The sequence below is a fragment of the Epargyreus clarus genome, unplaced genomic scaffold (genome assembly GCF_041222505.1).
Source record: "Epargyreus clarus isolate Ecla_fem2 unplaced genomic scaffold, WU_Ecla_fem_2.2 ptg000034l, whole genome shotgun sequence".
Lineage (NCBI taxonomy): Eukaryota > Metazoa > Arthropoda > Insecta > Lepidoptera > Hesperiidae > Epargyreus > Epargyreus clarus.
This window is the reverse complement of record NW_027332239.1, coordinates 8,260,536-8,548,893: the sequence shown is the minus strand read 5'-3', so window position 1 is coordinate 8,548,893 and position 288,358 is coordinate 8,260,536. Positions and strand designations below refer to the sequence as shown.

Genomic DNA, 288,358 nt, shown 5'->3' with positions numbered 1-288,358 from the left:
ATCCTTCTCATCCTGAGTGGAAACCCATGCCCACTTATAGCATAGTAATGTGTGTTAATGATGTTGCTGATGATGGCCCTTTACGTTGTTTAGAGTTCAAGACACCGATGGATCCTACTTCGAGAACTTCACGGCTTTGTCTTGGCGCCAAGAGAACCGGCGTCTCGCTGCCCTCAGGCTCGCGGAGGCCCGCGCTGAACGCCCCCCGCCGGCTCCTCACGATCTTGGACTCAAGAGTGTGTCAGCTCAGCTGTCGCACAAAGAACATGAGCATCTGTACACTGAGGTGAGTTGAAATTAGTGAAACTAGTGAATTTTGCTTTTGACTGTACTCTTTGTTCTTTTTTACCGCGAAACGAGTTGTGCTCCGCGGTTTTTCATTTTCTAAAATAAAAGTAAACCTAACCTCATAACATCCGCTACATGTAACTAAAAGTTCAATCAAAATGGGACCAGAAGTGTCAGAGACTAGTCAGAACACAAAAACAGACAGACAGAAAATTTAATGATTGTTACTTTGTTATAGCTCCCGTATATGCAATTTGTAAAAGGCTGTTATTTTGACATGACAAACAAACACTCCTATTTAATTTATTTGTATACCTATTGATAGATTCTTTGTATAGAGACTGTAGGTAGATAAACATAATATGGTATACTTCATACAAAGTAAAAGCTAACTAATAGACTTTTTATTATATTGGAAGTAAGAGCTTTAGCGAATATTTACTAAATATTCAAAGTGACATACTTGTACTAGCTAACCCGGCAAACGTTGTGTTGCCATATAACAAAGAAATGTTAAGGGTGAACAATCCTTGTCACTTAGGGGTATGAAAAATAGATAGTAGCCGATTCTCAGTCAGACCTACTGAATACGCATATAATATTTGGTGAAAATCGGTAAAGCCGTTTCGGAGGAGTACGGTAACTAACATTGTGACACGAGAATTTTATATATAAGATGAACATCTATAGAATCTACAGACGACGTAGATACTAAACAGTGATAACTATTAAAGTAATAGGTTAAGTTGTAACACCAAGTTTTTTAGAGACCACTACAATTATTATAATAATCTACCTACATAACCTTAATTTACATAAACTTATTAAATGTCAGTGAACAAAGAGGGTTTCGCATCGCACGTCCAAACCACCGAGAGCCTGTCGATCGATCACTGACTAAAATAAATCTGCAATATAACAAATAAAAGAGATTTAGTATGTTGCTCGAAAGTATCGATATTTAATATTTTGGTGTACCTAAGTGATAATGTGACAGTTTAAAATAACAATAATAAATAATAGTGGATTCAAAGTTGCGTTTGAAATTACGGAACTTCAAAATTACAAATTTTCTGCATTTTAAAATTAATGAGTACTCGCTGTAACGGTGAGAGACATTGTGAGCAATGTCTAAAGAAACATTGCCTTCCACTGTCGGGTGAAAAAGTTTTCAAGTGTGTTAGAAGTTGGCACTTATTTAGTGTGGACTATTGTATAAACCCCTTTCACTCTGAGAGGAGACCTGTGCCGTTTTCTGCGTACCTACTGCGATAACTTGTTCATAATATACTTGTATTTGTACCTAAGAAATACGTTCTTGTACGTGTAAGAACGCGAACGTGTAAGATAAGGAATAACCTTACTCCCGAGGTATTCCCGGAGAGCCTTTTTTGAAGAGCCCCATTTCATACATGGGGCTCTTCAAAAAAGGTACAAAAAGAGCTCTTATACAAAGCCGGCGATGCAATTTTTCGTATATTCTGAAATATAATCATCGTTCTGAAAAACATTACCAGCAGCGACTATTAGTAATTGATTGATCGATAATAATGATGTCCGATATTTTATTGTCCGTATTTCATATGCAACGCGAAATGTAATTTGATCCAGCTGTATAAATTGAATTTGTGGTCGAATATCACAGAGTAAAAACGAGCTTTATTTTAAAATACATCGTGTATTTTATAAATTTCACAAGTTACACGGATTCATAAATATTTATTTAATATTTTATATTCGCTTTGGCCACTGCCGCCTGTGAACATTTTTGGGTTCCGTACCCAAAGGAACCCTAGTACTAAGCCTCCGCTGTCTGTCCATTTGTCACGGGGCTCTATCTTTGGTACCGTAATAGATAGACATTCGAGATTTTTACAAAGTACGTGTATAACGGTGGCTGCTATAACCACACAAACTAAAAATAAAAATTGTTTAAAAATAAATGGGGATTGCCATGCAAAACATCCGCTATTTTTCCGAGTTTTTTGCTTTACTTATTGATGCGTCATAGGTCAAATTTTCGCAATGCATTTACTTCTACGGCTACTATAACAAATATTAAAAATAAATTAATAAAAACTTGGTGGTACGGAACCATCGGCGTGCGAGTTCGACACGGTCTTGGCCTATTATTATTCATCTCCAGTTAGGGTTGAAGGCCTACCTGAGCTAGGTTACAAATGTTACTATCCCTGAGGATTAAATAGGAACACTTCGTGCCTATAACACTGCTATCAGCCAAAATAGGTGTAGTGCACCTCCAGTTGAACCACGGACGGGTCTCTTTGAAATGGTGACCTTTGTACGAGGGATGAATGATTCAGTTATCCTACTAATCCTACTATCCTACTATATCCTACTATATATATATATATATATATATATATATATATCTCCTCAGGGGTAGCGGCGCACCTGTGCCGGACTCCAGGTAGGAATATCTAATTCTATCTGGGATTGACAGATGTTCCTGGACGGTAATAGCCACTTACCATCAGGAGGACTGCTTGTCTACTACTCCTAGATTAAAAAATAATAATAATAATAACTGGAAGTTTGTATGTTTGTTTACTTCACGCAAAATCACGTATTTGCACGGTTCGCGCGCCATGCGCGCCAAATAAACCATGACCTAGATATGAAACTCACTTTGTATACCTGTGAAAAGCTTTATCTAAAAAGTCCATGTAGTTTTTTTATAATATTGTCTTATTTAGATGTTTTTGTGCTGACACAAAGAATGTCTAGACACTTTTAAACAAAGTTAAATATAAAGTATCTCTAGGTACGTAAGTACGTACTTTCTTACCTCGTAGGTGTCTTTCATCAATACCCTTTTACTTTATAAAAGGTTTTTTGAAAAGTGCCAATATGGTTCTATTTCTAGCGTGAATAGTTCTACGTTTCGGCGGAAGGGTATGCTTACCGGCTGATTTGTCCCTTACATATGAAGCAACCATAAGTCCTCATACATAAAGGTGTCCTCAGGATTTCCAACATATCTATCATCGGCTTCAGGTAGAACCTCCATTCAGAATAATCCCATAACTCCAGACAGGAATAATCACTTAACACTAGGTGGATTGCCAACTCGTTTACCTATCCTATCCTTAAAGAAAAACTTAAGACATGAACGAAAGTTAACATAAAGTCGCGAGCGAAGCTAGTATACCGAAACAGAGGTACTAAGTACAAATGTAGATAGGTATGAAGTGTTCATAATGGCCTCCAGGCACGCGAAGTCCCTCGGCTGAACATTCCTTCACGTCAGCCTTTCTCATTATCAAGTCCATCTTAACTATCTTTCTGCGTTTATTTGTGTTAGCATATTGTCTTGAATGCTTTGAGAGTTGCTTCCTCATTTTGATTGTTCGCGTCATTTTTGCTAATCTATTGCTAAACGCCCGTTCGCAATAAACAATCTCTCCAACTGTTCCTACCAAAGATCGAGCTTAGATAATTTCACTTTTGCTGCGTCTTTTCTATTTAAGCAAATTATTTTAATTAAATAAATATTTTTGGAAATGAAATGAACATCCTGATAATTCATTATATTTTTAATGTACTGAAATGTTAAAATATTGAAATGAATATATTAAAATACAAAATAAGCACTATAAGTTGCTGTAGGGACAAATAAATGCTTAGTAGCTTGTTTGGTAGCTGAAGGGCCTTATAAGTAATCGTTCCCCATACTTTGAAACTTCGACAATATGTATAAAAATAGTACTATGTATTTGCATTGTAAAATACGTAACATTCACATTATATTGCTAAGTTAACAAATTTTTATTCTGAAGGTGCTGTACTGCATTGAAAACGCTGTCGGCGCACCGGCACCTGACGGGCAATTTGCCGCATACAAGGAAGAAGTGATCGAGTACGCTCGCCGAGCGTTCCGCGTGTCACCCGAAGTGCACGCCCGAGCGCTGCGCGCCGCGGGAAGCGAGCGCCCGCCCACTGTGGTGCTCGGGTGCGCTGTGCTCGAAGCTGATGGGCTTGAAGCCAAAGACGCGAACGGTATGTATAGTGTTATTTACGTTACATAACAGCAAGGCAGGAACTAATTGAGTATGCATGCCGGGCGTCTAGGATATTACCCGAGGTGCACGCCCGAGCGCTGCATGCTGCGGGAAGCAAGCACCCGCCAACTGTGATTCTCGGGTGCGCTGTGCTCGAAATTAATGCACTTGAAGTTAAGGATTTATGCAATAATATGCTAAGGGATATGTTAGCACGCAACATTTGTAGTGGTCCACCTGATAGTAACTGATCAAGCACTGCCGTAGACATCGGTAACCAACTCCATACAGAACAAGATTTTTTACATGAAGTATTTATTTACAATGCAAACTACTGGCATAGAAATGATAAAAACTCAATGATATCGTTTTAACAATATGCTTCACTACCGTGTTTAAATTTAAAATATCTCAAACGGCATTATAAAACAAATATCAATTTAAGGATAAAAGTAAAGTGTCTGCACAATTTTCTATCTCACTTTTAAATTGCGGATTTGCATTAATAACATCGTTCTGAGTAATGAATGAGCGTATGGATAACTTTCCCGGCGGGGAACTGCGCAGTTGGAAGTGTACACAATGGATTCCTGCCATATTCCCTCGTTGCTCCCTGCCTTTATGCGCCCTTAAACCTCTTGCATAAATGATAAATGATAAATGTTAAGTATCTGCAGAATTTTTCTAACTCGCGTTTAAATTCCGGATTTGCATTAATAACAACGCTCTGAGCAATGAATGAGCGTATAGATAACTTTACAAAGTTTCCCGGCGGGGAACTGCGCAGTCGGAAGTGTGCACAACGGACGAGTTCCTGCCATATTCCCTCAGTGCTCCCGGCCTTTATGCGCCCTTAAACCTCTTGCATAAATGATAAATGTTAAGTATCTGCAGAATTTTCTAACTCACGTTTAAATTCCGTATTTGCATTAATAATAACGCTCTGAGCAATGAATGAGCGTATGGATAACTTTACAAAGTTTCCCGGCGGGGAACTGCGCAGTCGGAAGTCTGCACAACGGATGAGTTCCTGCCATATTCCCTCGGTGCTCCCGGCCTTTATGCGCCCTTAAACCTCTTGCATAAATGATAAATGTTAAGAATCTGCAGAATTTTCTAACTTACGTTTAAATTCCGGATTTGCATTAATAACATCGTTCTGAGCAATGAATGAGCGTATGGATAACTTTACAAAGTTTCCCGGCGGGGAACTGCGCAGTCGGAAGTCTGCACAACGGATGAGTTCCTGCCTTATTCCCTCGTTGCTCCCGGCCTTTATTCACCCTTAAACCTCCTGCATAAATGATGAATGTCGTCGCCAACAAACTCAAAATTTTTACGAGGATTCAGGATTTCGTTTTAGTTCAATTACGCTTAATTGTGCGAGCATTACGTCTTGAATATTTTCATTCTAAATGCCCTGTCTTTATTCTTTTGTTCCACTTTATACTCTTTTTTTTAAAATAGTTTTTACGTTAACAACTTTCACTAGTCTTATTATAATTAAATAAGAGCGAGTCTAGTCATATTTTAATTGAACTTTTGAGCTAATGCGACTTTTACCACCAACTTTATAACCTCCGTATTCTGAAGAACACAATTTTTGGAAGTATGTTTGTAACAAAACAGTCTTAAGCTGAAAGACCTTTCTACAATGTATTGTAACGAAACTTTTTTGTGTTAATAGAGCGAGGAGATTTGACGTAATTCATTAGGGACATATTACCTACTACGTACCATAATATAAACAAAAGCTATCTGGAAAGGCCCCCATGTAGCGCACTTACGAGAATGTCGGTCATACCATTAACACGCCTTAAATACGAGGCCATCTATGTTTTGGATATTCATATCTGCTTGTATGAAAGCATTGAGTCTATTATATCATTCATTAGGGCTTTTGAGAAGTAAATAATATTTTTCTTGATACGGTTGTCTTATGTGAAAGTATATTATAGATCTATTTCTAATAATTATTATTTTATTTAATTTTATGAAATGCTATTAATATGACGACCTTAATTCGCGGTGTAAGAGATGAACGTATGTACAAAAAATCAAAAATGGTTTCTTTTTCACAAAATAGTCCACAATGTAGTATTTTATGAAATGGCAAAACGACGTAACGCTATATTCAATATTTATTATGTCAACTACTGTATATTATCTCTATTAATAATCTGGTACAGTTTGAAGTGGCGAATTTTCACACTATTATTGCTCTCCTGTAAAATTGACAAAATGTAGGTACGTTCATCTGACTCTTACACCGCGAATTAAATGAATCCATATTTATTTATTTCCTATTACTAGGTCTCCGCTGTCCTTCATATTTATTATAATAACAAAATTAACAAATACTAAAAAAAGAAAAGAAAATGGTACGGAACTCTCCATGTGTTTAGTTCGACTCGTACTTGGCCTATTATTTGAATTTTTAAGATACCATAGCGCATTATAAAAATTTAAGTGGTTTTTGCCAATTAAAACAATAATTACCAAACTTTTTAGGGTTTTCATTTCATTTGGGCAGAAGTATTTGTAATTCCAGTTTAATTACTTTGGAGATTTATACCGGCAACATCTGGAAGTTTTCGGTTTCCGGAAAACGTTTTTAATAAAATCTAATAATAGAAAAACAATTGTGTGCTAGTAATTTTCATTTCGGCATCTTAGGATTCATGTAGGTATAACAACAGACATAGAGCGTGTCAGACGCGCGCCGTGACAGTAAAAAGTATTCTCGTATTCGTAATGTGTATATACTTATTTATACCTTACTGAAATTTAGTCGCAAACACTGGCCGTCGAAATATTTCATAGAAAAATATGTTATTTTGTCTCATTTTAATATGTAACGACTATTCACGATACGCGATCTTATTTTATTTCTTTTTCGCCGTCACCTCGATCCATGCAACTGGGTCGAAGTATTAACAATAAAGAAATTAAAAAAGCGTATCGTGAGTATCCGTTACATATTAAAATGTCTTAATTCCGCGATAATATTATTCTAAAATTATTTTGTCTGACACGTTCAATGCCTGAATATATAAATGCGATCTTAAAGGTTCGATAATTAAAAAAGTTTTAATTAATAACTTAGGAACCCAAAATATAGATTTATGTAGATTCAGACAGTTTATATGGCAAAGTCTTGAAACTAAAAGACAGGCACATTTTAGATTAGATTCCAATGTAGTTTTAGTAATTTATATAACTTTTACGTCAATTCATAGATTACAATAGAATAACTATATAACTATTAATAGGCAAACAATAAAGCTTTCTTAAGTACACTATTATTGAAGTGGTGCTGTCATTAAATGAATATTTGTACTAATATGAGCTATCTTTGTAATGAGAAACTATTCTTAATATCTAATTACAATAATATCGTGTTCTATTTATCCTAGAGCAGTGCGTGGGTGGATAAGTAGGTACGTAACAACTAGGGTTGTCACTGTACTGTAATGTATAGTACTGTATTACATTTGAGTAAATTGTATTATTATTATAGTAAAAAATATTAATAAATTAGAATTACCGATAAAAGTATAGTTTTACCGGTAATTCAAATGTCATGGAACTTAATTTTTTCCCGAAATTGTTTCTTCCGAAATTTCCAATATAAGAAAAATTGGTCTGCAAAATAAAATCATAGGAAAAATGTATGGATTAGGAATCCATACATTTTTCCTATGATTTTTTTCGGCATACTACTGTCTACGTTACAGTGTATCGGTGAAAGAAATGTGCATAATATATTTTCTTAAAGTATTAAATTTTGTAATGTTTTTATAAGGAATATATTTTAAAGTGTGTAGGTACTATATCTTTTCCTAAAATTGTATTATTGCAATGTTTTATAAGAACTATTACTTTTTATAAGTGTGGCAACCCTAGTCGCAACCGTGACATTTATGTGATACGATACGTACCTATAGATAAACGTTATGATTAATACTATATAATTATCGGAAAATGTCACTAGTCCTCCTACTGTCACTTTTTGGCATTTTTACCAAAGGCTTTTTTACATTGTGTCCGCATTACATGTCCGGTTTGTACGATTAAAATAATTGGACCTTTAAAATTACACTGATGTAAAGGCAAAAAATTGTCAAAGTGACTTATGTACAATAACTTTATATTAGTTGACTACATAGATATATTATAATACTGGTACGTTAGTACAATATACCTATCTATGGTTGACTAAGTGCAAGTTATACACACGAATGGCTTTAGTATCAACAACTTTTCAGTTTTTTATTTTCTTTTTAGTATTTTTTATGTACCTAAGCATTAATAGAAGTATGTATTGTTTAAATTTCAAGTGTCTATTATAAACATCTATAATGGTTGAAAAGATAGAATCCTAATAAACGGACATATAAATGGCGGAGACTTAGTGAGAGGGTTCAAATTTACCATTTGGGTACGGAACCCTAAAAGCACTGAATATTAGATTGCAGTAAGTAAAGAGTAAATAATAGTAAATATCGTAAATTCAGCTATATTAGAGTAATATCAATATCGAATTGAAAAGGAATTGAAGACGACACGCCGGATTCCAACACGTTTTCCCGAATGTATGGTATTTCTATTTCTTATTCTATTCTATTCAATTTCTATTTGTATTTCTAGCGGAAGTAGTTTATACGTTTTACGTATATACGTTTTAGTAGTTATAGTTTATACGTATTACGTATATACGTTTCGGTTAATATCGGCATACTTACTTCAGATGCAATCGCCTTAGTCTCGGAGGAGGGGGGGGGGGGGGCTACGACGTATATGTGATCGGCTTCGTAGAATACCTATCCTAAATGGAGTTACAAATGTCTATGGGTGGCACTCAGCACACTACTATGATGTGGACTGGAATCTTGTATGTATCTTTCTTATAAAAAATACTGTGTGCTCGCTAGAAGTCCAGGCTCAAAACTGCCCTCTGCAAAAATACCTACAAAATTCCTCCTGTAAAGAAGATTAATAAGCTAAAGCCAGAACTTAACGCTGCTCAGCGTGGCATAAACAGATTCTCCTATGATGTCTCCTATTTTGATTATTTTAGTATACAAGGATAAACGACCACAAATTAGTTTTGCACGTGTAGATACGACCACAGAATATAGGCTTTGGTATAAATTTATCTATCAGATAGATCAGATCAACAGTCTGGTCGGGGATCGAATCCGAGCCTTTGTACCTCAGACCGGCATGGTGAACGCTCAGCCCCGCGCGTCTTCATGATAAGTTAATTTTGTACAATACGAGTAAGTATAGATACGACCACGGAGTACAGGCCTTGTTATATGAATTGATGGTAACATGAATACCTTAGTGTGATATGATTGCGCGTGATGGCCACCGGAATGCTTTCTGATATCTGGTACAATGCTCGTACTCGTAAAAATTAATAAAATAAATATAGTTCAAAAAACTAAAAATCACGCTTTTATGATAAAGTCAAATAAAAAGTAGAAAATAATTTTCAATCTAAGAATCAATAAAGGAATAGTAAATAGTATAATTGTGGAAAAAGTGTGGGGCGCTTTTCGAACCTGATACTTGTAAATGGAGCACCCCACGCTTTTTTCACAATTATGCCTGAACGCTCAGCCACGCGGGTCGTCATGAGAAATTAATTTTGCACAATACGAGTAAGTATAGATACGACCACGGAGTATAGGCCTTGTTATATGAATTGATGGTAACATGAATGCCCTAGTGTGATATGATTGCGCGTGATGGCCACCGGAATGCTCTCTGATATCTGGTACAATGCTCGTACGGAAATGTCCCTGCCATTGTTACGTACCTAAATGGCATGGCGGCGAAGGCACATTGTGTTCGTTCACAATTTATTTTATGATTTATATTACGCTAGGTTCGAACTTTATGATTTATTTATGCTTACAATATTAGTGGCCTATCTGTGACTTACTTTTATGATCATTATCATCATCACCATTATTATTATCATCAGCGTACAGGGTGTAATTTCCAAGTTTGTAATAAGTAGTTGAAGGTGGTGAACTCCTATTTCTGCCTAATGACAGCAGTATTAAGCGCTGCTGTGTTTTGTTTTGAAGGGTGTGGTAAGGGAGACATACTTTTCCGAGGCATTCCAGCTTAGTCCTCAGGGGTAGCAGCGCATCTGTGGCCGACCTCAGGTAGGTATATCTAATCCTATCTGGGGTTGATTACAGATGTCCATAGGCGGCAGTAGCCTTACCATCAGGTGGATTGTATGCTCGTCTGCTACTCTTATATTATATAAAAAAGTGATTCGCCATTTAATAACAATAAATTACTTTAAAGTAATAAATAAAGTAAGAAATATTTGCAAGTGGCATAACCCTTTGCTGGTTCACCTCCGGAGGTATTGACGACACTACTTTCAGCCTAATAATAACAGAGTTAATCGCTGCTGTGTTCTGGCTTGAATAGTGTAGTAAGGGAGACATACTTATATCATTTGCATATTCATTTCAGGGAAGGTGACACATCTATGTTCGACTTCGGCTAGGGTTCTTATCTTATCAAGGGTTGATTAGAGATGTCCATGGATGGCAGGGCTTCTATCAAGTGGACTATACTCGTTTGCATATGAGATAAAAAAAACTGAAAACAGTACAAATTTTAATGTTCAGAGTAGGTAGGTAAAATAGGTTCATAGGTAGGTGGGACTCGGTAAAAGTTTTCACTGTGAAACGTGCAATGCGGGGAGCAAGTGCCACGTTCCGGCAATTGATCGGCGACTCGGTTTGATTGCTTTTGGACCCCGCTTTCCATAATGGAAACGGAAGATAGGTAGGATCTCGTTTAATATTTCTACCACTTTTTGTATTAATCAATTTGAAAATATATCTACTGCGTTGTAATTGTTTTACTATTAATTCGTCTATATTAGTCCAGAGGAGAGCAATCCTATCTGTGATCGGGATGAGGTATGATATGGTTCCTTTTGTTACATGGAGTAGTTTATAATGATCATTTCATCAGGTTTAGTTTTATAATTTACTAGCTGACCCGGCAAATTTTGTACCGCCTCAAAATCTATTCATCAAATATATTTCATATAAAATATAGCCTATGTTACTCGTGGATAATGTAGCTTTCGAATGGTGAAAGAATTTTTAAAATCAGTCCAGTAGCGTTTGAGCCTATTCATTACAATCAAACAAACAAACAAAGTTTTCCTCTTTATAATATTAGTATAGATTATTATTATTATGCCATTGCACGTACGTATCTGTAACTGTAACCTACTTTTCCAGTATAGTTTCTAAGAAAATAAGAATTTTATATATGTGCATGTTTGAAAAGCGGTTGCTAAGAGTTGCCCTGCTAACAATTCTTGACGAGCGTGCATCTTCAGTATGGAAGGATGTAATTCAAAGTGCTGTCACTAATTTTAGGGCCCGTAATATCTCTGGATATTAGGCATAGCACGGGACATGGTAGACAAAAACGTATTTTTCTAAACAATATTTGGACAGACACGGCCGATGATTGTGCGACTGTGTAGCAGTAAATATAAATACTGTATTTGTAGGAGATTATTTTTTTGTCTGTCATGACATGCGTCTGACACGCTCTATGTCTGTAAATGCAAATTCAAAATATGTTTCATTAAAATATAGTACTATATAGTATTATACTTTTATTCTGTTCTAACAATAAATGTTTGTCATAAAAGCATTTTTCATATAATAGAAGAAAATAATAAGAATTTTATGTCACCAGCATAAAAGTGTCATAACTTTCGAGTTTATAGAAATAATCTATTAGCAACGGACGAAAATGGTTTTATCAGTATTCCTTATCTTATTACCGCTAGAGCTGAGCAAGCTTTTCCGTAGACAAATTATAATGCAAATTTGCGAGGGTCCTTAGGCAATAGAAAACCAACCGTAATGTTGAATCAGCATTCCTCCGTTTAATCGCTGTGCATTTAATATGATATAAATGGTAGATTTTCTGCATTCCATTGTAAATAGGGCTGTGAAAGTAATTGGAAATTGGATACCTGTATGAAGTATACGTATAAGTATGAATTTTGAAGGTGGTAGAACCCTCTGCGGTTCGACTCCGGCAGCACCACCGCCACACCTATTTCTGTCTCATAACAGCAACGTTAAGCGTTGCTATCCTATATAGGGTTGATTACAGATGTCCATGGGTCTACTGCCGTAGCCACTTACCATCAGGTGGACTACATGCATCGTCTACTAACCCTATATTATAAAAAATCGTTACTACAGTGTTTAGTCGTCGTCCACACATCATTGGTGCACTATTGAGCACGGGTCTCCCCTTAGAGTAAAAAAGGTGGATGACGACGTGATGGACGAGTGCGAATTGGTAGACTTCACACACCTTCGAGATTTTTTTGTAAAACTCTCAGGCTTTATATCAGGAAATTATACTTCTTTATTATGGCAAGAGATAAAATTGACATGCTCCTTTATTTTGTCTTTTTTTTTTTTTTAAATATAGGAGTAGCAGACGAGCATGCAGTCCACCTGATGGTAAGTGGCTACTGCCGCCCATGGACATCTGTAATCAACCCCAGATAGGATTAGATATTCCTACCTGATGTCGGCCACAGATGCACCACTACCCCTGAGGACTAAGCTGAAACGCCTCAGAAAAGTCTGTCTCCCTTACCACTCCCTTCAAACCGGAACACAGCAGCGCCTAACACTGCTGTTATTAGGTAGAAATTGGTGTAGCGGTGGTGCCGCCGGAGTCGTACCACAAAGGATTCTACCACCTTCTGTCTATGATTTGTATAATGCAACTCAAACGTTCACATTCGTTGCGAGCAAAGAAACGAATTCTCGTTGCGAATATCTTTACTCTGTAACGAATATTTAAGTACATCATTTGTTTCATCTCGAAGTGTTATACTAAACGTTAACGGTCCCGAGTATGGGTAATTAGCATTTCGAAATGATAAAAAGATTAAGTAATAAGCCTCTGTAAGTACACAAAGGATCTCTTTGAAAAGTTTACCGTATTTTAATCTGAAGAAATCGATCTCTCGCTCGCGTTGTTCTCTTGGGCATTGAATTTCAAGCAGTTTTGTTCGTTCAGTGGGTAGTTAATTTACCTAATGCTCACTGGAAAACGACTAAACTCTAGTATTTGGAATGGGTGTAGGTATTGTTAAATCGAACTGTATATTTGGCTTATTTGTTTTTAAATTGTCCTGAAGTTTTATTTAGAATTGTGTGTAGTCAATAATGAATTTGTATTAAGTAGCTTAACATATTTAACATACAAAAAGTTGCGTATCGTGTCTACAAATTTCAAGATTGGTCATATATTTGAAAGGTAATGATAGAAGATAGAACCAGTGAATAACATCGCCGCATCTTTTTTAACATGTTACATCATAAATCATCATAACATCATAAAGTGGATTTGCTACTTCAATCGCGTTTATAACCTCAATCGTATAAAACAAAAAGCCTAAAATATAAAATTAGGCGTTTAGTTGTTAGGGATCGAGCCTAAGAATATTTAAGAATAATCTAAATACATCTGTCACAAGATGACTAAGTTGAAACGCTCTACAATTGCCTTAAAATTTAGGTCAGAACACTGTATTACAATTCTTATTTGTGCTGCGGATTCAATAATTTTCGTCTGCCACTTTATGATAAAGTTGAAACGCTCTATAATTGCCTCAAATTTTTGCCCAGAACATGGTATTACAATTCTTATTTGTTCTTTCATGAATTTGAAGGTTTTAACGAAGGCTTCTCAATAGGGTTCAGCGACCCGTACTGCATGCTGGGTATCCAGCCGGCGTCGTTACCCGCGTCGCCCCGCGCGTCCGAGGACGAGGGCCGCAAGCACGGCTTTCGCCTGAGCTTCAAGCGCCGCGACGGCCGCCAGCAGCGCGACAGCCTCGGCAGGCTGCCCGCGCGGTACATCCGCGCCACCAGCGTTCGCCCGCACACGCTGTCTCCGAAGTGGAATGAGACTTTCAAATTGTAAGTTATATGGGTTTATATAGCTGATGGTTAATACCAAATTACAGTTACAGTTGTCACTTAATTTACTTGACGATTTTTTTCAATTGTTATTTCTAGTTTTGATCAACGTTTTTCAATAACGTATTGATCGTGTTTTGTTAATTGTAAAGGTCAAAAAGCTCAAATTTTAATCATACAATCCGTAATAATATTGAAACGATCGAAACGAAACTGATATAGGTATATTACTAACTTAAAGGGTTAGTAGCCACTCAAGAATTTCAGTATCCATCTTCAGGCTTCATCATCAAATCAGTTCTAAAATCCCATTAAAGTATTGTCATCCCAAGTTCCTACGTATATACAAAGTTTAATTTCGATGCGAGAATTAGAAGTAGGTTAAAATCGACTTCCAAGATTTGATTTTATCTTAAGGCGCACTACTACTATTCTATTTCATTTAAAACTTTTTTATTTAAATACTAAAAAAAATGTTATAATTTAATATACGAGTACAATGTTACACATAAACAGTTTCCAAAACAGCGACATCGACGACATCTCCTCGGATGTCCTGCATCTCGACATCTGGGACCATGATGACGAGAGCTCCGTGCTGGACGCCGTGTCCCGCCTCAACGAGGTGCGCGGGGTGCGCGGCCTCGGCAGGTTCTTCAAGCAGGTGTGCCAGAGCGCTCGTCAAGGCAGCCAGGATGACTTCCTCGGTAAGTTCTTGTATAATATAGGACATAGATTAGTAAAGATTACTCACTCCTAACAAGACAATGTAACCAGTTTTGACGATTGATTTTGTCTGTCGGTCTATTTTCGTGTTTGAAAAATGTAGGTACTTTTTAGATCATTTACGAATAAAACGATATTTCTCCGCACTTTTTCTTCAATCACGTGTTTTTGCACCACTTAACTGCGCATGTCGTAATTGTTCCGCGTAAATTACATTATGACAGCCATTGAATGGCTGACAAAATTGTCAGCCGTTTAAGCCATTTAATGGCTTCCTTCAATTACAAGGCGGTGAGATACCTATACTTATCTATGATACAGTAGCAGACGAGCATGCAGTCCACCTGATGGTAAATGGCTACTGCCGTCCATGGACATCTGTAATCAGCCCCAGATAGGATTAGATATTCCTACCTGAGGTCGGCCACAGCACAGCTACCCTTGAAGACTAAGCTGGAACACCCCGGAAAAGTATGTCTCCTTTACCACACCCTGTTAATCAGAACGCAGCAGCACTTAACGCTGCTGTTACGGGGCAGAAATAGGTGTGACGATGATTTATGTAATATAGTAGGTGCAATTCTTATTATCTTGCTACCAATTACTTCATGTAAATTCGTTTCTATGCAATCCCGAATTTAGACATTTTTGGGTCACATGTAACCTACGAGTATGTCACTTTCTATGAAGCCTATGCGAATAAATCCTCTCAAAATCGGTGAAAGATTTGCATGTTGTCATTAAGGTATGTTCGTGTGTGGATCTGTACCCGTTGTATGAGTTTTTAGGTTTTAACAAAAAATACTGTTTTTTTGTATTTGTTTATGTAGTTGCCCCTACATTTCCAATTAGCGTCCCTAGCGGACTGTATCGGAACTGATTAGAAATGTATGGCAAAAACGTAAACACATACAAAAACAGTAATTTTTGTAAAAACGTAAAAACTCATATTAAGGGTACTGGTCCGCATATGTACCATTTGCTACCTGTCGTTCAATAGATACTTCTCCTATCATACATGCTACACGCACGGGTGACAAACACATTAGTTCACGCGTGTGAGGAAAGAGTTCCTTATATGTTTTTTTTTGCATTATTGAACGGACAAACACTAATATTTAACGTTTTGGTCATGTATGTCTGCTGGCGGAAAAAATGATGGCACTTTACTTTTAAGATACAGATAGAATATACTCGCATGTCCCAAGAAATCATAGACTTCCATAGGAATACTCGTGGAAATGGCGCTGACTCTAATTTTAGTATAAGCTATATAGATTCTGAGAATAACTCTCTAGTATGTGTTTTCGCGGAACTTTGCGGAACGTGTACATGAAAGCAAAATAGAATATACTCGAAAGTTTACCATCGCAACTCGCTTCTAATGTATAAAAGAGTTAAATTAACACGTTTATCTAAGTGGTAATATTCACATTTGAAATAAAACGTAAAACTTTATTATGAAACACAAATACGAGTAGGTAGTTAGGTACTTGAAGTTTAATAAGATTATTCGTATTTGAATCAGATATGTTGAGATGGCAAAAAGTTTAGCGCATACTAATGTCATATTACTATGTGTTCTGATATAGCACAAGCGGTTTTTATTGAAGTACACTACTATGTATTAAGTCCAATTAATTTAGTCGATTGGTCCTTGCCGTTTTTTTGTAACGATTCTTAAATTTATTAATTGTAGGTATTTTAGTTATCGCCAACTCATTACAAGATACGAGTCTCTTCTCTGAGCGCGAGGAGTTGAGGCCATAGTCCATAGGCCATAGTCCAAGCTGGCCAAGTCCGGATTAGTAGACCTCACACTTATAATTTTTTTTTAATCCGCATGCATGTAAGTTTCCTCACGATGTTTCCCTTCATTGTTAAAGCATCCGATAATTAATTTCAAACACGCGATAATCAGAATAATGTGTTTAGGATTCGAGCCTCGGACTTGAATGAGCGTGTCTGACACTACAATATCACGATCTAACATGCGATAAAGATTGGGTAGTCAGTTTTAGCGATGAACAATCAATCATTATACAATCAGCTATTCCATATTAATAAGCAAGTATTCTAAGTTTTATCGCGCATAGCAAACTTACGATGACGTTGATGTATTGTACTGAGTAGAAAGAATAAGGGTGGTAACATATGAGCAACAGTAAGCTAATACACGAGAAACAGTGAAACTGACGACAATCGCCGATTGTCGCGAGTAGTCGCCGGCGACTACCGTCACCTGCTGCCGCTAGTCGCTTTCTTTCGTTAGAGAATGCCGCCGATAGTCAGCGACAATCACCGTAACGAGCTGTCCTTTTGTATAAGAGCCCTAAGGCTGTTTTCCCATAAGAGATATGCAAGGAAGCTAAGCTATATGTGTCAAATACACGTCTTGCACGTTCGTGTCAGAAATTATCGTGCAAACCGAAATGGGGAGGGCCGCCAGTACTTCTGTGAAATGTGCACGTATTTAACATTTCCTACACTACTACACACAGGCGTTTTTTCTGTGTTCATGGATACAAATAAAGACGAATACACAAACACACAAACCCGGAATAGAAATCTCAATAAATCATTTAGAAACGTCGATTTAGCCGGGGATCTAACCCGTCACAGTCCCGGAACAGTCTGCTTGTTAGACAGGTATGGTGACGGCTTCGCCACGCGGGTCTTCAAATGATAGAGACGGATATCTTTGCGTACAACTATAAAGCAATTAATATGGAAGGTTTTATCGCAACAAAACCTCGTCGCGTATAAAGACAAAAGATGAAAGAGTATATTTTATTACCCAAATTTTATTTTATTACCACGCTTTTATTAGCTTGCCCTGTGTGTAGGTATATATGTAACGGTATCTTGGAACTCGATTTTCACTCACTATGAACTCTGATTAATTTAAAATTTTGATAAGTCATCAAAAAACCAATGACAATACACGATTTTTATAATTGTGTCCCATTCAGTTTTTAGTTTTTAAACTATAATTATTTTATGTTAAAACAATATGCGCTCGGAACGTGTAAGTGTCGAGATACGAGTACATAGCGATGACACGCTTTTAACTTATGTTTTAGTTACTAAGCTGCAAGATTTGCTATGTACGTTGTTTAGGGTTGTACCTGTATAGAAAAATATTCCTATATTATCATCGCAAATTAAAGTATAGGTAAAAGTGAGAAATAGGTTTATGAGCAAAGACGTAAGGCATCGGCGAAAAAAATGTCGTCATATAAATAAAGTATGTAGTTTAACTCTATATTATACTAAGTCAGCGAAAATAATAGGAGCATAGAATGCTTAAAATCGCGTTTATCATACATTTACCAAAAGTACTACATTTTAAAAGGAAAAATTCAATTTTTCAAAAAATGTGCCAACCCTAACGTCGTTCCTCTTTGTTCCAAGGTATATTAAGCCAGACTTAGTAACATAGAAAATACTATAATGCTTAAGAACGCGTTTATCATACATTTACCAAAAGTACTACATTTTTAAAGGAAACATTCAATTTTTCAAAAAAGGTGTCAACCCTAACGTCGTTCCTCTTTGTTCCAAGGTATATTAAGCCAGACTTAGTAACATAGAAAATACTATAATTCTTAAGAACGCGTTTATCATACATTTACCAAAAGTACTACATTTTTAAAGGAAAAAATTCAATTTTTCAAAAAGGTGCCAACCCTAACGTCGTTCCTCTTTGTTCCAAGGTATATTAAGCCAGACTTCGTTACGTCCCAGTAAAATGTCGCTGAAGGGAAAGGCAAAGCTTGATTACGTCGCGACGTTATGGGGGATTATTAGTAGAAGCTTTCAGCAAATATTATCTAAGGATATTACAAAAACCTTCGGGATTATACTTGTACATTTTTGACTATGATACGTAGGTAAATTTTGCTTATGATCTTATAATAAAAAGCTAGAAAATATTTATAAAAAAATATAGCCTACGTATTTTCCATATTAGGATGAATACAATAACACCTCATATGTTAAAATCCGACAAGCCGCTTGGGCTGCGGGGCATGTCAGAAAATGAAACATGTATCATACAAACATACCTACATACATTTACTCAAAAACTTTACCCTCCTTAATTAAAGGGTAATATTTAGGTCTCTACGCATTTACACTTAAATATGTACCGCTACCGTGCAGAACTTTTCTACTTACGCTGCCACACCTATTTTTAATTTAAAGCACCAGTTTTAATTCTTCAGTCTTAAAATAACTTTATATTACTCCTTTAGTAGAAGCAAATACAAACATTGCAAATAAAAACATAAAAACGGTGCTATCCTATTTTCAAAAAAAGCTTTACCAATCCATCAATTTTCGAGCAGCCTTTCCAAAAGCCTCTGAAATAGGCTTCGAGTCCATTAGTGACTAGCGGTCCATTAATTGATGTATATCAAATTAACTTCACTTTTATGCGCTAAAAGCTCCTGTGCGCTTCTCGGAATCCGTCAATAGCAATAGGATTGCCTCTCGAAAAATTGGATGTAACAAGATTGATGGACGAGAGCGCAGATCCAATATTTATTTAGAGGCGAAAGCGACGTAAGCTTTTGATTTTATCCGAATAGGAAATTATTCGGCGCTGACTAAGGCTCTACGCACCTGGGAAATGGGAATATGCTATATTTTTTCTTAACTTATACATATTTTTGGAGATTTATGTACCAAATGAGAATGGAGTCCACCAGATTATAAGTAATCTCTGACTTGTGACAACTACATATATAAGACGCATTTTTCTGAGGCTGATCAATCTGATCATAGAGGTATAGCGACTCCTGAGGACGAAAATATGTTAGTTGACTGGCATCCACAAGTTTATAATCTAACAGGTCAAACCATACTGGCTCTATGCCCTACGGCCTTTTAAATCACAAAGAGAAAAATAATAATAGGCCAGTTTGATTCGACCTCTCAATCTTGGTGCCTGAATTGTAATTCTAAGCACGCTTCTCTAATTTTATGAAGTTATGAGCCCATTAAAAATGAAGTATCATTTACTAATGATGAAGGAAAACATCGCGAAGAAAAGTGCTTTCTTGAGAGTTCTGTAGGAAAAGGTTTTCTAAGATATGTAAACTTTACCAATCAGCAGCTGGCGTAGTCTAAAGAAATGGGTTTATTTTTTGAAAGAAGACCAGTGCCCAACAATGGGATAGTCATGGGTTGATGACGCACGATTAAATATTGTACATTGTTAATAGCGTCACGATTTTAATAATAATGAACGCATAATATTCGAATATGACGTTAAAATAATTACACATCTATTAATAAATATCGCACGGTTCGCTGAAATGTTCATTTCATTTACTTTGCTTTCGAATGGAAGGGTATTAAAAATGATATTAACATTTTCGATTCAATCATTTTGGCATAATCAATTTGCATTTATGTTTTCAATTTACGTATTTATTTTGTGCTCTCAGTGTTATTTTATGTATAGAATACGGTTTGTAACACATTTTTAAATTTATTATTCGCGAGTAGTGTGACTGCTGTTGTTAGTACGCGCATGTGTGTGTGCGTGTATGCTTGCGTGCGCGCGTGCGAGCATGCGTGTGTGTATGTCTCTATCTTACTTTCCCTCTATGTATATGTGTATACAGGTATCTTTCATTCATTACTTTGTGATTAAAAGTGAATTTTCTATCAGACAACTTCTACACATAAGCAAACAGACATCGAAAATGCTAGTAGTGAAGATAATATAAAGACACTTTATTTTTATTAGATTCTAGAATATTTCCAATTAAATTACGACTTTGACTTATAACATAATCCTGTCTGTCTTATAAATCTCTTCTTTGGGTCTCCCTTAAAACATAAATGTATTCACTGTTTTTAGCGAGATATATTGAAGTTCCCTTTTATGAAAGTTAACGTTCCAGTCTACGCAATAAAAGCCGTAATACACTTGGCTTCATGTGCGAGTAATCCTTTAGAAATGTCGGTGGAATTGAAAAGTGTTTTCTATTGGAAGTGCTCTAGGTGAAAGTTTAGAAGTGTTATATTAAAATATTTTTCCTTCTTTCCAATTTTGATATAGAATCCTATAACCGTAAGAAGCAAGAAGAATGCTTTGATTTTTTTATGAAACGAAATTGCACTCCTGCACATCATGTACCCATTACTGTCCCACTGCTGGGCACGGGTCTCCTCTCAGAATGTGAATGATTAGGTTAGGTTAGGTTAGGTTTAGACACCGCACTGGCCAAGTGCGAATTGCTAGAAATTACATACCATTGGATTTTTTTTTTAGTTTAAACTTCTTAAGTATGCAGGTTTCCTCACGATGTTTTCTTTTACCGTTTAGCAAGTGATACTTAATGATAAGTTATAAATGCCACAGGTATTTAATACAAATCCCAAATACGTTGAAGCACTATCTACTTAATGTAGGTACATTATAGTTTTTTGAATAACACGATTTGATTTACACGTACATAATTTTCACTGTAAGTCTTATTTCTCTGTGGGGGTCTTACCTTCCACATCGGGACTAGAGCATCATAGGACCGCAATTTAAACGGTATTACAAGTCAAATCTTCCCGACAGCTCTGTTATTTCGTTTGCGATCTTGCATATAAAGGGACATACAAGAGTGGAAGCAAAATTCCGATATTCCTACTCGATCCACTTTTGAAGAATAAAGAACATAAGCCAATACAACATCTCACAGAGAAATCCCTTGAGGTGCGCATTGGAGCTCTGAAGTTTAGTTTCTTGTTCATATTCTTTGCTTTTTCTTTTGTTCTTAAGGCAGACTGCCCATTGGCTACATTGCTTGGGAACTTTTTAGGCTAACCACTCATTGGCCACTGCCCTCTATAGCAGAGCAGCTGGTAGCTTAAATGTTTAACGCGACCATCAAAACTGCTGACAAATTAATCGTTAACTATTTAGTACTTGTAGCTTATGCTAAACAATCAACTGTTGATAGATTTTTCGAATAAAATAAAAATATACCGTTCATCATCCGCTCAAACAACATATAAGACGCCTGAGCGCCTTAAGCAACTGTTCAATATCTTAAGCCCCAAGATGGTAACTTTGGCATTATTGCTCAAGCGATAGTAACCAAAGGACAGTCAGTTTAATGGCGAACGCGAACATAATCCAATAGACGTAAAAATTGCAGTTCTCGCTACAATTCAATCCTGGTTCGTCCTGCCTCTATTAAATCCAAAGCAATCTTCGTAAGCGTTGATTCTGACAAACCCTGAAGCTTATTTAAACCGAGATAATTTTACAGGTTGCGTGAACATACCTCTCCGAGAGATACCATCCACTGGTGTGGAGAGCTGGTATAAGCTGGAGGCGCGTTCCCAGCGCTCCTCCGTGCAAGGCCGCATCCGTCTGCGCCTGTGGCTCTCGGCGCGCGAGGCTGGTCGCCACGATGATGACAATTGGCAACAGGTAACTTATAGATAAATGAATATGATAAATGATTAATTTAGGATTCTGTTTCTGGGTCTGGGTGTTTGTGTATTTGTCTCTGTATGTCCATAGCTCCTACGATACAGGGAATCCTAGTGTGGGGCTGTGAGTGTAGAAAAACGTTTATATAGACGCTAGACGCTTTCTCCACTAGACGCTTTCTACACTCACAGCCCCACACTAGGATCCCCTGTGTTGTGGGAGCCATGGACACGCACAAAGACGAATACACAAACACCCAGACCCAGAACAGAAATCTAAATTCATCATTTATGAGTAGATATCTGTCTGGACGGGGATTGAACCGAAAACCCTCTGCGCGTCAAACCACGTGGTGTCAAAAATATGGTGTCCGCTTTGCCACGCGGGTCGTTATAGAAGTAGCCAACGAACGTGCAATCCATTTAATAGTAAGTGGCAATTGCCGACCGCTGTAATCAATTTCAGAAATAGCACTGTTCTGTACTGTAAAGTGTCACGTGAAAACAATACATTAAGTGCGCTTACTTATGGTCTATCAATTTACACTTGACCAACGCTGGACCATGACCTAAAAACCTTTCACTTTAAGAGTAGACCCGCGCAGCGATTCAGTACCGCGTTTTGTACGCGCGTCTGAAACGCTACTAACGCGCGACTGTTTTTGTCGACAACTGTACACGTCACTTGCGATACACTCCGCTAGGGGCGCTAATTGGATTTTTTTTTGTAAAAACGTAAAAAATCATACTATCCTTAGTATGTGTTTTTACGTCAGGACTGTATTACAGTATTTCTGAGATTTAATCGCTACAGAGTCGATGTGTGTAACCTTGCAAAGACATAATACTAAATGACTGCACACGTCAATACACAATACAATAAGACGACATGACGTCATACGATACAACACAGAGTAGTGATCACAGATAGTGATTTTTCTCTTTGACACAACACAATAGCGTAGACATTGTTACCAAAATAGCAAACATAATGTATTATTATAAATAGCACGCGAAAAGGATATCGCAGAGATTGATTGTGGCGGAAATATAAATTCCTCAGATGTTTGCTAAAAGATCAACTGTATAAAAATATGACGTAAGGGGATAAATTATCTTATACAATTTTATTGCAAAACATTTAAGAGTTATTTCTTTATAGGAGGTATATCTAAGAGTCATTTACGATATTTGTTTTTGATGCCTTATAGTTTAAAATTAGGACTCTCAATAGGGGTCAAAGGTTCTAATGCCAGAAAATCAGTACACATTTTTTTATGAAGTTTTGCCTTTTACAAATTAATTATTATCAGTCGATAAACATCCTAACTCTTACGCTCTTAAATCCTAGCTATAAGATTTTAACGTCTGTATTTTTACACGACTGCCAAGTAAGAGTTGTTTTTCACGCGTATCTGGTATGTTTGTCTTTCTTTCTCAAGGCATCGAAACCTCTGAACTTACAGTGCTAATATTTTATACATAGGTTCTTTATATACCATAAATGAGCACTGCGGGGATAAAATATGTGTTAACAGATTGTTTGAACATCTTTTGATTTTGAAGCAAGTACCTATTACGAAACTTTGTATTTGGCTTTCTGGATAAAAATAATGAAACGCTTATTTCAACGTTTTTGGAAATTCTACTTCTGCATTTTCAATGCATTCGGGTTTTTTTATTTTTAATTAAATTACTTGTTTATACATTAGACCATTGTTATAATAACTAAAGATACGTTACTAGCGGGCAAAACTTGAAACATAAAAAAGCAGGCAATCGATATTTGTCGACTCTGTAATTAATCCGTATGTCACGTTAAGCGTCATTATTTTAGTCGTCTAAGTCTCAAAATACCTTCTTGTGCAATGCATAAAGTATGTGTTATTAGTGGGCATGTAACGTATCTATAGTTTTAATATATCATTGTATAATACTTAAACTTTCACGTCCAATTTAGTGTTGCAGTTAGATACAGCGCTGCAACATCTTATCCCTTCGATCTCGTAACTAAGTATCAAATTATGCGCAGCGGCACGCCTCTCCCGGAGTAGTTATTCAAATAGGTGTTTGCCATGATTGCCTTGCAAATAGGGGCTTCTATTTGCAAAGCCAATAACATCGAGCATTGATGGAAATGTATCAAATTTATGTACCCTTTCTTTGAAAATATTCATCTATGATTTGTTATGGTTTTAAAAGTTTTCTTTATAGTTCTACGCAATTTTAGTATTGATTTTGTGTTGAATATTGTTAAGTCTTTTCACGTAGATTATTTTCGATAACTAAACGGGTATAAGAAAGATTTAGAGCAAACACACGTAAATATCAAAATTTTCTTTGATCACAAAATTCTTATTAGTTAGTTTAGTAGTCAGTTTTTAGGAAATTTTATTATTTTCGGTATACAATTTATATTTAGTATTATGTATACGAAACAAAATATAAAATGGAATATTTTGTTCAATATTTATGTTACAAGTGAATAACTATAAATATTGCTGACATTTTAAAAATGTTTGCACGGTTTAGTAAGTTTGATTTCAGGTTCATAAAACCTATCATTTTTTGCGATAAACAAAATCTAACGACAGTACATACTTTGTAGGCGTTACACCCGAAAAACATTGCCTTTCGGCTAAAAAAGACCTCGTATTTAAAATTCGGTTAAAACCACCCTTTTTGTGAAATGTCAGGCCACGTCCGTTATGCAACTAGAAAGGCTTTTGTACGTAACTAAAGCAAATTACCTGTCAGCCTTACACGTACAGGCTTTCAGGTTGAAACGCAGGTGTATTTTTGTACTTAACAGTAATTTACTATTTTTACAGCTTTTACTTTTCTGTACTTCGTTTTAACCTATTATTAATCGGTGTAGTTCATGTGCCAAGTTTCCTCTCTGAGGTTGGAAATTGACCAAGTGGTCTAAATTGGAACATGATCATGAATTTCCTATTTTAAAACTAAAACTGAAGTTCGTCAACAATAAATACAACATTATGAAAAAAACCAGTGCTGAAAAATGTGGCCTGAATTACTCCCGCAATTTAGACGAATCGCGACACATAATTTTATGTTAAAGTCCATCAAGCTGCTTGGACTTCAGGCCGTGCCAAAATATGAGACATACTCGTACATAGGAGTATTATGTACTTACGCTCGAAAAACATTACCTTCTTTTTTACTCTCCGCAGACAGCTAAAACAGAAAGAAGTAGTTGCCTATTTAGATATAGATATTATAGTGTATAATATACTAGGTTCAATTCAATTTATAGAATCGCAACCGAGATGAGTTTACAATTTATTTCTCCTATATGTAAGTAAAGGAATAAATAGCATACAAGTAAATTAAATAAAGCGGACATAAAATCGAAATCTCGTTCATTATCTCATTGCTTCAGTATTTCTAAGGGCACTTGTAATGTGCACTGAGACTATTCTTCTGAAACAAAAGAATAATGAACTGCTTTCATTAAAATTGCTTAGAGAAATCTAATCCAGGGCTTGAGTTAACTAACGAACAAAGAGTCATAAAGGTCAATCCATTTTAATTAGGGATGGCAAGCTGAGATCGATTATTTTTTTGGATAAAAAAATTTTTGAAGTTGATTGAACATTAACAAATGTGTTGTAGACATTTTTGTTGACGGATACGTATTGCAGTGATTGTTTAATTCGATGACGTTCTTTTTTTGAATAGATCGATGATTGATTTTTGGACAATCAATTCTTTGGGACCTGATATTTTGTGAATTGATTTATCACACTTCAATTTGAATTTATTCAAGAATCGATATTTTTCGGAAAGAATCGCCATCCCTAATTTTAATTAATCCAATCCGATATTCGTTTAGGATGTTCTGTCTGGGAATAGATTTTATATATGTCATGTAAACTGCACATTCATGTGAGTTATTAATACGAGTGAAAGGTGGTAGAACTTGTATGGTTTGATCGGGAAAAATTACCGACACACGTGAAATTACTTCTAGTGTGAACCAGTTTTGGCGTTTCGGTGGGAGCCGCCTGATTTACATTAGGCGGCCATTTTAGTTCCTAGGAGTGGCAATGTGTTAAAGATCGCCTTTAGATAGCTGTCCACCTGATGGTAAGTGATCGCTGCTACCACAAATATGCCCGAGTGCATATTTTTTTATTTACGGCGGGATATTTTCGCTGGGCGAACATATCATCCCATACAAACAGAATATAAAACAATACATTCATCCCATAACATTGTATAAAACGAGTATTTAGTTTTAAAAGATTTTAAATTGCGAACATGCGGAGTTTCTTTCGCCACTCAAGTACATATATATGGGCGGCGAGACCTTTTATAATATATAATATTAATTATTATCATGTTAATTTTGATTGTCAATGTGGAATTAATATTTAGATTAAAATATGGACGACTTCCGGTAGTACTTCAAAACACTTTGTTAGTCATGCCAAATAAATTATATGAATTATAATAATATTAAAATATTTAATCTCGTATTTTTAAAACAATATTTTAAATATAATGTTATTTTATTAATAGTTAAATTTATTGTGAATTACGTCACTTGTTATAACAAAACAAGTGATGTGAGAGGGTAGTTCTTACGCTGTTTGTCACTCGAGTAGTATTTAAGTCCACGCGCTGGTAGAGCGTGGTTCATTCGCATTTAATCAGTCGTGTAAGCCGTTACTCTGCCCAAATTGTAAATAAAAGTGAATAAAAGTGATTCTCATATTAAAGTCGTTTCGTTCAGTTTATTTATAAAGTGCGGTAGTGGGATATCGCCGACAGCAGCGGTTGGATGGACCTACGTGTCCACATGGTCATGATGGAGATCAATGGTGACGTTTATTGGTTCGGGGCAATGGCGCGCACATTTGGCGCGCGTGTTTGGTGATTTTCCTGGGATTGCTTTGAACGAAGCCTTAGGAAGCCATGCCGTTGGTAAAGCGTTTGACAGCCGTTGGATGCTTTGATTATGGCGGGACTGAACGTATGGAGCAGTGTAATTTTGGGGTGGACCCTGGTGTAGTATGACAGTTTATTTCATACGGGCGACACGTTGTCATTTTGATACTTATAACCACTTGGGTGGTCTATTGTTTTAATTTATTTCTATCTTGTAATTTTATAATGTTCACCTAATGTTTGAGTGTCCACAGGCTAAGAATCTACTATAGCTGCTTATTGGTGGTATTACAACGACACTGGACTTGTGTTGACCGCGAACGTACCGTAAAGGGGCCAATGTTACGGGTCGCTATAAGGCAGGATACTTTTTCACTCTGGTAAAACCAAGGCGGTGAGTTAGTAAGAGCCTTTTCGGTAAGTGACTTTATACTTTAATAAATATAGTTCAAAAAACTAAAAAACACGCTTTTATGATAAAATCAACTAAAAAAGTAGAAAATAATTTTCAATCTAGGAATCAATTAAGGAACAGTAAATTGTATAATTGTAAAAAATAAAAGCGTGGAGTGCTCCAACTTATCAATTTTCGAAAAGCACCCCTCGTAGTATTTGTTGTTATAGCGACCATCATTATGAACAGTCTGTAAAAAAAAAATCAAGTTTCTATCTATTACGGTTTAAGAGATAAAGCCCTGTGACTCACGAACAGACAGCGGAGGGTTTCGTTTTATCCTTTGAGTACGGAATCCTAAAAAAATCATTCTACAAGATGGCATTATAGATATGTTTCAGTACATTTGAGTTATAGGGAAATAAAATTATTATTTTCCAAAGCTTAAAATCGATCTAGTAACTTTGCCTGAACGCTCCAAAAGGCGCTTTCTCTCGCCTCGAAAATCGTTAATCCTGAGGATATTGATAAGGACAATGGTACAAAAATGTTAAAATCGTGTATTCGTGGTTTTTGATAATACTTCAAAATTTTTAATTAAACTGGACGTTCAAAGTGGATAGAAATCGGGCTCAAAGATTCCGTTACTGTTAGTACATACATACATAGAAACGTACAACCCAAGCTAATAAAAGCGTGTTAAAAATTGAGGTACTTGACGGTTTATTAATAATTTGGCTACCAGTATTTGACCACTGTTTGGAAAGAATTTAATTACGAATTTTACGATTTTGCGGGTACACTCATTATTTCTTGTGAAAAATTTCTGAAGGTTGTCGTATTAATGCAATTTTAAGTCTACACGTTGCTCAATGGAGATTCTCTCTCTCTCTCTCTCTCTCTCTCTCACTCTCTCTCTCTCTCTCTCTCTCTCTCTCTCTCTCTCTCTCTCTCTCTAGTCGGTCCCTCAATGCTGAGGATCGTGACTTCTTTGCTTTATAGCGTCTTTCCAGAGATTGCGATTAGTGGCCTGGTGTATCGCCTCGCTGACCGGTATCTTTAGATGGTCCGATACCTGGTCTGACCATCGTTTTGGGCTGTGTCCTCTGGGTCTTTGCCCTCCACCTTGCCTGTCACCAGTAGCTTTTCTAGGTTGTCATTATTTCTTCGGGCTATATGACCGAAGTATTTAAGTATGCGGTGAAGGCACAGGCTGGAGAGACGTTGGGAATGCTCTAGGTGTAATTCTTTTAAGATGGATGCGTTGGTCCGGAAGGCTGTCCACGGGATTCTTAGCATTCGCCGCCAGCTCCACATCTCAAATGCGTCCACTCTTTTTCTGTCTGCTATTTTCAGCGTCCAAGATTCCGATGCGTAGAGGAATTTGGAAAGACGAGCGCACGAACTAAGTGAACTTTTGTACGCTTAGTAATATTCCCGTCCTTCCAGACCCTGGTAAGTTGGTTCATTGCAGTTTTAGCCATACCGATGCGGCGTCGTATCTCAGTTTCGCAGTTTCCTTTATCATTAATGACTGATCCCAAGTATTGAAATTCCTTGACGATTTCGAAGTCGCTGAGCAGATTTGTTCATTGTAGTGACTCAGAACGGTCGATCATCATAATTTTAGTTTTGCTCCTGTTTATCAAAAGGCCAAAGTCCAAGCTTGTACTCTCAAGCCGATTCATTAGGTCCCTCGTTTCTTTTTCTGATGAAGCGAATAGAGTTGTCTTTGGTAAAGGCTCAATAGATGTGTTTGTGATATGGGTTCAGCGAAGATACGATACCGTAGCGTTCAGTGGCGCTCGTGTTTAAATTTAACGGTGTGTATTGAGCAAGATGAAGGTGATTTAGGTTAGAACATTTAAATTTTGGGTTTTAATGTCCTTTATGAACTTCCAGATTCTGTCATTTTATTTTTCTACATACAAATAGGGTATATTACGGGGTAATTGGTGCTAAGCTGACCACATTCATTTAAAGTAGTTACAATAATGACTTGAGAACTTGAGTAAACATGTTGATCGGACTGTACAGAGGTTGTCGTGTAGCCGTAGTATGCGGTGGGCAGCTATGGCGGAAGTTAAGTTTCAGTAGAAACTATGTGTATTCATGTGAGTGGATTTGCGTAACGATGAAAAGTAACAGGAGGTTACTGGGCTATGCGTATCCATCGATCACATGTAGTGCTTAAATGTCTCAATTATTTGATGTTTGGTCTAAGTAATTTTAGTAATTAGAAGGAATTGGTCAGCTAAGCTCTTGAGTTTATAAAAAAAAAAAAAAAAAATGTATATATAATAATAATTCGTTAGAATTTATTTTACGCGTTTGAGTTTAATGTTAAGGGACTAATTCTTTTGTTTAAATGGTGTTGTAGAAAATGTTGAATCTTATAAAGACAATACGACCGATCGATTTTGTGTAAAATTTTGTTTAATTAGAAAAGTGATAGTAATGTAAAAGAGGTCGAAATTGAGTACGGTTGAAATAAACTATTCATCATTAGTCTTTTAGTTTTAGCGTGGTGAATAACCTTAATACAAGTTAATCAGGATTGGCCGAGCGGAAATTCTAATATTCGCCGTTTGTTTTTCTGCCTTACAGGAACAGCACACGAGGACGTTTGACTTGTCACGATGGCCATGCCGCGGATGGCCAGTGGAGGGTTGGTTCGAGTGCGCTAAGTAAGAGATGGCACTAGCTGGAGAGACATCAGGGGCGGTTTGTCGATACCTGCTGCAAGTGAGTGGTCGGGGAGCGCGCGTGGTCCTTGGGTGCCACAACGCCACAATTTGGACCGCTGAACCTTCATTTCAATTTTTGTAACAAATTATTTTCTTTAAAAAAAAAAAAAGAAAAAGATGCAAATTTGCACACGTGGAGCCGTATGGGCACTGGGTAAATGAGAACTTTGAAACAATTTGTAACTACGCTTTATTTATTTCCTTTCCGCATTTCCTTTCCCATAACGCTGGCCGATCACCATGCGTTTCCTTTTCCCGGTCTTGGGGGCTAGATCCCAGGATGGGTGATGCCTATGTTTCCACATTTCCTTTCCCATAACGCTGGCTGATCACCATGCGTTTCCTTTTCCCGGTCTTGGAGGCTAGATCCCAGGATGGGTGATGCCTGATTTGTGTGTTGGCTAGATCCCAGGATGGGTGATGCCCGATGTGTGTTATTGTGTTATGTTGTGTTGTTGTTGTCTTGTCCGCATTTCCTTTCCCTGACGCTGGCTGGCCACCATGCGTTTCCTTTTCCCGGTCCCGGTATTGTCAGCTTGATCCCAATATGGGTGATGTTATGGTTGGTTTGATTTGGATCCTGGGGCTTACTGGTACCATATTGCAATACTGTTTATCTTATCTCTAATTTAAGTTTACAAATATTTATGTTCAAAGAAATGTTTTATTGTTATTTTTAGTTTAAAATGTTTTTTTTATTTTTTTATGTTCAAGGAAATGTTATATTTTTGTTTTACATGTAAAATGTTTTATTGTTATTGATTCTCTTTTTTTTAAGTTCACAAAAGAAATTTATTATTTTTATTTCATTTGTAATAAGCGCCGAGAGCGCGCTGAATCAGTATGACCGTATGGGCGGCAAGGCATTTTATAACTATGTTATATTTATTGTGGGTTTATTTTTGTAACACCAGAATTGCGCAGAGAGCGCGCTGAGTCAGTATGGCCGTATGGGCGGCGAGACCTTTTATAATATATAATATTAATTATTATCATGTTAATTTTGATTGTCAATGTGGAATTAATATTTAGATTAAAATATGGACGACTTCCGGTAGTACTTCAAAACACTTTGTTAGTCATGCCAAATAAATTATATGAATTATAATAATATTAAAATATTTAATCTCGTATTTTTAAAACAATATTTTAAATATAATGTTATTTTATTAATAGTTAAATTTATTGTGAATTACGTCACTTGTTATAACAAAACAAGTGATGTGAGAGGGTAGTTCTTACGCTGTTTGTCACTCGAGTAGTATTTAAGTCCACGCGCTGGTAGAGCGTGGTTCATTCGCATTTAATCAGTCGTGTAAGCCGTTACTCTGCCCAAATTGTAAATAAAAGTTAATAAAAGTGATTCTCATATTAAAGTCGTTTCGTTCAGTTTATTTATAAAGTGCGGTAGTGGGATATCGCCGACATATACAACACCTACTTCGAAGCTGATCACAGACGCGTTGCCACTGATGACTAAGATGCTGCTTCATTATAAGTCAGCAGGCATCTACACCCTTTCACCAAAACGCAGAACTGCTTTACGTTATAAAATAATGTAGTGGTAAAACCACACTGATTCTATATATACTTACCAAACACACACATATGTTACATATACCCTTTTGTTAACCCTAATTACACTGAAAAGCACTTAAACACTTTCCAACAAAAATAGTTAAACACGAACCTAAAGCCTGTTAGTGCCAAACCAAAGCTAATTGCTTTCCAGGACGTCACGTAGCGGCTTTCACTGAAAGGTCAGATACATTCCAATTAGTAACCGATCCAATAGTCGCTTTACGGTTCGGCCAAACTGAGTCCCGCACGTGTTGGGAAACAATCTATTTCAGATTTGACGTATCGGAGAATATCGTAGATGAAGTGGAGGAAATGTATTGAGTCGAAAAGTTGAAATATGACAACGGAAATCCAATACTTAATATTGAAATAAAATAACACGATCCTTATGCATTCGTCCTAATTTCAATATAAATAAATTGGTCTTTGTATAAAGGCTTTTTCCTGTCGTGCGGTTTTACGCCTGCACGCATGTTCTAACCACACGCGTGCTACTGGTATCCAATCGTTTCATTGCTAAAGCCGGTTAGTGCCAAACCAAAGCTAATTACTTTCCAGGACGTCACGTAGCGGCTTTCACTGAAAGGTCAGATACATTCCAATTAGTGGCCGATCCAATAGTCGCTTTACGGTTCTGCCGAACTCTGTCCCGCACATGTTGGGAAACAATCTCTTTCGGATTTGACGTATCGGAGAATATCATGTACGGTACACTATATATGAAAAGGACGAACTATGTTGAGTTGAAAATTGAAATATGAAAACGGAAACTCAATAGTTAATATTAAAATAAAATAACACGATCTTTATGCATTCGTCTTAACTGCAATTTAAATAAATTGGTCATTGTATAAAGGCTTTTTCCTGTCGCGCGGGTTTTCGCCTACGCATGTTCCGGCCGCACGCGTGCTACTGGTATCCAATAGGTTCATTGCTAAAGGCGGTTGGTGATAAACCAAAGCTAACTACTTTCCAGGACGTCACGTAGCGGCTTTCACTGAAAGGTCAGATACATTCCAATTAGTGGCCGATCCAATAGTCGCTTTACGGTTCGGCCAAACTCTGTCCCGCACGTGTTGGGAAACAATCTATTTCGGATTTGACGTATCGGAGAATATCGTGTACGCCTAGACGAAATAGGGCGACTGTATTAAATTGAAAAGTTGAAATTTGAAGAAGAAAAAGCTGGAGTCGTCACTTTATATGTCTATTTAAATTTAAATTTTAATTGCGTACGGGTTTTTTTCCTGTCGCGCGGGTTTACGCAAGCACGCAAGTTCTACCCGCACGCGTGCTACTGGTATCGTTTTATTGTTACTTTTTTATCACGCGTACCACACGCACGCGGGTCATGAAAAAGCAGTGAATTAATTTATGGTGCGTTATGACACACCTGCAGGCTTAGACCCGCGTGACAGAAAAAGGGTCTTATATTATGACTAATCTAATTCATTTTTAGTTAAGTTTCTTATACTATTAGAAACGTACTTTTGTGGTCACTTATTGTTCACGAAGTTTAAACTTATTTGCATTTAAAGTATTTTGATCCACTGCATAAGATTATGATTTTCGGAGCGTATATATCGTGTGTCTTAGCTTCGTCTAAATTTTGGGAACGACGTAGGCTATATAACAATATAGCCTACGTCATGCTTAACAAATCAGTTGATTTAGTTGGTTTATAAAAAAATTCAATGGCACAAATATGTATAAATCGCCTTTTCGCGATAACAATATTCAAAAAGAACTCCTAAAACAGTAAGTGGGTTGTCTATTGTAATGTGGTATTTCAATCACAAAGCCGAGATCGAAGATTGAGTATTCGTCTGGAAAATTCTATTAAGCTTCACCTTGAAGCCGCTATCGCTGTTATTCTATTAAGGCGCACTGATACCTGAAAATCGTTGGTTTGTTTTCCCACTTCATTACCGACGGATTTGAAGTGACTGCCGTAGACTCCTTCAGTCAATTACTGGAGATTAATTATTATTGACGCTGTAGGGATGACATACTAAAGGTTATTCATTTTCACTATTAGCTTGTTTTCGCCAACATGATGGGCATGGTTTGAGGATCAAGTTTTGCGGATTTTCTCAAAGACCTGTCCCATTTGATACCTATGAACTGAAGGAACATAAAAAAATAATTGATCTGCCATCTTAGGGCTTCCATCATATTGTTTTAATAATCCTAGAAACCAATAGAGTATGCAAAATTTCAGCTCAATTGGTTCAGCCAGTTACAAGATTTGACCCTTACATACTATCGAATTAGCGAAAATAATATGAGGTTTAGCAACCCACACTTGGCTAACGTTGTGGACTACGGCCTTCTCATTCTGTAAGAAAATGCCCAGCAATGGGACAATAGGCATAACGATCACGATAATAAAGGTCTGATCGATCGAAACTCATAATAGCTATGTTATGGCATACCTATCAGTTCCATATCACTAATCTGCTAAGCTACGTCGTATATAAAAGTTTTATTGGCTTTTTGTAGCGACCTAATAACTGTACTGGGGTGGTACTATCACTACTTAGGTGGGATAATTGACATTATGAATTCCGTTGTGTATAACTCTCATTATCAACATATACTCGTATGTTTTTATGATTTTGGTCACAGCAACAGTAGGTACGAGATAATTGTCCCTTTAGTTCCGGGACTAGAATAGAGCTACGGTATCCCCTGCTTGTCGTAAGACGCGACTAAAAGGGGGCTTCTGGGGTTGCCGGCAGCAAGATTGAGAGCTCGAACCGTCCGAAGAGCAACCCCGGGAAGGACGGCGGCATGTGTGGTGGCATGCCGACGTAAACACCAGGTGTGCGGGAAGAGCGAAAAGTGCTCCCCCCAGGGCAGAGCCCGACCGGGGCATCGCGCTCGGAGGACTCCGGTTGTGTTTCATCGGAGATCCCGGAGTTCTCCACCAAGCGCTGAGGACGGCCACCGGGGGGTTTTAGTGCGGTAAAAATCCCACATAACCCGGCGTCGCTCCCACGTCGTCGGGTACCTTTTGAAGGTTTCCCCCTCGAAAACGAAAACAAAAAAAAAAGGTACGAGATAATAGCAAACGGCCACGCAGTACTCCTGGTGGTAAGTGGCCACTGCCGCTCATAGATTACAGATAACCGTAGATAGGATAAACGGCCTACCCGAGATCGAACACAGTTGTGTTTTACTTCTAAAAACTACGTTGGAACGACACGTATTAATATGTCTCCCTAACCACACTTTCAAACCAGACTACAACACTACTGTTATAGGGCAGAAATAGGTGGTACCGGAATCGAACTGTAAATGGCTTTGCCACTTTAAACATACTTATATTTGCATAATTCATATGTGAGTACTCCTATTGTTTCATTTCACGTATTATTCAGAATATGCGAATACATTTTCCAGCTGCTAATTTAATTTTAAAACAATATAATGCGAATAATGCATTTCAAGTAAATTACATATTCCTCGTTCATTGTTTTGCTTATTAATTTTCAATTTTCGTTGCGCTGTAAATGTATCTGACAGTGATTACAAATTTGTGTAAGGCTTTGAGACTTAATTAATTTCAAAATCCCAGCTTCAATGCACGTAGCTATTGTTGTCTGTCTACGGCTAAATCCCGGTTGGATATCAGTTAATTGTGAGGAGATTGGAGGCTAGATAGACATAAATGATATAGCGAATCTAAATAGATATTTAGTCAGATGACTATAAGACAATTAAATTATGAATTATAAGCAAGTTACATCTATTTCTACCTAATAACAACAGTGTTAGGCGCTGCTGTGTTCCGGTTTGAAGGGTGTGTGTAAGGGTAACAGACTTTTCCAAGGCGTTCCAGCTTAGTCCTCAGGAGTAGCGGCGCATGTGTGGCCGACCTTAAGTAGGAATATCTAATCCTATCTGGGGTTGATTACAGATGTCCATGGGCGGCAGTAGCCACTTACCATCAGGTGGACTGCATGCTCGTCTGCTACTCCTATATTATAAAAAAAGAAAAAACGTTATTATTGTCCTACCGTTAGTATCTCCTTAAAGAATATGGTGCCATATTTAGCCAAGTTGCCTGTCAATCCATCATTATCCCAATGCTGAGCAAAGACCTTCTTCCAGAATGAGAGGGGTATACGCCAAAATTTCAGTTCATAACGCTGGTCATGCACGGTTTGGTAGAATTCACTTATAATTCAAAATTAAGGTTAGAACCAATATAAATTTTATATTTGAATTGAACCATCTATATTTATCGTGAAACAGTTCTTGTGCTTCAGTAGAGGTTGAGGGTGGTAGATTCGCCACACATACTTCTGCCAAATAACATGCTGTTATGCGCTGCTGTGTTTTAAGGGCATGGTAAACGAGATACTTTTCCGCGGTATTCTAGCATATTCTTCCGAGGTAGCACCCGTGGCCGAACTCAGGTACGAACCTAATCTTATCTGGGGTCGATTACAAATTTCCATGCGCGGCAGTGACCACGTGTCATCAGGTGGACTGCATGCTCGTTAGTTACTTCAAAAATATCTAGATATCCCCACGATATTTACATCAACTTTAAAGCAAGCGACGTCTAATATCATCTAACATATTCAATATGGATATTTTATAAATAATGAGCGAGCTTTTGAGTGGAACGAAATTGCGATTACGCGATAAATTCAATTTAGCTTTGAAGCAGGTGGAAGGAGCTTTTCAATGTGACTCGATGGGACCAGCTTTTTCGCTCAACAAGTTTTCACATCGCAATTTCATTATTCACTGCTTACACTTATTTTATGTTAGCTCTTCTTCGAAATAAAAGCTAACTGCGAGTCGGGCTCGAACGGAGAGGGTTCAGTATGTAAAATTAAATAATAGCTTTTTTAGCTTTTTTAGTTATTTACTCACATGTGCTATATGACATTGCTTGTTGTCTTTCATGATTCTAAACAGCAAATCTTGATTGCCTCGTAAAATCGCAAAATATTCGACTATCTATTAACTACTATCTATCTATATCTTTGATCGCCTTGACTTACAAGTTTGACTTTTCACAGCTCAAGGATCTAAAAAGCAAATATTTCTTTTAAATTTCAATTCAATATATTTACGTTCTTGAGAAAAAGGCTCTTGGTAGAGAGACAGACAAACAGACGGACAATAAAGTAACTTTCTTCCCTTTGAGATACGATAGGTGATCCTACGAGGGTTCCTTTTCCTTTCATACGGAACCCCAAAAATAAATGAATATTATATATCAAGAGGGTCTAAGTACATTATTCCCGTGTCGCAACCAAGTGCTTAATTATTCTAGTTACTCACTTCAATTTTGCAGGACACTTTTATGACATTTAAATTAGAATTTTATTTCTTCGTTTTATATGTCTATCAATCTATCTCAACCTTGATCTTTCAGCCTGTTTTTACAATTAGATTATTGATTTAGGTACAGTAATTGAGAACGTAAGTGTGGGTAAGTGTCTATTCACACGTACCACGACCTCTTCACAAGTGTCACAACGACAAGTGAATAGGCAAGTGCTTTATATGAAATTGTATTGTTTAGTATTAATTGTTATTCTACTCGTAGCTTAGTCCTCAGGTGTAGTAACGCATCTGTGATTGACTTTAAATAGGAAACTAATCTTATCTCGAGTTGATTGTAGATGTCTATGGGCGGCAGTAGCCACATGCAATTAGGTGGACTGTGTTCCCCTTCTACTTCTATATTATAAAAAAATCGTGCCGGAATTTTGTCGCTGCCGAGTGCTTGTCGTTCGTGTGAATAGGGCCTAACAGTGCAATAACTTACTCAGACAAGGTAAGCTCAGCGAGTCGATTCCGGAACAAGTACGCAGGTGTGGAGTGTCCTTTATTTCGTACCGCCTGTGTAGTGCACGCTAAGTGATTATTTTCTCGGCTACAACATTTGATGAATTCAATATTTTGTTACAATGAAAGTTAAACTTCTTTATCTATAATATGTGAAAATTTTAGGAAGAAATCACTGACGGTGCGTAATTTTTTTAAGTTTTCTAAATGTTTAAAATAAATAAATGCTGCGTATAAAAAAATGTTGTGTTAATTAACGACCCATATGGTAGAGCAGACATCTTACCGATCTGACACGCAGAGGTTCCGAATTCGATTCCCGGCAATGCAGATTTCAGTTCTGGGTCTGGGTGTTTCACGACATAGAATCGTAATGTAGTTTCTACACTAGAAAGCGTTATTATTTGGTATAACCACAAAACTTAGATAATCAGAAGTTCCTGAATTTGACCCCGAGCATGGAACTAACGACCGAGATACCAAATTTTCCAGTACTAAGCGCAAAATTAATACAATGGCTCAAAATTACTAAAATTCAAAATTGGCTCAAAATTACCAATTTAAAAATAAAAAATAAAAAGATTTACTCGTTTGAACCACACCTTTCACATCAAAACGGTAACATGACTCTACACACTAATTAAGCCCTGGAGTAAAGTAACGTGATTGAGTTTTCGTTTTATATTTCAGAGTGATTTATTATTTTGGCATTTACAACATTGTAATTTATTTGCATTAAATTATATGAAACCTCAAAGAGCATTGGTAGTGCTTTTTATTTTGGCATATTTATGTTGGCACATTAAACTTATCTTGCTGTAAATAATTTATTTATTATCAAAACAAAATTCTAAATTAGAAAAGTTAGATGAAATAAATTTCACATTTTGCGTAGGATAGTTATGAGTTATGACGCTACTTTTAAATTCCATGAACGAGCACGGGTTCCAAAATCATTGAGAATATTCTCCACTACTTAGTAGCCAATGGATGTCAAATGTTTATAAACCAAAAAAGCTGTTATAAGAACAAAAGAAGAGCTTTACAAAGAGTAACGGTTAATAGACAACGATTGCAACCGGAACCGTCAGATTAACGATCTTGTAAAATACGGAAGAATTACAGTGTCCTAAGAAAAAATAATCTTAAAGTAAATAATATGCCAGGGACACATTAAGACACATTAGTTTAATAATACTGTTTCTTATTCATGTTAAGGTTTTTTTATCTTATTAAGGTTAATTATCTTTAAGGCAATTCTGTCACGCGTGTTGTATTCTGCGAGCGTATACACCTACACATTGATTAATCTTGCAGTTTCTTCGCGATCCGTGTGCGTATGCATATGTAACGATAGGATGCAAATGTCACGTGTGGGCGTCAACAGGCGCGACGGGAAAAACGTCCTAATAATCAAGAAAAACGATTATTTGGAGTCTATTAAAAATCAAAGAATCTTAACAGGTTCGCCAACACGAGCGTCTATTCGGCGTGCTGCTCGCTCATGAGGTGGAGACCGCGGCTAACGCTGCCGGCGGTGCCGAGAGCGACAGCGCCACGTGGGAGGGCGAGCTGTGCGGCGCTGCGCAAACCTTGCTGCACCAGCATGCTGTGCAAGGCGACATGAGCTCCCTACAAGCCGCTATAGCACGCTTCGCGGCCGCTTGCAGGCTCAATGGTGACGTTCCGCTTGATCCCAAGTAAGTCCTAAAACTCTTTCTAAAATAATATTATTATCGTGGAATTTTGTAATAATAATTTAGCGTGGTTACATATGTTGACTTTTTGACGTTATAATAACAGGTTTCGTGAACGCGCGTTAGAAGCGCTATTAAAGCGTGACGCTTTTGCCCGCCTTCGGGTAGAATAGCAGGTGTCGCGAAAGCATCGCGAGTGTTTTACGCTTCCTTGCGATTGTATCGCTACGGAATTGGTACAAAATGTAGTGTATGTGCTATGTGTACCACGCTTATTTTGTAACTGGTATTCTGAATGCGCAAGTTTTATTTATTTAGTGCAGAAGTTTCGATCCAGTTAATAGGATACTGGTCACGGAATAAGTTTGAAAAATCATTATCGCAAAAAATACCGTTCGACAACAGACAAACAATCCGATCAATATCGAGTATCGGGGTCTGTTTATACAAAATAACAAAATATTCCCTTATTGTTAACACATCAGTCATAATGATGGTATGTAAAGCCAGGGCTTTAAATTATATTGGTCGCAATATTTGGCTCATTTGTTTCTGATACTCTTACAATTTTAGGCTCTATATTGTGATATATTGTAATTGTAACTAATACTTCACTTTAGTCTTCCTCCTTCACCACGCTACTGGGCACAGTTCTTTTAGCACAAATGGGAACTTCAGAACTACACGTGGAAGAGAGTACGGGTTAGTGGCTAGTGCCCTGTGTCGGATGTTTTCACACCCCCATAAGACTTCCGACAAGGTTAATGACTGCTCCAATGATAACAATCGTGCCTAAAGATTTAATGTGCCGGAGCAGGCTATAAATAACATTTATTAGGATTTATAGGTATCTATCTACTGATTCATAGGATTTAATGCTGTCAGTAAATAATATCATTACTTTAATGCTATGTTACTAAAACGTACATTATCTGATCATAATCAATGAAAGCTTAATTATAGACGTTTCATATAATGAATTTTTAGTAGGCATTACGTTAGTCAAAGAGACCTTATGTAAAATTATAACTAAGATTTACTTACAATCAATCTGACTTTTTTTGCGCAACAAAGATATAAATTGAACAATTTTTGTCATGTGTGCATGTACTTATCTTTCACATTGTCAATAGTCGAAACCCCATTCAAATTGGATTAGTAGATTTTGAGTAAATCACGGTCCTACAAACTTACATACATACATAGCGGTCGAATATACTCCTTTTTGAAGTCGATTAAAATGTCGACATATGGTAGGCAAACTATTGTACAGATTCGTAAATATTAAGGGCATTATTAGTCTTATAGTATGTAGCCATCTTCTCATTTCTGTGGTATAAGAGTAGAGTATGCAAAATAAAAGATCGACACGAACAACGGCGAAACATCCCGACTAATCCCGAATCGTCGTGGATACACTTTGAATAATTTATCAGGCAACGAGTTTTAGTTTTTGTTGTTAATTCGGCAGGTTTTTAAATTTATTCGCGCAACTCGCGTCAAAGGGCAATAAAGTAAAAGGCAGCGATTATGAAAGGCGCCTAAAACTGGCTTGGGTCGGCCCTCGCGGGCTTACGCCCCAAGCAGTCCCCACGGCCCTAGGATAAATAAACCGACCTCTACCCCGCATACCGCGGTAAATACGCAGACTTGTCTATGAAAAAATTTAGGGGTCACGGAACGCCCGGCAGACGGGAATCGAAATTGATGTTTATTGAATTGAATAATCAATGAAAACCAAGAAATAAGTATGGAGTAAAAATAATAAATACATCTTGTTCTAATAAAACACGCAGATCAGACATCCACATGGTGAAGCAATGAACACATATACATACTAGTCTCATCTCTATTATGCACGCACACAAAACAGAGCGGTAGCGAAAATGATGACATATGAAAGAGTTTTACTGTAACTTGTAGACTTGAAATTAAAATATAATTTTCTTACATTATTATGTCTATCAATAAAAGGCAGTATATCAAGACGTTTCTGTATAAATCAATTGCGATTTAGGAGTTAACAGTAAAACACAAATCTTAGACTGTTTAATAGACACATACGAGTAGGTATTAAAAGCAAGCTAAAATTAGAATAAGATAAATAAGCCATAATCTTAAACTAAAACAACGTAACTTGTTTACTGTCTAGAAAATTATCCGAGCTTTCAAAAGCAAATAATTCCACGAGCTTAATTAAATCAGGATGTAACTAAATACGGCGAACGTAGCGTTCTTCAATGTTATTATGTTACCTTTGTGCGATGCATTTAATATACAGTAAACAATATTCTCTTAAATGTATAGAATATAACATGTTTACGTTAATATATTTCGCAGTAACGAAGTTGAAATGAACTCAGTGTCTGCGATCAAATTACAAGGGGATAATAATTTCTGTAACAGTTTATAACAGATATAATGGTATATTTATAATAGCTGGCAGCGAATACCACGTGGATCTTTTGAAAAAGATTATCGATGCGTACCGGCGACATTCTAATTTGTAGAGCGAGATTTCATGCCCGAAAGCCTTTAAAGTTCAATATCTACTCAGATTTTTTTTGTTTTTAATTAAACTATGTTACCTTACAAGTTTTGTAATGCGCTATTTACTTTGATATTTTTAACATTTTCCGACGTGTTATTTTTTAGATACACGTAATATAGCTTGCCCTTTTAGCTTTGTTTCTTTGATAATACGTTATAGAGACATACAGCTATCTCCATAGCGCCATCCATAGTGTCAGATTGAGTTATACATACGCATTATGCATACTAGGATTATCCGCCTGAGTGAGGGTACAATTTGTGCACTCAATTTTTGATGTGCACCTAGTTTTAAAATAACAGACATTCTGGTATTCGAATTCTAAAGACGAAAGCCCCAAAGACATACAGTTACACTGTTTAACATACTATTAAAGTCCGCGCCAAAGTGCTAGTCCGCTCTGAAGTTGTTGCGAGCAGGTATAGTCATACAGTTTGCTATGGCGACGAAATTCATTTCTATATTCAGAGTGGACTAACAGTTTTACGCAGACTATACCGAGGTTTAAGCCACCATTTAGACGCAAATTATTCCTCATCAGGTACATGTTCAAGCTGCTCTCGGAGCTGGAGAAGGCGTGGTGCGCGAGCGAGGGCACCAGCAGCAGCGCTGACGGCGGCGTGGGCTTGTCGCGCGACGAACAACGCTGGCTCGCTGACTGCTTCGGGGAGTTCGTGGACCGCGCGCTCCACCAGCTGCGGCTGCACAGGGATCTGTATCCCGTGCTCCACCATCAGAGCTTGAACAAGTATGTGATATTAACCTTTTTTTGTGAGGTCTAATAAGGAAGATACTGTGTTGATTGCGGTGTGGGGTTGTTGTGCAATGCGCAAAGCGCTCACCTACTGGTTTTGGGTGATCGTGGATCGCGCGATCCACCAGCTGCGGCTGCACAGGGATCAGTATCCCGTGCTCCACCATCAGAGTTTGAACAAGTATGTAAAAATTAACCTTTTTTGTGAGGTCTAATAAGGAAGATATTGTATTGATTGTGGTGTGGGGTTGTTGTACAACGAGCAAAGCGCTCGCTGAATGCTTCGGGGAGTTTGTGGACCGCGCACTCCACCAGCTGTGACTGCACATGGACCTGTATCCCGTGCTCCATCATCAAAGGAGTATGTGATACTAACGTATTATATAGTGAGGTGTAATAAAGCGGAAAATGTATTGATTGCGGTGTAGGGTTGTCGTGCAATGAGTAACGCTGGCTCGCCGACTGTTATGATATTTACCTATCATTTTATAGCGAGGTAATACAGTAGTAACTGCACTTTGACTTAACAAGTATTAATAATATGATATTTATTAACAAGATTATATTTATTTTGTTTTTGTACAAGACATAACGGGTCGTGTCCGTCTAAAGTTACTCTGTGTTGACAATATTAAATTATTGAGACGTTTTGAAAATCCTGTAAAAATGGGGTTTGTATCACCAATTTCCTACCACTTGCTCACCTATCAATATAAACATGATAAGTAGTACCTATTAATAAAATTGAGCCTTTTAATGAATTACTTTATTCAAATTTATACGATTTTGATATGAGTAAGCGAACATAACAAAACTTTCATTCAAAGATGGTCACAAACTTATTGTTGCTCTTGAAGCCAAACTTTAGAACAGAATGCAGCTTCAACGACAAACTGTGCAACAAACAACAAACAACAATAATATTACCATCCATTCTCTTTATCAACCTTAATTATTAATTCTCGAAATAGTATCCTAGCTCCAATAACATTGTTACTCGGTGCTAGAATACTTTGTTCACAGCGCCATACTTTATTGTATGGCGATGTGTGTATACATATATTATATGTGTCGTGACCTCGTGGGTGATTTACACACACAAAGACAAACACAAACACTTCGACCCAGAAGGGATATGTGAATTCATCATTTAGAAAGTTTTGATCTGTCTTTTTTATAATATAGGACTAGCCGACGAGCATGCAGTCCAGCTGATGGTAAGTGGCCACTGCTACCCACGGGAATCCGTAATCAACCCCAGATAGGATAAGATATTCCTACCTAAGGTCGGCCACAGTTGCGCCGCTACCCCTGCGGGCCAAGCTGGAACGCCTCGGAAAACTATGTCTCCCTTACCACACATATCAAACCAGGACACAGCAGCACGTAACGCTGCTGTTATGAGGCAGAAATAGGTGTGGCGATGGTGCCGCCGGAATCGAACCAGAAAGGGTTCTACAACCTTCACCTTCACCTGTCTGGCCGGAGATCGAACCCGGAAACCCTTTGCACGTGAAACTGGTATGATGACCGTTGCGTCGACCGGGTAGCTGTTATTATTTTTAACTAGATTTGCCCGCGGCTTCGCCCGCGTTTAAAAGGAAATAATATGACATACTAACATACATAAAACTGAAAATTCATACCTTTATTGGAATGGCAGTACCGCCATCTGGCTAAAATTGGTTCAGTGGTTTAGGCGTGAAGAAAAGACAACCAGACAGACAGACAGAGTTACTTTCAGATTTATAATATTAGTAAGGATTAGTAAGAATAAATAGTTCAATCAATATAATAAAGCAAAGGGTTACGTCATTATCCCTGCCTAGCAACCTCTTGAATACACGGCAAACCTAATTTACATGAACTTCCCGTGAAAGGTTACTAATTTTATCTTTAGCCTCCATTAAATTTATGCGATGCTATTTACATATTAATAACGTTGTGATATCCTACACGTGGATCACATGTTATTACACGTATGACGTCACATAGATGTCACATTTTAAAATTAATTAGGGATCTGCTCTGGATTTAAGTTTTTTACCACAGTGTTTCATTAAAAAATTACATACAACTGAACCTAGTTTCTCCTTCTTTTTGAAACTTGAAGACTTTTGAAGAATTGACTTGACTTGACTTGACTTTATTTTTGAAGTCACTCACTAAAAGGTATACTTGTTTAAGAGACTTTGAAATAATTAAAGGAGCAGGGGCGGATACCACTCGAGCGAAAATGAGTTGATACATGAGCGACTGTTCAGGTCGACGACTGCGGACGTTAGTTATCGTGGTCGCTCGTCGGTAACAACTGACGAAAACATGAAAATCTCCTGTGTAAAGCCTCCAAAATATTTTAACAGTCTTCAAACTTAAATATTGGTACATACTACATATTCTAAGTAATTATAGTGAAGGTGGTAGAACCCCTTGTGGTTCGACACCGGCGGCACCACCGCCACACCTATTTCTACCTAATAACAGCAGTGTTAGGCGCTGCTGTGTTCCGGTTTGAAGGGTGTGGTAAGGGAGACAGACTTTTCCGAGGCGTTTCAGCTTAGTCCTCAGGGGTAGCGGCGCATCTGTGGCCGACCTCAGGTAGGAATATCTAATCCTATCTAGGGTTGATTACAGATGTCCATGGGCGGCTGTAGCCACTTACCATCAGGTGGACTGCACGCTCGTCTGCTACTCTTATATTATAAAAAAAAATATATTTAGCATTGTAGTTCAGGGTATTCAGACATTTCATTTTCACCTTCATTTCGCGTATAAACATATTTTTTTCGAATATCTGTTAAAAATATTTCTTACGACGTTAAAAATAAAATATGAGAAAACAAGATAAGTAGGATATTTTCTTTTTCTAATAGATAGACTTACTTGCTTCTCGGAATTCATCAAGGGAGCGCTATCAGATGAGGCCACTCGATATTTATATCGAATTTCTTAGTATCTCACTAAACTTACAATTCCGTTTCAATACTTCAATTTAATAGTCACTTGAAGTATGGAGATATAATATTTTGATGTTTATATTTTTAACTAGCTGTAGCCCGCGGTTTCGCCCGCGTTAAAAAGAAATAAGGGCACAGCTAGTTCTAAAATATAAGTAGCCTAAGTAACTCCTTATTACATCAGCTACCTGCTAATAAAAGTCCTGTCAAAATCGGTCTGGCCATTTCAGAGATTAGCCAGAACAAACAGACAGACAAAAATTGTATAAAATGTTATTTTGGTGTATGTACCGTATGTACGAGTATATTCATATGCACGTAGTAAAAAGCGGTTATTTCAATATTAAAAACAGACACTCCAATTTTATTTATATGTACCTATAGATAAACTCTACGACTTTGTGAGAAGTCCTAGCTTAGTTAGAATGCCCTCTCAATTGGTGGGTATGAGATTCAAATCCAAGATACTCAACTCTGAATTTTGAAAGCTATATGCGTATTAGAAATTTACTCACTTGCTTAAGTGAAGGAAGGATCTTGAGAAAAGCTGCCTGAGAATTCTTAAAAAAAAAAAGCTTTCGAGAATGTGTGAAGAAACACCACTTCGCTCTTGGCCAGCACGGTGAACTATGACCTAAACGTCTCTTACTTTGAGGGGAGACCTATATCCAACAGTGGAACAGTAATGTGTTGACGACTATTACCTTTACATTCATACATACCTTATCCATACATATATTCATACACACCCCATATTTTAATATTTTTTAAATAATTTTCAACGTTCATACGAACAATTGGACTGTTCATAATAGTACCACCATAATATGTTTCTAGCACTTGCATTATCAGTGATGTTGTGTTCTGGTTTTAACTCTGATGCAAGCTTGGTCTACCGCAGGCCAGCAATTACCCTGATATATAGCGGAGACTATTGACTACAGTAATTACTATCAAAAAAATGATTATTTTCCATTTCTATAAAACTATAAGAAACAATAATTTCTGTTCCAAAAATAAATATCATTAATAGTACCTTATTTACCTTACCTTATTTAATATCGTGTAATATTTAATTATGAAAATAAATTACAAACTGATTGATATTACAAATTTAAGCTGCCTTTGACAGGACACGACCACAAATGTATGAGTGGAATATGCTTTGTGCAATTCTACGGAGCGAAGAATTAATATTTTCATTCAATTTTATTTCACTGCGCTTCATATTCAATTTCACGTTGCAGGTTTATTTTATTTTGTGCTTTGTGTAGAGAATATTATATTTTCTACGTGGGTGGGTGGTAAAGCTCTTTGTGATTTGATTTCAGTTATATCACATTTAACTTTCCTTATAATAGTGTTGAGATAGTGTAGTAGAATATTAAGACCTGCATGGCGGAACGGTCACCATTCTGGTCTGACGCGCAGAGGGTTCCGGGTTCGATCCCCGGCCAGACAGAACTCTAAATGATGACTTTAGGTTTCTGTTTCTGGGTCTGGGTGTTTGGGTATTTGTCTCTGTGTGTGCCCATAGCACTCACAAAACAGAGGATTCCAGTGTGGGGCTGTGAGTGTAGAAACCGTTTTATCTTTATTATGTTAAGTTCTTAGGTTCCAAAACAATGGATTCTTTATTATGAGTAGATCGTAAAAGGATATGTTTTTCCAGGTTGGAGCACCTACTTCGCTGCCTGAACCAGGTGTCCCAAATGAAATCTTTTTGGCGATGCTGTCCCTTCAAGAACGAAATCAGGTTAGTCCTAAAAATACGTAGCCATCTCAAATGTAGATATAGATAATTAAGAAAACCATCAAATAAATATGGAGTTAAATAGATAAATAATGTATGTAAATATGTAAATTCGATTTAATAATTAACGAATTCAATTATTAAATTAAATTTACACACAATCACGCATATACCTACACACAAATGAGAGAAGACAACGAAAGCAGATCGCTTTTACGGCACAGTCGAGCACATATAATTTAATGTTTCACATTATAATTCAAACCTCAAGTCTTTTCGTGATGACCTAGGGGAATCGCAATGCAATTAAAGGGATGTCCCTTTAATATTATGTCCCATTAAATATTTAGCAGCGTTTCTGTAGCGTCGTGTAAATTGAGCTCTTGACTTATTTACACAGTTAGTATAAACTTTAACACTTTCCAGAGCATCTTTCAAGTAACAATTTTTGTATTTAAAGTAATTTTGCCAAATTTGCCAAACATCTAGAGATTTCATTTAGAGTTATCCTTTGGAAGTTGATTTTCTGTTTATTAGATTAGTGTCGACATCTAAATATACTCGTATTTATAACAAAGATTCTGGAAGGTAATCAAATTATTATTATGAGGTAAGAATTCTTTAAATAATTAAACTCTTAAGCAAAAATGGTGGATGTAATTTGGACATTCTTGTTAAATAAAACCTGACAGTTTGATGACGAAGACGATAATGAGATGATAACAATTCGCGCGATTCGCGAAAACAATGATTTTAATAAACTTTGCAAATAATAAAACACATTGCCAAGTTTGAAAGCGGCCTAAGAGAACTATAAAAGTAATTAAATGAACTATAAGAGGGCACTAAAATAATCTATTGTGTAGGGGCGAGATCGTAGCTGCCCTACGCAAGGGCACCGCGGAGTGGTACGAAGCACTCTGCGCGCAGGACACCGAGTCTGAACGTGGGGAGGACCTCGTGAACCTCATCACACTGGTACAGATCGATCTCCAACAAGGCCTCACTTACTACCACCCGCTGTTTGAAACGTAAGTTTGTTTTAAATTATTACCTTGATTTCATTTCGTCGTGGACACATTGCTTTCCCATGGATAGGTACGGCTCTCAAAGTGACCGAAGGTTAAGCTCTTGTGATACAGTCTGGCCAAGTGGTTTAGTTGACCCGCACAACATTGAGATTTTTAAGGACTTTCTTTCTCATTTTTTACAATGCAGGTCGTAGGTTTCCACGACACGACATCGCATCCCTCCAAAACATCGCAACGTCATGAGGAGTCATACCTTAAGCCTGTGTTTTAGCCCTTAGATTAGTATCGAAAAGGTTACATTTCATTTAAACAGAAACGTGCCTCCATCTTTTCATTTTCTCCAATGTTCCGACTATTACAAATAATTAGATATTCCAAGCTAAAAATATTTTCGTAGTTAACGGTAAACGTGCCTCTAAGAAATCAAATTGCGAAAAGCCGCTTTCTCCTTTGTGACCTTTCCCATTTACTACTTTTCTCTCTATTTTGCCGACACTAAGTCTTTCGACTACAATACGTTCTTTGATAAAAACAGCTCCATTTCAGCGATAAAATTCTTTAGTTTAATGCTCTGTGATACAGCCGATAAACAACATCTGTTTTATGTTTTCTTATGTTATAAGATTAGAAACGATCATATATTTCACCTGATGGTAAGTAGCAATAAAGACATCTGTAATCAATCCCAAATAGATTAGACTCCTTAGATTAGCCCTGTGGCCGCATCTGTATGCATTTCTTCCCCTGAAGACTAATTTGTAGCGTCTCGTATAAGTTTCTCTCATTTACAAGATATAAACATTTTAACTAGAACACAGCAGCACTTAACATTGTCAACGCAGAAATAATTTCGTAGTGAAACCTTTATGATTTTATCACTAATGTATGTACATACATACACATGTAAATAATGTGTTTTATTATACTGTAACCTCGGTGATTCAATTAAGCTCCATTAGCTGGCCATATCGTTCTTAATTAACCAATTAAGGGTCTAATAAAACGTCAAAGTTAATGTTGATAGTAACGTGATATATTTGTCGCTGTGCCTAAACTCAATCATTTATTCGATAACATGTATGTACCTACTAACATTATTCTCTAAACTCAATCATTTATTCGATAACATTTATGTACCTACTAACATTATTCTAATTTGTATTATTTTAATTGGACAGTCAAGATTTTTATTTAATGAGTCAATCAAATGAGTTTTGAAAGTAATTTAATGAATTTTGGTTAAATTTATAACTCAGTCTAGCAGGGATTTTTGACTGTTTCTTCATGTTTTTATTCAGCAAAGACATTAAATTATGTATAGTAATAATAGACGGTATATGGGGAAGAAGGGTACTGCCAATTTGAAATAAGTTGCTCTGAAACATGTCTCGAACGTCAATCAAACCGAGATGGTGTCAGTGTGAAGGGGGATAAAAGTTTTTGTGTGAAAATTTTGACAATGATATATTTAATCTCTTTGCCGAACAGAGGAAATTGACATCATAACAAAAAGATGCTTATCCTTCCTTCCTTCCTAATATTATAAATCCGAAAGTAACTCTGTCTGTCTGTCTGTCTGTCTGGTTGTCTCTTCTTCACGCCTGAACCACTGAACCGATTTTAATGAAATTTTGTACAAAGATAGTCTGAGAACCGAGAAAGGACATAAGATAGTTTTTATCCCGGAAATCCCACGGGAACTAGGGATGGCGATCTAAGATCGATTAATCGGAGAATCGATCTTTTGGACCAAAAAAATCGATTATTTTAATCGATATTAGTAAGGATTGAATCGTAAACTATGCATTTGTTCAAGTGATGATCTTTAGCAAAGTTGTTGTCCATGAAGGTTTCAGAGTTGGTACGACCAATTTTCGCCAGATGGTGCCACTGTCATTCTAATGAAGGTACGAATTTTCAGTTTTATGTATGTTAGTATGTCATATTATTTTCTTTTAAACGCGGGCGAAGCCGCGAGCAAAAACTAGTACATACTAATTTTGAATTGAGCATTCGAATTTTTTTTCGACAACATTTTAATAGCTCGCACTCGCTATTCACATGGTTAACGAAAAATTGACTCGATTAACGAGAAGGTGAAGTAATTGATTTTATTTGTAAAACTCACACTCGGCCTACCGTCTGGACTTGAATGCAGATGTCCATGAGCGGCAGTAAGTACTTAATATCAGGTTGACTGCATGCTCGTCTGCTACTTCTATATCATAAAAAATCTAGGCTTTCTTCAGTTCTGGCGAGAGATATGAAATTGTGGGACATAAAAATATATTGCAACCCATACCACAAGTAGTGTAAAGTTGTACACGTCTGTTCACAATAATACAAAAGACAATTTGAGATCAATGTGGAATAACACATAGGATGTATGAATATATACACGTGTACTTGAAGCTGTATGTGTTGAAGTAATCGACATGTGTGAATACTTGAAGTAAAGGGAACCAATCCATTTATAGATCATGTCGATGTTATTCTAAAAAGGACCTTATGTCTAGACGAATCCTTAGGCATATTATTCTTATACGAGACTTTTTATCTTCAATAATCATTTCTTAGAAATTTTCCCTTTTGAATAAGACCCTTTTGTTCGGAATGTACGCTCAATGATTATATTGTCATTTCATTCATCAACCTATTACTTTTTCAATGCTGGGCACGGATCTCTTCTTACAATAATAAGAAGTACTGAATAGTCCACAACACTGCCCAAGAGCCGAGTGATAGAGTTAGGACCTTTTCGATATATTTTAGTAGAACTTTTCAAAGGTTAATTTATTGTACGAATTAGATTTTCTCCGAAGGCACTTCCATGACATCTCTTGCTGCATCGTTACAACAAATTTTAATTCAAATTCAAATTCAAATTCAAATTTTTATTGCTCATGCATACAGTACATAATTATGGTGTTACAAGTAGGGTATTCGAACATGCATGTACCCTGCTAGGGCATTGCAATGAAATACATTCACATTAGCTCATATTTATCTTAACTTAGAATCGTCATTGTTTATATAAAATGGAAAATACATTATTATTACATTTTAATAAGTTCATATCAATAAAATGTCAATATTTATACAAAGTTTAGCGATGTGTTTTTGGTTTATGTTGACACTTCTGATGATAAGATGGTCAATTCAATTCAAATCATTTTTTCAGATTTCATTTGTATAAAATATTTTCGAACGTCAATAATTCACCTCTCCACATATGGTCAGTTAGTAACCACACTCTTGCACCGAAGTAAAGGACTACTTTACCTTAGAAATAGGTGTGGCGGTAGTACTTCCCCGGTCCAGGCATATTAGTTCTACCATCCTGTAAATTGCTTTATCTTTGCTTCTATGTCCTTCTCTTTGCTTTTATCATTGTTATAGTATATCTGTACAATTTTTAGCCGTCGTATTTATCGCAAAGCCCTTGTCGCTCACGAGACTTGTGTTAATATTCACGTTATCCTATTCTCTTCCAAGGATTTTATACGATTCAAGAAAATAACATAAGCTTCTTGTTTTAGGACGAACGTCGTTCCCTATTTCTACGTAGTCTTCACGCAAATTGATAAAATGGTAAGTAACTTTATTTACACCTATTTTCTATTACATTCTAGTATACAACACAATATAATCAATTGTCTTTTATTTTATAAAACAAATTTAGCAGTAGAAATTAAAAAGAACTATATACAATATTTATTCCCCTAAAACAATATCTTACCTAACATAATTCGTGGTTTTATAACAAGATTCATATTTGACTTAGTTGTACCTCCATGACAGTGGTACATATCAACATAAATGTAAAGAAAATCTAAAATAAAGTAAAACACACTGTAACTGTATTTGTGTGTTGTTGAAAATTAATAAAAATACATAAAAGTCATCATGAGGATTTTTACTATCCTCTGAAATAAAACTCAAAAGTTGAACACGCGATAAACGTGACAATATCAAAAAAATCTCAAGCGAATAACGATTACGCAGATGTGTCGCCTCCGGGCGTATCCCACCGACACATCCACGGGATACAACTCATATCCCACCTTTTACAACTAATGGCGTGTACGCGATATTCAAATCTCGAGTGAGTTACGTGTGTAAATTTTATCACTTTTTGATAGCGTAATAAATCCCTTTATTTGTATGTTTTTACATACGTATGTGAATAAAATGTAGCCGTTACTGGACGCTTGGTATGTGAGAAACATTCAAATGGATGGTTATTGAAATTAATATCAATAGAGAAAAGTAATAATCGTAATTATACACGGAGTAATAAAATGCAGTACATAGTTTCGTTACCAAAACACGCAGTATTCACACACATTAAAAAATAATGCATGTGTAGAACATGCACCACGCACACACAAGAGTATCATGACGGCATAAGAACGCGTCATGTCATTTGTCGTCACGACACACGTGTTGACTTCTATTAAGAGCGTCAATAGATTTAAACATTGGTTTTTCTATTAATCTTGCGACGTCAACACGAATAGGTACCTACTATGTTTATAACGGTACATTGGTATATAGCAAAGTTTTACAAGGTTCTTTATAAGCTCCCCTCAACCACTTTCCGCTTTAATTTTTAATCCCTTGACAAATGAGTACATGACGTGCATTTTATCGATCAATACTAAAATTACACTTAATGAAAGACTTGAATACCCTTTATAACTTTTGTATTTCTTGAAGCAATCGATCTTGGCTGATTGCCCATTTACTTTTATCACGTGAACGATTGTTGTGTGGGCTACCATCCTGTCGCTTAAGCGACTGAACAGTCACTTAATTCACTGCTAGTTAGGTGTCCAAATTGTTGTTTGAGCGACCGACGTACGGCACATGTTTGATTGTAATTTAGTAAATCTGTTAACGATTGATAATATACGTATCTGTATCGATGTATGCTACTAAATAGTCGCCAAGCAGTTATTTACAGTCGCGTTAACCACTACTTAATCGTTAAAGCTACCAATTGCGCAAGCTTACTAACTAATTGACGATCAGCCGTACCTACTCTGTATTTTTTACGATTTTATTTCAATGTTTGAGTTGTATACATTTTTCACTTTACACTTTTTCAACAAATTGTCGATAACTGGAACGTTAAATGCCTCGGGCTTCGGCATTTCGCGTTCCCCGATATTTCATATCGAAATGAAATTTCCTGTAATTTCAATGCACGTGTTCTACCTATTGTTGGCTATTTTAATTGAAAACTATTCGATGTTTCGCAGCAAATATTCGTATCTGAAATTGCGTTTTGCTTTGTGTAGACAACCTCAGCATTATAACAATATTTTCTCATGAAATAGTTGGGAAATATTTCAACCAGGTAGACGGATAGCGTATGGAGATAACGAGAAGGAATTCGTGTTATTTTACAAATTTGTTTCGATTCTTTTGTTGTTTAAACAGAGTTTTTAATAAAAATATGTATTCGGTATAAAGTAAAATACTTCGTTTATTGAATATTTTAAAACACTTTATTAGCCTGTACTGAAATGTAATAATTTTGGTTAAGTATCTATTACCACTGTTATATTAAATTGTATCGTCTATTTTCTTATTTATTTGTGATTATAACATATTTTAATCATGTTATCGTTTGATACTACAATTGTGTTAAATATTTGACAATAGTTGACGGAAGATGTCCGTCACTGCGTGGCTCACTGGGTGGGTGAAGGCTGGTGCGGTGTCGCCGAGGAAGACGTCTACGATGAAAATGGAGTCGCAAGTGAGTAGAAGTGAAACTATTACGAGCCTAAAAAATATTCCAAAGAGATTCGTACATATCGTAGCTTAGGCAGATGTGCTATAGATGTTTATAAGACAAGTAATTCTGAAATGTTATAAGTTATAACAGTAGTTTAAGAGCATATTACAACAGAATTATGAATTTTGCTGATAATGTTACTAACTTTTTGGACCTGAATTATGATTGTATATGATACTGATCTGTGCCTATTTTCTTCGTACCTAAGTAGCTTGGCTTTACACTTTGATTACCAACGATAGCAAATGACTACAGGATTCTTCAACGTTACTTTTAAGAAAAAAAGTTAACAAAAAAAATACAACCGATTTCTATATCACTACAAAGTAAACAAATATTGAAATAAATGTTGGTTTAGTATATGTATATTTCTGGAGTCTGAAGAAAATACTTAATGAAAATCTTGCAAACGCACTAGTCGTCCGTACGATTTTGAAAGTTCTCCTCAATTTCTCTGGTCTGCCATCATCAGACCATCTTTGAAATATCTTTTTTCCAACAAAAAAAATCATCAAAATTGGTTAACAAACGACGAAGTGATCCGCGAACAAATATAAAAAATAAATATAAGTATACGGTCGAATTGAGAATCCTCCTTCTTTTTTGAAGTCGGTTAATAAACAGTGACCAATCACATTGGTAAAGAGTTAATCATCCCCCAGCATGCGTGGTAACGGCGAAGACGCTGCCGTTCGAAGTGCTGCAGGCGGTGCGCGAGCTGTGCGCCGGCGCGCCCGCGCACGCGACCCCCGGCCCGCACGACCCGCCGCTGCAGCTACTCGATGCTTACCTGTGAGTAGCGCTCCATACTCTTCGTTTTAATCTGACTTCGCAGGGTACTGTTTCAAGCGTTGTAAGTAGCGCTCACACACTTCTTTTTAATCTGACTTCGCAGGGTACTGTTTCAAGCGTTGTGAGTAGCGCTCATACACATTTTTTTATGATTGCGTAGGGTTGCTTATCTGTGAATACTATTCGTACACATTTTTTTAATCTGACATCGCAGGGTACTATTTTACAAGCGTATCGCCGCTCCGAATATAGAAACGAGTCGCGTCGGAATAGGAATTTGTGAATATTAGCGGGAAGAAGACAGTGCGGTACAACACAGCCAGCACCCGTCCGCTGTCCGCTCTCGCCCACGGGTTAGTGCGTTAGTGTGCCCTTACGTTACGGGGTATATGCTAACTAAACCAGCGCGCAACAACTTCAGAGCGGACTAGATGTTTGGCGCAGCCTATACATATCTTGTTCTTTGGTATGCTCACCAGCCTAAATGCCTGGACGGATTTTAAAATATGAGGTGTAGATGTATTCGTCTAACTTGTAGAAGTAACATATAATTTGAAGCAGTCGGATTTTCGTCTATTTATAACAGCAAAAGTACATTATGGTAAGAAGCCACAGTTGCCACATCTGTTATGAAACTCCGATAGAATTGGTATCACTGTGGCCTATTTCCGAACGACAAAGCATATTTTACTAGAAGAGTTTTATTACCTTCAAAACACCGCCATTCACACCGGTCATACAAAACATAAATTAGGTAATAATTGACGACGACATTTGGCAGTCCATAATGTTAGTTTCTTAAGAACTTGGTGAGAATTTTATCCTTCGATGAAAAAATCTAATTTTCGTGGGCATGCAGGCGCGAACTTGTTCATGCTTCAAAGAGATTTTATCTCCGGAGTCACATTCCGAATTAAAATTCTATTTTTGACCGAAATTTTTGCGTCTTTACAACAGAATGCTAATTTGAAATAGTATCAGGATCGTTAAATAGCTTTAGCGCGTTATCGTAAAGTAAAGATCGTTCAGACGTGAGACGCGTGCACAGGCGTACACACGCGCGACAGGAAAAGCGCTCTAAGTAGCACGTACGCGTGTCACTTGCATACTATCGTATATATTCCATACGCACATAAACTGTTCACGAAGAGACTGCGTCGAGATGATACATGAGTGCGTGTGGCCCGCGCTTGTAAACGTGTACACGTGTGACAGGAAACGCAGTCTAAGCAGTGTGTGTGTGTGTGTGTGTGCGTGTATGTGTGCGCGGGCATGTGTGGGTGTTTGTGTGGGTACGTGTGTTTATGTGTGACTTATTGTATGAGCATTGTATGAGTATGTGTATTCAACGTTGTTATTGTATATTCCTACTATTATTTTTTTTAAGATATGTTCTATTAATATTTTTTTTTAATTTTATAACAGATTTCGTTTTAGTTATGTTTTCCAGCAAATCATTGTACATTTAGGCGTCTTCTTATTTAATATTCCTTTTCCCGTAAGATGTTTTTGGGACTGGTAAATTTAATAAGTTAGTATTTTTCGGCGTTTAGTAAACTTACTGGCTGCTTTTATAGGAAATTGTATTTGTGTATGTATTGATCTATTAAGAATTTTCCTTACGAGCATGCACGATCATTCTATTATTTCATACGCCCATGTGTACGGTTCACGAGGAGACTGCATCGAGTTATTACATCTGTGCGTATGGAATACGCGCGACAGGAAAAGCGCCTTCAACACACACAGGTCAATGAAATAAATTTATGTTAAAACTATAAATTATATCATTTCATTAAAAATTAACGTTATTCAGATAATTATTTATTCTTGGGCATTTATTTGCTAATTGAGGATTATTTACGATGAATTTGAAATTCATTTCCTATAGGTTTAATAATTAATCAACATAATCCTTTGCAAATTTGAAGATCATTTTGTATGCATGCATAATTGCATATGCGCGTAATGTAGTAGTAATAAAATTGAGTATAATGTACTAAGAAATACTTACATTTTGGACTTAATTTCATCCATTACCGTCAAATTAATAATAAAAATAATAATATAGGAAGCGGCAAAAGCTACGTGCTGCCCCGAGATTATTAAGAATTACTGCGTGTAAATTAGAGCCGTAAATTTAACTCTACCTCAAGATGAAAATCTTTCACTTAAAATAAAAACCTTTTTATTAATGGCTACAAAATACCGGACTTTACTCGCAAGGTCTCGATGGGCAGGTACAAGGTACGGCCAAGCGACCATTAGTCTACTGAAAACATCATTTAGGCATTTGCTACGCGATACGTTTGCCTACTGCTATCAACCTGTTTTAAGTAAGCCATTAGGCTACAACTGTAATCGAATATTTTTAGGTGTAACGTATAAATGGTTAAATTGACTATATTATTTAAACAATATCGTTGTGGCTTGACCATTACTGTGCTTTTTCTAGTACTTACAAATAATGCATATAACTTTTTAGGAAGCGACATAGGCTTCGTGCTGCCCGAAAATTATTGATAATTACTTCCTGTAAATTTAATTCCGCCTCAATGAAAATCCTTCACTTAAAACGTAAACCTTTATAATAATGGCTACAAAATACCGGGCTTTACTCGCAAGGTCTCGATGGGCAGGTACAAAGTACAGCCGAGCGACCATTAGTCTACTGTAAACATCATTTAGGCACTTGCTACGCGATACGTTTGCCTACTGCAATCAACCTATTTTAAGTAAGCCATTAGGTTGAACTGTAATCGAATATTTTTAGGTGTAAAGTATAAATGGCTAAATTCACTATATTATTTAAACAACATCGTTGCAGCTTGACCATTACTGTGCTTTTTCTAGTTTTAAAATACTGGATATTACATTTTCATTCAGAATTACTAGAAATCATTGAGAATTACTGCGTGAAAATTTAACCCAGTCTCAAGATGAAAATCCTTCATGGAAAACGTAAACCTTTAAATTAATGGCTACTGCTATCAACCTGGTTTTAGTAAGCCATTATGCATGAACTGTAATCGAATATTTTAGGTGTAACGTATAAAAGGTTAAATTCAATGTGTTATTAATGCCATTATGTAAGTAATGTAGTAATGTAGTAACTTGGTCATTAATATGCCTAATTAGTTATTTTGAGGAATTTGATTTTTTTTTATAATATAGGAGTAGCAGACGAGCATGCAGTCCACCTGATGGTAAGTGGCTACTGCCGCCCATGGAAATCTGTAATCAACCCCAGATAGAATTAGATATTCCTATTTAAGGTCAGCCACAGATGCGCCGCTACCCCTGAGGACTAAGCTGGAACGCCTCGGAAAAGTATGTCTCCCTTACCACACCCTCCAAACCGGAACACAGTAGCGCCTAACACTGCTGTTATTAGGAAGAAATAGGTGTGGCGGTGGTGCCGCCGGAGTCGAACCACAAAGGGTTCTACCACCTTCTAGGTGCCTTCCTTTCTATATTAAGGGTGGTAGAACCTTTCGTGGTAAATTTCGGTGGCAACACCGTGACACCTATTTGAGCTAATAATAACAGTGTTAAGCGCTGATGTGTTTTGGTTTGGAAAGTGGAGTAAAGGAGAGACACTTAGGCTTATAAACTTAAAAGTTCTAGCGGCTTTTGTGGCCGACATCAGTTATTACTCTTATCTTATCTAGGTGGATTATAGATGTCCTTGGGTGGCCGTCACCACTTTGCTAGTTAGAATTTATGCCTTCTTTTAAGTGTAAGAAATATAATATTAATTCAATTATTCGTTATTTGGTTGGAAAATTTTCGAGCGAAAGAAAATAATGTACATCACTTAAATATTTATTCTATTTATTTTATTCAATGGAAATATTCGAACTTGAGCGTTTCGCAACAGCCAATTAGTTAGGTTGTTATGATGGAAATGTTGAATGCAATAGAATAGGCACCTACAATCATCTTCTTTAGTAGATGAGTAGAACAAAATTCCAAAAACAAAAGGTACCCCACGACGTGGGAGCGACGCCGGGTTATGTGGGATTTTCACCGCACTAAAGGGGGGGGGGGGTTAGTAGCGTAAAGTGCCCCCCCCCCTGGGGGAGCACTTTACGCTCCTCCCGCACACCTGGTGTTTACGACGGCAAGCGACCGCCCATGCCGCCGTCCTTTTCGGGGTTGCTCTCCGGACGGTTTGAGCTCACAGTCTTGCCGCCGGCAACCCCGGAAGACCCCTTTTAGTCGCCTCTTGCGACAGGCAGGGGATACCGTAGCCCTATTCTTGTCCCAGAACTACAGGGATAGGCTAAACATCCTTAGCATCATAATTAGATGAAAATCGTAAAGCGTCAAAATTAGATGAGCACCGCATTAAAAGTAGTTGAATAAAAAATAGCTAATATGAAGTCACTAATATGATATGTCATTGTTCAGCTACTACACTGTAGTGGTCATCTACTTTTAAAACCTTACGACATTCATCTAATTATGGTTCTAGTTGTGTTCAGCTATTTATGAACGTTTGGGTGTATACATATTTTTGAAACCTTACTACTTATGTTCATCTATTTTGGAGCTGGCTGTACAATACAATATCGGGTTCACGTCTTACTGATATAAAAATAAAGGAAAACAAGTAATAAAGTTTTATACCAGCGTCGCGAATAATGTCACATTACATTTCGTACAAATTCTAAGAATTGTGAATTATGAAGTGTTGTTTACGAGCGTGCAAACAACATTTCTGTCGCTTAAATATAAACACCGGTAAAGTGTGAGTCGGAATTAAGTACCGAGGCAAAAAATTGTGTAAGTACTTATGTACGCACGTAAAAAATTATACTTCTTTGGCGTAATTAATTTAATATTTATTATGCATTCTAACTAAATTAACTAAAAAAACTACCAATAGAAGGAACATTTTTAAAGGTGGTAACATTAACCCTCCGTGGTTTGACTGATAAGAGCTGCTTTATGTTCTGGTTTGAAAGGTGTAGTAAGGGAGACATACTCAGACGTTTCAACTTAGTCCTCAGGGATAGCAAGGCATTTATGGTCGACCTCTGAGAGGAATCTAATCTTATCAACGATTAATTGTAAATGTCAATGGGCGACAGTAACTACAGTAACTACTTATCATCAGTTGGACTTCATACGCCATTACTTCTACGTTATATAAACAAGAAATAGAAAAATATATTTAATCCAATCATCTGTCTGATCTCATTAGCTGTATCAACTGAAGCGAAACAGCATAATTCACAGCTTCACTACGCTTCTCTGAAATTGTTATTCTATTTAAAGGCTTTCGAGGAAATGTCGCTATCTTCGCTGCCAAGGTGCCAATTAGCTATCAGCAATAATAATATTGTGTGCAATATCTACGATAAGGAAAATAGAGAAATATCTATTTTATCGTATATTAGATAATTTATTGTTTTTATTGATGAATATTTGGACATGCATTAAATTATATATTTGCTTTATTCCACGCTCATCATCATAATCATGATCCTATTTGTGTCCCCCTGCTGGACACATGTCTCCTCTCAGAATAAGAAGGATTAGACCATAGTCCACTGCGCTGGCCAAGTAATTTCTCATGTATGCAGGTTTCCTGACGATGATTTCCTTCACCGTTAAAGCCAGTGATAATTATTTTTAATACGCAGGTAGTTTAAAAATCAGTCTGGGATTTGAACCTCGAACCCCTCGATCGAGAGACCGAGTTTCAACCACTAGGGTAGTTCATCATACATTAAATAATTTTGATGATGGAGATTTTGGATTATTCCACCTGAAAATTAATTCCTTATAAATTCTTTTTTGCTAAAACAATTTCTTGGGACTTTCTGAGAACGTTTGTTGGTTCAGCTGGTTGACGACCTGTGCTCCTTACTTAAACGTGCTAGGCTTATTCTTACTTCGAAAAAGGTTAATGTAGGGTCTTTCCTTAAAACCGAATTACTCTGTCTATCTGTAACAGTTAGGATTCATTTACATTTACAGACATAGTGTATCAGACGTTAACGGTACACGTACAGGCAAAGTATAGTTCTTTACCATGTGTAAGAATGTATTCAGGTAGGTATATCTACCGTGACACAGTGGCACATACATGGACTGTCGCTACCAATATATTGTTTAGAAAAAAATGATTTTGTCACCACGCGTGTCGGATACGTTCAGTGTTTGTAGAAACAGAGCTTTATGAAATAAAATGAAATCAAGTCAAAATTTTATTCAAAATACGAACTCTTTTCGAACGTCAATATATCTAGCGCCACTTCACAAGGTTTCGTTATGGAGGTGAAACAGGTGCAGCCGTGTGAGAAAGCTCGAAGTGTCTTATAGTATGCTTATTAGATACTAACATTCTCTCTCCTAAGTGACGAACTGGCATGTCGCCGTGGGGTAATAATAAATGTCGCTCATACCATACCGTCTTCATGTAGGTACGATATTAAATGAACTAGTAGACAATTTTATTTTGATTTTCTATGCATTTACCTGATGAAGTCGTTGTAACTAAATACCAACAGAGTTTGTTTTACCAATTGTATAAATTGTCTTACGTACTATGATAAAATCAGTGACACTCGCGTTGCTGCGACCTCCTCATCCTTGATAAGCAATCAACCATCATCATCAGCAACATTCAACATCTATAACAATAAAAATCATCATGCACATTCCAACAAAACCTAAAATAACTTTGCTGCTATAATGCAGAAATATCGATAGTGTATAAATATGGGTGGTATTGTCTTAAGTCAAATTAGTAGATACAAAAAATGCATTCAAGAATAGTTAGAAGTACAAATCAATACTTACATTGTACTAAAGAAAATTACATAGGAGAACATTTGAAATTATAATGAGCTCTAGGAAATAAGTACCATTAGCATTTTGAAAAGAAAATGCAATTTGCAAATAAGTAACTGCCAGGAAGTATTAAAAGAAAGTGTAATTTGCAACCATTCATATTTTATAGAAATTACAAGGCTTTAAAACCTACTTTAATGCACATTATAAAATTGCAGTGTTTAATGAAGGTAATATAAATGACGCATTAATGATTGAACATTATAATATTACAGTGTTTAATGATGGTAATTAATGATGGCAGGTGGTTCGAGCCGCTGATCGATCGTTGGCTCGCCGTCACCAAGACTATGGCGCTGCAGCGGGTTCGTGCTGCTGTTGACCTTGGTGAGTATTCTTATATATTATAACACAGTGATAGATTAGTAAAGATACTTCGCCGCCTTGAAATTGAATGAAGCCACAAATGGCTTATTTTAGTAAGTTCTTTTTTTTAATCCTTGACAAATAAAAACATTTTTAGAGAAAATTTACGAAAAAATAACTAATTTACGTAATAATTACGTAATTTACATAATAAATAAATAATTATTTCTTATATTTTGGGGACATTTTAGCACGGAGACATGGCAAAACTTTTTTACGCAACTATTTCAATTTTCAAAACTGGGTACATTTTCTTGTTAGGCGTGAGTAATCTTTACTAATCTATGAGTACGGTAGATACAATGCGGTAGGATACAGAAGAGAACAGAACAATACAAAAGAATACAATAATATAATACAATGCAAACGAGTAATTAACGTCGACGTTATCTGTTACTCTGCCAGTCTTGGTATGAGGTCTTCTTACGATGAGAAGGATTCCGTGTATTTGGGATATAACAAACGATCATGCAGCTCATATAGTTTTGGTTGCTTAACTACCACTCAAAGTCGGTAATCCACTGCCCAATTACTCGGTCACTGCTGATCACGGATCGCCTTTCAATAAAAAGGATTAGCTCACCGCGCTGACCAAGTGCGGATTGGTATACTTCACATACCTTTAAAAACTTTTAAAAGCTCTCAGATGCGGATTTCTCACGATGTTTTTCTTCAGTGTTTAATCAAGTGATAAATAAATTTCTAATAAGCATATAACTTTAAATAGAAACAGGATTCGAATCTCGGGCCATTTATAATGAGGGCACCTCTATAGTTCGACCATAGAAACTTTTAACAAATTAAAATTCATTCTCAATAATAACAAATTAAGTTTTCATTTCCAAAGTTAGTATTAAATATTTTTACTTTTTCGAACGTATTCCGAAACACACTTAATATATGTAATATATGTATGATTGTACAATGTACATATGTTTAAGCCAAACATAAAACACCAATTTCTGATAGAGGCCATTCCCCGGGCTATTTGTGGCGCAGAAGCTGATTAGGTATAATCTGGTGGTCGGATCTTAATTGTAAATCACGTTTGACTGGAGAAAGGTTTGTTTAAAGTAAACATTACATTCAAACAAAAATAAAATTGAAATCTGTAATTGAATTTTAATTAAATTGTATTATTCAAAGTAAATATGAATATGGTTGATGTGCCCAGCGACGAGGACTATGGTCTAGACTTCTCACTCTGGGAGGACCCGTTCCCAATATTGGGAAGTAATCGATTAACTACGATGTAATGTTGACTATATAACACACACCATTTTTTTTTTATAATATAGGAGTAGCAGACGAGCAAGCAGTCCACCTGATGGTAAGTGGCTACTGCCGCCCATGGACATCTGTAATCACCCCAGATAGGATTAGATATTCCTACCTGAAGTCGGCCACAGATGCGCCGTTACCCTTGAGGACTAAGCTAGAACGCCTTGTAAAAGTATGATTTATTTATAATGCAGATAAGCTGCATGCTCGTTGGTTCTATGTAAAACATTATTAGGCGCCAATACATACAAAGTCCAAGGTTCATTCATAATTTACTGAATCGTGCAACTTTCATAAATTAATATTGACTAGTAAAACTAAAGAAGATTAATAAAACTTTACTCAACCCTGCAGCTACATATGTGATCCACTTGACAAGTATGAAACTTTTGTCATTCTCCTAGCATACAACTTTAATAAGAGTCGACGGCCACAAATGGAAAGTACTTTAAATGAAAATGCCTTTTAAAAGTACTTAAGATACTCATTGTGAAGTAAGTATCTAATAAGCTTGTGTCTAACTTCGTAAACGACAACTACAAAGTGTGGCTTGTTAAACTCTTATGAAATTTTAAGCTGTACGCTTCTTTCCACTCTGGGGACTGGAAAGTAGTTGAACGTTACTTTTGCTGAAACGTATTACCGTAGAAATAAATACAGGATATTTATTTTCTTATATAGAAAAAGATAGTTGTTTCAGTCTTTCTTACATTATAGAAATAACAAACGGGCATGTAGTCCATCTGATGTCGAATAGCGACTACCGTCCATTGATATATGCTAACAAATCTAGATAGGATTAGGTTCCTACCTGCGATACAGACTACAGGTGCATTGCAACGACTGACTACTAAGTTATAATACCTCGGACATGTATGTCTCCTTTACCACACCCTTCAAATCAAAAAGCAGCAGCTGCTGCTGTAAGGCAGATATAGGTGGTGCCATGTGAAAAAATAACGTTTAAACTACCCTGTTATTCTGTTCAATTAACGGAAAGATGAAAATATATTTTGCTAATGAGGAAATGGATATACACTCATAAAGATTTTATTATAATAACTTTAACTTTCATGCCATTTAGGTAACGGCGTGTTTAACAATTTATGAAATAATCTATTATGTTTCTAACTTGTTCGGAAATATACATTAACACCGTTAGGCAATGAAACCGGAAAGGGGAAGTTTTGTACGAGAACGTCGGTGAAAATTATAGTGTAACAGCGAGAATAGGGTATATAGGCCAGTGCGAGTCGGACTCGTGTGCAATGGGTTCTGTACCACCAAATTTTCATTTAATTTTTTTGTGTTCGTTATCAGAGCAACAATATATTACAGACATTATGAAATTTAAAATGTTTATTAACTACAGTTCTAAAGATAAATCGCAAAAAGGCCGGAAAATAATTTCTTGTTGGGGATTTTCCTTTATTCCTTAGTATCTATGTTTTAGCGACTATAAGGTGCTATAAATCTTAAATCGATATTTATTATGGTTCAAGAGATAGAGCCCAACAAACAGAGCGGAAGCTTCGTAATCGAGTTCCGTTTTATCCTCCCCGTACGGAACCCTAAAAGCGAATTGTTTACAAAATGAAAGGCATACCTAATTGGCGCGAGTGAGGGCAAACGAACGTTCACACCCCGAGCCAGGGCACCCATTTAGATAGGGATCGAAATCTAAACTGTGGCGTAACACGAAAGCTTTTATTGGCCGGGACAAATAAAAGATCGCTGTAAACCCAGTCATAGCCTCGCATACAGCAACTTTACGGTTTAATTTGAAAATTTGTTTTAAAAGGATAGTTGAGAAACAGAGACGGAGTGGTAAGGGAGATATAGTTTTACGAGGAATTCCGGCTATGTTAGGTAGCGGCGCATCTGTGTCAGACTTCAGGTAGGAATCTAATCCTATCTGGGGTTGATTACAGATGTCCATGGGCAGTATCCACTCAACATCAGGACTGCATGCTCGTCTGCTACTCCTATATTGATATAATATATATTGGTGTGTAGTAACGAATATCATTCCAACTTACTTTTTTTTTATAAAAAGGCCCTGTTTGAACGCTGGTGGCCAACTTACTAAGGATCGGTGAAGCTAACGAAAATCAGGGGGCAATATGATGGCCTCTTTTATTTACCAAGCACTTTCAATTCCCTTTATTTTTTCTCTTTTATATTATGAAACAGCCGTAACTATATGCAATTAAAAGCTATTTACATTAAGCCGCTTTACAAATGGCCGACGACCCTCTTAATCAAAATCATATTTCACATTTCTACGATAAGCAGTTTAATTGTGCGCGTTTTGTTTGCCTTTGCCGACGCTGGCGACTACTGTTAATTAAGTAGTACATTTTAACGAGGTATTAAGTGTTAAATATTCCGTTGTTTACCCTTTACTCATACTTACGATTTATTTACCGTTTCTGTTAATAATGACATTAATTAAAGAGTTCTACAGTCATGTTTCTACTCCAAAGTCCTCACTTGGCCTTGTGATAGAAATGTTAATATGATAGAAGTGCTGCTGTGTTTTATATTTAAAGGGTGTGAAGTAAGGAATATCATTCCAACTTAGTCCTTATGCAATGAATTTGTGGCTAACTTCAAGTACTCTATCATCAATACAAAGCTTGATTACAGACGTGATGGTGGCATTTCCTACTTTCCATCAGATGGACTGCATGCACCTTTATTGCTTCTAAGGACCGAGTACTGACTTTGGAGCCAATTTTATTATTTTCGAATTTATGGTATTCTAATATTAATACTTTGTATTCAGATCGTGCCGTGGAGGGAGAGCATATTGTGAAGCACAGCACGTCTTCAGTGGACACTGCTGCTTGGTAAGTTATCACATAAACATTGACATATTTTATCAAAGCCTAAGTTAGAAGCAGGACTGTCATAATTTTGTACTTTTGCTTATAGTATTTGCGATAGTTAAACTAAGTACATAGTACTGTCAACATTTTCCTTTACTTTTGATATAGTATCCATATATAGGGTGAATTTTTCAAATGGCAAATCCGAAAGCATTAGGAATAGCAGAAATGTTTAAAGTTGTTGCCGAGCTTCTACTGATAAAAATAAATCCGTTTAATGAAATAAAAAAAAAAGAATTTTTAACTCAACAATTGAACGAGGTCTTTTTCGAAAAAACACATACTGTATTTTGAGACATCGGACACATAAAATAACATCCACAGCGAGCTAAAAATCACCCTGTGTACATTTGTTTTAATGTTTTCATTTACAGTCATGCCCTACAGGTTTTTAACATTAATACTACTATTAACTAAACGATTTAATGGTACATAAAACCCGTGCGATAATTCTTCACGATAACTTAACTTTACTAATGGGCTTTGTCACGCTTTTAATCGTAAATCTGGACACGCGATTGTAAGCATCGTAATATATACTAGCCTTTACCCGCGGCTACACGCGATCACAGGTTTTTATCTATCCACCAGAGACGGTACTATTTTTCGGTACGAGATACTCTATATCCCTTTCTGAACTCCTGATAAAACTTCTATCATATCAATATGTGTACAAAAGGACAATGCCCATGAAAGTATGGACCGCCGTCCAGAGTTGCATCAAATTGAAACTTGTTGTGGACGATGTATAATTAACCAAATACTACCATCAATGATTATTTTTTAGATCAGCACCCGGGTTCTGAAGTTATTTACCGAAATGTTACATAACCTCAAAATCGAAAATATCCGACGATAGATTGATGGTCGGTTTTAACTGATAGTAGGTACCTTTAATGTAGTTCGATTAACATATTCCATTTACTTTTAGGTAGTAGGTAAAAAAACCTAAAATAATCCTAAAAACCTACTTTCATATTGACGCATGAGAAAAATCAGTACCAAGAATGGGCATTCTCCTTTCATGACAATCGGTTATGTAGTTAAGGTGCGAAAGTGTAACAAACAAACTCACAAATGCATTTATAATATTAACGAGCTTTTGCCCGCGGCTTCGCTCGCGTTACGAAGTAATATTTTCATCCCCTATTTTATCCCCTTGGGGGTAGAATTGATCAAAATCCTTTCTTAGCGGATGCCTACGTCATAACATCTACCTGCATGCCAAATTTCAGCCCGATCCATCCAGTGGTTTGGGCTGTGCGTTGATAGATCACTATGTCAGTCAGTCACCTTTCAGTTATATATATTTAGAGAAAGATTAGCATATAATATTAATTAGCATAAGGATGAACACCGTAACGTTACTTTTATTTTCGATTAATTTGGCTCATCGAATGTTAATATTGAAAGGGATGAAGGAAAAGATAATGTATTTTAAATTTTGTACATTAATAAAGCGTTTTAATATCATATACATGGTAATAACCGTCGTAATTTTAAATTTACATAAGATGTTAATATGAACGTCAACTTATATTAAACATATTTTCTAATATAAAATTTATACGGGCTTGAGCGTTTTAGTACTTTTTATTAGCATAAATATTACATGTGAGTAGTAGGGATTCACCGGTTCTGGGGCACCGATTTTCCCCCCTCCCCTCTCTATTCACCGGTTGTGGGGCACCGACTTTTCCCCCTCGCTTCCCCGTCCCCCCGCTGCCCTGTTTGCCACGATCGAGGGGCGAGCCCGGCTAAAAAAAAAAAAAAAAAAAAAAAAAAAAAAAAAAAAAAAAAAGTTTGGTGTCAAAATGGGGGTTTCCGACCACGCCCGATCGATTGCACGCATTTATTTTACGCTATCTCCTTTGCTTACGAAGTTAGCTTTTATGAATAACGACCTCTAATTCATTATCTAATCACCTCCTTATCTCATTAAGCTCGCTATGTCCATATAACAATACGGACCTTACTTATCTAATCACCACTCGCTGTCCTCACAACATAATAGGGTCATTATCACTGTGTCGTTAATGATGGGGGTATGCGCATGGTAATGCAATAAAAAAAACTTCGTATTGACATTGTTTATTATTTCCAAAACAACCTTTTGAACAATTGCGATACTACAATATCGTTTATCAATTTATCCTCACAAAACAGGCTTAAAAAATCTCTGAGTGTATTTCCATAATACATGTAATGCAAGTATGTAAGACTATATTCTCCACAAACTGAAGACCAATCAAGTTGTATTCTATATCTATTAAAATCCCAATGCTTTGCGTTCCTTCTGAAAAAGGCTTTGTGATGGCCTGTTGGTGGTCGGCCATATGAATCAAAATACCCACCGATGCCATTTCTGTCTATGTACATGCCTACCCAGTGAGAGCCTGGTTCACTGTCAGGGTCCAAATTACTTATCAAGTACATTGGAGTCTTAACGTATAGCGGTAATCGGTTTGCTGCATAGACATTGTTTTTCAAGCTACAATGAATTTTACTTAAATGCTTCTGAATCTCGATTGTATCCATTGTGCATGCCTACTTATCGATACCTCTGATAGGTACAATACACTATTTACAAATGCAGAGCAAAATTATCCAAACCTTATATTTAAAGGGACGCAATATGGTTTAACTCGAATGAAAGACTTCAAATAGGTATAATATATTACATTTATTAGGCTTTTACTTACATCTAAGTATATAAATTTATCTTAACTACTGTAGTCGACGGTTACATTTCGGTTCTTATCAATTTCAATAACGTTATCAAACTCTGCATACACTATACAGTTAATAGTTTCGGTTAGAGTTGATTCAAACCGAACTTCTACCCTTACACTGCCATGCTTTATAAGATTCCAATGAGTCATGGAATTTGATGACAAATCAGGAGTTAGGTCAAACGCTAATAGGCAGTAACCTTTTGCATATTGCTCCCTAGATATTCCATTACCTTCATTTAGAAAATGTATACCAGTCCCCGAAAATAAAGTGTGATAGGCTGCAGTAAAAATATCATTCTCGAATGATGGTTGCAATGCTTTTGAAGGTATTTGTTGGCCATCAATATATAAACAAAATGTGTTCATAGCATAGTTTTCAAAATTGAATGGATTTTTAGTAAGACTTCCATTGAATGCTGTGTTGTTTACAAATCCAACTATACATCTTTTAGGTACTTGCCCCAGAAAAATGTTGTCAAGAGTCTTTCCCTGAACCCCTGATGGTATAGTTAAAACTTTGACTTCAGCTCGAGTAATAGGATATTTTGCTGTAGTAGAGGCTAAGACTTTTTGATGTGCGAGGAGTACAGTTGGATTTATTCGTGCTCTACGAACAATAAGAGTTGCATCCGTAATGCATACTTTACATTTTATATCAGTAGAAGAACCCATCAGATTAAACGATTCTCTTGAGCGAATTAATTTGACACTCATTTGAACCCCATTAATTAAAAACTTTTCTTGGTTAAATATATCACCATGTAGATGTCCAATCATTTCTATTTCTTTACTTTCAGATGCTAGTTTTTGTCGTTTCAGAAATCCAGGATTTGTGTTGTCTGTTGAGTTCATTTGACCAGCTGCATCTTCATACCAAAGACCACAAGTCAAATGAGATTTCTTTGCGGCAGGAGAGTAGTTCAGCAGAGTTTCCAAATAAGCACGGTAAGCATATGTATTATTAGGTGGTGACACAAGTTTTTGATTTAAATATACATCTAACTGGCTGAATAGTGAGTGTAACCAGTTATTTATTGGTGCTATTACTGTGGGTGTGCTCACTTTTGATGAATCTAGGTTAACTATCTTTGCTTTAATATGTATTAACGTATGCGATAAATCTAGGTAATCGTCACCAGATCCTGGTACTTGAAATTCTATTGGTCCATCATCAGCAAGAGACGAAATTGGTTTGTAATGAATCCAAATACCATTTTCAATACTTGTTTGTGTTGATGGCAATGCAAATAAATCTAGTTCAGACTTTATACATTCACAAGAATGACTATGTAAGAAAGACATAATTCCTTAAATTTATTAGTTATGAAAAAATATCTTTTATGTTGGCACGAGAAACTGCCAATTTTTTAATAGCTTTCACTTTAGCAGCTGAGCGTGCACTGAGTGAGGAAAGACGCTTTCTCTTCGTTATATACCCCGATCCAGACATGTTTATTCTATCAATTTTTTCATCAACTTTTCGTTTTAAATTGGAACTAGCGTCCTTGAGGCGAGATTTTATTGAATCCTCCATGGGTCGTGCATTCACTAAGTCCGACAAAATACCAACTCCAGCGCCTAGTGCTTCTTTTCCTATAACTCTAGCACCCCTTGAAAGCAAAGGTAAAACTGATCTAAACAAGCCTCCTAAAAAACTGCCAATGCCATGACCACGTTGAAACGCGGCTCCTTTATATATTACTCCAATACCAGAACCAGCTTGATGGGAATAATAATGTTCGTAGGGGCAAGTCATATTATTATTATTATTATTATGAGAAAACATTGTTGTGTTTTTTAAAGTGAAGTTTGATACACACAGTTCCAAATTGAAATGGTATCTTTTGACCAGTGGTTGACCTTATATCTATTTCAATAGTGTCAAATTCTCGTCGCATGATTGGTAAATAGTGAGGAGGTGAAAAAACATGCATTTTATTCGCCCCATAAATATATTTCATTGGATCTAATGGTATAATTCTTAGTAAAGGAGTCATGACGTCACCTACTATCTGTGGTTCAACTATATCGCAATATACAAATAATTGTGATGGTAGACCTAAATGTAAATTTGCAGGACACTTTCCTGTGTTTCTTTCAATGAGATTCCTGTCAGGTTCAAACCCAAGTTGAAACGACAGCTTAGGAGATAGCTTCACTGATCTTATTGATTTATCGGTAACAGAAACACAAACTAATTTTGATACTTCATCATAACGAAATTTTATATTTTCCTTTGTATTATTTAAAGCTACCAAAATATGATCTATGTTGTCATAATTCGTCGCTGGAATATGAGTCTTGTAATATACTAAGGATGGTATTTGATCGCCTGGCATGGTCATGGATTTTGTAATATATATAATATTTTCATGTTCTTGTACAGTAAACATGGTACATGGATATTGAAATTCGGCAACTCCAACTGACCATTCCCCATCTAGCGTTAAGGATTTTGGTAATTTTGTTGAAAACTTCGTTGTTTTGTTATCAGGAAAGTACTCCATAGAACTGTTACTTAGCAATGTTAAATAGAAACTTTCTTTCATCATATTTTTTCTAATTCAGAGGCCAACACCCAACTATTAAATTTATCTGGATAACCTTTCCACTTCACCAACACTTGCTTTCTGACACCAGAATATCGCGTACTGATTATTTTATCTATTTTATAACTTGAGGTAGGATTATAAGATACCTTTTGTAACTCCTTTTCATAGAAAGTCCCACTTATTGTTTCATTTTGTAAGTCTTTCAAAGTGTATACAACCCATGGAGACCGATCTATAATTGAGGATATAATAAATATTTCATCACTCCAATTAGATTCATATCCTTTTTGAAATATATGCTTATACTTGGTTATTCTTACATAGTCACCGATGTGGAAGTTAGGTAATTGTGTTGTTGCTTCTGTTTGTTTCTTATCTCTATCATATAAATTATTCCATACAGTCATAATATTACGTGAGTTAACATCACAGGGGCACATTTTAATACTTGAATGATAACTATGATTATATGCATATACCAAGTCTTGTAAAACATCAATATATTTATAAGTATTATTGTGTGTAAAATAACGCCACATCTTCATTTTCAGGGTTCTTTGAAATCTTTCAACAATACTTGCTTTAATATCGGGATTATTAGTAGTATAGTAATTTATATTTTTACTTTTTAAATAACTTTGCACATCTTTGGAAATAAATTCTGTACCCTTATCAGACTGAATATGTATGGGTGTTGCATTAGCTTCAATGAAAATACTTTCAAAACATTCTTTAATATTAAATGAATTTTTATTTTTCATAGCTCTTACAAATGCATATTTGCTAAATACATCAATTACACAAAGAATAAAGTTAAATCCATCATTGTACTTAGAATATGTTCTCAAATCACTTAAATCCGCTTGCCAAAGAATATTGAAATTTGACAGTATGTATTTGTTGCGGGAAAACCTTCTTGTCACAGGTTTATGTAATGTGTATGTTTCTTGTGAGCGTAGCCAATCTTTTACATCTTCTCTTTTCATTTTACCTTTCATAGCTTTTGCTAATTTATTAATACTACCGAATGCAGCAGGATGAGAAGGGTTATAATAAATACTATTTATTTCTAATAAGGGCTCCATTTCTCCCAGACTAATTTTTTCTTGGGTTTTACTTTTTCTCTTTCAGTACTACAGTGAAACTTGGTTAAGTGGGACCTGGATAAGTGAGAAACCTCCATAACTGGAACTCATGCTGAGGTCCCAACACTTTGGCACTGAATTACCTCTGTTAGTGGGACGAGGTAAACCTCTATATCTGGGATTTGTTCTTTCGATTTATCATCATAGTTACCTCTATAACTGAGACAGCGAGTAAATTTTATATGCATAAACCTCTGTAACTGAGATAACATTGTTTGTTTACTCATTCTTATTCTACCCACAAATTTCACACGTAATTCCAAGTACGTAAGTACAAATTTTGAGCTTCAATTACCTTCAGTTTTAGTTTCGCTTTACTATCATACAGATGTTTATTTGAAAAATGTCAATCGTTATCATTACGTGAAAAACTGAAGTTAATATCCGTTTATGAAAGTGGGAAGACACGCGAAGAAGTTTGTGCCGAATTTAATGTGGCAAAATCTACTCTTTGTAGAATAATTCAGAGTAAACATAAAATTGAATCACAATGTTCTGAAGGACAAGGAAAACTAAAACGTGTACGTTTATCAGAATATCCTGAACTTGAACAGTGTTTGCTAACATGGGTTAAGCAACTTCGTAACAAAAACGTAAATGAGACAGATATTTATTTATACCTGTATATCTGAGACACTGGGTAAGTGGAATACCTCTATAAGTGAAACGACATTGCAGGTCCCTTGATGTCTCACTTAACCAGGTTTCACTGTAGTTGGTGTTGAATTCGGATCTTTTTGTGGTGTAAAGTTCTTATGCTCATCTAATAATAGCTGAGTTATAAAGCCAGTTCTTTTAGTATTACCGAGGTAGGTAACTGGTGTATTAATATCTTTCAATAAAGTTGCAAATTGTTGCCATCCTACTGGATCAATTTTTCTACTTGGTCTAATAAAATCACTCACCAAGTCTATGATGTTACTTCCAGGAATTTTAACTTTGTCTATGAATACAGTACCCTCGCCATCCCAATTAATTTTATCCTTGTGATCAGACAAGAAACCTAGCAACAGCTCACCTTTCTTTAAATATGTTTTAGGTATCACTCTCAATATTTGTTTCGGTGTATACATTGGTGAGTTAACCTTTTCGTGTTCATTTATATCAACTGTTGTTCGCTTTGGAGTCTGTTCAGCAACTATATTAGTCTTAGCTTCTTCCTGTAGTTTTATATCACTAAAATCTTTCTTTAAATTAAATTTATTATTCGTATCTAATTCCAGTTTATTATTATCAATTTTCATTTTGATATTATCTGTATCACCAGTATTAACATCAGAAAAATTAGTAACAATAGGTAACTCATAAGGTTTTCGGTCTTCTTGAGTATGGTGTAGGTACCTTTGTAAAATTTGTAAATAGAGAATACACTTTTCTCTATCTTCAATATTACTTTTTAATATATTTTGCATTTCGGCATCCAGTCTAGACATGGGACTGTCTAACATTGTTTGTTGATTAATTTTTTCTATTATACCTGGATCTATAAGTAACATTTTCTTAGCGTGTTCCATGTTCATGTTAGGGTATTTACTAGTGCACTCAGAACTGAACCTAATATTATTGGTAAAAATGATCCCCCTTTTTGAATTATAATATTTTTACGGACTTTGTTTGTAGTTTTACGCACCAGTTGTCGAAGTAAGTGTTTGTATTTCTTTAATTTATTCTTCTCATTTTCTGGGAGTTGTACTTTACCTTGTAAAACGTTATAGATACATTCACAAATACAATTTATCTCTTGTTCGTTGCAGGATTTTAAGAGTGCTTTTTGGTATTTTGGTTTAAGAATATGAAGAGCTTCTAAAAACTTTTTATGTGTCTTCAAGGTTCGAGACATTATTAATAAATGACGGAAATTTCTTGTTGCTTTGCATATTTAAACCCCTTTGTAGGTAAGTATACAGTACAGTAACAGTCAGAAGGGAATATTTTTGTTTTTAATCTACATATATCACTAGTATTTTGTTTTAAATCTATCATTAAATATCCATGAGGTTCTGTCGTTGCATCTTTATAAGAATCTTCCATGAATTTAGTATTTTCAGGTGATACTTGTCTCGCTAAGTGTCGAATCTGTGTTTTATCACGTGGATTTTTAAAATATATTATATAACTCGAGTTTAAGGAAATGTCCCTCTGACCTCTACCTTGATGAAACAAATTTTGAGTTATATAAAACACACTCAAATTTCTATGATGACTTCCTTTTGTAAAAATGTCAACGATGCGGCCATCCGATTCTCTCATAAGATCATCAATGATAACAAGCTGGGGACCTTTCCCATCAAACATACTAAGATCTGGCATACCTTGATGGTAATTAACAAGTTTCAAGTTGTATAAAGGTTGCATTTCATCAAAACACCATGTAACTTGATCGAAACTTGTACTACAAATATCTTTTACATATTTCAAGAAGTTTGTAACGAATTGTGACTTTCCACATCCACTTGGACCAGCAACTATTGCAGTAAAGGGATGAATGAAATGAAACATTTTTAAAACAAGTTGACTGCACAACGTTTTATTTAACAATGAAGATAATTTAATGAACAATATACATTTATAATAATCAAGTATAATTTGTCTTAAAACTAGAACACATACATGAAATGGTTTACAGGAACAAACATTGAAATACATTACCAAACTAACAATTATAAACTAGACATACACATTTATAAACACAATTAAGATAATATATAGTTCAAAGAATTACATTAAACATATTTGCAAGTAAACCAATATTTCACCGTTGTTATCTAAGTTTGTAATGACCCCAAGCTAATGTGTCAATACCATTAGGCAAAATATGCCTCTTAGTGTCGCTGTATGATAAACATTTTTTATTTATTTTTTGTGTATAAATTTTATGTTTGATTGATTTAAATCTTAACATTGCTCCGAATTGAATATTTTTCTCGAAAAGACATGCCTTATAGTTATGCATTTGCATATTTTTTGTAACACTTTTATTAACGCCTTTAGCCTTTGCAACAAATTTGTTTTCAACATCTATTGCATACATTTTAGATCTTAGACCCACAAATTCTCTAAATATTTTTCCATTATTTTCGTCTTTGAAAAAACCTATTTTCTTTTTGTTAACTTGTGGATACCCATAAATATTGTCAGATGGATAATCAGAAGAATCGAAATGCATCTTAAGGTCAGGTTTTATATCTTCATAAAAGTTGTTTGTAAATATTTGGTAAATTAAACTGTCTGTATCCGTATACAATAATTTATTTTTGTTTTGAAACTTAGGAATCATGTAGTTGTAATGGAATTCATACATAAGGGTCTTTGAAATATCTAAAATACAAAATCCTAAATATATTGGTTTATTATAATTAAGTTTACACTTTAGCATTTGTACTGCCACTAGGTCTGATGTGAATATACTTAAATTTTTAAAATCTGGCCTTGCAATGTAGTCGTTGACACCTAAAATTTTACCTCTATTTTCCCAATGTGTTAACAACTTAACATTTACTCTTTTTTCTATATTCTCCATAGTTTTTCCAAATACTGAATTATTCATTAATTTATAGAAATCTTTTTCAAAAACAGACTTTGCTAATGTCCGCATGTTTGTGTTTAAATCTATATATTTCTCTAACCAAGGACTTTGTTTAAACTTTAGTATCCTGTGTATTTTAGTTACCTTCATTCCCATACTAAGACATTGTTTAAGGTATTTGCATTGCCATCAACACAAACAAGTATTGAAAATGGTATTTGGATTCATTACAAACCAATTTCGTCTCTTGCTGATGATGGACCAATAGAATTTCAAGTACCAGGATCTGGTGACGATTACCTAGATTTATCGCATACGTTAATACATATTAAAGCAAAGATAGTTAACCTAGATTCATCAAAAGTGAGCACACCCACAGTAATAGCACCAATAAATAACTGGTTACACTCACTATTCAGCCAGTTAGATGTATATTTAAATCAAAAACTTGTGTCACCACCTAATAATACATATGCTTACCGTGCTTATTTGGAAACTCTGCTGAACTACTCTCCTGCCGCAAAGAAATCTCATTTGACTTGTGGTCTTTGGTATGAAGATGCAGCTGGTCAAATGAACTCAACAGACAACACAAATCCTGGATTTCTGAAACGACAAAAACTAGCATCTGAAAGTAAAGAAATAGAAATGATTGGACATCTACATGGTGATATATTTAACCAAGAAAAGTTTTTAATTAATGGGGTTCAAATGAGTGTCAAATTAATTCGCTCAAGAGAATCGTTTAATCTGATGGGTTCTTCTACTGATATAAAATGTAAAGTATGCATTACGGATGCAACTCTTATTGTTCGTAGAGCACGAATAAATCCAACTGTACTCCTCGCACATCAAAAAGTCTTAGCCTCTACTACAGCAAAATATCCTATTACTCGAGCTGAAGTCAAAGTTTTAACTATACCATCAGGGGTTCAGGGAAAGACTCTTGACAACATTTTTCTGGGGCAAGTACCTAAAAGATGTATAGTTGGATTTGTAAACAACACAGCATTCAATGGAAGTCTTACTAAAAATCCATTCAATTTTGAAAACTATGCTATGAACACATTTTGTTTATATATTGATGGCCAACAAATACCTTCAAAAGCATTGCAACCATCATTCGAGAATGATATTTTTACTGCAGCCTATCACACTTTATTTTCGGGGACTGGTATACATTTTCTAAATGAAGGTAATGGAATATCTAGGGAGCAATATGCAAAAGGTTACTGCCTATTAGCGTTTGACCTAACTCCTGATTTGTCATCAAATTCCATGACTCATTGGAATCTTATAAAGCATGGCAGTGTAAGGGTAGAAGTTCGGTTTGAATCAACTCTAACCGAAACTATTAACTGTATAGTGTATGCAGAGTTTGATAACGTTATTGAAATTGATAAGAACCGAAATGTAACCGTCGACTACAGTAGTTAAGATAAATTTATATACTTAGATGTAAGTAAAAGCCTAATAAATGTAATATATTATACCTATTTGAAGTCTTTCATTCGAGTTAAACCATATTGCGTCCCTTTAAATATAAGGTTTGGATAATTTTGCTCTGCATTTGTAAATAGTGTATTGTACCTATCAGAGGTATCGATAAGTAGGCATGCACAATGGATACAATCGAGATTCAGAAGCATTTAAGTAAAATTCATTGTAGCTTGAAAAACAATGTCTATGCAGCAAACCGATTACCGCTATACGTTAAGACTCCAATGTACTTGATAAGTAATTTGGACCCTGACAGTGAACCAGGCTCTCACTGGGTAGGCATGTACATAGACAGAAATGGCATCGGTGGGTATTTTGATTCATATGGCCGACCACCAACAGGCCATCACAAAGCCTTTTTCAGAAGGAACGCAAAGCATTGGGATTTTAATAGATATAGAATACAACTTGATTGGTCTTCAGTTTGTGGAGAATATAGTCTTACATACTTGCATTACATGTATTATGGAAATACACTCAGAGATTTTTTAAGCCTGTTTTGTGAGGATAAATTGATAAACGATATTGTAGTATCGCAATTGTTCAAAAGGTTGTTTTGGAAATAATAAACAATGTCAATACGAAGTTTTTTTTATTGCATTACCATGCGCATACCCCCATCATTAACGACACAGTGATAATGACCCTATTATGTTGTGAGGACAGCGAGTGGTGATTAGATAAGTAAGGTCCGTATTGTTATATGGACATAGCGAGCTTAATGAGATAAGGAGGTGATTAGATAATGAATTAGAGGTCGTTATTCATAAAAGCTAACTTCGTAAGCAAAGGAGATTTTTTTTTTTTTTTTTAGCCGGGCTCGCCCCTCGATCGTGGCAAACAGGGCAGCGGGGGGACGGGGAAGCGAGGGGGAAAAGTCGGTGCCCCACAACCGGTGAATAGAGAGGGGAGGGGGGAAAATCGGTGCCCCAGAACCGGTGAATCCCTACTACTCATGTGTGAAGTCAATGACGCGGGTGTATTTTGGATAATTGAATAAAGTACCATATACTTTTAAGTATAAGAAGTAGATGTATAGACTTTTAAGTATAAGATGAAATATAAGTTACTCTACTTATATTTCATCAATAATTATTTCCTTTCGTATGGTGATCAACATCTACAGATAAACATACTGAAGGATTGGAAATAATTCGGTTTCAATAATATACGAGTAACAATGTTTTAACGCATGTCTTGGTAGAAAAATCGATGTAATATTTTATTTCAAAGCGTCAATTTTAAGTACCTACGCACTAAAGATGTATTCTTCATTGGCGTAATTAATAATGCATTCAAAAAAATTAACCGAGCAAACGGCCATTTAAATACTACAAATAAAATATGTGTTACATCGTTGCGCGCAATTTCGTCCTGAGCTAAAAAATATGTGTTACAACGGCACGTACGATTGACCCATGCTTTAAATACCTTAATTTGTCGTCGCAAAAACTACTCCCCATGAAAGTAAAACCAGTAAATTGTTTTTATACATATTTCAGTTACTCGTTAAATGTATTACGTTTAATGATGTAGCTACTTATTTGGTTTAATGGACATTTTGTCAGTATCCTATCAGCTGGTTGATGGATTACTGAACTCACGTCAGACGCTCTCACGGCCATTTATAACAACTTTTATCTTGTTTTGACATTACCTTAATAGGTGGATAATTCCACTCACATTTTGTCCTTCCATGCTATATTTTTATATGAGCTTCTGTACCTCACAGTGGTCTAAAATCCACAGTAGATAAACGTAAATAAAACTAAACTGAGCTCAACAATAACATGAATTGTTATCAGTTTCAGTAGAGTATATTTTTTGTCACGGTACATAACTCGAAAAGCCCTTTTCATCTACCACAAAGCGTATATACGAGTACGAGTATGTATTTTCGTCTCTGTATTAATTTTCAAGTTATTTGAGAAACAAAGTGTTCAAAAAGCTTTCCTAAATTAAGATCGATTTCCATTTAGACAAAAGATATAATATGTCAAAGCCTTTTGACTACACAAAGTAAAATTCAGCATATTATTATGGTAGGGGAGCCCATGATGCTAAATGTGTAGTAACTCGAGCGTCATTGGGACCTATACGATTGTGTAGATTAGACGTTAGAATGAAGAAAAGTTTATATGACATTTTTCGTTTTAGCAGGGTGTTTTCTTAATTTGACTGTTGAAAAAAAATTGTATGAGAATGTATGAAGAATAATGTATTTTCCTAAAAAATAGCCTTTTCCTTTAGTTCGTGATACGTCATTATTTCCCAGGGATTCATGCTAATAAGTGGCAATATCAGATAGCATAATGATATAGGGTGTTGTTTTTTTAAAATGATTTTTTTTTTGCACTACTTCGACGTGTGGTAATCGGCAGATTATGATGTTTCCCGTTTTCTAGCATTATTTCTTTTATATTAAAAAGAAAATTGACCGCGCCCGACCATATCCAGTGATCGATTTTTTTGACTTTGCAAACTCCCCGACATAGAAAGTTCATTTATGGTTTAGGATACTCTACAGGGTGTAAGGTATCTCCCATATCTTAATCTGACGCGCTCGAGATACTTCCGAAATCCCCTCTTGGGCTCCCCAACTATTATTCTTATTATTACTTTTACCTTGGAAATATGTTTAATAAAGTATCCTTCATGTATAAACCTTTACACGATGGAGAAACGCTTAATAAAGCCACAATTGTTTAAACATAACTTGCAACCAACAAGTAACAAGTCAACGTTTGTGGTTAGTAGTCAGTAGGTACAGTCACAACGGCAAGTTACTACATGTTGCAGTACCTCTTGTGACACACAATACGCTTGTTAGCTACGACAGGAGCCGTAGGGGTAACAATGGCCCATATAAAATATCTACGTGAGTGGAAAACGTCCGGCGTACGTGTAACACGGTACTCGTATGAGTATCAATTGTAACGTAATTGAATGTATATTGAGAAAGGAATGATGTAGGTGCTGAGTGATGGTACGAGGAGCCACTCGTTTGGTGGAGAAGTCCGGGATCTCCAACGGAACACAACCGGAGTACCCCTAACACGATGTCCTTCTATCGGGCTCTGCCATGAGGGGAGCAATTGACGCTCCACTCATATCCCTTGGTGATTACAGCGATATGCGACTACACAAACCTCTGTCCTTCCCGGGGTCGTTTGCTGGACGGTTTGAGCTCTCACTCTTGCCGCCCGCAATCCCGGAAGCCCCTTTTAGTCGCCTCTTACGACAGGCAGGGGATACCGTAGTCCTATTCTGGTCCCGGGACTACAGGGACATAGTACCAAGCACCTAGTACCTAGTACCACGTATCTAGTAACAAGCACCTAATACCTAGTACCACGTATCTAGTAACAAGCACCTAATACCTAGTACCAAGTACCTACTACCTAGTACCAAGTACCTACTACCTAGTACCAAGTAACGAGTACATAACGAGTAAATAACGTGTAACAATTGCCGCAGTCTCTACCACATGCGGCTGGTGTGGCGCAGCATTGGCGGCGCGGAGGAGTGCGCGGGCGGAGGCGGCTTGCGCTTGCTGGAGGCTGCGTGCGCCACTGCTCTCCACTACGCGGATCTGGTGCACGGCGCGCTCGCAGACCAGAACTACTACGAGAGCCATGGTAACGTATACAGTCATTTCCATCTAAATTACCCTATCTTGCATCCAGCAATCACTAAATTTTACTTTAGATATAGCAGCCCTCGACGGATTTTCTTGAGTTTCTTATTAAGTTTTAAGGTGTTGAATACCTATGTTATTGACACATCTACATCTTCGAGAACCAAGTAGGTAGATACGCGGGGAAGTTCTATGAAAACGAATACTCCGGTTTCATATGTGCGTCTATGTGAGAGATCTAATCAACTAATAAGTTACATGAAAACTTTTTAATACGTTAATTATCTCTCATCACATAAATTATTTAAGTCGGTGGTTTTTAAATTTTTGTATCCTCTTCAATAATTACATTTTAACCGTCGTAGGATTTTTTTTTGAGTATTTGTTCATTTTGTTGCCAAAAGCTACAGATGTACCACGTTCATTGTGAACATTTAAACTATCACATTACGATACAATAAGTAAACCAAAAATGCTAAAAAATACCGGTCTAATGTATGTGAACGCCCTTTTATTTAGGGTTTCGTTTTTACCCCTTAGGTAGATAACCCTAAACAGCAAATTAATATAATGTTTTATTAAGTAGATTCTTAGTATCGTGTAATTATCTTTCTTGGAAATTGTACATACGAGAATATGAAGCGGGGTGGCTTATCAAGGTATTATATATTGTATGAAAATAACTCATCTCCGGTCTAATTGTGCTTTATTGTAACCCACACAGTGTGTGAGTGGTACGTTACAGAAATAGAAATAATCAATACCTTTGCAGTATATTTGAGAACATGCTTTGGTTTTATTTTTCTAAATGTTTATTTCTCTTAGACACGTTATAAGGAATAAAATTCAATATTTCAAACTAAAATTTTTACGAGCTTTCATGAAAGACAAGATTTTGACTGTCATTCGAGCGAAAACTTAAGATGATTTAGGATATTTCCAACGCAAAAGATTTCAAATTTTTCCATCAAATTCACTCTTACCTTTTGCTAAATAAATAAGTTTCATAGCTTCTTAGCGAGAAAATTCCTGATAGATTTATTTGGTCCTTAAAATATTTAGGTACATATTTTTTTATTATTCAATATTGATACCTATGATAAAGAAATATAGACAACCATTATATAGTAATTAAAATTATATTACTACTCAAAATAATTTAATAATTCGTAAAAAATATTTTTAGAAACTTAACAACCGAGATTTAAACAAATTAATAATAATTTAATTTAAACGACATAGTTACGAATATTGCTACGTAATTGTTTTATCTTTGTAGTACATATTTCGCTCGCAAATTAAAGGAAAATTCTAATTGTAAACCTTTATCTCAAGGGCTCAAAGGGATTAGCTCTTACGCCCGTATTAAAGTCTCTACACGTGTTCTTTTAAGTGGCAACCCTTGTTCTCCTTAAGTGTGTAAGCACTGATTATGAAGTCACTGAAAGTTCTATACAATCTCCAATTCTCCTTTGTTTTTGGTACGTGTCTACCCGTGATGACTAAAGAAGAATACTTATGAATTTAGTGCCTGCTTAGCGTACTCGTTAATCCTTATTCCTTACGAATATTATAAATTCGAAAGTAACTCTGTCTGTCTGTCTGTCTGGTTGTCTCTTCTTCACGCGCACACCACTGAACCGATTTTAATGAAATTTAGTACAAAGATAGTCTGACACCCGAGAAAGGACATAGGATAGTTTTTATCCCGGAAATCCAACGGGAACTAGGGATGGCAATCTAAGATCGATTAATCGGAATCGATCTTTTGGACCCAAAACATCGATTATTTTTAAGTATAGTTAGTTTTTAAGTAAGTTTCGATTATTTATTAGTAAGGATTGAATCGTAAACTATGGATTTGATCAAGTGATGATCTTTAGTAAAGTTGAAGGTACGAATTTTCAGTTTTATGTATGTTAGTATGTTATATTATTTTCTTTTAAAGGCGGGCGAAGCCGCGGGCAAAAACTAGTCTAGAATACATCGGAGCATCACATTGTTATTGTGGAGGGTAGAACAAGTATGATTCAACCGGGGAGGTACCTTCGCGTCACTTATAACTAGCATGAAGTCGTTCTTGTGTCACGGTAGAAGGGTGTGGATCCCCGCTTACATACATGTGAGGAAACTATCTTTGTCAGGAGGATCTGAAGTGGAATTCAGATAGAACATCTTTTCAAGATAAGATTCATTACAGATGTCATAGACGGTAGTGACCGCATACCATCAGATGTATTGCAAGCTCGTTTCCTACTTACTTATAACACAAGATTTTTATGTCACTGAAATCTAAAAATAAAGATTTTATTTACGAAAAACTTTAGCACGTATTTGGTAAAACACATTCTTAAATGAGAAATTCCAACTTAGTCATCAAGAGTGTTTAATTTAGATTTACTCCAAATGAGTCAAAGCAGTGAGAATATGGGCCTTATAAGATGCCTAGAGAATATTGGACTTAAAAGTAAGATCGTGTAAATTGTGTTTTCGTCAATCAATTATTGTCCCACTGCTGGTCACGGGTATCCTCTAAGAATGAGAAGGATTAGACTTCACATAAGATTTTTCATGATCTCTCATATATGAAGTTCTTCACGTTGTTTTACTTTACCATTAAAGCAAGTGATATTTAATTTCTAATGTGCACATGACTTTGAAAGGCCAGAGGCGTACCAGGGATTCGATCCTCAGACCCCTGTTTCGAGAGGCCGAATTTCTGTCACTAGGCTATCACTCCTTTTGTAGTGACTAAATGGTGCCATCAGACAAACGACGATTTTCATCTTCAAATCCCTCTGATGTTCAGACGAAAGATTTTTTAAGCTGTATTATTCAGGTGGAAATCTGCCGGCATAATTCCGCTTCAAAGCGCTAATGGTCCTTGGGTTTAAAGGGCTATTAATTCGTACGCCGTGCAAGAATCTCGACACGGGTCCTTGTAGACCTTGTTTACAACCCAGTAAGTACATAAAGTGAATCGCTGATTATAAAGTCACTTTGAGAGTTGTAAAACATCGCTCGTGCCACTCGGCTAACTAGAGTTTCTCAAAGTTTGGTGCGTGGACCTGCTGAAAGATAAGAAAATCCCCTCATACCTCTAATCACTAGTCATAACTAGTGCCATAGTACATTTATATCTACAAACATTGTAGTTGTCAGACATGGATATGACAGATAAAATAAAATCGTTCTTTACAATTTGTGTGATTACGAAAGGTCTTAATGTGTTATTTATATCTTTCGTAACACTACCACGCAACACGTGCCGTGCCTTTAAAAATATTGTATAGAAAAATATAAATTTATCTGACAACACACGTTCAATTTCTTTGTTCTAGCCTTAAGGGGTGCATTATAAAATTTAGTACTAGCTTAACTAATCAATGCGTGTCAAAAAAAGCCAATTATAAATGCTCATTGAAATACATTGCAAATGCAATAAGAAATAAACCAAGGCATAATATTAATTTAAATAAAATAAAACCTTATTATTATAGCAATTTTAAAAGGTATTTGCAATTGCTTTGAAAATTTAATAGGGGTACGTGAAAGTTTGAGAAGTCTTGCTCTATAGCATCCTCTATTTGTTTGTAGTGCTTCTGAGTAAATCGAGTTGTTCTCGAGTTGATCTCAGATGAACATCTGCGAGTGAGTTTTGTTGTGGAATGTTGGGTAAAGTCAGAAGATAATTATAATTTAGAATAGAATACGTACAGTACATATTAAAATTCTTTGAAGAAAATTAGATTACACTAAATATAAGGTTTTACTTTCTACATAGCTAGGTTAAGTTATTATTAACACTGTAAGCATTATTTGTAATTAGAAATGTAGGATAAGATATTAGACAATTTGCGTGGCGATCAGGTAATGTTTCAAACGCGCAGTGGTTTCCAAGTTCGATCCCCGGTCAGACAAATATCTAAATGATTTTAGATTTCTTTTCGGGGTTTGAGTGTTTGTAAATTGAATATTCCATAACACGTATGACACTGGGAAAATACTAGTGAAAAGTTAAGAGCCTAGAAAGTGGTACAATTATAAAATGGATTATTATAAATTCATGATATAATAATAATAATAATAAAGCCATTTATTTCCCATCACCTAAGAGTTACATGTATGTTTAAATGTTGAAAAAGTAATATATGTATATATATTTTTCTTATTATTTTTTGTACGTTAAAGTTATACACTATGAATGTCAGGTTTTTCTCCATTTTTATTTGTTTTGTTCGTTTGGTTTCTTATCGTGAGAGTCGGTAGAATGCATGTATCCATCACTACTTTTTTTAGTTGGAGAGAATAGATTCATAGAGATACACACATAGAGAGAAATTCATGATATACTTTCCTAAAATTTAAAACATTTTTTAAAGCTAAAGCATAAATAAGTGCGTATCATTGAAAATCCTATAACATTTTTCCGTAATTCATATTACGGGCGCTACAGAATTATTCTCCGTCTGTTATTAAAACCAAAAAATTAAATGATTTAGATTACTTATCCTGACGTAATGAGATTTGTTTGCCGCTTTGTCACCCTCCTCGCCTTACACGTCTCTTATCGTAAATTACATTTATCACAGAGCTTTATATTAAAGATATCATATATTGTTTGAATTTTGCTTAGTAAATGCTAGATTATCTTTATTACTTTTATAATATAGAAGTAACTAGCGTGCAGTTCATTTGATAATAAGTGGCTACTCCCTCCCATGGACATCTATAATCAACCCTAGATAAGACTTAATTCCTACCTGAGGTCGGCCATAGATGCGTTGTGAATTCCGAGGACTAGGTTGGAACGCTTCGATAAAATATGTCTTCCTTACCACACCATTCAAACAAGAACACAGAGCTGAACACTGTTGAAATTAGGCAGAGCAGGTGTAAAGTTGTGTCATCTTAGTGGAAACACAAAGAGTTCTACCACCTTCAGAGATATCTTTGTATCCTTCTCACGATGTAATGCTTAAATCTAATCTGTTACTTTAATATCATACATATTATAATGTTTATAGTGAGGGAGCGACCTTACTGTTCACAATATTCGCATTCGCAATCATGTTGCGGAGTGCAATATGTCCACAAACTTGATATAACTTTGTCTACGTTTGAATGCAGGCCAGCACAAGACAACGGAGGAGATATGCACCATCGTGAACAATTTGGAGTACGTGCGTCGCTCGCTCTCCGAGTACGACGACGAACACATGTAAGTAAAAGGGATGTTCTATATATCGAAAGTATCGACACTAAAATATCGATATTTGTAATATTGACGGTCGTTGGCCAATCCAGTACTGTCTTACTAGAAAAATTAAAGACGCGTACTTGATATTCGAATATCGGACTCCTCGATTGAGATAACGACCTTTTTACTCTCAAAGTACGACGACGAACACATGTAAGTAATCTGGGGGATGTTCTAAAATATCGATATTTTTATTGATATGAAATATTGCCGATACATCAGTTTCAATCCATTACACCAAAGTAGAATAAATAAGCAAATAAACTTGAACTTACACAAACTAACTTACTTCGATGTTGCCGATAATTCTTTATCAACCCATTACTGTCTTTGTAGGTAAATGTGAGATGCGTACATGATATTCGAACATCCGACCCCCCGATCGAGACTTCCTTTTTACGTTACGATATTATCATCGAAGAAAACAATATATCCGTATCGAAAATCTCAAATACTTATCACAGAAAAGAGTGGCAAAAAGTCTTTGAAATCTGAACATGACAAATAAAAGGTCCTCACGTTGGAATATTTTTTAAATCCTTATCGATTTATCAATAATAGCGAGTTGAAATATAGTATTATCGGTTATCGATATTTAAGGTTTTTGATATAAATATCGGTATTTGTACAGACAATTTTCACCTACTCCGATCCAACCCCTGACCCGTGACGTCACGCTCGAACAACAAACGGGAAATCTAGAATTCCACGCGCTTCCACACGATATTTATTTATTTCCCACATCCACCAAAGTCCCTGTTTATTTATCTTCTCTAGGGTCCCTAATACTGTTCTAGTACGTGCATGTAAGACGCGAGTTACAATAAAAATATATGAAAATTTTTGTAAGTTTGGTTGTCGTACAAGGAGTAATGACCAAATGATGTTTGTAATTTAGTCTCAATTTGAGGGTCCACGTTTCAAGTTTTAGGTACGCTCACATTTTTGAAATTATGAGCGTATTAAACATTAATAATCTCTTGCTAAAAAGCGAAGAAAAATATCGCTAGGAAACCTATACGCCTTAAAGTTTTTTATAAAAAAGTGTCAAACGTGTATGAAGCCTATCAATTCGCTTTTGGCAAATGTAATAGACTAAGTTGTAAGTCTTCCCTGAGAGGAGCCCGTTCTAAGCAGTGGGATGGTAATGGGTTTTAGACTGCTGTTGGAGTAAACAGGTTTCTAGTGTAATTTAAATAAGAACTCATATCCTAGTCTAAATAAAATATTACTTTTACGCTACTCTAAAGTTATTTTCCTTCCATGAAATAAATAAGTTTGCATATTATTATTAAAGTAAGTTTTTTTATACGATATAGGAGTAGTAGACGAGCATGCAGTCCACCTGATGGTAAGTGGCTACTGCCGCCAATGGACATCTGTTATCAACCTTAGATAGAATGAGATATTCCTACCTGAGGTCGGGCACAGATGCGCCGCTACCCCTGAGGTCTAAGGTGGAACGCCTCGCAAAAGTAGATCTCCTTTACCACATCCATCAAACCAGAACACAGCAGCGCTTAACACTGTTGTTATGAGGGCGAAACAGTTGTGGCAGTGGTGTCGGCGAAGTCGAACCGCAAAGGGTTCTACCACCATCAAACGTTTAACCAAAGACCTTTGTTCAGCATCAACGACGAGAACGGTCGTCAGCTGGTGCGCGGTGCGCTGGGCACACTAGACGCGCGCGCTGCCCGCGCCGCCGCGCCGCTCTCCGCGCGAGCTCGCCCGCCGCTCCGCAAGGCCGTGTTCCACCTCGCCTGGTCCCCTGACACGCTGCCCACTGGACAGGTATGGTAAACATTTTGTTGTGAACATTTTTAAAGTGAAAAATTCTTTATGCGCGTTGAGCACTTTTTGAAAACACCCTTAGCCGTGCGAGCTCGCCACTCCGCAAGGCCGTGTTCCACCTCGCCTGGTCCCCTGACACGCTGCCCACTGGACAGGTATGGTAAACATTTTGTTGTGAACATTTTTAAAGTGAAAAATTCTTTATGCGCGTTGAGCACTTTTTGAAAACACCCTTAGCCGTGCGAGCTCGCCACTCCGCAAGGCCGTGTTCCACCTCGCCTGGTCCCCTGACACGCTGCCCACTGGACAGGTATGGTAAACATTTTGTTGTGAACATTTTTAAAGTGAAAAATTCTTTATGCGCGTTGAGCACTTTTTGAAAACACCCTTAGCCGTGCGAGCTCGCCACTCCGCAAGGCCGTGTTCCACCTCGCCTGGTCCCCTGACACGCTGCCCACTGGACAGGTATGGTAAACATTTTGTTGTGAACATTTTTAAAGTGAAAAATTCTTTATGCGCGTTGAGCACTTTTTGAAAACACCCTTAGCCGTGCGAGCTCGCCACTCCGCAAGGCCGTGTTCCACCTCGCCTGGTCCCCTGACACGCTGCCCACTGGACAGGTATGGTAAACATTTTGTTGTGAACATTTTTAAAGTGAAAAATTCTTTATGCGCGTTGAGCACTTTTTGAAAACACCCTTAGCCGTGCGAGCTCGCCACTCCGCAAGGCCGTGTTCCACCTCGCCTGGTCCCCTGACACGCTGCCCACTGGACAGGTATGGTAAACATTTTGTTGTGAACATTTTTAAAGTGAAAAATTCTTTATGCGCGTTGAGCACTTTTTGAAAACACCCTTAGCCGTGCGAGCTCGCCACTCCGCAAGGCCGTGTTCCACCTCGCCTGGTCCCCTGACACGCTGCCCACTGGACAGGTATGGTAAACATTTTGTTGTGAACATTTTTAAAGTGAAAAATTCTTTATGCGCGTTGAGCACTTTTTGAAAACACCCTTAGCCGTGCGAGCTCGCCACTCCGCAAGGCCGTGTTCCACCTCGCCTGGTCCCCTGACACGCTGCCCACTGGACAGGTATGGTAAACATTTTGTTGTGAACATTTTTAAAGTGAAAAATTCTTTATGCGCGTTGAGCACTTTTTGAAAACACCCTTAGCCGTGCGAGCTCGCCACTCCGCAAGGCCGTGTTCCACCTCGCCTGGTCCCCTGACACGCTGCCCACTGGACAGGTATGGTAAACATTTTGTTGTGAACATTTTTAAAGTGAAAAATTCTTTATGCGCGTTGAGCACTTTTTGAAAACACCCTTAGCCGTGCGAGCTCGCCACTCCGCAAGGCCGTGTTCCACCTCGCCTGGTCCCCTGACACGCTGCCCACTGGACAGGTATGGTAAACATTTTGTTGTGAACATTTTTAAAGTGAAAAATTCTTTATGCGCGTTGAGCACTTTTTGAAAACACCCTTAGCCGTGCGAGCTCGCCACTCCGCAAGGCCGTGTTCCACCTCGCCTGGTCCCCTGACACGCTGCCCACTGGACAGGTATGGTAAACATTTTGTTGTGAACATTTTTAAAGTGAAAAATTCTTTATGCGCGTTGAGCACTTTTTGAAAACACCCTTAGCCGTGCGAGCTCGCCACTCCGCAAGGCCGTGTTCCACCTCGCCTGGTCCCCTGACACGCTGCCCACTGGACAGGTATGGTAAACATTTTGTTGTGAACATTTTTAAAGTGAAAAATTCTTTATGCGCGTTGAGCACTTTTTGAAAACACTCTTAGCCGTGCGAGCTCGCCACTCCGCAAGGCCGTGTTCCACCTCGCCTGGTCCCCTGACACGCTGCCCACTGGACAGGTATGATAAACATTTTACTGTGATAGTTTTAGAAGTGAAAAATTGTTTATGCGCGTTGAGCACTTTTTGAAAACACCCTTAGCCGTGCGAGGTCGCCGCTCCGCAAGGCCGTGTTCCACCTGGCCTGGTCCCCTGACACGCTGCCCACTGGACAGGTATGGTAAACATTTTGTTGTGAACATTTTTAAAGTGAAAAATTCTTTATGCGCGTTGAGCACTTTTTGAAAACACCCTTAGCCGTGCGAGCTCGCCACTCCGCAAGGCCGTGTTCCACCTCGCCTGGTCCCCTGACACGCTGCCCACTGGACAGGTATGATAAACATTTTATTGATTTTTTTTAAGTGAAACCTTTAGACGCGTTGAACACTTTTTGAATGAACACCCTTAGCCGTGCGAGCTCGCCACTCCGCAAGGCATGTTCCATCATGCCTGGTCCCCTGACACGCTGCCCACTGGACAGGTATGGTAAACATTTTATTGTGATAATGTTTAAAATGAAAAAAATATTTAGGCGCGTTAAACACTTTTTGAGTGAACACCCTTAGCAATGCAATGTAAAACAGGTTTTAAATAAAGCCGATCACAGGCGGTTTATGTTCCAAGAAAATATGTTTAATTCATTTGTCTCTGTCTAGCACTAGGAAAAAAATATTTTATGATATTATTAGCCACTCATAATGCGGACTTTGATCCAATAGGTAGTAACAGATTTAGATTTGTAACGCTTTCTGCATTCGTAGCCGCCCTCCGCTCTAGAAATCTCTATGTAGGTAATATGCATACAAGAAAAATACAAGGGAAAACTAGATACATCGCTTTGATGAGAAATTGAAGCCGGAATCCCTTGCATGAATGATCATCACTTTATCACGCTATCAATAACAACTGTACCCTTACCATGAGTTTTTACGTTTTGACAAGTATGACTGTTTTGGTATTTGTTTACGTATTAGCCCATACTATTTCCAAGTTCTGACACAATCCGCTAGGGGCGCTGATTGGAAATTATATGGGCAAATACGTAAACAAATACCAAAACAGTCATATTTGTCAAAACGTAACAACTCATGGTAAGGGTAGTGGTCACGTACGTCTAATTCACATGTGGAAGTTACCGTATCACCAAATTTGCATATTTTTATTTTTATTCGTTATCATAGTAGTAGTAGTACTATTTTATTATGTACCTAGTTTATTTTTATTTGTACTCATGCCCGTTATGGACCCGTTTTTACCCTTAAGGTACAGAAATATAAAAAGTAAAATAAATATAACAAGTAAAAGTAAAATAAAAATATAAAAAATAACCTTGTAACAAATCGTTTATTACCCGACCTAAGTTTAAGAAGTCACATTCATGATCCAATACAAGTAAATTGTAAATAGTTTCAAAGCCTTTTGCTTCTAATCTATATACAAAAGTTGGATACATTAAAGTATATAGTATAGAATTTAAATATGTGATTATTGCTATAGTTTCAAAAGAACATAAAGGGATATGCACACAGTTAACGCTACATCGAGTTCCATTTCGCAAACGACGCAACGTTAAGCAAAGTTCTGTTCCACCTCGTTTGATCGCTGTTCACACACTTCTAACAATTCTACAACATTTTATGCAATTGAGTATTAACGTAACATTTCTTACATGGCAACATAAGACACTCTTGAAACGAAAAGAAAACGTGCCGCTTCTCCACGGTTTTCGATTTGCGCGGAGGTTTTCAAAAATAATTCAAAAAAGGTCCTTAAAGTGTTGCTGATGACGGTGGCTACACTATGACCTATACTATAAGATACACGTGAATTTTAAATACTTATTAATCCTATTATAAATAGCGCTTGTCAAATATCATTTTGCTTTTTAGGGCAAAAACTTGCTACATTAACCATTCACGACTCTCGTTCAACTACAGTATAAAAATTCGCGCTTTAGCATCGTTCTTAATGGTACATCTAGCTTACAAAAGTGGCTGTGACTGACTGGACATTAAAGCTGAGTGGAGACGGTTTCGGTTTAAAATAGTTATGGCATGTATTTTGCCGAATATTTTTGTCTTTCTTTCTTCAGAATAAAGGTAAATCGTGGATAGTCGACTAAACGTAGCATGTCTGCGGTGGCCCTTAAATATGTTACATTTTAGTCAAGTCCACCCTAGCTTTCGGCTTCTATATCGTTGACGTTCTTTCATGATAATGGTTCCTTTTCTAAGTACGTTGAATTTCTGCCTAATCATCTAAAAGCCTACGTCGCAAGCCGTGGCAATCTTGGACCATAATACTATTATAGGAGGAACTTTCCTTTCGCGGTTAGATTCTTATCATAAAGCAATTTTATGGAATTTATTTCGCCGCGATCATGTTTGTGAAAATATTTAGTTTTGATATATTTGTTTACAATACAATATATATATATATATATATATATATATATATATATATATATATATATATATATATATATATATATATATATATATATATATATTGTATATTAGGTACTTTTATTAGTATCGATGTAGATTATATAATATGAATAACTGACTTAAAACGTGATATATCTCCAATTTTATTTTATGTATACATCATTTAAATGGAAAAAATATAATCAAAAAGTGCTGTTCTATTTTAATAATTTCTAGATGTAAAATTTCAAAATATATGATGTCACACTAGAGAAGGGGGGTCTCTCTAAATATGACCAATTTTATATGTGGTGAAAAAATCATGAAACACCGAAAGAAAGGCCTCTTATTTGGAGATATGTTTTTTTATTAAAACAGGCCATAACTCCACTGCTGGAGTTTCTGGACCAGCACCTGTCTTCGCTCAACACCTGGCTGCTCCCGCGGGCGTTCACCCGCGCGCTGGCCGGCTGCTGGAGCGCCGTGCTCAAGGAGATGGCCACTCAAGCTGACTCTGGTGGTCCAGAGAGGCCCAGAGTCTACCATGATCGACTACGAGAGGCCCTGGATCTTCTCGCTGAATTCATTCATGCTGAAGGAAAAGGTAAGATTTTTGGAATTATTCAATGTATATACTACATATACAACTTGTAGTATTTAAGGTACTCGACGACTACAAAAAAAAGGATTATGTTTATGTGTACCTATAGCGTATGTAAGTGCATATGTTTCCTAATAACTTCTAAACTTGTTATCATAATTTGATAAATCATATATAACTATCATGCTCTAGATGTAATAAAGTCGGGAATTAAAAAAAACACTTCGTAATGATGCCGTTTTGGTAATACACTTTTAAAAGCTCATAACGCATTAACTTCATATCGTAGATTTAGATCGATAAATTCCTGTAAATGATGTTAGAGTACTAACTTTATGTTAATAAAACCTGCTTTTGAGTTGATACTGGATGAACACTAACAATTTTAAACTTGCTTAATAAGGGTTAGCCGAAGCGAAACTATTTAACTAAAAGCCGATGCACATTCCTGATTGCGAAGTATTTTAAGTACGTGTTATTATGTGTTACATTTAATGTGATAAAGTGAGTGTGGAAAAATTTGCTATTATGTTAGACTGCGGGAACATAATGACAAATACACATTCTCGTCCAAGCGCTCTTCGTAGCTTTCTAGAACGAGCAACTTGGTAGATAGTCTAGAAGAGCAACTGGGCTGAGCGTGACTGCAATGTTATGCACTAACATTCAGTTCTTGTGATGACTTTTAACCGAGACCAATATCCTGATGGTGGTAGAACCTTTTGTGGTTGCACCAGCGCCATACCTATTTCTACCACCTAATAACAGCAGTGTAAACACTGCTTGGTTTTAGTTTGAATGGTGTGGTAAGGGTATATTTTTTTCGATTTCAGCTTAGTCCTCAGAGGTAGTAATCTAATCCTATTTGGGGTGGATTACAGATGTCCATGGGTGGCAGTAGCCACTTACCATAGGTGGACTGGATGGTCGTCTGCTACTCCTATACTATACTACTATACTATATAAACAAACACTAACACAAGCATTATACTGATACTTACTCAGCCATCACAACAACATATTTTTTTCGCGTTCAGTCATCTACCCTTTTGGTTTAGCATTGGGCTTCATTCAAAGATTATTTATCGGCCGAAAAGTACAATTGCCATAAAAACGTTGTTTGCACAGGTTTGCCAATGAGGAGTTCCATAGTCTACCCTTTGCATTGGACCTAATTTAAAGACTATCTATCAGTGGGAAAGCACAAATGCTATTAAAACATTATTTGCGCAGGTTTGCCGATGAGGAGATCAGTCCTCTACCCTTTGCATTACGTCTAATTCAAAGATTAGTTATTTATCGGGGGAAAAGTACAAGTGCTATAAAAAGCGTCGTTTGTGTAGGTTTGCCGATGAGCGAGATGCGCATGGGAAAGCACAAATACTATTAAATCATTATTTCCTCAAGTTTGCCGTTGAGCGAGGTGCGCATGGGAAAGCACAAACGCTATTGTCGCATTATTTGCACAGGTTTGCCGTTGAGCGAGGTGCGCAGCGCGGAGTGGTCGCGCGTGGAGCAGCGGCTGCAGTACCACCAGGCGAGCACCGAGCTGCTGCTGGAGCTGTGGCTCGCCGAGCGCGTCGCGGAACAAGCCCGCACGCCCATGCCCTCGCCCTACGGCTCTATACTCGTCCGGTCAGTATTCACAGTACACTGTGCATAGCGTGCTAGATTATGTCCGAAGTATTTGTGAAGGTTATTGTTTTGGTCTTCTATTTTAATAGGATAATGTAATCATTTTACTTAACGCGGTCATACTAAGTCTATAATAAGATGGGATGATGAAACCATTTTGAAACCTGTAATACGGGCATGAAGAGCAGGTGTTATAAATATATTTTTATTTCTCAATTCAAACTAAGCCGGATTTTGTGGGTTCAATTATTATTTATCAATTTTATCCTCATTAAATTATGATTATAGTATCTCTGAAAGTATCTAGTTTTTTCAAAGATATAAGTTATGTTTATCCTATAAACATAAGACATTTAACCAAGTTTTACACCTCAATCTTTCTTATTATATTCGGAAGAGAATACATATCGTGATTAATTGTATGTCGTCAACCACACACGCCTAAGTTTGATGTTCTAAACCACAGATTCTAAACATTGTCAAGGCTAACGCCGTTTGTCCACCGCCACCGTCACCGAGCCGATACCGATAACTGATGATGGCGCCGAAGTAGTGTACATACATTTATTATAGCCGCTTGTCCACCGCACTTTGTCACCCGAGCACCGTCATCCCGGCCGCCGATATTTCGAGTAGATCGGCGTGACCACTAGATCCGCACCGAGATTTTGACGGGCCAATGTACCGGCAATATAAAATACGTTTCAACTTGTCCATACATTGCCGTCACACAAGTGACAGCTGGAACAAAATAAACCGCCGATACCGGTCGCGGTGAATAACTATTATCGTCACGACATTTTAAAATCGGCCCGAAATAATCTCGTTCTCGGTATCGGCTGGGTGACGGTGCGGTGGACAAACGACCTAACTATACTAACATTTTCAAGACATGTTAATATAGTAACTACTCGTATACTGTAGTAACAAAGCCACCGGTGACAGTTGGAAATGGACGACGTCTTGTCATAATAAAACATAGTTACGTAGCGAGCGCTGTATCTCGTTTAAACGGCAGTGAAGTGTAGCCTTTATATTTTCTTGGAAATAAGACGTACTTATTCTTGCTATTATTAATGTTTTCATGTTTTATTTATTTGACACGACTATTTTTGTTCAATGTCTAAAAATGGTTTACTTATCTTATTTTTTTTTGTTGTAGAATCTTTACATCTTAAAAGACATACTCAATATTTAACAGATGCATTTATAATCTCTTCTGATTAACACAATTAAAGAAAGATTTCTTGTTATAAGAGATTATATATACGAGGCAATATACAGCTTAATATCTTTTTTTTGTTATTATATGCAATCCTCTAACTTTCAAGAAGGTAATGTAAATTTATGACTCGCAATAACTCTACTATATATCTTGTGTATTTCTTTGTATTTATTATAACTATAACTAGTATAGTATTTATCATTAGGTACGACGTAAACTATAGGAATTAATTCATTATTTATTTTATAAATGTAATTTTACTAGAGTATATTTCAACCACGACTCGCTGTGTGTGGAGGTGCTCTCCGCCCGTGACGTCATTCCGCTGGATCCCAACGGGTTGAGCGACCCCTTCGTGGTCCTCGAGCTGCTCCCCAAACGACTGTTCCCTAAAGCTCATGAGCAAAGCACCAATGTTCAGAAGGTAACGTAAATAATATTTAGCTTTAACGGTTATTCCAAATCAGTTGATAAATAACATTAAAATCTAAGGGCGTTTTCAAATCAGACGATTTTTATCGGATGGATGGTGGCACAAGACATGAGTCTTTTCAAACAAAACGACTGTACGCGAGATTGTGAGTCGCGAAAATATTATTGCGATCACTATATGCTGCGATTTGACGTAAAATAACTATTCGTCTAATAATAGGTAATCAGGCGAAATTTAATAGTTTTTAGAAATACTGAAATTTGGATCTCTATTCTATCTCTACAAAATAAATCCCTTGAAAAAATAAAGTAATTGAGAAAAACAAACCTCTTTTAAACTTCTTTTTGCATTTACAATTTTAATTGTATATTTTTTCAGCTATAAACATTAATGTATAATGAGATGCCCAATTGTTTGCCCTCATTTCAAAACTTCTTTTTACAAAATACTTTGTTTAATTATCTTTACAGATAAAGTTTTTTCAGCAACCAACCGCTATCACGTATCCTAACTTTTTATTATTACATTTTCATGTTATACATAAATTTATATTAGAATAACATTTGCATTTCATGAGTTTCTATAACGTATGTAAGAATGAGAAATGTGTGTATACAGGGTGTGTCGTAATAATACCTATAAAATACATGAATAAAAATGTCACCAAACGTACAAAAACGTTCTATCAATTGTTTTATTTTTATATTTAACTAGTGGTGCCCGCGGCTTCGCTCGCATTTTAAAGAAATAATTTGACATACATAAAACGGAAAATTTGTTCCTGCATTGAAATGACAGTGGTGCCATCTGTCGAAAATTGGTCTTACCAACTCCCAAACCCTCGTGGGCTCTTGGACTACAACTTTGCTAAAGATCATCTCTTGATCAAATGCATAATTTCCGATTGTATAACTACTTACGAATTAAAAATAAATTAAAATAATCTTTTCCCACGGACTAAATTGTGAATATAAACCATTCTCAAGTCCCCTTGAAGACACACAACAAATATCATCAAAATTAGTCCAGTCGTTTAGGAAGAGTTCAGTGACATACACACGCACATAAGAAATATATACAGGGTGAATTTTTCAAACAGGCCTTCAGGGCCAAATCCGAAGCTATAAAGATTAGCGAAAAATACTGAAAGGAGTTACGAGGCCGATTTTGATAAAAACAAAAACTGCATCATTACTTTTTTAAATAACATTTTCCCTAGCCGGGAATCGATCGAGTTCATTTTGAAAAAAATACATCCTCTATATTATTCCACTATCTGATAGTGTTGCTTATAAGGATCAAAATCTGGGAAGTAATGATAAATGACAAACTAAAGGAAAAGCCCCAATTTAAAGAAAACGCATATTTTTTCATATTAATTTGGCAGTTAAGTTCCCGCCGTTCATAAATTTAAATATTTCGCATATTAACAATTTTTTTTGGCTCAATGTTTCAAATCATTCGAAAGCGGACATTTTGTTCTCCAAGAATTTATATTTTTATGCCCGACTTAGTTAAGGTTCTTTTGAGGACCATTATAATAGATTTAACTTGCTATGGGCGGAGTTCCGTTTAATACAGATGTAAAGTTGACTATTTGCGAGAATGACTTTTTCGAGTCAAATCCGAGTGATTACTAAACAAAGAGATATAGAAAATCATATTTAACGTTTAAACGAAGTTGTAAACAAGAAACAATAAGAATTTACGATTTAATCAGTTATATATTTTTATTAAAAAAATAATCCTAAAAACGGCGGTAACTTATTTGCCAAACTATTACTTTCTCATACTAAGCCGTATGTCATGGTCATAACATCGAATAATTAGTTGAATAACCAACGAATTCTTCAATGGTATGAGTGATGTATGTTTCTAAAGAATTATACATTATCATTTGTTATGTATAATCCTTAAGGATTAGTATGCCAATGTATGAAAAAATATGTATTTTCTTCAAAATTTTCCTTTTCCTTTAATTTGTCACATAACATAACTTCCCAGAATTTAATCCTTGCAAGATATCAGATAGTGGAATTATATAGAGGGTGTAATTTTTTTCAAAATGAACTCGTTCGATTCCCGGCTAAAGAAAAATATATTTTAAAAAACTAATGATGCAGTTTTAGTTTTTATCAAAATCGGAACTCCTTTCTGCATTTTTCGCTAATCCTTATAGTTTCGGATTTGGCCCTGAAGGCCTATTTGAAAAATTCACCCTGTATATAAAGATTTATATAACAATGGATAGATTGAAAACTGTGACACTTTTAATAAAGGTGTATGTTTTCTAAGAGATCAGTTCCTAATTTATTTTCTCCCTAAGTTTGTCGTGGTACTTACGGGACCTTGTATATGTGTACAATGTATGGACATACATATGTCTCATACACACACGTCATTGTCATAGTATCTAAGTTTTAATATTTGCATGTATTTGTGTATATTATATAGTGTCTATGTATGTAAGTACATGTGTACGTATATATGTGTGTACAGAAAACTCTAAACCCTGTGTGGGACGAGTGCTTCGAGTTCAGCGTGTCGCTGGAGGCGTGCCGCTCGCAGCAGGCGGCGCTCGCGCTGTCGGTGTGGGACCGCGACGTGCTCACCGCGGACGACTTCGCGGGCGAGGCGTTCGTGCCGCTCGCGCGCGTGCCCGGCGTGCCCGGACACTCGCCGCCCGACCCGCTGCGCCCGTACGAGCTGCCGCTCATGCAGCTACACGATCGCAGTACGTATGCTGATTATATATAGTTGACATTCAAAAAGTGCTCTGTAAAGAACCTATTTTGAATTAAAAAAAAATGATTTCATTTGATTTGATTTATATAAAAAATATGTATTGCTGCCATTTGTATTCAAGTTGACGAATTAATCTGTTTTTCTTACCGATTTTTTTTTTGATTCGGTCGCCGCGCTCAAAGTCCGCGATAAAAGCTATGCAATAGCTTAAAAATGTTAAAATCGAGTCAGGATCACGTGACCTGATCGGAAATTCGTAAGACGATAAAGCAAACGGCAAAAGTCAAGATGTCAACCGGGGTCAGTATAGAAAAGCATACAACTTACTTAATGTTTAGTAACCACTGCTGGCCATGGACACCTGTAACTAACTCCATTTAGAACAAGGTTCTTTGTGAATCAGACTACAGATGCATTGACACTCTTGAGGGTAAGCCTAGCGTTTGTGCCGCTCGCGCGCGTACCCGGCGCCCGACTCGCTGCGCCCGTACGAGCTGCCGTTCATGCATCTACATGACCGCAGTACGTATGATAATTTTTTTGTAGGATTGATGTAACCAACGAGCGAGTAGTTTACTTATTGCTAAATAATCACTGCAGGCCCATCGGTTCTATCTGAAACTAACCACAAATGCATTGACACTCTTAAGGAGAGGCAAGCGTCGCAGATTTTTTTGTACGACCAAAACATCTTATCTGCATATGACATCGCAGGCGAAGCGCTTGTGTAGATGGCACGCGAGACCGTCTTTCCGACATGCCCGAACACTCTCTGCCCGACCCGCTTCGCCCAATCGAGCTGCCTAACAGCAGTATATTTGAAGATTTTTTTTATGATTGAAGTAGCAAACGAGCGAGCAATCCACTTGATAAGTTGATAAGTGGTAAATCTTAACCATGCATTAAACAAGCGAGATAACATTGCTGCAAACGTACTCAGAATACTTTTTTTACAAAATTGATTCATGCTTCAAAAAGCTATATTTTGGTACTGTAAACAAAACTGGTATATCTGCCTTAAATAACAAAGGATCATCGAAAAAACTAAGGCTATTAGAAGACAATAGTTTAACGAAGACCCATTGTAAAGAACAGAAAAGCGATCGGAGCGGTTCGATTCCATCTATTTATTACCAATCAGTTGACAGCGGAGTCTGCAAAACGTCGAAGTTAAACGATCTCAGTATTTCTCAAACTGAAAGCTCCGCGTTATTAGATTTTTAAAATATCGGCGAACCCCTCGAGAAAGCTGGCTATAAATAAAACGAATAAAATAATTTATTTATAAGCAATATAGTCACACATGAGAATGGATATTTGTTTGTAATAAATATGATGGATGGCATTATCTTGTGGCAAATTCAGTTGTTTCTAGAAGCAAGAAATTTTACTTTGATTTATTTAGGTGTGCTTCACCATGTGTTTTGTACGCTTAAAGTTTGGTAAGATGACGCCATTACTCATATTTTGTGGCGAATCCACTACGATTAACTGGCGTACCCCACTTTGAGAAACCCTGAATTCTAATGGAAGCACTCATTAAGATCTTACCAGATTTGCTTTTATACTATGATTTATTAGTTGCTTTAAGAATACTGGAGATTTTAGTATACTCGTAAGTAGATAGTATTATGTCATAACTATTATTTTGTAAAATGCATTATGTCATTTGAAAATACAATAAACTCTCGTGTATTAAAATACATTCATGATTAGTCTCACGCTGAAAATAAATATAATTTATATCAACCAAAGATCAATATTAGACAATTTCTACATACTAGAAATTGGTAAATTTAATTTTAATATATTGAGTGATTTCATAATTGGCTTTCATTTTTAATAATAATCAACTTATCTTATCTTATTAACTTTATAATTAAAGTGTCTTATTAAATATGAATATCATAAAATGCATTTGCAATGAAAAAAATAATAAGTCTGCTTTGACCCTAAACTCACCTACGTGGGTAGAGTCCATAAATTTATTAAGAATCTATGGTAAGTCTAGACCCGTAAAATGGAAAGTGGCGTCGAGTTGGAAACTTTGTTTAATACCCCTGTGCTCCTGAATGCCTTATAAATGCCCGAGTCGCGCTTTGAATACGAGCTTGAAATATAACTTGCTATATTAGGACTCTTTCAGAAATTTTTAAAACCAGAAACTATATGTTACTTATAATATGCAGAGCTATTACCAACGATTTTGCTAAGATTTGTAATCTATAGAAAAACAGATATAGGCATAAACATTATTATTAAATTGATTGATCTTATTAAGTCTGATTACCAATTATTTATGTTATACAAAAAATAATAAGTCTGTTTTGACCCTAAACTCACCTACGTGGGCAGAGTCCATAAATTTATTAAGAATCTATCGTAAGTCTAGACCCGTAAAATGGAAAGTGGCGTCGAGTTGGAAACTTTGCTTAATACCCCTGTGCTCCTGAATGCCTTATAAATGCCCGAGTCGCGCTTTGAATAAGAGCTTGAATACTGTCGGTCTATTAAGACTCTGTTCGGAATTGTGAAACCAAAAACTATTGATCACTAATAATGGAGAGCTATTAGCAAGATTTGTAAAAGTCGGCTTATAAGAACTATATATAAACAGTTGAATAGCTTGTCATTTTTTGTTTGTTAATAGATTTCTTTATTTGTTACCGTAAGATATTTATGTCTTATCAATTAAACAATTTGAGAAACTGTTTATTGTCTGTCTGTGTTAGCAAGGAATCAAGACTATCTATGGTCATCTCTTAACTTAATTGACAGAGGGTTCCGGGGTCCATCCCCGGCCAGATAGATACGAGTATCTAAGTGATGAATTTAGATTTCTGTGTAGGGTCTGAGTGTTTGCGTATTTGTGAAGTTTATTTATTTAATTAAATAAATATTAAATTAAGCATGCCTTTTCAGATCATCCCATTCTGCAGATACTGGAATCGCGTACGACAGACAAACTGGCTATCGATTTCGTCAAGAAGCAAAAACTGCGTTTTGCCGAGCAGTGAATCTCTTCTCATATTCTATCTTCACAAGGTTTTTTTTGTTCTGTGGCTTCATTCTATTTACGCCAACGTCCATTATAAATGTCGACAATATTAAAATATCTATATTTTAAAAAGATTTCAATATTTTAAAAGCAAAATTTAATTTTTAAACGTGTTAAAATTTTAGGTCTCGTACCTTAAGATGTAATAAAGCATCAGTATTAATGTATATTATATTACAAAGACTGTGTAACTCTTCTACTCATGAGAGAATATTGTGTAAACTTTCCGAGAATCTTACATTCATGTGTATAGTGTGCACCTTCGGAGCTTATACCTGTCCCTAGTTGTAGATTCTAGTAGAAACTCCCGACCAAGTACTTTAAGACTTGTTGTTATTATTTTTATATGTGTACTTTCTATACTGTTTACCCTCTTGCGTAGATGTCACGCCGAACACACCATTTGATGTATGTATGTGTAAATGTGTATACTTCACACGCACTCAAATTTTGCTCACCTTTACTATAACTCGATCGATGTAACAGATTATTTCGGAGATTAATTTATTTTTGTTTTGCCTTTTATGAGTTCAGTACCATATCAACTCTGTGCGTTTTATATTACAGAAATTCGACAGAATGCATATCTAAATTTGATATCAAATATACCTTTTTACACTTATGATGGAATTTTTGTTATTCTAAGACTGTTCTGGACCCTCCATATTGATTTTCGCCAAAATGGCGTAAGATTTTTAAACAACACTATTTTCCCTCACATCTATTTTTGTATCGCAGTGTATCTTCATCGCAGAACCTTAAAGCTTGTCCTATTTCCTATTGAAATGAGCTTCATGTTCTCCGAGTCGCCATTAAATGTAATTATCGCCGAACTCTATGACCGCTCGGAATATTTGACAAGCCTGAAGTTGCGCGTGGTAAGCTAACATCAAAACATCATACTTTATAACATTTGGTCACTGTACATAACCAAAACTGCTAGTCCGAGTCAGGCATAATGCAGTGAGAGCTATCAACGTGCAGTACGTACCACATTTATTATTGTCATGTAAAATCCGCGTGAAAAAATGATAATCTATTACGAATTACTTGATTCCTTCCTCGGTCTCGGGAGATTTTCCTGTCACGCGTATTTACACCTGTACCCGCGTCCCATCCGCACGCGTGCCACTTGCATTCTATTGTTTCATACGCATACACAAGCGAGTCTAAGTGACAACAGCGAGTTAAGTCACGTGTATGTATATCAACCCGATCACGCATACAGGCGTTACACGCGTGACAGGAAAAGCGCCATTTACGTACGTGCTGCACACCAAAGCACTGCAATCTTGAGCGGTTATAAAGTTCGGTCATATCTATGTATGATAATGTTTCTATGTCTAGTCTTAAACGACTGATTTTGATTGTTAGCTGAATTATTATATGAGTATTTAAAATTTTATAATTGTACGTGAAAATTTTCACTGTGTATACTAATGGAATATAAAGTAGACAATGTATTGGTGTTTTACAATTACACTTAGTAAATAGCATGTATTCAAATATACTTGATGTCTTATAATGATAAAATATTGTGTAGATTCAAAATAAATTGGATTTTTGTTGAAATCATGTCTATATTCTTGTGTAGTATTAAGAACTTGTGTCATTATTTTCGTTGATTGATGTATACTTCTCAATTATTGATAATATACTTAATTGGTGTTTAAAAATATTTATGCTATTATGTACTTTTATGAGAAGTGCTTGAAATGTAACAATTTTCAGAATAGCTTTAAAATTGCTAAAAAAGTAAGTGTTGTTGAGAAAAACATTACTTTCAAATGTTTTTAATGTATGTTGATTTATATTTAATAAATAAAATTCTTGAACATCTACTCTTAATTACATACGTAACGTTTACGATGCAAAATTGCCAAATTTATTGCAAAAGAGTAAGAAAAGGGTAAAATTTGTATATGAATGTATGGTTATTTGAGGTAAAATTGGAGCTTAATTCCATCATATCCGATTTTACCTCAACTAACCTTATTTAGTCAGGATTTAAGGTCTTGAAAAGTGGATTCAAAGATCTGGATGATTTTGTACACGTGAATATTTTTGTCTCCTTAGGGAGCTTCCACACGAGCGACAATTGTAGCCCCTGCGCGCCGGGATTATAAAGAAATTAAGCAAACGGACGTATTTTTGATATTCGTTTCAAAATGACGGAATAAGACATCATTGTATTGTAATATATTATAAAATACGTGTTTTCCCTAGATCTGTTCGACGTTGAGCTGTTATCGCCAGTCACTGACGGGCGCTAGGAACAGGCGGCTACAGCGTTAGCTCCCTGTTGCTCGTGAGTAAGCTCCCTAATATGTAATCGTCTTGCTAGAAGCACACGCGTCAGTACGGTAAATATAATATGAAATAAATGTATTATGTATGTGCAGGAGATTGTATGCCAGTAAAAAAGGAACGAAAGGGTAGTGAATAATATATAAAGTTGACCGGCCAAAGGTATAAATCAATGCAATGGTTTGGCTAAGAAATCTGAAATATAAAATGAAATTTAATCATAAAATATGTACGAGTATATTATTATATTGTCTTAGGTTATATTTACAAATGAATTTTATTATATTATATATATAAATAAATGTGCTACTTAGCTTTTTTATACTTCTGTGTACTTTTCTGGCATAAATTTAATGCTATGTACCTATTTTATTTTATACAATTATTGATATTATATATTTCAATACGATTGTAACAGCGCAGACTTTGAGCCTTTTGCTTATCACACGAGTTTATAATTGCGTGCGATTTTAGTTCGCATGCGCAACATTTTCATCCTATGGTTTCATAGATTCTTTTCCTGTCAAATAAGCGCCCGCGTGCGGAACGCAGAGAGGCTGCAGCAACTTAATTCACGCATGCAGATGAGACACGAACGCGGTCATAAACCCGCGTGACAAGAACAAGACCTTTAATGTTTATTAAAGTTTAATTTCCATATCCAACTGCGACCTACCATATCGTTGAGCTTGTAACTACATTAAGTAAAATATAAATTATATCTAAATCAATATTTTGGATACCTACTTTCAAAAAAATATTTCAAGACCATTTTCAAAGTCAATTAATTAAAATTAGGCTAAAATGCAAAAACATTTTGGATTAATTATTCAAATATATATCTTTTGGATTATATTGCTGCAATATATAATATATTTTTTCTTAGTTTCTGAATGAAGCATATTTTCGCGTATGTAATAATTGCTAATATTTATTTATATAATGTACTCTTCGGGACTCTTTACTATTGTGTAATACATTATAATTAATGCTTAAAAGATGTCTATGTAATAGGATGATTTATTAGATATACATATTTGAAATAATTCCATCTTATTGTCGTTGTATTCAAAATAATTCTGAATGTGAAATAAATATATAAATGTCCCCGTAGATACAGTATTGTAGTTTTGAAATTGTCTGTTCGTCTTACCGCAAAAAGTAGATACATTGAAATTATGTGTTACTAGCTTCGAGAAATTATAGATTTATGGATTTTCGTCTGTTTTGCTGTGACCAAAGAATAAAGAATAATAAAGTATTACATGTGGAATACTTTGGTGTTTTTATTTATTTTCAGTTTGCACTTGTACTATATTTTTAAAACTTTTTATTGCTGTCATAGACTTCATGTCGATTTGCTGGAATCTTATGAAAAAGGTGATGGATGGCAGTGAGCACTTACCATTAATTTAGTAAAGTTTCAGTTAAATTTCATTTAAAAAATCTGTACTGAGTTGGTACCTTGGTAGTATAACTCAAGAGGAGTTATGTTAATATTATCTATACTAATATTATAAAGAGGAAAACTTTGTTTGTTTGTTTGATTGTAATGAATAGGCTCAAAAACTACTGGATCGATTTTAAAATTTTTTACACCATTCGAAAGCTACCTTATCCACGAGTAACATAGGCTATGTTTTATATGAAATATATTTGATAAATAGATTTTGAGGCGGTACAAAGTTTGCCGGGACAGCTAGTCACTAATAAAATAAGGATAATATGGCCTAACAATAGTTGAGTTGCCCAACTACTCGTAGATCATTGTATTAGGGTAAACATCAGGAGTATAGTTTGCTCGTTAGTGAACTTTGTGTTTATTGATGCTATCACAATACGACACGAAAACTTTATATTTATATTGATGTACATTTTTATACTTGTAGAGTTTCTTAATTATATTTAATATTTACAGTATTATAGTATTACAGTACGAACGGATTAATTCATATTTTAGTTTTAAACAATTCAGTTTGATTTTATGCAATTAGCTATAAAATTCAATATATAGTTGTACGAGTATGTACTCAGCATAGGTATAAAATACAATTTGGATATCACGAATTAAAACAGGATTATAATGGACAAACTATTTATACACCCACAGATAAAGTTGTACAATCGAGCTTCTGCGTGCTCGTTTTATTATCAGGAAGACTTATTTTATTATCTACTGATACTATACATCTATCAAAAATACGCTAAAATGCTATCCGAAGTCGCGTAAAGTAAGAATGTAATGTATCAGCTATGATACTGGTAACTCGATACATTGGTCCAGTATATCGTTACGATATAGTTACGTATATATTTACGATATAGATGGTATCAGTACGCATAACAACACGTAATTATTCCATCCTTTCTATGTTTGGCCATGTGCATCATCAAACTCGGGATTGGCGGGCGTGTCTTCAGCAAGTTCATCGCGTGATGGATGGGTATTGAAGATATCAACAACAAGGAAGAGTATATTGTTACGTAATCTGTGTATTACTTTTAATGAAAAAAAAATTAAAATAATGCGGGAACTTAGTCGCCAAGCTAAGAATTGTACGGCGAAAAATATGTTAAAATATTGAAACATGTTATAATGTAATAAAATTACATAATCTGCGAGCTGCAAACACTATAACGGCTAATATAATGGAAGGTTCTGTACCGCCAACTGCTTGAGATGTTTACCAAGTTGAAACTTTGAGGATTGTTATATTTGCGCAAAGCTGGCGGAGAACTGTAATAAGTAGTTCAAGATTAAACTTTCCCCCTGGTAGATACTCAAAGAGGTTAAGTTCTAAATTTTGTGCATGGATTTTTTCATAAAAAGGTTTTTTAATATTATAGAGACGAGCACCTGTCAGTGATTACTACTGCCCATGAACATCTCTTAACAACCCCACCTAGGTAGGTTCTGCCCCAGAGGTCTAAGTTGGAACGTATTGCACATGTGTGTCTCATTCCTTCTCCTCCAAAAAATCTGATATTCCAACCTGAGGTCGGCCACAGATGCGCCGCTACCCCTGAGGACTAAGCTGGAACGCCTCGGATAAGTCTGTCTCCCTTACCACACCCTTCAAACCGGAACACAGCAGCGCCTAACACTGCTGTTATTAGGCAGAAATAGGTGTGGCGGTGGTGCCGCCGGAGTTGAACCACAGGGGGTTCTACCACCTTGCTAATAAGTGTTATGTTGGTGCCTCCAGAATCTAACCACAAAGGGTTCTACCATCAACTCATTAAAAATATCCAACTTATGTATTACCCCTTCATAACTTGGGTACTTTTAATAATTTACATTCATACCCCACCCACCTTCACCTACACACATTCACCTTTGTATAACTGGGTTACAGTTAGATAAGCTACCAAAAATAAAACAAAACTAAATAAAACTTTAACCTTTTGTCTAACAAAGTACTTAGAAGCTATCTCTACTGTCTGCTAAGGCTGTTTAAAACCGTTTTCACCGCTTAAGTGTCGAGAAAGGCATTTAGATGCTGATCACTTTAACATGTTAATATCGTCATGGCACGAACCCTCCTTTGCCCTGTTTATTACGTGCCCTAAGAATCGTGCACTTGTTTGATTTTCAATTGATTATACTACAAGATTACCCGCTTATAGGCGCATAAAATTTGATTTAATTGTTTACGGAAGGCCGCAGTTTCAACTGCGTGCAACTTTGTGCAGTTTTTAATTTTTTACGCATGAATTCTCGATAAAAAGTAGCATAAACCACTCTCTGTAATGTCTCTAAAATATCTGCACACTGTTTGTCAGGATTTTCGCACTATACAAACCATTATAGGAAGTGACACAGGTCAGTTTTATTATTAATATTATGTACAATTTTCGCATAAAAATTGAAAAGAGCATACCGGTCTCTCCTATTGCGGGTTCTGTAAACATTTCGTTGTAGATACATACCTATCTTTTATAAAAAAAGTAGAGAGATTGATCTTGTCCTATTTTAATATCATAATATTATCCTTGTTTGATCGTTTTTAATATAAACCCACGCATAACATTTACCATTCATAAATCATTACACAATAAAACATCTTCAAACTCAACAAACAACGTGTATTTGTTGAGAAATTTCCTGGAAAACTCTCATTGAGTACCCAATTCAGATATTATCGTGAGTTGGTTTCCGAGACTTCCATAATTCGCGGAACACCCACATAAGCTCCTACGACCGCTCCGCCGGAACATCGGAGGGATTTTCTCAACAAACACTCGTATTACATGCCTCTACTCGTGCTTGGAGCACTTATTTCGATAGTAAAAGCTTCATACCGTAATACTAGGCTTTGTCCCGCTATTTTCCAATTCTCAATATAGTCTTACATTTTACGTAAAATCAAACATTCTGTTTTGATTTTAAAGGGTATCTTCTAAGCGACAAAAGTGTTTTTACTTTTATTTAAACTTTGTTACTTCGTGTGTATTTGACGGCCAAGTTTCAGCTGAATTTTAATCCAGTTTGCTCCAAATATTAAACTGAAATTTTGCTTACAGGATAGGTTTAGATGACAATGCACGATGAGCTTGGTGACGTCATTCTAAATTCAAGATGGTAGACCAATTTATTTTTATACTAACCTTTTACACGGGTATCAAATAAATGGGTTTTGTGAAATAATATTTCTATTTAAATATTTATTTATATCTTTTTATTTTTTTTTTCATTATCATCATCAACCCATTACTGTCCCACTGCTGGGCACGGGTCTCCTCTCATAATGAGAAGGATTAGGCCATAGTCCACCGCGCTGGCCAAGAGCGTATTGGTAGACTTCACATACCTTTGAGATTTTTTTTATTATACATCTCTCAGGTATGCAGGTGTCCTCACGATGTTTTCCTTCACCGTTTTAGTAAGTGATAATTAATTTCTAATACGCACATAATTTCGAAAAATCAGAGGTACGTGCCTGGGATTTGAACCTCGGACCCCTCGATGGAGAGGCCGAGTTTCTTAACCACTAGGCTATCACTGCCGTCACTGCCGTGTCTAATTTTTTTTAAATATAAATTTATTTGTATTTTGACTACCATGAGTTAGAACGATGATATGCCGTCCACCGCGCAGGAGACTTCAGATTCCATTTTCGCCCAAATAGAAGATACATTCAGATATTTCTTCTAAATTTTAGGATTCAGTGTACCTATTTATAATGTGCGCTGAGCGTGTGCCTACTTCTACCTTTTTTTTTTTTTCTCGCGGGGGAAACCTTCAAAAGGTACCCGACGACGTGGGAGCGACGTCGGGTTATGTGGGATTTTTACCGCACTAAAACCCCCCCGGTGGCCGTCCTCAACGCTTGTTGGAGAACTCCGGGATCTCCGACGGAACACAACCGGAGCCCTCCAAGCGCGATGCCCCGATCGGGCTCTACCCTGGAGGAGCAGTTTTCGCTCCTCCCACACCATGTAGTGTTTACGACGGTATGCGACCACACATACCGCCGTCCTTCCCGGGGTCGCTAGCTGGACGGTTCGAACTCCCACTCTTGCCGCCCGCAACCCCGGAAGCCCCCTTTTAGTCGCCTCCTACGTCAGGCAGGGGATACCGTAGCCCTATTCTAGTCCCGGAACTACAGGGACAGTGCCTACGTCTACCTAGGCATCTGTAATCTGTTTAATAACCAAATACAGAGATCCTACGTGTGGGACTGAATTCACACATTCGTATATTTACCAATGAATATTCAGTCTAAAATGTCTATATGCAGTTTTAGAATACTTGTGGAAACGTATATATTTATTCATTTGACCTTTGTGGTGTGATAATAAAATTTTATCATAGAAAAACAAGGATTTAGTAGTGTAGCCACAATCTGAAAGGAAGAATAGATAAATAATTATGATTATCTTAATTTTAGCATGTTTACAAGTGATTATTGATACTCATATCTACTAATGACTTTTCCCAATGCTGTTTGTTATTTATCATATTTTTGTAATACCCAATAAAGACGCTTTTTACAATCTATACACAGAACCCCACACGATGATTCCTTGTGTTATAGTCCATGGTAGGAATAATTACACAAAGACGAAAATAACACCCAGACCAGAAAAGAAATTTAAATTAAATGTTTGGGTGTCTGGCTGGCCGGGATCGAACCCGGAACCTTCTACGCATAGCACCACTATATTACCAACTACGCCACGCGCTACGTCGAAACATAACAGGTAGGTACTCGTAACTAACTTATTTCTAAAGCACACATAACTTTAAGAAAATAGTGCGTACCTGGGATTCGAACCTGGATTAGCTCCCGTAGCTGGAAATTCATACTACTAAGCTATCAGTATTTTGCCCTGAATATAAGAAAAATAAATAAACTGGCTATTATAGGATTTGCGAAGATATTTAGACTATTTTTCGAGTCTCCCGCGTTTTGCAAACACCGTAAAACAAACAGTTGGGAATCGATTTCCGATACTCGTGGAGGTTGCCTTTACATCCTCATTATAAAACATATATATTGGTGGACAACGGAGGCACTTTATTATAACATCTGGTTTGGTAAAGGAGACATACTTTCCAACTTAGTCCTCAAGGGTAGCGGCTCATTTGTGGGCAATCTCCGGTAGGGATCTAATCTTGTCTAGGGTTGATGATAGGACAGATGTCCATGGACGGTAGTAACCAGTTACCATCAGGTCGACTGCATGCTCGCCTACTCTTCTATTTACAAAAAAAAACCATTGGCGCATGCAGTGGTTATGCCGCATATCTGTAATCAACACCACCGTATCTGTAATTATGTTGAAGGTGGTAGAACCCTTTGTGGTTCGACTCCGGCGGCACCACCGCCACACCTATTTCTACCTAATAACAACAGTGTTAGGCGCTGCTGTGTTCCGTTTTGAAGGGTGTGGTAAGGGAGACAGACTTTTCCGAGGCGTTCCAGCTTAGTACTCAGGGGTAGCGGCGCATCTGTGGTCGACCTCAGGAAGGAACATCTAATCCTATCTGGGGCTGATTACAGATGTCCATGGGCGGCAGTAGCCACTTACCATCAGGTGGACTGCATGCTCGTCTGCTACTCCTATATCTATTATAAAACAAACCTGAATAATTTTGTACTTATAGGACTATTTATACAGTCCAATTAACTAACTATAAAATCAAAGAGTCAATACCTGTCAAAGTTATCCTCGAGCCATTTTCGAAGGAAAACTCGAACATAAATAAACAACGAAAATTTTAACAAACAGGTAAGTTGTTTTAACAAACTCATTTTGTTTATAGATAAGTTGGTTTCGTGTTTCTATTGTACTCGAGATAATTAAGCTGAAAGTTCACCAAACCTTGTGTTAGGTATTAGGGATGGGATAGGGATTAATTAATCGAAAAATCGATATTTTGCTATCTCTGAAACCAGAATATCGATATTAGATTTTTGTCGTTACATAATTATAAAAAAAAAATCTTGTAAAATAAACCGGGAACCGATTTTTGAAAAATTAATTCCCTTGTTCTCGATTTTTTTAGATCGATTACAATCTCGATTTCAAAATCAATCTTATTCTGAACGACTCCGCATCCCTATTTGGTAGATACGTATTAATATCGTATTAATATAATAACGTATTAATATTATAAATAAATCTCAAAAACTAGGTACTTACATAGAAGTACCTAGTATGGTATTCAGTGAAACAACGGAACCTATTTCGTATAAAAGTTTTTTATAGAGACTGTCCGAACTATTTTCTTTGAATGCATCTAGAGGAAAAATGCATGCAATACGCGACTTAATATTTTTGTAAACATAAAAATAGTGATTTTCTAAATATACACAGAGCAAGTAAATGTTATACCTGAATATTGTAGCACGCGAATACGTCGTTAATGGAAATAATTCGTCGAAAGATGTGATTGATGATTTATGTCCATTGTGTGTAATTACTGTGTATGTCCAATTAGTTCTGTAGTCCGTCGTATCTACTTCTGGTTTTATCACGGGTAATTTCTCAAAATGAGGTTTGAAGTATAGTCCACTACGCTGGCTTATTGCGTATTGGTAGACCTCACACACCTCGCAGAGCTTTTTAGTTACGAACTCTTATAGTGTACCTATAAGGTTTTTCTGGCAATGTTTTCCTTTAGGCAAGTGATAATCATAAACATAACTTTTACACACATCACTTTCGATAACAGGTGTGGTATTTAAACCTTAGAGAGGGATGAGCGCCTGTCAGTGGTAATACCACTCTCTATCACATCCCTCTATCACATGAGGAATACCTCATGTGATGTGCGTGCAAAGCGCAGGCACTACATCTCAAGAAATAAATCCAGTATTGGATTCAGTCGCATCCACCTCCATATGCTCAGGGACTGAAAAGGTGGCTTTCAGTGGAAACCGGTGAGTCCCGTGCGCCTGCAATGTAGTGGATGGGTAGGTGCATCATCCTCACTGATCCTTTACGCCATCTTCTTCACTTGCATCACTCCTTCTCAAAAGGATCGCAAACCTTATATTCCCGACCAGAGAAGTATAGATGCACATTATCTTAAATTTTTATGAACTTAAATTTATTAAGTTATAAGTTCATATTGTCATACTTCTAACGTGCTGATTAAAATAAAAAAGGAAATAATATTTCATTCATAAACGTTTCCTCATTTTAGAAGTGCGCCGAGCAACCCATCTGACCCACGCCCGCATCCGAATTCATTAATTCATCCCGCTCGAGATTATTGTCACCAGGTGACACACTTACACAGGACATCCTGATTTTAAAAGTAAAGAATCTACTTTAATAGCAAAAAAGGTTGACAAAGTGATAACACCCTTCAACGGTTTCACTCCGGAAGCACTATCATGGAGATAGTTTTTATTGCCTATTTTTGCCTTAGAGCAGCAGGGTTGAGCGCTGCTGTGTTCTGGTTTGAAAGGTACGTAATCAGATAAATATAAGCAATAAGAGTTTGGCAGAGGGAGATCTCCCGCCGGGCTATGTGATCGTGCCCGGGGAGCGGCCATGCTCCTAGTCTCAGTTCGGAACTTGTATATATGCAAGATGTTTAGAAAACTTCGATAGCGTGATTCAGCAGCGCCATCTCTTGACGAGTAGCAGAAAGTCGCTATACGGACATTGTGTTAATATAAACAACCAGTAAGCTTGTCCCAGTTGGACTATTTGTTTAAATATGAACTTACGTATTAAAATGCCACATTGTGGTGGTAGCGAATATAATACATGTAATTTTTATTAGTTACCGACTAAAGATTCGATTTCGGCCAAAAATGCCGATGCTTTTGTTTCGATTTGTTTGATCACTAGCTAATTTTATCCTGTAAACTTCTAGAATGTGGCAACACTACAAACAACCTCGCCGACAGCCATCAGCGAAAGCTTTATCTATTCATAATAATACTTTGGGACATTTTCATTTAAAACAGAGCTTAAGTTATTGGAAATTTATCTCATGTAATTCAATCGTCCGATATTTGTGGCTTCCACAATCAAATAGAGGTCACGTTAAATGTATAAAGGAAATTGGCTTTGTACGCAGAAGTGTTAGATATTTTTATTTTATTGCTTACATCCGATCCTTATCTATCGTAATCTATTGTATAGTTGTATCTTTGTAACTATGTACATTGTATATCTGGTCTATAAATAGTTGCCTATCTTTGCGAATGTAGTAATAAATTAAATTTTCCATTTTTTGCATATTAGTGTGATGTGTCATAATTTTGATTTTATTTACACAGTAAATGGTAGGTATAAATAAAGTTTGCTATACTATATAAGAAATCAAACCAATAAGATACTTACGACGACTTTCACCGACTGTCGTTGACGATCAACAGTGAGCGACTGTCGCCGCCTACGACTAGCGACCGCTGCCGTCCGTAAGTCGTGTATCGTATGAGGCCACGAAAAGTACAATCGAGAAAATAATGGTACGGCCGTGCCGCTTTTTTTTGGCTCGACTTGGCGGAGGCACTGCCGTGCCTCCAGATTACAGGAAAATCCATATAAGTTCTACGTTGCAATTTAACAAAGGAATTATTCGTCTAAATTTCAGCATAGAATTTACGCGGTTAGCATAGAATTACTTCAAACGGTAACATGAAATCTCGCCGCACATGTACATAAATCGGATTAGGAATTGAAACTATTCACCGAATTTTACCTGGAATTATATTCAGAACGAAGCAACAGTGCGGAAGGGTATTTACGCTGCGTTTCAACAGTAACCACGTACTGAAACACATGGTACAGTGTATCTCAACCTTTTTCATAACACGCTCTTCTTAACTAAAATATTTCTATGGCGTCTAATTTCTACAACTTTTATATTTAGTTTCATAATTTGCTACTTATCGTTTATCGATATAATTAAGTACCAAAAATAAATATTCACAATACATATTTTATTTGTAAAAATATGTGTTCAAATTTTATGCTTTTTGTTCTTTTTTACTGTGGCTTTGCGACTCTTCCCGACCTCCTACGGAGACATGGCGACCTCTCAAGGGCCCGTACGAAACGCCGTAAAGGAAAATAAAACTTACGTTACACAGTTTTGTGAATAATTAAGGTACTATTTACATGTGTAGATACTGTAGGTTCTATACATCTATCTACGAGGTTTCATACATCTCGTAGTAAATACTTACTTCTTAGCTGAAAGATATCAAGTAAGCCATATCTTAGTAAATGTGAAGGTTATCTGAAGGAAAATAATAAAATAAATAATTTTGTATGCAATCGATTTTATTTTGGTAACCATCCAGTTGAGTCTTATATTATTCAACAAAATATAAAAATAACAACATTTTATTTTGCTGCAATCGAAAAGAATTTAACCATGTATATCCATTGCTTGAATAAGATTCATTATTCTGTTATACACCAACGTCTTTGCATCTATACCCCACATGAAATCAATATGGGAGAATCGCCTATTTGTAACCCTGAATTTGCCTATAGGTGCACCTAATTCTCTGAATAACCTAGTGACGTCATTAATATGTGCGAATGGATCATTTTCAGAGTAGTGCAAGAAAACTGGTGCTGTAACCTTAGACAAATCATACGCTGGTGGGTTCCGTCTGCCATACACTCTAAGATTCCTTATTGTGCCGTAGTCGAAGCGACGGAAACGTTTACCGTCTATACCCTGTCCATAGTGGGCCAGTTGCCTCACGGATGCACCAGCTGGAGTGTGACCCAGCTTCACCGGTAACATTGTCTGCAAATTTTAATTTGAACCATTAACATCTCAAACATATTCATAGTATTTCTACGCTATATCTTTTGTATAATAATAAAACTGAAATGAAATAATTTGTTAACAAATAATTATTTTCCATTTACAGAAAACAGGTCTCTCAACTCTCTTAGTTTAAAATGTGAATAGTTTAAGCAGATCTGTGCTTCAAATACTAAGCAATATAATGTCAGGTATACTTAGGGAAGTGCGAATTTTCTCCATTTTATTATATTTAGCTACCCATGTTTATTCGTACCGTATTATGTTGCTCTCTGTTCCAACCTCCCATCACAAACATAACATTGCTGCAAACAGCTTGGAAGACTACTTCGTCTCTACACAACGTTTGTCCTGCCCATGTCATTAAATTATTGTTTGGCAAAAATTCACCAATACCGACCAGGTTTGCTAGGCGCTAAAACATTAAAGTTACGTTAATAAAATTATTGATATACACTTTTATCAAACTGATTATGTAAATACGAAAATAATTACTGATAAATCTGTTGAGTAAGGTGCCAATGCATTAAATATAATATGTCTGTTGTGAGCCATATACGCCACTGGACCCATAGCATGCATTGAGATGATCTTCTCGTTGTAATCTGGACGAAGGGATCCCATCACAAAGAACACTGTAGTCCCCTGTGAGTGTCCTATGTAGTGCAGTCTCTTTTTCCCGGTATATTCGAGAGCATAATCAATCATAGCAGGCAAGTCAATGTTCCCTATTTCATCCCAGGAGAATTCCCAGAATCTCGTGTTCAGAATTGCGTCCGGGTTGAACCTGGTATGTCTACGAGAATAATAGTTACCACGAGCGTTGCCCATCCAGACGTCATAACCTTGTTCGGCAAGGATATAACCTGAAAATGATAATTAGGTATACTTATAAGCTGACTCTGAAAATACTTTTAGTATTTTTTTTTATTTTACCATTTTTATTTTGAAATGTAGTAAGGTATTGATTAAACTCAAAAGTATTAACACTAAACTAATAAACGTCCTATAATTAGTAGTTTTAGTAAAATATCTTGTTGAACTTGATATTGTTTTCATATCTTGTTTCTCGACCTCCCCTCGACCTACTACAGATTCTACAAAGAAGTTTGCGAACCACACTTTGAAAAACGCTGGGTTAGACGTTACACTAACGAATGATAACGATCCTATGCTTGTGATATTATTTAATAACATTTTAAGGGGGTGATACAAATAGATATAAAAAGGGCATTACCAAGGGCGGTACCAGGGCCCATTAGGACAAAGTCAGCAGAGGAGGAGAACAAGCCATGCATCACGAACACGATTGACTTGTTAGGGTCGGGGCGATTGTTTGCATCTCGCCCGTGCGGGATGCGGTGCATTCCCAGAATGTACCCATCTTCAGTAGTTACAAAGTGCTCCTCCAAGGGGTAATTATATTTGCGGACTAATTCCGGCTGTAATCAAAAACTTTAATATTTAATGTCTGTTAAGTAAGTTCATTTATTTAATTATGTAACGGGTACTTCAACTCACAAATAGTGCAAAGTTATGTGCATAAAGATTTTAGTTTGTATTGTATATGAAATACAGAAAAAATATAACCTTCTCCTTTTCGAGGTCGGTTAAAAAGAAAAATTAACTAGACGTAGGGTAGATAAATTAATCTACCACTAGTACTTGTCAACGGTTTCTTCCCGCCACCGGAGTTTGGCCGTGACCACAATGCATGCAATTGGCCCGAAATGTCAACAATAACTACATTAAAAACCGCGTATTATAAGTACCCATTACTTATAAAAATAACTTATTACAATTATCGCAACATGCACCAAGAAAATTTACAAATACACTAGCAGAGCTACTTTTAGCATCTGCTGGATTGCTTACATAAGCTGTAACATCCAGCAGGTACTAAAATAGCTCATCTTGGATCGTAAATCACGATTTAAAGTAGGTCTACTCAATGTAACTTACGACATCGAGGCGAGCATCTTCGTAGATGTCATTAGAATATCTCCCGCCAAGCTCCGACGACTTCATCAATTGTTCTATGTATTCTGCGTGAGGCGAGGCTGCTGCAGCGGCTAGCAGCAGGCCTACAGCCAGGCCCAAACGTAACATTGCTTTTGGCAAACGGATACATATGCTTCAAGGTAAACAATGACCCATGGTATTTATATCATCAGAAATAATAAATTACGATAATGATAATTAATGACGCAGATTTTGGCAGTTTGGCTACAAATTATAAAACAGGTCCCGTATATGAATTTGAAAAACTTTAAAGTAATATTTGATTACTTTATCTATTCTTTCCAAATTTGGATATAACTTAAGTATAAGTAGGTAAGTAGGATCTACCGACTTCAACATCCTATTTAAATATTTTTTTACTTTTAAGGGATTTAATAGTTGGGTAATTTTATTGTAAAATGGCGTAAATTTTATATTTTACTAATGATCTCTAATATTTTGTTATCTAGGTAATCTTTTCATATATCAACTTCAAAATCATTGATATTGCTACTGTGAAAACATGTTATCAAAGGATTTACATACTTATTATCGATTTAACAAATCTGATTTTGATTGTATTTAAATTGTAATCCTAATATTCCTTCTACTTAAATATCTCCTAAATAAGTACCTTTAGATTAGGTATTATGACTAATAATAGGTATCTGATAGCACTCTTTTATGCTACAGCTACGTGTGTTTGTTTTTTTTTTTTACTCTAGATATTGGTTTAATGTATATAATTTTATGACAATTAACATCAATTTATTAGGATTGTATTAGTGAACCTTTTTACTTTGCTAGTTACTTTTCTTTTTATTCAGGTTTCGCGACGACCAGGAGGTCATACCCTAACCTTTTGAAAACACTGTATTGAACAGTATCTCTACAGTAGTGATACGCAAAGTGAAAATTATTTCAACTATGATGCTGGAGCGCTGGGTTTGTATTTTGAAGCCTATCGTCTGATACACAAACTGGCCTATAAGAGACTTTAGCGAATTCGTTCACGTGTACATAAAGGACATGCGGGTAAGCTTTAACCGCGTGTCAGAAAAAGTCCTTAGTTTTATCACGACCCCACTTTACGGACATCAGTTTACAAAACAGACGTCATGAAGGGCATCGGAGTTACATTATCGGTCATGAAACTGTAAGTTAGCAACCGAATGTCTCCTACGCCAGCGAGATACACTATGCATTTAACAATTTTAAAACTTTTGTTAATCATTTATTTTTTGTGCATAAAAATGATAAATTAGGTACATTAAGTACGTATATAATTGTCCCTCTAGCGTCGGGACCATAATAGAGCTACGGTATCCCCTGCCTGACGACTAAAAGGAGGCTTTCAGCGGGGTTATACCGGGAAAAAACCCACATAGCCCAATGCCGCTCCCATGCCTCCCATGACATTGGGTACCTTTTGAAGCCCCCCCCCCTCGACTAAAAGGTATGTACATTCCTAAACAAATCCTGGATTTATATGTATCTCAAGATTTCTATAACAAGGGAGTAGTTAATAAGCTTACAGTTCAACCATTGTACTGTTTCCCGTAGACACCTATGACCAACAGTATATAGAACAGCTTCTGCATGAAGCCGATCAAAGAAAGGTTGTCTCTTGTGATAAATACGTGGCGGTGGTACCAACACACTTTTCAAACTGTTAATCTTTCTTAACATTACACTAATCAGATACATACTTGTACCTAGAGAAATAATTTGTCAGGTAATCTATATTATCTGACAAAATCCTCACAAATTTATTTCTAACTCCAACCGGAAATGTGGCATGTCAGAACAAAGACTTAATATTATTTATGTATGTATTTTTAGAAGTAATAAACTGTTTTGAAAGAAATTGATTTAATTTAATATTTCAATGTATCCTTAAATCGATGAAACATTTATATTACACATAATAATCACAATTCACTGTACTTATTACAGGTAATATTAGCCATGTATATCCATTGCCCGAATGAGATTAATTATTCTGTTGTACACCAAGGTCTTTGCATCTATGCCCCACACGAAATCAATATGTGAGAATCGCCTATCAGGAACTCTGAACTTGCCTATAGGTGCACCCAGGTCTCTGAAAAGCGCATTAACATCGTTTAGGTGGGCAAATGGATCATTGTCGGAGTAGTGCAAGAACACTGGCGCCGTGACCTTAGACAGATCATATGCCGGAGGGTTCAGTCTGCCGTATACTATAAGATTTCTAGCTGTGCCGTAGTCGTAGCGACGGAAGCGTTTATCTTCTATACCCTGTCCGTAGTGGGCTAGTTGTCTCACAGACGCACCGGCCGGACTATGACCGAGTTTCACTGGTAGCATTGTCTGAAAATTATAACCAATATTTTACATTTGATAGAAAATGGAGTATTCTATAGAGATTATAGAGCATAAATCCAGTAAGTACATGTAGAACTTTTGGTATCATAGTTTTATCTTCACAAACCATCTTGGGCTACTATCCCCTTACTTAGAAAAATAAACATTTACAAAATTTTGTGTTCTTGCATACGTAACGATGATAATATCGAACTGCCGCCCATGAACCCATATGCATTAAGTAATTAACTCCAGTTAAAGTTACGATTCACCGTTAAGTCGGTCCTGTGACCCACCACAGCCTTAAAACCAGAACATAGTGGCGGTAGTAACTCCTGTTCGAACCAACAAAGAGTTTTGCTGCATCAAAAGGTAAAATTCTTTGCGTCTTCCAATTAATAAATCTCGCGTCTTTTCATGTGCCTCAAATTATTCTAGCTTCATGTGTACGTACCGCATTATGTTGTTCCCTGTTCCATCCTCCTATCAAAAACATAATATTGCTGCAAACAGGCTGGAAGACACCTTCATCACTGCATAAGGCTTGTCCTGCCCAAGTCATCAACATATTATTTGGCGCAAATTCACCAATGCCAATCAGGTTCGCTATAAGCTAAAACGTCATAATTACGTTAATGAACTTGTTGATAAACAATTTTATCAAACTAATTACGTCAATACGAAAACAATTACCGATATGTCCCTGGAGTAAGGCGCTATCGCGACAAACAAAAGGTGTCTGTTATTAGCCATATAAGCTACTGGAGCCATAGCATGCATTGAGATGATCTTCTTATTGTAATCTGGACGAAGGGATCCCATCACGAAGAACGCCGTTGTACCTTGAGAATGCCCTATGTAGTGCAATTTTTCTTTTCCGGTATATTCGAGAGCATAATCAATCATTGTTGGCAAGTCAATGTTTCCTATTTCATCCCAAGAGAACTGCCAGAATCCAGCGTGAATTGCGTCCGGGTTTAATCTGATGTGTCTGCGTGAATAGTAGTTACCTCGAGCGTTGCCCATCCATACGTCATACCCTTGTTCGGCAAGTAGATAACCTGCAAAGAGACATTTCATTATGTATAGAGAATGAATATGTTCTAAATGGACTTGATCAAAGATGTGTGGCTATTCTCCCGGACTACTATATAAATCAGTAAACGTATTTGATAAATCTTTCCATATGATATTTTTTAACTGTTAGATATAACCAAAAACTTTACAAGGCTAAAGTATAATAATATGATGCAACTTCTTCGTAGCATCAATATTCAATTAAATGAAGTATGAGATTAATTTACTATGTATGCGAGTGAATAATTTGCGAGCAAATAAAAACACCTTACCAAGAGAGGTACCAGGGCCCATGAGAACAAAGTCAGCAGAGGAGGAGAGCAGGCCGTGCATCACGAACACCACTGGCTTATTACGGTCGGGGCGATTGTTTGCATCTCGCCCGTATGGAATCCGGTGCATTCCCAATATATAGCCATCTTCTGTCGTTACGAAGTGTTCTTCTAAAGGATAATTGTATTTGCGCACTAATTCCGGCTGTAAGCATTTTTTTTCATTTATCTAGATGTTTATTAACGCTTTAAGGTTTTCCATATTCGTAATCCCCCTTTATATTAGGTAATATTTTATCAGTGCAGTCTGTCATGGATACACACCTTTACCAAGACAGAAATCTTAATATTAATAATTATCGAACAGCACAGAATTATATTACGGTCTGGGAAATTGTTTGCATCACGCCCGTGAGAAATGGGGAGCATTCCCAATATACTCAACTTCACTCGCGCTCCTGAGTCTCAAGTGCTCCTCCAGCGAGTAATTGTATCTATTTGGAGACTAAGTCCAACTGTAACCATTATTTTAAACACCTACATATTTCTTGCAATATTTTATTTATATAATATAGAAGTAGTAAACGAACATGAAATCAAATTACACATTTAATTAAGTACACATTTTACCTATGTAGGTGGTTTTCTTTGTAATTTGTTCCTAAATTGAAAAGAAATACCAAATTAAAACCAGCAAATTATATACCAGACAAATAAAAGGCACATCAATAAATCTCCTGTCCATACGTTTTTTTTTATTGTTTAACATAACAAATAGGCAGACGTGCTACCTGATGGAAAGTAGTTAACGCCGCCTATGGGCATTTGCAACACCAGAGGAGTCGCCAATGCATCGCCGGTTTTGTATGAGACTTCTTTTTGCACCTTTTTTGAAGAGCCCCAAGTCATAGCACTCCGGGAATACCTCAGGAGGAAGCGCGGTAAGAACGTCTGTGCAAACCGAATCGTGGAGGACCGCCACGAGTCCAGTTGGAGTGGATGGAACTTCATCCTTCAGCGAGTGGTGCGGTGGAAGAATGGTGACATGTCTAAGATATTTAAAGTAGATGTATTCAAAGATAACTTACCACATCGAGGCTAGCATCTTCGTATGTATCGTTTGAATACCTCCCACTCAAATCTGATGATTCCATCAATTGTTTTACGTATGCTGCCTGGGGCGAGGCTGCTGCAACAGCCAAAAACACCCCCAAAGCCAGGTACACGCGTAACATAGCTTATGGCAATCAGAGAAAACTGATTGGAAGAAATCTAAGATCTTCAGTATTTATATCATCAGGAAAAATCATTATATTGATAAATTATTTTTATGACGTAGTATCGATCACTTTGGCGGCGAATAATAAGATTTCAGCAAGGTCCCGTATAGATACATTTGGATTACCAGATTGATTCTAAAATTTGCATATTAATCTGCGTCTCCCAGTAAACAGTGATTAGCGTCAACCGTCTACTGTCTCTCTCGAAAGGGGTTTAAAACATATTGGGGTGCTTTGGCCATGTGCGCTTTAGTAGTCTCTTCACGCACCTTAGACATTTTTTTTCATAATTCTCAGACGTGCAGACGTCTTCCTCAAAATGCCGTTTAGGAAAGTGATAATTAATCCCTTAAGTCAAGCTAGGTCAAAATTTTAGCCTCCATCTGTGGCATTTATGTCCCAAAAAGTAGTACTTAGTAGTTGTTCCCAAACAACTGTAGGTACGACTGAAAAAAATTTATATAAGAATATCCTTTCTCAATTAGTCTGTTGGGTATATATTTTTTCTTACGTAAGAACCCTAAATAATATTGTTAGGGGCAAAATTAGATCTTTGTTTTAACATACGTTATGAAATTATAGTGATTTTTATATCATACACCTAAATGACACGAAATACATAATTTCAAGTGTTATATAAGTTACATAATTAACAACCCATTTTAGAACTGACTTTAAAAAGAAGTAGTATTAAGTACCTATCGTAAGACGTTTTTTCTTTTTTTCTAAAGATCTCCAATGTTTTGTTATCTAAGTTCCTATGTACCTACTAATCTTTTCATAATTAAATCTTGTCTTATACTTACTCGTGTAAGCACGTAAAAAAACAATGACATTAGCTTTAATTTAAAGATATTATCACAGGATTTAAATACTATCTGTTTAAAAAATGGCTTTTGATCGTATTAAAATAATTTTAAGCTATGTATGATGGATAAAAGTATTACATATTAAATAGATACTCGTATATTTGAAGTATATTAGATATTATCTGCATAAAATTCTATTATTTTATATATTATTATTATCTAGCTTGCCTAGGAATGGAAATAGGTAATGTAAAACTCAAAGTAAGCGTGATTTACAAATTTATTAGGGAATTTAATTAAGGCACATTGGACTTAATAATTCCATAAAAACAAGGTAGAAAATGAGACATTTATTAGTAACGTAATTTATTTGCTTAATTTAAAAATAAAGATAATCTAATGTGTTACAAAAGTATTGAGATACATGATAGTTACCAAGCAAGAAAGCAAGTATGCAAGTAAATAACCATATTGGGTCAGTTGGGGTAATATTGGAGCCGAGGCAAAACCATGATTTAAATAATAGGCTAATTTAGATTTCTTTATTGAATTGGCAACATCATACATACAATCTTATTGATGATATTGCATGATGTTGAATGTTTAAAAAAATGTCATCAATTTAGTTACAAATTTCAATCGTATGGTTGTACCTCAGTTATAAAATAAGCCAATTGAAATAACATTATGTTATATTTTACAGCAGTCTTGTGTTTCTAACACTTATATCAATTTTAAATATAAACTTATTGTAAAATAATGTAATGTAAAAGAAATGAACTAAGATTACAGTGTTTTGATGTTAGTCTTTCTAGACATGGACATTATGAAGAATTTTATGCGAATGCTAGAAATCATCATCATCAGAGTCCAATGCAGCTCTTCTTCGGTCAAACTTGACAGTGCTGGATGACTTGGGCATCTGTTGATTGAGGGATTCCAACAGTTGTATAAGCTCTTGCTCGGATATTTTTGTGCGCACCTGTCCCATCTGAGCCATCCTGCAGATCATGTTTTCCACCATAGCACCCTTTTCTGGCTTGCTCAGTTTTATTGTGTTTACTGTAACAAATAACAGAGTAACATTGTTTAGAACTGTCATGGTTGAAAAATATCAGTAAATATGAATATGGAAATGGATTCTAAAATGATATTTTATCAAAATTAAAACATAATATTCAGTAACCATTTATAAGGTAATAAGGTTGGTTTCTCGTTAAAAATAACTACATTTCCATTGTGAAGCATTTCAGTAGATGGATGTGAACGCCATCTGACTAACATGAAAGATAACAAGTTTAGGTCTTAGGGAATGGCATCGCATCTGTGATCAGCATCAGGTAAGGTATATGGAGATGCTTATTGGTGTTCATGAGCAGCAGTGGCAACTTACCATCAGGTAAACTGCTTGTTAACTTCTTACTTTAAAAAAATCTACATCAAACGCGACTGAAATATAGATTAACTAGTAGGTAGTATAAATTGTTATTTACATCTGGCTCTTGCATCTTGGCTAAGAGCTTGGGCAAGTATCGAATGTTTCGCTTCCTCCATAGCTTGCATCCGCTCTTCCTGAGCCTTAGCTTGGTTTTGATCTCCTGTGCCCTGAAACGGTATACGCACATTTTTAGGAAAAAATAGTTTATTGATATGAAAAGTGCAGAAACAATAGGTTTATACAACAATTCAAACAAAAGCCCACAATAGTATATGAAATATTATGTAAATTAAGTATATTTTGTGGCTTTTAAGGTTAGATGAAATCATAACCAGTTAGAAAATAAAATTACTCACCCCATGTTGAGATTGTAACTGTGCAAGACGTTGTTGACGAATTCTTTCCAGTTCAGGGTCGTCCATTTTACTGAATTATACGGAAATTTACAGTTTTTAGTATTTTTTTATTTATACAAAGTGAAATCTACAGTAAAAACGACAATTAAAAAAAGTTATTTTCATTTTCAGCTGACAGCCTTATTTGTTAAATTCACAGACTATTTAGGACACCAGGCACTACGGTTGTAATACACAGATTATCTTATGTTTCGCTTTTTCTATGATGTGATTCTATGCCTGTGATTTATTATCTGTCCCACTGTCAGTTGTCACTGTCATTTACACGATTTTTTGATTTTGATATGACAAATGAAATTTGAAAATACAAATATTTTGTATAGACTTTAAGTAATGTGGCTAATAATGTAATTTATTTGGATTTTACATAATATAATTTATAAACATGATTCCTCTTTACGTTGACAATGGAGCGGCTTATGTGTGGAACTCTGAAGGTAATTTGAATCTCAGTTTATTTAAACTTTAGAACATTGTTATTTTGCATCAGCTCTTAAAATCTTTATCGACTTTTATAGATTGGTATACACTTCGAACGAAGTATAGAATATGTGGATCTTTGATTGGATCAGCGCCTGCATTTCCCCGACAAAATGATTTCCAAGGTAATTTTTTTGATACCACTGAAGCTCTTAAATAGGCGCCAGGCGCAAAAAAACGAAAATTAGTTAATAGATTCAACATTCAAAAGGTTAAAAAGAAAGTCCCCTAGAGACTTATAGGGATTGATAAACAAGGGGCGTACGTCGCTGGACTGACTGCCCCCCAAGACAAACATATAAATCCATAACCCTGTGCTGAATGTTCACAAGAAACAGATCGCATAAAGAACATAAATAAAAAATAAAAAAGTTAATAGATAAAATAGAAAAGCTTTGCTTATTTATAAATATAGTAAATAGTAAATAACAACACATTTTATTTATTTTTATTTTATTTATTTTTAGGCCGACGAGGCCTCAATTTCATGTGAGTAATTAATAAGGTATAGCATTTTTGTCTCGAATGTAATTCTTTATTTTCTTGAAAATCATAAAAAATACTTTGCTTATAGGATTACCAATGGCTCTCATGGCAGAGGAAGTTGGAGTATTAGTAGATATTGGTGCGTGTGAATTATTTGAACTGCCAAATATTACTAAGAAACTGAGTGATGAAGAAAAACAACAGATTATGGCATTAGACAAAAAGTAAGTTAATCAAATAATTAGTAAAGAAATGTATAAATACTAATTTGATTTTGTTTAAGAAAGGATCATAATATACCTATTTCTGCTTTATAATAGTAATACTAAGGGTTGTTGTGTGGATTTGAAGGGTGTGGTAGTCAAAAGATCCTTAATAGAAGTATTCCATTGGGTTCTCAAGGGTAGCATCCATGTGTGGTAGACTTCAAATAGGACTCCAATCCTGTTTGGGGTTAAGTACCATCAGGTTGACTGCATGCTTGTTTGCCTCCTATATTAAAAAACAAAAAAGAGTAATTACACTGCTGTATTTTGTAATGCGGTTTGAAAGATATGTTAAAACAGACATACATATGTTGAGAAATCTCTTAAATATAGTTGTTAAATATTTTAGATCCCTTGAGGAGCAAACGCGAACTTTAAGGAAACAAAGAATAGACCAGCTGACACAGAAGATTGATATCATTTTTGCAGGAAAAAGAAAAAAGTTGTTATCAAAAGGAGAAACTGGTAAGGTGGTCATTGATTACACCTACATTTTAGAGATAGTAGAGCAGTAGTAGTTGTTTGAGTAAGGAGGCACAATTGCTATACTTATTTCAGTCTAATAAACAGTAGAATTAAGTACTGCTGTGTTTTGGTTAAAAGGATTTGGTATTTGCAGTGTTTTTCTTGAAAGGGTTTGGTATGTGGAAGTCACTTTTCTGAGGTGGAACACCTTAGCCCTCAAGGGTAGCAAAGAATCTTTTGCCAACATTGGGTAAGACTCTAACATTATCTGAGGTTGATTACAGATGTCTAAGGATGGCAACAGCCACATACCACCAGTTGGACTAAACGCTCATTGCTTACACGTATATATAAAACACCCAAAAATATGAAATACTACCTGTAATGGTAGCTGTTAAAACTTAATTGCATTTGTGTCAAAAAAAGTATCATAGTATTATAGTATCAAAAAGATTTACATTTCGAAATTTTATTGTCAAACAGATGTAAAACTGGATAAGCAAACCTTATTACAGGAAGAAATCGACAAGCTGCCTAATATAGCACCAGCCCATGTTTTGGTGCACTTACCAACTGAACATTATATTAAAACAGGTAAGATTTTTTTTTTTAATAGTTTCTAGTATTTTATGGTAAAGAAATATAGCCTTACAAGGCATCAAACAGTTTTGCATGGGACTCGGCATGCATAGAAGTCGACCGATTTAAACACCTCATCTTCACAACAAGTGATGTCGTTCAAAAGTGATATACTTTCTGAAATATTTGTTCACATTGATGCAAAACAAAAAAAAACCTTTGATCCACTAAGAAGAAGTCAATTTTCTACGAAAATATATCTTTTACAATATTTCATCATTAAATCACTTATGTATTGATTTTATCACTGACGGGCGACACCAAAACTTTTTTTTTAAATGAAGCTTTCTTATTATGTACTTGTTTTTGCCCGCGGCTTCGCCCGCGTTTAAAAGAAATTAATATGACATATTAACATACATAAAACTGAAAATTCGTACCTTCATTGGAATGACAGTGGCGCCATCTGGCGAAAATTGATCGTACCAACTCTGAAACCTTCGTGGGCCTATGGACAACAACTTTAAAGATCATCACTTGATCAAATGTATAGTTTATGATTCAATCCTTACTAATATCGATTAAAATAATCGACTTAATGTTCTAAAAGATCGATTCTCCGATTTATCGATCTTAGATCGCCATCCCTAGTTCCCATGGGAATTCCGGGATAAAAACTATCCTATGTCCTTTCTCGGGTGTTAGACTATCTTTGTACAAAATTTAATTAAAATCGGTTCAGTGGTTTAGGCGTGAAGAAAAGACAGGCAGACAGAGTTACTTCCGGATTTATAATATTAGTACGATTTATGCCTTGTTAAACGTTTATAATATTAATAACAATGTTGAACATAAAGCAACCAAATAATAAGATGTTGAATTTGTTTCATTGTTTACAGAAACCAAAGAAGTTGATCTAACTGTGATACATCCCGGGTTCTCTAACATTATGACTTTTGTACGCTTTGCTGTTTACAAAAACTTATGGGAAAAAGGACATTATATTACAAGTGGATCCAAATTTGGAGCTGATTTTCTTGTATATCCAGGTATAAATATAATCATTTAAAAATCGTTAATTAAATTAATTTCGATGAAATGGCTATTATCTCTCAGATATACCCAATAATGTTTCTTGGGTATATCTGTGGCAACACTGTCACTACCTTATATTATTATTAAAAGGTTTAAATGACATTCTATCAGCATACTTTTTCTGCTTTCCTGTAAAAGCCTTTACTGAAAAGATGAGTTGTCTTCAGGGTTGACAAATCTATTCCCTTGAGTTTAGTAAATATGGGTAGTTTTTTAAGAAAACAATTTGTTTAATTCATGTACTTAGCATGTTACTTATTTTTTTAGGGGATCCAGTGAAGTTTCATGCAACATACATGGTTAAATGCATTGATAGCTCTAAGACATTTGTAAGACCAGCAAACTTGGTGGCATTCGGACGCCTGGCAGTTTCAGTGAATAAACTAGCAGTTCTCGCGTGCTGTGATAGTGCTGGACATGTTGAATATCAAACAATACAGTGGCATGATAGTATTAATGGGTAGGAAATAAATAAGTGTACAAATAAATTGCTTTATCATTTTTCACGCTTTCAAATTAAATACTTGATATGGATTTTTAAAAAGTTAGCTGCATTATAAAATAAAATACTCATAATCCATTCGCAACAAATATAATTATGTATTTGAGGAATATTTTCAAACAACGATTTAAATTCCACAAATTGAAAGAAAAAAGTTAATAGATTACAATAAAGCTACATTGAAAACGCCAAAAAAGGAAGAATCTAAGGCAGAGGTTGACGAACCTGGTTAATATAAAAGAAAAAAAAAACGTCAAAATGACAAGAACCACATGTCATAATAATAATATGTCACTGTCAATATTGTCATAATCAGCTGTCTGTTCTGTTTTGGTTCATTACCGTTGTTGTCGAAAATTAACAAAAACAGGCGGGACGAGTGTAAGATAATCATAGACATTGTATTTTAGTCTCGAATTAAGAAGTGTTAGTTAAGAGTAATAAGCTGAATAAAACTGTGACCTACATTTATATAGCAACTAGATCAATCGGTTATATAACGGAATGGCAGCAAGGAAAGTTCTCATCGGTAAGTCTATTAAGGCCTAAGTAAACTGTTAAACAGTATAAAACATTCCTATTTAATCGGTGTTATGACACAGCGTAAAGTAATCCTGTTCTCATACTGCATACTGCATATATTTGCAGGAGGTGCGCCGGTATTGTCCCGGTCTGTACCCGGCTTTTATTTCAAACATGATTGTCGTCAGATCAAGGATTAACGATCAAAGATTTTCCAGTAATTTTGAAAGAAACAGAATTATTAGTCATTTCATTGACAATTAAAAGATTAATACATATTTTTCGTTTCGATTACACACCTATACCACCAACCGTCAGTTTTGTTTGACCATTTACTATCAATGGGCTACTGAACTATCACCAACCTCAGGTAGGATTGGAGTTCTACCCTCAGACCTGCCATAGATGATCTTTCCTTGAAAATAATTAAAACACTTCAAATAAGTGTAAGCACCTTACCACATCCTACATACTAGAATATTTATTTATTTAAGGCAAGAAGAGTTAAATAGAAGGTGCAGGTAGAACTCTGTAGTTCAACTCCGGCAGCACCACTTTCACACCTGTTTCTGCCTAATAACAACAGTGTTAAGCCCTGTGTTCTGGTTTAGAGGGCCTGGTAAGGGAGACATAATTTTTCTAGGCATAGCAGCTTAGTAATAATCTCATTATATTTACAGGTGGGGGTACAGGCTTCGTAGGTCGCCACTTGGGTGAACTGCTAACCAACAATGGGTATAGAGTGGTGAATGTGTCCAGAATGCCAGGTGCCAATAACATTTCGTGGTCGACTTTGGAGTCCTCGGGCTTGCCAGCCTGCACATGTGCAGTGGTGAACTGCGCTGGACAGATGTTCATGGACTTTACCAGGAGGTGGACACCAGGGTGAGTTTATAAAACTTTTTACTACGTAATGTGTATTTGTGTGTAAACAGTTTTAGGAGTTTTTTTGCTGTAACCACAATCAATACAACTGGGTTGAAATATGAGCAATAAAGAAATTAAAAAACTGCATAATGTTACAAACATTTTCAAATCTTATATATGAGATAGAATTGTTGATTGAGCTGTAGATATAAAGATTTCTTTTTAGGGTAGAGCTAGCTATTTTAATGGAACATAATTTTAACTGTAATGTTACCTCACCAACTCTATACATAACAGCACCTTATTAATGACAGTAATGCTACTAGTGTATAAAGCTATATTCTTGCAATCATAAGTTACATTCGTTCTGAGTCAGTCCTCAGTGGTAACAATGTTTCAACTCAAATAGGACTTATTCTATTTTGGAGAGACTGCTTATCACTGATGCACATAAGCACTACACAACTCTTAAAATGACCATTATTAAAATAATTTTAACTTAATTTTCAGATTTAAGCAGAATGTTCAGAATTCCCGTGTTTACACAACTAGAGCACTATCTAAGGCAATTAATGAAAGCCAGGACAAACCTAAGGTGTTTGTACTTATCACTGGTGTTGGAGCATATGAACCCTCGGAAACCAAGAAGTATGATGAGAGCAGTCCCACTACTGGGACGGACTTCTTTTCAAAACTTTTAGTTTATTGGGAAAAAGCTGCCAGTGTTGACCCTCCAGTAAGACTTGTAAGTATTTTTTCTCTCTATGAAAGGTTATATTAATATTTAATGTAAAATGGTTGTGTTGTGTAGATTATGTGATCAAATATAAAGAACATGATTTGTAAGCATGTTTAATTGGGGTACAAATCGAAGAATATACATATAAGGTAGATACATTAATATGAAGCATTCTTAATTAGTTTTCTATAACAGCAAAAAATCTGTGATCGACCTCCAGTAGGATTTCGCCCTATCAATTGGTCATAAATATTTATGTTTCAGGTAATAATCAGATCAGGGGCAGTTCTAGGGCGTACCGGTGGCATGATACAGAACATGTTCCTGCCCTTCTACTTGGGTGTCGGAGGGCGCATAGGATCCGGTAAACAATACTTACCCTGGATCCACGTACACGATCTCACCAGATTGATACAGTTTGCTATTGAAAACGAGAATGTCACTGGGATTCTGAATGGTGTGGCGCCACAAGTGATAACTAACGAGGAATTCACTAAGGTTTGTAGTATGTAGTGTTTATACCAATCTACGATAGTAAGTAGTATAGTTCGCACCAAGCTGCTAGTCCGCTCTGAAGTTGTTGCGAGCAGATGTTGTCATACAATTTGCTATGGGTACGCGATTCATTTCTATATTCAGAGCGGACTAGCAGTTTTACGCGGACTATACAATAGTAAGTAAGTAGTATAGTAAATAGTAATCAAACGCAGGAGTCATATCTTTCCATGGCGTCCCAGCTTAGTCCTCAGGGGTAGCGGCGCATCTATGGACAACCGCAGGTAGGAATCTAATCATATCTGAGGTTGATTATAGTTGTCCATGGGCGGCAGTAGCCACTTACCATCAGGTGGACTGTATCGTCTGCTACTCCTATATTATAAGAAAAGGTAAGGTTTGGAGTGATACCTGAGGTCAACAACAGTTGCGTTGTTTTCTCTAAGAACTAAGTTCTTCTCGCCTCGTAAGTACGTCTCTTTGGCAAAGGGAGGTTTTTTGCCAGGTTAGGTGATTATGCCCGGGGAGCGGCGGTGTCGCGACAGTGTCAGTTCCGAGCTTGTATCTGTACAAGATGTTTAGAAAACTTCAATCGCGTGATTCAGAATACTCGTGGCGCCCTCTCTTGACGAGTAGTGGGAAGTTGCCACATATCCCTTCCCTTACCCTTCCTTCAAACCAAAATACAGCAGCTCTTATTAATATCAGAAAAAGATGTGGCTAGTGTGTGGTGCTGTCTCCTTTAAAAACCACTTTTAAAGGTTGGAGGATATGTGTACAGAAATATTAAAATTTAATAATGTTTTAATCGATTTTTTCAGGCATTTGCAAAAGCGCTTTCACGACCAGCGTTCTTCCCGGTTCCCGAAGCAATACTAAACTTCCTGCTACACGAAGAAAGGGCTATGATCATGACTAAGGGACAACACGTCACCCCGAAAAGAGTACTCGATTACGGATTTAAGTACGATTATGATAATATTGATGCAGCTTGCAAGGAATTCGCATATCTTTTCCCCGCGAAAAAGTAGCCTAATAAAAATATTTTCGTAACCAAAGTAATTTGGATGGAACTGCTATAAATTTTTCGAATTAAAAAGATATTTGTAGGTTATTTCATAAGTTTCACGTTCTGTAGTTTTGTCGTTAAATTATATAATCAAGAATTAAAGTTGATTCTTATAGAAATATAAACACACACTACCACTTTTTAGCATCTTCTATAACTACCTACTTTCTATCAAGGCAGTAGGTAGTTATAGAAGATACCTTTGTTTTACGCGTCCAGTAAAGTACGGCAGTAGGTACCTAAACTACCTTTTTCTTCTTTTGTTTGATTTTTAGGGTTCCATATCCAAGCGGTAAAAACCAAACCCTTGTACTAAGCCTCCGCTGCCTGTCCGCCTGACCGTTTGTCACAGGCCTGTATTTCTTAAACCGTCATAGATAGGCACTTGAATTTTTACAACGGCCGTGGCCGGGGTGAGGCCGCTATAACAAGAAATACTAAAAATTAAAATAGCTTGAAAATAAATGAGGGACGACATACAAGAAACTGCTATTGTACGGCATTTTTCGCTTTATCTATAGAACCATAATAGATAGACAGTTAAAATTTTAACAATGTATTTAATTCTTTAGCGGCTATGACAACAAATCCTAAAATTAAAAAATAAATAAATATTTTGTGGTAAGAACCCTCCATGTGCGAGTTCGACTCGCACTTGGACAATTATTCGTCAGTTATTTTGCGACACAAGGAAATTCAATCAGCTAGCAACTGTTTTTACGAGCAATTAGTTTCGCGTCAATAATTCTATTAAATATAGACAATAATAAACGAACATGTTATTGATATATTTAAAATGATTGACATTTTATACGGGCACTTAATTAACAACCTTCATTCGTTTTTGCAACAATAACAGAATTAAGATTGCAAAAAAGGCAATCAAAACAAGTTCGAATGACTTATTTGTTCTCTAGATCAAGTGTATCAAGATATCCTTGATATTAAAAGCAAAAAACTGGCAAATTACGTCTCGATGCGAACGTTGTGAAGGCAGGAAGCCTGCATATCAAATGGTTTATATTATTTTTCTAAAAATAATATCGTCAATTAATTAATTCATTCATCAATTAATTAATCAATCAACTAGTTCATCCATCAATTAATTAATCAATTATTTATTTAATACTTATATACTCTCGTACAATTCGGCCAGTAACTCGACCAACAATGTCGACCATGTAGATGCTGCGCACGAGTACAGACTAACAAACACGAACCCTTTGGATTCCTTACAGCATTCGACTGCACTTGCAAATATTTAAACTTTGCATTCGATACTCGTCGAGCACGGACGAGTACATGCGATTATGAGTAATATAATAAATGTAAATAATATATTCGGGTGTATGCGGCATTTGCCATATTCGTTTTCTGCGAGTAGTAAGTTTTATGGTGTGTAAGAAGAGGATGTAAGATCATAGATAAATATTAATAAACAAAACAATCTTAACCAACTGTCGTCTACCAAAGTACTTATAATATATTGTCAAATTACAAACTGGTAGGCAAACAATTGCTAGGATTGATTATTGCATACGGGGAGTATAGGTACATTGTAGGTCGAATGTTTTAAATTTTGTTTTGACTTTGTCTTATTGTCTACAGAACCCTAAAAAAGAGAAATTGAATTATCTTTGCATATTAATTGCAGTTTCTCTATCTAAATTAGCTACATGAATTATATCAATTCTAGAATATACCTATGTATTTTGTTTTTGATTATATTCTTCAATATAAATTTTGTGGTCATTTAAGCATTATCAATTAAAAAACAATTCGTTAATTTTTAAATGTTATGGGCGTGATCATTCAATTACTTTTTATGAGTTTTATATCTGAAAAAGATTAAAATACCTATGTATAAAGTAAAATTAAAATGTTGTTACAAACTAAAGTCACGTGAATAACGGTTATCTATATAACGTAAAGTTCATCCACATTATCGATATCTTACACAAATATGCAATTCTTGTTTCATTTACTTATCTTTTAAATGTAATTTCAAAACATTTACGAATAAAGCTATACCTACATGATATATTACAATGTAGATACACTTTCATAAACGTGATATCACTGCTTTTAAGTCTGAAGTACTAAAAAATATTTGCGATACTTATCTGTAAATATATATCTAGCTAATTGTTTGAGCTTTTCTTTGTAGATTGACGACCTGCATATTGACCTGCGATTATATTGCGATTCTCAACCTTATATCGTCTTTTTTTTGTCGAGGGGGAAGCCTTCAAAAGGTACCCGACAACGTGGGAGCGACGCCGAGTTATGTGGGATTTTTACCGCACTAAAATCCCCCCGGTGGCCGTCCTCTGCGCTGCGTTGAGGGCTCCGGGATCTCCAAAGGAACGCAACCGGAGTCCTCTTAGCGCGTTGTCCCGACGGGCTCCACCCAAGTGAGCTTGACGCTCGCCACACCATCTGGTGTATACGACGGTATGCGACCACACATACCGTCGTCCTTCCTGGAGCCGCTGGCCGGGCGGTTCGAGCTCCCACTCTTGCCGCCCGCAACCCCGGAAGTCCCCTTTTAGTCGCCTCTTACGACAGGCAGGAGATACCGTAGCCCTATTCTAGTCCCGGAACTACAGGGACAAACCTTATATCGTCTATCATCCACTTTTACGATTATTTATTCTCAAGCTTACCACTATTTGGAAATGATCGACAAAAAAATAAAGCTGCTCACAATAAAAAATAAGTCCGGCGAATAAAAAATATCCTCGTATTTCTGGGAACACAAAGCTGACATAAACAACTCAGATATCGCCAATTCGCTTGCAGTATCGTCCACTTTGAGTTGCCTTTACATTGTGTCGTGGGGGCTGGACCTAGGGGGTTAGATCTCTAGCACGAAACCTACATGCATCTTGTTCTACCTAATGTTCTCGTGGGCATGTCAAGTCTACTAATATGCAGCTAATCAGGGTTGGAAGCTATAACAACTTTGCCTACTAAATCTAGGAATAACAACTACCTAATTCTAAAAAAAATAATGCTCAGCAGTGGAGCAGTAAAAATTAGTTCCCTAACTTGCATTTAGTTCACAATTCTATGTTTTTTGCACGTAGGTACATATATTTAAACTTAAGAAGACAATAATATTGTAATTTCGGATTGAATCTTTCAGACTTATGGAATGATACCTACTTGTAGATTATTATTTTCAGGGTCTTAAAAATTGTGATTGCAATAACCGATACAATTATTGTAATGTATTGTCATAAGCTATTTTGTGGTGTACTTAAAATGTTACTTGGTTTACGAGCACGTTTTTGTGGTAAGAACATTAAAAAAATCTTATAAATCCAACCACCGTATGTTAATAGGCTTCTTTTTTGCCGTTAACTTACAGACTTATTATTTTATATATATTTTTTGACTAAATAGTTCAGAATACGGCATGCTGTCACTTTATGTAGTTACCTACAAGTTTAATAGAAGAGTTACTATGTGGTCCGTGATGTCAAAAATGTTGCCGACCGCTGAACTAAGATATAAACTTCTTAATTAAAGTATAGTATACTATAAAGAAAAGCACGTTTATCTAATTTCGCAAGAGAATAAAATACCAGTCTAAATTAAGGTTTCGAAACTGATTATAATTATTATACCAGAAATAATTTCTTCGGTCAGAAATACCAGAAATGTTTTTCATAGTTTTACATTAATATTCAGAGTTCTCAATAAGTTCCTCCATATAATTTTTGTTTTACTCTCTTCTGAAGTATATGAAAACCAAGTATAGTCCGCGCCAAACTGCTAGTCCGCTCTGAAGTTGTTGCGAGCAGGTGTAGTCGTACAATTTGCTTTGGCGACGCGATTCATTTCTATATTCAGAGCGGACTAGCAGTTTTACGCGGACTATACATACCTACCTATTAATAAGAAAAATATGGATTGCTGATTTTATGATCTTATCCACTAATTTATGTTAACTGTTAAGTAGGTAAGTATACTCTTGTTAATAAAGACATTGTTTTTACTTGTCCCTTTTATTTTTTTATTTTTAATTTGGATGGAAATCAAATGTAACTACAGTAAGCAAAAAGTTCCCTTAAATATATTTACATTAAGTATCTCATTATGATATTGAAGTTTTGCTTAAATTCAATGATATGTTGGTTTTTGCCTTATTCTGATTAATTTCAAAACAATTGAACGCATGTTGATAGGACTTTCTTGTATTCAACAATAATTATAGTACAATCATTGTATTCATCAGTCATTCATTAATCCAACTAAATTTTCTCACTGAGACATAGAAAAATAAAAGATGTTAGTATGCAAATTATTTTATTACGAATCTTATAACAAAAACTTGACATTGAATCGATAAATATTAAGCTATAACATAATAGATATATGCATACGTAACATACTTTCAAAATAAACATTCATAAACCTTTTACACTTTTCCTGCGTTATAAAAACGTTAAAATTATAGGCATACCTATTTATAATTCAATATTATCTACTTAAATCATAGATTAGTAAAGATTACTCACTCCTAACAAGAAAATGTACCCAGTTTTGAAAATTGAAACAGTTGCGTAAAAAAGTTTTGCCACGTCTCCGTGCTAAAGTGTCCTTAAAATATTTGAAATTAGTATTATAAATTATTTAATTATCATGAAAATTACGCAGTATTAGTTATTTATTCGTAAATTTTCTCTAAAAATGTTTTTATTTGTCAAGAATTCAAAAAAAGAACTTACGATAATAAGCCATTTGTGGCTTCATTCAATATCAAGGCGGCGAAGTATCTTTACTAATCTATGACTTAAATATAGTAAATAAGTAGAATATAATACAGATCTTATTGGAGCCATACTTAGATGAGTAAAATAAATTGATCACTCCTAAAAAAAAAGTGTAACCGGTTTTGGGACTTGAAATTTGCATGAATTCTAAAATGTTTGAAATACAATTTTTTTATGTTATGTATACGTAAATTGTCTCTAATTATTTTTTTATTTCCCCAGAATTCATACAATAAATTATAAAACCATCATTTTGTTGCTTCATTCAATTTCAAGGCGGTGAGGTATCTTTCTATTTTACTTATCAAAGGAGTCATAGTAAAACCCTACGACCCTACGTATCGAATGACCTACGATGTTTCCGGAAACAATTAATCGATTATATCTAAACTAATTATTCATTATATCGTTTTATAACTATATCTTCATAGATAAATTTGTTTTATTCGTCCCTTCATTTATTCTATTAACACAATTTCTTACTAAACTACTCACTTGATGGCAAGAATGTTTCATTCTTTGGTATTTGATTAATTTATATATAGTAACTATTTCGAAGTACATACTAAAAATAAAAAGAGGCAGTGTATGACATTAAATGATAGATAATTACTTCTACGAGAATGGAACATTCCTTGAATAGAATGCTGACAATTGAACAGTAGATTTTTTTGTTTAAAATTTCAATACATTATGCAACATGATAACAGTCAAATACCCTATACTTAATTAATTAGATATTTTGTCGCATCTCATGACCGAGAATATCTTCAGTTGGGATCCCTTTAAAATTTTGTAGGTTATTGTTTGAATCTCTTAAAAATATGGATTTAACACATTACAGTGATAGAGATAGCGTATCAGATAGAGAGAGCATAGAATTAATATTTTTAATTTTATTTCTTAGTTTTAAATAATCTTAGAAAGTTTTAAACCAATTTTGACCAAAATTTAAAGAAGGGAAATATAGAACTTATCAGCAAGTTACTGAAATTGGAACTGATGCTATGGAACAATCATTGAGACCATAATAACTTATATATAAAATATCTGCAAATAAAACATTCATGATTAAACATCGAATTTGTTTGTCGTACCTATCTAACCTTACCTAACCTAATCTGTGGTCATGAGATGCAACTTAGATGCGATAGATTCAGCGGTTTCCACGTTACATATCACGGGGTGTCATCAATCTTCTGGAACTCCTCGACCAAGCGCGTGACGTAAGTGCTGAGCATCTCCTGCCTCATGCGACCCACGTCCAGCACCTCCTCGTGGTTGGCTTCAGCGTCATGTTCGTAGCTCGTGACGCATTCGTTCGTGATGAGGGAGAGCGCAAAGACGTTCATGTCACAGTGACGAGCGGTGATCACCTGTTTGCATGAATTTATTGAGAAAAGCAGATTTTTACAGAAACACAAGTCGTAAGGGAGACATTGGTATTTTTTAAGGCATTCCAGCTCAGTCCTTAGTAGCGGCGCGTATGTGATCGACCTCAATGAATCTGGTCTTGTCCGGGGTTGATTGCAGTTGCATTGGCGGTAGTAATTACTCAACATCTCGTCAGCTACTTCTATATAAGTAATATATAAAAAAACAACGCTACTGTTCATACTAGCTAGGACTATATTGTAACTGATCTTGTTAACGAATAGTAAGTATTTACATTAAGTTTCATTAGCTTTTAATTCTACTCCTGGTATTTGTTTAATAGTTTAACCTTAGTTGATTTGTCTTAGATCGCCTTATATAGATTGCCTTTGGTAGATTCCCAGGATAACGCACTTATCTAAGGTAAATAGCATTCTGTACCTAATGGAAATTAGTAACAATGAAGAATTAACATTTTATGGAAAGTTAGCTACATGTCTGACTTGTCATAGTTTCAGAGAAGTTTAAATTATGCCAACGATCATTTAGCCGGTTCGAAACACTATCGCTCCTCACCTGAGACCTGTATTCATTTGTATAGTACGAGTAGTAAGTGTAACAATTGTATCAACGATGGATATTATAAATACCTCGTGCACTGTTGACATGCCCACAGCATCCACACCAACCATCTTCAACATGTTGAGCTCGGCCACGGTCTCGAAGTTAGGACCACCGAGACAGGTGTAAACACCTTCTCGTACTATTTGCTCTAGTTTCAGTTCTTTCGCTATCTGGTAACAAAAAATAAGGAGGGTAAACAGAAGACAGTATATAAGCAAGTGTTCTATTCTTCTCTCGATCTCTAAAAGTGAAATATTGAAGCTAGAGTGTCCTAAAATGGTTTTCCTATAATCGCCTTGCTTCGCTGTATGATAATGGAAAATGGATAAGTACTATCTCCTTGTGGTGACAAGTTTCAGTAGGACACCTACGAATTTCATTGAAAGAGTAAAGTAAAAGGTACATTATAAAATTTGATAAGTACTCAAATTTATAATATGGGTTCGACGTACGGGCAAATAACGGGAGCGTTTAGGCCCTAATAAAACTCTTATTCCCTGATTTGCCTATTTATAAACCTTTAAGATTACTAAAATTAAATTAATATATATTTAATTGATAGAGACGATAATCTATTCATGCTACTTATGCAATTTTATCATAAGTACGCACTTAACGTATAACCTTCGATAACCCCTTGCAATTTGCCACTGAAGGGGGCATTGTAATAAAATTGATAGGTGGATAAGTTCATTTTGATTATAATTTTAATTAATGACGTTAAAAATAAATAGCAAACTGATATTTTGAGACAATTAAGAAGGTTACACACGAGCGACAGGTTGATAGAAGTAGGTAAGGCTGCATCGCGTTTTTCGCGTTCAATAATTGAACAATTATCCCACCGTCTATGCCCACCGTCCAAAAGTAACTGGGACTAATACTCAAACTTGTGCGAAATGTAGCTTTTTATCACTGCATCCTGCTTTAGAAAAACAGCTAAGTAAATCTTCGGATGCCGATGATGAAAGTAGCATGTCTGCTGTGGTATACATACCTCTTTAGCGATATTCCTGAATACATAATTGTAGGCCTTGTTCATGGGTGGGAAACGAGGTCCGAAGCGCTCATCATTAGGCCCGTGGAGAGGGTTGTTGCCAGCGAAGCCCATCATGTTGATGTGGTCCTTCACAATCATCAAATCTCCAATTTTGTAGTTAGGGTTCAACCCACCAGCGGCGTTCGTCGCTATCAGGGTTTTTACGCCGATAAGCTTCATCACGCGGATTGGCAGGCAGCACTGAAACAAACAAAGATGTTATTATTAAATATATGTACGTACTACTATACATAGGAACCTGTAGTTAAATGTCTTTGAAAACAAATGACTTAGCTGAATTACAGGTTATTATTTTTGTTTTTTTTTTTATTTTTTATTATATAATAGTAGCAGGCGAGCATGCAGTCCGCCTGTTTGTAATTGGCTACTGCCGCCCATGGACATCTGTAATCAACTCCAGATAGGACTAGATATTCCTATCTGAGGTCGGCCATAAATGCGCCGCAACCCCTGAGGACTAAGCTGGAACGCCTCGAAAGAGTTTGTCTCCCTTACCACACCTTTTAAATCGAAACACAGCAGCGCCTAGCACTGCTGTTATTAGGTGGAAATAGGTGTGGCGGTGGTGCCGCCGGAGTCGAAGCACAATGAGTTCTACCACCATCAAGATTGTTTTGGGTTTTGCCAAAACACGCCGAAAGTGTAACTGTAACTTCTATATACTTAACATAATATAATAAATTCTTATTAGGTATTCCAAGTCGTGTAAATGAATACCACACAAAAATTGTCTAAACTAAGTTTAGACAAAATTTTAGATTAATAAAGATAACTAGATTACCTACCTAGTTCGGCTAATTTTCATACAATTCAGTTAAAACGTGTTTATGAATATTTTATATCATGAAATAGATATTCCTATAGATAGCTACATAATTGGCTATTCAAGTTAACAAAAACATGAGTTATTCCCAGCCGTTTTGATGAGCGATAAGGATTTATCATATGAATGGGCTTAGGGGAGCTAGTAATTGGTTACTTATACTTTAGTAGGTACCTACTACTATTTATTTAGTGCATGTACTTGGTATAAACTTTTCGCCCGAGAACACCCTTTACCAATCCAGGACACAAAGACACAGACACAAACACAAGACTCAGAGGTGCATGCCTGAGATTAAAATCGAACCCTCCAATAGTAGTAGTCTGATTACTGATTCTAGTATTAGTCGTATTACTCTTAATATTCCTCTGACTTAGAGAGAAATACCTTTGATATCGGCTGAATCTTTCCCAAAATTTGGTACTTTAATTCACAAAAACTGTTATAACGGATTTATTTCCTGATTTCGTGCAAAACACAATCAAAAATATTGAAATCACAAACAGACATACAATTTATATTTACGAGTATATAGATAAGAAAGATCTGGATTGGCTGATGCAAGATGCCCGGGCGACCCCCAGCGGAAGGTTATCGATTGTTTAGCTCCAGAATACGAGAGAACAAACGACGCATTAAGATAAACTTGAACAGATTATTTTGTTGATGGTTTTATTCCTCCGCAAATATATTTAAAAAGAAATAGTCGACGCCCATTATTTATCTATACCGATAAATGAAACTGACTTATCTGTCTACGATTCCAAATTAAAGGAATTTTCTTACGTATTACGTATGCATAGAGTATTATTATATACATGTTATACGTAAGTCTTGACATGAAACCAGAATGGATGTCATTATTTTTATTGGTTCTTCTGTGTTTATATTACAAGCAAACATGGTTTATCTACAAATAGATAGATATTAGCTAACATAAGTCAAGATTTGGAAGCTAACTACTAATGTTTGTAGAGATTAAATCAAAATTGGCAGATTTATAAACAAACTTTCAACCCCTATTTAATCGCCTTGGAGTGTCACATCAAAAAAATATTTTCTTTGTTGATGGCTACATCAAATGAACCCGTTGTCCAAATTTCATAGTTCTTCAGTATTTTAGGTTCTGTGATGATTGAATGAGTATTCTTGCGCATCTACTTACTGTGAGATATCTATAAGTTTTAAATAAATAACCGAAAAGCATGACAAATTACTATATTACAAGTTTTTTTTTATAATATAGGAGTAGCAGACGAGCATGCAGTCCACCTGATGGTAAGTGGCTACTGCCGCCCATGGACATCTGTAATCAACCCCAGATAGGATTAGATATTCCTACCTGAGGTCGGCCACAGATGCGCCGCTACCCCTGAGGACTAAGCTGGAATGCCTCGGAAAAGTCTGTCTCCCTTACCACACCCTTCAAACCGGAACACAGCAGCACCTAACTGCTGTTATTAGGTAGAAATAGGTGAGTACTCGTATTTACACTATCCAAAACTAACTTAATTAATGTAACGAAATCTACGTCTTTACGTAGTTTCTGATGTTTCAGCCGGTAGATATTTAAATGAATCAATTAATTTAAATTAACATTATTGACATAATTGCATACTTACAAGAAACCTTACGTAGGAATTGTTTCATAAATTTATTTTACATTATGAAATTATCAAATAATACGTTAGTATGTACACAGATGTTCATAATACAATTTTAAAAATATTGCAAAGTATTCATTATTAGCTTTAGCTTCGCGACTTATCTTATGTACCCGATTTTAAATGAAACATAGGCAACATCATTAGATTTTTTCTTAGAAAAATTAAAATGCTTAGGGCTTAGTGTGACAAAGTGTGGGCCTAAGAAATAGTAATGAGATATTTCAAATACGTTTTCAGGCGTAGCGATTTAGTAGATCTTAAATAGGATTAGACGCCTGGTTTATTGTATACTAGCTGACCCGGCAAACGTTGTGTTGCCATATAAATAAAAAAAATATTAAGGGTGAACAACCCTTATCACTGACGGGTTTGAAAAATAGATAGAACATTTGAAACTGCGATGGTAGCGAAGTCTGTCGAATCTAATGTGAAACATTCCAAAATCAACAACTACTTACGAATTAAAAATTAATTAAAAAAACCTTTTCCCACGGACTAAATTATGAATTCTCAAGTCCCCTTGAACACACGCAACAAATTTCATCAAAATCAGTCCAGTCGTTTAGGGGGAGTTCAGTGACATACACACGCACATAAGAAATATATATATAAAGATAAGATTGAGATCCGGGGGCTGTTCAGACTACATAAGATGAGGTAAGATCTAGGCATTAAAAAATACTGTGCAAACAAAAACAGACGGAAATACGCTCAAAACCGTCCCACGCTAAAATTATGATTAGATGTAGGTAATCGTAATTTTATTCAACGCTAAAAACACTCCACTGTTTCTAAAACGCGCCAAAATAACTATTTCAAAAACAACGAACTAAGTTTAAAATATCTTTCAGTAATATTTTTTATATAAAAAACAATATTTACCTTCCAAAGAGGATATCCCTCGTAATAATGGAACCGTCCCTGCATAGCCACGACAGATACTCCCGCGATCTTCCCGAAGACCAACCTTCCATGGTGGCCTTCCACGGTACTCACAGGGAAGTTGGGAATGTCCTCATAAGGAATGAACTCCGTATTTGTGATATTCTCCGCCAGGGATCCTGCGTTTTAATTTGTTTGAAATTAGAATAGATCCAGTAATAATATAAACGATTACATTATTTGATATCATTGGATAATCTGATATCTGTAGCGATTCAAGCGATTTTTCAAATATTTTGAATTACTGAAAACCATCATAAAAATGAATTAAAAAAAATAAGAGACCCACGCGCATTGTGTAATCAGTAGATAGCTACATAAGGGTAAAAGAAAAGGTGGTGTGGTAACCAAGTACCTACTTGCTAGGACTTGGGTTTTTCTGTGGGTTTTAATCATTTCATCATTAATGTATTACTATCCCATTGCTGGGCACGGGTCGCCTCAAATAATGAGAATGGTTTAGGCCAAGGTTTGCCATGTTGGCCAAGTGCGTATTGTTAGACTTCACACACATTTGTGTACTCTTTTAAATAATTTAGGCGTGTAGGTTTCCTCACAATGTTTTCCTTCATCGTTTAAACAAGTGATAATTAATTATTGCTACGCCCATAACTTAGAAAATTTTTAGTTGCGTAGAGTGTCTAATCTCGGAGAGTTGTTAGAAAGGAAAGTTAAGAAGGCCTCATTATGATGTTGATTTTCCGAGAAAAATCCAATGTTCAATATTAGTCTCATGATATGAAGGAACATGCTATATAATTGAAGCAATAGATACCCTCGTTCCAATACGAACCCATCCCCGAGCCGCAAATGATTCCTATCCGGGGCCGGACCGTTGTTCTCGACAGCAGGAAGTTAGCAGTCTCGAGCAAGGTCTCGTATGAGTAGCTGGAACAATAAATGATCTATTAGATTCTAAAATTATTCTGCATAGGTATGCAACTAGAGCGCAATGCGTATGCAGTTTGTACTCTATAGATTCGTCTTTTTTAAACTTAGTGCGTATATCGTAACATAACTAAATTGGATTTATTTTCAATTCATTATTAAAATTAAATGAATGAAAAAATTAAACATTATATTCAGTGTATTAATTTTTCCGAATATAACTACTTTGACGCTTTTTTTTAGTCTCCAAACTACAGACAGGTATCGGGCAATACTTTAGTCGTGCTTCTAATCGAGCTTTTAGAAAAGTGAGTTTGCAGGAAGTAACACATGAAGGTGGTAGAACCCTTAGTGTTTCGACTCCGGCGGCACCACCGACACACTTATTTCTACCTAATAACAACAGTGTTAAGCGCTAAATACTAAAATTGTATTAACAACAAGAGGAGACATTTAAATACGACTTTATACGCAACGCGGCTTATTATTTTGTGTTTGTTACAATTCATGTTTTGGTACAATAATGTGCAACATATTCCTATAGCGTTTATACTTATCATATAACTTCTAACGTACCTACATAGGTAATTATATCTGTACCCTTACCATGAGTTTTTACGTTTTGACAAATATGACTGTTTTGGTATTTGTTTACGTATCTATTTGCCCATACAAATTCCAATCAGCGCCCCTAGCGGATTGTGTCAGAAATCGTATGGGCCAATACGTAAACAAATACCAAGACAGTCATATTTGTCAAAACGTAAAAACTCATAGTATGGGTACTGTACGCGCACATTTCTTTATTACTCTACCCACCCGCTCTACTATTAGTCCATTGAAATGTTACATTTGGGCTACGATAACCAATTAAATTTATTTGATTTTTTTAGATATGAAGAGAAAATTTGTTTTAATCTAAATCCTAATTTGTGGGTCGTCTTTTTGTCAACCGCCATTTTGGAACAGGTATGCAAATCGTTTTCAAGATCTATTATGCTAAGTTTAAAGTTTTAATATACCTACCAAGGTCTTAAAAGTTTTGATATATCAAGGAAAGACAGGACAAGACATCCACAGATGTTTTACGCACTTGTATTTTATGTTATGATGCTTACTATAAAATACTGAGAAGGAAATGATTCGACACGTGATTCAAATCGTAATAGGGTTGCAGTTTCTAATTTTATTTTCATTTCTTTGTTATATTTGGAAAAGGTCGTGTCTACATACATATATGTATCAGTTTTGAGAATAAAACTTTATAATTGTAAAATTACAATTTTTTTGAATATGATACTTCAGTATCATACAAAAATGTATATTTACATGGTTGGTATGTTTTTGTTCAAGAAACACCAGACAAAGCGTGTAAATATTGCAAGATCTTGCATCATTACATAAAAACGTGTTTTTTTTAATACAGATAATTTATTTAATTTATGTAGGTGCATTATAAATACAATTAACTTACCTAATAATTTAAGTAGAACGTATCTTTAGATAATATGTTATTTCAATTCAATTTTGAAAGTATAATAATTTCATCATCATAATATTATTTATTAATTATGTGCCACAACTCTATAGTTTATTGATAGCAGAAATATCTGTGTTTCAGGCAATTATTTAATAATATATACGGAGATATAATTATTGGTTTCACGGCTGTCATCCATGGTCAAATTTGCCTACTATCTGCTTTTTTAGTCATATGGATATTAGACATTAATTAAGTAGGTATATTTTGATTTAATAGTCAAGTAAAATGTAAAAAGAAATTATATAAATCATTGTTCATAGGTAGGAAGTATAAGATACACTTTTTGATTATCGGATATAAAATATTGAATTTTATTTATATAATTGTTAATTCGTGGAAACATTTTTTTTATTCCTGCTCCATATTCTAGTTTAAAATTCTATAAAAGTCCTAGTAAGTAATAATATTTAATTTATTTCAAAACGTGTTTTTAATCATATTTATTTAATGGTTTTGTTAGTGTTCAATTAATTTTTATGTGTCATAAATATGTAGGCACCACAAAGTCGGCGTGCGTATTTTGGTATGTGTATATATCATTATTATTTCCGCCTTGGCGAATTATTTTTTTTGCATAAATATCTATTACCTTGTACTGGCTGAAAGACTTAAAAAACTACACGGAAATCATATGTACTATATTACCTATTGTAATACTAGCGAGGTGTAATTGGTCACGTACGAAAATATATAAGTAAGTACATAAAATTACACCTACATACAGGTAATAATAATTTTGAAAATGAAATGAGTATACTGAACATAGAGCAGTACCTACCCTGAGTATGAGTTTTTACGTTTTTACAAAAATGACTGTTATTGTATTTGTTTACGTATTTCCCATACATTTCCTGTCAGTTCTGATACAGTCCGCTAGGGGCGCTGATTGGAAATGTATGGGCAAATACGTAAACAAATATAAAAACAGCCATTCTTGTAAAACAAAAACGTAAATACACATTTCGAAGGTGGTAGAACCCTTTTGGTTCGACTCCGACGGCACCACCGCCACACCTATTTCTACATAATAACAGTAGTGTTAGGCGCTGCTATGTTCCGTTTCGAAGGATGTGGTAAAGGAGACAGACTTTTCCGAGGCGTTCCAGCTTAGTCCTCCGGGGTAGTGGCGCATCTGTAGCCGACCTTAGGTGGAAATATCTAATCCTATCTGGGGTTGATTACAGATGTCCATGGGCGGCAGTAGCCACTTACCATCAGGTGGACTGCATGCTCGTCTGCTACTCCTATATTATAAAAAAGGGTACAGTGGTCACTACATTGTGTTAGCATACCGATAAACAATATAATAGTACCAGGTTCTATTGCAATCTATCCAGGTTCTATTGGTTCTATTGGGTAGGTGCTATTACAGTATATTTGTAAGAACATGGTAAAATATATCTCTATAAAACTAAAATCCGAAGAACAATATTGAGATAATAACTTAATTTTAAAACCATTTCATTATCCAACTTATTTTAAAATCAAGTTATTATAGGTTAATCTAAATTCCCGAAACACGCGAAAAATGTCTTGCCTTATTTACATAATTTATGCTCATACATTGTAAATGTGTCTGTGAGAGTGATATTCGTTCAAGGTTACATCGGAATACATATAATATATGCAGATGAAAAAGAAATATTTCCATAATAAGAAATTTCATATACGACGATTGCGGGCAATTTATCCAATTTTCCATCCAAACTTCGCTTAATAAGATCGAATCTTTAACTTTAATTTGCAGTACATAATTGTCTATGGTAGGTAGACCTATTAATCTATGGTAGAACCACAAAATAAAAAGGAATTTTATTTGTGGTGAAATTTTGAATAAAATGGTTAATAATGTACATGATTATTACAATCTGTATAATATATTATTAATCTATGTTTATAGTTTTGGATCGTTGATCCCGACGCAGAAAAAATATCTTACCTATATACAAAATTTTCGTGTCACAATGTTAGTTACCATGCTTACTCCTCCGAAACGGCTTTACCGATTGTCACCAATTTTTATATACATATTTAGTAGGTCTGAGAATCGGGTACTATCTATTTTCATACCCTTAAGTGATAAGGGTTGTTCACCTTTAACATTTTTTTTATTTATATGGCAACACAACGATTGCTGGGTCAGCTAGTTATATAAAGTTCCATTTAATCTTTTACACTCTTTTCATTTTAAATTTAATGTTTTTTTTTATAATCTATGAGTAGCAAGTGTATATGCAGTCACCATGATGTTAAGTGGTTACTGCTGCCCAAGGACGTAGGAATGGCACGCAAGAGTCTTAGAGCCCTATTAAAATTTTCAATTTTTTTTGTGAATATTGTATTGTATTGTATTGTACAAATATATCCACGCGATTGGAACTACGCAGGTACTGCCAATAATAACCTTGACTTTTATTTGAGTTATATATTTTATGCAGTAATTTGCATAATTTAATGAACGTAATTGGCCGTGGAATGTGTTCAATTGTAAAAGCATACTTTAAGGATAGGTTGCTTATAGGTAAATATTAATTCTTACCATTACAATGCAAAAATATAGTACAACGGGAAAAAGTAAAGTACTCAATTACTTTTTGCCATCTCACTTGAACATTTTCGCTGACTCACTATGATACAAAGTAATGCCCATTTTTAATAATCAATCTAATTGACAATTTATTTACATTAATTATTGTCGAATTTTGGACTTTTGGAGGTAAAAAAATATTGATTTATATTAATAAGAGACGTAGGACGATGTACTTAATTTTGTTTGGATGACCTCAATTTTTTCACCAATTTCGAAATACGTATTGAAAATAGAAATAAAAAACAATTTTATTTATGCATATAATACCATATATTACAGTATAAGTGGCAACCCTAATTAGGGATCAATGCCGAGCAGCGACATCATTATATCACAATATCAGTATACCACATGTGTTTATAAAGCAAAGTTGGAATGCGTTGATAACACTAAGAGACAAAACAATGAAAAACACTTCGATAACAGCTTTTGACAGTTGTATCGAAATTATTTAATTACAACTAATTTATTTATTAACCAAAATTCATAGTTTTAGTTCTAGCCTGCGATGATTGGTCACTAAGGAGGTAGGTATAGTCCGCGTAAAATTACTAGTCCGCTCAGAATGTAGAAATGAATCGCGTCGCTATAGCAAATTGTATGAATGAATACACCTGCTCAGAACAACTTCAGAGCGGACTAGCTGTTTGGCGCGGACTATATCATGAAACAATTAAAACAAGTTTTTTGTTTCATGGTAGGAATCCTTTCGCTTTTAAACATAATATTATATATGTTTATAACAAAATAAGGCAAGCATCTCATAAAAATGTCTATGCGGACCGCGCGGTGGGTGTGTCTTCTTACAGGTTTACTAAAACCTGATTTCAAGATTCTGAGAGATGCTAATAACCTGTCATTATAATCTCTCATGTTGTACTTGCCCGATCTGTCTCATATGACATTCCTCACAAGAGATGTGTTTCATACAGTGGCGAACTTCACGTAAGGGGTAATAAAAATAGGGACAAGGTTATCAGCGATTCGGGGGTTCAAACTCCCCTTGAAATCTTTAAGTTGGTAGAAAAGGTCGTTGACATGGATGTTATTAGGGTGGTTAAGCGGGTGGAAACCCTTCCCTAGGGAAGGCAAGAAAAGAAATAATCTTCAAACAGCAACACCAGTTTTGATTTTTTTGGCGATTAATTTGAAAATCTCATAATTCCTGGCAAGGTTTCCTCTCAATCGAAAATCAAATTCAATCCCTCTCTAAACAGCCATAACTAGGCCCTTAAAATGCCTATATATTTAGATAGACTTATACCTAAAGAAACTCATATATTTAATTCATGTATGTACTCGTACATGCTTAATGAACTATCAAAATATTTGAAGATTAAACAGGAATGATTCATGTATTTACAAATGTATTGAAACTTTACACCATTATTATTAAACAGAAATTACGTGACGATAGTGCCACAGCAGCTGCTGAATTTTTGTGACTCATTTTTTAAATTACACATTTAAATCCCGATGCAAAAGTGTGTGATAAATTCTACGTGTATGTAATTAACGAATCCATTTTGATATAGTTTTTGATGTAGATTTGTTTGCAACATCACTTAAATTTAATTGTTCTTAGCTATGATTAAATAAACTTTGAGCTATTTGAAGATTATCAGCTCTTTTCTAAATAAAGTCTGGGTATTTTTCGTTCTGATTTACTCTGCATAATCTCTAATCAATTAATTTACAGAAAGTATCTACAACGAATGTTTAGTGATATAAGTTAAAATTTAGTGTTGTTACAAAATATTGTATAGAACGATACACGTATATGATATTTGTATTGCCACGGACCGTACCTGAGACCGCTGACACGATGTCTGCGGGATCTTTTTCATAAACATTTTTTTTTCCAAATATGGCTGTTGTAATTTCTATTGTGGAACACTCCTTAGCCGCGTTCGCGCTAGTCTAAAATAGCCTACTCTATTATTTCTTGTCATCTAAAATGATGGATGAAGTTAGAATACTTCATTTTACAATGTGTTTTATATGCATTGAAAGTACTTATAAGATTTAAAACAAAACACACGGGTTGTTTAATAGTAATGACGATAATCTATACAGGGTTATAAGTAAATTTGTATGAAGCAAAATAAAACTTTTTTTTATCGTTTCATAAACATGTACTTTTACCAGGTTTTTATTTAAACTGCTCGAATTAAATGTTAGGTACATTATATTTAAAATCTACATCGGTAAACTTCTTTGTCAGTTATCTGAAAATGTTGAATATATTTAATTGATTTCTATTTATTTATATATTGCACAATGTTTTAAAAAATTGTGACTTATTTTAGACGAGTGCTGATAGATTATTTATTTATAAATCTGTTCTATGTAAATTTTATTCTACTGGTATAATGTAATGTATTCGACAATATGCTTATTGTCGGTTTCAGAATTAGCACATTCAATCTTTGCACGACGCATGACCCGTATCAATTAACCCTCATTTAGTTAATATTAACAGAGTATACAGTATAGTGTGATCTTGAGACGTACTTTATTTAAGATAAAATATCCAAAATCAATCAAAAAATACAATATTGCACAAGAAAATCAATTTCTAGAAAATTTATTAATTTTATATTCATTATCTCTTTGTGTGTTCAATAAATTTCCAGATTTGTTAATTTTACAATTGTATTTATTTTCATTTTGTGATCTCTTTGTATACTCGCTGCAGTATATATCTTTCAATAAAATATATAATTTGCAATAAAATTATATATCTTTCTTTATATATCTATAGGAAAAAAATTCTATTATAAATATAAGAAAATCAATCAAAAAATTAACTAAATGCGACAGAAATGTAGATATTTTTAATTCTAGAAATAAATATATACATAATTTAAATTTGGATATTTTTAAAACATTTACTTTTAATTAACAGGAGTTACGAAAAATAGTATTTGTTGTTAGTTTAATTAGAGAAAAAAAGCAAAATATAACTCAAATACATACCCTTTGCACCCATTTCCGTTACTGCCTCCATTTTCGGTTTCAACTTCAGGCAACGCCTTTTTTGCGGGCGAAAAAGTAGTTTGACTCAAAACGCTTGCATTTATTGGCGCCATCACTATTTATTCGATCAGATGTTTTGTTAAGATAAAACTAAGTGGAAGGGTCTACAGCGGTCGATAACACAACATTAAATGTGATTCTCGGGACACTACGTCACTTTTATAATGATTGGCCGGCATCATGGCTTGAAGCAATAATTCGTATATCTTTCACGTCCACTTATCAGTGCAAAGACGTATGTATACTTAATTCGTATTATTTTTACAAGTGTCGTCATTATGTCTTATTGAAAACAAGTGATCCAATTTATTTAGTTGTTTCATTATTTGTTATGTCAACCGTACTTATAGTAGAGCACAGGCAATTCATTCTGTTTTGCTATAATAATATAATTACAAAGTAGTGTTAATTATATTTCTTAAATTCAAGAAATTATTACCTACTTATTTTATTTATTTTACAAAATGTGGCTCCTTGGCCGTTATTACAGTCAATTGTGAGTATTTCATATACAGTGTTGTTTTTTGTAACGGAGTTTCAAAAATACTACATTGCTTTGGGGAAAACTACGCATTATGTGTTTTACCGCACTATAATCCCCTCGAAGGCCTTGCTCAGCGCTATGCAGACTATGTAGGACGGGTTCTCTGACAGTATGCGGCCACACATGACATTTCCTTCTGATGGAAGCTGGCAGAGCGATTTGTGCTTTCCCAGAGACCCACAGGTCTGTGGCTTTGCTGGCAACCCCCAGTGAACTATATATTATGCATCAATATTTTAAGAAAATGCTGTACAAACGCTGGCTTTAGAAATATACATTTTATATAAAAGTATTTATTACTTTATTGTGATATATAAATCGGCTGTAGGTATATTTTGTTACAACGATTTTTCAATCTTAACATAATCAGAACAGAATGTAAGCATCTATTAAGTCGTTAATTTCATGTAAATCTGCGTTATCACACAATATGCTACTTGCATAAATTAAACAGGTTATCTCTAAAAATATAAAGAAGTTGAGTATGTACCTATATCTAGATGGAATATGTCCAAGTGTACGTCCGAGAAATTATTTTACGGAACTACGTATTTAGGCTACCGTACCTAAGGGTGAATTCGCGACCCTATTATGCTCAGAAAGAGCACAGAAAAGGACATAGAGTAGATATCTTATATCCCGAAGAAAGAACCGTTGTCGGAATGTAGATAAAACCTGTGACCGTAAGCGAAGCTGCGGGTAAAAGTTAGTTGATTTAACTAAATAAATAAATAGTCATAGGCTGCAACAACTCTGTTTTCTACTTGATTACAATATAAATGTGTTTTGAACTTCATTACAATTTGCAATCTGTTTTATTATTTACGTCGATAATTTTTTTGCCCTCAGTAATGTCAACATACTCCAAATAAGTACACATAGTTATCAGCAATTGAAATGACAAGGAGACCTGTTTTCGAGGCCATATCTAGAACGTTGACGAATACGCGAGCTAGTCCTACTCCTGACCTGTTTTTATTTCGATCAAGTCTTCATTTATATGACAATTTCACTGAGAATCAAGATTTTATTAAGATTAGCTTTCCGATCGCGACCTTGGCAATATTCACACGAGTGTTTAAAGATCACGGAAATATGAACGAACTAGCTAGATAACAACATAATTAGTACTGTCCCACTGCTGGGTACTGGTCTCCTCGCGGAATGATGAAGTTTGGGTAATAGCCCACTCGGACATGGTCGAGAGGCTAAGGTTCAACCACAAGGGTATGACTGCCTTTGATAAAACTAGTGGATTATATACTTAAAATACCTCGCTCGATCTATCATCGTTGACCGATTTAAATAAGTTTACGCGAAGACCAAGCTTATCTATATCCTAAGGCTGACCACCCGCTGGCTACTATCATCCGTATCTTGTTGCGAAGGAGATGCGATAGCAAGCAATTACGTACAAGTTGTTAGCCTCTACGGCTCAAAAATACGATGTGTTGTTTGAGCGACCGATGAGCGCTAAATATTTATTTTTATCGTCACATATTTAATAAATTTGAAAATTCTGTCAACAGCCGATTGTTGACTCTGATTACTAGATACCGAGCAACTTTTGACAGTTAAATGCTACTTCCTACATTTTGCCTACCACAGACAGAAATTTGAAAATTTCTGCCATCTAGAATTTGTTAAATTTCTAAAGCTGCTAGTAACTCAAGCGATAGGCCATAGGCGGTCTGTCCCTGTAGTTTCGGGACCAGAATAGGGCTACGGTAGCCCCTGTCGTAAGAGGCGACTAAAAGGGGGCTTCCAGGGTTGCGGGTGGCAAGAGTGGGAGCTCGAACCGCCCAGCCAGCGGCCCCGGGAAGGACGGCAGTATGTGTGGTCGCATCGTCGTACGCACCAGATGGTGTGGCGAGCTAAAAGCACGCCAAGCTCACCTGGGCGGAGCTCGACGGAGCAACGCGCTAAGAGGGCTCCGGTTGCGTTTCTTTGGAGATCCCGGAGCCCTCTACGCAGCGCCGAGGACGGCCACCGGGGCGTTTTAGTGCGGTAAGAATCCCACATAACCCTACGTCGCTCCCACGATTCCGGGTACCGGGTACGGGTACGGGTTTTGAAGGTTTCCCCCTCGTAAACAAAATTAAAAGGCCATAGGCGGTCAGCTACAAATGATTACCAAGATAGATACAAATATAGTTAATAATTTGCTTGAAATGAAAGACAAATATAGACAATAAGGTTTGACTTTTTAATCTTTTAATAAGACTTAATATCTCACCTTTATGGATCGCATTTGTATTTTAAATGTACATAATTTTTCCATCAGAAAGCAATATTTTACATATTCATGGAGCGAATGAAATACATTATAATATTCATTATACGTATTATGTGCCCGGATTTTTGTTATACCTTTGTATTTAAATTATCTTTGTAAGTTTTTTCTTCGTTTTATATCCAAAGGATGCCAACGGAAACCTATTATTAAAACTCTGCTGTTCGTAGGCATATCTGCAATAATTGACTGTTTTTACAATTGAAATCTATGAATATTATAAGACAAAAAAATAATAAGTCGCCTGCCGCTCCTGTCTATCTGTCTGAAAGGGATAAACTCAAAAAATCCAAACCGAATTTCGCGGTCTTCAAAAATATGAATAATTTAAGTAGGCTTAAGTTTATAACTCAAAGTAAATTAGTTAATTAAGGTTTTGTGAAAATTGGCTGAATTACGACGAATTTTGTTGATTAATAATATAAACAACTATAATATAAGCTCGATGCAACAGACTGATAGATAATATCTATTCACTACGACAGAACGACATTATAGACTGCAGCGCCCCCTGGTGAGTTATTACCGTAACACCTATCTAAGAATAGGCACCAATCAAATCAAACCCCATCACTGAAAACCGCATTAAAATCGTACCAGTGATTTTGGAGATACAAGGTAACATTGGTTTGCACAAACATCCTCTGACCTTAAACGCGTATACCGTCCCCGTTCTGTCGTGGGTAAAAAATACTTTATAAATAAATAGGGTAAACCTTCATCTAGTGAAATTCTCGTTTAAACCGGTTTCGGAGAATAAAGTGTACCTCAAAGAGACAAAAATAAAAACGGTTTTATTGTCTTTTGTTTTTTTTATAATATAGGTGTAGCAGACGAGCATGCAGTCCACCTGATGGTAAGTAGCTACTGCCGCCCATGGACATCTGTAATCAACCCCAGATAAGTTTAAATATTCCTACCTGAGGTCGGCCACAGATGCGCCGCTACCCCTGAGGACTAAGCTGGAACGCCTCGAAAAAGTATGTCTCCCTTACCACACCCTTCAAAACGGAACACAGCAGCGCCTAACACAGCTGTTATTAGGCAGAAATAGGTGTGGCGGTGATGCCGCCGGAGTCGAACCACAAAGGGTTCTACCACCTACAAATCGTTATCGTTATCGTAAAAATAAATGTGATATAAAGTTCATAATAAAGTTCGTAATAGCAGTTAAATCATTTAAAGTTATGGTGTGACTTAATTATTTTAATTGTAGGTATAAAAAATAAATGCATTAAGTGCATTTTAAAAAGTAAGCAAATTATATATTAAAAAGTATTCTAAAAAATAAAACAATTTAACATTAGACTAAAATGTCTAATTTTTAAGTGTCCCACCACACTCCGAAGAAAGAAAACTTTGGACAAAAAATTATTAAAAATAAATTAAAAACCTTCCTTAGTCATTTAGTAGTCGGGAAAAATATTTAAGTGCGTGTTTAGAATATAACGAATAATAGAATAACATTCAAGTACCTCCTTGAATTATATGATCTATTGCATTTTTAAATTGGGAATTCTAAACAACCTATTGACATTATACGTCTAAGTTTCGTCTAAGCCCGAAGTTCTGAGGGAGATCGAGAATTACTACGGACAGTTGTATACTTCTGCACGAGTTCCAGCCCGTAAGACTGTGAACGACAAACGTGCTAAGCTGACCCGACACTACACCGAGGACCTCCCGGAAGTCAGCCTGTACGAGATTAGAGGGGCTCTCAAACAGCTTAAAACCAACAAGGCACCGGGAGATGACGGAATCACAACAGAGCTGCTAAAAGCTGGCGGAAAACCCGTACTAGTGGCGCTCCAAAAGTTGTTCGATTCCGTGATCAATAGCGGAACTACCCCGGAAGCGTGGAGCAGAAGCGTAGTGGTACTGTTCTTCAAAAAGGGCGATAAAACCCTATTGAAGAACTACAGGCCCATTGCGCTTCTGAGCCATGTTTATAAGCTCTTTTCGAGGGTCCTCACTAACCGTATTGCACGCAGGCTTGACGACTTCCAGCCTCCCGAACAAGCCGGATTCCGAAAAGGCTACAGCACCATGGACCACATACACACGCTCCGGCAGATTATACAGAAGACCGAGGAGTATAATCTGCCGCTATGTGTTGCCTATGTGGACTATGAGAAAGCCTTCGATTCTATCGAGACCTGGGCGGTGCTGGAGTCCCTTCAGCGATGCCAGATCGACTATAGGTACATCGAGGTGTTGAAGTGTGTATACAAAGCCGCCACCATGTCAGTCCGAGTACACGATCAGAGGACGAACCCTATCCAATTGCAGCGGGGAGTTAGACAGGGCGATGTCGTATCGCCGAAGCTGTTTACCGCTGCGTTGGAAGATGTGTTCAAGCTGATGGAGTGGAAAGGTCTTGGCGTTAACATCAATGGCGAACACCTCACACACCTTCGATTTGCCGATGATATAGTCATCTTGGCAGATTCGCTGAGGGACCTCAGTAAAATGCTAGGAGACCTCAACAGTGCTTAAGATGAACATGGACAAGACGAAAATCATGTCAAATGTCCATGTCACACCCGTACCGGTAGTTGTTGATGGCACTCCTCTCGAAGTTGTTGACGAGTACATTTACCTGGGACAAACGATCCGGATGGGTAAGTCCAACTTTGAGAGGGAGGTCACTCGAAGAATCCAACTCGGCTGGGCTGCGTTTGGGAAATTACGGAGTATCTTCTCGTCCAAAATTCCTCAGTGCCTGAAGTCGAAATTATTCGAGCAATGTGTGTTGCCAGTGATGACATACGGCGCCGAAACGTGGTCGTTTACTGTAGGCCTAGTTCGAAAGCTCAGAGTCGCTCAGCGTGCTATGGAGAGGGCTATGCTTGGTATTTCGCTACGAGACATGATTCGCAACGATGAAATCCGTAGACGAACTAAGCTTACCGACATAGCTCTCAAAATTAGCAGGCTGAAGTGGCAATGGGCCGGCCACATCGCTCGGAGGACCGATAACCGGTGGGGAAGGAAGGTCCTCGAGTGGCGACCACGCGTAGGCAAAAGGAGTTCAGGCCGCCCCCCGACCAGGTGGACCGACGACCTGAAGAAGACGGCGGGAAACCGCTGGCTTCAAAGGGCATTGGACCGGTTGGAGTGGCGCCAATTAGGGGAGGCCTATGTCCAGCAGTGGACCTCAAAAGGCTGATGGATGGATGGATAGGCCAACGACGGCACTTACAAATTGTCAGGTACAATATTTTTCTTAAACTACTACCGGATCGGAACGCGACCTCTACTGAGCAGAGCCGGTAAGAAACTCAGTGGGTTTGTCTTTTTTTTTAATAATAATTATTCTCTTTTTTTATGCCATCATTTTTACATATAATTAATAAAGCATTAGCTCCAGTATCTTGCTTTACATTTATCTAAAAAAGAAGTTTGTTCAGCAAGATACGCTACACTTTGACATTTTCTTAATACTCAACTAGGAGAGCCCGCGGCTTCGCCCACTTTCTAAGAAAATAACATTACATACATATTAATGAAAATTTGTACCTTCATTGTAATGACAGTGGCGCCATCTGTAGAAAATTGGTCGTACCAACTCAGAAATTCTCGTGGGCTCATGCACAACAACTTTGCTATAGATAATCGCATGATTAAATGCGTAGTTCACGATTCTATGCCTTTATAGAATATAGACATATAGCACAGTACAAATATCTATATATACTGTGAAAAGGGCAAGAAGGAAAAAATACGCAAAAACGTGTTTCGTTTCGTGTAATATACACCGTAACGCCGGGTTATGTGGGATTTTTACCGCACTAAAACCTCCCCGGTGGCCGTCCTCAGCGTTTGGTCGTCCTCAACCCTGATGGAATTTTCCATTTTATTCAATTTCGAAAACGTTATTAAACAATAAAATTATAATTAGTAACAAAATAATTAATAATTATAATATACAATTAATAATTATAAAACTATGTTTTGTGTTATTTATAATTGTTATTGCAATATTTTGTGAAGGAGATAAAGAGTTTTAGTTTTTATTTAGTAAGTTTATTTTTTGCTTTCTTAGGGTTCCGTACCAAAGGTGAAAAACGGAACCCTATTACTAAGACTTCACAGGGCTATATCTCCGGAACCGTAATAGATAGACACTTGCAATTTGATAACAACAAATACTAAAAATAAAATAAAGTTGAATATTAAAGGGGGTCTCCATACAACAAACCGGTTTTTTTCGGCAATTTTCGATCTAACTGTTAAACCGTACAAGGAAGACGGTTGAAATTTTTATTAAATCCGTTTACTACTATAACTGGTATTATAATAAATACAAATAAGAACCATAAAACATATTTTAATACAATTATTTTAATTTTAATACATTCATCATCACCCCAACGCCATCTATTGTTGTGTCATATAACTAAGTATTGTTGAAAATAATAAAATGAATAAAAATAATGAACATTTGGTGGTACGAAAGCCTCCATGTGCGAGTTCGACTCGTACTTGGCGATTTTTTCAATATAGGTAATGAACCTCAGATAAAATAAGGATACTAATTCCCAACGCCCCATGTGCGTTGCTGCCCTAAGGCTAAGACACACTTATCCGAGGCGTTCCAAGCCTCGGATAAGTAGGTAAGTCTTCCACCCCATCACACATACACACACACACCACACCATTACCATTTTATTTATTTAAAATTTATTGCATCACCTCTAAAAAAGAAATGTACTAAAGGGCAAACATAATGCCTGATGGCATTCTCTACCTGTCAACCATTTGCTCTTATTATAGTAAAAAAACTATAACAAATTTATCTACTGAACCCAAAAATCCTTAACAAAGTTTTACGATCAGATAAAGTTTGTTTAGAATAAATAGCCTTAAAATTAAAATAACAAGAACTCATTATGCTCGTCTTTGTGATTATATCAGTAAAAAACACAATTACGCTTTGAGGGCAAGTCTAAGTTACTGAAAATAGTCCGTAGGAGTTAGACGTGCTTCCAGCATCAAACTATGTGGACGATTATTATATTTATTTTCGTAATAATAATTTTGAGAGATACTTTTCAAAGACGCGCCAGTTATCCCCCGGGTAAGAAATATCTCTAAGTAAAATCGATTGAGTACTTTCCCAGATTTTTATATACCTGAAAAAGTAGATAAACATTTTTTTTTTATAATATAAGAGTAGCAGACGAGCATGCAGTCCACCTGATGGTAAGTTGCTACCGCCGCCCATGGACATCTGTAATCAACCCCAGATAGGATTAGATATACCTACCTGCGGTCGACCACAGACGCGCCGCTACCCCTGAGGACTAAGCTGGAACGCCTCGGAAAAGTCTGTCTCCCTTACCACACCCTTCAAACCGGAACACAGCAGCGCCTAACACTGCTGTTATTAGGTAGAAATAAGTGTGGCGGTGGTGCTGCCGGAGTCGAACCACAAAGGGTTCTACCACCTTCAAACAAAAAAACAAACATGCAGTCCACCTGATAATACCCCTGAAGACTACAGTGGAATACTTCTAAATATCTGCCTAGTGTGATTCGATCAGGGCGGTACCACCTTCATACCGGTTATGAAGCAGTTTCTGCATCTCCATCCGAAGGGTACCTTCTTAGGAATGGCTGGAAGAAAGAAATTCTTGTACTACAAGAATTTCGTAACACATGTCCATGGTTACAGACCATTTAGGTACCGTCATATGGACTGCAAGCCCGTTAGATACTTCAGCTTTAAATCAGTATTTTTTACGTTTTTTCCAGGTCCCCTTCAGTTTCCTGTCGTCGGAAATTTATTATCAGTATGGTGGCACCTAAGAAAGTTGAAATACCACCACATATTATGGCAGCAATGGTCCCGGAAATACGGGCCTATACTAGGCCTCCGGTTGGGGCTTATGAACATAGTGGTGGTGTCGGGGAGGCATATGATCAAGGAGGTCTTATCAAGAGAGGTGTTCGATGGGAGACCAGATGGATTTTTCTACACTATGCGAAATTTTGGCAAAAAAATCGGTGGGTTTTTAGCACGCTTTATTAGCTTGACCTGTAATGTATGTATGTATGTAACGGAATCCTTGAACTCGATTTTACCCACTTTGAACGGTGAATTTTGAATTTTGAATTTTGAATTCATCGGGAATTTAAAATTTGGAACACTTATGAAGAATCGACGACAAAACACGATTTTAATCATTTTACCCCGTTCACCTCATGAGAAACATCAGGAATCCGGATGAACGATTTTCCTTGTGCGATTGTAGCGTGGTTTTTAGTTCTTAAACTATAAAAATTTGGTGTATAATAAATAGGACTCTTTATTTATCAAGTATTTAATTACTGTGTTGTAAAACGACCAACGCTTCGTCGTTAATCGTCGTTGAGCCAATGTTAGGCATGAATCTCTTCTCAGAAGAAGATAACATTAGGCCATAGTTACAGGTTGCATTTGCCTAAGTGCGGACTGGTAAACTTCACACCTCTTACAGATCTTCTTTAAACACCCAAGCATGTAGGTTACCTCACAATGTTTTTAGTTTTTTACCGTTATATCCCTTGTAACTTCTAATATTCAAATAGCTCCAATATTCCGTTAAAACGTAAGTTTAATTAACCACAATTGTTATAATAGTTTCTCGAATACTACTACATATTATTAACCACTATCTTGAGTGCTTTCAGGATTGGTATTTTCCGAAGGCGCATTTTGGAATAAGACTCGCCGCACCGCACTACAGAGCTTGAAGAACTTTGGGTATGGCAGCAGAACAATGGAACATTATATTACTGAAGAATGCAAAGCTTTGGTAGAGCTACGCCTTGCTGATGCTGGCAAGCCAATCTACGCTAGCCACATGTTCGACGTGTCCATTATTAACATCCTGTGGAGATTAGTTGCTGGCAAAAGGTGATTTTAACTTTTTTTACATTGTAGTGTATTAAGTACGCTCATAATTAGACACTAAACATAGATTACGAGTACTGGTGTGTCGGGTAGTGGTGCGCATCTGGCGACATCGAGTTAGCTGTCAGTTGATCTGGCACGTCACTCTTAGTGTGGATGCCGTGCGGGTAGGACGGTAGTGAACCGATTGTATTATATTTGTACTAACCGACTTGTACTGAACAAGTGGCGACCCCGCCAGTGACGAAAAACAAGAAGGAATGTGCTAAGAGAATCATAAAAAACTGATTTTAGGGGTAAGTCAGTAAACATCTTCTTGTTATTATTTCTGGCTTTTCATATCTGCCATTGTTGTGCTTGATGTGTTCACCCTTTTGCTGAATTTATAAAAAGTATGCTTGTACATATGTACTCGCGTGAGTCGTTAAGATTCTCTGGCATAATAAATAACATATTTTACTTCAAAAATGTTGTAATTTCCAATCACACGTCGACCTCTTAGGTCATTCTATAATCGCATAATAACCTATTCCAAGGTCACATCTGTCGCACCATTTGTTATGAGCCACTCGCGAATAAAACTCACACCGTAGGACCTTAGTTTTGTGGTAAACCATACTTAATAACACACTACAGCAAAACTGAAAGGACGGTATGACCAAATCCAGTCTGTTACCATAAATAGGTGTGTCCATCTCTTTATAGGTAGGGTCTGGACCAAACTCAACACGGCGCCTTCCACAGGACCCGAAGCCATCGGCATCATAATCATGTTTATTTGTATTTCTTTTCACAGAAAACTCCAACTGAAATAAACTTATAACTATCAATCAAGTCGAAACAATCACCTGAAAGAACCGTCAATGACAACATTAGTCATCAGTATAAAAGCCACTCAAAACCCGTCTATCCTTCTTTAGTACTTCTTGTATAGTATGTGACTTTACAAGAAGTACTTCCATGTTTAAAAATAAATTGAAACACTCCAAATACATGCCAAGGCGCAGCCCAGAAGACCATGAATACAACAATAGGTACATGCAATTGAAGTCTATAAAGAGATGGACACACCTATTTATGGTAACAGACTGGATTTGGTCATACCGTCCTTTCAGCTTTGCTGTAGTGTGTTATTAAGTATGGTTTACCACAAAAGTAAGGTCCTACGGTGTGAGTTTTATTCGCAAGTGGCTCATAACAAATGGTGCGACAGATGTGACCTTGGAATGTGTTATTATGCGATTATAGAATGACCTAAGAGGTCGACGTGTGATTGGAAATTAATCACACAATCATTTCCCAACACAAATTAGTTTTTGCAGATAATTTTAATTTATTATTGAAATAAAAATTATTCTTTAACATTATTCATTAGCCTTGATTATTTTTAAATTGGCTTTACAAAAAAAGAAAAACATGTAATCTACATTATAATTTGTAAAGTGAAGGCTATGAAAATCTTTCTATTTTGGGTTTCATAGTGGTGGAATCTAATCAAATATCTTTATTGCTTCAATGTGGTTTTTACGTGGTTTTTACAACCAAAACAGTCATATTTGTCGAAACGTAAAAACTCCTGGTAAGGGTACTGGTTGAAAGAGTAACATTCCAAAGTATTGACAGTGATACAGGATTCATAGTAAGTAATATTCGATACGTCGCTACGAAGACGTTTCGATGTCTCAGCGCTTGTTGCCATAAGGAAGATACGCGCGGTTTTCAGTAAAACAATATGGTGGCGGGATTGTAAGTTTTTCGTGTTATCGTCGTGGCAATAGAAGTTTTAATTGAAATTACAAAGTTGTTTAATAGTGATAGGGAAGGGAATGGTGCATGAAGCTTGTTGAGGGACAGTGTAAAAGCAGAAGGTCAATTTAATCGATAAATATTACAGATTATTTGGAAAAGTTTTCTAATATATGATATTACTTATAGTCCCATTGTTGATGGTAAACAGTGTATAACTTTGGTTGTGTTCAATTATTTCTGTAATAAAAATAATATTTTATTTTATTTTGTAAAAGGCAGGTGTAGTGTATTAGTACGTACGCTCATAATTAGACACTAAACATAGATTACGAGTACTGGTGTGGCGGGCGGTAGTGGTGCGCATCTGGCGACATCGAGTTAGCTGTCAATTGTTCTGGCACGTCACTCTTAGTGTGGACGCCGTGCGGGTAGGACAGTAGTGAACCGATTTGTATTATATTTGTACTAACCGAACCAGTACATATATAATACAGGAGTAGCAGATGATCACTTCACCTAATGGTATGTGGCTACTGCCGCCCATGGACATCTATAATCAACCCCGGATAGGACTAGATATTCCTACCTGAGGTCGGCCACGGATGCGCCGCTACCCTTGAGGACTAAACTGGAACGCCTCGGAAAAGTATGTCTCCCTTGCCACACCCTTCAAATCAGAACACAGCAGTGCTTAACGCTGCTGTTATGAGGCACAAATAGGTTTGGCAGTGGTGCCGCCGCAGTCGAACCTCAAAAGGTTTTACCACATTCAAAAGGTATTTAATATTTATATAAAAGTATAAAAGTATTTTAAAAAATGACTTCAAAGGGCATTATTGTAATGCTTTTGAAATTAGGCCTTATTTTGGTGCTTTTCTGAAATAATCAGAGTAAAATGTAACCTATTCTTATGAAGTTGGCTGTGGTTGAGTGAACTTCTTGACAAAATATATTCAAAACTGTTAGAACTCTTTAACGTTCGCCTGTATTTTAAATTGAATGACATTATTACATTGATAATCCACATTTTGGAGGCATTTATCCTTTTTTTTATTTTTTTATTTTTTTGTTGACGAGGGGGAAACCTTCGAAAGGTACCCGACGACATGGGAATGACGCCGGGTTATGTGGGATTTTTACCGCACTAAAACCCCCCCGGTGGCCGTCCTCAGCGTTTGGTGGAGAACTCCGGGATCTCCAACGGAACACAACCGGAGTCCTCCTAACGCGGTGCCCTTTTATCGGGCTCTGTCCTGGGAGGAGTGATTACAGCGATATGCGACCACACAAACCGTTGTCCTTCCCGGTGTCGCTTGCTGGACGGTTTGAGTTCCCACTCTTGCCGCCCGCAACCCCGGAAGCCCCTTTTAGTCGCCTCTTACGACAGGAAAGGGATACCGTAGCCCTATTCTGGTCCCGGTACTACAGGGACAGGAGGCATTTATCCTATAATTAATGTATTTTATTTTTATTTTTGAGGTACGATTTGGAGAATGAGCAATTGAAACATCTATGTTATATGATAACAAGATCTTTCCAAGTGGTTGATATGAGCGGAGGTGTCCTCAACTTTATGCCTTTTCTACGACATTTTATTCCTAATCTGATTGGATACACCGAGCTGAAAAACCTACATGGCACCCTATACATGTTCTTGAAGGTAAGATTAAAAAATAGCAAAAATCATGTTTAACTATCATGTTTAAGGTATAATTTGACAAAAACATTTGATGTTGCAATTAGCCTAGTGAAAGTTGAACTCGCACACGGAGGATTCCGTAAAACCAAAATCTTTATATATATATTTCTTATGTGCGTGTGTATGTCACTGAATTCCTCCTAAACGACTGGACTGATTTTGATGAAATTTGTTGTGTGTGTTCAAGGGGACTTGAGAATGGTTTAGATTCACAATTTAGTCCGTGGGAAAAGGTTTTTTTAATTAATTTTTAATTCATAAGTAGTTATAGAATCGGAAACTATGCATTTGATCAAGTGATGATCTTTAGCCAAGTTGTAGTCTAAGAGCGCACGAGGGTTTGGGAGTTGGTAAGACCAATTTTCGGCACCTCTGACATTCTAATGCAGGTACAAATTTTCCGTTTTATGTATGTCATATTATTTCTTTAAAATGCGGGCGAAGCCGCGGGCACCACTAGTTTTTATATATATTTTTTATTTTTAGTTATCCATTATAGTAGCATCCATTGTAGTAAATATATTGTAAAAATTTGAACTGTCTGCGTATTATGGTTCAATAGATAAAGCGAAAAACGTCGAACAATAGGGGTATCTTCTATGGCGAGCTTCATATATTTTCAACTTTTTTTTTAAATGTGATGTAGTACCACCCTTATAGTTTACCTGCATATTCTGTAAAAATTAAGTGTCTATCTATAACAGTTCAAGAGATAGGAACAGACGGACAGACAGGGTAGGCTTAGTAATAGGGTTCCGTTTTAAACGGGTAACTCTAAAAAGATGACGATACGTAATACAGTACCCTTACCAGGAGTTTTTACGTTTCGACAAATATGACTGTTTTGGTATTTGTTTACGTATTGGCCCATAGGATTTCCTAGTTTTGACACAATGCACTAGGGGCGCTGATTGGAATTTGTATGGGCAAATACGTAAACAAATACCAAAACAGTCATATTTGTCGAAACGTAAAAACTCCTGGTAAGGGTACAGTATTGTAACAGCTGTTACCTGAAAATATGAACAATCCGATCGCATCGCAAATATCGTTAGTTAAATACGAATCTCATTACCTTCCAAGGTTACCATTTATGTCATTTACTTTCAAGTTTACTATAAAAGTCTTATTTTGGACAAACGAGATAAAATATTTGGTTCACGGACCTGACATTATTTTTCGTTCAACCCTGGCCCTACAATCTCCCATTACAATAACAAGAGATATACATTGACATCACAATAAAGGTACTGTACTAAGTACTTATCTTTAGCATTAAAGTAAGTATTGGTGTCTGTATATAATTTAAAAAAAACAGTGTTTAAAAGTAGTAGAGATATTTACCTAAGAGCTAAAAATAGATTGAAAGAAAGATTATTTATTTCAAGAACTTAAGCAACAACAACAAATTATAATAGCTACATAATAAACGATGAAATCCAAAACCTACAGAGCTATATTAAAATTGTTAAATGTAACAAAAAAATATTAAAATGTTATTAAATGATTAAGATTAGGTGTTCAGTCGCATACATGAAGATCTTGTCAAATGTCGAATTGGTAGGCAAAATATTGGATAGATTGAATATCAATAACGGAGGAACGCGAATATGTAGGCCACTTACCAATTAGTGTAAAACCGTAAAATAAAGTTGTTTTTGTAGATAAAAATTGTTTATGTAATATCATTAATAACCAATTGTATGTTTTCCTCCGTCTCCAATAAGTTATCTCAAAGAGTCAACCATTCCAGAAAAATCCCATGCATATGGAAATGTATGATAAAAATAATGATTAGGAGTAATTCCGATTATTATATTTTTCCGTTTTATTGTAGAGAAATTGTTCTTTACAATTTCTGTTAAACGTTTTGCGGTCTTATCTATGTTTGACCAGAATGAAAAATATTTTTATGTGGTAGAACCCTTCGTGATGCGAGTCTGGCTGCACCACCGCCACACTTACTTCTGTCTAATAACAGCAGTGCTAAGCGCTGCTATATTTTGGTTAGAAGGATGTGGCAAGGGAGACATACTTTTCTGAGTCGTTCCAGCTTAGTCTTCAGGGGTAGCGACGCATTTGTAGCCCACCTCAGGTAGGAATATCTAATCCTATATGGGTTTGTTTACAAATATGCGTGAGCGGTAGTAGTCACTTACCATAAGGTGGACTGCTTGTTCGTTGACCACTTGCTGCTTGTTAGTTCGTATGTTTGTGAGGGTCGAATCTTGCAACTGAATTTTAAACCATTTAATCGTAACTGATAAAGCAAAAAAATTATATACACATGGTTAGGATGACAATGCACGATTAGCTTAGTGACGTCATCCCAAATCCAATATGGCGAATACCCCAAGATGGCGGACCACTTATATTGTTTGCACCCCTATGATATGGGTATCAACTCAAAGGGTTTTATGATATGATAAGATAGATAAGAGTATTTTCTAAGAAAAACATTAACATTATTTATTACATACAATAATATGCAACATTTCCTTAGTTATGTTTCTAGTGAGATAACGAATACGACACTAACTTCCTTATCAACATATTTCAGGAAACTATTCAAGAACATGAACAAACCTTGGATTCAAATCATCCCAGAGATGTAATTGATACTTTCTTAATTGAGATGTCACAGAACAAGGAATCCTGTAAGTGCTAATTCATCATTTTATTAGTAACGACCCGTGTTGGAGATCGGTTACTATACCGGTCTGATACGCAGTGGGTTCTTGGGTTCGATCCACGGCCTGACAAATATCTAAGTGAAGAATTTAGACCTGAGTGTGAGCCCATTTCCGGGCGCAGGTCTTCTCTCAGAATAAAAGAGATTTAAGTTAGGTTAGGTTAGTTAATTTATCCAATTTTTGCCAAATATCGAAGTTTCACAATTTCTAGTTGGCAGAATTTGTCAAATATCTTTGGTAGAAAAATCTTTGGACAGTTCGATAGTTGTAATATTTTGTTCTAAGCGTCTTCACATCGAGGGATCGCTAAGTAAATTCGAGTAGTATACTAAAAGTAAAAGTATACTAGAAGTAGCTTGATTTTCCTACCTGGTTTGTCTGGACCTCTAAATAAAATTAAATCATCAATATGTTACAACTTCAGTTACAGAAGAAGAGCTGCAAGTAATTTGCTTGGATTTCCTCGAAGCTGGCGTGGAAACTGTCAGTAACACTGCAGGATTCATGCTGCTCTACTTAGTGAGGGACCAAGAGTTGCAACACCGCTTGAGGATGGAGATTGACGCAGAAATAGGCCACTCTCGACTACCGGCGCTGAGTGACAGATCCAGGTATCTAATCTATATTGGTAGTGAAGAAACTATCGCCTCGAAATATCTTTTTGTAGGGTTCCATAACCAAAGAAACACGAAACCCTATTACTAAGAAAGACACTTGAAATGTTTACAGAATATGTATAATAGTGGCCGCTATAACAACAAGTACTAAAAATAAAAATATTTAAAATAAATGGGGGTCGCATTTCAAGAAACCGCTATTTTTCGGCGTTTGTCGATTTATCTAAATCGCGAAAAAGATATGACAGTGATATCTCCCCGGTCGTATTACACTTATTTAGCGAAAGCACTCCGTGCTTCTTGAGCTTAAAAATATTCTATGTACCTATATGTATAGAGATAAACCTTAACATGAGGGGCATAAATGTAACAAAGCTTGTAAGATTTTTAAAAGTAATACGTAACGAATATGTCCTCAGAATGGTGTACACGGAAGCTGTAATTCTAGAAGCGCTTCGCATATCAAGCGTTGCAGCTGTGGGTATTCCTCATATGGCACTGGAAGATGCTCCACTCGGAAATTACGTCATACCTAAGGTATTTATGGAGATTGGTATGACATTAGACACTTATCCACATATTTCCCATATTTTAAAGTGTTACGTGCTGCTATGTTCAGTATAAACTATTGAAGTGTGGTAAGGGAGACATATACCTATATCCAAGGTGTTTCAACAGTCCTTAGCAGTAGCAAAACATGTGGCCGAGCTCAGGTAGCGCGTTGCGCAGTTAGATGTCTAATTATTTGAGTATAACGTTCATGTTACATAAATACAGATACCTAAGATATACTTCGTCGTCAACCCATTACTGTTCGACTACTGGGCATGCGTCTCCTGTCAGAATGAGAAGGATTCTGTCAGCGCGCTAGACTACCTATACTTCACATACCTAGGAGATTTTTTTTATAAATCTCTTAGGTATGCGTTTCCTCACGATGAATTCCTTCACCGTTAAAGCAAGTGATAATTAATTTGTAATCTAAATATATATAACTCAAAGGTGACCGACTGGCATAGTCATCTATCAACGCACAGCCCAAACCACTGGACGGATCGGGCTGAAATTTGGCATGCAAGTTGATGTTATGACGTAGGCATCCGCTAAGAAAGGATTTTGATCAATTCTACCCCCAAGGGGATAAAATAGGGGATGAAAGTTTGTATAAATCTTCTTAGTTAATAATATTACTTCGTAACGCGAGCGAAGCCGCGGGCAAAAGCTCGTACGCACATAATATTGAAAAGTCATGGTGCATGGGAGGCGAACCTCGGTCCTCGATCGAGAGGCCGAGTTTCAAATAATAGGCTATCTAATCATTATTTTACATATACTTAGATAAATATTGCATGTGCATTGCAGGGCACATTAATTCTTCTCTCCTTATACGATCTGCACAACGGATCGCATTGGAAGGATCCGGCGGCATTCCTACCTGAACGCTTCCTGACCAAAGATGGAAACCTCATACAAGACGACTGGCTGATGCCCTTCGGATCTGGTAAGATGAATGGTATATATAGAAATTAGCATAGGTACGTATCAGAGTATATTACATGTTGTAAAGGAGAGTAAGATTTTATTTCTGTAAGCTAATTTAATGGATAAATAGTCGCTTGCATTATCTGTCTGGTTAATAATATTTACAAAATATTTTAAACTAGACTGATGTTTGAAGAATTTTTTGTAGAAATGTATAGAAATCCGGTTTTGCTATATTATGGGGTAATCTTGAAAACCGCTATACTTATTTTGCCATACGATATTACCGTATGACTTCAAATTCATTGACACTGAAGAAGATTTTCTCTGATGCATACCTTTTATGTTGTTCCATTCATCAGCCTTTTATACTGCTGGACATAGGCCTCCTAAATAGCACCACTCTAACCGGCCCCGTGTTCTCTGAAGACAGCAGTTTCCCGCAGTCTTCTTCAGCGTCGGTCCAGCAGATCATGGCAATCTATGCTCTTTTTTTCTAAAATCAAAGACCGTACTTATGAACCGTGTTATGTCAATTATGACCGTGTATTCTAAGTAGTGTTAAAGTTTCATGTAATTAGTATTTAAAATTTCATTTATAACTATATGTTTTAGGAAAAAGACGTTGCATCGGCGAAGGGCTAGCCCGATCAGAATTATTCCTGTTTCTGACCCACTTGCTGCAAAAGTTCCATCTGAAACTGCCGAAAGGAGACCCTTTACCAACCACAGAACCGATAAACGGTATCACCCTAGCTGCTAAGGACTTCAGAGTTATATTTGAACCAAGGAAAATATATTAATTAGACCTAAATAAAGCACCTGGTAATGTAGTTTATACTTATAAATCAATAATATTTTAAAATTTTATTTTGTTATTAAATTTATTATGGTAATCAGCATTGATCAGTATTTTATTAAAAATATATTCTTAAATGTATCAGTATTATACTAAAAAGAAATAAATGTTTGAGGTTTAGACATACCTTCATTAAAACCTTGATTTTTATCTGAAGCAATAAACGGCTTATGTTAAGGTATTAAACGGATATAAAGAAAATTTCGGAAATCGGAATCGAGAATCGGAATTTACAAATTCAGACAACTTGAAGCATCTCCATTCAAGTATCACCTTATAGCATAAAATTAATGAGAGGAAATGCAAACCTATTCTAAATATACAACGAATCTATTATTATAACCAGAGTGAAGTGTGTATTGAAGATTCTTCTATATACAAATAAGTTGAAGGTGGTAGAACCTTTTGTGGTTCGACTCCGGCGACACCATCGCTACACCTATTTCTGCCTCCTAACAGCAGTGTTCTGGTTTGAAAGTTGTGATAAGGCTCACATACCGAGGTATTCCAGCTTAGTCCTCAGGAGTAGCGGCGCGTCTGTGGCCGACCTCAGTAGGAATATCTTATCCTATCAGGGTAGATTACCATCCATCCATCCAGATCCATGTGTAGCAGTAGCCACTTACCATCAGGAGTACTGCATGCTCGTCTTCTACTCCTATATTATAAAAAAGGAAAGTAGGTAGCTGAAAGGTGGTAGAATCAGTAAGGTTGTATCGGGAAAGCATCGTCGTCATAACTATTTCTATGGAGAAGGAGTTTTTGTATTTCGGTGGTAAGGTGTGAAAGCTGGCTGACTTATGAGGCGATCATAATATCAGGCCTCAGTAGCGGCAATGTGGCTAAGATCGGCTTCAAGTATAACTCTTACTCTATATAGAGTTAATTACAACTATGACTTGGTCAATTTCAGTGACTATTTACCATCAAGTTTGTATAAAAACGTCAAATAAATAATATATTGAATGATAATTAATAAATAAATAAAAATAAAAATGATTTATTGCATCAAAAGTAGTACATTGTTTTACAATATTGTTGGGTACCCTCTTTTGAATACGTTAATTGTGTTAATGTATTTCGCAATTCACTCAATATCACGCTTTTCACAAAACATCTTCGTTTAGTTATAATTAATCCCACATCATTCCCGTACTCTGTTTGTTTGTCGACAAATTCCTAGAGTTGCTAATCCCTTCACTAAAAATCAATGCAATTCGCGCATGCGTCCATCCTTTGGTAATTTACGTGCCCTTCTGTCAAGAACCGGCTGGATTTTGTTGATTCTTTAAGAAATTGTGAATATTAAACAAAATAACATCATGAAAAGTGCGGTGTACGTGTACATACCGTATAGATATCGTAGTAAATAGATGAAAGAACGTAACAACTGAATTTCGACTAACAATATGTAGCTCTACATAGGACATTAACCTACGTTACCATTACCCTAAAATACATACTAAATAAAATTTGTGACTATTTCAAGTGAAAAATAAGTGAAGCAATGGTGATGATGTGACTTAAATACGTTTCTAAAATACGTTTCTAATTCTTCTTAATTGAAGCGTGTTAAAAATGGAAGCATATTTTTTGTCCTGAAATAAATCCTAGTGTGCTTAGTGAAAATGAACGAAACATTGGGTCGTGGGTACGCGCGCATCGAGGCGATCCGCTCGACACGCAGCGAACCCATGGGTTCCCAGGAGACCACCACTGCGCCTCCTGATAAGTTCAACTGTGTTTATGTCACTCTGTTCATCGCGGGTACGGCGTTCCTGATGCCTTTTAACTGGTAACGTATTCTGGACTAAACAGTTTCATATATTTTTCTTCGCTATAATCCCATTGTTCTACATAAAACCCGTAGAAGAGGTTCCTGTAGTCACTGCTCTGTAGTAAATAGGTAAATAATATTACTTTAAGTAGACCAAATCAATCAATGTCTTCGAAATCTGCAGCAAGAAAAAGACCGGCTGGCCGACTTTGGTCTAACTGAAATTCGTCTTTGCTCTTCATATACACCTGTTTCCAACTCCCTATATATAGGGACCTGCCTGACGTAGCTCATACTTCTATCCTTTATAATGAAGTTTGCACACTTTATTATTTATGTAAAATCTGCCTTACTCAACCTTCACCCTAGAACTTAGCGTATGCTGCTAAAAGCGGAAAGAATCGCCGCAGATTTATTTCACCTTAGTACCTAGTGGGTAAACAGTTAGATACTAAACTCACTTAATATTGTTAATTTTACTATTACACTTAATACTGTAAATAATGTTGCCCTAAAATGAAAATAGAATTGTCTTTGAATGCAGAGATACTACTCTACTGGATAGCAAAATTCAAATTAATGTTCAACAAAATTAACTTTTATAACTTAAAGTCGTATTTTTCCTTTCCGTATGTATATGGCTCTAATTACCCTCTCGTCTCCTCTGCGTTTAGTATTAGTTCTACAGGTTTAAAAATATCAGCAACAAGGAAGATTTATGTTTTTTTATGATGGCTCTACCGCTCTACCACTCCTGATGAAAAGTTGGTTGCAATACCGTACATATAACACATTACTGAAATAACTTTACAATTTCAATCGAACTAACATAGGTACATTAGAAACCTGAAATAGTTTTATAATACCTAAGCTACGTAACAATTACAAAATTAAAAGAAAATAACGTAAAAACCTCGATAAAATTGACATAGCTTGCGTGCTTATCAGAAGGTTGTTCGAGCATTTTTTATTCAGCTTCTCCTGAAGTTGTCCTTAGGACATAAATCTTTTACATGGTCAAGGCGAAATGGACACGAAATACCTTATTTTTCATATCTTAATGCCTATTTCTTTAATTGTACGAAAATAATAAATTCTTTATGGAATATGTTTACAAGGGCTCAGGTTCAAATCTCAGGCACGCACCTCTGATTGTTCAAAGTTATATGCGTATCAGAAATTAATTATCACTTTCTTAAACGGTAAAGGAAACAACGTGAGGAAACCTGCATACCTGAGAAATCATAAAAAATAAGTTTTCAAAGGTGTAGGTATGAAGCTTACAAATTTGCACTTGGCCAGCGCGGTGAATTATGGCCAAATCCTTCTCATTCTGAGAGAAGGCCCTTTCCCAGCAGTAGGACAGTAATAGGTTGATGATGATGATGTTGAAAAAGATATAATATGTTTATTTTACCCGTATAAGTGATATACTTAGAGTAGTTATATAAATGAGCATACAGTCCACCGGAAGTCGGCTATAGATGTGTTGCTTTATTACCTATGAGAATTAAGTTGGAATCTTTCGTAAAAAGTAGCAGCACCTGAGACTATTATTACCAGTAATAGGAGGTCTTCGGAGATAAACCTTTTTTTTTAATCGCGGGTAGAAGGAAATCCTCGTGGATACCATACAGCCCGTACCACAAGGCATGTCCGGGTCCACTAAGGAGGTTTTTCAGTAACCTATGGACTAAATCCTCCTCCTTTCCCCTCTCTTTCTTCTGGAATTCGCACCTAGCATTTTTTTAGCGGGGATGATGTTTCGCCCTATCCTTCTCCCCAAATAATATTTCCCTTTCGGAATTCCTCAAAGGATTCTTTAAAACTTACTCATTTATGCATTTCAATTGGAATGAAATTTTCTGAGATAACATTGTAAATATTCATGTAAGGTCATTTTTGAAGGTGGTAGAACCCTTTGTGGTTCGACTCCGGCGGCACCACCGCCACACCTATTTCTACCTAATAACAGCAGTGTTAAGCGCTGCTGTGTTCCGGTTTGAAGGGTGTGGTAAGGGAGACAGACTTTTCCGAGGCGTTCCAGCTTAGTCCTCAGGGGTAGCGGCGCATCTGTGGCCGACCTCAGGTAGGAATATCTAATACTATCTGGGGTTGATTACAGATGTCCATGGGCGGCAGTAGCCACTTACCATCAGGTGGACTGCATGCTCGTCTGCTACACTTTTATTATAAAAAAAAAATGTAAAAAGCCAACATAGTTAAGTAGCACTTGTGTTTAAATAACCGTGCCTACAGAATGTTGGTTGGCAATTAACCCGTATATCCACACATCCGTACTGAAGCGCCTTGCAATCTTAGAGTAGCATCTTTAATATTTTTTCTTTATTTACCTAAGGGAAGTCTTAATAAGGTATACGAGCTTTTCGGTCGCGTTACGAAGTAATATTTTCATCCCCTATTTTATCCCCTTAGGGGTAGAATTGATCAAAATCCTTTCTTAGCGGATGCCTACGTCATAACATTTACCTGCATGCCAAATTTCAACCCGATCCGTCCAGTGGTTTGGGCTGTGCGTTGATAGATCACTACGTCAGTCAGTCAACTTTAAGTTATATATATTTAGAATTGTGCTGTTCGATAATGTGTGTGTTGTGAAAACTTGTTCACATACTAATACTTAAAAACAAACATGATCCTAATACAAGTGGAGCACCAACGTTGATGAGTGATTTTTTAACCAGAACAGAACTTATAGGTAAGCTGGTGAAGTACAGGTACACATATGAGTGTTTTTTAACTAAAACAGAACTTAGTAAATCATCATCATCTGGGGGCACGGCAATTTCCCCCACAATTCGAGCAATAACAATATTTCATACTACATTCACGTAACTCTCTTGTTAAACACACGCAGCTTTAATTATAACAAATGAACAATGACAAAAAAACTAATTATTTAAAAATATTCATGTTTTGCTCAGCAATTCAATAATTATTTCTTTTCAAGCGTTTAAAAATAATTACCTGAAACGGAAAAACAAGTAGTAGGTACTACTCGACCATTTATCATGTTTTTCTTCACAGTTTAATAATTATTCCTTTTTGTCTAATTGCACTTTTTCCTCGACGGCGAAGGGTAATGTTTTTCGAATCTATACGTATTTTCAGTAAGTCCTGCAGCACAATCGACTTAACGGATTATTTTATACAGGAATACTTTATTAAGAGCAAGTTATATACATACAATTTAAAGTAAGAAAAGTATTAAATTAAACTATAAATTAAAAAAAAATGAAATTATTTACAAATTTAAAAATTATAAATAAAATAAGCCATCTAAATTTGCCGTGTGAGGCATGGTTCACATAACGCTGCGTTTCTTTGCTGCACGGCAAGACTTAATCTTTGTGCAAAAATAATTTGTGCCGCCAGCTTTTTGGTCACCGGAAGCAGTCACAAGCCTGGCCGACATATCTGACATGATTTTTTTTCATGCCAGATTACCATGGACCCATTGTCTCTATAGCAAGCGCCGCAAATAAGTAATTGTCTAATAAATTACTATATTTACGGCGGTTGAGAGTCTGGACATGGTCGGCTGCGGCCCCCGCTATCACTGAAGTATTAACTATATGAGAGGGGGCTAATGTCTCAACGCACGTCACATCCCATACCAGGGGTCGTCCGAGACTCCATGGAGTTCCATCACTCTAGTTAGAGTGATTCCATCAAGTCTCTTGCCATCGTCTCTAAAAAGACCTGGAGGATCTAAAGTCGCTGGAATAGAGACGGTGACACGAGCTCAATGAATTAAACTGTTCACTGTTCCTGGTACAGGACAAGCCATGCTGACACAACATGTTTACTTCCTGCCCAAATGAACAAAAATGAGACTCGCAAACTTTAGCACCAAGCCGGAGACCTGATTTCAACATATGAGTTGTCTTCGTATCATCTAAATTGTGGAAGTATCATAGACAAAGCAACTTTTTTAAGTAGTCGGATTTGTTCTTTAAATCATAACAATTAACACTAAATTGTCTAAAGTCAAGGATCTTCTTTATAATAATAAATATTGAAACAAAAATTGATTAAAGTCAATCAGATTCTTAAACATAATCTAATTTCCAGTTTCATAATGGCGGTGGACTACTTCCAGCATCACTTCCCAGACTCAACGATCATGTTCGACCTGTCCACTGTCTACATCTCGTCCGCCTGCATCGCCGTCGTCATCAACAATCTTCTATTGGATCTCTTCTCCTATAACACCAGGATTACATTTGGTAATCTTCTTTTGTTTCTCTTTTTATAATATAGGAGTTACAGATGAGCATGCAGTTCTCCTGATGGTAAGTGGCTACTCTCGCCCATGGACATCTGTAAACCACAGATAGGATTAGATATTCCTACCTGAAGTCGGTCACAGCGCCGCTACCCCTGAGGACTAAGCTGGAACGCCTAAGAAAAGTATGTCTCCCGCACCCTTTAACGCTGTTGTTATAAGTTATCTTATTGCTAAAAGATAATCTTATATCGGTCTTTTAGAGCATTTTTTTAAATAGTTTTTTGCAGTCAGAAATTTTATTAATTTTTTTATAAATCTGATAACATTACATTACTACCCTTGAGGACTAAGCCAGAATGCCTAAATAAATATGCTCTCCCTTAACACACCTTTCAAATCAGAATACAATACGCTTAACACTGCTGTTAAGACAGAAATAGGTGCTAGAATCAAACCACGAAGAATTTTATATTATTAATAGTGCCTTTTTAATTGTTCAAGGTATCCTAACGTCTCTGACGACGATGATATTCGTAGCCGTCTGCAACGTGGGATGGGACGGGTTTCCCAACAACGTGTCCTACAACATCAGCCTGATAGCAATCGCGGTGATTGCTTTCGGCTGCACCATCCAACAATCATCCTACTATGGATTCACGGGGTGTCTCCCATGCCGCTACACGCAGGCTGTTATGGTTGGCGAAAGTAAGTTAGAATCAGGGCCGAATCTGAAATAATCATCATCATCATCGTATACTATACTATAGTATATGATGATGATACTGCCGTGCTAAAGCAATCACGGATCACCATACTGTTCTGCCGATTAGAACTGCTGTAACCCTTTACACCCGAAGATTTTTTTTCGCAATTTCCGATTCAAAACGTTTATTACGGCTTTTTATATAGCTTAAGGGATCCACAAAAAATACGAAAAAAAATCCAGAGTTTATACGTAATTCAGAAATCGACCCGCACGATCGTGAGTCTCCGGTGGGAACTGTCACACTCACGATCGTGAAAATTGCCAAAAAATTTAGTTTTTTATCAAAAATTATTAGAGAATTAAAACAATTTGGAGATATTTAACATCACTGTCTTTATTTTCATTAGTGTTTATAAAAAATCTGTCTTGGCAATGAAACCTAAACTACGTAATTCTATGAAAATCAACATTCTTCTTTCTTCCGTTATTGCCTCCGTCTTAAATCCAAGTCTCCAAGGCGTAGGTATTCTTGGCTAGGGAATACATCCAATGATAATGCAGATGGAGAAAACTTTAGCCATATCTATTGCAATGAAATTAAGTTTTCGACCGGTTCTTCTTACATAATACAAATTTGTGCATCTGGTTACATATCAAGAGCCTCATAATTAAAATATTAAGAAAAATATTTCATTGGAAACTTTACTGGAGATATTGGTAGGGATGTGTAGACCTTTTCAAGACAGAAAACGTATTCTTTTCCAAGCTATTTTTCGATGTGTTGGACGTGAAGATGCTCGGCGGCGAGAAATTTCTAGGGATGATTTTAAAGTAGATGGTTGAGGTTCAGGCTCAAGTTCCAGATCCAATTCTAGGTCAGTTTCTATTTGAGGGTCTGCATGTGCTTCTGGATCTGTTTCAGGGCACAATTCTTCAAATTGAAACTCTTCTAATCTATTTGGTTGAAGATCTTCACTTTCATGAAGATCTTCAATGTCCGATACATTTCTCCTCACCCCGCACTGGCAAAATCTGATCGTCATTTAAATGTACCCCTAAAATTGAAACAAACAAAATTGATATTGACGAAACTTACACATAACTGGTAATAGCAATAAAAGCATTTTCATCAAACGTTATTCTGCACCAACATCCGTAGGCACACAATCGTAACAGTTGAAATTTGCAACCTAATTGTATCTAAATTGCAAGTTAATCGAATAAACTACTAAATTCCACGTATTTAGTGTTCTTTTAGCTTTCAAATTAGCTATAATTAATAATAGATACTAAACATGTAAACATTTAATACCAAAAATAATTATATACCTGTGACAGTGCGCGGGTCGAAAGAATCTGCCATCTTTGGACGAGTCCCTAGCACAACTGACCGCCTGCACCCCGCTCACTTGGCCGGTAGCACGTGCGATACTCTCCTCACGATCGATCGGCATCGGTTGCGTTTCGAAAAATAAGAAGCTATCACGTGGGAATTTTTTTAAAGTGAAACTCACGCTCATATCATCTCGGGTGTAAAGGGGTAAGGTAAAAATAGACGAAGAGGTCCCTCCTCAGTCTAACCCTTCGATCAGTAGTATTGTTGATCGAAGCTAAACTAACCATACGGATACTAGTACATTTCAAAAACTTATTAAGTAACAATTCTATGTCATCTAATTTTATCATTGCGAATTCTGTTACATATTATAGTAAAATCATAAGCTTCATTATCGCTCTCCATACCACGTTACGTGTTTTTGAAATAAAATACTTAATCCCGATTCCATAGATCGTCATTCGCAATACACATCTCTGGGCTACACAGCCCAAATAATTTCATTAATAATTCATTTTGTAACAGTAATAGATATTAATGTAAATAATTGCATTATAATTATTAATTTTACTCAAACGCATTAGGTATAAAACTGTAATGTTAGCTGTAAATAAATAAATAAAATTCATATTATATCTATTACTTACTAGTTACTACGAATAACAACTTTCTAGTAATAATATTACAATTACAAATTGAATTATGATAAAAAAATTATATGCATGAAAAATTTCAATTTAGTAAATTGCCTCTACTATTTGTACAGGCGCAGCTGGCTTCTGGGTGTCAGCGGACCGAATCTTGACGAAATACACAGTACCACAGGAGAAGAAAAGCACCTTCTTCTTTTTTATATTTTCGATCATAATGCTGCTCTTTCATTGCTGTTTGCACCACCTAATGATGAGGAACCCCATGGTTATTTACTATCTAAAGCTGACTGCCGAATCCCGCCAACGACGACGTATACAGCTGCACCTCAATCCGAACGAAGATGCTACTCTGGTAAGGAATTTTGTTTTCAATATACGAGTAATATAGAAGTAGCAGACGAGCATGTAGTCCATTATTATGAATAGCTACTGCCGCCCATGGACATCTGCAATCAATCCCAGACGAGACCAGATTCCGTCTGTATTCGGCCACAGAGGATGGCGATCTGAGTTCGAGTAATCGAAGAATCGATTTTTGATGTTTCTAGCAATGGTCCCTCCATTACTAAAAAAATAAAAAAATCAGTGAATCGATATTTCATCTTAGAAAATCGAAATTTCGATCGAATTGTTTTTTTCTAGGTTAATTGAATATTACAAAGTTTTACAAATGTGTTATATAGACATGTTTCGCTGACGGATACATATTTCAGTGATTGTTCGTTCCTGACTTTATTTCGCTAGCTACGCCCCTAAATCGTTTTTTTTTTTTGTGAATCGATTTTTACCTTTAATTGGAATCGATTCAAGAATCCATATTTTTCTGAAAAAGTCCCCATCCCATATATACCCCTGAGGACTGAAAAGTCACTTAACCTTACCGCACTCTTCAAACCAGAACACAGCAACACTTACACTGCTGTTATTAGGCAGAATCATCTCTCTACCATAGTTACTGTACATTATTGTTTTCTTTCAGATGGAGAGTGAAGGGGGTGAACCAAATTTTGGGGTCTTAAAGCTACAAAGTCCTGGACCTTCCAACATTGGCGTCGGTATGTATTTATTGATTCTTTCCGAATGAGAGATTCACTTCTCGGCGTGAAAGTTTCCATACGATGTTTTCCCTTAAACGTAATAAACAAGTAATAATTCATTTATAATACTCATGTTGGTATATTTGAATGATAAGTTTGCGAGTTGCATCTTATTGAGAGTTTAAGTTTCAACCACTTCACTTTCTTTACGCATGTTATTAATTAGCAATTACAATTTTAACGAATTTTCAATATCCCTTTTAACACAATGTTTCCGAATCAAACGTATTCTTTGTATACTATCAAATCAATCTTTTGTATACTAATCAAACGTATCCATTGTATATACTAAAAATAAAAAATAAATGAAAATTTGGTGGTACGGAACCCTCCGTGTGCGAGTTTGACACTTGGCCAATTATTGTGTTCATGGCACTGACGTCCTACTGAGTACTAGCTATTGTACTTAGTAAGGATTGTGAATATAGATAGCGTCTGTTCCAGGTGACATCGAAACAACTGCCTTCAGCTTCGCAAACCCCGTGTACTCGCCGACGGCGGCGGTGCCGGCACCACTGGCGTCCCCTCCACCCAGCATCTCGGAACCTCTTACCTCCCCGCCGATAGGATCTGCCCACCGACCCTCATACATGGTTGAAGACGTCGTATACCAATCATCTGAACGGTTGACCTCGTGGAATGCATGTAAACGTAAGGTCCTTAGTGAAATAAAAAAAAAATGTAAATGTACTTAACATGAATTTCGAAAACTTACTAATTAAGAACTACTTATCGATTTAACTAATTACTTAATACAAATGTAGTTTAGTAACGTTTTACCGGTGAACACAATATGTATCTACATCTATGTACACATGTGCTTTTCTTTGTGTATAAATAATACGCACTAATTATGATGGGTTTAAGGAATTTAAATTACAGTGGACAAAATTAAATATTTTATTTTGAAGGTGGTAGACCTCTTTGGTTCGCGGAACCACCTACTCACCTATCCTGCCAGTAGTGTTAAGCGCTGCTGTGTTTTAGTTTGAAGCGTGTGGTAAGGGAGACATACTTTTCCGAGGCAATCCAGCTAAGTCCTCAGGGATAGCGGGCTTCTGTGGCCGAACTTGGGTAGGAAATTAATCTTATCTTGATTAAAAATGTCCCCGAGGGCAGTAGCCACTTACAAGTGGACAGCGTGCTCGTCTGCTACTCGTATATTATAAAAAAATAGTTTCATCGCTGCGTCTAGCTTCACATAAGCAGCTACAAGTAAATTATCGATCGAGCTAAAAAGCTATTCTTATACTATAACAAAAATAGCATCAACATCACGTCTAGCTTCTGATAAGCAGCTAAATAATCGATCGGCGATGCTAAAAACAGCATGTCTGCTGCGCTCTAAATCTTAGCAACTTTTCAGGTGCGGTCCAAGCTCGGTGGGCGGTTGCGCGCGCGATCTACCCGTACATGGTGTCGATCGGCCTGGTTTACTTCACCACGCTGAGCCTGTACCCTGGCATCGCGTCGGAGGTGCCCTCGTGCCGCCTCGGGTCCTGGATGCCTATCGTTCTCATAAGCTCTTTCAACGTTTTCGACTTCTGTGGAAAGGTAAACAATTTTAATCTATTTTTGCTGGTCTTCCCTTGAGACTACGTTTTATTAAGGGTATCTTTTCATAATAATGAAATGGTAATGTTAACTACAATAATCTCATTTGAAATAAAATAATTCAAGGTATTGTTCGCGATGTGGTCGGAATTCGACATTAATCTTTTTTAGGGTTTCGTGCGAAAAAACTGAAAAACGTAATCCTTGTAGGATCAATTTCTTTCAAAACTACTTGAAATTTGGCGCTCATATGATTTTTCTTGACATCAAAGTCGAAAGTATAAAGTAAACAATTGAATTAGTGGGCGAAATAAAAATAAAAAAAATAAGTTTTTTAAAATGTATCGTGTGGCATATTAAATGATTATTATTGTGAAAGGCTTATTATTATGATCTCAAATATATTATTTTTGTTATAGTTCTACAATTAGTTTTAAACTTACTACTAGTTAACAATTTTAAAACTCAATATGTATAAACATATTGTAAGTAATTACATTAGTAAGCTTAGTAAAGATACTTCGCCGTCTTGAAATTGAATGAAGCCACAAACGACTTATTAGTAAGTTATTTTTTGAATTGTTAAGAAATAAAAACATTTTTAGAGCAAATTTACGAATAAATAACTAATACTGCGTAATTTACATAATAAATAAATAATTATTTCAAATACTTTAGGGACGTTTTAGCACGGAGACGTGGCAAAACTTTTTTACGCAACTATTTCAATTCTCAAAACTGGGTACATTTTCTTGTTAGGAGTGAGTAATCTTTACTAATCTATGATGTATAATAATATTGTGTTAAATACTTAAGATTATAGGTACTACAAAGATATAGACAATAAAACATTATTATGTCACACATAATAGAAATTGTATGTAGTAACAAAATGGTTAAAAGTTTATTTATATTGCATCAGATCTAAAATTTTCCGAATTACATCATTCTTACTCGTTACAATTAATTAGTAGTCATGAAGGAAATCCACATAATTTCTTTAACCTCTATTAATTGATTCTTGATCTCATGTAATTACACAAGATAATTCCCGTTAAGATTATAATTACTTGTGTAGTAGTAATTAGTAAATAAGTAATTTAAACTTGCAACTATTTAACCACCATCTCATCCATTAGATCCACCTTACTTCCAAACTAATTAATCTGTTGTTGATCACTATTACCATAGATTAGTAAAGATTACTCACTCCTTACAAGAAAATGTAACCAGTTTTGACAATTGAAATTGTCACTGTCATTTATTTTCGTGTTTTAAAAATATTAAAAAAAAAATAGTTTTTAGAACATTTACGAATGCAACGATATTTCTCCGCAATTTTTCTTCGATTTCGTGTTGTTTTTGCACCACTTAACTGCACATGTCGGCATTGTTGCGCGTAAATTACACCATGACAGTCGGATACGTAATGGGAAAACAGTCAGCCATTTTAAGTATGTGTCTGTCATTTGTGGCTTAGTTCAATTACAAGGCGGTGAGATATCTTTACTAATCTATGCCTATTACTAAGTTTCCGCTGTCTGTCCACCTGTCACAGGGCTCTATCTCTTGAACCGTAATAGATAGATGCTTGAAATTTTGTTAGACTATATATAACGGTGGCCGGTATAACAACAAAAACAAACTGTAGAAAAGTTGGATAAAAAGGCGGTCCCCATACAAGAAACCTCCATTCTTCGTGCCGAAATGTGCCGTAATTGTCAGTTCAAATGTTCACAATGCATTTACCTTTATGCCTGCTATGATAACTACCAAAAATAAATTAATCAATGAAAATTTGGTCGTACGGAACCCTCCGCGTGCGAGTTTGACGCACTTTGCCAATTTTTTCTTGCTCCTTCATTCTTGGGAGGATCACGTATTCGTATTTAACTTCGTTAATATTAAATTTATGCGTATAAAGTAAAAATATATATATATATATATAATTTACATTTTGGACATTATTGACAAATTAAAAATATATACAATATCGTTATTTATTAACTATAACGTATCGTTATGACGATTATGGGGTAAGTAACACGACCGCTTTTAAAAGTAACTTCATGTCCACATTTTCGAAAATATTCACAATCGCTTAGGAGACACGTGTAAATATTTTCAACGGATCATTAAATCGTCTACAATGGAAATACTACTTACTACAAGTGATAACTTATCACGCTGTGCACGTCAATTTAATACTTTACAATATTGCAAGAGTCGTGACCTTTCCGAAGTTATAGCTTTTCAATGTGCACTACGATATATGAGCAGAAGTAAGATATGCCATGCTTTGTTGAGTACAATAAAATTTATCTTAGCTCATTACGTAGTGTCTGTAAGTATTTCATCAGCAAGCAAGTATTCTCCCATTCACATAGGATTATAGTACACAATTTCATAGACTTCACATTTTGAAAAAGTTTGCGTTTGTTAATTAATTTCTAAAATGTAGTTCACATTGAAAGATCGGAGCATATGTCTGGAAACGCCCCAGTATGTGTATTATAATATATAATTCATTAATAAAATGATGATACAGACTTTGGCGTAGGGACTTAATATTAAATGTTAATTCTACTCGTCGTTTAAATAGTAAAAAATATATTGCTACCCACCGTTCGACTCTGTTACTTACTCATTTCTACTTCAGAAGCGGACAAGGACGGACGTGTCGCAAGCGTACAAATTACCACATTTTCGAGATCTGACCCTTCTGGTCCATACACAACACCGATTTCCCTTTATTAACGTCATCATCATCATTTTAACGGTCATGAACATCTTTAAAAAATAGTGAGAAAAATGTTTCAGTATTGTGCGTGGTTTAACCGCGTTGGTCTAATGAGGATCCCTATAACCTAGTAGATACAATTTTAGAAATCCTACTTCCACGTACAATATGTATGAATACATAGGGTATTGACAATAAAAGGCGGTTTAATTTTTATCAGATAGCGGCAGCCTGGCCATATGAATGGAGTCGCAGCCAACTGTTGATGGCGAGTGGTCTGCGCCTTCTACTGGTACCTCTGATGCTACTATGTGCTGCGCCTAGGGAATCACCCCATATCGTTGATGATGTAAGTACTGCAATAACAGATGCTTGCTCATAGACTCAAACTGTCAGAACAAATTAAGTATCATTTAGAAATCAACAATCGACATGGAAAGAATATCTATTAATTATGGTAAGTAATCCTATCATAGTTACCACACGTACCGTAAATGATCTTCGCTGGTACCTTCTGAATAAAAGTAAACATACTCGTAGGTAAGCCCCCATACCCTGTAACGTAAGCGAGAAAAGAAATTCTTCAAATAGGAGCACCGGTTTTGTTTTTCGCCCACAAATAGAGATTATTTTATGAACATCCCATTATACAGTGACAAAATAAGTAAAAAACTAACTGACCTTTTTTCACCGATCTCCATTCGTCCATTGTTTTTGAATCCCTCTTAACAAAAATATAACTAGAGGCTAGAGCTATTTATGAATAACTCCTTTGATTTGTTTACACATACTAAACACTTTTTTCAGGCATACCCCATATTTTTCTCCGTTGTCCTGGGTTTTACGAATGGCCTTTTTGGATCAATTCCAATGATAATGGCTCCTTCACGCGTTGGAAGAGATCATCGGGAAATAGCAGGTATGGTTATTAACAGTTAATTTAACGGTTTATTTGAATCTGTTTGCACTATTAACTGTAGTGTAATTGAATACGTTAGTTCAAAGTTTACGATAACTTAACGTAATGAACATAAGGATATAGCTAATTTTTGTATAGCTCTACTATCAGTGATTCCTGATTCCTCATGCCCGTCGAGTCCGTCTTAAGATCGATAGGATCTTCCTTCCATTGCTTGAAAACTATTAGAACGCTTGATAATTGAAGAAGTAATTTAAATTTCAGGGAACATGATGACTCTCTCTTACAACGGCGGCTTGCTGTCCGGTGCTCTAGTGTCGTACTTGCTGCTCGGCATGTTAGGACCTCGTGGACGAACCTCCTGTCTGAACTACCCTACCCTTCACCTGCCAACTGCGCCAGCTCCGGCCACTACTGGCTTACCTAACATTACCTATCTGTTGACTGTCTCACACTGATCTCACATAATCTCTCTAAACAAAATGATTATGCTCTATTAACAGTAATAGATACAATTCCAAAATTGTATGTATATTTTTAACTTTATTTATTGTCTTTTGATTCGATGTAGTAATTAAATTTAGTAGGTACACCTATTTTGTGAGGTTTGCGAGGTAAGAAAGATAGAGCTGGTGTGACTATAGTCTGATGAAGACTATAGTATGATGCAGTCTGATGGCAAATACCCAAAATCATAATAAATATGGCTCGAGGTGGGAGACCATCAGAAATACCTAAATTCTTAAGAATAGAAAAAAAATCAAGTTTCTGTCTATTACGATTCTAGAGATACAGCCCTGTGACAGACGGACAGGCAGCAGAGTCTTAGTAATAGGGTTCCGTTTTACCCTTTCGGTACAGAACCCTAAAAATACGTTTACTTTTATTAAAGTTGTTTATTGTTACTTACAGTCTCTAGGTTTTTTTAATAACACCAAAGCTCATTAAGCTACAAACAAAAAAAGAAAATCGGTTGTGAAAATACGGGAAAAGGTATTGAACTGTTATATCTGTGCCTATTTACCTATATATAGAGCTTCCTTTGTACGTATTATGTACTTTACTCTCACATCATTATAATTATAACCACATGTTTGTGTTAAAAATAACCAAATTACCATAACAACTTGAATTTGACGAAAATAATTAAGTATCCGTCTCGTTAACAAGTTAAATTGAGCGTGATATCTGAAGTTCGAAAGATCAAGTAGTAAATATGTTTTAAAAATGTCCACACTATACCTATAGATAATTTTAGACACGTGTTAATAATAGTTTTTGCGAATGAATGCAATTGATACCCTGTTTAGGGAATCTTTAGAATCTAGTCTTTTAATAGCCAATATTGAAGTTGGTACAACCCTTTGTGATTCGACTCCAGTGGCACCACCTCCACACCTATTTCTGCCTAATAGCAGCAACGTTTAGCGCTGCTGTGTTGTGGTTCGAAGGGTGTGGCAAGGGAGAAATACTTTTGCGAGGCGTTCCAGCTTAGTCCTCAGGAGTAGCGGCGCATCTGTGGCCGACCTCAGGTTGGAGAATCTAATCCTATCTGGGGTTGATTACAGATGTCCATGGGCGGCAGTAGCCATACCGTCAGATGGACTGCATGCTAGTCTGCTACTCCTATATTATAGAAAAGCTAAAACACGTGCTTCAATTCGCATTATAATTTATGACGTATCACGATGACGTTTTGTGAAGTTTTCTAATGTGCGTCGAAAAAACGACGTCATGACTGTATGTTTTTTATTTGTATATTTTCCCCTAACTAAATCTGATGAAAAATACTTTTACCGACTCCAATAGGTTTCTCAATACCAGAAGTGACTCGAAAGTATTAAGAAAAATATCTCTTTTCCGAGAGCGCCATTTTAGACTCTGGAGATTTAAGACAAAATCTTGATCTTAGAGATCTTCATAAGACATATTCCCTTAATATAAGATTAATAGTGCATATGTTATTGTAATGGAAAAGGAATTGAATAATGTGCTATTTGATGTCATTTTCTACCTTAATAACTTCCTGTACAAGTAATGTACTCTTGCAATAAGAGCTATACAATTAGTAAACTGTGTAGAATTACTATAGTCCTTTTATAATCACAATATTTATAGACTTTCATAACACTATATAGATTTAATGGATCACCCAACTTAATAAGTAAGGAATCTTAATTCCATAGGACTTGAATCCAAACACTTTTACTAAGCATTGTAAAAATCACGATAGATGATATTGCAGTATTATTCACATAAATACAATTTTCGTACCTATATTTTACTTAGTGCCAATTCACACGTACCATTCCCAAAGTCACAGCCACACCACTGCGACGACCTCGTGTGCGCAAGTTTGTATGAAAATGCATATATTACTCACACGGTAAGCAAACCATTTGATAGATTGAATATTAACCACAACACAGGCGATACCGCTATTAAATCTATGGATACCGTGTATAGATTGGGCCACTTGCTACACGAAGCTGCATGCTTTCTGACATTTTGCGTGGTTGTGGTACTTGTGAATAGGCACTGAACAGTTAAGTAAACATTTTCACAAATGTATAAATATTACTCGTATAATAAAGATAAATTAGTTACCACACATTTTCTCTACAGCATTTTTAATAACTTATACCTCTTGTTATATCGTAGATGTTAATAATTGTAGATAGACGTGTACATAACATGTAAATATATAATTTATGATTATTAATATACATATCTAATTTAATAATTATTACATTTATGTTACTTTATTCTTCGCGGTTATAGGAAAAAGGCAAATGCCATAATTATAACTCGATAGTGAATCCAACATGATATTAGATTTTTAATTTAAGGTTTTTAGAATCGGAACTAATTAGTGATATTTTTAATAGCTACATAATATTTTAATGCAATATTTGAATACTCAATAATTTATTTAGATTATTATATCAAGTATAAAGTATATTTTCATAAGTGTTACAAATCTATTTTAATTATTTGAATAAATTATTTTGTGTTATTTTCATGATGTGTTATTTTTATAATATTAAGTTCTTGTCTATATAATCACTGGCAGGCACGATTGTATGAGTTAGCATAAGAAAGAAAAAGAACGCTCTTGACGTTTGAGTTGTATTTTGCGCGGGAATAGGTAATAAAAGTTGTAAATTGGATCTACATTGGATCAAGAAATAGTTTTATTTCTTTTATAAGTACAAAATATTTCTTAATTTTCACTTTTTTGGCAAGACTGTTTTGTTTGGAAAACTAATTAGTGTATTTTGGCGTGGGTTGCGCACGCCGATGTTATACCTACTTATTATAACGAATTCGGTAAAATATAGCAAAATGTGTGTATTTTTGTCATAGATAAGTAAAGATTACTCACTCCTAACAAGAAAATGTACCCAGTTTTGAGAATTGAAATAGTTGCGTAAAAAAGTTTTGCCACGTCTCCGTGCTAAAATGTCCCTAAAATATTTGAAATAATTATTTATTAATTACGTAAATTACGCAGTACTAGTTATTCATTCGTAAATTTTCTCTAAAAAAAATTTTATTTGTCAAGAATTCAAAAAAAGATCTTACTAAAATAAGCCGTTTTTGGCTTCATTCAATTTCAAGGCGGTGAAGTATCTTTACTAATCTATGATTTTTGTATATTTTTTCATAATAACGGTTATTTGCCTTTTTCTGTAATCTATATCATCCTGATTCTTATTGATATTCAGATAATGTATAATTAATTTTAATTATTTACTTACGTCATGTTAATATTATTTTATGTAAAAAATAAATGTTTTAAAATAAAATTGATAGCCTGTATACACAACTTAAAGGATTTTAAGTGTCTAATTTAATGGAATATAAAATATATGTATTATCTATGTAATAACAGTAAACGCGCTTCTTTGTAACTATAGGTCTGTCGTATAATTTATATTGGTAGATAATTTCTAATGAAAATTTTATATTTTTTTGGCTCTCATATTAAAGTTAAAATACAAGTATCTTGTTTGTTTTTATTTAATAATAAAATTAAACATATTATTATAATTAATTAATCTTATATATCTTACAAGGAAATTGAGTTAATAAAATATTTTTTTAATTTAGAAAACTCATAATTTTGCTAAGTAATAGGGTCCTTTTCTCGTCAGACTCTACAATGTTATACAAAAACATATTTTTTGGATTTAAACATTTTTTTCTGTACATTTTACCAAAATATTTTCTCCTTTCTTTAAAAAGATCCATTTGCGATTTTTGTAACACCAATTCTATGAAAATTTCTACTGCTTTCCTATTGTAATTGACAAGATACAGCCTACAAAAGAGGACAGACAGGTAGACAAAAGGTTCCGTTAGCCTACTTTTAAACCCTTCGTCGACACCGGATGCACCACTGCTAAATCTGCAAACCTGTATTCTGTAAACCCTACAACATCGCACGTGGGAGTATGTCAATACAACCCCTTTACTAATAAATAATTCACTTTTCATTTTGTAACAATTGACATATCTCAAATATTATTCTCGTACTCGGTCATAAACATGAATTATGAGCGTTTATGTAAAGCACAGATAAGTATACATACATACTTCTCATACATGTGTATGAGTGTAAGCTAATGACCTAGGCGACGTGTGGCCAAAGTATTCGCAGACAAAAACAAATAGATTTTATTTGTTGTATTATCTATTATTGTATCATTTTTACATTTTACACATTTGACCTACTGATGTTTTTTGTATGCTACCGTAGTTAAAATGAACTTTAATTAATATAATATTGTTTATTTAAAGACAATTGTGGTCAAAATTAACTAAAAGATTTTTAATGTTACTTTTCAAATTAGTACATAGTTTATATCTAAAATTAAACAATTGAAGAATGAAGTTATTGCTTTATCTATGTCACCTCTGTCTGCCTGTTTCAATGATATGTTATTCGTAAACTTTGAATTGGAAATTAAATACGAGGTGTTATTTTAAGTATCTTTTAATTTACAAATTTATTACGTATTACGTACCTATTTTTTTAATAAATTGTAACTCTACATTTGGAAGCTACGCATATGCTACGACCGTAGACCTTATTCTACGTCTTTACTAAATTTAATTTATTTTAAATGTTTATTTATATAGAAAAGGCTTTATTGTTAATTTATTTATATATATAAAAATCAATTGGTGTTCGTGAGTCTCGCTAAAACTCGAGAACGGCTGGACCGATTTGGCTAATTTTATTTAGAATAATTTGTGGAAGTCCAGGAAAGGTTTAAAAGGTCAGTAAATATGAAATATATTTCATAAATAGATTCTGAGGCCGTACAAAGTTTGCCGTCAACTAGTTATTAATAAAAAATAATCATCACTGATCTAATACTCGCTCTACATCTTTTTGCAACCCAGAATAATAATGTAGAGTTCCTGATTTCCCATAGTAGATAGGTAAATGAAATTAATATAGTGAAATGAAACACACCCACACGAACACACCCTTTAAACAACAATAGAGTATTGTAATATAAATGAACTTTACGTGGAACTTGATTTGAAATCAAATAAATCATCTTGTTATTTATAGATGAGCGATGCATCCTTTCATTCATTAACTTGGCACTTAACATTTACTATATTTATCTCATTTAATTCTGTCGTTTTATTATGAAACAATAAAATGAAGTTTGAGTTAACCGTGTAAGTTATGTATATTTTGACAGTGAAGTAGAATTCAGAGTTAATGTTTAATTTAAAAAGATAAAATTCATTTAATGTATTTTATTGCATGGGTTGACATTTTTTGGGTTTTTTTTAAATAAAAATAACGAAAACTTGCAACATAATAATTTATTGTACTTTAATTGTATAACAAACTTAGAAGTAAAACACAAAATTAAAAATTATTGACTAGCAACTTCACAGCGGGTTTGGAACCATACCGCTCGCTTAATTCTCTTCATCACCTCACAAATCAGGAAAAAATAATGCTGGTCGAATGCGGAGTACGGTGGTCTACCTCTTACGTCGACGCATGCGCGGTCTGTAAGAGGACTGTGAACTCCATTCTAAACTGAGATCGCTGGACGACGGCGGTGTCTCCGGAAACTGAGCGTCTGATGTCCATCGGCAGGAAGCGCACGCAGATTTAGGCGTCTCAGGCATCTTCTCCGGCGGTCCATTCTTGCCGTAGGACTCCAAAATATGCTTATACGCACATTCTATAGGCTCGGGGCTCCGTCCGCGCGCGGCGCACAACCGTATCCGCACACAAGCGTTGCAATAGCCGCAAATATCTCCGCGAGCACCACTTCTCACCATCTTGGCTATCTATCAACTCTAACCGCACTTTATAGACTAATGTGAGTGATCACAAAGCGTTATATTTATGCGCATTGCGACGCGATCGAGTGGCGTCCCGCACGCGCCTGACCGATAACCTCCAGGCGCCAGCAGTGTTACCGACCGCGTTCTACGGGAACTACGATGTTTTTACGCCTTTCTTAATTTTCAACAACTTAAGAATCGCTTATCTTTTTGAATAACACCAACTCATGTCGCCTTACGTCTAATTTCAGTATGTAACTGCGTATACCGCTTTCATCTTTATATTAATAGAATCACAATCTATTGCGTGTGTTCCTCTGCCTTCGGTAAATTTATAGCGTTAAATAGATAATAAATAACGTAATCAAAATGGTAATAAATGTTGTTGGGTTACAACAGGTTAAGAATAATAGATTTTTTATTGCCCATAATAATTTCTTTATTATCATTCGTCTGTCAGTTCTAAATGAATAATAAGTGAGTCTTAAGTGAAAATAAAATGATTACAGGATCACATTTTACTTATATGATGAAAGTTTTATATATTTTTTATATTTTAAAATGTTGATATATAGGTACCTACTAAATATTTTATTGCCTCTAAAACTATTCGTTAGCAAATAAATTGATTTCTTATTTCCGCTTCTAACCTTAAAAAAAAAAAATTACACACAGATTTTCCCTAAGTCGTATACTACTCCCACGGCTGCTTTTTTGCTTAAAGTACCTATTTAAGGTCTCAATACTACTTGAATCGACAATCTCTTCACAGATCTTTCTGCGCACTCCGAGGTCTAATTTACTTGGCAATTGACGATGTCAATTGATGTATCCTACCGCAGATAACGGCGTTCTAGATCCTTACTGGTAATCGGCAGCTAGACAACCTCATTATAAACTGCAGTTACATTATCTATGTCGCATTGTCAATATATACTTAGTCTGGGACAATGCTAATTCAATTCAACTCTGCACTTGTTTAAGTAGATTAAGATATTTTACTCAATGAATATCTGAAAATATTTAGCAAGTCTCATAAGGTATTTTTTATTTAAATATATGCAGTTATCTTTGATTTTCATGTGACAGAAAATACGAAAGATGTATAAAATCGATTTCTATGGTTAATTTATTATTTTTAATACAACAATATTACGTCTTGGAATCAAGTATGTTATTTATTTATTGTTATTTATTTATATAGGTGGTAGTGTTTACCTACCTACATAGTATAGATACTATAACTATTTATAGTAGCAAATTATACAACGGGGCACCTACCTCTACATATGTAAGTCCGTTCTTCACTTGCGTTTGTTTCATTCGTACACACTCAAATAATGTAATGTAAGTAAGTTTTCTTATTTTACTTGAACTAATGACTAGGCAGGAAAGTGTTCGTCCCTGTAGTACCGGGACCAGAATAGGGCTACGGTATCCCCTACCTGTCGTAAGAGGCGACTAAAAGGGGCTTTCGGGGTTGCGGGCGGCAAGAGTGGGAGCTCAAACCGTCCAGCAAGCGACCCCGGGAAGGACAGCGGTTTTGTGTGGTCGCATATCGCTGTAATCACCAGGGGATGTGAGAGGAGCGTAAATTGCTCCCCCAGGGCAGAGCCCGATAGAAGGGCATCGCGTTAGGAGGACTCCGGTTGTGTTCCGTTGGAGATCCCGGAGTTCTCCACCAAACGCTGAGGACGGCTACCGGGGGGGTTTTAGTGCGGTAAAAATCCCACATAACACGGCGTCACTCCCATGTCGTCGGGTACCTTTTTAAGGTTTCCCCCTCGTCAACAAAAAAAAAATGCAGGAAAGTGTTCATGCCATAACATTCCATTTATGTTGATTAAAAATTGCTAACTTTTCAGTAAAAGTTTAAAATTTAAAGGTTCTAACGTAGTCCTCAGACTCCTAATATATTTTTGAAGCAGTAACAGCATTGACTACTTATCTATATGTAGACTGCATTCCCGTAGACTAGTTTTATTAGGCAGTAGCCACCATTAGTCATAATTACTACCTATCTTCAGCCGATTACGGTTGCAATAACACTAGGATATACGTAATACGCCTTGTATTACGATTATTTTGTTATTTAATATTGAAATAGTCATATTATTTCACTATACTAAAAGAGAAATTGACGAATAAGTATTTGAACTGAACAGCTGACTAATTTGAACAGGAATTTTTATATCACATCCCGCAGTCATGCGTCACAGATAAATATCACTAGGTTAAAAACTGATTACACATTTATTCAAAGATGCTTCCAGAAATGTACTTACAATCCAGAAACAGCTTGACAGTTGTTATCGCACGAACATGGTATAAACAACTTGTTGCTATTAATAAATACAATGCTTAAATTGTACACAAGTTCCAGGAATTTATTGATACAATTTTCGTGAACTTGCCCCAAGTCAAGGATTACTACCCAGATAAAGTAAATAAACGTAAGTAACTCAATCTAAGTAAAATTTAATTATATTTACTGTTAAGTGTTTTTATATTTATTGTAAATTATGAAAATAAAGTAATATACTCGTAAACATAATAAAACAAAAATATATATAGACACTTATTGGATCGCTACATTCTTGTTTATTTAGCAACTCATTGCCGATGCGAACCGTCAAAGAATGGAACACACTGCCGCCTTCGTTGTTTCCCGATACATACGACCTGGGATTGTTCAAGTCAAGGGTGAATAGGCTACTTAACATCAGGTAACGTTGCAGCCAAACGCAAGCCTATATTTCATCATTATCATCATTATCATCATCATCATCATCGTCAACCCATTACTGTCCCACTGCTGGGCAGGGGTCTCCTCTCTGAATAAGAAGGATTAAGATGGTCGACTACAACATGGCGCTAGCCAAGTGCGTAGCGGTAGACTTCACAATTTACATACCTTTAAAAACTTTTTTTTGTGATAATTAATTTCTAATATGCACATAACTTTGAAAAATCAGAGGTGCGTACTGAGGTTTGAACCTCGGTACTCTCGATTAGGGTTGTTGCGAATATCAGCATCAGCATCCGCTGGTTATCAGCTTTCTTTTAAATATCAGCATCAGCATCCGCATCCGCAACAAAAGATGCTGATATTTAATGATGATATTGAAATTGTAACGTGTTCGTTGAAGGCGGGACCGAGCTTAAATCACGTGGAGTTTTAGCCAATCACAGAAGTTTATAAACACAAGTTGTCATCGAATAATCATTCGATTGTATTGACAAAGTAATTTGATCATACATCAATAACTTTCGATCATAGTTCAATCAATCAATAACAGAATTATGTATTCAATTCATAATGCCACATCCAGTGAAAAGTGCAATATGACCAAATATTTCGTTATTGAACAAAGATACGACAAGTGTAGTTTTTGTAAAAAAAAATAACAAATAAATGCCGACTTCTGTGTCACTGCAGAGTGGAGGGTAGCTGAAGTGGATGTTGGTTTGGTTCTGAAGTCAGTGCTAAATATATTTCGTTGGATAACGGCGTAAACAGCGTGTTCAATATGAGCGCCGGCTTCGGAGATATGTGCTGAGCCAAAATTTGTTTCAGTTGATCTTTGCTTTGTAGTGACATGGAAGTCGATTGAATTTTTTAATTTTTTTTTCTCCCCTATAGTCGTCCTTACGATTTTTGAAAGTTCCCCTCGATTTCTCTGGTCTGCCATCATCAGACCCTTATTTTCTCATAACGGAACTACTTTGGAAATATCTTTTTTTCCAACAAAACAAAAATCATCCAGTTCGGTTCATAAACGACGAAGTTATCCGCGACTAAACATAAAAAAGACATATATACGGTAGAATTGAGAAACCGCCTCATTTTGTGAAGTTGGTTAAAAAAGACTATTCTCGTAAGGGACGTACAAATACCTCAGTATAAAATATATTTATATTTAGTATTTTTAAATATCAGCATCAGCATCAGCTGATATTAATCTGAAAAAATCAGCATCAGCATCAGCATCCGCTGATCTAGTAAAAACCTGCATCAGCAACAACCCTGCTCTCGATCAAAAGACCCAATTTCTTAACTAGAAGCCTTATCACTGCTTTTATGTTTATTAAAAATTATCAAAATATTCTTTTGAATTAACTGTCTACAATCCATTTGGCTACTACCCCACGCGGCCCGCGCGTATCTCGTCTTAGATACTTGAAAAAGCACCTGAAAGCATCTTATAGGTAATACTCACCCATATTTCCAACTGTTGTTTAAATTTGTAGATCTGTTAACTACAATCTATTTAAGCTGCGGGACTTTAAGCATTTGTATTAATAAATATGATTATTTTAATTCAGTCAATCATTTTATGTGTGAAAAGGGAAATACTACTTTTCATATCAACAAGTAAGTAGTGTAGGGGAGACCGGGCATAAAAATAATTACGGGTTGAATGTAGCGATAACACTGGTCATAGGGTAATACTATACACAGGGTACAGTCCGCGTAAAACTGCTAGTCTGCTCTGAATATAGAAATGAATTGTGTCGCCATAGCAAATTGTATGACTACACCTGCTAGCAACAACTTCAGAGCGGACTAGCAGTTTGGCGTAGAAGCAACAATCTACAGAACATCTCTTCGTCGAATGCTCGTCGCGCTGGGAAATAAATGAGAAAGACGTGGGCTCAGTTGCAATCATTTACTTGGATATAGTAAATAAATGCTACTGAATTTTAAACCAGTTAAAAAACCAATCCCTACCGATTAAGCTGAAGTTCTGCATACACACATATTATGACTATAACATATTATGACTGAATTAAAATAATAATTAGTTAATTTGAATGACAACAAAATTAGCGACATTATGTTAAGTCTAATACGGTGGACATAGCAGGCCAATTATTTTTTATGCACCACATATTATGTATTTCAAATGAAAGTTTTCTGGAAAGATCACAAAAATGATGTTATGAAAAAGCTGTTTTTATAAAAAGAAAATATTTTAATATTAATTAATAAAAATAAAATATATAGATAATATATGTAATTAAAAATTACCATTGTATTGTATTATCAAAATAAGAACTAAAAGTGGGTATAGTGTGTCTTTTGTACCCGATCTCCCCTACTATAAGATATAAAATAAGAAGAAGTCACGTTTATGCTTAGTAATGTGCTAATTATTTTTTAAACAAATAAATTTTTTGATAAGCGGTCAGCTACCTTAAACAATACATTTTCACGGTCTTTAATAACAATTCTATTATTATCTCTACAAAGTGGATCACGCGTAAAATATTTGATATGAAAACAGGAATAAGTCGAAAAATTGAACACTTCGAAATTACGGAACGGTACGAAAATAAGTTCCAATGATATTTGTATAAATAAAGTTTCTAGCTGATATCTATGTATGCTAGGCGAAAATAAAATGCAGTAAAACCTATGTTTTACCTTTACCTATTTGTACCCATAGATAAGTAAAGATTACTCACTCCTAACTAGAAAATGTACCCAGTTTTGAGAATTGAAATACTTGCGTAAAAGAGTTTTGCCACGTCTCCGTGCTAAAATATCCCTGAAATATTTGAAATAATTATTTATTTATTATGTAAATTCATGTAAATTACGCAGTATTAGTTATTTATTCGTAAATTTTCTCTAAATATGTTTTTATTTGTCAAGAATTCAAAAAAAGAACTTACGATAATAAGCTATTTGTGGCTTCATTCAATTTCAAGGCGGCAAAGTATCTTTACCTACATATGTACCTACATAGGTACAATCTATGTTTGTACCTATGTAGGTACATCAGTAGGTTTGATATTCTGTAGGAGTGGGAACAATACAATCTAGTAAGTAGTAACCATTGCACATTAGAACTCCACCCTCTCTCATATCAATAAATTATCTATAATACACATATTTTATTTTATATGCCTACCTGCCTAGGGACGTTACATAAATATTAATCAGACAGTTGACATAATACTTATAATTTTTATAATGATACTAGGGAACCCGGGCACCGTCCTCACTCCACCTATTTTCAATCTGCAATTATCCACGCTCACAATGAAGTTTCATAATAAATATTTAGTTCCAGCAACTGTATACATAAAATAAGAATACGACGATATAAGTCCCTAATGAAAAATATAATTTTGATGAAGCTGTACTAAAGTGTAATATTTTTTGCTAGTAAATAAATTTAGGGAATATGTACCTAGTCACAATTTTAATCAAATGTCACGGGTTCAAAACCATTACGATAATATATTTTCAGAATTCGGTTCACAATAAGATAGCATGCGGTATTTGCGTGGGAACGTGAAATTTTTCCTAGGCTTAGATTTGTACTTTGAACTACTGTACTATGTAGGATTAAAATGTAATGAAATATTTTATGATTTTTAATTTATTTTTGCAAAGATTCCAATGGATCATTCGTTATAATAATGCTATGTCCCTTCTACATATGTTGTTCTGTAAGTATATGCAAATAAACTTAAATTATTTTGAAGTGTACTTTTGAAGGTGGTAGAACCATTTGTGGTTCGATTCAGGAGGCAACACCGCCACAATTATTTCTGCCTAATGTTGGCAGTGTTAAGCGCTGCCGTGTTCTGGTTTAATAGTTAAGAGGATTAATCATAGGTGTTCCAAGTTATTCCTCATGAACTTTAGTCGTTAGCGGAAGTAAAGCATCTGGTTTTTTTTTTGTTTTTTTTTTTGACGAGGGGATAACCTTCAAAAGGTATCCGATGCCGTGGGAGTGACGCCGAGTTATGTGAGAATTTTACCGCACTAAAACCCCCCCGGTGGCCGTCCTCAGCGTTTGGTGGAGAACTCCGGGATCTCCAACGGAACACAACCGGAGTCCTCCTAACGCGATGCCCTTTTATTGGGCTCTGCCCTGGGGGGAGCAATTTACGCTCCTCTCATTCCCTGGTAATTACAGCGATATGCGACCACACAAACCACTGTCCTTCCCTGGGCCGCTTGCTGGACGGTTTGAGCTCCCAATCTTGCCGCCCGCAACCCCGGAAGCCCCTTTTAGTCGCCTCTTACGACAGGCAGGATACCGTAGTCCTATTCTGGTCCCGGTACTACAGGTACAAGAAGCAAACGGCATTGGCTACTTACCATCAGGTAGACTGCATGGTCACGTACTGATGCCATCAATCATGCCATACCATAAAAATATGGCATTATAAAATAACAAATGAAAACAATAAAAAATCTTTAATTCATTTATATTTATATTTTCAAAAATATGCATGCCGAACTTGACAAATACTGTCCATGTTATCAACTACCTAAGAGCTATTTACAATTATTTATGTTTAAGACGTCAACCACATTATTCTACTTATCAATGATGTACTTTAATAATAACAATATATTTTTATTACTTTATATCACACATCCATGTGTCAAATGAGTTACCATATTATTACGAAAAATAAATAATAGAAACAGAAAATTTTCATAAGTACGTAGATTTAAACATAATTTTTTACTAACGACGATATGTAATAATAAATTGTCTTAGTATTAAATACATATTAATAGGGTGAGGAACCAAATATTTTAGTTTTAGAAGCATAACCTACTATAATTATCTAAGACAATAATATAATTAACAAGTTACAAGAAAAATTGTATAGGTATAACATTTAAATATAAAGTGATTCTACATTTTATTAGAAGTTACCAAATAATAATAAAATTTAATCGAACTAAAATTAAAGTATCTAAGATTTAAGAAATAAAATGTAATATAATAATAAATGATTTATTTAAATCGCACATGAACAGTAACAATGAATTAAGTTAAAACAACCATCAAACTGCATTGACTTGCTCTTAAATACTTTGAAAAGTGCAAAACTTGTGTACTTGTGTGACTCTTGTGTAAGGTCTTGATTTTTGACCCCATCCCTTTTCAAAGACGGTCACATTTTGTAAACCCAATCCTTATTGTGACGTCACATATTTTGTATTTTTACATCCAGAAATCATTAAATTAGAACAGCAGTTCTGAAACTATTTTTATTCCCATATATAATATTTTAAATGTTGACATTTTGAAATGTGACGTCACGAAATTTAGAACTCCTCCCCAACCCTTGTCACACAATATCACACCTCGTCTAGTCCCTCCCTTACCCTTAACGTGTGACGTAATTTATGTATGATCTCTAATTACGGTGTAAATTTCGCTAGATGGAAGTGATATCAATGTGGGATTGTGAAGATATTACGCCTGATTCACATGCATTTTACCCATTGCCAAGAAAGGGTTATGATTTTCGCGCGTATCTTGTTCCTCAAATTACTTAACAGATTAAATACTTCTCAAGTGAATTGTACAAGTCACTTGACAAGTGAAACACTTAAGTCATTGTAAATCTGAATATGTGAATTTATTCAAACAGATCTATTCTTTATTGCAATAAGTTAAACCTTCACCAAGATTATCGAAATATTCATTTCTACAGAGCACATTTAGGGATTTAAGATAATGGCAAAACCGATTGTTCCTTTTACTATTATTGTCTGTTTTGCTCTTCTCTGTCCTACAGATGTTCCTGCAAGACGGCCAGTAGTCCAGCGCCAACGCACGACGATCTAAAACGGCAGATGGATTTAAGTGACTTGTAAGAGTCTTATATTGAGATGCCACTCTGTCCCGTTCTCTGAAAATAATAAAAATGAAGTGTTAAAGTTTTGATTTTATATTTGTTGTATTAAATAAATTAATGAAGGCATTTGCGAAAATATTCGCCGCAACTCATGTATTGTATAGAATAATGGGAGTCATATCATAGGTACATAAAATACCTCATATAATATGAAAAATCTCAAACCGATTAAACCAATATTTACCCATACCTTAGGAAAGAAAGTATTTATTAGTTACTTACACTCAAAAAATCAAGAGTGCCCTTAGAATTAGGATTTATATAAATCTTCTCACACATTTCTATTTTTAGGCGTAATCATGCATTTATGACTAACTCGTAGGAAGAATTGTCTTTTTTTTATAATATAGGAGTAGCAGACGAGCATGCAGTCCACCTGATGGTAAGTGACTACTGCCGCCCATGGACATCTGTAATCAACCCCAGATAGGATTAGATATTCCTACCTGAGGTCGGCCACAGGTCCGCCGCTACTCCTGAGGACTAAGCTGAAACGTCTCAGAAAAGTCTGTCTCCCTTACGACACCAAACCAGAACATAGCAGCGCCTAACACTGCTGTTATTACTATACTATACTGTTAATACTATACTGTTATGCTAGGTAGAAATAGGTGTGGCGGCTGTGCCGCCGGAGTCGAAGCACAAAGGGTTCTACCACCTTCAATACCAAATTAAGGATTGATCCTTATCCATAGAGGATTGTATTATCTAATTTATAATATTAGTAGTATAAGAAAATGCTTCCATTTGCATGTTATCTATTGAGTATGTTAACCTCTCATTAATAGACTTACAATAAAACCAAAGTTAAAATGATGTAATACAGAAAATTGTGAATTAAAACAATACTAACCTTTGTATTGCCATACTGGGGTTATGAACTTCAGTCTTATTGTCACATTCCAATACTCTCTGGGCCTCAGAAACGCCCTTTATTACTAGCTCACATGTGATATTATTTATACAATCATTATTTCTATTATAATTAGTAAAATTCTCATTATCGATTACACTAGCACTCTCGCAAGAGTGCCATGGTCCTGAAGTTATATTAACTCCATTGTTTATATTAAAGTTTTCCATGTAATCTGTCATAGATATAGTTTCGAGCATACTAGAGATTGTATTTAAATCATTTATGTCTTTCAACTTATTCCTGTTAGTATTTTCAATAGTTGGTTTATTGAGCTCTGTGTAATTTAAAAGGTTCGGTAGATTCCACCAAACATCAAGGTTGGTTGAAGAACTGAAGGAATTTAGTTGTAATTGTTTCCTTCCACCAAACTTAGATGTACTATCATCAGAATTAGAAGCAACTATGTTTTTATCGCCCCAACCTTCATTATCCATCCATGACATACAAGAATTTTCATCATCAGCATTCAATTTTGTTACTGCATCACCTTGAGAATTTCCTGCATCACTTGCATTACATAAATGTTTTTGTGATGTCATATAGAATTGTAGACAATTAATTGTTTTTCTTATATCACCCTTGAATAAGTCAAGAGTTTTCGCGCCTAAGCCTGGACTACACATATTATTGTCAGCTAAGCACATTATGTCGAGCCAAGTACCAAGCATCCTAGGTAAGAATGGTCGCATTTTTATTACTTTCGCTAGATGTATAAATTTTTGCAAATGTGGACAGGTTAGAGAAGATGTCACTAATATCACTGGTCTCTTAGAGGTCTGGATTAGTTGAGAAATAGCCGAACAAAAACCATCATCTTGATCAAATACTATATCGGCGTCATCAATCAGAATTAAGGACATTCCAGTTCTAATATTTTCTTGTCTAACAGTTACATCTACGGACTCTTTGTCCTTAACAGTCTTTATTTCTGGATTATCCTGAGGTACTTTCTTTTTTCGTCCACGCTTTTTCATGACCTTAATTTTGTTGTCACTACATTTTGTTTCTTGTGATTTTTGTGAGCTTTCTGTGTTACTTTTGCCTCTGTCCACTTTATGGGATTGGGTAGCCTCTTGTAAATCTTGCAGCATTATTTTACCTGTTCTCTTTGTGCTGGCGTTTACTTCAATAACTTTTATTGCTAGCTCTGCAGCAACTGCATACACACTCAATGTTTTACCAGTTCCTACTTTACCTGTTATTACCAACAGATTATTCATATTTCTCATTGTTTCTCTACTATCTGTATCTGAGTTATAAAAATCAGATGAATCTGATCCTTTATCTTTATTCTTTTTTGATTTCGCATCATTTTCAGTCCAAGTAATTAGCCATCGCTTTAATTCTCTAATACTTTCAAAATTGCCTATAACTTGTTTCTGCGTTGTAGGTTTATATTTATCAGTCCAGTTTAGTTTATCAGGATTAATATTATTAATGTCCACCATGTTATTATATATTTCTACACTATTATCTAAATCGGGATATATACAATCTTTGAATTCACCTTTACTTTTTCCCTTTAGGAGATGATATGTACGATATACAGGAAATCTGGGATAAGATTTTTTTATTTCCTCTAAAGTTAGATCAACATTATTTTGGAAAACAGGAGTTCTACGATCCTCCAATGCAGTAAGATCCAATAATTTCCTAAATTGACCTTCCTCTTGCCTTAGATGTATATCCTCATCGTAACTAATATCAATATAATTAATACTATTATTCATATTTACAGTGTTTGTATTAGATAAGCTCTGTACATGCACTACAGTTTGAAATTCATCAGTAGCCATTGTATTACTTTGTTGAATAGATTGTTTTTTCAACTGACTCGGCACACCACTGTGTAAGAACTTTTGTTTAGCTTCTAAAGCTGCAGGATCAAGTTGAGGTTTTGCTACAAAAATCGGCGCTAGTTTAGTGGCCTTTTTTGGTATTGAACTTTCCTTTGATTTATTTTTAGGTCCTTCTATTTTATCTCCATTACTATTTTTGGGTTTCTTCTTTAGTTCCTTAGTCTTTGTGGATTTAAGTTTAACATCTTTTTCACTTGATTTAATAAAACCATTTTTAACATCTTCAAAGTTGTTATCATTTACTGGTTTCAAATGATTGTTGCCTTCAACTTTCTCTTTTCTTTTCTTTTTTGGTGTGAAAATATGAAGCTCTTCATCTGAACTTGTCAATTGGAAATCCTCCGCATATTTTACAGGTCTCTTTGTATTCCGTTTTGGTCTACTGTCTTCATTACATGGGCCTGCACTATCCTGGATTGTGCTATCTTGAATTTCTTTGTCCTTATTATTATTGAGGTGTCGTTTTCTTTTGTGACTATTATTATTGAGAGCAGAATTATCGGGTTGAGCATTATTGTTTAAATTAACATCATCATGTACAGGCAACGTAATTTCCTTCTCAGAGATATCTTTTGTTTTCTTCTTTTTTACCTTTGTTTTAGTTTTTAACTTCACCTTTATGATGAGTTCCTCTGCTATTTGCGATTCATCATCACAATCATCTGGTAATATTTCAGAATCTTTAGAAACCTTTTGGAAATAGCAGAGCATATTCTCTTTCTTTCTAATCGATGGTGACAATTTCTTTAAAAATTCCTCATCTTCTTTAGAAATCTTCTTAATGTTCTTGATTGGAGATGTCTTTATATCTTTAAAAATATCAAATGTTTTTAAAATAGGCGATTTATTGTTTAATGATTCCAAATTATTGACAACTTCTTGCTTTGGTGGACTTACAATTTTCTCTGCTACTTTCTTAATGGTAGGCTTGATCTTTTCTTTCTTTTTGTGTTTCGTTTCCACATTCACAATCATATCTTTTAGTCTTTCTGCCCGGTCATCCATTTTTCTTTTTATGGCCTCTTCACGGTATTCCTCAATTTCTTTTTTCTTCAGAGAACCTTTTGCTAGAGCCATTTTATTTAAAGACAAAATTCTTTTAGCTTTTATTTCTCTTTTTTCTATCTTTTCTTGTGCTTCAGATTCATCCTCACACTTATCTTTTCCCGGTGAATTACTGCCAAGGCTTTTGTTACGTGAATCCATTAATAACTTGAAAGCATCTGTTTGTTTCTTATCCTGATCACCTTTAGGTGTGACGGAAATATTTTCATCTCTAACATCATTGTCACTCTTTCCATTATCAGTTGGTGAAGACTCCACTGTAACAGTTTTCTTCAGTCGAACCATTTTAGTCAGGTAATTGTGGGGTCTATTTTCCAATGTCTCACCGTTTATAAAATTTAAAGGTTGATTAGGAGACTTTATTCTCAAAGAAGTAATTAAAGTTTGCGACACGTCTATGATGTCCGGGTCCTCCTGTCCATCTCTACGGAGTTTGTATTTTTTTAACTTTTTCTTCAGCGCTTTATTGCATTTCGGTTTGAAGATGTTTTCTTTAGACTTCAGTACTTCATTACGGTGATAATTCGACACAGTTTTGCTCGTAAAGGACCTGCCATCCATCAACAATGTTGACATAACTCACCTGTAAAAACAAATTACGATATTTGAAGATATGACAGAATTAGAACTATCAATACACAACCTTTAATGCACAGACCATTCACGGTATAACCGAGTGGTTTTTGTAAGACACATCATCACACTTTGCAACACATACTATCATTCGGTAACTGAAATTTACTAGTCACATATATTTATAATCTAATACTATTTGTTTATTGACTAGTTATAACAGAAACATTGTCGGTGTTGAAAACAAATCTAACAAATTGGCGCCTTTACAACATGCACAACGGTGTAAAATTTACAATTTGACAGTGACACATTGACATTGACAAATTTGTTCAGTTTTTTATTTATTTAGGCAGTGTTATTCATAAAAATGAACCTGGTTATGTAAAATTATGTTTTGGAATAAGAAAATACTATTCAGATTTATCTCCATACAACAAATAATACTCTCTTTTTACTTATATGTATATTATAGTTTACTTGCATTTACTTGTTAAAAAAAAACAAAGCTGTTAAACTTATTTATCTTTGCCCTAGTCGTCAGATACTAAATCAGAAAACTATCACCTGTCATTCTGTCTATCGAAATCCGATCAAGATTTAGGGGTGCGCACGAATTTTATATTTTAGACGTGCTGATTAGATTTTCCGCACAAAGTCCAAAAAATGTCGTCGAAGGCCCTCGCCACCCCATTAATTCGCCATGTCACGGTAAAGAAATACTAATTTACATCGACATTCAATTTTTTCCTCTAATGTCAAAACCCTGTTATGTAAAAGCATATTAGTGATAGCAGATAATTACAGCTGTATTAGGCAAATTTAAAATGATTTGTCCTTCGTAGATAAGGGGATACGCTCAAGCTGCACCAGCAGTGAAGAAGGATGTGAGGATCCAGAGTAGTGTGCTGCCAAATAAGACAGTCTTAGCAGCCCTTGATAATGGCTCTCCCGTCACACGAGTTACTGTGGCTTTCAAGTAAGTGGTAAATCTTTATATATAAGTCATCAATATCTCACTGGTCATTGATTTTTCTGAAGATGGTTATCCTCAATGTCCTAAATGCCCATTAAAATTAGGTTTTTATTTCTATACTACATTATAGTATGATCCACATTCAAGCTTAGAAACCTTATTATGACCTACTGGTGACCATAGTCTCATTCTACCTAGAACTTCCTCAAGCATGGAAACATGAAATTTAGCCACCACCTGTCCTTTAATCACTGACTGCATAAGAAAAACTTAGTCTACTTATTACTACTTAGGTTTAACTATACATTAACCAACTAATTATTAACCCGATTATTATTCATGAATTTAATATTTATTACTTAGTATTTGAAAAACTACTTTTTTAATAATTTTGTTACAACTAATATCAGTGTGTATTTATGTTGTACCAACATTGTCATATGTTATATGTAAAATCAAAGTCCAATGAACAATATTAAAAGTAATACAACTATTAAAACAGTAATCATAAAAAAAAACAACTTTAAAAATACCTGCATATTTCTGTTTGTAAATTTATCTTTGAAGGTGGTAGAACCCTTTATGGTGAAGGTGGTAGAACACTTTATGGTTCGACTCCGGCGGCACCACCACCACACCTATTTCTGCCTAATAACAACAGTTTTAGGCGCTGCTGTGTTCCGTTTTGAAGGGTGTGGTAAGGGAGACATACTTTTTCGAGGCGTTCCAGCTTAGTCCTCAGGGGTACCGGCGCATCTGTGGCCGACCTCAGGTAGGAATATCTAATCCTATCTGGGGTTGATTACAGATGTCCATGGGCGGTAGTACCCACATACCATCAGGTGGACTGCATGCTCGTCTGCTACTCCTATATTTCATAAAAAAAAAATAAAAAAAAAACTTAAGAATAGCTAAAATAGATGAACTCTTTAGAAGAATCTGAAAATATTTTAATTACTGTGTACAAATTGTAAACCTTTAAATCTTTATAGATTTTGAAACTTAGTATTGCTAATGAACTTTAATCATTATAGTCGATCATGCTGTTAAATAACTGTACACAAAATTATTCATCAAAATTTCACTAAAAATGGGCTATCACTTATGTAACTTCAATTAATGATTGACTGTTATTTTTTTTATTATGTAATAGTAATAAATGCATGTACAGTCCATCTGATGGTAAACAGCGACTGCCACTCATTGGCATCTGTAATCAATCCAGAATAAATTAGATTCCTGAGATCGGATCCCGAGAGACCTGAGATCGGCCACTGATGTGGTACTATTCCTAAGGATTAAGTCAGAATGCCTCCGATAAGTATGTATCCCTCAGCACACCCTTCAAACCAGAACATGGCAGTCCTTAACACACTTATTAGACAGAAACGGGGTTGGATGTGGTTCCTTCAGAATCAAACCACAAAGGATTGTACGTACGATCATGTCCCTTTGGTAAAAGAGAACCATAATTCACAGGGCTGGTTCCCGCTATGAGCCACAAAACGAACTCAGTCTCAGTAGGGTTCGGTGTCAATAGGGCTGGCCCTTCACATTCAAACTACAAAGGTTTTGTACCACCATCATCTTCCTTTGGTAATAGTAAATACTACTTACTTATTCACAGGGCTGGTTCCCGGTACGAGCCACAAAACGAACTTGGTCTCAGTCACGTGCTGCGCTCCGCCGCTGGCTTGTCCAGCAAGGGTGCCAGCTCATTCATGATCAGCAGGAAACTCGCGCAAATGGGTGCATCGTTCTCTGCATCTGGTGATCGTGAATTTATATACTACACTCTTGAGGTGAGTTTATTTTTTTTTATAATATAAGAGTAGCAGACGAGCATGCAGTCCACCTGATGGTAAGTGGCTACTGCCGCCCATGGACATCTGTAATAAACCCCAGATAGGATTAGATATTCCTACCTGAGGTCGGCCACAGATGCGCCGCTACCCCTGAGGACTAAGCTGGAATGCCTCGGAAAAGTCTTTCTCCCTTACCACACCCTTCAAACCGGAACACAGCAGCACCTAACACTGCAGTTATTAGGTAGAAGGTGTGGCGGTGGTGCCGCCGGAGTCGAACCACAAAGGGTTCTACCACCTTCAAAACTACTGAGAGTTACTGGTGTTTTATTTATTCATTAGTCTTTTGGTTCTGACTCCAACAATAATGTTACATAATGTAACATTCAGTAAATAATACTTTAAAAAAAAGTTAAAAACACACGTGTTTATTACTAATCGAACTAAAAACTAGAAAATATTTTTTAATGATAAAGAGTTTATATTACAGTAGTAGAGGATCGAACAATCGAATCATAATGAATTGCCTCAGAATAAAATTATAATAAAATTTAAGTAATTAACAGAACAATTAAATTCGGAGTAAAAAGCGTGGGGTGCATTTTACTGCGGTTCATAACTTTTCTCTTATAGACAACTGTCTATAAGAGAATACTTTTGGTTTAAAAATAATAATTATATAATCTTTGGGACCTGATAACATGACTTTTTTCTCACTCATAAATGTCTTTTAGAAGTATTTTAAGATGCATGCTGCAAATCTACCTTTATGCACTATATTTTTTACATTTATTTTATTTATGGTCTAATAGTATAAAAGTCAGCTATGCAAATAGAAACATTTTTGTGTGTAATATACATAAATCCTTGTATTGTGCTATCCGAAATGTATTTTAATAACTTATAACATATTTATTTACAGGCCACCCAAGATAACCTCCATCAAGCCTTGGAGTATTTCAACCACATTGTATCCAACCAGGAGTTCAGGCCTTGGGAGCTGTCTGACAACATTCCACGCCTGAAGTATGACCTGGCTGCACTGCCTCCTCAGGTATGTTGTGCATCATCACAATCTATGAAATATGGTTTTCTCAAAAAGTTACTACCTCTAAGATTCTGACTGCCAGGATGGAATGGCAGAGGATTTCTTATACAAATACAATTATAACATAAACTATAGTATGTAAATAAAATAGTAATAAGGATGCATGGCATACCTAACCATACCAGCTCTCTGTTTTTGTACTGATGACAATCATCATTGAAATTTATTATGTTATTATGCTGAAAAATAATGACTTGGCTAGAGAAAGAACCTGATTTTATTTTTATATTATTGAAGAAGTAACAAACCAAATCGAACAACAGAAAGTTTCACTTTAAAAGTAATTTTAGCGGTAGTGTAGTTTCAAAATAACAGATATTTCATAAATTAAATAAACCTTAAATTAATAAGCATTAATAAACAATACTAATAGTCTCTAGCGGCTTATTGGTAGAAGGGGCAGTCCGCCCCGGGCCTCCGATCCTGGGGGAATTACACAGTTGCTAAAAAAAGGTGGTCAAAATTAAACAATCTATGAAATGTATGTATGTATATATGTATGGGTCAGCGAAAAAAAAAGGTCACTGAATCACAGTCGAACTTATTACACTGGGGGCCTCCATTCAACTTTTCGGCCCGGGCCTCCGATGACCTTAGTCTGCCACTGCTAATAGTACCAATCTGTAAAAATTGTGTAATGTGCTTTATTTTTTGTGTACTTTTATTATTTTTTTTGTAAATTCGCAGGTCCGCGCCGTCGACCTGCTGCACAAGGCCGCTTACCGCCGCGGTCTCGGCAACTCCATCTACATCGCCCCCAAACGCATGGGCAAGGTCAGCTCGGAGTCTGTCCAACACTTCGCCGCCTGCAACCTCACCCCGGCCCGCTGCGCTGTCGCCGTTGTTGGAGATAACCAGGTGAGGACCAAATCGAGATATGGAATACAGTATCTATATTATTTTCTCTTTAATTGAAGGTGGTAGAACTTTTTGTGGTTTGACTCCGGCGGCACCACTGCCACATCAGTTTCTACCTAATTACAACAGTTTTAAAAGCTGCTATGTTCTGGTTTGAAGTGTGTGGTAAGGGAAACATGCTTTTCTGAGGTTCCAGCTTAGTCCTCAGGGATAGCGGCGGTGGCCGACCTCAGATAGGAAGCTAATCCTATCTGGGGTTCATTACAGATGTGCATAGGCTGTCCAAGATGTTTATACTCTACCAATCTGTACTTGGTCAATGTAGTGGACTATAGCCTATCTTTCTCATTAATCAATGGATTGATAATATTGGATTGGATCCTATATAAGACAGAAAAGTAGTAAACTGACTATCGTCTGCATTATACCCACGTTATTTGTAACTTATATTTCTAATGTTAAATGAATTGTATTTTAAATGTTTTAATATGTGTTTTTTACACAGGAAAAAGCAGCTCTTGTTGCGCAAGCGCTGCAGTTGCCTTCTGGAGGCCAGGGACAATCTGAGGGCAGCACCTATTTTGGTGGTGAACTCAGGTAATACTATGTTTTCATGTATTAAATTTTATTATTTATTTCATATATTGATTTATTTCTTAAATTAAGGTTCACCAACACAAGATTCCGTTGTTCCTTTAGTATAGCTTAGACCTCTGGAATAGCAATGCATCTATGAAATCTAGGAAATCTTCAATTCGAGTATTTTTTACTATTTTGGCTTGGTTTTTGGTTTGCTACTTGTTTAAAAAGAAAACCGAGATGAACTGACCTGAATGCGTCATCAGGAAAGAAATGGGCGGTGACCTGGCGCACGTGGCGCTGGCGGTGCAGGGCGCGCCCGCCGGCTCGCCGCAGAGCCTCGCTCTGGCCGTCGCTGCTAAAGGTAACATTTATTTAATATGCTATCCAAGGATAGCAGTCGGGATCGTCGGCTTTCCGCGTCCTCAGAAGGACGAGAACCTATTAGGTTAGGAGTACTGCTACTTCGATTGGGTAGCAATAGATCAATACAGCACGCAGTCGCAATATATACATCTCAAGTCAATACGAATTGATTAACAACTTTGTACTATTAACGCTTTATTTCTCATTTCACTGCGTGAATAGTATTATTCTCTAGATCAAAACGCATCATAGAACCACGATTTGATACGGTACTACGACTTAAATATTGTCGATAAATTTAAGTAATTTCGCTTTTGATCTTACATATTACATACATGCGAGCAGAAAGGCAAGATTCTGATTCAATCCACTTGTGAACAATAAAATACATAAGCCTATGTAACATATTGTGTAACACAGGTATAATACAATGAAAAACAAAAGCCTGTGTGACGTCTCACAGGTATATATCCTGATATCGAAAGATCCAACTAACATCCTAATATTATATGTAATCAGCGCTCGGCAACGGTCCGGTGACCAAGTGGGGTGCGGACAACTCGCTGCTGGGCAAGGCGATCGGCAACATCGGTCCCTTCGCGGCGGCCGGCTTCAACGTGTCGTACTCCGACAACGGCCTGTTCGGTGTCGTGCTCTCTGTGCCCAAGGACGAAGCGTCGGCTGTGAGTAGCTCATAGTCATCTACTATGACATGGGGCTCTTCGAAATAGGTGCAAAAACAGCTCATCCAAAGCGATGTATTGGAGACTTCTCTGGTGTTGCATGTCCATAGGCGGCGGTGACTAGTTTCTATCAGGTAGCACTGCTTAATTGTTAGGTTAATGAATAAAAAAAATCTACTGTTAAAGGACAATGCCCATGAAAGTATGGACTGCCGTCCAGAGTTGCATCAAATTGAAACTTGTTGTAGACGATGTATAATTAACCCAATACTACCACCGATAATTATTTTTTAGATCAGCATCCGGGTTCTGAAGTTATTTACCGAAATGTTACATAACCTCAAAATCGAAAATATCCGACGATAGATTGATGGTCGGTTTTAACTGATAGTAGGTACCTATAATGAAATTCGATTAACATATTCCATTTACTTTTAAAGGTAATAGGTAAAAAAAAACCTAAAATAATCCTAAAAACCTAAAATAATGAATTCCGAGTATAAAATACCGCCATTTTAATTTTTAAGAACAACAATCAACATTTCGTCTTATTTTATCTTAAAGGGAACCCCCTTGTTCAAAGAAACTATTCTGATCGACAAACTATATAAAAAAAAATACGTGTGGCACTCGGAGACTGCCGCGGTAAAGCTATTGCATAGCATTTTTTATGCTATGAAAACGCTCAGAAGGAATTCCAGAAATACAATATATTCTTCCATAATCATCAACATTTACATTAATACATCTTTATCCACTATTTTATCATATTATTATCTCCATTATATAAGACATTGCAAATATCAGCTGACATTTCATAACTCCAAGCAAGACTGAACATTCTAAAATATAAAATAGAAAAGTATTTAATAAGTGACATAAAGTATTAACAACCAGCAATATAAATGGATCAATGCGATGTGCCTGTGACATTTGGCCGAATGTTACAGGTACATCGCATTTTTCATTAATAAATGCACTTTGTTTATTCATATTTAAAACACTTTGTACACAAATTATTTGTACCATAAATCATAATGGCGTTTTGATTTTGTGCTGTCAAGTCTGTCAGTTGTAATTGTACGTTTAAAAATAACAAACACTCTTTTACGTTATTTTATCAATCCAGAATTCAACATAGCTTATGTTGATAAAACATTTTATTTGGATAATATGGTAATATAATTTTGAATTTTATAATGGGAATATAAAATATACTTCACGCAATTTTAAGATTTCTGCACGGATTATAAAAAAATGTGTATTACTGCCATCTGTGTTCAAGTTGACGAATTAAGGTTATCAAATAAAATAATAAGGAATGTAAAATAATACTTTATTCAATTATATCCATATTTTTCTATTGACAGTCAACAACTCGGTTGCCTGGAGACTTGATATCCAACAGTCCTCCAACGCTATTTTCACTTACACCACCAGGGGCGCCGGCAGCATTTGGTCAAGGTGACGGCGCACCAGTATGCCATTTTCAGTTCTGACTTCATAATGGAGTGTACCTAATCTTCGGATGACGACTCCGAACTCCCATTTCACTCTTGGGTTGGTGTAACTGCGGACTTGTACCTTATCACCTTGTCCGAACTCCTGCGTTGGCGGTGCATTGTAATGTAATCTGGATAGTGGGGCGGATTTCTTAAATAAGGCATGCATATAGGTTCTTAGTGTTCTTACCTCTCTGCCGAACATTAACTGATAAGGTGATAACTCTTTTGTATTAGGTGTACGTCTCAAGCGTGCCTTGACAGTTAACAGTTTATCAAATAAACTTCCGCTCTTGCTGATATAAAATAACATTCAGGTATTAGCCGATTATTTTCTTTTTGTACATTCAAAAATTTAAATTTTAGCTTTGTATATATTTCTTCAAATTCGTACCTGTATTTTATTTCCTCTTCTAAATTTTCTTCTTCTGTAAGCGATTCAATTTTTTCTTGAATCGCGTAGAATTTGTTCAAATTTTCTTGTAAAGAATTCAGTCGTATATTTATTTCTTCAATGTCAATTTTTTCTATTCCCGAAATGTAATTTTCGGTTCGTTTCATTAACCCACGTAATGGCTCGTATTTCCTTATTGTTTTTTAGTTCATTCGACATCTCGTCGCCAATATCAAATAAAATAATAAGGAATGTAAAATAACACTTTATTCAATTATATCCATATTTTTCTATTGACAGTCAACAACTCGGTTGCCTGGAGACTTGATAGTTGGATATCAAGTCTCCAGGCAACCGAGTTGTTGAAAGGTGTTACTTATTTTCGTTACGGAATTTCTCGATTCGGTCGCCGCGCTCAAAGCCCGCGATAAAAGCTATGCAATAGCTTAAAAAAAATTAATATTACTTTCATTTTGATGCACGAGAAAAATCATTAGTCAAAACACTAATAGATCTTATTGAATTCCGAGTATAAAATTCCGCCATTTTAATTTTTAAGAACAACAATCAACATTTCGTCTTATTTTATCTTAAATGGAATCCCCTGTTCAAAGAAACTATTCTGATCGACAAATTATGTACAAAAATCAAAAAATAATTTTAATATTACTTTCATTTTGACGCATGAGAAAAATCAGTACCAAGAATGGGCATTCTCCTTTACTTTTAGAATACAACACAAATAGATGAACGCCTGATGGTAAGTGACTACTGCCGCTCCTAGACATTTGTAATCAACTCCAGATTAGATTCCTAGTTGAGGTCGGCTACAGATCTGCCGATAATCCTGATGACTAAGCCAGAATGCCTCATAAAAGTATGCCACCTACAAAACTGAAATTTATTTATTCAAAAATGTGTAGCGACTGGTTCCAATTTAATGAGATGGCACTGCACGCATCCTGTATCGGGATATTAAAGTTTTTTAAATATCTCTCGTGTATATAAATAATATTTTACCGTCAAATTACATTTTCACTTTTTTCTATATGATTCCATCAATATTATATTCTAATAAGAAGAATATGAAATTGTTAATACTTTATGACTTAACATGAATTATATTTCAATAGGCCGTGAAAGCCGTTGCCAAAGCCCTGAAGTCGCCAAACCTTAGCGGAGACGCTATCAAGGCGGGCAAGAACCAGTTGAAAGTGCAAGTCTTATGCGAGGCTGACCAAGGCGCTACTCTGACGGAGTCTCTCGCGGCTCAGGGTCTATACACCGGGTCAGTCAAGTCGCCACTTGACTTGGCTAAGGAGATTGACCAGCTCTCGAGCAGTGACATCTCACAGGTAACTCGATCTATACTAATAATAATAAATAAATATTTGTTTGTAATGCTAAAATATCAGCTTTTTACTGAATACGTTAGAAAGTATTGACGATACGAAATAACTATAAAAAATAAAATTTGTTAAAATTATTAAAGGTAACATTTTGGCTGTCACGTAAAATTTTTAAACGCTCATGAAACCGCTGGGTCCATTTAGTTGAACTCATATAACTTGTATATAGATATTATTGGCTGCTACTCTTATCCCAATTACCTTGGAAGGTCTAGAATGCAATGAGTATCAGTAGAAGGAGTACCCACGAGCGGCAACGTCATGTGGTATTTTTTCAGACCGTTTTGTATAACGATTCTACACATCAGCTAGACTCATTATTGCCACTTGTTTTTTTTTTAATATTTTATTATGTACGCTTACAGCAAAAAATCTTAATAACATTATTTTATCTTACAGGCAATGTCTAATGCTACGAAGAACAGGATTTCAATGGGGGCAGTCGGAAACCTTGCATTTGTCCCATACGTGGATGAACTATAAACCATGAAACTGGTTGTATTATAGAAAATAAAGTTAACACAACAGCAATTGTAGTGTATATTGTTTTATTATAACTTATTGTTACCAGGCGAAAATCATGTTGCTATTTATTTGGTCGTAAAGAAGCAGAATTATTGGCATAAAATTCTACTTTGTGATTATAATATATGGCATAGAAAATAATAAAAAATTAACAATGACTATTCTATTTTTTTTATATACCCATTTATTAAAGAGGAACCCACACATTTGGTTAAAATGGACTAGAAGTGAAGGAGTCAAAATATTAAATAGTATGTGAGCCATCTGATATTAAATTGTTACTTATAGCATCTAATCTGTTACATAGAGGTTTGTAATGAACTCGAACTATTGAGAATACAAGTGTTACTTCAAGTTTGAAGGTGGTAGAACCCTTCGTGGTTCGACTCCGGCAGTACCACCGCCTCACCTATTTCTACCTAATAATAGCAGGGTTAGGTGCTGCTGTGTTCCGGTTTGAAGGGTGTGGTAAGGGAGACGGACTTTTCCGAGGCGTTCCAGCTTAGTCCTCAGGGGTAGCGGCGCATCTGTGGCCGAACTCAGGTAGGAATATCTAATCCTATCTGGGGTTGATTACAGATGTCCATGGGCGGCAGTAGCCACTTACCACCAGGTGGACTGCATGCTCGTCTGCTACTTCTATATTATAAAAAAAAAGTTGTAGACAATTCAGTCCTGATCCCAAGGAGTGACTAATTGATACATTATACATTGCTTGGTATCGAGCGTTGTAACTACAAGTGCAGTGTACTGATTAACAAACAATAACAGACTGCCTGTACTTGAAATAAAAGTGTTTCTGTGTGAAATCTAATATATTTTTATATTTCATTAAGCTCTTTTACCCTATAAGAGCAATTAGAGATAAATTCTTCTAATAATGTAAAGGATCAAACATCAATTGTTAAGTAAATCTATCTGAGGAAATGTAAATGGTAAATAAATAAAACACATTCTCACATTCAGCTATTTATAACATCAATAAACATTAAAATAGTGAAGCGCAACAGGATTACACTGGAAAGATGCACTAGAGAAACAGGTGATATTGATTTTTAAAATCCTCTATATATCCTCTATGTAATTCTATGAAAAATAACTTTTATGGCTCCATACTCACTCAGCTATATAACATCTTTATATATATATATATTTGTTATGTGCGTGTGTATGTCACTGAACTCCTCCTAAACGACGAGACTGATTTTGATGAAATTTATTGTGTATGTTCAAGGGAACTTGAGAATGGTTTAGATTCACAATTTAGTTCGAATGCAGTAACAAATTTTCTGTTTTATGTATGTCATATTATTTCTTTAAAATGCAGGCGAAGCCGCGGGCACCACTAGTAGACTATAGAACTCATAAATGTGTTGTTTCTAATGTTAGCCATACACACTACGGGCTATGGGACAGTTTACCTATGAACAGGTAGACCTCTCCTATGCACCATATAAAACATGGATTGAACAAAACGGCCAGATAGACAAGAATTCAGGTCATGTGTCTGCGTACTTGGTATTTGCAGTAAACTCCAACATTTACAACTCCACAACTATGCTAACCTATAAAGCCTCTATCCACATGTTTGAATTTGTAACGGTAGTCAACATATTTTTCAAAATTTCATAAGCTTCATATTTTACCCAAGGAAGAGGTACTTTACATTATTAAATAGGCATTTTACTTATGTTTTTAAATTACTTTGTAGCTGAGTGTGTATGGAACACCACTCTAATACATTTTTTAAATGCCACAGTGCACTAAGCACTGCAAACCTAATACCATAATCATAGACTATTCATATATATTCATATAATCATAGACTCGAAGCACAAATTTTATCATTAATGACTAAATATCTACTACAGAACGAAATACATATATGAATAGTTGAATAGTTTAGATTTAACGAAGTATATCTTCCGATTATATCTTCATTGATGGCCCATGTAGTGCAGCAGTCACAATACTCATCAGAAACAAAGATTGTTTTAGGTTCGATCCCTGGCCAGCCAAACATCTTACTGTTGAACTTATACTTCTCTTCTGGGTCTGGGTGTTTGTGTGTTTGTCTTTGTGCATGTCCATGTTATCCACAACACATGGAATCCTAGGGTGGGGCTTTTGCAAGGATCTCTTGTCTCTTCATTTGTAAAATGGAAAAGAATTATTCAAATAAGCATTCTCAAAACCTAAAAAAATTAAAAAATCCTAATAAAACTATATAATTTATTGCACCTCTGCTTCATTGAGTAACATATTTGGGATTCCTTTGGAGATGGGGAATTGTCTGCCGGACTCCGGGCAGATCAGATACCCTTCTTCCACCTCAACCTCCAGTAACACTCTATGAGCTTTCTTCAAGAATTCTTCATTTTCCTCGAATTTTGGGTCCAAGCTCTGTGGCAGACCCTCACTGTGACCCAGGTCATGAGCGGCTTTCCACAGTACCTCCCAGTCCACTTTAGGTAGAATTCGCGTGATAAACTCGTGGTTGAAGTCAACTTCGGCTACTTTCACGTCTGTCGCATTGATTCCGAGCGGATAGCCCGTCATCACACCCTTCAAGCATTTAGATGTGAGCATGTTGTGAGTGATCAACTTCATCTTGGTTAAATTGCGGAATTGCCTTGTTTCGATCTTATTTATCGCGGTACTTCTTCAAAACGTAAAAAACACGTAGTAGAAACCACAGAAGTGAAGTACTTCAAAAATATTTGAGTCGCAGTTAGCACGCAAAATCATGAATTTATGATCAATCAATTGAATGAAAAATCAAACATGTGAAACAAGAAATCGGAAATACCAATAATTTACAAAATATTGAAAATACTAGTCGATGTTGCCATCTTTCCGTTTTTACAAATAAAATGCTATGCCCTGACCTGCGAGAATAGTTATGGAAATGCTGGATTGAATTCATTTTTATTAAATAAAATATTATAAGAAAAGGCACTATAGAATTTTGGGTGATGTCAATGATACCACAAATCATATTTTAATTAATTACCACAATATTAAGTTATTTCCTGATTAGTATTAATCCAACTTTTTAGGTTACTATACTTTTTGAATCCAACTATAGAACAATAGTTTATGAAAGCACTTCGAACGCATATTATGTTTAGATATCAATAATATAACAGAGAATAATTATTATAACAATATAAAATATGATATATATAAAACCGGATATCGGATCGGATCGGATTTACTGAGTCGTGTAGTAAATGTTCTATGTGAGGTCTGTGACTAATATAATCTATATCTATTATCTATGTTATGGCACATTAACCATTCTCTTTGTCTGTGCTGGTAAATATTGTTTGTGTAGTTGCCGTTGTTATAGTTTTATAGTATTTATTTTATCGTAGAATACTACTTTAGTCGCGTAATCCATACAATAAATTGTAAGTTCTTTTGCCGATTGTAATGTGATGGTCAGTTTCATGTTTCGCTGCTATAATGGCCGATATTTGTGACACGACCGCGGGTAAAGTTAAAGTTGAAGATGCAAGTCCGTCGACGTCACAGGTTATTTTGTCTCAACTGTTTCAAGCGAAAAATTGTATAATAGAAGCCGATAGAAATAAGACGTTTCCCCCATGCAATAACATATCTCAAGCGAGTAATTCAAAAGAAAAGCATCATAAAGACGTAACACCAACATCGATTTCACATTCTAGTGCAAATGGCAGCGCGCGTAATGCTATGATACAGCCTCAAAACACAAATAGAACACAAGAGAACGACAATGATGATTCTGAGAGAGAGAGTTGTCTTTCACCAAAGAAAAAGAATGCAAGGAAAAGAGAGAATCGTAAGTTACAGTTGCAGATGCCCGCCAATGAGCAAAACAGCGTACCAGCACAGGCAAAGAATATGCAACAAGCAGCACCACAAACGGTTGATTACACAGCAGCCATCCTACGAAACGAACGCCCCCCTGTCCAGGAATTCTTCATGAAATTCATAACGCCCATGTATGCACCAACCAATGCAAGGTATTTGGAAAACTTAAAACACCATCCAAATTACAAGTTCGAGAATGCCCCAAATCATCACCACTCTGGGAGCGTGCCTAACTCACCATCAGTCTCAGCCCCACAATTCCAATCAATGAGTTATCCTAACAGCCCTGTGGTAAACGAACCAAACTCCCCAAGGTTCTTGCAGAATGCGATGCAACATCCACTTCTAAGTCAGTCTCTTTCGCCTGCAGCGCACATTTTCCATCAACCGCAGTTCCATTTGATGAGAAACTACTGGGTGCCCTATCCAAATCAACCACCTGTGCATAATCAGGGTCAGGGCCAATTTCGACAAAATAGAAGGCCTAGGCCAAAGAAGCCAGAAACCCCTATTGTTTTTGAACCTTACATCTCTTTGGAAGAGGTGGAGACAGGTTTAAAAAACAACACTTTGTTTGAAGGAGTTATAAGAATAAACCCAAAGCAATACCAACACGCTTATATTTCAAATACGGACCGTTCTGAACAAGATGTTTTTATCGATGGAATAAAAAATCGAAACCGAGCCTTGGAAGGAGATGTTGTGGTCGTACAACTTATCATCGACACTGAAACACAACAACAAAACGAAGGCAATAATGAACTTAAAAGCAAGAAGGGGAAGGTTGTGTTTATAAAGGAAAAAGTGCATAGACGTACCTGCATTGGGACATTACGATTGATGCCAGATTCGAATAGACAAGTGGCCGTATTTGTACCCCGGGATAATAGGATTCCTAGATTAAACATACCGTTTACTAGCTGGCCAAACAACTTTTATAACGAAGCCAACAAGTATGAGAATGTTCTCTTTCTAGCACTGATTGAAGATTGGATCGCAACGAGGTTCGCTAATGGCAAAATTCTTACACAGATTGGAGTATCAGGTGATATGGAGGTTGAAAGAAGGGCTATATTAGCAGAAACCGATTTGGATGTGACTCCATTTGGACGTGAATACAGTCATCTATATCCTCGACTTGATTACGTTATACCTGAAGAGGAAATAAAAAAGAGAGAGGATTGTCGAAAAATGTGCATTTTCAGCATTGATCCATTTAATTGCCGTGATATTGACGATGCAGTTTCATGCAAGAAGTTAGAAAACGGTAACTACGAAGTAGGTGTCCATATCTCTGATGTAACATTTTTCTTGACTGAAAATACAAAATTGGACGAGAAAGTAGCAGATAAAGCTACAACAATATATTTAGTGGATAAAGCGTACCACATGTTACCAGATGAGTTGTGTATGTTGTGCTCGCTGTTCCCAGGGGTCGATAAACTCGCATTTTCAGTGTTTTGGGAGATGACAGAAAATGCTAAGATTGTAAGTCATAGGTTTTCTAAGACCGTCATTAATTCTTGTTGTCAATTAGCGTATGAACATGCTCAAGCGGTTTTAGATGAGAAACCAGACGCTGAAAAATCATTCCCTGAATTTTATAATGGTTTCACCTTTAAAGAGGTATCTGAAACAATTAAAGTATTAGGAAAGCTTTCATCTATAATGCGGAAGGCAAGATTTGACACTGGGGCACTGCGTATAGATCAGCCCAAACTACAGTTCAGTCTCAGACCTACAGACGGATTACCCGAGTCGTACGAAATATACGAAAGTAAGGAAAGTCACCAACTTATCGAGGAATTCATGTTGTTGGCTAATATGGCTGTTGCAGGTAGGATAATTACAGACTATCCAAATTTAGCCTTTCTGAGATGTCATCCACCACCAAGTGGGTACATGTTGAGACAACTTGCTGCTGCGCTAAAACCAATTGGAATTGATCTGGACGTTTCATCAGCTGGTGACTTGTATCGGTCGATTCTGCCACATGTGGACCCTCAGACAGCTGATCAAGGAAAGGCCATGGTTCTAAGCATGCTCTGTGCTAAGCCAATGTCTAGAGCTAAATATTTTTGTGCTGGCGATTTGGAAAACGAAGATTTACATCACTATGCTCTCAATGTACCTTTGTATACACATTTCACGAGTCCAATTAGGCGTTACGCAGATATAATGGTGCACAGGTAATAATGAATTTTAAAATAATATGTTTATAACATTTAAGTTTATTACTGACAAACTGTATTTCATTTCACATCTTCTAGAGAATACTTAAAAAATACTGGATACCACTTTCATGCCAATTCTTACATGAAGCTGTTTTAGCATTTCACTGGAAGAGTGGTTAGTCCTCAAGAATGGTAACACATCTATGATTGGCTTCAGGTTAAACCCTTATTCTATATGGAGTTGGAAACTGATCATTATGGGTGGAAGTTGTCACTTACCATCAGGTGGAGTGATTGGTTTGCTGTGCGGTGTGTGGAGTGACTTATTTATAAAAGAACTTTCCTTGGGCTTTTGATCCTTTGTCTGTATAACTAAATAAATACTTATGTATTTTTATTTACTTTTTACAGATTACTCTCTGCTAGTTTGAATTTTAGGGAAGTGCCACGGTGGGAACTTGATTATGTGAAACAAGTTGCAGCACAATGCAACAAGCAAAAGTTTAATGCCAAGAAAGCTGGGGAATTGTCAACCGAATTATATATCCTTAAGTATATTGAGTTGAGACTACCAATGGTAATCGAGGCCGCTGTTGTTGAGGTTAGGGAGAAGTACATTGACGTCATAATTGTGGCGATGGGCTTAAACAGGAGAATGTTCTTCAGCCCTGTAAGTATTTTGAACTTAATTTTATTTCAGTTGATTGATATCTATTAGCCTGTCGCGTTAAACTTGTATAGTCCGCGCCAAACTGTTACTCCGCTCTGAAGTTTTTGCGATCAGGTGCAGTCATACAATTTGCTATGGCGACGCGATTCATTTCTATATTCAGAACGGACTAGCAGTTTTACGAGGACTGTACGTTGTATTATTCAATTCAGTTGAGCCAATTTACACAAAACCTTAAAGAATGATACACGTAAAAGAAAAGATAGGCTTTCAAAGAATTTGATGGCATAAAAAAATCTCTATAGCGAGAAATAAACTGTGCAGTCTTCAAAATAAGCAGAAACTTTTATGAAACCTCAATATGTGTCCTCAATAATAATGAACATCTTATAAACATTTTAATTATCATTATTAATTCCAGGACTTTCCGGGGAAATACGAGAGAATAAAGAGTGAAGCGGGAAGCAGACTTGCAAAAATGGAAGTCACCTGGTTCGCAAACAACAATAAACCGATACTCAAGCAAGTTATTGAAGTTTTCTCCATAGTAAAAGTGGAAATGTATAGAGATGAAATGGGTAAAGTCAACATGAGGCTCATACGGCCCGAATAATAATGTTGACAGCATATTTTTGTGCATAATGAAGATCTTTGATTGTTTTTTAAGGCACAGTTTATCATATATTTTTGTAATGAATGCACTTGTGTCATTAGAATAGCTCTGACGTCACGCATTGACGTATCTTTTTGCTATCTCCTGAGATAAATTTAAAATAATACATAATCTTTAAAAAGACAGTAGGTTGTATGAAGACATATTTTCATTGTCTAGTTATATTATTTCTAACTATTGCAATACTGGTCAATTTTGACATTACGTGACTTTTTTCATTATCTGATACGCTATTTTGTCATGAATATTATGTATCACAATGCAATACAATTATAAGAAAGCAAAAGTTATGTATAAGGAACGCACACTGTGAACACGTAAAAAAATTGTAAAAATCATTCAAAACTGACTAATTTTTGCCACATACATGTAATTTTTAATTGTTTTATTATGAGCTGAAATTTATGCATTTAGCATTGTATATTGAGGACAATATTTGAGTTCCTTATTTATATTTAAACGAAAAAGAGTTAATATTTGCATGCATGTTGCAAAAATTATATAAAAAAATATAATTCCGTAATGTTATTAAAGATACCTTTCATATTTATTAAAGTGACAATTTTAACTAGTTAGTTAATACTTTTAATAATTATTCGTAGGGTTTTAAATTGAACTGCGATCAAAATTGTGTGTGTAAGCATTTAAATGTAGCGGATGATTGTGGAAGGGTGTTCGTTGTAGTTAATATGTAAATGTTTTTATTTTGTAGTGAAATTGTGTAAGTCTACTCACTTTAGATGAAATCTTGCCGATGTTTTTGACGTATTTTTTGTATATTTCGGCTACGTTTTTACATATATGGGCGAAGTTTGTGATCTGTCAAATTGTATTAATTGCCTTTTTGGAATGTGGTTGCTCGATAAATGTGTATTTGATTAATATTAAGATTTTATAGGGTAGAACAATATTCGCTATATTTTATTTATTCAAGTTCAATAAATTGTAGTTAATGTTGTTGAAAGGGTTCTTTAAGATTTTTAATAACGGACAAATTTTTTGGCTCTATAATATATAATATAGTATTTGTGTTTAACCTTTTGAACGCTGTGGTCGCCTGTGAACAGATAAGAATGCGTTTCTACGCCGAAATACTTTTACAATTAAACAAAACATTCGAATACTCTTGTATAGACAAAAAAGATGTTTCGATATTTTTTGATATTACAAAGTATTTTAAGATAAATTCATGACGTGGCGTGGAATTATTGCTAGTGTGGCGGTCAAAAGGTTAAATAATTAGACGGAGATACTGTTATATTGTATTGAATTTTATTGCGAATATGAGATTGAGTGCGGCGGTGCTACCGTCTCTATTTCTTTGTTAATATCCGATGTTATAGTTCTAGGACACCGAGAACTAAAAAGATATTTACATTGTGAGATCTACCTTTTAATAGTAGAGTGTTTGTAGTATGATAGATTTCACAATGTAAGTCTTTTTAGGCGAAGGTCAGGCCCATTTTACAATTAACGTTGCCAGATCCATTTTCTTTTGGGACCTTAGAAACTAATTACAGGGTCAATCTGGTTGGTCGTTACTATTTGTGGAATGGTATTCTGGAACACACTATATTTGTCGATGATCTGGCTATACTACTAGGTTACAGAGTCGTAGCGTGCTGGAGCTCTTATTTTTAGTAGAAGATCCGAAGCTAAGTCGAACTGGACCGAGCTGATAATAGAATGAAACTCATTTTATAACGAAATTAGTACATTGGGTAATACATTAAAAATGGGTTTGCTAAAAAAATCCTGGACAGGATAATTTTAATTTTTTTTTTGAAAAATTAATTTTCATTTTGCAGACAACCCTATATCAACGTGTTCACAATAAAACAGCGCTTCTACTGATATAAAATTTTATCTATTATCATCATGAGTGAAAGTAGTTGCCAACGAAATACCTGTTTATACCTGACAACCCAGTAGTTCGTCCACGTAAATAATAGGCAACCCAAAGCCTGCACATTCTGTATGTTTTTAACATTCACTCAGAATAGAATTTTCTTATTATCTTGATGTTGCAAAATTTAATTTTCAATTAAATTTTAATTTTTCAAAAAATAATTAAAATTATTCTGTCCAGGATTTTTTTAGCAAACCCATTTTTAATGTACTAATTTCATTATAAAATGAGTTTCATTCTATTATCAGCTCGGTCCAGTTCGATTTAGCTTCGGATCTTAGACCATTTCAACATTTTCGAATCATATAAGGTGCATTGACATTCAACTTACGGTCCCAGACTGCAAGGGACGGCAAAATTACTTTTTTGCCGACCTATTCGTATATGGAGCGGCACATTCAACTTCTGCTCCGGGTGACACGAAATCACGCTACGCCCTTGTATATAGTCCGCGCCTAAATGGTAGTCCGCTCTGAAGTTGTTGCGTTCAACTGCAAGCGTATATTCCGTAGCAACATAAGGGCATACTAACGCAGCTATGTGCCCGTGGATGAGAGCGGGTAATGGAAGGGTACCTGGACGGGCCCCGCGCTGTCTTCGTCCCGCTAATATCTACAATTTGCTATTCGACGCGGCCCGTTTTTATATTCAGAGCGGACTAGCATATTGGCGCGGACTATAATAAAAGTAATCATTCATTTACTATATGTGAGGGCAACAGTGATCATTTGACATCAAAGGAAGCCTGCATGCTATTTAATAAAATTTTAAAGTAAGATTTAAAGTATTGGTGTTCATCATGAGATGTTGTAAATAGTTTTAAAATTTTAGTATTAACGAGTTGCATAATAATAGTAATTATATGTAGTGTTGCATTTCTTTCTTACACTTTGACTTAGGATACGGCGTAGAATAAAATCATCTCAATTCTTAATGCGTGTTGAGTAAAACAATTTAAATGGACGATTAAACTTTATGCTATAATGCGATATTTATTTATATTTTTACTTTTTTATATTGATTTGAAACATTTTGTTTGTGTGCATACTTGGTATTGACTTTTTTAATGTTTATTCGCCTATTTATTTGTACGATTTGCATTCTTCTGTACAGTTATTTTTGTATTATTATTTTGACATATTGTCATTGACTATTTAGTACAAGATTACAAGTATTTGTTCTTAGTTAGATTAAGATCGCGAGCTCAATCAGAATATTAGGTACGTACACTCAACGGAAACGAAAATAAATGTGGTTTATGAAATAATATTTATGATTTTTAATAGATTTCCTTGAAAATACTCTTGTTTAATTTCAAGTTTACCTCAAATCAGTACCCGTTACAACTCTATAAAATAGTTTTAACATTTAAATACTGTATTCCAATACCTTGCATTGGAACTTATATCATTATCAAACCTGTATAACCCCACGGGTGAGTGAGAGGACTATGGCCATAACCCAACACGACAGAAGAGCGCTAAGAAGTTATAAGAACTTCATAGTACGAAGTAATTTTTCAGTACAGTTAATATTATGAATTAAGAAGTATGAAAAGGTTTGTAACTACAGCTTTGTGTAGGTAAGATTTTTTTAAGATTATAGAAAGTAAAATGAGCATGCAGTCCATCCTATGGTAAGTAGGATTAATAGATTAGGGTCTGAGTGCGCCCACAGATGCGTTGCTACCCTCAAAGTTTGTCTCCCTTACAAGCAGAACCCAGCATTGCTTAGCATTTGTTAGCCAGGAATAGATGTAGCGCGGTGGTGCCTTCAAAGCCTAATCACGAAGATATCTGCCACGTATACATTTTTTATTCTATATTCCATTACATACTATATGAAGTTACTCTGTTACTTAAAAATATTTCAATACTAAATCGTTGCGTACGCCTGAGCATTACATTGATACGGTGACTACTCCATCGCGCGGGATCTCGTCAAAACTGATTTCTTCTAAACAGGTTTTAAGTAGGGTGGGTCACATGATTTCATGTAAGGTCTCATGATTTCACATGTTTTTAAGTAAGGTTCAACCGCCTTATCGAGACGATTTCTGAAAGTTGATTACTAAATGACACAACACTAAATGATTCACAACAGGGACGAAACATAATGGCGGTCAACCCTAAGTCTCCAAATTTCGTTACCAATTTCAACTAACATTGCTATTTGGGAGGGAATGTAGAACAAAATGTAGCTATTTGATATTAGAAGAATACTTCATTATTTTAGCGCGAAGTCTGTATGTCCTTAATTTTTAATGAATGTTCAATTGAACGATATCGATCGGAGCTTTCTATGTCTAGGGTAGTGATGCCCCTAATTATATACCACGGGGTAAGTGTCTATATGAATAGGTTACAGTGAATAAGTACGGAACCGTATTTCTATTATCAACCTCACACAAGCTAACTTTTTTATCGACAGTCGCTCATGTATGCGATGTTTTAACTGAGTGTCTTATATAAAACATGTTTACCTTACAATAATACAGAAGACAGCTTACAAATTTATGTACAAAACTTTAAAGTTAAATAAAATAAAACGCAAAACATGTATAGTGAGTGAAGGCGCGAGCAAGAATGCAAATAAAACAACACAGTGCATTTACTTTTTAATATTATTAAAAATTACGTAGACATAATATTTTGTGGTTACATAGAATTATTCTGTATAAACAATGTCGCGATTAATGCTTGCACCAGCTTTCAAATGTGTGTGATTGCCAATGGGAGATTCTCCGTAAGGGGTGACGCAAATCCGACCGGCAAAGTTGCTGTAGAATCTACGCAAATCTATTGCAGTATTCCAAGTACACAATTAACGAAAGCGGATATTGTTCATTACACAAAAAAGTGTTTACCAATGAAGCTTAATCTTCACATGACAAAGTAAACGCATAAAGTTATTCTATAAGAAACTGTTACATTAAGTGCTATAGCAATATTCCATTGCTGTCATTTAAGTTGTCATGTAAAAGCAAGGTGACTATCTTAGGAGGTAATTAAATCACAAGGGCACAGCAAGGCTGGTGCTTGAGCCAGGAGCTTCTCCACTTTGTGGGCCAGTTTCGCGACCGATATTCTGAAATTCAATATCAAATATTAAAACATATTGAATACACATTAATTTTAAAGTCGGTATTACTCTGTTAAGGAATTCTTGGTAATTATGAAGAATGAACACTTGCCTATAAAGTTAGTAATGAAGTAATATGTACATAATTATGTTATGCAATCTTATATGTATACACATATTGAATTTATTCTTGTTGATGTTGTAAAGATCAGTCAATCTTTGGAGAAATAAAATTAAGACATTAATGAGTCAATAAAATGGAAATGTAACAATATTAATTAAAATATAATATCTCAGTCCTTTATACAACAATAACTCAAATTTATGGATGTGAATTCCTTAATCAAGTTGATAATTTCGCAAATTAAGTGAGCATTTATTGTTACAAGCATATAAAAATCAGGATATTAATATTGATATTACTTCCAGTTTTAAAACACAGTTGAAATTAAATTATAATACAGAAAAAATAGATTAGACATACCTACATAAATATCTACTTAGATGCATAAATAAATACATAGTTTAAACAGATACTTCTAGTATATAATTGTTGAATAATAATACAATGTTTACAAAAGATGTTCATGTTAACATCTAACATAAATTACCTATTTGAGATGAAAAAATTGTATAACTATTAAATAAGCTATAAATCTGCCACATTTACCTAATAATGATTTTGAACTGTGAACTAAAATGTGTGATGTGAATTAAAAAAAAAAATAGAAAACAAATGCAGTAACTATAAGAGAATCCATACCTTTACATGAATTTGATTCTTGAGCATGGCAGCACGCAAAATTAACATGGATGTCCGTCGCTGATATTCCTTCCCCATAGCCAGACTCCTCTCAAATGTGGTGCTTCTTTGGTCCACATCTTTAGCATACAGAATCTTATTATGCGAATCAATACGGGCCTGGATCTGACCGTCAAGTATTAATTGCATTAGCTCATCTTCCAGAGCGTTTACTGTTCGATTAAATGCAGCAGCCATCAGTCTCATATCAGCCGACAGGTACGGGCTGAAGTATTGGATAAGAGCTCTGTTCCGAATTTGCATGTACAGTGAATTTAAATGGGGAGCTAAATACATGTCTAGGAGCAGGTTATCTCGAATCTCATCCAATAACCTTAAACAGGAGGCATACTTAGATTCGTAAAATTTAAATATAATGTCTCGTAACTGTGGCTCTAGTTCTAGGAATAATTTAAAAGAACTGCTAACTATTACTTGTTTCTGTAGCTCAGATCGATCGAAGGTGGCGAGGGCGCACAGGCCTCCGTACACTGCCACGTTGTTGCTACTCAGGAGCTCTGGGTAGTCACAGTGATCAATGCTGGCCGCTAGAAAGTGTTTTGCGGCAGACTTGTACTTCTTTGTCGCCAACTCGGCTAGCCCGGCTGCACATTTTAAACGCGTCAGAATAGATTGATTTGAGTCCTTCCCTGGAACTTCATTGAAATCTGGTGTCCCTTCAGCTTTGGACACGTAGTTGAGGACGTGGGCCCAGTTTTGTAGATACACTGACACCTTGACCACGTTCAGACACATCATGATTATGTGCTTCCCACTGGTGCAGTAGTCCCTCGCCCTCGAGTAGCACTTCAAGGCGCTGGTGAGATCACCACAGTCCAGGTAGTGGTCACCGAGATCATCATGTCCTCTTCGAATGCTCTCTTTAATGGAATTGGTTTTATAATTTTTCAAGTCTGTATCTAGTTTTTCTAATTTGATAGCAGCTTTTTTGGTCTTAGATTCTATCCAAATGCTGTCCAACACAGGAATGTCCTGTGAGCCCATCTGGACTGCTACATCTGGCAGGCCAGCTGTGGCTATAGCTTCAGCGAGCTTCTTATGTAAAGTTTGGTAGAGACTTACATTATAGGTGGTCATGACGTAGGATATAGCCATTTTCAGAGCTTCTAATCTAAGTGAAGGACAATGGTCTGATACAAACATTAATCTGTACAACTTAGCGAATCCTGTGTAGGAGGCAGCGTATGTTTCCAAATCCAATGAGGGATTCTCAACCACGTAGCACTCAGTTTCATTGTTTTCATTGTCCTCAAGTGGAACGTCCACTTGCATAGGTTCAGCGTTGCTCTAGAAGAAGAAATACGACATGATTATAATCGTCCACACACACTCCCATTTTTCTATTAATGCTGAAATATCAAAACAGTAATTAATTACGATGCATCGCTTACCATTTCGAACATTTTATATCAACAAACTTCACTCGTAAAAGAAAATACGCGAATTCCACTGTCAACGCAGGAAACCAACCTAGAACACAAAGTATTGCTGTACACTTTACACTAAATAAGTTATCGATTGACCGTTCTATATGCACTAATTGTAAATCACTTTTGCAATATATACCGGTGTGATTGAAACGGGAATACTTATTATCAAAATACCTTTATCATTACGTTTCTTTTCTGCAGCGGCATTTTTCTTTTTTGACGACGGATTTTAGTGTTACCATACTAAACATAGAGTAATGTTTTAATTAGATGCTATAGACAAAAAGGGTGTCGGGCACGATTTATTAAAATTATACGATACAACAAAACCGTTGGTCAATGCCCGATTTTGATACTCGCGTATATTCGGCCGAAAAATTCACTGAATGACGAGTATACGAACGCAGCGTATTGTAATATTTGAGTCGCACTGTATAATATAGTCGCAATCTATAATATTCTGCGACTTTTGCGAAGAATGGAGGAGACAAATCCCAAGGCGATCAGCAAATGGTTTATTTACATACATGTATTCGCATCTATTCGTCTACACTCGGCGAGTATCTTAACTATACCGAATAAATTATGTTTTATTAGTATAGGGCTTTTTAAATTAAAATATATCCTTGACATTTATATATATGATAGGCACTAGTAAAGTCACATCTTGATTTTCCACAATCATTCCTTTAGGTCTGTTCATTTATTAGGTCAGTCCGACAGTTTTAGTGTCTGCTGATTGATCTCGCTGTTAAAAAGTGACATTTTATTGTTTACATGTTCCATAGATCACAGGCAAGGGACATCCAAATTATTTTTGACCATAGACAGTGAAACCAAATAGACTCCTAATGTAACTAACAAATCCTCATATAGGTATCACATCAATTAAATTGACCATTTAATTAATACACTTACGTTTATGAAGTTTTAAAGTAAGTACTTAAGTATTAAGTTTTTCATTATTAATTTGGCATTTTCAAGCAAGTTTTATTAGTGAAGTAAGACTATTTTGGTGGGGTTTTAATATTTTATCGTACATTATAGTCACACGATACTGGATAGGTATTTTTATATTACTTGGTTGTTATTCTAAAAATATTGTATGCATGTGTATAAAAATAAAAAAGAAATGTATAAAAATAAAAAGGAACCACGCAAATGGTTCCGCGGGAAATTCGATATGAAAACTCTTGTAATGACGACATTTTTTGTGTTCTGTAGGGCTGAACTGCGCATGCTCTGAGAACCTCGAACATAATACTTCAGTCCAGTCTTGTTGGTTCTATATAATATTACGACAAATGGATAAATAATCTAGATTCTAGACTCTATTAATATCAGTATACATATTGACCTATATAATGTTTAATTTTATAATTAAATTTATAAATGCGCTTTATGCAATCCTTAGCTTCAGAACACAAGCGTTGAAATCAGAAGGTAAGTAAATACAAAAAATATTTTGATTTGTATTGATCATTGTATTTAGTGTTTGTTATACCTACTTATTTTTTATTTAGATAGTTATTTGTATAATAGTCATTTAAAATCGAATAGATTTCAGATTGGCTCTCCCTTTGTTATTTTAAATAGCTACCTACGTGCGTATCGTCATTAGATGCAGTAGTCATGTCCGGTGCATTTAATATCTTGGTTCGTCATCGTCGTAGGGTAGTGAGTGGTTTAAATTTTGTCCTCTTAGGATTTGAAGTTGCACCCCCTCAAGACTTTATAAGGCAGAAAAAAGAGAATAATTACTTTAATGAATCAAGTGTTTGAAAATCTTAACGACCTTTTTTTCGCTGACTCTTTGTAATAAAGATAACATAGTAGATTATTTCTTATGTGGGTTGATAAAAAGCGCCCCTTTTAGTTTGTGCTTCTGGCAGTAGCCCCAGGTCAACCTGGTGAAACCCTAGCGTAGATAAAGCGTTCCATTATCCTCATGGATAGCGACGTGTGGTTCAAATTTACATAATAATCACTACTGGCCACATATATTCCATTAAATAAAAATAAACATTGAAACCAACCTGATTTTAGCCATTTCCTGTTTAATGATCAAACGTTATTTCTAAATTAAAAATTGTCATTAATGTTAATGGACACAAAATATTGAAATAACGGAGTTTGGAATTATACACGAAGATAAAGCTTGTTTATCGCTGTTTTTGAAGTGGTCGATGCATTTGAAGCAGTTCAAAGCAGTTCGAGCGATTTTGAGTTAATTAGTATTAAAATTTGTACTCGTGAGCAAATATTAGCATTTACTCGTATGTATATACTACGAAGTATTTTTTGATAAGAGAAATTATTGGCCAAATGCTACTCTCCATTCCTAGGTGGAGGGTTTAACTACTCGATTAATCGAAAAATGTTAAAAATACCAGTTTCTTTTTTATATGCTGAACCATTTTTTTAGTATTCTTTATTATATTAGCTATAGATATGTATTGTGAAAATTTAGCCTATCTCATTTAGATTCACATATAGAGGGATAAATAGATAAATTAAGAAAAGGACCAAAAATAAGGTGCGCTCGATACCCCGAAAAATCAGTTTTTTGTCTACCATCGATACCTATCGATTACCTATCTCTATCGACGATAGGTAACTTCTGTGTCTGTAAATCAATATTCTACTATCGGTAGAGTTAGTAGAGATGATTGTAGCCTTCTGATGGTAGAATCATTTTGTATGTTCCTACCATGAGTGTATCTTGTATTACAAAGTTGCGGTAAAACCTCGCGGTATGAGTGCTTGCTTATATTATGCTAAATCATCTATAAGTACGTGACTCTTTAAGGGGTAGCTTATCAGTGTTATTATTTATACCTACTGAGTTTCTGATATATTGATAAAAATGTTAACAAATATTTCACCGCATTAATTTTAATATTTTTCTCTTTTGAAGCGTCTAATATTAGAGGTTGTATCTAAAACAAATTTCGAGTACCTAAAGGACACCTATATGTAGTGTATTTAATACATAATTAAGTACCTACAGTACTAAATAGTTTAATTTTAAAATGTATTGGTAGAAATTGTCACGTAAGGTAAAAGCGTTATATTTCTCTTTAAACTAATGTAGTTGTGCGTGTGATTATCGAGATTCGAGCATCGTGCCGCCGCCGGTTGTAACCTCAATACATATTGAGCGCTAAAATTTGTTTGTTTTTTAAACGCATAAAAAATGTATTCGTCCCATTGCAATGTTATAATGAAGATAAAGTAACTTTGCTCCTGACGGGTTCCCCAACATACCTATACTTTTCTCAGTTCCGATATTCGTTATCAATCCATTACTGTCCTACCTCTTCTCAGAAAGAGAAGAATTATGCAATAGTCTACCGCGCTGGCCAAGAGCGAATTGAGTGAATAAGTCATTGAGAACTTTCTTAAAGATCTTTCAAACAGGCAGGTTTTACCACGATACTTTCGTCACCGTGAAAGCAAGTTATAATTAATTTCTAATACGCATAATTAAAAAATCGGAGGTCCCTTGAATTTGAACCTCGGACCCCTCGATTGATAGGCCGAGTTTCAATCAGTAGATAATAATCACTGCACGGTAAGCATATTGTTTATCGCTAACGTAGAAAAGTAGTTATTAATTATTACATTGTTTACTTCATTTCCCTTTATCTGCAACAGTAATTGCTCATTTATCTTATCTTTCCATAGCCATATCTAAGGATAAAAAAAGTCATTAGAAATAATAGATATATAGCTTTAATAAAGATGCAAATGGCATTCACATGAAATGCACAATTGTAAAGTGGTGGAACTCGTGGCCAGTGGTGTAAATCGTATTCTGGTATAAGGGTTTTTTTCTTTTTTATTTTATTTGCGAATAAGCTCTCAATCCAACTGATAGTAAGTGGCCACTGCCGCCCATGGACTATTTTAATCAACCCCAAATGGAACTAAATAATTGCCTGAGATCTGCTACGGATGCGTTGCTACTGCTTACCTTTGAGGACTAAGTTGGAATGCTTTGAAAGTTTTCACCCACCCAATAAACAATAATATCATCATAGTGGATTTAATACGAAGGCTCAATCCTCTTCTTGGTGGTATGGTTTACTTTGGTATTTGTATGTAATATTAATAAGTACTTTATACAATCATAATCACGCTCTCTCGATCGAGGGGTCCTGGGTTCGAATTCCCATGCATTTATAAGCAGGGACTACAATCAGATCAAGTAATCAAGTTCAAAACTAAAGGGGACTAGGCTGAGATGCCTGTCAGTATTTATTCTCGCATATCGATTTTAATGTCTACAATTCAAGGCTATATTACCTTTACTCTTAAATTTTTTGTATGATCGTCGTAACTTAAATTTACGTAATTAAATGTTTTCAATCCTAAAATCGCATCATGCGAGCGAAGTCGTGAACAACAGCTAGTTTATTTACAAAATTGAATCGACTATAAACATACATGATAGATTTGACATATTGTTTTACGTAATAACATGTCTAAATCATATCGCGGTGAACAAATCTGATAATTTGCAGGAGATGTATCGTTCGTATTTTTAGAAAACGTTTCGTGGCCAAACAAATGTGCGCGGTTAATTCTAAATTAGGACAAAACATAGCTGCTTTCGTTTTGAACGATATTCTCACGTTAGCGCTTTGGTTAGTATTTAGCTACTGTTTATCGGTGACGAGTCAAATTTGTCGCGAGATCAAGATGAGATTAATGATAAGATAAAAATTAGATAAGCGTTGATTGTGATAATGATAGCTATATAATTTCTAGGTGGTTGAGTGGGTCTATAGTTTTTTGGGTTGAGTTCGTAATGATGAAAGCGGCTTTGGTGCTCACGCTGGTGTATCTGTTGCACTGCGAAGGTGCTGTGGTGGTACAGTCGGAGGAGGTGGTTCTGAATGACCGTCCGATCATTGGTATCCTCTCACAAGAGCAGTCGTTCTACTTGCACACAAAGTACCCGGAGGAGAATTACACCAGCTACATCGCGGCGTCTTATGTGAAAGATGTTGAATCGGCAGGCGCGAGAGTGGTGCCCATAATGTAGGTATATTTTAACAATATTATTTTGTGGGAAAATAACGGTTAGGTAAATGTTATATGAAAAATCAAATAAATTGTGTAATAAAAATACCGATACTTATATTATTGACAAATTTTAAATAAATTATTTATTCATAATATACACCTATGTTGTATACATAATTAAGATTAATTATGAAAATATATACCATCTGTGTAGGTTATTATTATTAATAAATATATTTTTAATTATTTAAATCCGTGTGAAACAAATGTTTCTTTCTCAATTTCAGGATCGGCAGAGACCGCAGCTACTATGAAAATATTATGAGCAAAATTAATGGGTAAGATTTTTTTTATAATATTGGAGTGGTAAGTGGCTACTGCCGCCCATGAGCATCTGTAATCAACCCCAAATTAGATTAGATTAGAAATTAGATTAGATTTTGCTGAAATCGTATAAGAAATATCGTTAATCCTGACGATCTCGATGAAGAGAATGAGACAAAATTATTATAGTTATTATAAATTATTAATATCGTGTATTGTCATCGATTCTTGATAAGTGATCAAGATTTTAAATTAATCACACTGTACAAAGTTTAACCAATAATTTGTTTGAAAAATTCAGTTGAAGCACGAAATAATAAAGTTACTGTACTAATTAAAATAAAATTAAAGTACTGTTCTTATAATTTGGCCATCCACTGTAACATTACATTAAACAGTGCAATGAAATACATAAACTTAGAAAATACATCAATAATCAGATAGGAGTCTGGAGCTAACAAAATAGCTGAAACAATAGAGTCCATCGATAATAATCTAATACATTTTATACACAGTATCACGACATAACGTCGTGATACTGTGTATAAAAGTACAATACTACAATACAAGTCTGAGCTGAGCACGAGGTCAACATTAAACAACAAACAATTTTCTTCCATTACGACTATTCTATATTTTAATACATATGTATTCTATTTTGTATACGTATTGAAGGTGGTAGAAACCCTTTGTGCCACCGCCACACTCATTTCTGCCTCATAACAGCAGTGTTAAACCCTGCCGTATTCTGGTTTGAAGGGTGTGCTAAGGGAGAAATACTTTTCCGAGGCGTTTCAGCTTAGATTACCTTTCAGCAAGATTGTTCTTTAACGATAAGAAAGATTAACGAACGGACTATTTGAAAAAGGTGGTTATGTTCAGTCACCAAAAAAGTTTACTCGGCATAGATATCTAGCTCATGTCAAAAGAGGCTAGTAGTCCCCCTAGTCCCCCACCTAGTACCTCCTAGTAGGGGGTAGTAGGGTGGGTCAGTAGGACCCAAAACCGAAAAAATATAACAAGTGCCAAAAAATTTGAAGCCTACAGGCGAAAAAAAATTAGATGCTATCATTACGTATATCTCACGATTTTTAAGCGACAATCGTTCTAAAAATCAAAAACTCAGTCTCAAAACTTCGTTTCCAATCTTCAGCGTCTTATTGCCCGGTGGAGCGACTTTCTTCAACCAGTCGAATGGTTACGCGGACGCTGGCCAGCACATCTACGAGATAGCACAGAAGCTGAACGACCAAGGGGACTACTTCCCTATCTTTGGAACGTGTCTTGGGTTCGAACTCCTCGTCATCCTTGCGTCAGGGCGTGGTAAAGTGGAGAACAGGATACGATGCTACTCGTACGGTAACTTGCCGCTGGCTTTTACGAATGGTAAGTAGTGATTTTCATGTTCAACTGATATTTTAGTTGGTTCGGAACACTCACCATACTGTGCGAATACGCAAAGGGTTCCGGGTTCGATCCCCGGTCAAACAGATGTGAAAATGATGTATTTTTCTCTCTTCTAGGTCTGGTTATCTTGTGTCCATGACACAGAAAACGTCCTATGGGACTATGAATGTAAAAGTTTTATAATGTAGTTAGTGTTCTACATTGCTCCTAAATCGAGTATGACCCTAAAGCTCGACAATAGCTACCAAAACAAAGAATAAGCAAAGGAAAGAGAAAGAAAGGAAAGCAAAGAAAAGAAAAGAGAGAAATACACAAAGGGGCTAAACTGTTTTTATCTTTTATATTTCTATAGAGATGATAAAAATTGTTAAACACCTAAAATACAAGCTATAAATTATAAAATTTTATTCCATACATTTAAAAACTACACAAATGTTATTTTTAGGGTTCCATCCAAAGGCTAACAACGGAACCCTATTGCTAAGACTTCGCTGTCTATACGTCTGTCCGTCTGTCACAGGGATATATCTCCGGAACCGTAATAGATAGACACATGAAATTTACAGAGGATGCATAACGGTGGCCGCTATAACAACAAATACTAAACATAAAATAAAGTTGAATACTAAAGGGGTCTCCATACAACAAACCGGTATTTTTCGGCATTTTTCCATCTACTAAACCGTACTAGGAAGACGGTTGAAAATTTTACAATCCGTTTATTATTATAACATAAAACATATTTTAATATAGTTATTTTAACTCCAACGCCATCTATTGTTGTGTCATATAACTAAGTATTGTTGACAATAATAAAATGAATAACAATAAATAAAAAGTAATGAACATTTAGTGATACGGAAGCCTTATGTGCGAGTTCGACTCGTACTCACGAATTATTTAATAATGTTTATGTTTTAAATTCCAGATTTTCGCTCGAGCAAAATGTTTAAGAATGCCCCGGAAGATGTGATTCAACTGCTCGCTAACGAAGATATAACAGTTAATGTCCATCAGTTTTGTATTGTAGATGAGGTAAGTGTATTTTTGTATAAGATTAGGTAGCAAATGAGTTTGCAATCCATCTGATAGTGGCTACTGTCGTCTATGGACATCTGTAATCAACCTCAGATCACATTAGATTCCTATCTAAAGTCGGCCACAGATAAGACTGATCTGTGTACGCATACCACTCCCACACCTATTTCTTTTCCGAGTATATTTCCGAGGCGTTTCAGCTTAGTCCTCGGGGGTAGCGGCGGATCTGTAGCCGACCTCAGATAGGAATTTAATCTTATCTGGAGTTGATTACATCTGGTCCATGGGCAGCAGTAGCCTTATCATCAGACCACATCCTTCAAACCAGAACACAGCAGCGCTTAACGTTGCTGAGGTAGATATGGGGCAGAAATGGGTGAGTAAATACTATCTCCTTACATAATATAAAACAATACCTTTTTCTTTTCCAGAATCTAAAAAAGTATAACTTGACAAAGAGCTGGCGAGCGACATCATATAGCAACGACTATTTTGGCATAAAGTTTATCGCAAGTTTCGAAAACAAGAAGTAAGTCCACAAACAATTTAATAACAGTAAAGTATAAGGAACTAATGACTCGGTCTGATGTGCAGAGGGTTCCAGGTTCGATCCCCAGACCAGAAATAAAAAAATAATGGATTTGGATTCTGGGTCTGGGTGTTTGGGTATTCGTCTCTGTATGAGTTTTGTGCCTAGAAAAAAGGAAACCCACACACAACACAACTCCACAAGTTGTGAGTGTAGAAAGTGACCGTTAAAGAATCAAAATTAAAGTAGTTTTCGTTAAAAGTTAGCATAGCGTAGTTATTCTTGATGATAAATAAGTTGAAGTACCTTTTTACTTGACTGCATGTATGTAAGTATGTAAGCATGTATGTATGTATGTCACACTGTTTGATACGCCCTACAGACAAACGGCTGGAAAGATTTTAACATATACTTGCTTACAGAACATGTGTATAGTTCTTAACTTTATTTGGCTTTCAAAAAATCGCAAAACAATTCTCACGTAGTTACCATTAACTACGTGAGAATTGTTTTGCGATTTTTAAGGGCGAATCCATATTCGCCCTTAGCAACTCCACAACTATTTAAATTCCAGATACCCATTCTACGGAGTCCAGTTTCATCCCGAGAAAGTAGCATACGAATGGAAACTGAGTAAGAACCACCCGCACACAGCTGAAGCGGTGAAAGCCAACCGTTACTTCATGGACTTCTTCGTGAGCGAGTGCAGGAAGAACTTTCACACTTTCACCGATGTCGCTGAGGAAAATCAGTACTTAATCTACAACTACAAACCCTACTTCACCGGAGTACTCGGGAGTGCGTTCCTCCAGTGCTACCTCTTCGAACCCAGAGGGGCCGTTTCGAATAATATTAACCCGTTAATCGGACAACGATATCAACCAAATCAATCGGATGATTGAATTAAATGATTAAATGAATTTAACCTAAGGATACTATTAAAGTATTTTGTTTTCACGTGAATCAAAACATGACTTTTATTTCCCTTTTTTTATAAAATAAGACTAGCAGACGAATATGTAATCTACCTGATGGTAAGGCTACACAGCCGACCATAGACATTTGTAATCAACCCCAGATACGATAAGATGTACCTGAGGTCGGCCACAGATGTGCTGCTACCCCTGAGAACTAAGCTGAAACGCCTCGCATAATGTCTCCCTTACCACACTCTTCAAACCAGAAATAGCAGCGCTTAACACTGCTCTTATGTTTGATGTTTGACCCCGGATAAGTGCCGACGCATCGAATCGATGGGGTCCTTATTTGTAACTATAAACCCAAGGTCTTTACGGAAATTTAGCTTTCCTGGATTTTTTTATTTCAGTTGTCTAAATTGACCGGGCTATTAGTATTTCAAAATATTTAAAATAGCACCCCTTCAAAATAGGTGGACTCCAAACAGATTTCAACTCTGTTTGTTCCAATAAATGCTTTTCAAAAAGATGCAGAAAGGAAGAGAAGAGAAGGCATTTACGTTTACGCAATATTAAAAAAATATATATTTGTACTTTGATCAAAAAGACCCTAACACCGTCAGATTTTTTCTTGCTGTGCTGTATTCTGGTTAAAAGAGGATATATGTGGGCGCGCCGGTAGGTAGATCTACAATGGTACTTCGATTCAACTAATTTAACCAATATTTATAAAAATTATAGTTAAAATAATTAAACGAATAAGCGTTAATGCCACCACAGTAACAATAACACCCAAGCAAAATACCAAACAGTTCAGAGCACCACCGTGCCGTGCCCACTATTGGACAACTTCTGATCTGTTGACAGTTGCGCGCCCCTTTTTTATACCATGATACGGGTAGCCAATTGTTAATACGGAGCGGTAGTTCGAAATTAATATCATGTGATTTTAAAAACGGAATATTTATATATATGAAATGAAGCATTCTCCCACATATACATAGTTTTTTCTGAGGTAGTCCAACATAGTTTCTCATGCTAGAAATGCATTTGTAATTGATTTTGTTTATCCTGTCTTTCATTAAATTAATAGATGACTTTCACGCTTTATTCTCTACGCATGACAGCATGGAGACCATGCTCAACGACCACGTTATTTGAGCGTACTCTCCCCCATTGTAAAGTCAGCAGTAACGCATGAAATCGCTTAATATTTGGTAGTCTATTGGTAGCTGCTTAAAAACTTATTAAATCAACGGCCATCAAAATACGTGACTGCAGCACAGACCTTCGAAAAGATAATGAGAGGCCAAGTAGTTCTCATACAAAGCATGTCAATAGCTTCGGGTTAGTATTAAGTGTTTAGTTGACATTAGGTCGCTACCCTCCGCGTGTGGTTGATCGAGCCACATATAGCCCCAGGCTGTATCTGATCGACTGGTTAGGGTAGCCATAATATTAGTTAATGAATCAGGACTTATTATACGAAAATTTCGACGAAGTAACCTTTTTTCCGAAGCTTGTGACACTATTACTATAGTAAGATGTACTCGTAATGATTTATTGAGTGTATCTACCTATACCATGTTCGTAAAATTTCTAATATTTTTGTTTCTGATAAGTAACAAAGATGTATGTAATCCACCTATATGGTGTATGCCATACGTAGAAATAAGCTAGAAATCCTGATATATGTATGTAATTCTGCAGTATTTACCTTCAAAAGGTTAGAGTTACATTATCACTATAAGAAGGTTCGCATAGCTTGTTTTTCAAATCTATACTAATATTATAAAGAGGAAAACTTTGTTTGTTTGATTGTAATGAATAGGCTCAAAAACTTCTAGACCGATTTTAAAAATTCTTTCACCATTCGAAAGCTACATTATCCACGAGTAACATAGGCTATATTTTATATGAAATATATTTGATAGATAGATTTTGAGGTGATACAAAGTTTACCGGGTCAGCTAGTGCCGGATTTTTTTTTATATCATGAAATGTATTAGAATTAGTATGGTATAATCGAGTCGGTACCACCGTCACGTTTATTTCTAGCGTGAAGCAGTTCTTGCGCTTTTGTGGAAGGTTATAGAAGCCAGCTGGCCTAGTGATAGTCTTAATCTTCAGGAGAGGTATAGCTTCTGACTCCAAGTATAAGTTTTGTTCTCTGTAGTGTTAATCTAAATATATATAACTCAAAGGTGACTGACTGACATAGAGATCTATCAACGCACAGCCCAAACCACTGGACAGATCGGGCTGAAATTTGGCATGCAGGTAGTTGTTATGACGTGGGCATCCGCTAAGAAAGGATTTTGATCAATTCTGCCCCCAAGGGGTTAAAATAGGGGATGAAAATATTACTTTGTAACGCGAGCGAAGCCGTGGGCAAAAGCTCGTTCCATATATAGATAGGCGGCAGTGGCGGCCATTCAGTAGACTACATACATTTTTGTTCTTAAATTAAAGAAAAAACAATTCGAATTACCAAATTGGCAAACGGGACTGTCCTAACAAAACAAGAACGGCATACGCACCCGTATGGTTTGTTACGAACAATGGGGCGGTCGAAGTATCTACCCCGTAGTGTACTCAACAACTAAAATAAACCGATATACGTACTAATAAACTAACGTAACTGCCTGAAATGTGTTATGTAATAACAGTGTTCGTGTTATAACAAAGCACTATTCCTTTGTTGCTAGTTTCGGTAATACGTAACGTACGTAATAAGATTGTGTATATTACATCAGTAGCACTACTATGAGTTTACAAAAGTATTACTCGCTAGCGACTGCGTAAAATAAATGTATGAAAAATTGTACAGCGCCTCTGGTGGTTACTCGTAGAACTAAAATCCGTACTGGCGTAACTCGATACGTAAAAAACTTATCGAAATCAAATCGCTAGCGAATGTCATTATGATCTATTGCCGTACAAATTCGGTCCCATGAGTCATTAATTTGACAGATGTTGTCAAGAAATACCGTAACGATAGTAGTTATGTTATTCACTAGCAAAATGACAATAGTTTTCTATTTACAATTTCTATAGTGGCGTTTCTATGCCAACTCATGGTAGTGCTACAGATAAATCATATTTTATGAAATGGTATCGTGTCGTAGCATGTCTACTTTTTAAAGGGGTATATTTTTAACCGACTTTATTTCTTATGATTATGAAGAATATGTTAAGAACAGATTAAAAATAATTCCAGAGAGTTTTACTCTCTGGAATTATTTTTAATTTATGCTATGCTATGCAATTTTCATTTATGCTACATGATTTTATTGTGAGATAGAAGTAGATAACGAGCATGAAATCCACCTGATGTATATCGAAATATATAATGATCGTCTTTATTATACAGGGTGTCCTGTAAGTACCACGACAAACTTTGGGAGACCATAGGTTAGAGTCTGACTTCTTAGAGAAAAAAAATAACTATGTAAAAGTGTAACCGTTTTTGCACTATCGATTGTTTTATATTTTTTGAAAAATTCAGCCCTCTTCATCTTCTTTCGTTAACTGCGTGTACAAATTTGATGGTGTAGTATTTATTTTTTCTGTTAAATACTATCAGATAGTTGGTCTACCATATTGAAATGTAAATTGGTAAAAAGATGCAGAGAACCATAAATAAAATAGGGCTATTTTTTTAATATTTTTTCCACACTGACTATTCGCGGTGAAAAAAAAAATGTACTGAACTATAAGTGCACATTGCCCAAAAAATATGTCTAGTTAATAGAGATTTCAAAAAAGTAACAGACAGACAGTAAAGTTGAAGAAAAAAAGTTAAGGCTGTTTTTCCATTAAAGGGACTGAAACCAACTAAAACTTTTTTTTCTCTGAGGGGTCAGACCCTAACCTATGTTCTCCCCAAATTTGTCGTGGTACTTACGGGACACCCTGTAGATGGGAGGTTCATCATATAATATATTACAATTTTCTTCTACGCTTCCACGGCCTATTGCTTTGCAGCTCTAACCAAAATAGGCCATGGAAGCGTTGCTACCTGAGGACTAACTTGGATCTCCTGGTTTATATCTCTCTTCCTTGCCCTACAAACAAAAAGCGCTCAACCTGCTTTTATTCAGCAGATAAAGGTGTAGTGGTCTTTGAAAAAACATCTCTACACAAGGTTCTGTCACCTTTAAATCATTTCTGACATAAATGAAACAAGAAACATAAATTAAACAATAATAAAGGGTTAATGACTACTAACTTATCTCTACCTATTATCCACATAAATAATATTGCTCACATGTCTCCATCCCAAGGGATAAAAACATTTGTAAACGGAAATTGGCTATCTGTCTGTTGGGAGCACATATTCGCGTGACTTGGTATGTAGCTTTTAACTCGATGAATATTTTAAGTGTTGGGACAACAAATGGAACAGCTACACATCTAGCGTGAGGCGGATCTTACCTTTTGGTTGAAGTGTGAATGCCGACTGACTTTTTTTCTTTTTTGTTCTCGAGGGGGAAACCTTCAAAAGGTACCCGATGCCATGGGAGCGACACAGGGTTATGTAGCACTCTTACCGCTCTAAAACCCCCTCGGTGGCCGTCCTCAGCGCTGCGTGGAGGACTCCGGGATCTCCAAAGGAACGCAACCGGAGTCCTCTTAGCGAATTGCCCCGTCGGGCTCCGCCCAGGTGAACTTATCGCTCGTTAGTACTAACTAATCTTAGTATTTTTTTGTGCAACCAGCATAAAAAACAGAAATCCAGATATTTCAGCCTGCTAAAAATTTACATATGTATTTCGATTTTTGGCAAACGTTCGATAAAAGGTGTAAGATAGGCAAACACATTAATAGATTGATTATTGACAAGTACATGAAGCTTAAAATCCGATTACAATCGACATATAGCATTTAAATGTCAATGCCCATGAATGTTGACAATTTTAAACTAATGTGTGTTCCTGGCTTGTGTCAAGTGAACCCATCATGTACTTTCGAATGTTGATTATCAAAGTAGTTTTCAGATACCGGTGGGAACATAATATGAGAAGTAAAACTAATATCTGGTCGGGACAGTTGATCTTTAGTGAACCCGATAGTCTGCGTTTGTTAATTGGCGAGATAATATCAAAAGTTAAAAGCTTTGGAGAGGTTAACAGTCGGTTGTTATTGCCCGTTTTATTTGTTATCGATTGATTGTGTCTGTCTGTTTCCTTATTTATTGTCAAATTGAAAGAAAACAATTCATTTGTTTGTTGTTAGATATAGGGTACAATATACACAGTTGTTCATATGCAGTTCCAAAAATTGTCAAAAAATTTAAATGTATTATATACAAAACTATGTCTGGTAAAATAAGCTTTGAATTAAGGAAAATCCCATCCAAATTGGATGAGGAGTTTTTGAGAAAATCGCGGACATACAAATACATACATAGCGGTGGAATACAGAACTTCCTTTTTTGAAGTGGGTTTAAAATATGTAATGATTATGTTTGTCAAAGCTTCTTGCGCAAATAAAATACAGGAAGGGGAAGTTTATATTAATTGTACGGTAGACAAACTTCAGTCTTGCACCCACTTCGGAAGTCTCACTCTATTAGTCGCCTCTTACGTCGGAAGTCCTCTATTAGTCGCAGGGCCGTAGGCCTATTTTGGTCCCGGAAGTATAGGTACGTACTATCACAGTCGTATTTACATTTCCAATTCGTTAAACTTACAAACAAACCAACACGCGTGAATAGTAAACATATGCGGTCGTTGCCCCGGTCCAAGGTTCATCATAGATTTGATGGATTGAGGTCAATCATTTATTAATCAATCTAGCAGTACCCTACCGATATAATTGGATAACCAGCGATGTTATTTCTGGTTGATCTTCAGGGAAAACACACATCTACACGTAATTGCAAAGCTGCTTAAGCCCGTTAAGGCCAAAAAGGTAATAAAAGATGGACGGTGGTAGAACCCTGTGGTAGCCTCCAGAGGCATCATACACCATTTTGCCTCATAATACGAGTAGCAATGCTTAGCGATGCGTATTTCGGTTTTCAAGGTGTGATGAGGAAGACATAGACTGATTAGGCAATCTAACTTAGTATTTACTGGCATCAACGCATCTGTTCTATTAGGGTTGACATCTTACCTGGGTTTGACTTGGAATACATGCTCAATTACTATTTCTATATTATATAAAAAATTGGCCATATGCAAGTCGAACTCGCACTAGGAGAGTTCCGTACCACCAAAATTTGTATATTTTTATAATTTCAGTCTTTTTTCTTATATCAGTCACCCTGTCTAATAAATAAAAGTGTCTATCTATTACGGCTCAGGACACAGAGTTCTGTGACAGACGGACACATGGACAGACAGGCAGACGGACAGACAGCGGAGGCTTAGTAAAAGGGTTCCGTTGGGTATTCTAATAAAACACATGTATCATTTAGGTCTAGGTGTTAAGTTATGCTTAGGTATGTCTTGTTGTCATTCCTAACATCTCTCCCCAATAATAACTAAGTATGAAACAACTACCGTCTTATGGAAAACAGAAACGCATCGCTTGACGTCCTCGCGACGTTTATATAAAACCAGTGGGAAGTTTACCAGACAATAATGCAATGCCCTTTTGCAATTTCTATCTCATTCATTATCGTCATTATTATTACAGTATCGTCATTATATTAGTTATATAGTTTGTTACGTATCTTATATACAAAATTCTCGTGTCACATGATAGTTATAGGGCTTTACCGATTTTCACCAAATTTTATATGCATATTCAGTAGGTCTGAGAATCTACTATCTAATTTTCATACCCCTAAGTAATAAGGGTTGTTCACCCTTAACATTTTTTATTTATATGGCAACACAACGTTTGCCGGGTCAGCTAGTCAGAAAAACTTAACAGGTAAGTTTTTTTTAGGTCCAAAATGTTTTCATTGTTTTCTTAAATATACATGAACCTATGAGATTGAGAGATTATGCTGTGATATATTTGGAAATAAATGCGTATATGTTTAATTTGGAAATTAAACAAAAAACGAATTTTTATACACCCCTATTTTAAGGTTAAGTCCGCAGTGTGTGTTCCAGTACATTGGTTGGGTGGCGACCACACTTCTAACATATGTTTCTAAAGAAAAAATGTTTTTCAGCTTAGCTTTTATTGGAATACAAGCACTATACGAGGTCGACAATCCTCAAAGTATTTCTTTGTCCGACAGATCATTTATAATTCAATAAATGATCAAGTGGCTTAACCTATATATCGCTTGTGAATATTTTATTCCATTAATTTGTCTTTGACTATTGCACGACTCATGATGCGAAGCATCAGAGAGTGCTTTACGATCGAAAAATTTTTTTCGCTTCATTTTGGCGGCTATTTTTATTTTTGTTGAAGAAATTAAGTGATAAACTTAAATCTTAAAATGTGATTTTAAGGTACTTTACGCCTCCGCCTGTCCGTCTGTCTGTCTATTAAAGGGCTCTAACTCTACAACTGCAATAGATCTACACTTGAAGTTTGCACAGAGTGTGCATTGCTATAACAACAAATACTAAAAATATTTTTAAACAATAAGAGCAATAAAACAAGCGTACAGTCCACTTGATGGTAACTGGCTACTGCTGCTCATAAGCATCTGTTAAAATCGAATCAAATATTTTTTTAAAATTCAAAATAGGTTCTTTACAGAGCACTTTTTGAATGTCAGTAAAACTACCACCATCTCAATCTTATCAACTATATAAAAAATGGATGCTCTACCTAAAGTCAATCGCAGATGCATCGCCACTCCTGAGGTCTAAGAGATCATATGTAAGTCAGTCAGTTCACATGTTTCTACGAAAACCTAGCAATGGGTGTGCTGTGAGCTCTTCGGACAAACCATATTGGTTCTATCACCTTCATACATAGACTTTACTACCACTCTAGAACATACAAAGGAACACATTCAATTATATAAAACGCTTTCTTCACTCACAGCCCCACACTAGGATTGCCTGTATCGTGGGTGCCATGGACATACACAAAGACTAATACAAAACACCCAGAAACAGAAATCTGAATTCATCATGTCGATATTTGTTTGGCCGGGGATCGAACCCGGGACCCTTTGCGCTACAGACCGGTATGGTGACCGCTCCGCCACGCGGGTCGTCAAGTATTATTTTCAAGTATACTTTATTTTTACGTTTAGTACCTATTCAATATAATTTAATATAGTTGATAAGTATTCTTTTCAGTAATATTCCATTTCATAATGTATAGTTATGTATAGTTGTTATTTTGAAGGTGGTAGAACCCTTTGTGGTTCGACTCCGGCGGCACCACCGCCACACCTATTTCTACTTAATAACAGCAGTGTTAGGCGCTGCTGCGTTCCGTTTTGAAGGGTGTGGTAAGGGAGACAGACTTTTCCGAGGCGTTCCAGCTTAGTCCTCAGGGGTAGCGGCGCATCTGTGGCCGACCTCAGGTAGGAATATCTAATCCTATCTGGGGTTGATTACAGATGTCCATGGGCGGCAGTAGCCACTTATCATCAGGTGGACTGCATGCTCGTCTGCTACTCATATATTATAAAAAAAGTTAGTAAATTAAACCCATAGACTTAGATTTTTTTTATCTATGATTAAACCCGTTTAAAGAACTTATAGGCGTAATATTTATAGGAACGAAGTTAAAAGAATACGAGAAAATATTATGTCAAAAGTGAATGAACCGTAAAAATCGGTATTACATTTCTTAGATTTTTTCTTTCATAAAAAAAATATTTTAGGAACCTAGCACACTTTATGTTTTCTACGCTTTTGAAAACATAAACTCTACGCCAGAAATTTTAAACTTTTTCAGACGTTTTCAAAAGAAACAACAAACTAATAAATGGAAGCTTTTATTTTTTTGTACAAGCTTTTATTTATCTTACCTTGTTATCTTTTAACTAGCTTTGTTCGTATTGTCCCTGTAGTTCCGGGACCAGAATAGGGCTACGGTATCCCCTGCCTGTCGTAAGAGGCGACTAAAAGGGGACTTCCGGGGTTGCGGGCGGCAAGAGTGGGAGCTCGAACCGCCCGACCAGCAACCCCGGGATGGACGGCGGTATGTGTGGTCGCACACCGTCGTGAACACCAGATGGTGTGGTGAGTTTCAAGCTCAACTGGGCGAAGCCGACGGGGCAACGCGCTAAGTGAACTCCGGTTGCGTTCCGTTGGAATTCCCGGAGTCCTCTACGCAGCGCCGAGGACGGCTACGGGGGTTTTAGTGCGGTAAAAACCCACATAACCCGGTGTCGCTCCCACGGCACCGGGTACCTTTTGAAGGATTCCTCCTCGTTAAAAAAAATCCATGTTCGTATAAAATAGTCAAATTTTGTTGTTAAATTTTTAACACCCGATTAAGGACAATTTTGCATACGTTTGGCTTAGACGACGACGCATGAAGTCATTGTAGAGTGACGTCATTCTAAATCCAATATGCGCACCAATTATATTCTAGCCTGCATAAAAATCTTATATATAAAATTCTCGTGTCACAATGTTAGTTACCGTACTCCTCCGAAACGGCTTTACCGATTTTCACAAAATTTTATATGCATATTCAGTAGGTCTGAGAATCGGTTACTATCTATTTTTCATACCCTTAAGTGATAAGCGTTGTTCACCCTTAACATTTTTTTATGTATATGGCAACACAACGTTTGCCGGGTCAGCTAGTATTATTAATAAAAATATTAACAATGTTTTACATTGCCAGTATTAAAATTAGACGTATTTTCATAAATAAAATATGTAGGAAAATCACACGTGTGCCAACTTCCTTATCGGAAATGTTCGAAATAGGCCGTTGAACTCACAAACCATAGTACAGTAATAATGTGATTATGTTCGATTTCTGATGAACTTAGCGGATTTGTATTAGGATTTCCGTAATACAATATGATCATGTGGCATACGACACTCAGTATTTCTCATTTAAAGAAGTTCGATTTTTGTATGAAATTCTTTTAAGACACAAGGGCTAAAACCCTGCAACTGAAATTCAAGAATATGAAATGCCAGGAATAAAATAGTCAACATAGTAATACACCTCACACCTCTTCAGCCGAATAAAACTGATACGTCAGTCTTTTATATATATACCTAAATTCTAATTTAGATTCTGGTCTTGGATCTAGCTGATACTCATTTTTGTCCATAGTTCATAAGACAATCCTAGATTGAGACTAAATGTGTAGAAAAGTCATTTTTGTTGACTCATATTGTAAAAACTAAATGTAAAAGATACGTAGCGCTCCTTACTGTTATTATAAGTTGCTTATGCTTGAACAAATAATAATTTACACGCCATTTTTATAGTGTTTTTTTTTTATAATATAAGAGTAGCCTGTAGTAGACGAGCATACAGTCTACCTGATGGTAAGTGGCTACTGCCGCCCATGGACATCTGTAATCAACCCCAGATAGGATTAGATATTCCTACCTGAAGTCGGCCACAGTTGCGCCGCTACCCCTGAGGAGTAACTTGGAGGAACTTCCGAGGAACGCCTCGGAAAAGTCTGTCTCCCTTACCACACCCTTCAAACCGGAACACAGCAGCGCCTAACACTGCTGGTATTAGGTAGAAATAGGTGTAGGAGTAGCAGACGAGCAAGCCGCCTGATGGTAAGTTGCCTGCCGCCCATGAACATCTGTAAAAAACGCCAGATAGATTCCTACCTGAGGTCAGCCACAGATGCGCCTCTACCTAACTAAGCCAGTACTAAGCTGGAACGCCATGGAAATGTATGTCTCCATACCAATTACACTATGATTGTGAAATAAAAAGTTCAAATATTGTTATAAGAAGACCGAAACTAAATATAAATAGGGCTTTGTCGGAACAATATTTTATCCATTATACTGTAAGAATAGACATTTTCAATTTACTTTTATAGGTTAAGTTTTACAGCTCTTTGTAAAGGTGACGTGACATCGATAAAATATAATTTACTTTGGTATGACATATATTTTGGGAAATAACCGATTTATAATTTATAACATTATGGTATGATTGTATACTATTCCATTCGTATAAATTAAAAATAGAAAACATTAAAATTGAAAATAAAAAATACAATCTAATTGAAAACCTCTTTCTTTATGTAAAGTCGGTTAAAAATTGTACTAGTTGACAATATAATATCTGTAGATTAACTAAATATATATATAATATGGTAACTACCAAAACTAAATGCATAAATATAATAAACTGTAGTTATTTGTCTAAACTTAGAATAATAATTTAAGCTAGACGGTCGAATAAAACATTCCATTTCAATTTCATTCATTCCATCACATATTTTCACGTTTGTTCATAACTTTGCCTGTAGAAAGTCCATAAGTAATGATTTCCAAAATTCGAACCAAACTATACCGAAGTCTTATAATTGGGGTCGTTAGATTTTTGCTGAATCATAAAACCTTCATTGACTCCAACTCCTTGTTCCTATAAATAGAACTGTGAAGGCTTGGCCTCATATCGTGACAGACCTCGAAACTGCTTAGTAGTTAATTTAAAAATCATTTTAACTGAAAGGCTGAAATGGGGTCGTGTCTATTAATAACCAAGGCTATATTTACTGGCGGTTGGGGCCCATTGACGCGGGTGTTTCGATCCGGGTCCCGGGCTGCAGCCAGCTCTGACCTAGTTCCACACTCAATGGACCGGGGAGGGGGCCCTGAGGTCCAATCCAAAAGCAAAGGCATATAACCCCGAAATGTAACCTTTGTGGTAATGTATTAAACATATCACAAGGATGCACCTTATATGAGGTGTTTAAAGTATAATGGCATACAAAAGATTAAAAAAATCCGACACGCCATGTATATTATAGCTATGTCTAACACTCGAAGATTAAATGTTTTTAAAAACTGTAAATTTTATTTTAAAAGTTCTGTCCAAAAATCTAGAAGATGACCTAGATAGACTCAAGATTGCCTACCTCAACTACTAGAAGTGAGTACAGTGCATGCGATTAAATAATGTGTAGCGTAACACTTTAAATAAAGTTTTCCTAACTTTAATATTTGTATTTGATTCATTTTCCTGATTTTGTTACTTACTACCTTGTTTCTCTTTGGCGAAAAATCATGCGCTACGGATGCAGCACAATCGGAGGTCGGTGACCGCTTGTCCCAGTTTCCTCGTTGACGTCACAGCTACGCCCCATGACGTCACGCGCGAGCCTCCGAGCCCATTCAAAAGTGGATCATAGCCTCACTATGCACCACACACTCACTTTGCACACACCCCCAACTCACCATACACACTGACGCAACGAGGTCGTCCTCACCGCCGGAGGTCATTTTACTTGTTCTTTCTATTTATAATTCGAAAGGTCAGAGGAACTGATTGGCGAAAGGCTGGAAATTTTACTGGAAATTGTTTGATATGAGCCGGGTTAATAGCCAATTACGGAATTTTAAGAAAGTCTTTTAACAAACGGTAATGTGGAAATTTTTGCGTTGACAACAGACAGATTTTACCATTTTAAGGACGGTCCGTTAGTACTATGATTCATTATGTATGTCTTTAATGAGAAGCAGGTTTTGCATTTCGGTGGAGTGGGGTTTGGATGCAGATTGATTTATATATCACTATGTGGCCTTTCTCTTAGACCTCAGGAATGGCTACGTAACTATGATTGACTACGGGTCTATATAGATGTTCTATATAGAGTCGGTTACAAATGTCCTGGGGCAACAGTGACCACATACTATCAGTTGGACCGCTTGCTTGTTTGCTATTTCCGTCTCATAAAAAGATTGTTTTATAATCACAGATTATGAAGAAGTACAATGGAATAAAACTGGTGATCCTTGTCTACGAACGGATACCTGAAGAACGTCAAGGATGTGAAATTCGTCAAGACTTTGAAAGATAGTATTTTTCCAGTTACTTTGAAATCCCCATGGTATTGCTAATTATTATAAACTTATGTAGCCTACAAGCACTGTAAAGCTACTGTATTCTAATTTCAAAGGTGTAGGAAGGAAAAAAATACTAATATGGAACATTGCAACTTAGTCATGAGGCAGCAAAGCATCTGTCGTCTACATCGACAGGGATTATGTCTTATTTTCTTTTTTTCCATACTACTTTTCTGTAATCTGATAGTAGGTGGGTACTGCTCCTTTGAAAATCTATAATGAAGACCAGATAGACTGGAGTCCTACTTGAGGTTGACCAACATGCGTTACTGGTCCTGTAGACTAAATTGGAAGGTCTCGACACTCGAACTTACTCGCGCTTACCACTGTTACGGCTGCTGCCGCCCATGGACATCTGTAATCAACCCTAGATAGGATTAGATATTCCTATCTGAGGTCAGCCACAGATGCGCTGCTACCCCTGAGGACTAAGCTGGAACGCCTCAAAAAGTCTGTCTCCCTTACCACACCCTTCAAACCGGAACACAGCAGCGCCTAACACTGCTGTTATGAGGCAGAAATAGTTGTGGCGGTGGTGCCGCCGGAGTCGAACCACAAAGGGTTCTACCACCTACAGACTTCCTACCCTCTATGCTGTCTTTTATCTATATATACACAACATTATATAACGAATGTTACATAACATTTTGCAGTTTATCAAACATGGAAGTCGTGTGAAGCGAACAGATTCAAAATTTCCATTTAAATACCCATCCTTGACACAGTTGAGCGGGGTCGTGCCCTTTAAGTGCGCCGTTGAAGGCTCTGTAGATAAACATAACGTTAGAAAATATCAATAAGCAGAGATAAGCAGTGCCTTTGTACATATTATTTATTTATGTGTTTGTCTTTTTTCTTATATCTATATTGTGTGTGCATAAATAATAAATAAATAAAAAATAAATATTAATAATCTGTTTATTTCTTAAACTAAATACAGCAGATATAAGAAATATACATTGCGTGGGAATACGTGATTTCAAAAATACGAGTGGGCGTTACTTTGAATGAAAATATTTTGAATACTCCTACTCTAAATATAATGAATGTCAACAAAAATAAATTATTATTTATTCACATAATTTTGCTTTAATAATAGTTGAAAATCATTTGAATAATAAATATATTGAATGCCATAAAATGTATGTTATTTATTTACGTAAATTTACATCAAAGATGTCTAATTAACGATACAACAGAAGGGCGTGAAATAGGTCACAGATATTTCGCTTTCTTTTAGAACTTAGGTTATTTATAGGCGATGCAAGTAGGACTCGTGAGTAGGTATATGGTAGAACATATAATATGTTATATTTGAAAGTTGAAGAAGATATAACTACTGTGAGGAAATACAAAAAAGTTTGGAAAATCCAAAAGTGCACGACTCATAATGCTCATTTTATTATGAAATAAAAAAAAAAAAAAAAAAAACTTAAGTCGTTCAAAATTAATTGCCGAAAAAACAGCTGTAGTAGGAAGAAGGTACTGCACAAGCGCCCCTGGTGGAATAAATGTACATAATATCTATAGATATACAGTCTTGTAGTTTTCGTTTTTTATTAATTGCAATTAAACGACACTGAATTAATTAATCATTCGCATTCAGTGACCTACAATCGTCGATTAGAATTTAAAAAAAAAATTAACTCAAATGATGGATTTTTTCACAAGTTACAGTGTTTTCAGGTTTCACACATGACGGACAGGAAAATTTTTTGACCTATTTTGGTGTTTTTTTCAATTCTATAGCAGTAAATCAATTTTTAAAAAGTATGGAATTAATCTCCATTAAATTATCTCGACAATAGTATGCAAAATATCTTGATTCCGTGAACTATCAAGGCTATAATAATAAAAATAGCCGCCAAAATGAAGCGAAAAATATTTTTCGATCGTAAAGCACTCTCTGATGCTTCGCATCATGAGTCGTGCAACAAAGTGTGCGGTAGCTTAACCGCAGTTGACCGCAAAGAGTACGACCACTTTGATTCACATACCAATCACACACACTCAAGTACACGCAAAAATATTTTGATTAACTTTTACTTTAAATTAAATCAGAATGAAATTGGAATGTTTACAAGAAGCTTTTATTACAAGGTTTTTATCATAGATTAGTAAAGATTACTCGCTCCTAACAAGAAAATGTAACCTTTTGACAATTGTCACTGTCAATTATTTTCGTATTTGAAATATACTAAAAAAATGCAGTTTTTAGATCATTTACTAATGAAACGATATTTCGCACTTTTTCTTCGATTTCGTGTATTAACTGCGCATGTCGGCATTATTCCGCGTAAATTACACCATGACAGCCATTAAACGGCTGACAGAATTGTCAGCTGTTTAAGTCATTTAATGGCTTCCTTCAATTACAAGGCGGTGAGATACCTATACTTATCTATAGTTTTTATATAACTTGCTTTGTAAGTTCGTATATAAATGTATCAAAATTGCAAGTTAAATATGACCTACTTCCCGGTAACCCATTCAGCTGAAATTTTGCATATACGTTTAGTTTAAACGACAGTGTATGATTAGTGACGTCATTTTGCATCCAATATGGCGGATCAACTATTATTTTTGCATCCCCATCATATGAGTAGTATATCAAAGTGTGTAAATTTGTAAAGGATTGATATTAGGGCGTTAACAAAAACAAAAACTTTCCTAAAATTGTCTTTAAAAATCTTTTTAAGGTCAATTTATTTAAACTTTTACTGGCGACGCAGACGACTTACGTCCGTTATTAATATTTCATCTATCTGAATTTCACCTATCAAAGATCAAAAGACAATTAGAACACCGTTAATTGTGATCCATGTAAATTAAAAAAAAATGTAGTCTATCATTTAACTAGATCTTCAGCGCTGACCCGACCTAGTGCTAGATACATCTAACTAAGCCATTAACATTACATATAAACTAACGCCCTTCGAAGCGTAATGCAGTATTTTTATAAATGCGACAATTTTCTTTTATGGAGACAAATATTTTTTGAGATTATTTTGTACAGTAGCCATTAAATTTAGTTGTTTTTTAAATATAGGAGTAGCAGACGAGCGTTTAGTCCACCTGATGGTAAGTGGCTACTGCCGCCCATGGACATCTGTAATCAACCCTAGGTAGGATTAGATATTCCTACCTGAGGTCGGACACAGAAACGCCGCTATCCCTGAGAACTAAGCTTTCCAGCTTTGGAAAAGTATGTCTCCCTTATCACCCTTACACTATTCAAACCAGAACACAGCAGCGTTTAACATTGCTGTTATGAGGTAGAAATAGGTGTGGCGGTGGTGCCACCAAAGTCGAATCACATAGGGTTCTACCAAATTTAAAATAATATTATTTATTTATTTAATGAGGACATATCAATACATTTTATTTATTTAATTTATTTAACTAAATTACATTACTTTATTAACTGTTATAAAAAATACAATGTACATCGAAGTTGATTTTGTATATTTGTTTTTTTTATTTTTTAACAATTTTGGACGCCTTCTTTAACCAATCATTTGTAAATGACATTATTTCAATATTTTTCCGCCAAAAAAAAGATGAAAAAATCTATAACCTTGTTTACATTGAGATGTCATCCTATGGGTTCACACGTATCGAGTAACGACAGGAAATTGTTCAATGTTTTTGGATATTCAATGTTAATTACAAATATTAGTAAAGATTACTCGCTCCTAACAAGAAAATGTAACCTTTTGAAAATTGTCACCGTCACGTATTTAAGTATTTGAAAAAATATTAAAAAAATGTAATTTTTAACTCACGACGTTTACGAATGAAACGATAGTTCGTCGCACTTTTTCTTCGATTTCGTGTCTTAACTGCACATGTCGGAATAATTCCTCGTAAATTACACCATGACAGCCATTAAATGGCTGACAGAAATGTCAGCCGTTTAAGTCATTTAATGGCTTGCTTCAATTACAAGCCGGTGAGATATCTATTTGAAAAATTCACCCTGTATATATATATATATATATACAGGGTGAATTTTTCAAACGGGCCTTCAGGGCCAAATCCGAAACTATAAGGATTAGCGAAAAATGCTGAAAGGAATTACGAGGCCGATTTTGATAAAAATTAAAACTGCATCATTACTTCTTTAAAATAACTTTATCCCTAGCCGGGAATCGAACGAGTTAATTTTGAAAAAAAAATACACCCTCTATATTATTCCACTATCTGATAGTGTTGCTTATAAGGATCAAAATCTGGGAAGTAATGTTATGTGACAAATTAAAGGAAAGGGAAAATTTTATATATATATATATATATATATATATATATATTTATATATATATATATATATATATATATATATATATATATATATATATATATATATATATATATATATATATATATATATATACTATCATACATATTTGTAGCGAATTGTTGCGAAGTAGTTTTAATCTTAACTTAATAGCATGGATTTTCGCAAAGTAACGCCTGATACAATAAACTGAATTACCACGCATAAAGTGAGTAGTAAGTTTGTTGGAAAGAAAACGTTTTAAACAAGTGTATTTAGTGTCCTTGGAAGTAGTCACGTTACATCGCACGCAGCTACCCTCCTTAGTTGAGGATAACAATAGAATTGTTGAATTATATTACCACAACTCAACACAGTAGGCGGTTATTTGAACTTGAAATAGTAGTTAGTTTCTATGATTGAAGTAGTAAGCGAGCATGCAGTCTTGTGATATGTAGTCTCTGTTGCCCATTGACATCTATAACTAACTTTTTACTGTTTATGTTTGTGCCTATCACATGCTATCGCCATCACCCAGGGTCAACTGGCAGAGAATGCCATTAGGTATTAAGTTTACCCTTTGTAACCCTTAGTTAAAGGTGTACAATAAATAAATAAATAAAATAAAAATAACCTTAGATATTTTTATAATATGGGAGTAGCCGAAGCGCATGCAGTCCACCTGATGGAAAGTCGCTACTGCCGCTAATAGACATCTGTAACCAACCCCATATAGAATTAGATATTATTACCTGAGATCACACATGCGCCGCTACCCTTGAGATCTAAGCTGGAACACCTCGAAAAAGTATGTCTCCCTTACCACACCCTTCAAATCAGAACACAGAAGCGCTTAAGTTGTTATATAGGTGATATAGGTGCAGTGGTGGTGCTAGCTAAGTAGAACCAGGAAAAGTAAAAAGCAAAACGGATGTACGGAAAGTGGAATTCTAGTTTGACGGTGATAGCACCACAGTATTTTAGATAAGAAGGGTTCTACTTTTAATTCATAATAATTAACACAATGTTTACTGCACTGACGAACAATGCACAAATGCAGATTATTTATGTGTAAAACCTTCAAAAGAATCAAACTTTAATAAAACCATAATAAGCGTTATTGCAATAAATTTTGCAATAAGTACTTAATTAATGAAAAAAATGTATACAATATGTAGGAGTATAAGAGTTCTTGATTGAACAGTAAAAAGTCGTGGTGACTAGTTAAAATAAATGTTTTTTTTAAAGGCAACGTAAGTATGAAATAGCTCAAATCTAATTACATTTTAATCATTAGGAATAGTTTATCTCACTGACAGGCATGGAATGAGTTATGATACAACCGTCTAGGTATGTATCCTTTTACTTATTCATAGATTGTTTGAAAATAAAAGAAATGTGAAACTAAACGTGACCAATATTTTCATCTAGTGCCGATAAAACGTGAACAAGGCATGCGCTTCTCAAACTTTATTGTCATCCTTTTATTATTACCCTTAAGCTTTGCAGATAAGTCAGTCAATTATTATTATAATAAGCCTGGAATTCATCTTTTAAGATCACGGAACAAAAAACGTGTTTAAAATCTTCTCATCTAATGCGTTAAAACTTCACATAGATTATAAGTTGAGAATCGCTGAAGTCACGGGTTACTTACATTGGGAAAATACGACCAATGGAAGAATACAGATGTCTCAATGAAATTATTAATTGTCAACGTTAAAAATGTATTGAAATACTAAAAACATACTCAACTATTACGTCGTTACACATTAAAGCATCTCACCACTGATTCGTACATACTATTATATTAATTAAACATTATCTTTTAAACAAAAGCTTCAATCTTGAATTTAGTGGTGAATGTTATATTTCCGTACACTTACAAAAAAAGTTTATTAACTTTAAAAACAGTAAAAAGTATTTTGAACTTCGTCGTCGATCCATTACTATCACTAGGAGTGAGTCTCCCCTTCGAGTGTAAGACTTAGGCCATAGTCCACCGTGTTAGCCAAGTCCGAATTGGTAGTCACATAATCTTTGAAAAATTTTTTTCGAACTCACAGACGTGCAGGTTTCACTCATGATGTTTTCCTTTACCGTTTAAGCAAGTGATAATTAATTTCTTATACACACATAATTTTGAAAATTAGAGGTGCCTGGATTTAAGCCTTGGACCCCCGAATGAGAGGTCAACTTTATTAACAAATAGGCTGGTATCACTATCAGTGCTGGTATTATGAACTTATTTTTTTTTTTATAATATAGGAGTAGCAGACGAGCATGCAGTCCACCTGATGGTAAGTGGCTTCTGCCGCCCATGGACATCTGTAATCAACCCCAGATAGGATTAGATATTCTTACCTGAGGTCGGCCACAGATGCGCCGCTACCCCTGAGGACTAAGCTGGAACGCCTCGAAAAAGTCTGTCTCCCTTAGCACACCCTTCAAAACGGAACACAGCAGCGCTTAACACTGCTGTTATTAGGTAGAAATAGGTGTGGCGGTTCAAAATATGCATATGCAAAATATGCTTATATGCATTTAAAGGCGGTAGAACCCTATGTGGTTCGACTCCGGCGGCACCACCGGCACACCTATTTCTACCTCATAACAGTAGTGTTAAGCGCTGCTGTCTTCTGGTTCGAAGGGTGTGGTAAAGGAGACACACTTTACAAGACGTTTCAGCTTAGTCCTCAGGTGTAGCGGCGCATTTGTGGCCGACCTAAGGTAGGAATATTTAATCCTATCTGGATTTGATTACAGAATATGTCCATGGGCTGCAGTGACCACTTACCCTCAGATGGACTGCATTCTCGTCTGCACCTATATCATAAACAAATGCGTCAATCATTCCGCGTTTGTAATATAGTATTTGAATAAATCACAAGAATCTGATTACCTTTAAGAGAAATCTCATTACCGTTGCGTCGCACTGAGTTGTGACGTCATGGAATCAAGCTTTGCATATTAAATGTCTCTCATTTATTCTCCTATTACCTCTCCTGCTACTACTTATTATTTATTACTGCGCGTGCTATCAAGTTTTAGTTTCTAAATTATTTGTAGTGTGTTTGTAGAAGCTAGCAAAATCCTTTGGGCGTTATCTGGATGGAAAATGGTAACGTTCATGATACTATATATGTATAATGTAATTGTAACAGCTGAAAAGCAATGTTTTTTAATAAGCTGCCGTGCGGTTAGAGTAGTTCGTCAATTACCCTTATAAATAATAACTTTTTTGCAGCTAATCGTATATGGTAACTGCTGCCTTGACATTTATAATCAAGCCTAGATAAGACTCGTATGGTCGGCCACAGATGCATTGCTACCCTTGAAGACTAAGTTGGAACGTCTTGTCTTCCTCACCACATCCTTTCAATCAGAACACAGCCGCTCTAACATTGTTCTTATAAGGCAGAGAGAGTTGTGGCAGTGGTGTTTTCGGAGTCGAACCACGAGGTGCTTTGCCATCTTTACGGCTGAATTAGGTGAATTAGGTTTTGTGGTAGAACCCTTTGTGGTTCGACTCCGGCGACACCACCGCCACACCTATTTCTACCTAATAACAGCAGTGATAGGCGCTGCTGTGTTCCGGTTTGAAGGGTGTGGTAAGGGAGACAGACTTTTCCGAGGCGTTCCAGCTTAGTCCTCAGGGGTAGCGGCGCATCTGTGGCCGAACTCAGGTATGAATATCTAATCCTATCTGGGGTTGATTACAGATGTCCATGGGCGGCAGTAGCCACTTACCATCAGGTGGACTGAATGCTCGTCTGCTACCCTTATATTATAAAAAAAAGGTGTCTATTTTGTTCCTATGTTAATGTTCAAAATTATGCAATTATCGACGGTATGGTATGCTAGTATTGTAGGCGGCTACGTTTGTTGCTACGCCGTAGCTAAATATATCTTTATATATATTTCTTATGTGCGTGTGTATGTCACTGAATTCCTCCTAAACGACTGGACTGATTTTGATGAAATTTGTTGTGTGTGTTCAAGGGGACTTGAGAATGGTTTAGATTCACAATTTAATCCGTGGGAAAAGGTTTTTTTAATTAATTTTTAATTCGTAAGTAGTTATAGAATCGGAAACTATGTATTTGATCAAGTGATGATCTTTAGTTGTTGTCCAAGAGCCCACGAGGGTTTGGGAGTTGGTAAGACCAAATTTCGACAGATGCCACTGTCATTTCAATGCAGTTACAAATTTTCCGTTTTATGTATGTCATATTATTTCTTTAAAATGCGGGCGAAGCCGCGGGCACCAGTAGTTAAACTATAATTATGTAACAGTAATTGAATATGGGGAGGGAATCAGTCATTCACAATCCATTACCAGTATTAAGTGAATTATATGTCAAACGGCAGTCAATCCAAGATGGAGTCCGTTTAAAGGGATTTTTATAATATTGGAATAGCAAACGAACATACAGTCGATCTGATTAGTGGCTACTGCCGCCCGTCATCCGTAAATGAGTCCAGATAAGATTTGATTCCTTGGTAAAGTTGGGTGCAGGTGCCTTGTCACCATGAGGCCTAAGTTGGAATACTGGTTAAGTAAGGGCTTTTACCAGACCTTTCAAAAAAGAACATAGTAGGGCTAACACGTTGTTATTAGGCAGAAATAGGTTAGCGATGGTGCTTTCGGAGTCAAACCATGAATAGCTGTATCACCCTCATTGATATAAAGTTTTTATGAAAATCTAATGGCCGCTATATAGCCCATATTTAATATTTTTGGTTGTTTTGTCCACAGATTTACGATGTAAACAACTCTAAGATGTTTTCGCAGTCTCGCTAATATATCCTATTAATATTGTAATCATCTTCATCTCAATTTAAATATCTACTGTATCAAAAGATTAAAGTATTATTGTGACCCGAGATAATTAAGTTCTTAAATATTGTTTATAATTTTATTTTCTACGATACATAAGATTTATTTATGTTACTTTATTACGTATTTTATAAAATGAATACAGTTACTTCTACATTACAAATGTGGTATACTTACTGTTGACTTTTTTATAATATTTAAGTAACATACAATGCAGTTAACCTAATGGTAAGTGGCTGAGCTGCCCATGGACATCTTTAACTATCCTTATATAAGTTTAGATTAATGTCTGAGGTGGGTAATAGATGCTACAACAGACCTCCGAAGTCGTACCACAAAACATTTCACTACTTTTAATTAATTACGCTGTTTTATTAATTAAAATTTTCACTGAATTTCCGAGCAATTTACTTAACGCTTTCCCGTGAACACGTTTCGCTTCTACGAAAGACAATACATTCCCTCGTTAATTAAATCTCTTTGTGCATTGCCCAGCTGTCAATAAAATGTATTGGCATTGCTCATTTCGGCTGAAATTTAACCGTAAATTGGCAGTGAATCGCAAATACAGTGAATTTTCATGTATGCCAATAGAATTTACTTCAATATTATTCTGTGTGAATTTAAAAAGTAAAAAGGTTAGATAAGTTTTAGAATAAAAGAAGTTTATAGTATATTGGAATGCCTCATATCTACCACACTCTTTATACCAGAATACAGCTGTTATAGTGCAGAAATACTTGCGTTGGTAGTACCAAGCCACGGGTTGGTTCTACTAACCATTGACTTTTTACTATGCTCATTTAACTCAGCTCTACTCGTAAAAAAATTAAATGTATAACCAGTATGGTTCGATCAAAGACCTACAAACGACACCTACTATCACGAAGCAGTTTTCACGTTTCAGTGTAAGTTTCAATGTAGATCCTGGTTGACTGGTCTGAGGCGATCATCATGAGGTCGCGTTCCGATCCGGTAATGCTTTAAGAAAAATATTGTAACTGACATTTTTGTAAGTGCCGCCGATGGCCTCCCCTCCTCCCCATACAAAATAAATATATTTCATTTCATCTCATTTCATCTCATTTCATCTCAATTCATCTCATTTCATCTCATTTCGTCACATTTTATCTCATTTCATTTCATCTTAGTCCTCAAGAGTGGCATTGATCTGTAATTGGTCCCATGTTGAAACCCTGTTCTACATGGTCATGGTATGTCTTCTCGTATGCAGATAACTGACGGGGTAGGAAGGTGTTCGAAAGGAGATGACGACTGGGCAAAAGAAGGACAAGATGCCTCTTAGCTAGATGGACTGATGACCTGAAGAGAACGGAGGGTAACCGCTGGAATCACACGGCTCTTGAGCCGGTCTTGACCGGTTGGTGTGGCGCTGATTAGGAGGCCTATGTCCTTTTTTTTTTTTTTTTGTTGACGAGGGGGAACCCTTCAAAAGGTACCCGATGCCTTGGGAGCGACACAGGGTTATGTGGGACTCTTACCGCACTAAAACCCCCCCGATGGCCGTCCTCAGCGCTGCGTAGAGGACTCCGGGATCTCCAAAGGAACGCAACCGGAGTCCTCTTAGCGCATTGCCCCGTCGGGCTCCGCCCAGGTGAGCTTATCGCTCACCGCACCGTCTGGTGCGTACGACGGTATGCCTATGTCCAGGCCTAGGACTATGTCCAGTACTAAATTATTAAAGGCTGATAAATGAATGGAATGCATGCTCGTTTGTTTTCTTAGTATAAAAATCTATGAGTACATTTAAATATATGATTAAAGTTATTGATCCCGATTAATACTGTTGATAATAGAGCAATATTCTGAAAAGGAACGTTGTTTACTTACAAAGGGACCTATACCCCTTTCTATATTTATAGTTAAGCTCTGAATACGTGATTGGGTATAATTTACCAAAGGGCGATGTGGCTCGGCTTATTTCTGTAATGAATGTTTACCAATTGACCCCATGTTGCCTAGGTCGGGGTAGCCACGGGTGGTCTAGTTTTCCGATTTGCCTTATTATTGATGAAAGGAAATTGGCTTATTTGCGGATTATGTACTATTGAAGGACGGATACGATAAATATACTTGATTGCTTGTTCTGTTGCTCGGCAGAAATATGACATTGATATTATTGGAAAAACATAGTACCTGAAGATTATTATGAGGAGGTCTTCATCAACTCGGGAAGGATTTTCGGTAAGGTTATGTTACTCCCACGCTAATCAAGTATATTGTGACTTGAGAAGTTCGACCCTTCGGAGATGAAGCCAGCCAGATAAGTTTTTTTGTAATACGTACAAAAAAATATCAGTACATAAATGGTGAGATAGGAAACTAGGACTGTGACTGGATTCATAATCTAGACTTAAGTGAATAAAAGAAAACTCAATTTCAGGGTTCCGTAACAAAAGTGTAACATCGGAACCCTATTACTAAGCCTTTGCTGTTTTTCCGCCTGTCTGTCTGTCACAAGGGCTCTATGAACCATAACAGATAAACGAAAATAGAATCATTGATTTTTATAGTGTGTATTCCTAATGGACAGTATAACAACAAAAAGTTTGGAAAATCCAAAAGTGCTCATTTAATTATGAAATATAAAAAAAAAATAAAAAAAAACTTAAGTCGTTCAAAATTCATTGCCGAAAAAACAGCTGTAGTAGGAAGAAGGTACTGCACAAGCGCCCCTGGTGGAATAAATGTACATAATATCTATAGATATACAGTCTTGTAGTTTTCGTTTTTTATTAATTGCAATTAAACGACACTGAATTAATTAATCATTCGCATTCAGTGACCTACAATCGTCGAATAGAATTTAAAAAAAAAAATTTAACTCAAATGAATGATTTTTTCACAAGTTACAGTGTTTTCAGGTTTCACACATGTCGGACAGGAAATTTTTTTGACCTATTTTGGTGTTTTTTTCCAATTCTATTGCAGTAAACCAATTTTTAAAAAGTATGGAATTAATCTCCATTAAATTATCTCGACAATAGTATGCAAAATATCTTGATTCCGTGAACTATCAAGGCTATAATAATAAAAAATAGCCGCCAAAATGAAGCGAAAAAAATTTTTCGATCGTAAAGCACTCTCTGATGCTTCGCATCATGAGTCGTGCAATACTAAAAATAAAATGAAAGTTAAAAAGAAAATGAAGTTTATATGAATAACTTTACAGAAATACTTTTAATCCTTTCGTCGCCTCCTACGACATCTTAAGGCGTGACGCTATTCCACGCCATACTTATACTTTAGGACTACTTTAATATAACTCTAAGAACAACCTAGTAAGTTAGTTATAAAGTTCGCTGTATTAATTCGTTACTATGCGACCTGTTGCTTCACAGTTAAATATCTTCGCGTCTTTGATTTAAAAGTATGCTGGTAGACTTATGTTAAGAAGTATAGGATGATTATGATTAAATATATAAATAAAAAAATAATGTTTCCTCCCTAATCTATACATATCATCATCATCATCAACCCATTACTGTCCCACTGCTGGGCACGGATCTCCTCTCAGAATGAGAAGGATTAGGCCATAGTCCACCGCGCTGGCCAAGTGCGTATTGGTAGACTTCACATACCTTTAAGACTTTTTTTTTATAAATCTCTCAGGTATGCAGGTTTCCTCACGATGTTTTCCTTCACCGTTTAAGCAAGTGATAATTAATTTCTAATACGCACATAAATTTGAAAATCAGAGGTGCGTGCCTGGGATTTGAACCTCGGACCCCTCGATCGAGAGGCCGCGTTTCTTAACCACTAGGCTATCACTGCATTTTAACCCTAATCTATACACAGTTATAATTTTTCTTAGTATTTTTACTTTACTGTGGAGAGCAATGTTTTTCGAGCATGTGTGTGTATTTTTTTTATAATATAGGAGTAGCGGACGAGCATGCAGTCCACCTGATGGTAAGTGACTACTGCCGCCCATGGACATCTGTAATCAACCCCAGATAGGATTAGATATTCCTACCTGAGGTCGGTCACAGATGCGCCGCTACCCCTGAGGACTAAGTTGGAACGCCTCGGAAAAGTCTGTCTCCCTTACCACACCCTTCAAAACGGAACACAGCAGCGCCTAACACTGCTGTTATTAGAAATAGGTGTGGCGGTGGCACCGCCAGAGTCGAACCACAAAGGGTTCTACCACCTTTAATGTATATATTGTTTATATATATCTCATTTTTGGCTTGCTCCAGAGCAAACAGCTTGATGGATTTAACATATGAGGTGTCGTTGGATTCGTATAAATTGTGAGATTGGCATAAGTTATATATGTGTCACTTTTTTATTTTTATAATAATTCTCTGAACTAAATAATGATTTTGTAATAGAGGATCCAGATTTTCATCATAAAAAAGATGTAGATAGGTATATACAGGGTGAATTTTTAAAACGGGCCTTCAGGGCCAAATCCGAAACTATAAGGATTAGCGAAAAATTCTGAAAGGCGTTACGAGGCCGATTTTGATAAAAACTAAAGCTGCATCATTAGTTTTTTAAAATATTTTTTTCCTTAGCCGGGAATCGAACGAGTTCATTTTGAAAAAAATGACACCTCTATATTATTCCACTATCTGATAGTGTCGCTTATAAGGATCAAATTCTGGGAAGTAATGTTATGTGATATGTATATATAGGTATGGGCACTACGTCATAGATGAGCAGAAAGAGCACATTTATAAAATAGCGAAAAAACATTCACGGATTCAATCAAGTAAATAAAATGGTTTTAATCACCTTCATGACAGTTCGAGCACGTCCTGCACCGGAGAATATTAAAAAAATGTTAGAGGCACAAGTAATTATGTACACAGGTTTTACTCTAGCTGTTTCATCATCAACCCATTACTGTCCCACTGCTGGGCACGGGTCTCCTCTCATAATGAGAAGGATTAGGCCATAGTCCACCGCGCTGGCCAAGTGCGTATTGGTAGACTTCACATACCTTTGAGATTTTTTTATAAATCTCTCAGGTATGCAGGTTACCTCACGATGTTTTTCCCTCACCATTTAGCAAGTGATAATCAATCCCCTCGAACGAGAGGCCGAGTTTCTTAACCACTAGGCTCTCACTGCTTTTTTACTGTTACTGTGTATTAATCTCATGGTTTTCAGGTGTAGGACAGTGTCAGAAAAAATACTTATAAAAACAAAAATGTTTTTGACAGGAAACCCTTTCATTTGATACCCTGGGAGCGCGTAAAGATTGGCTGGCCTTCTTGGCCTTCGGCTGCCATATTGGATTTAGAGTGATGTTAGTATCATATTCATGGATTGTCGTATCAAACGTATATCCAAAATTTTATATTGTGCGGTTGAAGTTAACTTGTTTACTATTCATTTGCAAGAGTAAACCCTCACATACATGCGAACAAACCAATCAAGTTAAATAAAAACTTCTGAAAATAATAATATACAAAATCTGAGGATTTCTAGGAAGTCGACTAACAAAAATAAAATGCATTAAAATTAACCATTACTACTGGCAAACAGATAAAATTAGATCCTAATATAACAAAGTTAGCACGCATTTTATAACGAGACGAAATTTTTCTCAGATCTTGTATAAATATTAAGGGAAAATGTCACATTTTCTACCATAAGACTTCGTGCGTCACAAGGAAGCCCCATCTTACCAATTTGCCTTCACGCGGCCGAAGCGGTCACGAGTCTAGCCAGCTAGCTATACAAATGTTTTACAACCGAAAATAAATATTTGGCCAAGTGCAATCTAACTCACATACCGAGGGTTCCGTACTAACAATTTTTTTTTATTTTTCATAGCAATCATTGAAGTAAATGCTCAGTGCAAATTTGAACTGTCTACCAACATAGTTATAGTGACCAACATATGTATAATACATACTAGTGGTGCCCGCGGCTTCGCCCGCATTTTAAAGAAATAATATGACATGCATAAAACGGAAAATTTGTACCTTCATTGGAATGACAGTGGTGCCACCTGTCGAAAATTGGTCTTACCAACTCCCAAACCCTCGTGGGCTCTTGGACAACAACTTTGCTAAAGATCATCACTTGATCAAACGCATAGTTTCCGATTCTATAACTACTTACGAATTAAAAATTAATAAAAAAAAAACCTTTTCCCACGGACAAAATTGTGAATCTAAACCATTCTCAAGTCCCCTTGAATACACAAAACAAATTTCATCAAAATCAGTCGTTTAGGAGGAGTTCAGTGACAGACACACACACATAAGAAATATATATATAAAGATGTGAAAATTTCAAATGTCTATGTATTAGGGTTCCATAGATAGAGCCCTGTGACGGACGGATAGATAGCGGAGGCTTAGTAATAGGGTTCCGTTTTCACCCTTTGGGTACGGAACCCTAAAAATTATAAGCTACGTTCGTTATTAAAAATAGAACGCGCTTAAATTTAGCATTGGAGCATCCCTTTTTTGGTTTTCTTTGTAACTTTGTTATTGTTGGTGGAGCGAAGTTTTTTCCACGACTTGCGGTGGGTGTGGATTTGGGAAATGAAATCGTAACAGGGATATTATTAAGCTCTGTCCATTTTTATTTTTCTCTATCTGTGTTTTGTCGTATTATACATGTGCGCATGTAAGTATCATAATTCCTATACAGTATGTACAGTACGTATTCGTAAACCCATACCATAAGTTTTCAAAACATCCCACAATTTTACGTTACCTTTACTTAATCCATTATTCTGCTCCGTTTGCTTCAGTAGACTGAGTAAACGTAACAATAAGTAAGTGTTCAAGTCTTTTTGTGTGCCTTACATATTCGCAAAAAAGAGAGACAAAACTTTAAAGCGCCAGTTTGTCAATTTAGACATTTAATGTTACGTTACTGACACTATAGTTCTGATACAATCCGCTAGAGACGCTGATTGGAATTTGTTTGGGCAAATACGTAAACAAATACCAAAACAGTCATATTTGTCAAAACGTAAAAACTCATGGTAAGGGTACAGGCATCGTGCGCGGCGGATCTATAAACTTAAAACACGTGGAAGTTTCGTTTGTTTATTTATTTCAATTATATTGACTCATTATTGTCATTACGAATGAATTGAATGTAATGAAAATTTATAAATTTCGTTTCTGATTCTCGGAGATCGACACAGTTATATTATTATTATTTGCCCTTTGCTTTGTGTCACATGAAGTTGTACAAGATACGTAAAAGGTTTGTGTTCCGATTTAACTGGTCTGAAACCCAAACGGTTCCAGGTCTGATCCTTAATAGGTCTGGGTGTTTGGGTATTCGTTGTGTGTCCACGGTACCCACGATACGAGGAATCCAAGTATGGGGTTGTGATTGTTGAAACAACGTAAATAGCGTCATTCACCGAGGTGCTTCACGCTAAATATAGGCGTAGCTGTAGTTGAAGGTGGTAGAACCTTTTGTGGTTCGACTCCGGCGGCACCACCGCCACACCTATTTCTACCTAATAACAGCAGTGTTAGGCGCTAGTGTGTTCCGGTTTGAAGGGTGTGGTAAGGGAGACAGACTTCCGAGGCGTTCCAGCTTAGTCCTCAGGGGTAGCGGCGCATCTGTGGCCGACCTCAGGTAGGAATATCTTGTCTTATCTGGGGTTGATTACAGATGTCCATGGGCGGCAGTAGCCACTTTTCATCAGGTGGACTGCATGCTCGTCTGCTACTCTTACATTCTAAAAAAAAGTAATTCCTCGGTCAAACCAAGTACAATAAGTAGCCAGCAGGCTTTTGAAAATTGTCTGACGCTGTTACTTATTATGTTTCCCGAGATCACCTTCTTCACCTTAGGACACCGTTTGAAAGAAAGGGCGCTATTCTTCGCCGACCGCCCCGCAATTACCAATAGGCTTAGTACTTTTAACTTTTAGACGGGTGTCATGTCTGAAGTCAACCAAAGATACGTTGCTGCTCTAAGACTAAGTCCAATCTAGAACTGCTATGCTGTTTTAAAAAGCAACAATTGATTATGGTGCTGCTACAAGCTCCTTTAATTGATATAATGAAATTTAATAACGGAGAAGGTCCGTTCAAAATCGCCCAAGAGTGACTGATACTGATAAAAATCTTTCACCTAGGTTATACACGGATACCGCGGATACTTATCCACGGATATCCGCAAAAACCGAGCTGAACTGCGAGGGTTTCCACGAACTTTAAGATAATTGTGCAAGCTGATAACCTAGTGGTTAAGAAACTCGGCCTCTTGATCGAGGGTTCCGAGGTTCAAATCCCAGGCACGCTCTGATTTTTCAAAGTCATGTGCGTATTAGAAATTAATTATCACTTGCTAAACGGTGAAGGAAAACATCGTGAGGAAACCTGCATACCTGGGAGATTTATTAAAAAAAAATCTCAAAAGTGTGTGAAGGCAACTAATACGCACTTGGCCAGCGCGATGGACTATGGCCTAATCCTTCTCATTCTCCGCAAGGAGACCCGTGCGTGCCCAACAGTGGGACAGTAATGGGTTGACGATGATGATGAAAATAATTGTTGTTTATTTATACCAATTGCATGTCTATATTTAGAATGCCTAGTTAATTTCATTATAAAATGTATACAACTCCTAAAGGTTTCTACTACGGTTAATTTACGTCAAATGAAAAGGTCAGTGATGTCTCGAACATATTTTTAAGAATAATTAATGTTTCATACTTTCCTTTTAACCCAAGATTATAATTTAATTGGGCGATACTACTGTTTTTGTTTAAGAATATTTGCCGGACATCAGAACACCCACAGGATTCCTAAACTCACTAAGGGCTGAAGCATACTAGCTACTTTACGCATCGATGTTCTACGATTCAGATTTTTGGGAGCTAGAAGGTGGTAGAACCCTTTGTGGTCCAGCGGCACCATCGCCAAACCTATTTCTGCTTCATAACAACAGCGTTAAGCGCTGCCGTGTTCTGGTTTGAAGGGTGTGGTAAGGGAGACTTACTTCTGCGAGGCGTTCCAGTTTAGTCCTCAGGGGTAGCGGGGCAACTGTGGCCGACCTCAGGTAGGAATATCTAATCCTATCGGGGGTTGATTACAGATGTCCATGGACGGCAGTAGCCACTTACCATCAGGCGGACTGCATGCTCGTTTGCTACTCCTATGTTATACAAAAAGCTAGATGCACTGGTCAAACGCTACCACGCATACATTTGCTGGTCGCAGTTACATGGACGCTTGAAGCAGCAACTTAATTCTAAAACCTCGATCCAGCATTATGAAGTAGTTTGATGCTGATACTGAACGCTAGTCGCAGTAGTAGAATTGATGCAGCATATATATATCATATTAACAACAAGTAACAACAAGGAGTAACAAACCAGCATGGAGTCCACCTGGTGGTACTGTATGGCTACGGCCCACGGACATATATAAACAATCTGAGATGTGACTAGATTCCTACCTAAGATACCTTGTTGTTACCTCGTTGTTACCTCTGAATAAATTGAAACGCTTCGGATGATATGTCTCACTTACCACACCCATCAAAGCCGAACACAGCAGCGCTCAACACCACTCTTGTTAAGCAGAATAGCCGTGCCACAGCTGCCTCCGGAGTAGAACTACAAAAAGGTTTATATTTTTATTTTTTTGCATCTGCACGCTTCCTTTGTGGGAGGGAGGGTGGTACATACTGCATGGTTTAAAAAATATATACCATCATACATTTGTAGCGGATTGTTGCGAAGTACTTTTAATCTTTACTTAACAGCATGGATTTCCGCAAAGTAACGCCTGATACAATTAACTATCGAACTACAAAGAGTTCCACTGTCGAAAGCATCGCGATCGCCAAACGATGATCGGTCCTAAAAGTAGCAAGTTTGCTAAAACCATAAGACGTTTAATAAGAAAAGTTGTTTACGTCCGACCAACGTCATCAGTGAACTACGAGGCAGTCACGTGAATTTATTAATTAAGTATGCTGCGACCCAAACCGTCTTTATTTCCGAAATGACTGCGTCACGAGTTGGTAATGGAAAAGTTTGATTTCAAGACGTAAACATCGTCTAAAATCACGCCCTGAAATAACTAACATTTAAATTCAATAAACAGTCCTCTCATAGCTATAATTAATAATATATATGTGTTGATGGAGTTTGATTACCTTAAGGCATATACCGGCTAAGTGCAAGTTGAATCCCACACAGAGGCTTCCGTACCACTATGAAATATGTATTTAACGCAATATATTTTAGTAGTTTACGAAATAAAGAGAATAATGTACGAGGACTAGGCTTCTATTTCCTTTTAACTTTCTTTTTTTTTTGTATTTGTGGTTATGATCATAGTAATCACTCACACTCTGTAATTTCAAGAGATAGACATCTGAGACATACGCGAAGTACAGTATGGTAAGCAAGTCTGGGGTACGGAACCCTCAAAAACCTCCATGTATGGTTCAATTATCCCCTTTGAGTACAAGTCACATGTTATCCTCATGAGAAAAATAATAGAGTGTACCCTAAATTCGATCCATATATCAAACCCGGTGTATTCGTTTTAATATTCAAAACAGATTAAAAATGTAAGTAAGTTATAGATTTTTTTTATTGTGAAAATAAAGCAGAAGAGATAATTATACAACAAAAAATATATTTATCTATTAATATAATTAGTATATAAATGTGTAAATTGCGTAATAAATTCTTAATAAAGTTAAGGTGTTAAATTTGGAATGGCTAATTCCATTCCCGCCCCATTCAACATTGCAAATAGTAAGCGTAGGTTTCGTCAAAGGAAATGTTTCTAAGTTATAATTAAGTTTTATTTTCTTTAAGTACCTTAGAAAAGGAAATAAAACTCCTTTTTTAACTTGGGAATTGTTACGGTTTTGTGATCTGAACGAACTTTAGTCTAGTTAATAAGTTAGAAAGACTGTTCCTTTACTATATTCAGCTCTGTAGAGCAGGAATTCCATTCACAATTACTATTGCTCACTATTATTATTTAAAATGTTATTTTATATAGGTGATTTAAGACTATCCCTGTAGTTTCGGGGCAGTATAGGGCTGCGGTATCCCCTGCCTGTCGTAAGAGGCGACTAAAAGGGGGTTTCCGGGGTTGCGGGTGGCAAGAGTGGGAGCTCGAACCGCCCGGTCAGCGGCCCCGGGAAGGACGGCGGTATGTGTGGTCGCATACCGTCGTGCACACCAGACGGTGTGGCGAGCGCCAAGCTCACCTGGGCGGAACCCGACGGGGCAAAGCGCTAAGAGGGCTGGGGTTGCGTTCCTTTGGAGATCCCGGAGCCCTCTACGCAGCGCCGAGGACGGCCACCGGACGGGTTTTGAATAGTGCGTTAAGAATGCCACATAACGCTACGTCGCTCCCACGACACCGGGTACCTTTTGAAAGTTTCCCCCTCGTAAACAAAAAAAAAAGGTGATTTAAGACTCTTAGGGTAAGTATCTTAGTACTCTGTAAGGTCAAAAAAGAATTTAGCAGTCAATTATTTTAAAGGAAACCTCGAGGAAAACAAAAGATTGAATATGGATTTTTAAAACTTAGGAAATGCGATTGGTACTGGAATAATAGAGAAAGATATAACTTATCTGCAACATATCCTTACTATGAGTTTTATTTTTGTTTACATCTACAGTACCCTTGGTATGAGTTTTTACGTTTTTACAAAAATTACTGTTTTTGTACTTGTTTACGTATTTTCCATACATTTCCAATCAGTTCTTATACAGTCCGCTAGGAGTAAAAACTCATACTAAGGGTACAGGTCTGTGACAAATACCTACTGCAAAATTACTTCTGAAAATGTAAGAGACACATTTTGCTATTAAGTGTGTTATAAGTATTTTTTGTTTAGGCGTAGTATTCTTTAGATTTTTGCCACCCATATAGTGAGTGAGCGCAGTCTTGTAATAAGAAAGATTTTAAGCAATATTACATTTATGGGTATGTTGTCGAGAACTAATAATTTAAAAACATATTTATTAAACAAATGTTATTACAGTTTAAATACGTTCTTAAGTGACAACAGCAGCCGTTCCGATTTGTAACGAAGTGCATGGTTTTACTATTAATCATTATTTAATTTACCTTGACGATATTCCCATTGACATGTATTATAAATATTTTAATTGTTTGGAATTTATTATAATGAAAATACGAATTTTGAATTTTAAATTAGATTGTTCAACCTACATATATATATTTGTAAGCCACTCAGTGGTAGAATAAGCGATCGCCCAAAATTGTTTTGACACCCAACAGCCATTATATTATGTTTACCTTATTCACAAATAAACTGATTTGAATTTGATTTGAATTTGAATTTGAATTTGAACTAATACAAAAAAAAATATGACATCCTCTAGCAAATTTACTAATATATGGGAACTAATTTACCATATGACATTCTATGCCTAGTATTAAATCCTAATAGTTGTTCCTGAAGAAGTTATTCAGCAACCATCATTTCCTCTCTATACTTAGACACTTTAAAAGTTATTCAGCAACCATAATTTCCTCTCTATCGACACTTTAAAATCCATGCATATTTTGACCCACTTAGCGTTAGTTAACCAATCGACCTGTTCATTCATCATTCAGGGGGGCACGGGGGCTGGTCCCAAGGCTTATACAGTGACGTCACTGGTTTTAAAATCATAACCCCCGCAGCAACTGCACTCCTCTACGACCTACTGACCCAAAATCCAAGTGACGTAGGCATGGGTACAATGGGTCTACAAAGTTGTATCACTTCGGTTCGAGTTGTGTATGCTGTTGTGCAGAACTTGTCCGGTGGTCTCGTTGCGTTTTTCAATGGAGGCTATACGATCGAGGCTGCAAGTGTATGGGTTGGTTGTGTGTGTGTACCTCAGCCGACCTTCTCTAATTCAAAGCGAGGTCTTGTCCAACGGGCGTGAATCTACCGGCAACCGGGAAATGTTATGACGCACAAGCATTCATTCTTTAATTAAAACAATAAACACTTAATTGGTCATACAATGGCCAAGACAGTATGTGTAGATTTACAATAATTAGAGCAATTTGTACCCGTATGCCGTCAGTACACCTTATTATTTGTTATTACAATTAAAATAATTGTTCATTAAGATTGATACCTATATTAAAAAGGTAGTTATGACCTTAAGGCAGATTGTTTATCTTTTAAGGAAATTTATTATTATTATTAAAGGGATAAATCTGCAGCATCCATAATTAATTCTTATTTGATTTAAGTCTGTTATAGCTATTTATAACTAGAAATTAGTCGAAATTTTCTCCTAGAGATAATTGGTCCAAATTGTTTTGTTATGTAAATGAAGTTGATGGAGTTGAAATAAAAAGCGATAGACTCAATATAGAATAAGATTGATATAAAACGTGCTTTTAAAGTTATTTTTAACTGATTTGCGTGTTTGAAAGAGACATTTATGCAAGCGCTCCAAATTAGTCGTAATTTGTGTTCGATCTCAGATAGGACGCTAATCATATCTGGGATTGATTAATAGTGTCCATAGGCTGCTTATAGCGCTTATAATCTGATAGACGATAGCTGATGTGCGTTTGTTTGTTGAATAACATAAAAAAATAACTTTAAAAACATGAGTCGCTATTAAATTACATGTTTGAAATTTTATTCGCAGGCAAATTTGAATGTCTTCTGAGGTGAATAACTTATTTGTAGGCAAGAAGGTTCCACGGGTTGTATTTAATTACTCTGGAAGAAATCTGAGGGGATTTGCAGTGGCTACAACTTTGTCTATTTTCGTATCTGGGGCACTAGCTATCACCGAAATAGAACAATTTGCAGACTTCGAATATTATTCCATGTTACTGTCCCTGTAGACATGCCAGTATTAGTAATAGCAATTTAGTTAAATTAAGCAGGTTAAGCGGTTGCTTTTAGGTGTTACATGCAACGATTAAACGATACGCACACGTTTTAGTGCTAAAGTATCCACTTTGGACGCTCGATTTTCTACACTAATATTATAAAGAGGAAAACTTTGTTTGTTTGTTTGGTTGTAATGAATAGGCTCAAAAACTACTGGACCGATTTTAAAAATTCTTTCACCATTCGAAAGCTATATTATCCACGAGTAACATTGGCTATATTTTATATGAAATATATTTGATAAATAGATTTTGAGGCCGTACAAAGTTTGCCGAGTCAGCTAGTTTTATAATATAGGAGAAGCAAATGAGCGTGTAGTCCAACTGATGGTAAGCGGCAACTGCTGGTCATGGACATCTCCAAACAAGATTGGAGATGGTTGACCATAGATGCGAGCATGATGAGATCATGAAGGTGGTAGAACCCTTTATGGTTCGACTCCGGTGGCACCACCGCCGCACCTATTTCTACCTAATAACAGTAGTATTAGGCGCTGCTGTGTTTCGTTTTAAGGGGTGTGGTAAGGGAGACAGACTTTTCCGAGGCGTTCCAGCTTAGTCCTCAGGGGTAGCGGCGTATCTGTGGCCGACCTCAAGTAGGAATATCTAATCCTATCTGGGGTTGATTACAGATGTCCATGGGCGGCAGTAGCCACTTACCATCAGGTGGACTGCATGCTCGTCTGCTACTCCTATATTATAAAAAAAAAGAATCGTCGCTACCCCTGAGGACTAAGTTGGAAGGATTCTTTTATGTCTCCCTTTTAATTCAGAACACAGCAGCGCTTAACACTGCTGTAATTAATCAGAAATACGTATTACGGTGGAGCCTCCAGAAAACTACAAAAGATTCCACCTTCGATGAAGCAACTGTACGTAAAACATGTTTCAGCAATAATTCGTGAATGCATATTTTCTCAATCATCCGAATGTTGCGGTAAATTGCGCTCAGAAAATTCAGTGTGTTCTGACATACCACACACCTCACAGGGTGTTTGAGGGTGTGCTTCTCAAAGTTCTCCAGGTATCGCTCAAGACGGCCTCTGATGAGGTTTAGTGTGTAAAAACCCCACATAACCGGGAGTAGCTTCTACAGCACCAGGCACCTTTTGAAAGTTTCATCCTTGTCACCCAAAAAAGAGTCGTCACATACGAATAATTTTTTGAAACGACGGAAAATATTTAAATTAAATTCATGTGTAATAGAGCACTAAACATGTCATCTATTTTTGAAAAATGATTGATTATGTATCGCGAGTGTTTAGAGGTGCGGCCGTTGAACCTACGAGGTACATCATTCATTTTCATAATGATGTGTTTGTGTTGACAGATTTCGCGTGAAGTAACAAAACCTTATGTTTACTTGACAAAGAGTTTTTAGGTACAAACGGTTCATATCTTAGCGAACTGCGGAGAGTAATGTTTTTTTTATATATGTTCCATTCTTTAGTGAAGCCCAGATTTTATTTTAATACTAGCTCACCCGGCAAACTTTGTACCGCCTCAAAATCTATTTATCAAATATATGTCATATAAAATATAGCCTATGTTACTCGTGGATAATGTAGCTTTCGAATGGTGAAAGAATTTTTAAAATCGGTCCAGTAGTTTTTGAGCCTATTCATTACAATCAAACAAACAAACAAAGTTTTCCTCTTTATAATATTAGTATAGATAATATGAGATTGTTAGAGGTCCTGACCCTGAGGACTACTGGAACGCCTCGAAAAAATATGTCTCCCTTACCACACCCTTCAAACCGGAACAGCACTGTTTAAACGCCGTGGTTATTAGTTAGAAATAGAAATAGGTGTTGGCGGTGGTGCCGCCGGAGTCGAACCACAACGGGTTCTACCACCTTCCGACTTTACACAACTTGCTTCCAAAAATATGTATATAAAAATGTATATTCTTACACACAGATATCACAGATTCAACACTGGTTTTAAAATAGTCTTCCGGCCTATAAAACTAGATCAAGAGTCTAAAAGTGCCTACAAAGCGCAAATATGAAGGTGTTCTTGAGTGCTCAGAGTGCAGCCTCCGATCAATAGGTGCAACGGTCGTTCACCCCGCTGTGTCCAATGCATATCGTGGTCTAATAACCTATAAACGATATTTATGGAACCATAAGGCAGTAATAGCCTAGTGGTTAAGAAACTCGGCCTCTCGATCGAACAGTTCGAGGTTCAAATCCCAGACACGCATTTCTTATTTTTCAAAATTATGTGCGTATTAGAAATTAATTATCACTTGCTTAAACGGCGAAGGAAAACATGGTGAGGAAACCTGCATACCTGAGAGATTTATAAAAAAAAAGAAAACAAAAAAATTATCTCAAAGGTATGTGAAGACCACCAATACGCACTTGGCCAGCGCGGTGGGCTATGGCGTAATCCTTCTCATTCTGAGAGGAGACCTGTGCCCAGCAGTGGGACATGGGTTGATGATGATGATAATGGAACCATATAGTTTGTGTTTAACGTTCTTGGTGCGTAACTTTCTTATCGTATTGTACGACTATTTAAAAACGAGATTTTGTTCGCTGCTTCGCTAGCTTAGAGAGAAGATGACAATAGTTGTTTTAAGTATCACACGGAAACAGTACTTTTTTAGGGAAAATGGTACCCTACTCGTATCAACTCGTATGTCCTTTTCAGAACAAATTTCAAGGTTTAGTATTTATATAATACTAGCTGACCCGGCAAACTTTGTACCGCCTCAAAATCTATTTATCAAATATATTTCATATAAAATATAGCCTACGTTACTCGTGGATAATGTAGCATTCGAATGGTGAAAGAATTTTTAAAATCGGTCCAGTAGTTTTTGAGCCTATTCATTACAAACAAACAAACAAACAAAGTTTTCCTCTTTATAATATAAGTGTAGGTAAGTTAGGATTGTATTCGTTATATGGTTCGACAGCGAAGGCACCACCGCTCATCTATTTCTGCCCTATACCTGGTGTTAAGCGCTACTGTGTTCTGGATTAAGGGAGATAATTATACAGGGCGTTTTATCTTAGTCCTCAAAGGTAGGGTAGGATAGGTAACTAAAATCCTTCCCAAAGTTCCTAAGGTTGGTTGGTTCCTAAAGATGCCATTTTGGCATTGCACATTGACAACATACGAGTAATGTAGATACCACTACAGCTAGTGGCACAGCACTAAGGTGGTAGACCCCTGTGGTGGTGGTTTTCCAAGGTGGTAGAACCCTTTGTGGTTCGACTCCGGCGGCACCACCGCCACACCTATTTCTACCTTATAACAGCAGTGTTAGGCGCTGCTGTGTTCCAGTTTGAAGGGTGTGGTAAGGGAGACAGACTTTTCCGAGGCGTTCCAGCTTAGTCCTCAGGGGTAGCGGCGCATCTGTGGCCGACCTCAGGTAGGAATATCTAATCCTATCTGGGGTTGATTACAGATGTCCATGGGCGGCAGTAGCCACTTACCATCAGGTGGATTGCATGCTCGTCTGCTACCCTTATATTATAAAAAAAAAAAAAAAACTAAACATGTAATCTACCACTGACTCGTGTACGTTTGCTATTTCATTTTCATACAAACATAATATAATTAATAAAATGTTATGACGTAGAAAGTTAGCGTTATTAATTTCGTAGTCTTCCTTATCCAGTACCTACTTAATAAGAATTTGAACTTATAAAACTTTTAAACTTGCGAACTTGCCAAGTTTCTTAAAATAGAATTAATATTTGAGTACTTTGACCTGCCAAAGGGACGCAACCTGCAATGCAGTTGAAATAAGTGGTCAAGTTACAAACCTACATTTACAAATTTACCATATTAGGGTTCCGTACGCAAAAAGAAAACGGAACGCTGTTATTAAGCTTCTGCTGCCTGACTATTGTTAGAGGCCTCTATCTCTTAACCGTGATAGATATACACTTGAATTTCTTCCAGAGTATGTATAATAATGGTAGCTATAATCTATACTAATATTATAAAGAGGAAATCTTTGTTTGTTTGTTTGATTGTAATGAATAGGCTCAAAAACTACTGGACCGATTTTAAAAATTCTTTCACCATTCGAAAGCTACATTATCCACGAGTAACATAGGCCATATTTTATATGAATTATATTTGATAAATAGATTTTGAGGCGGTACAAAGTTTGCCGGGTCAGCTAGTAACATATAAAACTGAAAAAGTTTAAAAATCGCCATACAAGAAGCCGCTATTTTCCGTTTTTAGCTCAATCTGTTGAGTCGTAATATGTAAACAGTTCAAATTTTTACAAAGCATTTACTTCTAAAATAACAAATATTAAAAATAAATAAGTGGAAATTTGTTCATAAATTGTTCTTGTTGACTCGCACTTTGCTGTATTCTAATTTACGGCCAATTATTCTAATACAATACTACAATGTTTGTATAACCGTACATCTTACAAGATCGTTTAAGTCCACGTGACGAAAGTGTCATTTTATCCTTTCGAGAAAAATGCACATGTTCTGGTTTCCCGAAGTCACGTTTTCTCGGCACTGTGCGTGGGCTGTGGGTCCACTTGGATAAGATTGAAACTAGCTTTAACTACGCACTCGTTAACCTATTATAGTCCGCGTAAAACTGCTAGTCCGCTCTGAATATAGAAACGAATCGCGTCGCCATAGCAAATTGTATGACTACACCTGATCACAACAACTTCAGGGCGGACTAGCAGTTTGGCGCGGACTATTCCGTCTCACTGTTCCGCTGGTTCTTACAGAACGTTTAGGCCATAGTCCACAATGCTGTCCAAATAATAGAGTTACACCTTTGAGATATTTTTGGGCTTCGTGTAAAAAAACGAAAACACCGAACCCATGTAAGATCACTCGTGTGTTTGACTGTCTGTCATAGCCAATTTTGTACGAATCTACTAAACATATTTGATTGACGTTTGGCATGCATGTCCATTTCTGTGACCCAAATATAAAAACATATAAATTGACGGACTTTCATTCAAACTTCGAACCCCTATTTAACGGTGGAATATCAAAAAATCCGTTCTTAGTGCGCTTCTATATTATAAAATGAAGCTACAAACCAAATTTCATGACTAACTTGAGTAGTTTAAGTAAAACCTTGATTAATACGTTTTGAATGTGAGTGTCTTTTCGCTTTTATATATATGTATATAAATAGAAAATATAGTTTGTCACGCGCTATGTCTGTATATGTAAATGGTACCTATACACCATATAAAAAAAATATAGTACACATACGAATAGTTTATAAATACGCACTGCGGACATAATATTGAAAGGTTAATAAACCGCAAATATTAAATGCATGCATTAGCGCAGTGGTACGCAAACCGCAACTCACTATAAAGTATTAAGTGCAGGTTCAAAATATTATTTATTAAATTGCCATGAAAACAATATAATTAATGTAGTTATTATATTGACTCGTCATAAGAGAGTAAGCTTTTTGAAACGTATGCCAACAGAAAAGTGACATGATACGGACATAACACGGATAATTGCTCGACGAAATTATGTAGGTACTTATATAGTTATATCCGTCGAATTGCGCGCCGAATTTGTTATAACTATTTGTGTTTTTATGAGCAATTGAGTATGCTGTCCACCGTGGACACCTGTAAGTAGTCCCAGATAAGATTAGATTTCCAGTCGTGGGCGGCCACAGATGCACCGCTACTCCTGAGGAGCTGGAACGTCTCGGATATACATACTTTTCCTAGTTTCAACTTGTATGATAAGGACACACTTGTGTCCCTTACCGCACCATTCAAAGTAGAACACAGCAACGCTTAAAACGTTGTTATTCGGCAAATATACGTGTGGTTTACTTATTGGTGATCATTTGTTTACATTCTAATTATTTTCTTTATAATATAGGAGTAGCAGACGAACATGCAGTCTACCTGATGGTAAGTGGCTACTGCCACCCATGGACATCTGTAATCAACCTCAGATAGGATTAGATATTCCTACCTGAGGTCGGCCACCGATGCGCCGTTACCCCTGAGGACTAAGCTGGAACGCCTCGGAAAAGTATGTCTCCCTCACCACACCCTTCAAAACGGAACACAGCAGCGCCTAACACTAATTATGTATTTTCAAAAAAATCGCTACTAAACAAAACATTTGGCTCTTTATTGAGCTGTTTTGGATGACGATTGCATTAGCGCACTACTAACGACGGTTGCATAAAGTCTGACCTAGACAGATGTTTTATGATAACGCCCACTTCATCGGTATTTCAGCTGATAATTAGAATAGAAGTGGTAATGTTTAAATATAGATATTGTTATGTATTCACTAGTTGAACACAAAATAGTTTTACAGCTGTCGTTTAGAAATAGATATCCTATTTTAGATATGACAGTTGCATTATCACATTCCTTTGGTAATATTAACTTTGTAATGAACATGCATGATATGAGAATAGATATTAAGTGTTTATTTTAAATATTTCTATATTTATATAGTACCCACGTCAGAATATTGTCAGAATATTGAATATCAAATGAGCATACAGTTGACCTGACTATAACTTCGTCGACGTCGTCACTACCGGTCATAAACATCTGGAATCAACTGAGATAAGGAAGTCTTACCTGAGGTCGGCCAGATGTTTCGCTTCTACTGAGGACTGAGTTGAAACGCCTCGGATAAGTTTGTGTTCTTTACCATAACACGCAAACCCATTCCTTCTTCTTTACCAGAATAACGCTTACTACAACTGTTCGTAGAAATAATTGTAACGTTGGTGCATCCGAAGATGACATACAAAGTGTCCTATCTACTAAAACTCTCAAAAATACTTTTAAAATTAAAAACAAGATAAATGATTGAAATTTTCAAAAACACGAGTTCTAGGTGAACTGCGAATCTGGACCAAGCAACTCAACAGAAAAAAATATATGAAAAAAAAAATATAAGAATTTATGAATTATGTTGAAAAGTTTTTACGGCCCTTTTGACAACAATCGCACAAAGAGATCAAGCGATTAAGTAGTGATTAACGCGATCCAACAGTTGCTCGACAACTATTTAGTAGCTTAAGCATCTAAACGCGTAGACTATCAGCCGTTGTAAGATTTTCTGGTGGAATAAAAAAGTGGCGCGTGTCGATCGCTTGTACTCGTACAATAAATTGGAACCGAGTGGTAGCGGCTTAAGCAACTATTCTGTAGTTTAAGTGACGAGGTGCTTCCACAACTTTCGCTCAGGCGATAGTAGCTAATGGAAGGTTAGCCTAAGCGTATACAATTTTATTTCTAATCAAATCCAATCATTTTTTTAATTTAAAATAGATTCTTTACCATCACTTCACAAGGTGTTTCTTTATGGAGAAGAAGCAAGAACAATCAATGCCGTATTTTAACAATTTTAGTATAAATAATAATCTAATTATAGGTTACATAACACAAAATAGATATTACAAGTAAAGCTAAATGTATAAAAATCGTTAGATATTCATATATATCGTTTACTTATCGTATTTTGGTATATATGTGTTCTCTTTATAACATTGTTCAATGTAAAATAAGCACGATAAATTTAATTTAATGAAATAAGGCAATAATTAAATGTAGAGTTTTTGTTGGCGAGTGAATTTTCACAAAACTTGAATTGCAGATAATTCTTGGTTTAAGCAACACATCAAATGTTTAATCCTACATAATATACTTTCTGAAGTTCGGATTATTTATGATATTATATATGGTATAGTATAACAATAACCATATTTCAGTTTAATTATAATATTTTATATAAAGGAATAATCCTAATATGAATTTTGTAAGCGCAACTGATGTCTTGGATTAAATATTAAAATTTAATTCTTTTCTATTTTCTAGAGTTTATACTCTCGTAATTTTCTTTTTAATCCAATAAAGATAAATAATCCGATTAAAGATTTGGTCTTACATTGATAATCTGAGATTATGATGACTTTTCATAAAATATCATGTAATTTTTGACTTAAAAAGTCAGTTATCTCTTTACTCCATATTTTATTTTAGCTTATTATATTTTGTTATAAGTTATAGGTTAAATTGTTGTTGAATTATTAAAATATTATGTTTAATTCTTGATCATAAGAGTATTTGTGACATTATAATTCCTTTAAAATAATTTATTTATTTAAAGATTTACTTATTTATGATATGAGAGTTTTTGTTGAATCAAAGTCCTTTAAAATAATTTATTTGTACTTGAATACTTTTATATCGCAATTATTTAAGCGTGAGTGTAGTGTGTAAAGTGTTTGTGATTATTTAAGATAAAGAAAATACAGTAATAATTTTCATTTTTTATTGAATACCAAAATCCATACAATAAAATGACTTACAACTAATTCCTTTAATATTTAAACTATCTACGAAGTAACCCTTAATATTATTGAACAATAATTCATAAAGTGTCGATGGTACCCTTTGTAATGTATACCAAACTCTAAAGATTGCAAGTGATAAGATTCAAAATTTTCCTTTCTATGAAAATATGTTAATATGTGGTGACGTTTAAAATCTTATAATTCCTTTAATAAAAGCACAGTTAGTTTACAATTCTTATATAATATACCTAATAGTAATATAACTACTTAGTCATTCAAAATTTGGAAAGGCACTATGCTTGTATATCAGGAATTTATATACATAAGTATTTTATACCCACTTAACGGTATATATTACACAAATGTAGAAAACTATAAATGCGTTCGTGATTTTATGATCTTAACTTTTAGATTTTAAAAGGGTGCAGGTTGATTATATTCAGGTAAGTTGGAAAACATTCTAGTAACACATTTGCTGACCCAAAATTCTATCTCTTCTAACACGACCTCACGAAAATTCCCTAAAAATCTTTACAATACACAGTTCACACTGTAAGCTTAGTGGTGGAGCTTAAACCTTGGTCCTACTAATATAACAATACAGTCATGGATTCCCTTGATGTTATTGATATGATGAGAATCTGTCGTCCTTGGGCATTTACACTAAGTCGTAACTCTTAACCAGTCTTGATCTCTACCCATATCTTCCAATTTAGTTGTTGGGGCACGTTGTCTATCGGTTCAAGCCTAACGATGTGTTGTATACGGCGTGACGTGGCACTCTCTGTGTCGGCAGACCAGATAATCCTCGAACATAGGTGTAGGTAACAGGTGGTCGCAGGATACGTTTGGGTTGCGACTGCTTCTTCGGCTGCCGCTGGCGTTCAATCGGTGAACAGGATTGGGAGCGGCTCGTCAGATTCAGGCTTTGGAACACCCGGCGTAGGGAAACAGTCGACCGATGACGGCGATTTCGCTCGGAACCGTCGCTTCCAGAGTCGCTAACGGAGCACGAAGAGCGTTCGTCAGTGCGGCTATTCTCGCAAGACATGCTGTCGTTGCTGCTGGAACTGCCCAGCGAATCCACGTCGTTGGCGCGACGAGAGATGCGCCTGCTGAGGGCCTTTAGGAGGCGGACTCCACGCGGAGTGGTCGCCGGTTCAGACATTTCTTCCATTGGAGGGCAGACGACTATTTTCGGCGCCACGGAGCCCCGACGCGGGGTCGTCTTCGGTGCTGTCTGTTGCTGCTCCACGGTGTCTAACGGCAGATCGCCGTCAAACTTCTCACTCGCTCCAAATTCGGATACAAATTTATTTTTCATAAGTTCGACAAATAAGTCACTTTCGAGTCAAGATAACTGTTTGTAACTGCAACTTTATTAATGTTGGTATACAAACACCAAAACAACTTTGGCTGATCGTAACTGAGCTTCTAATGCAAGAGCGTATAGATATTCACGAGATGAGGTCGTAAACTGTCGGCGGGAGGGCAGGTGCCAGCTTTATAAGGACTTTTTGGCGCATGCGCTGTGTTTCCCTGAAGAGGATCATGCAACTGCTCACGTACTTATTTAGACCTCGCTCGCAGGCTTGTTTCCCGCTGTGCGTAGATTGATTGCAACACGATTTCTTTTTCGAGTTTTGCTGTAAAGAAAATTGCAAATTGGGGAGAATGAAAATGTAGCAATAATATTAACGTTTATCAATGTAAGTAGATGTTATGGCAGCTATTTATAAAACAGAGATATGAGCACACAGGGAAAATAAGTTTCAACTTAAATCAAGTCTTTATTTGAAATTCTGTAATATTTAGTTAAATTAAGTAAAATTTTGCAATACCTTTTGCGAGTCCATGTATACTTGTACATTTTAAAAGTTCCTTTTTAAGATTAACATTAAAAAACCTTAATACATAACATATCCTACTTTACATAACTCTACAATATTACTACGATATTACTAATAGATTAAAGTGTGTTTACCGTGTCTGAGAGTAATATTGATATTGTGGTTCCTAAAGTTTTAAACTATGACGTTACATCAATATCTGCGTGGGATAATACTTAGATTACGTCTTGTATATTTCAGATAACAGTAAGCTTTACATTATTCAATCTCATTTAAATCAGATTTCATTTCTATGATGCTTTAAGATATTTATGTCATATTAGTATGACGCGCTAGGTCTCGTTTCATCACCGGAGAATAGCGAATAAAGTAATTAATGGCCTCAACGAATTAATATTCTTTTAAAAACAATGCTTAAAAATGTTTGTAGGGCTTTCAAAATTATCAACAGTTAAAATGTGATCATAATTCGAAAGTAGAACTCTTTGTGGCTTTACTCCGGTAGCATCACTGCAACACCTATTTTTGTATAGACATTCCAACTAAGTCCTCGGATAAAGCAACTGTACTGTAGCCAACCGTTACTAAGATGGGACTCTAATCTTATCTAAGTTTGATTACAGGTGACCATAGACACTAGATACATACCATCAAAACTTACCATCATCATGGATTTTAAGTTCGTTTGCTGCCTAAAAACACGTACCTCTAATTTCTGTAATATCTAGTGTTATGCTACTTTATTTTAATTTTAAAATTTAAGGTTATCTTCAGTTTAATTTGAATTTCATTAATTTCTTTCATATTGTAAATTCTTCAATATAAAATAATTGTTAATTAGACCTAACAATTATTGCAGCTGCTGCTGCTGCTATTTACTGCTTTCTAAAAAAGAAACAGCATTCGTTTAACCGTCGGAGATGAAGCAAGTGTATAACAAAAAGATACACGTGTCGTGTCAGTGTATGGGACCTGCTTCCACTTGTGCCCATTGTCTGCAGCTTACACGTTCCAGCGATCATGGCGAAGTAAACATGTATTGAACGTCCTAAGATTATGCAAGGTTGAATCATAACGGTATTGATATTATATTGGTGGTTTTCTTTTGATCTTGTCTTTTATATTCTAACATACATTTGAGCACGTGTTGCCAAGTGGTTTTGTCCCTGACATCGACATATTTTAGCGGGACAAACTGGGTTTGTCCCGCTAAAATATGTCGATATCTTAATTCGCAAATCAGCCATCTCCACTTTTTGTCACAATGTTTTTTTTTTTAATTTATTTCAACAGTAAATGACGTTAAATGAAATCAAAATAAATAAAAGAAACATCTTGACATAAAATGGAGTTGGCTGATTTGCGCATTAAGGTATCGTTATGTGCTATTTTAGTGTTTTAATTTGGCATGCGACGCATAGATATTTTCGGAAAAAAAGTAGTCTATGTCAAGTCTTATTTCATTTAGTTAAAGCTAACTTCAGTCCTTAAAAATACAGTCATACCTTACGAAGACTGATAGACATATATTATATATCTAATATTAATATGTACCTATATATGTGGACAAACTGAAAATCAAATAGGACGTTTTTTGAAAAAAAATATGCACATTACTTAGTCCTCAAGTTATCTTAGATATTAACTGCTACAGAAGGGTTCAATGTATTAAGAATGCTCTTTATATAAAACCTATTTATACCCTAAAGTGTTACTAATGTGTTGTTACGTGAGATGCGCTACCGCTAGTGCGAAAGCTATTGTTTCCAGCCTACACGTAACGATGGCCCACTGTAAACAAACAAGTATGGAAGTTTTCGGATTATGCAACGGACAATAATAGATTTCGCTGGAATGCTATTATTGAATATGCATTTCAGCGTTGACTAACCCTATTTCAAAGGCTCTTATATAAATGTTATGAATTTACTTTTGGAATCTAAATCTGTTTAATTGTGACACCTGGTCCCAGTAGGGGGTGGTCGGTTATAGGGGGTGGTCGGTTACTGAG

The 288,358-nt window shown here is 36.0% G+C and overlaps 16 protein-coding genes across 20 annotated transcripts in view; 8 read left to right on the top strand and 8 right to left on the bottom strand.

Annotated features, from left to right (window-relative positions):
* The window catches only part of unc-13-4A (BAI1 associated protein 3), a 148,758-nt gene extending 42,377 nt beyond the window's left edge, over positions 1-106,381 (top strand). The window contains exons 4-25 of the mRNA XM_073091465.1: positions 94-286; positions 4,089-4,308; positions 14,101-14,326; positions 14,855-15,033; positions 22,333-22,496; positions 39,413-39,648; positions 42,738-42,944; positions 47,580-47,663; positions 48,527-48,691; positions 52,231-52,282; positions 54,362-54,458; positions 55,160-55,289; positions 62,398-62,480; positions 66,589-66,652; positions 81,627-81,787; positions 86,917-87,007; positions 88,675-88,837; positions 93,481-93,706; positions 95,173-95,338; positions 96,828-96,987; positions 99,496-99,730; positions 102,664-106,381. Of these exons, the coding sequence (XP_072947566.1) occupies positions 94-286; positions 4,089-4,308; positions 14,101-14,326; positions 14,855-15,033; positions 22,333-22,496; positions 39,413-39,648; positions 42,738-42,944; positions 47,580-47,663; positions 48,527-48,691; positions 52,231-52,282; positions 54,362-54,458; positions 55,160-55,289; positions 62,398-62,480; positions 66,589-66,652; positions 81,627-81,787; positions 86,917-87,007; positions 88,675-88,837; positions 93,481-93,706; positions 95,173-95,338; positions 96,828-96,987; positions 99,496-99,730; positions 102,664-102,758 (3,397 nt within the window). The 3' untranslated portion in view covers positions 102,759-106,381. The remainder of the gene's footprint in view (positions 1-93; positions 287-4,088; positions 4,309-14,100; positions 14,327-14,854; positions 15,034-22,332; positions 22,497-39,412; positions 39,649-42,737; positions 42,945-47,579; positions 47,664-48,526; positions 48,692-52,230; positions 52,283-54,361; positions 54,459-55,159; positions 55,290-62,397; positions 62,481-66,588; positions 66,653-81,626; positions 81,788-86,916; positions 87,008-88,674; positions 88,838-93,480; positions 93,707-95,172; positions 95,339-96,827; positions 96,988-99,495; positions 99,731-102,663) is intronic.
* Positions 106,382-115,948: 9,567 nt separating this feature from the next.
* On the bottom strand, positions 115,949-118,510 carry LOC140756061 (lipase 1-like). Its single transcript, XM_073091458.1, has 5 exons — positions 118,323-118,510; positions 117,598-117,802; positions 116,856-117,226; positions 116,617-116,775; positions 115,949-116,339 (listed from the first exon to the last, which is right to left on the bottom strand). The coding sequence occupies exons 1-5, from the start codon at positions 118,467-118,469 to the stop codon at positions 115,950-115,952; spliced, it is 1,272 nt and encodes a 423-aa protein (XP_072947559.1). The 5' UTR covers positions 118,470-118,510; the 3' UTR covers position 115,949.
* A 1,752-nt stretch (positions 118,511-120,262) lies between these two features.
* LOC140755965 (lipase 3-like) lies at positions 120,263-123,535 on the bottom strand. The gene is made up of 5 exons (XM_073091330.1): positions 123,145-123,535; positions 122,057-122,261; positions 121,401-121,768; positions 121,162-121,320; positions 120,263-120,713 (listed from the first exon to the last, which is right to left on the bottom strand). The coding sequence occupies exons 1-5, from the start codon at positions 123,289-123,291 to the stop codon at positions 120,324-120,326; spliced, it is 1,269 nt and encodes a 422-aa protein (XP_072947431.1). The 5' UTR covers positions 123,292-123,535; the 3' UTR covers positions 120,263-120,323.
* An 872-nt stretch (positions 123,536-124,407) lies between these two features.
* Positions 124,408-126,145, bottom strand: PDCD-5 (programmed cell death 5). The gene is made up of 3 exons (XM_073091320.1): positions 125,940-126,145; positions 125,639-125,750; positions 124,408-125,207 (listed from the first exon to the last, which is right to left on the bottom strand). The coding sequence occupies exons 1-3, from the start codon at positions 126,003-126,005 to the stop codon at positions 124,993-124,995; spliced, it is 393 nt and encodes a 130-aa protein (XP_072947421.1). The 5' UTR covers positions 126,006-126,145; the 3' UTR covers positions 124,408-124,992.
* A 103-nt stretch (positions 126,146-126,248) lies between these two features.
* Tsen34 (tRNA splicing endonuclease subunit 34) lies at positions 126,249-129,858 on the top strand. The gene is made up of 7 exons (XM_073091319.1): positions 126,249-126,436; positions 126,518-126,604; positions 127,054-127,189; positions 127,581-127,696; positions 128,180-128,290; positions 129,175-129,324; positions 129,638-129,858. Exons 1-7 carry the CDS (start codon positions 126,385-126,387, stop codon positions 129,832-129,834), a joined length of 849 nt encoding a protein of 282 aa, XP_072947420.1. The 5' UTR covers positions 126,249-126,384; the 3' UTR covers positions 129,835-129,858.
* A 298-nt stretch (positions 129,859-130,156) lies between these two features.
* Positions 130,157-135,712, top strand: SDR39U1 (short chain dehydrogenase/reductase family 39U, member 1). Its single transcript, XM_073091693.1, has 5 exons — positions 130,157-130,401; positions 131,075-131,279; positions 131,772-132,006; positions 132,265-132,498; positions 133,317-135,712. The coding sequence occupies exons 1-5, from the start codon at positions 130,377-130,379 to the stop codon at positions 133,524-133,526; spliced, it is 909 nt and encodes a 302-aa protein (XP_072947794.1). The 5' UTR covers positions 130,157-130,376; the 3' UTR covers positions 133,527-135,712.
* Positions 135,713-137,865: 2,153 nt separating this feature from the next.
* LOC140756228 (purine nucleoside phosphorylase) lies at positions 137,866-153,036 on the bottom strand. 2 transcript variants are annotated; one of them, XM_073091690.1, is made up of 6 exons: positions 152,836-153,036; positions 145,611-145,723; positions 144,776-144,954; positions 141,341-141,583; positions 140,370-140,513; positions 137,866-139,721 (listed from the first exon to the last, which is right to left on the bottom strand). In XM_073091690.1, the coding sequence occupies exons 1-6, from the start codon at positions 152,946-152,948 to the stop codon at positions 139,524-139,526; spliced, it is 990 nt and encodes a 329-aa protein (XP_072947791.1). In that variant the 5' UTR covers positions 152,949-153,036; the 3' UTR covers positions 137,866-139,523. The 2 variants fall into 2 exon arrangements, with proteins under 2 accessions (XP_072947791.1, XP_072947793.1); XM_073091692.1 differs by having other exon boundaries at positions 145,629-145,723; positions 152,836-153,035.
* A 35-nt stretch (positions 153,037-153,071) lies between these two features.
* P450 (cytochrome P450) lies at positions 153,072-171,797 on the top strand. 2 transcript variants are annotated; one of them, XM_073091689.1, is made up of 9 exons: positions 153,072-153,130; positions 161,490-161,741; positions 162,408-162,633; positions 165,859-166,039; positions 168,639-168,735; positions 169,196-169,382; positions 169,808-169,925; positions 170,751-170,889; positions 171,486-171,796. In XM_073091689.1, the coding sequence occupies exons 2-9, from the start codon at positions 161,624-161,626 to the stop codon at positions 171,671-171,673; spliced, it is 1,254 nt and encodes a 417-aa protein (XP_072947790.1). In that variant the 5' UTR covers positions 153,072-153,130; positions 161,490-161,623; the 3' UTR covers positions 171,674-171,796. The 2 variants fall into 2 exon arrangements, with proteins under 2 accessions (XP_072947790.1, XP_072947789.1); XM_073091688.1 differs by lacking the exon at positions 153,072-153,130 and adding an exon at positions 160,673-160,812 and having other exon boundaries at positions 171,486-171,797.
* A 1,495-nt stretch (positions 171,798-173,292) lies between these two features.
* Ent3 (equilibrative nucleoside transporter 3) lies at positions 173,293-189,627 on the top strand. The gene is made up of 10 exons (XM_073091445.1): positions 173,293-173,524; positions 177,602-177,756; positions 178,260-178,463; positions 180,567-180,805; positions 181,433-181,508; positions 181,995-182,201; positions 182,917-183,104; positions 186,065-186,193; positions 186,652-186,763; positions 187,028-189,627. Exons 1-10 carry the CDS (start codon positions 173,358-173,360, stop codon positions 187,219-187,221), a joined length of 1,671 nt encoding a protein of 556 aa, XP_072947546.1. The 5' UTR covers positions 173,293-173,357; the 3' UTR covers positions 187,222-189,627.
* A 10,678-nt stretch (positions 189,628-200,305) lies between these two features.
* On the bottom strand, positions 200,306-206,489 carry elg1 (enhanced level of genomic instability 1). The gene is made up of 3 exons (XM_073091176.1): positions 206,271-206,489; positions 202,626-206,195; positions 200,306-201,766 (listed from the first exon to the last, which is right to left on the bottom strand). The coding sequence occupies exons 2-3, from the start codon at positions 206,186-206,188 to the stop codon at positions 201,508-201,510; spliced, it is 3,822 nt and encodes a 1,273-aa protein (XP_072947277.1). The 5' UTR covers positions 206,189-206,195; positions 206,271-206,489; the 3' UTR covers positions 200,306-201,507.
* Positions 206,490-206,734: 245 nt separating this feature from the next.
* UQCR-C2 (Ubiquinol-cytochrome c reductase core protein 2) lies at positions 206,735-216,548 on the top strand. The gene is made up of 10 exons (XM_073091074.1): positions 206,735-206,896; positions 207,031-207,164; positions 208,789-208,963; positions 209,889-210,020; positions 210,762-210,932; positions 211,438-211,529; positions 211,778-211,875; positions 212,397-212,560; positions 215,590-215,811; positions 216,265-216,548. Exons 1-10 carry the CDS (start codon positions 206,852-206,854, stop codon positions 216,346-216,348), a joined length of 1,317 nt encoding a protein of 438 aa, XP_072947175.1. The 5' UTR covers positions 206,735-206,851; the 3' UTR covers positions 216,349-216,548.
* A 2,054-nt stretch (positions 216,549-218,602) lies between these two features.
* Positions 218,603-219,234, bottom strand: Trmt112 (tRNA methyltransferase subunit 11-2). Its single transcript, XM_073091073.1, has one exon. The coding sequence runs from the start codon at positions 218,998-219,000 to the stop codon at positions 218,623-218,625; it is 378 nt and encodes a 125-aa protein (XP_072947174.1). The 5' UTR covers positions 219,001-219,234; the 3' UTR covers positions 218,603-218,622.
* A 434-nt stretch (positions 219,235-219,668) lies between these two features.
* Positions 219,669-224,154, top strand: LOC140756226 (DIS3-like exonuclease 2). Its single transcript, XM_073091687.1, has 3 exons — positions 219,669-222,434; positions 222,831-223,089; positions 223,511-224,154. The coding sequence occupies exons 1-3, from the start codon at positions 219,859-219,861 to the stop codon at positions 223,700-223,702; spliced, it is 3,027 nt and encodes a 1,008-aa protein (XP_072947788.1). The 5' UTR covers positions 219,669-219,858; the 3' UTR covers positions 223,703-224,154.
* A 4,122-nt stretch (positions 224,155-228,276) lies between these two features.
* Positions 228,277-231,316, bottom strand: CSN1b (COP9 signalosome subunit 1b). The gene is made up of 4 exons (XM_073091239.1): positions 231,180-231,316; positions 230,967-231,045; positions 229,516-230,862; positions 228,277-228,758 (listed from the first exon to the last, which is right to left on the bottom strand). The coding sequence occupies exons 2-4, from the start codon at positions 230,976-230,978 to the stop codon at positions 228,684-228,686; spliced, it is 1,434 nt and encodes a 477-aa protein (XP_072947340.1). The 5' UTR covers positions 230,979-231,045; positions 231,180-231,316; the 3' UTR covers positions 228,277-228,683.
* A 438-nt stretch (positions 231,317-231,754) lies between these two features.
* Positions 231,755-240,303, top strand: LOC140756112 (gamma-glutamyl hydrolase). 3 transcript variants are annotated; one of them, XM_073091524.1, is made up of 7 exons: positions 231,755-231,940; positions 235,779-236,051; positions 236,324-236,374; positions 237,514-237,746; positions 238,696-238,802; positions 239,237-239,334; positions 239,909-240,303. In XM_073091524.1, the coding sequence occupies exons 2-7, from the start codon at positions 235,819-235,821 to the stop codon at positions 240,234-240,236; spliced, it is 1,050 nt and encodes a 349-aa protein (XP_072947625.1). In that variant the 5' UTR covers positions 231,755-231,940; positions 235,779-235,818; the 3' UTR covers positions 240,237-240,303. The 3 variants fall into 3 exon arrangements, with proteins under 3 accessions (XP_072947625.1, XP_072947626.1, XP_072947624.1); XM_073091525.1 differs by lacking the exon at positions 231,755-231,940 and adding an exon at positions 233,125-233,281; XM_073091523.1 differs by lacking the exon at positions 231,755-231,940 and adding an exon at positions 235,460-235,654.
* Positions 240,304-284,461: 44,158 nt separating this feature from the next.
* Positions 284,462-285,961, bottom strand: LOC140756026 (uncharacterized). Its single transcript, XM_073091420.1, has one exon. The coding sequence runs from the start codon at positions 285,819-285,821 to the stop codon at positions 285,231-285,233; it is 591 nt and encodes a 196-aa protein (XP_072947521.1). The 5' UTR covers positions 285,822-285,961; the 3' UTR covers positions 284,462-285,230.
* Between the last annotated feature and the right edge of the window lie 2,397 nt (positions 285,962-288,358).

Coding starts and splice junctions, on each gene's coding strand:
- LOC140756061 (XM_073091458.1), bottom strand. CDS start 118,469: ATGTTACGTTTGGGCCTGGCTGTAGGCCTGCTGCTAGCCGCTGCAGCA. Junction 117,803..118,322: donor AAGATGCTCGCCTCGATGTC/GTAAGTTACATT, acceptor TTTTGATTACAG/CCGGAATTAGTCCGCAAATA. Junction 117,227..117,597: donor GGGCCCTGGTACCGCCCTTG/GTAATGCCCTTT, acceptor TATCATTTTCAG/GTTATATCCTTGCCGAACAA.
- LOC140755965 (XM_073091330.1), bottom strand. CDS start 123,291: ATGTTACGCGTGTACCTGGCTTTGGGGGTGTTTTTGGCTGTTGCAGCA. Junction 122,262..123,144: donor AAGATGCTAGCCTCGATGTG/GTAAGTTATCTT, acceptor AAATGCTTACAG/CCGGAATTAGTGCGCAAATA. Junction 121,769..122,056: donor GGGCCCTGGTACCTCTCTTG/GTAAGGTGTTTT, acceptor GTCTCTTTGCAG/GTTATCTACTTGCCGAACAA.
- PDCD-5 (XM_073091320.1), bottom strand. CDS start 126,005: ATGGACGACCCTGAACTGGAAAGAATTCGTCAACAACGTCTTGCACAG. Junction 125,751..125,939: donor AGTTACAATCTCAACATGGG/GTGAGTAATTTT, acceptor ATACCGTTTCAG/GGCACAGGAGATCAAAACCA. Junction 125,208..125,638: donor CCAAGATGCAAGAGCCAGAT/GTAAATAACAAT, acceptor TATTTGTTACAG/TAAACACAATAAAACTGAGC.
- Tsen34 (XM_073091319.1), top strand. CDS start 126,385: ATGATTCCTCTTTACGTTGACAATGGAGCGGCTTATGTGTGGAACTCT. Junction 126,437..126,517: donor TTATGTGTGGAACTCTGAAG/GTAATTTGAATC, acceptor CGACTTTTATAG/ATTGGTATACACTTCGAACG. Junction 129,325..129,637: donor TGATTTTCTTGTATATCCAG/GTATAAATATAA, acceptor TTATTTTTTTAG/GGGATCCAGTGAAGTTTCAT.
- SDR39U1 (XM_073091693.1), top strand. CDS start 130,377: ATGGCAGCAAGGAAAGTTCTCATCG. Junction 130,402..131,074: donor AGCAAGGAAAGTTCTCATCG/GTAAGTCTATTA, acceptor TTATATTTACAG/GTGGGGGTACAGGCTTCGTA. Junction 131,280..131,771: donor ACCAGGAGGTGGACACCAGG/GTGAGTTTATAA, acceptor CTTAATTTTCAG/ATTTAAGCAGAATGTTCAGA.
- LOC140756228 (XM_073091690.1), bottom strand. CDS start 152,948: ATGGCGCCAATAAATGCAAGCGTTTTGAGTCAAACTACTTTTTCGCCC. Junction 145,724..152,835: donor AACGGAAATGGGTGCAAAGG/GTATGTATTTGA, acceptor TTATTGTTCCAG/CTACTCATACGAGACCTTGC. Junction 139,722..140,369: donor GCATGTCAACAGTGCACGAG/GTATTTATAATA, acceptor TCATGCAAACAG/GTGATCACCGCTCGTCACTG.
- P450 (XM_073091688.1), top strand. CDS start 160,734: ATGTGGACGATTATTATATTTATTTTCGTAATAATAATTTTGAGAGAT. Junction 161,742..162,407: donor AAATTTTGGCAAAAAAATCG/GTGGGTTTTTAG, acceptor GAGTGCTTTCAG/GATTGGTATTTTCCGAAGGC. Junction 169,926..170,750: donor GAAATTACGTCATACCTAAG/GTATTTATGGAG, acceptor TGTGCATTGCAG/GGCACATTAATTCTTCTCTC.
- Ent3 (XM_073091445.1), top strand. CDS start 173,358: ATGAACGAAACATTGGGTCGTGGGTACGCGCGCATCGAGGCGATCCGC. Junction 181,509..181,994: donor ACCTTCCAACATTGGCGTCG/GTATGTATTTAT, acceptor CGTCTGTTCCAG/GTGACATCGAAACAACTGCC. Junction 186,194..186,651: donor CACCCCATATCGTTGATGAT/GTAAGTACTGCA, acceptor CACTTTTTTCAG/GCATACCCCATATTTTTCTC.
- elg1 (XM_073091176.1), bottom strand. CDS start 206,188: ATGTCAACATTGTTGATGGATGGCAGGTCCTTTACGAGCAAAACTGTG. Junction 201,767..202,625: donor CCCAGTATGGCAATACAAAG/GTTAGTATTGTT, acceptor TATTATTTTCAG/AGAACGGGACAGAGTGGCAT.
- UQCR-C2 (XM_073091074.1), top strand. CDS start 206,852: ATGTCGTCGAAGGCCCTCGCCACCCCATTAATTCGCCATGTCACG. Junction 211,530..211,777: donor TATTTTGGTGGTGAACTCAG/GTAATACTATGT, acceptor ATGCGTCATCAG/GAAAGAAATGGGCGGTGACC. Junction 215,812..216,264: donor CGAGCAGTGACATCTCACAG/GTAACTCGATCT, acceptor TTTATCTTACAG/GCAATGTCTAATGCTACGAA.
- Trmt112 (XM_073091073.1), bottom strand. CDS start 219,000: ATGAAGTTGATCACTCACAACATGCTCACATCTAAATGCTTGAAGGGT.
- LOC140756226 (XM_073091687.1), top strand. CDS start 219,859: ATGGCCGATATTTGTGACACGACCGCGGGTAAAGTTAAAGTTGAAGAT. Junction 222,435..222,830: donor GCAGATATAATGGTGCACAG/GTAATAATGAAT, acceptor TACTTTTTACAG/ATTACTCTCTGCTAGTTTGA. Junction 223,090..223,510: donor GGAGAATGTTCTTCAGCCCT/GTAAGTATTTTG, acceptor TATTAATTCCAG/GACTTTCCGGGGAAATACGA.
- CSN1b (XM_073091239.1), bottom strand. Junction 228,759..229,515: donor AGAATCAAATTCATGTAAAG/GTATGGATTCTC, acceptor ATTGAATTTCAG/AATATCGGTCGCGAAACTGG.
- LOC140756112 (XM_073091523.1), top strand. CDS start 235,578: ATGTGCGCGGTTAATTCTAAATTAGGACAAAACATAGCTGCTTTCGTT. Junction 236,052..236,323: donor GCGAGAGTGGTGCCCATAAT/GTAGGTATATTT, acceptor TCTCAATTTCAG/GATCGGCAGAGACCGCAGCT. Junction 238,803..239,236: donor AGTTTTGTATTGTAGATGAG/GTAAGTGTATTT, acceptor TTTCTTTTCCAG/AATCTAAAAAAGTATAACTT.
- LOC140756026 (XM_073091420.1), bottom strand. CDS start 285,821: ATGAAAAATAAATTTGTATCCGAATTTGGAGCGAGTGAGAAGTTTGAC.